The sequence below is a fragment of the Heterodontus francisci genome, chromosome 16 (assembly GCF_036365525.1).
Source record: "Heterodontus francisci isolate sHetFra1 chromosome 16, sHetFra1.hap1, whole genome shotgun sequence".
NCBI classification, from domain to species: Eukaryota; Metazoa; Chordata; class Chondrichthyes; order Heterodontiformes; family Heterodontidae; genus Heterodontus; species Heterodontus francisci.
Genome location: NC_090386.1, coordinates 50,615,663 through 50,904,020, shown reverse-complemented (window position 1 = coordinate 50,904,020; position 288,358 = coordinate 50,615,663). Strand labels below are relative to the sequence as shown.

The 288,358-nt window shown below is 42.1% G+C and overlaps 1 protein-coding gene across 2 annotated transcripts; it reads right to left on the bottom strand.

Annotated features, from left to right (window-relative positions):
* Positions 1-69,417: 69,417 nt before the first annotated feature.
* Positions 69,418-225,584, bottom strand: nfatc2a (nuclear factor of activated T cells 2a). 2 transcript variants are annotated; one of them, XM_068048166.1, is made up of 11 exons: positions 225,215-225,584; positions 220,814-221,843; positions 214,232-214,394; positions 195,686-195,888; positions 173,800-173,972; positions 170,366-170,506; positions 132,381-132,436; positions 128,942-129,071; positions 126,244-127,092; positions 99,718-99,761; positions 69,418-74,902 (listed from the first exon to the last, which is right to left on the bottom strand). In XM_068048166.1, exons 1-11 carry the CDS (start codon positions 225,315-225,317, stop codon positions 74,888-74,890), a joined length of 2,907 nt encoding a protein of 968 aa, XP_067904267.1. In that variant the 5' UTR covers positions 225,318-225,584; the 3' UTR covers positions 69,418-74,887. The 2 variants fall into 2 exon arrangements, with proteins under 2 accessions (XP_067904267.1, XP_067904268.1); XM_068048167.1 differs by lacking the exon at positions 99,718-99,761.
* Positions 225,585-288,358: the final 62,774 nt, after the last annotated feature.

The following is a 288,358-nucleotide window of genomic DNA, read 5'->3' as shown; positions in this document are numbered from 1 at the left end:
GTTCATATACACAACATCAAATACACTACTGTCATCAACTGTCTCTGTTCCTTTATCAAAGAACCAATCAAGTTAGTCAAGCATGATTTGTCTTTCACAAATCTGTGCTGGATTTCATTTATTAGCCCATATTTTTCCAAGTGTCAATTAATTTTGTCCTGGAATAATGTAAAATCATCAAAACAAGACTGGAATATTCAACTGTTTTCAGTGATTGAGGGGTCCAGAACAAGGGACCATAGATACACGATTAAGAGTAAGAGATGTAGAAGAGAGGGCAGTAGAAACTTTATTTTACACAGAGTTATGGAACTTAGTTACAATTGAGGCAGAAACTATGTCAACCTTGAAGATTGGTTTGGATTGGTGGATGTAGGAAATGGGGGTAAACACTGACATGGACTGGTTGGGTCGAATGGCCAGTTTCCATCTTATAACTTCTATGTAATTCTATGTGCTGCTCAAGTTTGACGAGAGAGTTAAGCTGTACATCTATTACAGTCTGGAGCAGGAGGAAGAGAACATTAATTTATTCAATACCACACATCATGTCTGTTCAGATGGCAGTGATGCTGAGAATTGCAGCATCATGTGAGATGCCACTGAGTGATGGGATAGGAACATAGGATCAGGAGCAGGCATTCAGCCCATTGAACTTGTTCCACTATCAATTAGATTATGGCTGATCTGTACTTTAATGCCATTTGTCCACCTTTTCTCCATATCCATTGATACCTTTACTTAAATGATTATTCTCCCTGAAAAATCTGTCAGTGTCAGTGCTGGAGGGCAACAGTAAGTTGGGGGTAGGGGTGGTGGGGGATGCAATGGCTACAGCCCCAGGTGTTTCCCATAAAAACGAGGTAGATTCATAATTTTGGAAAACTATTCAAGAGAATTAGTATCTGGGGACTGACAACTGAGCTTCTGGATATCTATCATAACTCCCCACCTACAGTAAAGAACAGGTTGAAATATATGCCCTCCAACATAAAGGATTTATTGCCATTAACTGAGTTTCAGACCAATTTACTTTGTACAATTAATTTTAGAAATTTTCTGCACAATGACAAACATTCAATGACTAAACAGCAGAAAAGTTTGTGAACGTAGCTTGAAAACAATACTTCGAAAAAAATGTCCTTCCATCTTAAGGATATAGGGGACATAATTTCAGACTGGTGAAATGGGCAGGCACGCGACAGATTAAATTTCTTGCAGAGAAGTGTGAGGTATTTTGTTTTGGAATGAAGAATGAGGAGAGGAAATAGAAACTAAATGATAAAATTTTAACTGAAGGTCCACATATACAAATCTTTGAAGGTGGCAGGCCAAGTCGAAAAGGCTGTTAAAAAAGCATACTGGATCCTAGGCTTTATAAATAGCAGCATAAGTACAAAAGGAAGGCAGTTATGCTAAACCTTTAGGAAGGTTTGGAGACAATTCAGAGCAGATTTACTAGAATGGTACAGGGGATAAGGGACTTCAATTATGTGGAGAGACTAGAGAAGCTGGGATTGTTAGAGAAGGTTAAGGGAAGATTTAAGAGAGATGTTCAAAATTATGAGGGGTTTCGATAGAACAGATAGGAAAAAAACTGTTTCCACTGGTAGGAGGGTCGGTAACCAGTAGGCACAGATTTTAGATAATTGGCAAAAAGAACCAATTCTGAATGAACCAGAAAAGGGGAGTGGGAGTAATTGAATAGCTCTTTCAAAGAGCTGACACAGGTACGATTAGCTGAATGCCCTCCACCTGTGTTGCATGATTCTATGAACGGGAATTCATTTCTATGAGGTTTATACTTAAGTAGATTTGAGTATAATATTTTAAAACAAATTGTTTTAAAACACTCACTTTCTCCTTTACTCATTCATTGCACAAATCCTCTTTGTTTTAAATAATGAGAGTTGAGTGAATACATGTGGCTGTTAGTAAGAGGCTGAAAACTCACTATCCCACTGCCAATTTTATGGTAAACCATGAGATTGTGTCATATATGTCTGAGAATGAGGGTACGGTACAGAGTGCATTCAGCAATGATGAGAGTGTGTGGGATGTGGGAAGGGTTTTAATGTATCAAAAACAATGACTAATTATTGCCATCTGACACTAATGCATATCCAGAATACATAAGTAAGCAAGCAACATCTGAAAAGACAATTAGAAGGATCCATGGCCAACATATAATCCTCCAATATGGACTGGCATTACGTATGTGGTTCTGAAAAGTAATTATTTTTGAACAATTTTGATATTTATAATTAGTGTTTGGAATAGCCATCAGAATCAAGAAGTTAGTGAAAAAATAATTACTGACACATTTAACTAGTTAGGAGAATAATGAACAATCAACAGGAAATTAAGGAATGTGGAGGAATATGCCACTGCTTAATTTCATAATACACAGCCATGTTAATTGAATTCAATTAAACCATGTTGCTGATATTTCTATTACTAATGAAAGTTGAGAACAGAAGTATCAGCTATTGGGATATTTCCGGAATTGAAATTACAACTTTAGTTTTAAAAAGCTGAAATATATCAAGGGGTTTATTTAATTCTACAAGCACAGTGCCTCATAATCAAATCAAGAAATCACTGCCTTCAAAATATTTCACTAAAATGATAATAGCTTACTCTAACCACGTTATAAAACTGTAAAGGAATAAAGGCACATCTCATATGTAACTCTGAGCGGTAAATATTTTATTGGAATCCTAACAAAACTATTATGTTGCAGAAAAAATTAGGTTTAAAGATTTAATTCCTGCAATCTCCTGTAGAAATGACTGAGCTGACAGTCCATTAGTAGGTGGCTTCATTGTGTTAAGTGCATCTTTTTTTCTGGAATGCTGATCAGGGATCATCCAAACTGAAGAATAGAGTAGAAACTGCCTAGTCTTTCAATAATACATTTTTCAGACTTAAGCATGATGTCTCTGACAATCATGGTGAGGGGCAGACTTGATGCATCAGAACAATGAGAAGTACAGGAGAGCATGCCAGGAGCAGCACCAGGCATAAAAATGATGTGTCAACCTGGTGAAGCTACAACACAGGTCTACATGTATGCTAAACGGTCAAAGTCCCACAACCAACAGATCAGATCAAATCTCTGCAGTCCTGCCACATCCAGTCATGAGTGGTGGTGAACAATTAAACAACTAATGGGAGGAGCAGGCTCTCCAAACATCCCCATTCTCAGTGATGAGGGAGCCAGTACAACAGTGCAAAAGACAAGGCTGAAGCATTTGCAACCATCTTCATCCAGAAGTGCCGAGTAGACGATCCATCTCGGCCTACTTCTGAGGTCCCCCAGCATCACAGATTCCAGTTTTCAGCCAATTTGGTTCACTCCACGTGATATCAAGAAATGACTGAAGGCACTGGATGCAGCAAAGTCTATGGGCCCTAACAATATCCCAGTAGTAGTACTGAAAACTTGTGCTCCAGAACTAGCCGGGCCCCTAGCCAAGCTGTTCCAGTATAGCTACAACATTGGCATCTAGCCGACAATATGGAAAATTGTCCAAGTATGTCCTGTCCACAAAAAGCAGGATAAATCCAATCCGGCCAATAACTGCCACATCAGTCTACTCTTGATCATTAGCAAAGTGATGGAAAGTGTCGTTGACAGTGCCATCAAGCGGCACTTACTCAGCAACAAACTGCTCACCGATTCTCAGTTTGGATTCTGCCAGGGCCACTAAGCTCAAGACTTCATTACAGCCTTGGTCCAAACATGGACAAAGAGCTGAATTCAAGAGGTGAGCTGAGAGTGACTGACCTTGACATCAAGACAGCATTTGACCAAGTGTGGCATCAAGGAGACCTAGTAAAACTCAAGTCAATGGGAATCGGGGGGAAACTCTCTGCTGGTTGGAGTCATACCTAGCACAAAGGAAGATGGTGTGGTTGCTGGTGGGCAAACATCTCAGCCCCAGTACATCACCACAGCAGTTCCTCAGGGTAGTGTCCTAGGCCCAACCATCTTCAGCTGCTTCATCAATAGCCTTCCCTCCATCATAAGGTCAAAGTGGAACTGTTTGCTGATCATTGCACAGTGTTCAGTACCATTAGCAATTCCTCAGATATTGAAGCAGTCCGTGTCCACATGCAGCAAGACCTGGATGACATTCAGGCTTGGGCTGATAAGTGGCAAGCAACAGTCATACCACTGAAGTGTGAGGCAATGACCATATCCAACAAGAGTAAAATCTGACCATCTCCCTTTTACATTCGACGGCCTTACCGTCGCTGAATCCTCCACCAGCAACATCCTGGGGGTTTGCATTGACCAGAAACTTAACTGGACCAGCCATATAAATGCCGTGGCTACAAGAGCAGGGCTGGGAATTCTGTGGTGAGTAACTCACCTCCTGACTCCCCAAAGCCTATCCACCACCTATAAGGCACAAGTCAGGAGTGCGATGGAATACTCTCCACTTGCCTGGACAACAACACTCAAGAAACTCGACATCATCCAGGACAAAGCAACCCATTTAATCATCACCCCATCCACCACCTTAAACATTCACTCCCTCCACCACCTTCGCACAGTGGCAACAGTGTGTACCATTTACAAAACGCATTGCAGCAACTCATCAAGGCTCCTTCAACACCACATTCCAAATCTACAGCCTCTACCACCTGGAAGGACAGGAGTATGAGATGCATGGGAACACCACTATCTGCAAGTTCTCCTCCAAGCCACACACCATCCTGACTTCAAACCATATTGCCGTTCCTTCACTGTCACTGGGTCAAAAACTCCCTCCTGTGGATGTATCGATACCAGATGGACTGCAGCGGTTGAGGAAGGCAGCTCACCACCTTCTCAACGGCAATGAGGGATTGGCAACAAATGCTGGCCTTCCCAGTGACGCTCACATCCTATGAAGGAATAAAAAAATATATATCTTGCTACCGTCCCCCACCCACCCCATCCATTCCTTTGAATACCATGAAACTACTCACCAATATGGGGCATGCAGTAAGTCATAGATCTATAATGTTGTTTCTTAAAAGGATGTAAGAATAAAGTTAACCTAATGTCTTCTAATAATGTAGTAAATTTGTATATCTTTTTATTTTGCTTTTTCTTCTTCCCTTTTAATAGTATCTCTTTCAGATTTTTCCTCCCAAAATTTAGCAAGTTTATGTATCATTTCCTTGGCTCTGACTTCACCAGCTCCTTGATGAAAGAGACTGCCAGAGTTTGAATCATGAAGAACTCAAGGAGTTGTCCTTAATATTCATTACCCAAATGTTTTACTGTAAAGGGTCATTAACTTATCATATCGTGTTTCAATTCTTTGTAACATAACAATTACTCCTCATTACCTGCCTGGAGCGTGTACTGAAAGACAAGTCAAGCATGAAAAATGTAAAAAGAGAGATTGACTTGTTAAATGAAAACATTCCTTCCTGACTGCTGATCACTAACAAGAGAAATGAAGTTCACTCGATGCATTTCCACCTATTTGGTTCCCTAATGGGCACCAAAGAAGATCTACATTAAATTTATTTAAAATAAAGATAAAAAATCTACTCCAATACTGAGAACCTACTGCCACCTGAGATAAATGTGTCCAGTTCATTGTGCAGGAGACTTTGTGATGACATTCGACATCAAACAGGTCGCTTTCAGTCCTATGTGTATATTAACAGTGTCCTGCGTGCACCTTACTTATATCTGTTTGTGGCAGTCACTGCATTAAGTGCAAATGCCTTACACTTTGCACAATATTTGTGCCAGAATTTTAGTGCGCGGTTTCAGTGACTACAGTGTATTATTGTGGTGCATGATATGTGGCTGAGTGCTAATACTTGGATCCTTCCCAAGTTTTAACTTTAAGTGGAGACACTCCTTCTGAAGAAGTAATATATCAAAGGGTGCTTTACATTTTGCACTTGTTTATTTCAGATTACAGGAGAGTGGTGTCTGTGCGTACATTGCTGAAGCTGGCTCCCTCATTTCATTATCACTTATCCCTTACATCCTGATAGATTTTTTGGAAATGGTGGGGTGTCATTTAGCCATCTCACTCACCCACCCTCAGATTGGAAAAGGGGTCTAACAGCCTGAAGGACAAAAAGAAAAAAGTGGAAATTAAAATGGATGAAATATAAAAATTAAAACAGAACATGACAACATGCATGACCACTGTTTGGAAGAATAGTTATTGTACAGGGTTCGTGCTTCAATCTAAATGTTTCAAACGTTAATTTTAATCTGCATCATCTAATAAGTACATTAATGATATACAATCTCCAACAACTATGGACTGGATTTTGTGCAGGAGGCAGAACTCCCGGCGCTGCGCCAAAAAAGCGGGGAGAACCCCACCTCTGCATTTTTTCAGCTCCCTGGAGCAATCCTCTGGTCTTTTGCTGTCAAAGTTTAAGGAGGCGGGATCTCCATCCCTTTAAAGACTTAATAGGAACAGGGATAGTGCCCCCAAGTGTTGCCGGCTAATCACAGGGCCGACAGCTGAGCAGTATCGGCAACACCAGGGGGTGTGGCCACTGCCAGTACTGCAGAGGCCTCGGCCTCAGGCGTAGCGCTGGAATCCCCGAGAAGAGGTAGGTGAGGCCAGTCCAGGTGGCCCCGGCAAGGGAAGGTGGGGGGAGGTGGGTATTCGGTCCAGGAGGAGGAGGAGTCCTAGGGGTTGAATTGGTTCCTGCTGGGGGTCCTCCTTGGGCCACAAATTGCCCAGGAAGTAGGCCCCCCCCACCCCGACACAGAGAGGACACCACGCTTTCCAAGGCCTCCTCCCCACATGGCAGTGGCCCCTAGCCCTCGCTGGTAAGATCCCAGTGGCAGCGGGAAGAGGCCCTTAAGTGGCCGTTAATAGGTTATTTAAGGGCCTCAATTGGCCTCTGGGCAAGAAGGTCATCATCGGCCTATCCCGTCCCCAGGAAGATCGAGCCTGGCAACCCCAGCATTGGGTTCCATGGCAGCCGCTGCCATTCCGATTCTCTGTCCCCCCACCCCCTCGCCATGGAACCCACCGTTGTGGGGACAACAAGATCCAGCCCTGTGTTTCTGGAACTCTCTAAAAGGGAGTAATGTTGTATGAAGAAAAGATTTCATTGGAAATCCCCACTCCCCACAACTTTTCATATTTTTGATTTAACATATGAATTCATGCTTTCTTCTCACTGATAAAACATTCTCAACCATTTTTTGCAGCCATGGAGCACAGGTTTTCAACCTGGGGTCCCTGGACTCTACAAGGTTTACTTGAAATCACACTGCGATCCACAAGATGATTTGATTTTTGTCTCCCTTTGGCTTTCTGTATGTGTTGAATTATTAACAATTTACATCAGCTGTTATATAAGAAAATGATAATGATAGAAATGTTTTCCTTTCAGTAGTTGCCACTATCTTCAGCTGTTGGGAAAGGGGTCAGTGGCAGTCTATACAGGAGGTCCTCACAAAATATCATTTCAAAACCAGTGCCTAGAGACAATTCATGCCGGAAAAAGAGCCACACAGCTAACATCAACCTGAAGACTTTGTTCCCTTTGAGTGTTGAATGAATAGAAGCACTTAGGAATGAAAAAATATTAATCTCCATTCTATCGGTGTTGGTGTTTCCTCACTGAGAATAGCAAACTATTTCAGAAATGCTCTTAACAAGAAAGGAACTTTGCCTTTAAAATTCTCTTGGAAGATGCAACTAGGAGAAGCATTTTCACACTTTGATTTTACAATATATCAGACACTAAGGGCTGAATGTTTGGGCTGCCACCCCCTTCCCGCACACTGAGTTGGGAATGGAGGTAGTTGTTGTTATAATAAAAACCCACGTTTTCTTTTGATATTACTTCTAATCCTGTGAGTCTTACAATAGTTCACATATCAAAGGAATAAATAATATGACAGCGGTGGTGGGGGTGGGGGGTGAGGTTGGGGGGGTGGGGTGGGGTTGGCCGAAAATACCGGCACCGGCTGGCATGTCAGTTTCAAGACGCTATTCCCGGCACTGACAATGTTCACCAGCGCTGGGCTGTGGTTGTGGGGGGTCTCTGGTGGTAAGGGTAGGAGAGTGATCCCATCTGACACCTGACTGAGGCCAATTAAAGTACTTACGAAGCTCGTTAAGAGCTTGTTAGAGGCTCAAATTTTAAGGGCCGCACAGGTTTCATGCAATGTCCATTGTTCATCAACTAAATGGGGGTGGGTACAGAGTGGGGAGCCAGTCATGGCTGCCCCAGGGAATTACCATGGCCCAATAAGAGGGTCAGCGGCATTTGGATAGGAGGTGCCTTTGGGGCTGCACAGGTGGCAGGGAGAGTAGACATTCAAAACTCGGGTACTGAATGGGGTCGACACCCTCCCTCCTGGCATCGCAGGGGCAGAAGAATGGGGGCAAAGCTGCTACTCAGAATAGGGTGGCCAAAAGTAAGGCTGCACCTTTGACTTAGCACCTCATAGCACTAATTGCCATGCCTTGCTAATAGCTGTCAAAGTCACTGTGCTTTGAATGTCTTCGCCTCTGGCTTCTTCCAATGATCAGCTATAGAGCTTGGTGTCATCTCGCAAATGACAGCACAGCACTGCATCTCACAGGTTAATAATGCCCTCTTTGCCAGAGGTGGGCAGTACATTCATTTTACGACAGATGCAGCCTCGCAGTGACAGAGGGAATTGGGTTTCTCCTCCATTGCTGGATTTCCCCAGTGCAGGACATCATCGATTGCACCCATGTGGCCATCAAGGCACCCAGTGACCGGCCAGTCATATTTAACAGGAAGGGCTGCCACTCTCTCAACTGGTGTGTGACACAACAAGAATTTCCTCCATGCACACGTTTGCTTTCCTGGCAGCTGCCATGACTCCTTCAATTTCCGCCAGTCCATGTTGTCTCAGATCTTCACTTCAATCCCCGAAGTGTGTGGATGGGGACAAGGGATATCCCTTGAAGACATGGCTACTCACCCCTCTAAGGGAGCCCTAGACAGAGGTACAGAGGCAAAACAGCCACTGCCACTTGTTCACGAGGACAACTATTGAGCAGGCCTTCAGGCTTCTGAAGATAAACTTCTGATGCATGTACCAGTCAGGTGCCACCCTCCAACACCATCCTGCAAGGGTCTCAGTCATTGTGATGGTCTGCTACACTCTCCATAACATGGCCCTCTAGAGAGATATGGATCTTGAGGATAGTGAGAACCTAGAAGGAGACAGCTCATCAGGGAGGAGCAGGAGTCAGAGGTGAGAGAGAAGGAGAAATTGGAGGCAGAGGGAGATGACACTGAACAAAAGGATGCCCCTGCTGGACATCGAGTAGGCCAGACAAGGCCTGTGGTGCCAAGGGCTCGTGAGGAAGCCACGAATGTCAGGGATTTCCTGATTCAGAAATGTTTCAAGTGAGCCCCTCTCACCCAGGTTGAAGGACACGGCATGGAAGGGAGTCTGAGATACCTGTGATAACACATGCATGGAATTCATCACTAAATGTTTCTTAAATACAAGTGTTAAATCTTGTTCTAGATACCGTAGCCACATTCTGTTAATACTTTTCAAATTAATGGGAGGGTTGTTTGTAACAGAGGTAATATGGATTTTTAAAGGGTAGGTCGTGTCTAATGAATCTAATTGAATTTTTTGAAGAGGTGACTAAAGTAGTGGACAGGGGGATGTCTAGGGATGCTATTTATACAGACTTCCAGAAGCCATTTGATAAGAAACTGTTAGCTAAAGTTGAAGCTGAAGGCAAATTATTGACCTGGTTAGCAAATTGGCTAAGTGGTAGGAGACAGAGAGTAGGGATAATGGGCAGGTATTGTAATTGGCAGGATGTGACTAGTGGTGTCCCACAAGGATCTGTGTTGAGGCCTCAGCTATTCACCATAATTATTCACAACTTAGATGATGAGATAGAAAGCCACATATCTAAATTTGCTGATGACACAAAGATAAACAGTATTGTTGGCAGTGTAGTTGGAAGTGTAACATTACAACGAGAGATTAATAGGTTAAGTGAATGGGTAAAACTACAGCAAATGGATTTCAATGTAGGCAAATGTGAGGTCATCCACTTTGGACATAAAAAGGTTAGAACAGGGTACTTTCTAAATGGTGAAAAGCTAGGAACAGTGGTGGTTCAAAGTCACTGCAGCTGAAATTTGTCCTGGGCAATAGCGTACAACATGCGATTGCGAATCAGCATCCTATTTTACCCCCTGACTGATTTTCTTTTCCATTCACCTCAATAGAACTGAATAAGCTGATAATATTGATCTGAAAAGCTGCAAGGATAGGAGATGATGTAGCAATTTGGAATATCTTTCTGTTTCTCTCAACCCTAGCCACATTCCCGTCTCAACCCACAACCAAACCCTGAACCCTTTCCCAGCATGGATGTAGGAAGCTGCTGATATCATATTACTGACAGGCTGAGAATATTTCAATTTCTCTTATTTTTAATGCAAAAATTATTGTTTGCCAGAAAGAAAAAATGGAAGCCCGCAATGGCTGCAAAGGTATTCTGTACCTCTGATAGTTTGGGTAAAAAACAACTCTGTGACTAAGAGTTAACTTGGTATTGCCTTAATTAATTCTGTCATCATATATTACAGGTATATTAAAAAAAGCTTCATTCATGGAAATCATATCCCAGCCTGAAGTGATCCAATTGTTTCAACAATGAGGAGGCTTGTCTCAGACAGGCCTAAAAAAGGCACCATGTCTTTCAATTGAAATATAAACAGCTTTTGAGGTTTGCTTAAAAATGTATATGAATGTCGGCCAAGTTGCTCAATCTCGATCACTACATTGAAGGTATTTGTCAGCCTGTGCTTTTCAAATCAATCTGTAGCTTTTGAAGAGAGATAAGTAGGCCAGATAGACTCCACAAATAGCAAGAAATGGAAAAGAACTGCTGCATAAGAATATTACTTATATTATTGTTAGCATAGCAGTTATAATCTCTTGCTTCTAACAGTACACCAGTGAAGTACTTCATTGGCTATAAATCACTTAGGGACATCCTGAAATTGTGAAAGGCGCTATATAAATGTAAATCTTCCTTTTTTTACTTTTCATTGCACAACAAGTTAGATAGCTTAACAGCTACTATAAAACACATGTGTTGTACTATTATTTTCTTATTTTTTAATAAATTTGTCTGAAAAGTCTGGATAGTGTTATTCTGTTACTTTCTAAAGGCAAAGAAAATCATGTCAGATCGTGTGATAAAATCAGTCGCTGAAGTAAATGGAAGCAGGTTCTTTTATTTATTCCCTGGGCATGCTGCAAATTTAAATACAGTAAAAGCTTTGTTATCTGGCACTTTACCGATTGACAAGCTCTATCATCTGGAATTTCCAAAATTTCCCTAAACATGTCTCCCTATGTGTCCCAGGCCAAGTTTTCCCGAATGCAGTTGATTATTCTTGGCATTACTTCGTGTGCTGCCAATAATCATCCTAGTTGCGCTGACGGCAGTCCATCTTGTTCATATCTGACATTGTGTTGAGAGTGTTGTTGTGTTGCTGTGTTTATATCACGATTTATGTCACCATCCACTTATTATGGCATCCAATAAACCATCGACAAGAAAAGGGGAAAAGCGGAAAGGGAATAAAAACAGAAAATGCTGGAAATACTCAGCAGGTCTGGCAGTATCTGTGGAGAGAGAAACAGAGTTAATGTTTCAGGTCAGTGATCTTTCACGTGGAAAAGGCTTGTGTTGATGCTAAACCAGAAGATAGACATTTGCATCATTCTGCACAACAGGTTATGCAGCTATATATTTTGCACTCGTAATATGTTGATGAATGAATATAATGTTGGTTCGTCAACGATATATGACATCAAGGGTCAAAAAGAAGTTGGTGAAATTCTTTGCTAGTTTCGAGACTAAGCTGTTGAACAACACTGTACTCTACATAAAACTAAATTAGAGCAGCTAGACAGTGTATTGTAAGAATGGTTTTCGATGAAACGCTCCAGGCCCAATGCTCATTGCAAAAGCAAGACTTTCATAAGCAAATGGAATTGACTGAAACACGTGCATTTTCCAAAGGATGGCTTTATTGCTTTAAACGGCAGCATGGCCTAAGAAGGCTAGATGTAACCGGTGAACAAAAAATCAGCTGACCATGAGGCTGCAGAAAACTTTTGTGATTTCTTCAACAAATTAATTGTTGGGCTATCCCCAGAACAAATTTAGAAAACAGGCTTATTTTGGCATTGTTTGCATAATTCGTCCTGAGAAGATGCAAGTGAATCTAGTGCTGCAGGTTTTAAGCAAAATAAGGACAGAATAATTGTGTTTGCATGCGCTAATGTCGTGAAATTGTTTAGGCGATCGGCAAATATAATCGTCCAGGAGCATTTAAAGGTATAAAGCATTTACTTGTTGATTACAAAGCACAAAGTAATGCATGGATTGACAAAGACATTTTTTATGTTTGGTTTTATTGTGTTTTTGTACCTGCAGTGAAAGAACATTTTAGAAAAATAAGAAAACCTGAATATAGAAAAGCTATTCTTTGATTAGACAATTGTTGAGCCCACTCTCATGAAGCGGAGTATGTGTCAGTATATTTTTACTATCTTCCTGCCTGCCAATGTTACCTCATTGATTCAACCAATGGATCAGGATATGAAATGTTTTTGCAAGAGAGATTTCTTAAGAAAGTTAATCAATCACGAAGGCACAATCCAAAAATGTCAATCAAATTATAACGTTAAAGATGTAATTTTCAATGTGGCTTGTGCATAGAATTCGGTTAACGGTGAAACATTAAGGAGGCCTTGGAGAAAACTGTGCCCAGTGTTATGTTTGCAGAAGTGTCTTCTAATGAAGAGAAATTTGAACGTTTTAATGTCCGTCATAAAAAGATACGATATCACAAATTCACACCATGGTGAAGAATGTTCCTTCTACAAACCCAATCAACCAGCTTTTGGAAAATGATGTAGAAGATTGGGTTGAAGCTGACAAGGAGGTTAAAGTGACACATGTTAGTGATGCAGTAATAATACTGTCATGAATCCTGAAAAGTCGAAGGAAACTGAAAAAGACTGCAGAAGAAAATTTTAGTAAGGAACTTGGGTTAATGGTGCTTCAGCTTTTGATACATTAATCAAATTTGCTGAAAGGCAGACTTGTTATTCTGCACAACAGGTTACACAGCTACATATTTTGCATTCTACTTTCATACAAAAAAGACAGGAGGCAAGTAGGCAAACTGATATCTGAAATCTTTTCAAAAAAGCTTCCAGGGCTTGCCATAGGCTCAGTGCAGATACTGACCCATCACTTTGTACATCTACACTTGAAGTTCAAGTTGATGACCTTGGGGAACTGCAAGATGACATAAGTTTAGTGCCTTAGTATAATTTATACATTAACTTTACCGTACCTCAAGAATTCTATGCATCTTTACTGCCTCAAGATTTCTGTATTGAACATCTGCTTGTGCTTTGTATATAATAATTTTTCTTAAAAGTAAAACCATTGTATTGTAACTGGAATTTTCAATTATCTAGCACCTCTCAGGTCCAGCACATGCCAGATAACAAAACTTTTACTGCAGTTATCTGGGCAAACTGGAAAATACTGACCGGGAATTTCCTTGGAGCTACTCACCCTCCACTGCTGTCCCTTCCAGTGATGTTATGGTGGCAGAGTGGGCGCAGCTCCAAGCAAATTCATGACCACTGTCTCTGGGACATAAGGAGCTAAGACTCATGGCAGAAGTAGTCTGAAGTACAGGAGCCAATTGTAACAAAAGAGTAAACCACAAAAAGTGTAGTTACCTTTTTAGTTGGTGTTAATTTATGTAACTGTGCTGCTCCTGGAATGAGGCTGTTTTTGGTTGTGGTAAACAAGAAATAGTATGAGACATTGCAGAGGTGAGAAATGTAATATTATTTGCAATCTGAGTTGACGATAACCCAAAGGATAACCTGCTAAATACAATAGTTTAATAACAGTTGTCGAGGAGATAAGACAAAGGGAGAGACTTCCCAACCACAATACCCAAGATGAAAGTCATGGGCTCCTGGTGTCCTGTGCCAATTTATTTCAACAGCCTAGGAATTATTGAGTCAGTTAAAATGCATGTTTTATTTTGATCAGTAGAGATTTTTAGATTACTGGACAGCAATACCTTTGCATCGGTTCTTGCTGGCAATACTAAAATTGGCTCCTTTACCCACACAGCAGGTTTTGGACCTATTGAAAACTAGGCCCCTAGTGAGGCTATGGAGGGGTTTGGATTTCAGGAGGAGTGGCACGCGCCCATCCACTACTGCCAACATCCTTGACCCAAATGGAACTCCCAGGAGTGATTCTGACATGGCACCTTGTGGCATCATTAGTGGCCTCTAGGGCACTGGGAAGGAAGGAAGGAAACAATTTTTCAAATGCCTCATTTCTTTCTTCAGCTGGTTTCAGAAATACAATTGACCACTTTGAGATTTGTCACTTTGATTAATTGCTCACTTTGAGATTGATTGCACAGCCAAAAGTGGGTTTAGAATTTTTGAATTTTCCCCCGTGACCCAAACAATGTGGAAATGCCAGAGACTCACAAGGACCCAGTGTTGCTCTGGAGATAACGGAGAAATGTATGTTAAATTATATATTTCCAGTATTGTACTATAATATATTCACCCCTTTGTGGGCCCATTCCCAAAGATTCCAGGATTTTCAATAGGGCTGAAGTTCAGGATTCTTGGTTTAGCAGGGTTCAACCCTCAATTCCAGGCCCTGCTGCTAGGGTTACATGAAATAACCCTCCCTGGGCCTAGGAATTCCAGGGTCAAGGGTTATAATTCCATTTACAGTAACTGTGCAAAGACAACGCCTGGGTACTGTTCACCTACAATACAAACTATCTAAGCACCTCTGCAAAAATACCCACTCTCTCATTCTCTCTCTACACGATCCTGCCTGTTCCTCTTTTTCTATTTGCTTTCTGTTCTGAATTAACTGAATGTGATGGTGTTAGGCCAGAATTAGCTTCAAATCTGAGAAATATCTATTGGTATAAGGTTAAGCAAAATGCCACTTGTGTAACAAGAAAGTAGCATATGATGCATTGTCTTTGAAACACAAGTAATTACTTGGTCAATTGCCTTGTTTAAATGAACAAAGTGAAGCCAGAGAAAATGTTAAGGCATGTACCCCATTGTTTTTTTTAAACACATGGCTTTTGTTTCTGTTGCATTCTGTGCCCTGTATGTTAACTGAACTTTGTGTAGTGAGGGCAGAAGGCTGTGACAAGCACAAGAATGAAATATAGGACAAAGGCCTCAGACTCTGTCACAAATCTGAAATGAGTCATGGACAACCTCCATCATGGTAATGGATTGAAATCATTTATAAATTCAAACATATTAAAAATCTATCGACTATTGTTATGAAACTGATCCCCCTTTAACAAGTTCACAAAATTAAAAGCGTAGGCTCCCTCGTGACTCAGTAGGTAAACTATGTTGTGTGCTGAGTCATATAGACAAGGGAAGTCCTGGGTTCCTTCAGGATCTGAGTTAGATGACCTCAGTCACGATAGCTGATATGTGGAGTGGGCGGAGGGGGCAAAAGGACATTTCATTTTAATGGTGAGAAAACGTTGCACAATGTGCACCCAAGTTTCCGACATGGACTCCTCACCAGCAGGGCAGACACATAAATTACCCCTATAAGTAGGAATTATGGCCATTTTAATTAAGTACCAGAGGGCTACCAGTACCTGTGAATCCATAACGTAGTGTGAGTCAGTGTCTTCTGGAGAGGAGGGGGAAATCACATCAGTCTGGAGTGTTCATAACTTAATTTTAGGGTCCATAGTATATGTCTGTTTTTCCAGTTTTAATGTGAAGAAGTTAGCTATGCATTTACCACAACTTTATAGAAGTGAAAGCTGACCAGCTCCCATTTAACATAAAGCAAATCTAATTCAGTTTGGAACTAGACTAAGATGATCAATCATTTAGAATTCAATAACCCTTATATAAGATTGAAATCTTAATATGAACTGGTATTCTCTGGCAAATAAAAGCAGTACCTATTATAATAAACTGAAATGAATTGTTATTTTCCACATAGAATTCCATCATATTCTATTTGGACGAGAAATCACAATTGAGGCATTTTTAATAATGTGTTTACATTGCACAACCCTATAGGAAGCAGTCTCCTGTACCAGCTCATATCCTGCACTGAGCCAGACTCCACAGCAGCCATGTCAACATATAAGTGGGGTCTATTCTACTTTCTATGCTGTTTGCTGAGAAACATACTTTAGAATTTATTACACCTAAACATATGCTTGGAGTGGGTTACCAGAAATAGTCACCGCCCCAACATCAAACCTCCAGTTCCCTCCAAAGACTACCACAGAAAATGTTCTGATACACTCCTCAACAGGTATCGCACCGTGTTTAAAATTCAGAGCTGCTTCAAAAGTGGTCTGCCATGTTTTCTTCAGATCCCCGTTCTGTGCAAAGTTGATCTGTTTACATTCCATCGCAGCTGAGTTTTACAGACCAGAAGGTTACAGGTTTGATTCCAAGTCTGTGCTGAATTAGTTGATAATAGCTGGGACAGCAGTAAAGAAAGCTAAAAACACATTTGCATTTATATAGTGCCTTTCACAATCCTAGAATGTTCCAAAGCACTTCCTAGGCAATGAAGTACTTTTGAAATAGAGGGCTGGTTTTTATTCCCAGCCCGACATTGGGTTCTGTGATGGTGGTGGCGGGGGATGGGGCCCGGAAAATCGGAGCAGCAGCAGCTGCCACGGCAACCAACGCTGGGATTGCCAGGCCCAATCTTCCCAGCGGTGTGGAAACTCTGTGGTGGCCCCTCCACCACTCTGAAACGAGACACGAGTTAGCATATTTAAATTATATCTTTGCATGAATTAAGATGTAAATCTCACGCGCCTTCACTTTCCCGTCCTTGAAAAGCTGGCACCAGGGAGGTGGGGAAGCGGTGAACTCTGCACTCTGATGGGTATGGGGGGAAGGGGTGAACTCTGCACTCTGATGGGTGGGGGGAAAGAGTGAACTCTGCACTCTGATGGGTGGGGGGAAGGGGTGAACTCTGCGCTCTGATGGGTGGGGGGAAGGGGGTGAACTCTGCACTCTGATGGGTGGGGGAAGGGGTGAACTCTGCACTCTGATGGGTGGGGGGAAGGGGTGAACTCTGCACTCTGATGGGTATGGGGGGAAGGGGGTGAACTCTGCACTCTGATGGGTGGGGGAAGGGGTGAACTCTGCACTCTGATGGGTGGGGGGAAGGGGTGAACTCTGCGCTCTGATGGGTGGGGGAAGGGGTGAACTCTGCACTCTGATGGGTGGGGGGAAGGGGTGAACTCTGCACTCTGATGGGTATGGGGGGAAGGGGTGAACTCTGCACTCTGATGGGTATGAGGGGAAGGGGTGAACTCTGCACTCTGATGGGTATGGGGTGAACTCTGCACTCTGATGGGTGGGGGGAAGGTGTGAACTCTGCACTCTGATGGGTGGGGGGAAGCGCTGAACTCTGCACTCTGATGGGTGGGGGGAAAGGGTGAACTCTGCACTCTGATGGGTGGGGGAAAGGGTGAACTCTGCACTCTGATGGGTATGGGGGGAAGGGGTGAACTCTGCACTCTGATGGGTATGAGGGGAAGCGTTGAACTCTGCACTCTGATGGGTGGGGGGAAGGGGTGAACTCTGCACTCTGATGGGTGGGGGGAAGGTGTGAACTCTGCACTCTGATGGGTGGGCGGAAGCGTTGATCTCTGCACTCTGATGGGTGGGGGGAAAGGGTGAACTCTGCACTCTGATGGGTGGGGGAAAGGGTGAACTCTGCACTCTGATGGGTATGGGGGGAAGGGGTGAACTCTGCACTCTGATGGGTATGGGGGGAAGGGGTGAACTCTGCACTCTGATGGGTGGGGGAAAGGGTGAACTCTGCACTCTGATGGGTGGGTGGAAGGGGTGAACTCTGCATTCTGATAGGTGGGGGGAAGGGGTGAACTCTGCACTCTGATGGGTATGGGGGGAAGGGGTGAACTCTGCACTCTGATGGGTGGGGAGAAGGGGCGAACTCTGCATTCTGATAGGTGGGGGGAAGGGGTGAACTCTGCACTCTGATGGGTATGGGGGGAAGGGGTGAACTCTGCACTCTGATGGGTATGGGGGGAAGGGGTGAACTCTGCACTCTGATGGGTATGGGGGGAAGGGGTGAACTCTGCACTCTGATGGGTGGGGGGAAGGGGTGAACTCTGCACTCTGATGGGTATGGGGGGAAGGGGTGAACTCTGCACTCTGATGGGTGGGGGGAAGGGGTGAACTCTGCACTCTGATGGGTGGGGGGAAGAGTTGAACTCTGCACTCTGATGGGTGGGGGGAAGGGGTGAACTCTGCATTCTGATGGGTGGGGGGAAGGGGTGAACTCTGCACTCTGATGGGTGGGGGGAAGGGGTGAACTCTGCACTCTGATGGGTATGGGGGGAAGAGGTGAACTCTGCACTCTGATGGGTATGGGGGGAAGGGGTGAACTCTGCACTCTGATGGGTGGGGGGAAGGGGTGAACTCTGCATTATGATGCAGAGTTTGCCGGGCTGGCGGCCTTTTAAAAATAGCGCCAGCTCCTGATCCTTTAACAGGTGACACTGTGAACTGTGTCGCCGTGGCCGCCCCCTCCACGTAATTGGAGGGGTGCGGCGGCCTCCTTCAATCTGTAAAGTGGCCACCTGCTGTGTAATCGAGGTGGTGTGGTGGCACGGGTCCCGTGGGGGACGACCGCCCTGTTCGGCGCCCACTGCGGCTCTCGGCGGCTGGATTACAGAGTCACTGTTGTATGTGGGGAAGCACAGCAGCTAATTTGCACAGAGCAAGGCTCCTCAAACAGCAATGAGATAAATGACCAATTGAACTGTTTTATTGATGGTGAGTAAAGGAGAAATGTTACCAAGGACACCAGGAGAACTCTCAGCTGTTCTTTGAATATTACTATGGGATCTTTTGCATCCACCTGAAATTGCAGACATCTCTTCTTAAAGTAGGGGTGCTACCATTGTCCTCAGTGGCCCTGTTGAAGAAAGAGGAAAAACAACAGCAACCCCTCTGTAATTGTGTCTGTGAATGTCACATGAGGACGAAATCAGGCTTGTCTGTGAAAGTCTGCAGGAAGATTATTTTCTGGTGTAAGTTGACAGAGAAGAACCTCAACTACAACTGCAGAACATTAGAAAATTTGAAAATCACTGATCAGTTCTCAAGGGCTTTAAGGGTTTCATTCTCAGCTAGTTGAACTACTTAAACTCATGCTTAGAAGTGTGTTTTGATTTGGTGGCTTGTCTTATGGTCAGTAGTATATTACAATTTGTCAACGCAGAAGTACTTTTCTCACCACACTGTGGCAGCTACAGTTGATGCCAAATCAGGCATTACAACCATGTGTAGGTGGATTCAACACAAAATTATTTAACATATCTAGGTGTTAATAGTCTTTTAAGATTTCTAATAAGAATTATGCATGACAGATAATTTGAATACAATTTATATGTTGCCATCATAAAAAGATAAGAATATCAGACAATTTCTTTAACACAGATCATGTACATGGGATTGTCGGAATACTCACAATTCTTGCCAATACATTCTTAAATGTCAAATGCTTCCATCATTTGTAATGATATGTCTGCGGATCTGTGCATCAACCCACAAGTTGTCCACATGAAGGGTTGAAATAATCTTTGGGTTGGGAAATATGGGACCAAACCCACAGCCATTACATCACCAATCTTGGAGTCTGCTGACTTTTCAGTGTTGCAAGAGATTTAATGAGGATGGGCAAGTTAATCCACAAAACAATGTTTCCACCAAAACACATCTGGGCACTGAAGTATGTAATATAGCTGGCATATCAGCATGCAGCATAAAAACTGTAAATGAGCCTTCATTGTTCCCACTCAAAATTGGCACCTTCCCTTAGAACGGGAACACAAATACTGGAATCTCAGGTTGTGTCGGTGCATCGCGAGTGCTACAGGCTACTAACTGAAACAACCAATTGACTGTTTTCAAAACATCAGCATCCCCATATTGTCAACACCTTTTGTACTGCTCTATTGTTTTACCTTGACAAATACTTGCATTAATTCTGTAAGAGAAGAGTGATCATAAAGTACAGGAACTGAAGTCTATGTGGGGAGGGGCAGGCCTTCATTAGACTTTTGATCCTCTCTGCACACCCGATGAAGAGGAATCAACTATGCTCCTGAGGAGAGCTGTTGCAGAGGGCTTTGGTGACAGACAGGTGAGACGATCCATGACAGCAGTCCTATTCCAAGTAAACAGACTTGGTCATCAGAATGCCAAATAACTAAAGTAGCCCTCATCAGAACTCTGAAAAATAATTATCAACTGGGTGTTTATATTTTTCATCGTTATGCAATACAGCAATATTAATCTCTAATGGCAAACCAATAGATGCCTCTACCTCCCAAGCTGAGAACTTTATCTGAGCAGGTGGAGCTTGCAATCTCCAGGGGCTTTGATCCATTAGAAATTGTACTAGGCCGGGGCTTGACTGATATCTATTAGATGATTATTAATGCCAGTCAACAATCCAGTGGCTCATTGGGTGTAGTGTCAGGAACTAGAGGGTAGGGACAGAGACCCTCAAGTGATGCAGGTGTGTATCAGGACAGTGGAACACCCATAAGCTTTTTCATATTCCTGCAGAGTATCCTTGAGGCTCAGCAACAACTGCGGAACAGCAGGGGGCAGGGTCTGGGGGCTCATTGCCAGCAGGACCATATTTCAGTGAGAAGGTTACCACCAGCACTGAGAATTCACTTGTACAGCAGAAGTCAGCAAGTTCTCTCACACTGACAGTAGGGGGCAGCAAGAAGGAGCACAAGAATAGGAACTCTAAATAGATCCATGAGACACAATGGGGGAAGCTGTGTGTTAGTTATTAGTGGTAGTGCTGTAATGGTGTAATTACAGATTTGTCTGCAGTAATAAATGATGTAATATTTCTGAACATTTCTGAGTGTTTGGATAGCAATCTTTATGTGGAGTGATATTGCTGTGGGTCACACATACAAGGGTCCCGCAGAGGATCTTTTCGTGCAGTCATGGGTGGACTTTATTACACTGAAACTCAGCTGAAATGGTTCCTGATCAGACGATTTTGGGTGTTTCTATCAATTGCAATGGTTGTTCATCTACCATCCATGGCAACTTTGTCCAGTGACCATTCTTCTTGGGCTCCTGGATGCCTAACTCTCTTGCCAGAGCCAGGTTGTGGAGCATACAGCACACCACAATGATTCTGAAGACCTTTGAACAGAAGTAATGTAAAGTTCCCCTCACTATTTCATGTACTAGAGGAAAGATTTGAGAAGTCCTATGTGCACAATTCTGATTCTTGTACAACGGTTAATTATATTGCACCTCTTCTCATTGTTGTGCCTTGGAGAGTGTCCGAGGGTTATCAGCCAAGCTGAAGAAACAGTGGCTGGGATTTTGCCGGTGCATTGGAGATGGGTTGGAAGGCGGGAGGGGTGGGAAAATGGCGATGATGGCGGGGGGAAGCCAAATGTGTTTACACCGCTAGGGGATATGCCCAGAGGTGACTTGGCTGAGGGGAGGAGGCCATTCTTGAAGGTTCAGGGAAGGTAATTAAGCCTGTTAAACTGGCAATTAATTGCAATTTTACCAGCTCTTCCCCATTTTGTAAGGGGTGCATAAGAACAACAGAGCTTCAGAGCCTCACCAGCTATAAAGAGACAGAAGCTCAGCAAAAGATTAGTCTTGGCTGCACTTGGCAGTCATTGCAGTAGTGTGGCTTGGTAGGAAGGGTGAAACTGAGTAGCAATCTGGAGGTAAATCAAACTTGGCTGGCACAGCAGAGACATGCTGGTTGAGTGTCCTCTCTGACTTGGCACATATCGAAGAGTAAGGAGGGTAGGATGCCCAGAGAATTGAATAGAGCAATTTGCTTCGGGCCTCATTCAGTCAAACCTTGAGACCTCCAATGAGGAGAAGTATCAGAGAGGGAGAGAGCTGCAGCCACAGGGAGTGGGGCAGTAACGCCCAGAGGGGCACTAGGATCATGAGGCTGGAAGGGGGAAAGGACGAGGAGGGCGCAGAGGAGCATACAACCAGCCTCATATGCACAGAGAGGCTCTGCTTCCTGCAAGTGTTGAAGCAGCATTGTTGCCAAAGACTGCACTTTCCAGCGAAGCAGTCACCAAGCTGTACGCCATGATGGAGAAGGAGCTGAGACCAATGGGAAGTGGTGACCACACATTGCCTGTCGCATTGAAGGTCACTAAGGCACTGAATTCCCACACCCCTAGATCATTCCAGGGATCTTCTGGAGATATCTGTGGGATTCCCAGTCGGCGGCTCATCAGTGCATCAAGATGGTCACCAGTGCCATGTTCAAGAGGGCTGGCCAATACGTGTGGTTTCACACCAATTCCAACAGTCAGGCTGAGAGGGTTATAGGATTCGGGGCCATCGCTGGATTCCCCCAGCTGCAGGGTATCATTGACTGCACATATGTGGCCATCAAGGTTCCCACAGACCAGGCAGCAGCCTTCATCAACAAGAAGGGCTTCCACTCGTTCAAGTACAACTGCTCTACAACTACTGCCAACAGTTCCTTCAGGTGTGTGTCTGGTTCCTGGGAAGCTGTCATAATGCCTACATACTAAGGCAGTCCCAGGTGCCCGACATTTTCAGGTCCCCTGCGCAACTTCAAGAGTGGATACTGGGTGACAAGGGTTACCCACTGAACATTTGACTCATTACGCCTGTGTGGGACCCAAGCACAGATGCAGAGGAGAGATACAACAGCTGCCACAGGACAACTCGAGCAACCATTGAGCAGGCCATAGGGCTTCTGAAGATATGGTTCCGATGCCTTGATAGATCTGGTGAGGCCCTTCAGTATGCCCCAGCAAGGGACTTGTGTATTGTGACGGTGTGCTGTGCTCTGCACAACCTGGCGCTACAGAGGGGTGAAGCTTTGAACAAAGAGAACATTCTGAAGCACGATGCCTCGTCTGAGGATACGGATATGGAGGGGGATGGTGACCAGGCCCAATATGAAGAAGACCTCGAGGGACTGCAGTCAAGGCACAATGAGATACGCACAGGGAGGCTCGCAACTCACTAATACAGACACATTTCCCATGAGCCTTCCTTACACACCCATTAATCAAATAAATCTTCCACCTTCTATAGCCCTGTTGCCCTTTCCTTGAATGCCCTTAATATCTCACTGGACCCATCATCACATCAGGCCACAGCATGGAAAACACATTGACCTCATCTGGTGTGCTCCTGCAATTCACACCCTTTGCAAGAGCCATCCATCTGTTAATGGCCCAGTAATGTAGAAATAACTGAAGGAATCTTTCAGTGGTGCAGCATATCAGAATTCATTATAGCCAAATAAACAGCAAGGTGACATCTAAATACATGATCTAATCCAGTGAAACCTAAGTGAAACTAGGTGGATTTTCTCACTTTCTTGCAGGTGCTCCTACGTGGTGCTCCCCTGTTCTGTCAGCTGAGGTGGCAGCAGGCTGCTGACCTTTCTGCTTCAAGGTGTTCGATAGCTGTGGCAGTCGTCTTCTGGTTGCCTGAGGCCTTGAGGGCCCTTGCATATTGGGGGCCTCCTACAGAGGTTCAGGAATCACCTCTGTTATCATGGCTTCCTGAAGGTTGGTGTCACCATCAGAAGGGCAGAGGACCCACTGCCCATACCAGGAGGGCCCTGAGAGGAACCCCCAGATGCTTCAAGCAGCCACTCCTCTTCCCTTTCAGTGCACACATCCCTCCCTGCTCACCTGAGGAGTTTGAGGTTCTGATGATGACTCCAGGCATCTTGTCCCCTTCTCACCCATCCTTGGCTCCACAGAGCTCAGGGAGGAGGCGATGGCATGCAGGTCCGCGTGCATCTCTGGCATCCACTGGGTGGTTTGCTGGATGTGGCTCTCCAAGAGGGTCACCCTTCTCTCAATGGAGACTGCCATGTGTGCACACGGCAGAGTCATGGCTGCACTCATGGTCTGGGTGGAACAAAGAACAAAGAACAAAGAACAGTACAGCACAGGAACAGGCCATTCGACCCTCCAAGCCTGCGCCGATCTTGATGCCTGCCTAAACTAAAATGTTCTGTACTTCCGGGGACCGTATCCCTCTATTCCCATCCAATTCATGTATTTGTCAAGATGCCTCTTAAACGTCATTATCGTACCTGCTTCCACCACCTCCCCCGGCAGCAAGTTCCAGGCACTCACCGCCCTCTGTGTAAAGAACTTGCCTCGCACATCCCCTCTAAACTTTGCCCCTCTCACCTTAAACCTATGTCCCCTAGTAACTGACTCTTCCAACCTGGGAAAAAGCTTCTGACTATCCACACTGTCCATGCCGCTCATAACTTTGTAAACCTCTATCATGTTGCCCCTCCACCTCCGTCGTTCCAGTGAAAACAATCCGAGTTTATCCAACCTCTCCTCATAGCTAATGCCCTCCAGACCAGGCAACATCCTGGTAAACCTCTTCTGTACCCTTTCCAAAGCCTCCATGTCCTTCTGGTAGTGTGGCAACCAGAATTGCACGCAATATTCTAAGTGTGGCCTAACTAAAGTTCTGTACAGCTGCAGCATGACTTGCCAATTTTTATACTCTGTGCCCCACCCGATGAAGGCAAGCATGCCATATGCCTTCTTGACTACCTTATCCACCTGCGTTGCCACTTTCAGTGACCTGTGGACCTGTACGCCCAGATCTCTCTGCCTGTCAATACTCATAAGGGTTCTGCCATTTACTGTATACTTCCAAAATGCATTACCTCACATTTGTCCAGATTAAACTCTATCTGCCATTTCTCCGCCCAAGTCTCCAACTGATCTATATCCTGCTGTATCCTCTGACAATCCTCATCATTATCCGCAACTCCACCAACCTTTGTGTCGTCCGCAAACTTACTGATCAGACCAGCTACATTTTCCTCCAAATCATTTATATATACTACAAAGAGCAAAGGTCCCAGCACAGATACCTGCGGAACACCACTAGTCACATCCCTCCATTCAGAAAAGCACCCTTCCACTGCTACCCTCTGTCTTCTATGACTGAGCCAGTTCTGTATCCACCTTGCCAGCTCCCCTCTGATCCCATGTGACTTCACCTTTTGTATCAGTTTGCCATGAGGGACCTTGTCAAAGGCTTTACTGAAGTCCATATAGATAACATCCACTGCCCTTCCTTCATCAATCATCTTTGTCACTTCCTCAAAAAACTCAATCAAATTAGTGAGACACGACCTCCACTTCACAAAACCATGCTGCCTCTCGCTAATAAGTTTGTTTGTTTCCAAATGGGAGTAAATCCTGTCCCAAAGAATCCTCTCTAATAATTTCCCTACCACTGATGTAAGGCTCACCAGCCTATAATTTCCTGGATTATCCTTGCTACCCTTCTTAAACAAAGCCACAATATTGGCTATTCTCCAGTCCTCTGGGACCTCACCTGTAGCCAATGAGGATGCAAAGATTTCTGTCAAGGCCCCAGCAATTTCTTCCCTTGCCTCCCTTAGTATTCTGGGGTAGATCCCATCAGGCCCTGGGGACATATCTACCTTAATGCTTTGCAAGACACCCAACACCTCCTCCTTTTTGATAATGAGATGACTGAGACTATCTACACTCCTTTCCCTAGGCTCATCATCCACCAAGTCCTTCTCTTTGGTGAATACTGATGCAAAGTACTCATTTAGTACCTCGCCCATTTCCTCTGGCTCCACACATAGATTCCCTTCTCTGTCCTTGAGCGGGCCAACCCTTTCCCTGGTTACCCTCTTGCTCTTTATATATGTATAAAAAGCCTTGGGATTATCCTTAATCCTGTTTGCCGATGACTTTTCATGACCCCTTTTAGCCCTCCTGACTCCTTGCTTAAGTTCCTTTCTACTGTTTTTATATTCCTCAAGGGATTCGTCTGTTCCTAGCCTTCCAGCCCTTACGAATGACTCCTCTATCATTCACACATGGGTGCCCATAGTCTCTCGAAGCTCCACCAGATGTTCACACACTTTACACTGAGGCTCCCAGAATCTGCTGCCTTGTTGATGGCTCCACAGGCATGTCAACGGCCTGAAGCTGAGCATCACTTGCAGATGCTCCTACGTGGTGCCACGGCTATCGAACGCCTTGAAGCAGAAAGGTCAGCAGCCTGTTGCCACCTCAGCTGACAGAACAGGGGGAGCACCACGTAGGAGCACCTGCAAGCACCTGCCCTCCCACAGTCCTCCGAGTGCGAGTGACCCCAACTGTTAGTGCCTACATTAGCTGCTCAGATACGTCTGTGCTGTGCTCACCAGATTGTAATCCCATTGCTACTCAAGCCTAATTGCCCACCGACATGAAAGAATCAGTGCTGGTGGAGGTTGCATGGGAATGATGTGACGGTGGACTTTCTGAGGTCTCCTCCTTCTCCTCAGTGGTGGAAGACTGTCCTGCAGGCTCAGCAGCTGGCTGCTTTTGTTTATGACCTGTGAGAGAGAGAAGAGTGATGAGAGGGCACTGTGCTATCCAACATGTCCTTCTGACTACTCATCATCTGCAGCTCTCCACGACACCATGGTCCACTCCTCCATCGCCCCCGACACCTCGTTCCCTTCCCACAGGATCTTCCCATGCAATCATGGGAGGTGTAATATCTCCCTTTTTACCTCCTCTCCCCTCACCAGCCAAGCCCCAACACTCCTTCCAAGTGAAGCAGCGATTTACTTGTACTCCTTTCAATTTAGTATACTGTATTCGCTACTCACAATGCGATCTCCTCTACATTGGGGAGACCAAACGCAGATTGGGCAGCCACTTTGCAGAACACCTCTGCTCAGTCCACAAACATGACCCGGAGCTTCTGGCTGCTTGTCATTCTAATTCCCCAACCTGCTCTCATGCCTGCATTTCTGTCCTCAGCCTGCTACAGTGTTCCAGTGAAGCTCAACACAAACTCAAGGAACAGCACCTCATCTTTCGATTAGGCACTCTACAGCCTTCTGGACTCAATACTGAGTTCAATAATTTCAGATCATTATTTCTATTTATTATTTTAATTTTAATTTATTTTATTATTTATTTTTTAACCATGTGCTAGTCTTAAACTAGTAGTTCATGTTTTTGCTTTCAGACAGAGCTATTCTGCCTTTAGCACTCTCTCTAGACAAATGCTTTGTCTTTTACTACAACTATTTTAGCACTCCACTTGCCTTCTATTCCATGACATCGCTGTCATTTAATCTCTCCTGCCTTCTGTCCTATCACAGACCTTCCCTTTTGTTCTTCCTCCCCCACTTCCCCCGCTTTCACTTGCTCAAAGACAGTTATATTTCTAACTTTTCCTGTTCTGATGAAAGATCACAGACCTGAAATGTTAACTCTGTTTCTCTCTACACAAATGCTGCCAGATTTCCGGCACTTTCTGTTCTCATTACAAAGGAGGCATTGCTGGATCTGATGCTGGGAAATGAGATGGGTCAAGTGGGTCATGTGTCTGTTGTGGAGCACTTGGGTAAGAGTGATCATCATATCCTAAGGTTTAGACTAGTAATGCAAAAAAGCAAGGAACAAAATAAGGTAGAATGTCTAGATTGGAAGAGGGCTAATTTAAACATGATGAGAAGGAATCTAGCCAGGGTAGAATGGAACCAAAGACTGACAGGAAAAGCTTTATCTGAACAATGGGTTATCTTTAAGGAAGAGATGCTTCAGGTACAGGCTAGGTACATTCCAACAAGTGTGAAAGGTAGGCGAACCACTAACAGGGCCCCTTAGATGATGAGGGAGAAAGAGATTATGATGAAACAAAATAAGAGGGTATGTGATGCATATCAGGTGAACTCTTCAAGTGAGAACCAGGCCACATACAATAAGTTGAGAAGGGAGGTGAAGTGGGAAGTAAGACTGGCAAAGAGAGAACATGTGAATAGAATGGCAGTCAACATAAAAGAGAACCCAAAGATCTTCTATTGGCAGGTATATAGTAAGCGAGTAGTAAGAGGTGGAGTGGGGCCTATTACGGACAAAGAGGGCAATATATGCATAGAGGCGCAGGGCAAGATTCATAAACTTACTTAGTACTTTGTATCAGTGTTCACTAAGGAAATGGAATCTGACAAAATATCAGTAGAAGCAGAGAGAGTGGAGGCACTAGGTAGGGTAAAAATTGAGAGGAGCGGGGAACTATGCTTAGGGTAGATAAAGTCATCTAGTTTTGGATGGCTTGCAACTCACGTTGCTTCAAGGACGTGGGGATGGAGATAGGCTTATCATAATCTTCCAATCTTCTCTGGATATGGGGGGCGGGGGGGAGGTGCCAGAGGATTGGAGAGTGGCAAATGTGACACCCTTATCCAAGAAAGGTGTAAGGACAGTCCAGGCAACTATAGGCCAGTTAGTTTAACAGCAGTGGTGCATAAGGTTTTAGAAACAATAATCAAGGGAAAAAAAATCAACAAACACTTGGAGAAGCTCGAGTTAATTAAGGAGAGCCAGCATAGATTTTTAAAAGGGAGATCATGCTTGACTAATCTAATTGAATTTTTTGATAAAGTAACAGGGAAGGTTGATGAAGGGAATGCAATGAATGTTGTTTATATGGATTTTAAGAAAGCATTTGATAAGGTGCCACAAACAAGGCTGGTTAACAAAACTGAGGCTCACAGAATAGGGAGGGTCAGTGTCCAATTGGATAAAAAAAATTGGCTTCAGGACAGAAAACAGCGAGTTGTAGTAAATGGTTGCTTTTCAGACTGGAGGATGCTAGACCGTGGTGTTCCCCAAGGGTTAGTGCTGGGACCACTGCTTTTTTTGCTATATATAAATGACTTGCATCTTGGAATACAAAGTAGAATCTCAAAATCTGCTGATGACACCAAACTCAGGTGTGGCAAACAGTGAGGATGATATGAACCACCTGCAACAGGACATCGATAGTCTCGCAGAATGGGCAGACAGGTGGCAGATGGAACTTAATACTGACAAGTGTGAGATGATCCATTTTAGTAGAAGGAATAGGGAGAGGCAATATATACTAAATGGCACAGTTCTAAACAGTGTGCAGGAACAGAGGGACCTGCGGCTGCATGTGCATAGATCTTTGAAGGTGGCAGGACATATTAAGAGAGTGGTTAGTAAAGCATTTGGGATCTTGGGCTTCAAAAATAGAGGCATTGAGTACAAAAGCCAGAAAGTTATCCTGAACCTTTATAAAGCTTAGGTTAGGTCCCAACTGGAGTATTGTGTCCAGTTCTGGTCACCACACTTTAGGAAGAATGTGAGAATCCGAGATAGGGTGCAGGGGAGATTTTTTTTTAGAGATACAGCACTGAAACAGGCCCTTCGGCCCACCGAGTCTGTGCCGACCATCAACCACCCAGTTATACTAATCCTACACTAATCCCATATTCCTACCACATCCCCACCTGTCCCTATATTCCCCTACCACCTACCTATACTAGCGATAATTTATACTGGCCAATTTACCTACCAACCTGCAAGTCTTTGGCATGTGGGAGGAAACCGGAGCACCCGGCGAAAACCCACGCAGACACAGGGAGAACTTGCAAACTCCACACAGGCAGTACCCAAAATTGAACCCGGGTCGCTGGAGCTGTGAGGCTGCGGTGCTAACCACTGCACCACTGTGCCACCAGAATGGTTCCAGCGATAGGGGATTTTAGTTACAAGATTAGGTTGGAAAAGTTGGGTTTGTTCTCCTTAGAACAAAGGAGATTGAAGGGAGATTTAATAGAAATGTACAAGATAATGCAACAAGATCTGGACAATATCCAGTTTTGGGCTGATAAGTGGCAAATAACATTCGTGCCACACAAGTGCCAGGCAATGACTCTCTCAAACAAGAGCGAATCTAACCATCTCCCCTTGACATTCAATGGCATTATAATCGCTGAATCCCCCACTATCAAAATCCTGGGGGGTTACTATTGACCAGAAACTGAACTGAAGTCGCCGTATAAATACCATGGCTACGAAAACAGGTCAGATGCTAGGAATCCTACACCTCCTGAATCCCCAAAGCCTGTCCACCATCTACAAGTTATAATTCAGGAGTGTGATGAAATACTCTCCACTTGCCTGGATGAGTACAGCTTCAACAACACTCAAGAAGCTCAACACCAGCCAGGACAAAGCAGCCCACTTGATTGGCACCCCATCCACAAACATTCACTCCCTCCACCACCAACGTACAGTGGCAGCAGTGTGTACCATCTACAAGATGCACTGCAGCAACACACCAAGGGTCCTTCAACAGCACCTTCCAAACCCGCAACCTCTACCACATAGAAGGACAAGGGCAGCAGATGCATGGGAACACCACCACCAGCAAGTTCCCCTCCAAGCCACACATTATCCTGACTTGGAACTATATTTTGGATTTACTTGGAACTATAGTTCCTTCACTGTTGCTGGGTCAAAATTTTGGAACTCCTTTCCTACCAGCACTGTGGGTGTACCTACCCAACATGGACGGCAGCGGTTCAAGAAGGCGGTTCACCACCACCTTCTCAAGGGCAATTAGGGATGAGCAATAATGCTGTCCTAGCCTGCGATGCCCACATCCCACGCACGAATTTTTTAAAAATGATGGCAGGCTTAGATAAGTTAAGGAAAAACTGTTCCCACTAACTGATGGTACAAGGGCTATGGGACGCAGATTGAAGGTTTTGGGCAACAGCTGCAGGGGGAATATGAGGAAGAACATTTTTATATAACGGGTGGTAATGATCTGGAACTCACTGCCGCAAGGGTGGTGGAATCAGAGACAATCAATGACTTCAAGAGAAGTTGGATGGCCTCTTCAGGGAAATAGACTTGCCAGGCTACGAGGACCAAGAGGAAGACTGGGACTGACTAGGTAGCTCTGTGAAGAGTCAGCATGGACTTGCTGAACTGAATAGCCTCCTTCTGTGCCGTAAATAAATGACTCTATGACTCCCTCGTTGTTTTCTTTGGGAAACTCAGCCTCTTCCACATTGCTCATCTGACAGGCCTTCAACACTACTCTTGCCAATGTACCTCTTCAGCAGAGTTTAAAGGCATATAGTGCAAATACCTGCAGTGCATCGTACCCTTTCTCCCTCTGATTCTGCCCCTTCCTATCCTCCATGGTAGCCAGGAATAATAAGATTTCAAGACAAAGAATTCTTGTGGAAAAGTCATATTTGACTGATTATCAGGCTGTTTCTTTGGATGGGGTTGAAGATGATAAAAGGTTGGGGTGGGTGAGAAAATCACTGATCCTTCACTATCAGCTAATACTGGATCCTGCAGGTAGTGGAACTCCCTCAGTAAAATTAAGATGATGTAGCAACAACAGTCACATGGATCATGACAGTTTCTAGCTTCAGCATAAATATTCACAATTCAGGCAACAATGACCACTTGGTTTGTGCAAGCAAACACTTCATTTGGCACATTTAGTGGAGGTTGAAGGTGGACGTTATCGTGAGTGACATCGTAAAGATGCAGTGACTTCTTTCACAACTGTGACTCCTTAAGTAGGCAGACTCTTGGCTGTTATGGCTATCAAAATTTCAGTGGTGGAGTCTGGTTTTCCAGCATGGTGAATCCTGTCCTGACTTCCCTAGCTTCCTGCCCACTTCCACTTCTTCTCCAGTGTGAGGAATGGAAAGTCCAGACTATTTTGCCTTATGTATTCCTGCATACAAATTTGTTAAGTATCACATCTACACAATGTTCTTCTACTTCTGTAAGTCTGCCACCAACTCTCAGATTAAACATCATAAATATTAAGAAATATATTAAGAAAGTAATTTAAGATTCTCCATTTATAATCCTGCACTCTAGGTTAACAGAATTTCTTCTGTTCTTGGCTGAACCTCTGGATAGGACAAAGCAGTAGCTAATTTAGCTAATACATGCTGTCTTAACCACAGAAAGAAAGACTACCTCTTGCTGACAGAGGATGCTGCTGTACTAATAGTGCATATTTAATTTATTCACAAGAAAAGGAATGTCATGCTTTCATGCAGAATTTTGTTTCCAGAAAAATCAAACAGCCCTTTGACGGATCAGCAAGTTAATCAAGCTGATCCATACGAAGCAGGAAAGCCCCAGTTTTAAGCACCATTCAATGCTGAGTTAACTGATCTCAGTTCGGCCAGCAGTAGGGATGCTACAACTGCCCTCAGCACTCACTGGATCAGGAAGGGGAAATATCCACCAGGGCTTCTACTCCTCACCACTCATTGAAAGTGCTTGTGTGTGTCTGTCCTGCTCTGGAGTTGAATCATTTACCCACATTCATCATTGGTCTGTGCTTTTTACTCTTCCCACACTGAAGAGAAAGTGGAAGTGGGGCAGTAACATCTACAAATTAACACAGGATTACATCATGCTGGAAAAGCACCCCAGAGACCACCATTGAAGTTTTCCACTCTCCGTATCGCTGTGATATTTAGGCAAGGTACCAGAAGCACCTGCTGCCAGTGGAATTGTATGCCCGTCAAGGAACCCATATCTTCGGAGAAAGGGAGGAGAGAAAATTAGCTGAATGTTCCACAGATTTGTGGGGTAGTTTGGGAAATACATTTGGTTTGGAAAATTCAGTTGGAAAACCAAATAGGATGCCACACCAAAGGAATTTGCTAACCCAAAGAGTTTGGTCATCTATAACAATTTGTCTATACCAGCCCCACTTACAAATTTCTAAAAGCTTTCACTTTTTGGCAGCACTAACGGTGATTTCAGAGATCTAGATCATATCAGAGGTGATGTCAGAGAGCCTGTGAAGTACCTAATTCTCATTTATTCAAGCAAAATGGGGCTCATCTCATGTATTCCACAAATATGACATGCTGCCAATAATAATACTTGTTTTATTGTTGCTTAGAATTTTGAATGGCTATACAATATAAAGCTCATTGTTAATATAGGTGTTGAGAGTTCAGTTGTTATGAATGGAAGTCAACAGTGCATTGATGATATATATAAGGGAATGTAGTTGCCTGGTTTTGTGTGTGGAAGGGTATAGTTACTTGTCTGCGGACCATCCTTAATCACTTAAGGAGACTGGAGAAATTCAGAACATGACTGATTATAGCAGCTTACAGTAAATCTAATTTTAAGCTGTAGACTACAACATGCCACGATTAAAATCCCCAACAATACTGTGACTTCTGATGATCCTAATTTACTATTTTTGTACCATGGCAACAGCAGATGTAAGAACTAAAAGCTGAAGTCATGTTGCGAAAAAAAGTCTATTTTGGAAGGTAGGCATATACACTGCCCCCGAAGTGAATAAAACAAATCTTTGATATCTGCTAATCTAATTTTTTTACAACTATAAGCTGCGTCTAGAGAAAGACAAGCTGTGTTGTTTCTATGTGTGATGTAATACCCTCAAGATGTCTGGCAGGAGTGTGAGTTAGTTCAATTGGTGGTGGGCCCAAAATGCTCTTAGCAACAGTGTGACTCATCAATAAAACGTCTCCTAGCAATTATCATAGCAAAAGCTATGCAGAAAGACCACATTTCATTTCTGAAACTCATAAAAAAAGCACAGCCTATCTGTAGAAGCTGGGGAGTTACTAATTCAATTCTTTCTCTGGATAGGATCTATTTCCTTTAAATTCCTTAAAGGATTATTTATAGTCGAAAAGAGAAAATATATTAATGGTAATAAAACTGCTAACTTAGTGAAAATTAACTCAAAAGGCAAATTGTCAGCAATTTCAGTTTGCCAGCCAAATATTTTTGGGAATAAAAACTGATCTGCACTAAGATGGTGATAGAAATAAGAGTAGCCATCATTTTAATTGCACGTACACATCAGACTGCTGTAAGCGTGTATTGAGTGAAGGCACGAGCATAATTGGTTGTTACATCCCTCACTAACTAGCCTACTGACCCTCACTCTCTGGATTCACACATGACAAAATGTTACTTGGTTAAGATATTTGGGGACACTGATGCTCATGGAACCATATCCTACAAGGATCACCACCTTCAGGAGGGGAGACGATTGTAAAGTGTGAGAATTGACTTGTGGTGGCAAATGATGATGTGTACAGACCTGAAGAAAATTTGAGAACTTGACCTAGCAACTGTCAGAATCATTAATGTGTCAACACCTAGCTGACTTATTTATAACCGATTGACTAATTGGAACTTTTGAAGTATCAGTATCTACATTTGCAAATATCAATGCAATCGAAGATCTCATAGCATTCAACTTAACATAGAAATGCACCAAAACAAGATCACTATATATACATTTGGAGGAAGAAAACTGCAGTTTTATAGAATCTCGAGTGATAAAATGTGGAAGACCATTTAAAATTAGAGCTGAAGATTATTAGGCAGTAGGAGCACAAACCCTCAGAATGACTGTAAACCAGGATTCTAGATTTCAATTAGGTAGAAATCTGAAATTATAAAAGGCCAGGGCAACTACTGAGTATAAGTATTTGTTGTTCCTTCTCTTATGACTGAAGAGACATCTCTGTGATAGAAAGAAACTGGAGGAAAATCAGGAAATTCATACAAAACACAATTACTTTCATCATTGCTTGAGATAATGGTAATATAGAAAGGAGACTGAACAAGAAATAAAGGAGGAAGACTGCTTGCACAGCTAGCCAGCTTTTCCACAGAACTGACTGAGAGTAAAAGAATCAACAGTCCAAGGTAGCAGATGTATATATTAAAGCAAATAAAAAAATGTTTATTGGAATTTGCTGGACATTCACTAAAAGAAGGAAAAGATCTGTGCTTCTGCGGGCTGATTTTGAATGGAAAGCTTGGATGTGATAGGACTGTTCCAGCACATTTAGCTCCAGAGAAAAGCCAAAAGAAATGAAAGCACTTGAGCAAGGTGTCTATCTGACCAAAGCAGCCAATTCAAACTCTGATTTAGGGCTTGCTCGGGATATTGTGTTGGATTCTGATCAAAAAGATTTGTTACCATGGAGATCTGTGATACAGTCTGCTACAAGCCTAAATTGGAAATTTGAAGAAGCTTGATGTTCCCTTAGTCCACTGTGCCTGACCCACCTGGGCAACATCACATCCCGTCACTACCAGAGAAATCATAGAACCATACAGAAGAGAGGAAGGAAGCCATTCATCCACTGTGACTTTGCCAGCTTTTTGAAAGTTATCCAATTACTCTCAATCCTCTGTTGTTTCTCCATTTCCCTGCATTTTTTTCTGTTTCAAGTATTTATTCAATTTCCTTTTGCAAGTTACTATTGAATCTGCTTCCGCCATCCTTAAGGCAGTACATTTGAATCATGACAACTCACTGCATAACAAAAATTCCTCCTTATCTTCCCTCTGATTCTTTTGCCAATAACCTTCAATCTGTGTCCTCTGGTTCTGTCAGTGGAAACAGTTTCTCCTCATACACTCTATGAAAACTGTCCATAGAAATACAATATATACTGTAAATCAGCCCATTTTTATGTTGTCAAATAAACATTATTACATTTATACATTTAAATTGAGCACAAATTTGCAGTTACTGGCCAAAATTTTCCACTTTGGGTGTAATCGCCGATTGGATGCAAATTACGCTCAATATTTTGCTGGTTTTGAGAAGTGTTTTTTTCCCTTTGTATTCTGCTCATTTGCATATCACCAAAAGTACACTATGCCATAAACCAGTGCAATTGGGCAGCATTTTATAACGCAATTTATTTTCTAAAAATTGCACTAAATAAAATCCATGATATATTTAAGAGTCGTAACTAAACAAGGGGGATGAGGGATCAAGCCTGGGTAGAGTTAACAAACCAAGGGGTAGAGTCAAGGCAGGAGAGCAGAATAGTAATATGGGAAATGAAGGCCAGAGAATGGCAGGAAGGGACAGAGAGAAAAAACCTAAGAATTCACCAACAGTCAAGACTAGATGTTACAAAGGTAACAAAAAGATAAAACTAAAGACTCGGTATCTGAATGCACATAGCATTGATAACAAAATAGATGAACTGATAACGCACATTGAAGTAAATAAATATGATCTGATAGCCATTATGGAGATGTGGCTGCAGGATGACAAGGATTGGGTCCTTAATATTGAGGGGTATATGACATTCAAGAAGAATAGGAAACTAGGTAAAGGTGGAGGGGCAGCACTCTTAATCATGAATGGCATTGGTGCAATAGTTAGAAATGACCTTGGTTCAGGAGATCAGGATGTAGAATCGGTTCTGGTGGAGATAAGGAATGATAGTGGAAAGAAGTCACTAGTGGGAGTGGTCCACAGGCCCCCTAACAATAGCCAAAATGTAGGACAATGTATATAAGAAGAAATATTGGATGCTTGTGATAAAGGGATGGCAGTAATAATGCGTGATTTTAATCTACATATAAACTGGAAAAATCAGATTGGCAATAGTAGCCTGGATGAGGAGTTCATAGAATGGTTTTGAGATAGTTTCTTCGAGCAGCATGTTCTGGAACCAACCAGAGAGCAGGTTATATTAGACTTGGTATTGTGCAATGTGACAGGATTAACTAATGACCTCAGAGTAAAGGCACCTCTAGGTAGCAGCGAGTACAATATGATTGAATTTTACATCCAGTTTGAAAGAGAGAAGAGTGAGACTAAGACTAGTATTTTAAACTTAAATAAGGGCAACTATGTGAGCATGAAATCTGAGCTAGCTGAAGTGTTACTAGGTTAGGAGATAGATCAATAGAGAAGCAGTGGCAGACATTCAAGGGGATATTTCAGAATACTCAGGATAAGTATATTCCTATATACAGAAAAATTCTAAGGGGAGGACCCACCATCTATGGTTAACTAAAGAAATTAAAGAAAGCATCAAACTTAAGGAAAAGGCATATAATTGTGCAAAGATGAGTGGCAGGTCAGATGATTGCTCAGAATATAAAGAACAGCAGAGAATGACTAAAATGTAATCAGGAGAAAGAAATTAGAGTATGAGAGGAAGCTAGCTAGAAATGTAAAAGCAGATAGCAAGAGTTTTTACAGGTATTTAAAGAGGAAATGAGTAAGTAAAGTGAGTGTTGGCCCTCTAGAGAGTGAGAATGGGGAGTTAATAGCAGATAATAAGGAAATGGTGGAAGAAATGAACAAATATTTTGATTCTGTCTTCACTATAGAGGATACAAAAAACATTCCAGTAATAGCTGTAAATCAGGAGGTGGAAGGAAGAGAGGAACTTGGTGAAATTACAATCACCAGGGAAGCGGTATTGGCCGACTAACCAAATTGATGAAGCTGCGGGCTGACAAGTCCCCGGATCCTGATGGGATTCATCCTTGGTTCTTACAAGAGGTGACTAATGAGGTAGTAGATGCGTTGGTGTTAATTTTTCAAAATTCGCTAGATTCTGGAAAGGTTTCATCAGACTGGAAAGTAGCAAATATAACCCCTCTATTCAAGAAGGGGTGGAGGCAGAAAACAGGTAACTATAGGCCAGTTAGCTTGATGTCTGTCGTGGAGAAGATGTTAGAATCGATCATTAAGGGGCTATAGCTGGGCACTTAGAAAAACTCAAGGTAATCGGGAATAGTCAGCACAGTTTTGTGAAAAGGAAATCATGTTTAACCAATTTATTGGAATTCTTTGGAGGAGTAACATAAAGGGGAGCCCATTGATGTCCTGTACTTGGATTTCCGGAAGGCATTTGACAAGGTGCCACATAAAAGGTTATTGCGCAAAGTAGGAGCTCATGGTGTAGGGGGTAACATAGTAGCATGGATAGAAGATTGGCTGGCTGGCAGAAAACAGAGAGTATGCATAAATGGGTCCTTTTCTGATTGGCAGGATGTGATGAGTGGTGTCCCACAGGGGTCTGTGCTGGGGCCTCAACTTTTTACAATTTTTATCAATTACTTAGATGAGGGGAGTGATGGCATGGTAGCTAAATTTGCAGATGACACAAAGATAGGTAGGAAAGTATGTTGGGAAGAGGACATAAGGAGTTTGCAGTCCAATATAGATAGGTTGAGTGAGTGGGCAATAATCTGGCAGATGGAGTATAATGTGGGAAAATGTGAAGTTGTTCACTTTGGCAGTAAGAATAAAAAAGCAGAGTATTATTTTATTATTTAAATGGAGAACAATTGCAGTTCTTCGAGGTGCAGAGGGATCTAGGTGTTCTAGTGCATGAGTCACAAAATGTTAGCATACAGGTACAGCAAGTAATAAAGAAGACTAATGGAATGCTATCCTTTATTATGAGAGGAATAGAAAATAAAACTAAGGATGTTATGCTTCAGTTATACAGGACATTGGTGAGACCAAATCTCGAATACTGTGTGCAGTTTTGGTCTCCTTATTTAAGGAAGGATGTAAATGCATTGGAGGCGGTTTAGAGGAGGTTTATTAAATTGATACCTGGAATGAGCGGGTTATCTTATGAGGAAAGGTTGGGCAGACTGGGCTTGTTTTCACTGGAGTTTAGAAGAGTGAGGGGAGACTTGATTAAAGTTTATAAGATCCTGAACGGTCTTAACAAGATGGATGTGGAAAGGATGTTCCCTCTTGGGAGGGGTGGGGGGGGGGGGGGAGTCCAGGACTAGGGGGTACTGTTTTAAAATTAAGGGTTGCCCTTTTAGGACAGAGATGAGGAGAAACTTTTTTCTCTCAGAAGGTTGTGTGACTTTGGAACTCTCTGTCTTAGAAGGTGGAGGAGGCAGGGTCATTATTAGGCAAGGGAATCAAAGATTATCGGGGTAGATGGGAGTGTGAAATTTGAGCCACACAGATCAGCCATGAACTTATTGAATTGTAGAGCAGGCTCGAGGGACCAAATGGCCTACTTCGGCTCCTAATTTGTATGTTCCTATGTAAACTGGTTCTGCTTTATTAATACAACTGAAACTGAATTTTTCACCAAAAAATAAGCATTTTAATCAGACTGTCTAGTTCACCAGCTGTGAATAACCTAATTTTAAAGAACTAACTTTTAAAGAAACTATACAGAACTATTTACTAGTTATGTTGGTGTATAGTAGCCAGTTTCTTAGCAAATTGAAAAAAAATTAAAAGCATTTCAAAGGTGTTTATTAGCACAATTATGCCTTTAAAAGCCTTAATTTGAAGTGCCCCCTCAAAGGCCCCCAAATAAGCACACGTAGTGGAAACTCAAAATCGTGAGTAATTCAATCTGGGGGTGTGGCCAGCTTTGTGGGCGGTGCCGGCTTCCAGTGTAATGTTTTTAAACCAGCGGGAAAGATCACGGAAACTCAATTTGCACTGAACGTAATTTGCACTTGCAATTCTGGGATCTTTTTGTGCTGGTTTGGCCAATTTCCAACAAATTGTACTGAAAACTCCTGCTCTCTGCATTTATATCTAATGCCTTTCAGCAAAATTGCGTGTGACAGCTCTGGTTGCCTTATGCTGTTCAAAATATTGTTTTGACTAATATTTCTTGATTTACAGAATTGTTTTGCATGGTGACATGCTCTCACAGATACATTCCTCCTGCCCATATGACTGACTTAAAGATGAGGACCTCCTGTGACACTGGGAAGCTGACTAAGTATCATCTCTAAAAGCATCAACCTACCTTGCACTGGAGAGCAAATAGGAGCAAAGGGGAACGGGCACCATCTATGAACACACCAAATAGAAAGCAAATCAAAGATTACGGATATGAGCAGGGAATGGGCAAAAGGAGGTGGAAAATGTAGAGGAATCCAGCAGCTGTGAAGAAATACTTTATTTTTAAAACATCTGTTGAGACTCTATTCCAAGGAATTACAGGATAATTTTAAACCATTTGACTTTTCCTAGTCCTCCAGTTCCTTTAGTCATGATGGCATCCAGCAATTTAATATTATTCAAGAAAATACCTTAAAGCAAAAATAAAGAGAGTACGCAAGCACATAATTGACAATCCCCTGATGTACGGGTAAAATATAGATTCTGATTATGTGCTGTGAGCCACATCAATTTTGATGGGATTATTCTATGTGGTTCAGCATAACTGAAGATATATTCATGTAAAACTCATATGAACATGTTAAAGGTCATATTCACTACAGTGTAAATAAAGGTTAAATAGCAAACATCATTTCCTTGGAGAAGAAAGACCCTCAGATCCCTCTTTCATGTAACAGAAATATTTAGTACTAAGTATTCCCAGTCAGCTGTTTTGCACTGTAAGGAATATTCTTATATCAGATTTACATATAGATGGATTTGTCTGGAATAATAGCCTTTGGAAGATAATTAGAGTACTTCATAAAGATTTTCTTAAAGTGCTGGAAAAAGGGCCTGTATCTTTAAATTAATGTCTGAAAAGAAAAGATGGAATACTTCAAATCATTGGACATTTGCCAATAGGATCAAAATATATAATCACACATTTACAAACAATTTTTTAATCCTCTTGCTTAACTTTTTCATAATTATAATGTTGCGCAGATGACCTCTTTTATGTCACACTTCATTCTGAGTTCTATTTTACCACACAGTTACTTAGGTAAACAAATAGCTGCTAGGCAACAATGTAACATCACTGTCATTATTCCACTCTCGTCCCAAGATGCCTGAAGAAAATCACAGCCTCCGCTTTTGGTGGAGATGAAAGTTTCTGTGGTTAAAGCTACATTTTTCTTCTGTGAAAAACTTCAGTTGGAGAACTCCCCCAGACTTTGGCCTGTTGGGTGAGCTGTGACTCAGTCCTTCATGTCAGACTGAAGCCAGTTACTGAGCAAAATATTAACAGCATGCCAAACTTTTTGAGCCCTTTACCCTTAGAATACGCAATCTCCCTTCTGGTCTTCAAACTGATGTAATACAATCTTACTCAGAGCACATTTCTCACAATAGTAAAGAAACAGTGTCCCATTTGTCTTTTTTCTGATGGCTAGAATTTAAACACATGTTATGCAAATATATGCAAACTATTTTTAAAATGTTCCATGCTTTTCCTACATTGCCTTAGAATCCATAAATCAGGTCATCACTATATCTTCTAATTGGTTGAATAAGTAAACTGCTCCATTAAGAACTAACTTTCAAACACCTACGTTTAAAAAAAAGGAAATGATTCAGCAGACTGCATTTCGTCAGGTTGAATTTGGCCTCAATACACATTTCAACACAAGTAAAAATACTTTGTTTCTCAATAATAGCCACAAAGTTTGTCTACCGGTAAATTACTTTCTGGATAGAAACACCAAGATCCAATTCAGGTATCCCACACTTCCTGTTCCAGAAATTCTTACATGGAACATTAATTCCATTATAGAGTAACAGAATATTTAAGAATGCTAACTCAATTTTATCACCAAGCAAAGAGACAAACTCTTTCGTCAGCTACTGGTCCATAAATTAGGTGCTGTCTTCAAGAAAAGTGCTTTGTGAGCCTTTTGTGTTTATATATTTGCATAATGCAATGACATTAGCTGTAATAAGATCCATCATTTCACATGTGGCAAAATGACACTCTGTTGTATCCCCTCCACCAACAATGAAGGTTTACCAAAACTTTTACATGAAGACACTACTCTTCTAACACTTCAAGCATATTTGTAACAGCTTCTATGAGGGTCGGCAAAGTGGCGCAGTGGTTAGCACCGCAGCCTCACAACTCCAGGCACCCGGGTCCAATTCTGGGTACTGCCTGTGCGGAGTTTGCAAGTTCTCCCTGTGACTGTGTGGGTTTTCACCGGGTGCTCTGGTTTCCTCCCACCGCTGGGTGGTGGTGATAGGTAAATTGGCCATTGTAAATTGCCCCTAGTGTAGGTAGGTGGTAGGAATATGGGATTACTGTAGTGTTAGTATAAATGGGTGGTTCTTGGTCGGCACAGACTCGGTGGGCCGAAGGGCCTGTTTCAGTGCTGTATCTCAAAATAAAATATATCATTATCCCGTCAGACATTTAGTAGACATCCCACTAATTTAGCAAATACCACAATAACTTCAAGCATGAAGTCGCCTTTCACTTTTGAGAGAAATATCTATTTCACCCAGTCAGATAGATAAACATGGAGAGGAGGAATATTAGCACAATGAGATGTTAATATATTTTCTGTGATGTTCAAGAAGTTGCTCAAGATAAAACCAGATGCATTTTTGCTCGCAATTTGCACCTATTAAAATAATTTAGAGATTGACTCATATTAACAACCTCCAACATGCCAAATTCTTAATTCCCCATCAATTCCCCCAAGATGCTTGAACCAATTAACTGCTGACACCGCTGTTTTATCATTGAGGGCAATTTGGTCAGATGGCAGAGTTAAGCACTTCGATTGATTTGGGAACCAGAAACCTGAACTATAATAAAAGGAAAATACTGCAGATGCTGGAAATCTGAAATAAAAACAAGAAATGCTGGAAATACTCAGCAGGTCTGGCAGCATCTGTGGAGAGAGAAGCAGAGTTAACATTCTGATGAAGGGTCACTGACCTGAAATGTTAACTCTGCTTCTCTCTCCACAGATGCTGCCAGACCTGCTGAGTATTTCCAGCATTTCTTGTTTTTATTAACCTGAACTATAATATGGATTGTTTAAGAGAGTTGTTGCTGGCAGGTTTTCTTTTCATTGTAACTTGCTAGTATATCTTGTTTTCTCTTTAACTCATACCTCTCAAAGATAAGTCACAATATCTTCAACTATCAGAAGGTTGGGATGGTCCAGCTGCTGGACATCTATGTAAATGTAAAAAATATAGTTTAGTGGTACAAAAAAAATTATAATAAAGGTATTTGTGCTAATTATAGCACCAAGATTTCAGTCTGCATTACAGCACCCTTTATTAGATGTAGATTGAGATACCAGTCTTGGATCGATTTGTATGGGAAGAATGCAACATGTGATTTGTGATTATTCTTCTATGTTCAAATAATGATTAGCATTAAAAGATCATTTGCTGCTTGGTGGAACTTACTTCTGACATTGGAGCCACAAAAGGCATTACAAAGTCCTGGTCGAAAAAGCTTTCCAGCAGCTGCCTGACCAAGACCTATTCACATTCTCAGGAAGGGGAAATGGCAAAATGGGAATCCTCCAGGCCAATGCTGCTGGTGTGCTTCCTCCCTGTCTCCATGTACAAGCTATCTGTGCCCATGCACGTAAGAAATGTTCTAGCTATAGTCCCAAAGGACCATAAACATCTCTCCCCATTAGAGACAGTTGGTGATGTATAGCTTAAGGATCACCACTCCTCAAGCATGGGGCAAGGTGAGGAGGCAGACCTCCATGAACTACCACAGCCAGCATGGGGATTAAACCCGTACTGTTGGCGTCTTTCTACTTCACGCGCTAGCCATCTAGCCAACTGAGTTAACTGACCCCCATTTAAGAAATAAGTTGCATTTATATAGCGCTTTTCATAACCTCAGGACATGTAATCACTATTGTAATGTTGTAATTAAGCACTTTTGAAGTGAAGTCACTGATGTAATGTAGGAGATGCATCAGCCAGTTTGTGCACAGCGAGGTTCCACAAACAGCAATGTGATAATGACCAACTTACACAACTTGCATTGTAGAGAGAGAAAAGTGGCTCCAGATCAAAATTCATGAACATATGCATGGTAGGGAGAGGAGCTGTACATCATTTATGTAATGTATTGTCTGTGTGGCAAATAAACAAGATTGGTCAAAATTTTCCATAAAGAGTGTCTCTTGACTGTTTCTCTGCCCAGTCTCACAGATCAGTGGATAAATGCTCAATGCAGCACTGATCTATATAAACAGGGGTGGGAAAATTTCCTGATCAGCCATCATGTCTTTTGTTGAAGATCCAAAGAAACGCCAGAGAAATCACCATTTTCTCCATTTCTTCGAGATTCCCATGAATTTTCTCCAGAAGTTATGGCAGTCGATCAAGAGAATCCCTGTGGAAACACCACCCCCCCCCCCCCCCACCCCACCACCCCAGCAGGATGTATTCTTGGTTTACGCTCAGTTGATTACAGCCTAGGGCCAAATAAGGAAGAAGTTTAGTGGGGACATGCTAAACTTTGAGTGTACCCTCCTTTGAATGCATGCTCGCTCTTTGCCCATGTAAGGTGTGACCCCAATAGAAAAGATTGTCCCTTGCATCGTCAAAGAGATAACATACAGAGAGCATTTACTCCTTTTGGCTATGAGGAAAGACTTTTAAGTTTTCATTTAGATGACTCACACAGATGGCAAAGCTCAGTTACTGCTACTTCAATGAAGAGAAAGTGGCAAAGAAAAGTTTGCTCTGACCTTAAAAGTAGAGCCAGGCTGTTCATAGAAACATAGTACATAGAAAATAGGAGCAGGAGTAGGCCATTCGGCCCTTCGAGCCTGCTCCGCCATTCATTATGATCATGGCTGATCATCCAACTCAGTAACCTGTTCCTACTTTCCCCCCATATCCTTTGATTCCTTTCGCCCCAAGAGCTATATCTAACTCCTTCTTGAAAACATGCAATTTTTTGGCCTCAACTGCCTTCCGTGGTAGCAAATTCCACAGGCTCATCACTCTCTGGGTGAAGAAATTTCTCCTCGTCTCAGTCCTGAAAGGTTTACCCCGTATCCTTAGGGTATGATCCCTGGTTCTGGACTCCCCCACCATCGGGAACATCCTTCCTGCATCTACCCTGTCAAGTCCTGTTAGAATTTTATAGATTTCTATGAGATCCTCCCCTCACTCTTCTGAATTCCAGCGAATATAATCCTAACTGACTCAATCTCTCCTCATACGTCAGTCCCGCCATCCCAGGAATCAGTCTGGTAAACCTTCGCTGCACTCCCTCTATAGCAAGAACATCCTTCCTCAGATAAAGAGACCAAAACTGCACACAATATTCCAGATGTGGCCTCACCAAGGCCCTGTATAATTGCAGCAAGACATCCCTGCTTCTGTACTCGAATCCTCTTGCTATGAAGGCCAACATACCATTTGCCTTTTTTACCACCTGTTGCACCTGCATGCTTACCTTCAGTGACTGGTGTACAAGAATACCCAGGTCTCGTTGCATATTCCCCTCTCTCAGTTTATAGCCGTTCAGATAATAATCTGCCTTCCTGTTTTTGCTACCAAAGTGGATAACCTCACATTTATCCACATTAAACTGCATCTGCCATGCCCACTTACTCAACTTGTCCAAATCACCCTGAAGCCTCTCTGCACCCTCCTCACAACTCACCCTCCCACCCAGTTTTGTGTCATCTGCAAATTTGGAGATATTACATTTTGTTCCCTCATCTAAATCATTAATATATATTGTGAATAGCTGAGGTCCTAGCACTGATCCCTGCGGTACCCCACTAGTCACTGCCTGCTATTCGGAAAAAGACCCATTTATTCCTACTCTTTGTTTCCTGTCTGCCAACCAATTTTCTATCCATAGCAATACACTACCCCCAATCCCATGCGCTTTAATTTTACACGCTAATCTCATACGTGATTAGTAATTATTATTATCACTGATTATTATCACTGTCAGAAAACACTTCTTCACACAAGGTATAAAGGAAATCTGAAACTCTCTCTCCCAAAAAGCTGCTGAGGCTAGATCAATTGAAAATTTCAAACCTGAGATTGATAGATTTTTTTTCAGATCAGGGTATTAAGAGTTATGGAACCAAGGTGGGTAGATGGAGTTAAGATACAGATCAGCCAATGATCTAATTGACTGGTGCAACAAACTTGAAGGGCTGAATGGCCTACCTCTGTTTCTATGTTCCTAACGAGGTAGGAGTGACATAGAGTGTAAACACAAGTCCTTGGGTAGTGAGTGGAGCAAGAACTGTCTAAGGTGCCTTTAGACCTGTAAATGCTATGCCCTTATGCATTGGTCCTCTTCATTTAATTAAGGCAGCAACATTGGGAGATTTCTATCTACTCCATCTTGTTAGGTGCAACTTGGAATGTAATCACAACTGGTAAGACTTCAAGAGATGTACCTTTCGGAAAGGCCGAAATGTATGAAAAAATAAAAGTGTGCAAGATGTTCACTACAGAAGTAGAATGATCTCAGCCATAAAACTGAATGTCAAATGCAACAGAAACACCAGCAACCTTGCTTGAAGAAGTATTCCAGACCAGGATTAATTTAATAGGAGCAAAGTGTACACTGGGGCCATGCAAGGTCATGAAAATTGATATGGGACTTAATTTAAATGAATATATGATGCACTGAGGCTTGTGCATGCCTGTAGCACAGTCTCATTGCTGCTCCACAACAGTGCCTGTTATAGGAACAGTGGCCCAGTAGTTATATTATTGGATCTGTAATCCAGAAATTTGGATTAATGATGCGGAGACACGAGTTTAATTCCTAGCATGGCAGCTGTGGAATTTAAATTCAGTTAATTAAATAAATTGGGAATAATAAGCTAGTGTCCGTAATGGTGGCCATGAAGCTATCAGATTGTTGTAAAAACTCTTCTGGTTCACAGATGTCCTTTGGGACGGAAAGCTGCCTTACTTATCCAGTCTGGCCTATATGTGACTTGAGACCCTTAACTGAAATGGCCTATCAAGGCAATTAGGGATAGGTAATAAATGTTGGCCTTGCCAGTAACACTAATATCCCATGAATATTTTTTTTAAATGCAGTTTGTTCCAAATTGGGATTTTACAACTGACACTGCCTCAGACGATTGGCCCTTACCTATAGAATTGTATAAAAAATAATTCTATCCCTTTAAATGTCCAGCAGGTGGCAGTGATTAATGCTCTCATAAGACTAACACTGTCGTGGACTTGCCAGTGCTGCATGTGAACACAAGTGTTGTTCATGTAAACTATCAGAACTGTTACTATGTACTAAAACATCAAGTTTCCATATTTTGTGCCAATATCATGCAGCTGTCCAATATTGGTAGTTTTAGAATTTATATTTTGCTAATTCTGATGGACCTCAAAACCATTCCTTAAAAATGTATTAAAAACAATGGGCTCCTTTGCAAAGCTTCCCTGATGGTCTCACAGACAAATGCACCATCCACATTGTAGTGCTGAGATATACTGACCAGAAGGTCTCAACTTTGATCTCTCTCCCCTCAATTCTGCGGGGCAATAATGAGAGCACCAGAATTAATCTCACTGGAGTAGGAAAGGGGAGGAATAAAGATCAGTTTTTGTGTGTGTATCTATAAACAACACACACATGCTGATTTCCCCCCAAACAGGATGGGGTTTACTATGATGCCTTTTGCTGTTGAATAGCTTCCTGGTTCACTGCCTGGGCTCGCCTATGAATAACATCCATTTCTTGCTGAGGTATCGCACCCTATGAAGAGCCAGTATCTTCAGAAGAAGGTTAAGAGAAGTCAAAATTGATGGCAGTGATGGTGGGTAATATAGCAAAGAAACAGAGGATAACACTACACAGACAACTGAATAATTTTCCATTGATGCACAGGAGTGGCGAAGAAGTGGGGTTTACAAACAGCAAGTCCTGTCAGCCTCTATGAACAACTAGAATTCCGTTAATCATAAAAAGCATTCTGGAATTATAGACACTAATGCAGCAGGATCTTTTCAGCCTGTGACCTTGTTGGGTAACAGCTCTGGGAAACCCCTGGAACTCAAGGCTCAGGTTTCTCACAGGCTAGTCACAGGCCTGTAATGAAAAATAATTGATCAAAGTATTACAGACAAAGCAAATGCTATTGGAGAGGTAAGTTTGATCATATTTTGTAATGTTCATAATTTTTATGTCCTTATTATGTTACAAACATTATTTACAGTAAATAATCTTCAGCTCAGTGGAGAAAGCAACATGGTAGCAAAAAGGATTTTCAACAAATATGAAGAGTGAATTCAGTGATTTTCTCTTAATTGTTAAATGGTAGCCTTTACTGGCTGCTCATTATTGATTAGTTGGTTTCATACTTGCTTAATAATTTTTCATTAGAAGCTTATGTATCCATTTTGCCTGCTTTTACTGTTCTAACTCATATCCCTCCTCCACATCTTTGACCCATAACTGGTGACCATGCCTTAAGCTACCTAGGCCCCATGTTCTGGAATTTCCTCTTTTACCTCCTCCACCTCTCATAGAATTACATAGAAATTACAGCTTGCAAACCAGTCATTGGGCCTTACCAGACCATATTAGTGTTTATCTTTCACGTGACCAATAGGTCTAATCCCCTGTATCTACCTTACTCCCATATCTCTTTATCACCCTATTCTTGAGCCACCTATCAAACCTATTCTTAATGTTGACATGGTCTCTGCTCCAATCATTCTACAGCTCACAACCCTCTCTCTGTATGGAAAGGTTTCTCTGCCTGCTCACTGTTCTAAATCTTTTACATTAATGTTATTTCTATGTCCCGTGTTCTAGTGCCCTTAATTACTGGAAACAGCTCGTTTATATTCACAGTGTCCAATCCCTTCATAATTTTAAACTATTTATTAAAAACACCATTGCTGTAACTGAAAAGAACTAGTCTTTCAAAGTCTTTCTTCTTATCTGTGTTTCCTCAAACTGGTATCCCAGTGAATCTATGCTGAACTCTTTCTATTACCTCAGCAATATATTCACTTGCAACTCACTCAAGCAAAATGTACATCCTTAATAACAAATATCACCAAAAATGATCGAATTCAATAATTCGCAAACATCTTTTGGGCTTCGTACTCCTCTAGCTAAGGATACTGGTAAATTTGCAAAAAGAAAACTCACTCTTTCTATTTATTCACTTGTCTTTCTTTCACTCCTCCTCCACTTTTGTTCATCTCTCCCTCACTTTCATTATTCTCCTCCTCGTTCTTCAGTTCTATCTTGACATCTGTCTCACTTTCTTTCATTTTTCTTTTAGACTCCAACTCCATCCCCATTACTGGCTGCTTGCTTAGGCTAAAGCAGACAGCACACAACTTCACTTTCCCTCTTGATGCTGAGCTGAGACCCCAAACCCACCTTAAAGCCAAGCTTTCCCCGCCTTCAAAAGCTTCCTCACAATCTATCTTTTTGACCTTACTACTCATGTTCATTCCACTTTTGTGAGCACTCTGGAATGTTTGCTACATGATAAGTGTTTTATAACTATAAGTTGTTATCTCTCCTACTCCTGCACTTCTGTCTCAACCACATTATTTCTTGTTCCCTTTTGTTTTAAAGCTTAACAAGTGCTCTCCCACTTCACTTGTTTTCTCTTGTTCTTCATTTCTTGTGAACTTTCACGGTCTTTCATTTCTTGCTCTGCTTCTTTATCCTTCTCTGCCATTCATTCTCTTCTTTCACCTCTCAGTGAAAGAGAAAACACCGAGGGCAGTATTTTATGGAGGCGACTGGGGTCTCAGCCACTGACTAAAGAGCCGGCGAAAGCCCCCGTCGCCTCTTTTCAGGAAGGCCTGCAGCATCGCGTGCCAATAAAGTTGTTAACTGGACAGCAGTGGGCTTTCCCCAGAATTAAGAATCCCAGCAATGGAAGTCCCACCCACTGAGCTACTGGCCAATCAGAGTCCAGCAGTTCTTTTACTCAACAGCATCACCGTGGAGGCAGCAGTTGCTGCCGGTAATGCACCCACCCGAGGCCCAGGATCGTCGATGGGCCCATGCCACAGGTGAGTGATGGCGGGAGGGGCTTTGCGGTGTGGGGGTCGTGGGGGAGGGGATGTAGCTGGGTTGGCAGCAAGGGCAGAGGGGTGGCTTTCAGCGAGCCCTTCCCTTCTCGATGCTGGGTCCCTCCATCAGGCACTAAGTGCCTTTGAACGAAGGACACCCCCACCCACCACCCCCCCCCCCCCACACCCCGGGAAGTGACAAGCATCCCTGCAGGAGTTTGCTTGTCATGCTCCCCATGTGGTGTCAGGCCTGCCTGCCGCTAGGCTAATACAGGTGGCAGTGAGATGAGGTCCTTAATTGGGAATTAATCATCCACTTAAGGGCCTCAATTGGCAGTGGGGTGGGTAGGCCGTCTATGGGCCTTCCTGCCACAGACTTAATTGGGGTGGAGGCAGGAAGTTTGTGGGGTCCCCACCCGCCTTCCAACTCGCCACAGGGAAAGCATAAAGTCTCGCTCTTAGAATGGTTGGGCAAATACGTGACTTAAGATGCACTTACAGCAGGCAGGATATGAATCTACGATGGGGTGAAAAAGACGAGCTGGTCCATCAAGCCTGTCCCATACCGTGACATCTGGAGCAGCATGATTAAACACTTCTTCACTTGTTCCACCCGTCACAAACCCCCACAGCCATGTAATCTCCAGGAACAGGCAAAAAGAGAGAAAAAACAGTGCCACTAACAAAAACTATATTCTGGAAAATTCTTTCCTGATACTCTCAGGTGATCAAAACTGATCCAGGAGATCATTTGGACCCATGTTACCTATAAAGACACTTACGTTCTACATGATGCAATCTCTTTCCCAGTCAAAAAAATGCTCCAGCTCTTTTGCAAAGACATGCAGAGAGTCAGCACCCACCACACCAGCTAGCAATGCATTCCTGAGACATGTGATGCAGTGATGTGTGACACTTTCAAGTGTATTGTGACAGACATGTGCTAGGTGCAAGATTTTTAAGCATATAGATAGATGTGTTTCATCACAGTACCAAAGTTCATTCACATTTTAATGATGGTCTATCATTTGTCAGCCTATTTATTCTGCTTGAAGGCATTTTAGAAATCACTAGGTTTGATCGTCAACTCTGCCCAGTGGTATTACTCTTGTGTCTGAGTCAAAAGGATGGCGGTCAAAAACCTCCAATACTTGGGCGCATAATCTAGGATGAGACTTTAGTGCAATACTAAGGGTCTGCTGCATTGTCTTTCACATGAGGTCTTAAACCAATGCCCGTCTGCCCTCTCAGATGGCTAGAAAAGATCTGAATGCACTATTTGAAGAAGAGCTGGCTGTTCTCTCATTGTCCTAGCCAATATTTATTCATCCATTACCACCAACAAAATAGATAAATTTATCGCATTGCTGTTTAGGTTATCTTTCTGTGTACAAATTGGCAACTATATATGTCTACATCACACACATGAATACACTTCAAATGTAACTCTTACTCTGAAGTGCCTGGAGACATCCTGAAGATGTGATAAACACTTAATATAAGTCCAATTCTTTTCTGTGCGTGAAAAATTTAACAATTTATAGGCAAATAGCAAATGTAAGGAGATGTATTGATTTAGAACTCCTAGATTTGAGACAAAAAAATTTCAACTTACTTTGTCCTCGAAATTTCTGCAACTGCACAACTGAAAGTTAGACACAAAGCTTAACAAGAGACAATCAGCCATATTTTGCAGTCAAAATAATCATGAGGCGAATGGTACAACAACTTCAGCGGTGAGGTTAATTGCGAATATTCAAAAATTACTATACAAGTTGCACAGCTTCACTGTACGCTTTGCTAAAATGGCATTGCACTGCCTGCCCATCAATGACATATATTGAGTTATAAGTCGCTGTATATGCATGGCGGACAGCCATAAAGACAGGGCTAAATTGTGGCGAGTCGAAGAGACTTAGTAGTTGGCAGGAAAAAAGACAGAGGCGCAAGGGGAGAGCCAACTGTGCAACAGCCCCAACAAACAAATTTCTCTGCAGCACCTGTGGAAGAGCTTGTCACTCCAGAATTGGCCTTTATAGCCACTCCAGGCGCTGCTTCACAAACCACTGACCACCTCCAGGCGCGTATCCATTGTCTCTCGAGATAAGGAGGCCCAAAAGAAGATGCATGGTAGGTACAAACAAATCCACCGCACATATTTAAGGCTAGTAATTACAAGTGTAAACACACTTTTAACGTCATGATAAGTATTAATGACTGATAATCCACTTCTCTGGCAACATAAATTAACTATTATAAGTGTAGAGTCTCATTCTTTCAGCTTGTGAATCATTTTAGGAGATTTTAAAGGTGTCAAATTTCTTATTTTTACATTTTTGTTCTGATATTTCCTTTCTGTCTCTTTCTCTCTTAATCCAGTCTTTCTTTCCCTCTCTTTATTTCTCTTTCTGTATCTGAGTTGACATTGAATTCATTCCCTTTAATTCACATTACTTCTCAATTCTTCCACTGTTTATATCTCAGTCCTTTGTGAGCAAAAATGTTTTGAGCTAAAGGGTGCAGGGGTAAGTCTAACTAACAGCAGAGGCCATTAGTTGCCCTGCCACAGCAAACTCTGATCCAATAATGTTAAAAGTTGTAAATCCACTTGTAATCTCAGCACCCTTGAAAATCAGGTCTCTGTGTCTGATTGAGGCACGGGCAGAATTCATGGGAATGTTCACTGTGCTATCAGGTCATATACTCTAGCTGTATAGGGTAAACATCGTCTACTGGTAATATCAGTGGCCGAACCATATTTGATTCAAAGACCTGTGACAAAGTGACACCGCTCGCCGCTGACCCCAAAGAAAGCTGCCAACAAAGATCTAATGATCTCTGTGGCATGGATTTCCCCTTTCCCAACGTCAATTTGAATCTGGTGCCAAATCATTGGGATCTCCAGGCATCCAGCAACAGTGATGTCATCAAGTAGGATGAAGTATTCTTACAGACAGCAAACTAGGAAATAAAATGCGCTGAATTTATCACTTTTCTTTAACATTTTACAGAAATCAAAGTATATGATTGGGACATACACATGAGATTAAGAAAGAAGCTGGGATGTCACAAACAAACTTTCTGTAAATAAAACTTTAAAAATGTGAATTTTCTTTACCATAGTGGAGAAATTTGATATCCACAAATATAAAATTAATTTTTCAGGACCAGTGAGGCTATTCAGCAGTAATTATGAAATTAGTACACTATTTAAAAAAGGTGTAACTTTTTCAAGCATTTTTATGGTGAGATTGATGGTATAAAAGGGCAATTTCTCATCAGTTCAGTGATTTCAACTTGATTGCATTCTGGGGATCATCAACAGTACATCGTATAAAGAAATGTAGAATCACTGACAGCACCTTCCAGGTTGCCACATTTAACTATGCTTGTGTGGATTCCACAAATTGCTGTCAGTTTCAGAGGAGTAATGATGGCGAATGCTGACAGTTTCATTCCTACAGCAAAATTTGGGCCAAGCAGTGCTCGAAAAATAATTGGTAACAAGTCATGGAACCAGTGAGACCGAGAGCAGCCCACGGGCTATTGTTGGCCAAATAAGAAACACCAGCCTTTCTTTCATAGGCCACATATCAGGCTGAATTTTATGAGCGTGCCACAATCGTGGTGGTGCGCTCTGATCTCAGCGGTCTGCCTGCATGGATTCGCCGTCGCTGAGCCCCCGCGATATTTTGCACGGGGGCTCATTTAAATGGAGGGGGCAGAGCGGCTGCCCCCAATGACATAGAGGGGGTGACTGCTCCTGTGCATTTCATTAAAAAGAATAAATAAAAACTGGAGGCCCTTTCCCAACACCCCGCACCTAATTTTATTTTGGGCCTCTATGACGAAAATAAACTTTATCCCAACCCGAACATTCCTCTCCAACCTCATAACACTTTCCCTTCAACCACTTTCCACCATCCCCACAGCCAATAACAAGTGTTTTTCCCGCTCTCCCAACCCTCCTGCACTGATAATCTCACTGCTGCCCCCTCCCCACTAGTGTCATGCCTTGGAACTCCGAACTCCGAAGGCATGGGAATTGCGGCTGGCAGCTATAATACTGGTGTGGGACGTCCGCCAGGGCAAGGTAAGTTGACTTGCATCTTTTTAACTTCATTTTAATATTGAAATAAAGGCCCCACCGCCAAGCGGTGGGGGTGCCGCACCAAGGCCTCGCCGCCGCTAAAATGTGACGGGGCCTTCTTGGCGTTGGGGTTGTGGTGGACCTCTCCCGGAAGAATCTTCCAGACACCCGGCCACGATCCCCGACACTGGATGCCTCATAAAATTCAGCCCATCGTGTCAGAATATGTCATTTATTTTTGCTGTTGCAGATAGCATACTAATACTAAATTCAAGAGAGGAACTCTTCACTAAAACTGAACCACACTTTGTTCATGGCAGCTATATTCCATGGTAGCAGGATTTCTTGTCTAAAAGTCACTTATTCTGATCTTTCAGTGGATGTAATAATGCTTCAGCCAGTATTGTATAACAGTTGAGAAATAGATCTAATTACTATGTTTCTTGCATTAGGAAAGTGTGGTAATTTGTCTGTAGAAAAATGTGCTTGGGGCTTGCATGCTTCCTTCTGGCACAATGCATATGCAAACACTGTAACAATACAAACAGGAAGAAAAACAACCAATCTGAATTTTCAGGAGAACAAATGACTCACTAACAAATCAAAAACAGACTTCATGACTAAATGACACAGCACAGTACCAGACAAGTAGCTGTTCCCGATCTCGTTGAAGCCTCAGCAACATGGGATGGTTCAGACAGTCCACAGAAAAGTAAAGCCGTGCCACAAGCCTTATTAGAAGTGAGAAGCCATGGGGCAGGATAATCCAGAATACTGATCAACAACAACAACTTGCATTTATATAGCACCTTTAACTTGGTAAAATTTCCCAAAGCCCTTTACAGGAGCGTTATCAGACAAATTTGACACTGAGTCACTGGAGGAAAGCTTGGTCAAAGTGGTAGGTTTTAAGGAGTATCTTAAAGGAGGAGAGGTAGCGAGGCAGAGAGGAAAGGGAGGAAATTCCAGGGCTGAGGCAGCTAAAGGCATGATCACTAATGGTAGGGCAAAGGAAACAGGTGATGCACAAGAGGCCAGAGTTCAAGGAATGCAATATTCCCAGAGGATTGCAGGGCTGGAGGAGATTACATTAATAGGGAGGATCCAGGCCATGAATGGCTTTGAATACAAGGGTTGTTTACACTAAATAATGTCATGAATTTCTATCTATCTAATGAAAAGATATAGGTCATGCAATGAGATTTTGACTTATGATCATAGACTGCCACAAAGTCCACTTGCCAAAGCTTTAATACTGATACTAAGAAAATTGTTATCATTAGAGCCTACACAGGTTACAAAATAGGTTCTCAGTTGAGACTTAGGGGCAATTTGTCCCATGTTTTGAGCAGATGGAGCACAACCAGCTCCAAACAGTAATGTTAGCAGCAGAACTGGTGGTGTTACACATTGTCTTTCTTCCCAGCAATTGGCATCTTCAACTTTCTACTCTGATATAGAATTATAAAAAAATATAGATGGGTAATAAGAAGTTAGATGGATAATAACTACCAAGTACAGGTCTTGGTCAGAAAACCAAGCCAAATTGAACTTTATCAATTCAAAACTGGACACAGAATGTGTTTTGACCACTTTCTGTAGCCTTTAATGTGATATTTCATTACATTTTTGTATTACTAGTAATGAAATATCAACAACATAAGTTAAGAGATAAGCAAAAAATGATGGCATGAAATTCAGATCAGTAGCGCTGCTGAGGTGGTGTTACTGAAGCCGATCGCCCATCTAGGGGTGAGCACAGCACTGCCACCTGCTTTAGGTGCGGCCCCTGTGGCCCACCACCTGCGAGCACTGGAAGTAACTGAATGCCTGCTATCATGACATCACACAGCCCTACAGGCTGACGTGACACCATTTACCAAATTTGGACCACACAGGTCACTCAGCTGCAGGATGGGCCTTGCACTAGCATTACTTAAAGGGCCAAACACTCGGCTTGCCGCTTTGGAGTATTTTGGAGGTGTTCTGATGAATTGTTGCATTTGGCAGGGAGTGTTTCTGCATCCTCACAGGAAGGGCAGAGGGTTTAGTGACCTATGCACACAAAGGCTGCAACAGGTGTAGGGACTGCAGTTGCAGAGCCTCTGGGTCTGCAGGAAGCTAGGGAGATGGAACAGAGGCCTCGGTGAGGGCAAGCTCTGTGCAATGCCCTCAGCCAAGTTGGAGCTGGACTTCTCCATGCTCCATGACAGTGACAAGAGGCTGTCGAGTAGGCCTGCCAATACACCCAGCATCTCAGTGTGCATGCCCATCAGCGTTCTCCTGTATGCCACTTCATCGAGGTCCTCATCTGAGTCCCCTTTAGCAGAAATAATTTGCAACCTTGCCCTCCAGTGAGCCGGCACACAAACCAAACTGTACCCCTGGCCTGCCTGCAGCCCACTCATGCTCAGTGCCTCAGCACATGTTGATCCCAACTCGATACCAGCCTCCAAGGTACATGTAGTGCTAATATCTGAGTTGGCAGCTGCATATCATATTGGGCTGAATTTTGTGCAGGCAGCGAGGGTCCCAACACTGGACCAGGAAGACGAGGGTATTCCCGCATTGGCCATTCGGAGACACCCGGCTGCATTTAATGGTGTTTGGGCAATTAACTGCCTGGCGCAGGGGTCCCTGTCCCTTTAAGGATGGACTGGAGGTAAGTGAAGTGGGCTTGCTGGGGCTAGTCAGATAGGTGGGTGGGTGGCTGTTGAGGGCAGGAGGTAGGGTATTGGTGAAGGGGGAGCCTTTCTCACTGGGGGCCCTCCCTGGGCCATAGATTGCCCTTGGAAGAAGCCCCCAACCCCCCACAACCAGCACACAGGAAGGCTGCCTTGCTTTACTGGGCGACCTCCCCACTTGGCGGAGGGCCCCCACTGGTGGCTCGCTGCCAGTGGCAGTAGGATGATGCCCGGGAAGGCCATCCTCGGCCTTCCCCACCCCAGACTTAATCAGAGGGAGTTGGTTAGGCGACGGGCAGTCCACATCTCCCCTACCTTCCCTCCCAATTCTAAATCTCCCACCGCCTCTGAGCCCACTCCCAAGAGGGTAATTAAATTTTGCCCATCAAAAGCAAGGGCCTCTTCACCAGTGCTATACTGTTGCACTCTCTATTCCTCCTGGAGCTGCTATAGTTGGGCAGACATGAGTTTTTGGATATCTGAAAGCAGAAGTCCAAAAGGGGAAGGTTGGGGTGAGGGAAGTGGGACTGAAGTGGGAAGATAGAAGTCCATGGTCACACCAACTTCAGCTTGGTCATCTCATGCCAGATAGCAGGATGAAGGTGAGCAGGGAGTTGAGAAGAGGCATAAGGTAGGTCATCCTTAGTGCTCTGTGACACCGTTTCTGCTCTGCTTCCTTGTATTGTTTGCCACCTTGTCCTGCAAGAGAGAGGGAAGAAGGTCAGTGATTGTACTGCATTGTGTTTGGGTGCCATAGTTAAATAGCTGGAGGTATGTGGAGGCATCGAGAGTTGGGTTTGAGGATGGCAGCATTGGGAGGCTTGGGGTGGTGGTGGGTGAGGTGGAGTATCTGAATGTTAGGGAGTGCTGCTGGATGAGTGGGTTGTTGTGGTGCACTGAACAGTGTGAAAGGCTGATTTTATGTTAGGTAGGAGATGTCATGTGAAGATACATTCACTGGCCTTGACAACCTGTGTGAGGTCATTACACTGTGTGTGGCACTGCTGCCAGGTCTTTGGGTTCAGACACCAGGAATTGATCACCCTTGCCACCTGCTCCCAAGTCCGTCTGAGGGTGGTCTTTGAGGACTTCCTGCCACACCTCTGCGGAATCATGATGTCTCTCCTCCAGTCCACCTCTACCACTAAGGCCTCCAGCACCACACCTATGACCCTGGAGCCCCTGCTCTTCCCTGGTGCTCCATTTTCCTTATATTAGCAATACTATTCTGCAGCAGCCTCCTATAATTCAGTGCAGCTTCCCTTTAAGAGGGACAGACTGCCTTTAAGAACAGAAGGCTGGCTGCACCATGTGCTATCAGCACAATGCTGTTCGCCCACTACAGAGAGAAGAGGTGGCCAGCAGCATGCACAGGCATCCAGTAGCGTGGCAGACGCTCTGCCCTACGTTACTGTCCGGTAAATAAGGTGACAGCACCAAATTTGAATGCTGCCCAGGACCAGCACAGGTAGGTCATGAATCGTGACCCCATGCCCAAAAAACGGGGCAAACCAATTTTTATTCCTATATCCATAAGTTACCCGAAAACGCTTATAGTTGGATCACGACCCTCATGGTAATTCCAAAGTATTTAGTTAATCTTGAGACTACTATAATAGATCTGAGAACATGTCAGATCAAACCCAGCTGTATAGCTGAAGAGGAAACCTCAATGGGAAGCCTTGATGTGCTGTGGCTATGGTGGTCAGTTCGAAAGTGTCTGTTGGCACCCAAGCATGTACAGAGAGTAAAGACAAACAATTAGGACAGTGCTTATTCAGAATCAAGAAGAGCTGTGCCCTTGATGCAAGTTCATGATTTTTCATGTAATGAGGGATGGTATCAACCAAAAAAACTCTAAGTATCAGTTCACAGGTTAAACTTAGATAACTGAATGCGACTGCATTTGCAAGGCTATCCATTCAATTTTTTAAGTTCCTTTTTTTATTTGTTCCTGAGATGTAAGCATAAGCTAACTGCCCTTGAGAAAATGATGGTGAACTGCCTTCTGAAACCACTGCTGTCCAGTTAGGAAAGGAGTTCTTGTTGTTGCTAGGCTATTTAAGTGGGTCCGGAGTCACATGTAGGTCAGACCAGGTAAGGACAGCAGATTTCCTTCCCTAAAGGATATTAGTGAACCAGATAGGTTTTATGACAACCGATAATGGTTTCATGGCCATCATTAGACTAGCTTTTAATTCCAGATTGGGATTCGAACCTATATCCCCAGAGCAATACCCTGGGTCTCTGGGTTACTAGGCCAATGGCAATACCACTACGCCACCACCATCTCCCCCCAGAAAGTACCTTCATTCTGCAGCAATCTGCTCCGCCAGCTACATTTGAGACACCACAGCAAATCAAGGAATGGCTACTGGGCGAGAAGGGCTATCTGCGACGACATGGCTGTTGACTCCGGTGTGCAAATCTTGCTTTCATGCTTAGCATGTATACAATGAAAGCCATGCTGTCTCACGAAATAGATAGAGTAGACAACCGGCATGCTGAAACAAGGCTGCCTGCTCCTTACTGGAGGAACCCTGCAGTACTCGGCAGGGCAAGCATCAAAATTTGTGGTGCTCTGCTACATGCTGCACAACCTCACCATCATGAGGAGACAGCCCTTGCCACCAGCTATACAGTGAGCAGCAGGTTCATGAAGAGGAGGAGAAGGAAAAGGAATTAGAATTAGAATTAGAACATTACAGCGCAGTACAGGCCCTTTGGCCCTCCATGATGCGCCGACCTGTGAAACCATCTGACCTACACTATTCCATTTTCATCCATATGTCTATCCAATGACCACTTAAATGCCCTTAAAGTTGGCGAGTCTACTACTGTTGCAGGTAGGGCGTTCCACGCCCCTACTACTCTCTGAGTAAAGAAACTACCTCTAACATCTGTCCTATATCTATCACCCCTCAACTTAAAGCTATGTCCCCTCGTGTTTGCCATCACCATCCGAGGAAAAAGACTCTCACTATCCACCCTATCTAACCCTCAGATTATCTTATATGTCTCTATTAAGTCACCTCTCCTCCTCCTTCTCTCCAACAAAAACATTCTCAAGTCCCTCAGCCTTTCCTCGGAAGACCTTCCCTCCATACCAGGCAACATCCTAGTAAATCTCCTCTGCACCCTTTCCAAAGTTTCCACATCCTTCCTATAGGAAGGTAGGAGGCAACCTTGACTGGGCTGTCTGTAGATAATTCATCCGAGGGCGATGCCAGTAACCAAAACTCCAATTCTCTGTTCACTAACAATCCAACACCCTGCCTTCCCTCTGTCACTGATCGTCACAGCATCTGCTTGGCCACAATGCAAAAATAAAAACCACTACAAAATAAACAGTCCAAACCAAACTTATAAATGAAATCATGCCATATTGCATACAAAAGTCAAATTACTACCTTGGACATTCCTTTAGTACTTGCATTCTGTGTGCCATTGCCTGACCTAATGCTCCTACCCAGTGCTACCCCAGTGGCTGCAGTGTGGCTGATGGAAGGCTGCTGACTTTCATTGGGGGTGGCTGCAGATGGCCTTGGAGAATGACCTTGAGCAGCTTTAGCCTCGAAGGCTTGACCATCGACTGTACCATTTCAGCGTGTGGGTTGCAGCAGTCTGGGTTGGTTAGTTGACAGGTATAGTGTTTGATTGATCTGGGTTTGATTGTATTAATCTGTCCACTTATCTGTGTCCACTGTGTTTGAATCCTTAAGCCTATGGGTAGAGCTGAAGAGTTGAAACAGAAACTGAAAAAAGACAGAAATTGTTGTTACGAAAGTGCTTCCATTTTTTCAAATATGTTTTGAAGACTTGTCCTCAAACTGAAAAGATTCCATGGATGTGTTTTTTTTTACCAAGTTCACTGAAGGGACATTTAGGATGTTGTTTGAAAGCCACCTGTGCTGGAAATCATGTGCTTTGGGCTCAGTAAACAACAGAACCCTTGGTGACCTGGGGGAAAATGGTTACAGAGAAGCCACATGTCAAGGTTTATGGCGGTCGGGAGATCGACTCTCTGTTTGGGGTCCGGACATTGTTTTCAGCAGTTGGTTGTGAACTGCTGGAAGACAGTTGTTGTTTTCCTGCCAAGAAACCACCCAGCTCAGCTCCTTCTCTACCACTTTAAAGAAATCCTGCAAAGATCCAGTGTGGGAGAGCTAAAATTCCTTGGTGCTGCATAGCTCCTGAGAAAGTGAAAAAAAACCTCCAATTCAAGCGTGTGCTGGCAGAAAACCCTGATGCCACATTTCTCCTAGAAAGCCTACTAGAATAATTCTTGACATCTCCAGAACGGACTGCTTCTGAAATGATTCCAGTGATCCTTCTCTGTATACCCGGACTCCAGACCAAAAAAGGGACAACTGACATCCTTCTATATCTTTTCTTTTTTTCATCAAGAATTAGCAAGTATTTGGCCAAAATAGTCTTTTTTGTCTTTTTTTTGTAACAGACCTCTGCAGAGAGAATTTCTGTATTTTTTCCAGTGTGTGGGCTGAATTTTATTAGTGCGCCGCACATCGTGGTGGCACGCTTTGAAGTTGGCAGCCTTCAGGCACAGAAGCGCCGCTGCTGAGCCCCCATGATATTTCGCACGGGTGCTAATTTAAAGGGAGGGAGTGGAGCGGACACCCCCGATGACATAGAGGGGACATCAGCTCCGTCCCTGACAGCGGCGTCCAGTGCCACCGTGCCGGCACCGAAGCCCTTTTTAAAGGGCGTCAAGCCGTTAACAAAAATTTGCATTTTTAAAGTAACCTCACTTTAGATTTTGTTTAAAAAAATAATTAAAAGCTGGAAGCCCTTTCCCAATCCCACCTCCCAATGTTTATTTTTATTGGCCTTAATCAGGTACATTTACTTTAATCCCACCCCAAACTTGCCCCCCCAACATCATCGCATTTGCCCTTCAATCCCTTCCCACCATCCCCACAGCCAATAAAAAATGTTTTCCCTGCTCCACCCCCACCAACTGCCCTGCTAATTTCACTCGTACCCCCTCCCCACCAGTGTCTCACCTCGGAACTCTGAACAGAGTTATGGTGTGCGGGTTGCAGCAGGCGGCCGTAATATCGGGGTGGGAGGGCCGCCGGGACCAGGTAACTTGATTTGCATGTTTATTTAATTAATTATGATATTTAAGTGAAGGCCATTCATTAAAAAGGGAACTTTCATATTTCAATCTGTGTATTAATGCTTTGCTTTGTTACTGGTTAAGTCTTGTTTCATAATAAAGTTTATTAAAGAAACCTGGTTGATGTATTTTATTCTGGGACAAAAAATAGAATATATGATTGGCTGTATCCAGGTAAATATTTAAATATATGTTGTGACCTATGGAGAAGTGGAACTAGAAAAGACAGTCCACTCCTCACGCCTCCGTCGTAATACTGTTCTGAGAAGACATGTACTGAGATCTTGTAAGAGCTTAGTTATTTTAATGTGCTATAACTAAACTAGTTGGTGATTTAATACAAGTGTGATATCTGCTTTGCTTTGAGATAAATCAGATATACGTAATATATCCAGCAACCTGGCTAAGGTTATCAAAGAAAAAGACTTCATTGGTTCGATATGTGGGGTGTCTCTTCCTGAGAGTGAGGTACAACATGTATTTACCATCACAAAAAGAAAAGACCAGGTCATTTTAAGGCATGCTCAGTCAGGATCGCAAGCATCTCAGTGTCATTTCTTATCGATGTTGGCGCGAAAGTATCTATTTTGAGTGACAAACTCTACTATCAGTATTTTTCGCAATTCTCCCTCACTTCTGCAACAGACACTCTTCAAGCTATGATGACACTATCATTCCAGTTTTGGGGATGATCACAGTTCCAGTTCGGTGCAACAATGTCACCCTACATAGGTTCCCTTTCTATGTAGCTAAAGACCAAAGCCTTATGGGGATTAACCTTTTCGCTGGGCTTGGATTAAAACTTGCAGACCCCACTGGAGCACACATTAATGGGATTGATAATGAAGATTATACATGCCAGTATCCTTCCTTATTTACTGGATTTGGGGAGATCAAGGGGTACTGTCATGCTCCTCGCATTGACACATTAATTCGATCAGTTTCACAAAATTTGAGACGGTTGCTGTTTGCAATCCATGCTGAAGTGTCACAGAAGCTGAAATAACTAGAAGCAGACAGTATTATTGAGCGAATCGACTCATCGCCATGGATATCAAATCTAGTCATTGCACGACAAAAGAATTATGACCTTAGACGATGTATTGACCTAAAGGCAGTCAATAAAGCTATCATACCAGACAAGTATCCACTTCCTACAATCCAAGAACTGTCAGCATAATTTCATGACTCCACAGTCTTCACAAAGCTTGATATGCAATGGAACTATCTTCAGATACCTCTAGAAGAACAAAGCCAATATCTTATAGCTTTTGTTGCTCATAAAGGTGTGTTTCAGTACTGCAGAATTCCCGATGGACTAAGTTCAGCACCTAATGCATTCCAGAAGATGGTTCTTCAGTCTTATCGGATGTTGAGGGAACGCTCAACTTACTTGATGACATCGTCCACAGAAGGGACAAAGCTGCACAATTATCTGCAGTGCTCAATCGACTTGCAAAACACAATTAGACCCTAAACAAGGACAAATGCACATTTGTAGTGCCTGAGATTGACTTTCTAGGTTACAGAATGACAGCAGCTGGAGTAAAGCCTACACACTCTCTGACTGGAAAGACACCAACCGAACCTATTATAGGTCGTAATTTCTGCATGCCACTGGCCATTCTTAAGCCATCACTACCAGTTAATGAGAATGTCAGAGTAAAAGCAGATGAAATCGCAAAGTGACAAAGCAAAAGCATACTTTGACACACATACATGTGAACCATAATTTAAAGTTGGAGATTGGGTCCAAATTGAAACCACAAACTTGCTTCATCAGTATTAAGTCCAAAGCAGATTAAACATTTAAATAAAAGCAAAATACTGTGGATGCTGGAAATCGGAAATAAAAACAAGAAATGCTGGAAATACTCAGCAGGTCTGGCAGCATCTGTGGAGAGAGAAGCAGAGTCAACATTTCAAGTCAGTGAAATCTTCAGATTTTAATCTTCAGATTAAAAATTTACTCATTACCAATGCTTATCTGTTGGATACAACACCAAGTGGAATGCAAGACGTTTGATAAGGAGCAGACCAGGATATTTTGAGTTTAGTGGTTGCGAGGATACATTTCCTTTTCCTTTGAGTGATGTTAATAATCTGACTCATCAATCTCATCAAATAGATCGACAACCTCAAATTCGTAAATCTAAATCGCAGAACTAAGAGACCTTCCTATCTCAAAAACGATTTCTGTACTTAGAGAAAACAGATAAGTTGAACGCTAAGAAATAACCTGATGTATATATGTTTGATGTTTAGAATACTTTAATTCAAAAATAATGTCTTTAGTCAAAAGGGGGGAAAATTTAGTGTTTGATTAATCTGGGTTTGATTGTATTTGTCCACTGATCAATATCCACTGTTTGATTGCTTAAGCCTATGGGTGGAGCTGAAGTGTTCAAATTGAAAAAAAAAAGAGACTGTTCTGAGACGACATATTGGGTTCTTATAAGAGCTGAGTTATTTTAATGTGTTGTAAATAAACTCGTTGGTGATTTAATTCAAGCGTGATATCTGCATTGCTTTGAGAAGATATATCCAGCAACCCGGCATAAACATAACAACAGGCATCAGCAAAGATACTGGCAGACTGGCAGGGGTGGCAGGACAAATGTTGTCTTCTTGAGAGAGGGTAGCAGGTTCATTCTATATACAGCCAGTGGTATTCCCTGGCACACAGGTACTCCCCCGGGGCAGTGCCTCAGCAATTCTAATAATCTGTTGGAGGACAGGTTGCTGGACTACTGTGACACCCTACACACCCTTGTACACTGAAATCCACAGTCATGATGGCAGCAGTCTGAGCTTGCATGGAGCAAGCTGATCGTGCATGATTTCCACTGCGGGACTCAGACATCTGGTGGAGGCTGTTTGTGCTGAAATGAAAACTAGCAAACTCTACATCAGTGTTGGGTCCACAAGTGTGCTGATGTTGCTGGCCACCACTTCCATGCTGGAAGAGATGGGCTCCAAGCTCTGGGAAAAGCCCTGTGCCAGGTTGACGCTAGTCTCCTCTATGTCCCTTAACATTGACTGAAGGCTTTCTGGCAAACTTCCCAATGCACCAAGCATTTTGTTGTGCATTCCAATCAGTATTCTTCTGCCTCATGAAAGTGCTCATCTGAGTCCTCTGCAGCAGAACTGGTGTGTGATCTTGCCCTCCGGCGAACTGGCACCTGTGCTATCCTTGACCCCTGTACTGGCTGCAGACCACTCATGCCTAGATTCTGACCACATACAGATCCCACCTGTATGCTATCCTCCAAATTGTGCTGTGTCAGTCACCTGAGCTGGTGGCTGCGACTGTGAAATCAAGTGATGGTACACCTTCATCATCACTCTCTTCCTGTACCTCCGCTGCAGCCGAGCTAGGTTGCACTTCTTGGGCATCTGAAAGGAGAAAGGCACAAAGATAAGGTTGCGGTCTGGGGAGAATGGGAGGAAAGTAAGAGGTGCATACTTACACCATCTGCAGTTTGCAAATCAGAAGAGAGTGTGGATGAGGGGGAGATGGGATATGTATAGGAGGCCTCAGCAATGGGTGTCCCAATAATAGACAGCATTGTCACTTCCATGGAGGATCAGGATATGCAGGTGTGCCTGTCCCCATATGGTTACCTCTTGTGGCCTCCAGTTGTGCACTAATTTATCCTGCAAAGGAGAGGGAAGTGCATCAGTGAGTGTCATGTAATCTGGTGGAGTGATGAGACTGTCCTGGTTGAATAGCTGGCAGTGTGTGCAGGCTGTGAGGTGTGGGTATGAGGCTTGCAACAGTGCAAAGCACGTGAGGGTGAGTTGAAGTATCTGAATGTCAGGTGTAAATTGTGATTGATAGAAATTGCTGGAGCTGACTGATGGGGGGAATTATGTGAATTGAGCAGTGTGTGAGACTAGTGGAGCAGTTGGTAGGACATGGCATTTGAAGATGCATTCACTGACCTTGACCACTGTGTGGGATCACTGAACTTCTTGAGGTACCACACCTAGGCCCTCGAGCTTGATTCCTGGCAGTGACTATCTGCTCTCACTGCCCTCTGATTGTGTGTCTGAAGGGACCTCTGGCCCCCTGCGGAATCAGGACATCACTCCTACTTTCCATCTTCTCCACCTTGGCCTCCAGTGCAGCATTCAAAAATCTTGGAGCTCACTCTCTCCCATGTGTGACATTATTCGATGTTTAGCAGGTCAGATTCACTTTCAGCACAGCCACCAGCTCAATGAACCGTTCCTTTCAGAGGTGCAGACTAGCTTTAAGCATTGTAGGCTCACTTTAACTGGTGCTAGCTACTCATGATATTGATCCCGTGCTCATGCATCCAGCCAATAAACAGCATGGTTAGCACTGGTTGGATATTGAAATAATTTAAAACAGCGAGCAGCATGAAGTTGCTGCCTGTGTTGCAGTCAACAGGCATGGGATAATAGCACATCGTGACCCCTGCATCCATTTTCAGGTGCTATTGAATTAGCCCCCAAAGTCATTGAAGGCATTTGCACTCTCCCTTACTTGGTAATCAGTCTGACCTCAAACAATTCCCTGACGCTGGAACATCTAATACATATCTAATTGAATAAAACACTCTGCATTTTATACTTCCCAATTTATTTTGCACCTAATTATACTAACTAGCAGGCTCCCTAATAAAATGTTTCCACTTTCCTGATGTAACAAATGCCTGAATTGTCATTCCACCTGTTAAGAAAAATTAGTAACTTTTCTTTTAGGAACACAGCAATATAGTAATAGAGTAGACCATTTAGCCCCTTGAGTCTGTTCTGCTATTCAATGAAATCATGGCTGATCTGTGACCTAACTCTATTGGCCCATGTCCCTTAATACCTTAATCTACCATTCTCAGATTTTAAATTAACAATTGACCTAACATCAATTGCCATTTGCAGAACAGGGTTCCGAACCTTTACCACTCTTTGGGCTGAATTTTATTCTCCTGCTGCTGCTCCCAGCGGCAGGCAAAAAAAAATGGTGGCCCACATGTGCGGGCCACATGCCGCCGCAATCTAGTACACAGAAGCTCAACTGCATACACTGGGCAGACGGTCCCTGCCCCCTCGTCCCCAATCACGTAGCGGGGGTGGTCTCAGCAACTCCATGAATGGCCTCAGCTGTCTCTGCACAGGTGCTGGCGCAATTTGTAAAGGGCTGCCAACCCTGCTCAGAGAATGCAGAGTATGTTCCTCATTTCAGGATGAGACAATTCCCTTACGAAGCAATGACAGAAATGTCAGAAGTGGGGATAGTCTTGTGCAAGAGGTAGCAGAAATTTAGGAGAATTACACCTGTCCACTGTCTGAGTTATCAAATAATGTATGGCATTGTAGGACCTGAAGAAGAGGAATAGAACATATTTTTACAATAAAAATATAAACCACCAGGTAGACTAGAAATACAAGTGTCTCTGTCAAATTAGGAGTATGTGTTACAACAGGGAACTATAGAAATTCACAGCATGGGAAGAGGCTGTTGGTGCACTGATCTAAACCCATTTCCCTGCATCTTCAGCTTGAAACATTTGTCCATTGTCACTCAACTAATCCTTATAGCAAAGCTTTTCACCATCTTCTCCTGCTAGAAAGATGTGAGACTTCACATTGTACCCACTGCACTGAAAATAAATGTCGACACCTGCCCCCACATCCACCACCCCCGCCCCACCCCACCCCACTACACTAGAAATCCTAAGTTCTCCCCTTCCCCAACCTGGTGTCACCAGCTTTCCCTGGACGGGAAATTGAAAGCCGCATGGAAAATCACAAGACAGCCGGCAAGATTGCAGTGAAAAGTACGTTAATTTATTCATGTCCTTTATTGAAATATTTAAAGTTGGGTCCCATTGCCAAGTGGCCGGTGGGCCACCCCAGAGCCTCTCCGCTGCCAGGAGGATCGGGCACAGCAATACCAGCATCAGGCTCCATGTCGGGCCACTGTCACAGCGATCTTCCGCCCCCCCCACCCCGCCCCCAGCCATGGAGCCTGACACAGGTGCGCAACAAAGTTCAGCCCTTTGCATGTAGAAATATTTCCTAAATTCACTCCTGAATGGTCTGGCTCTAGTTTTAGACTATGCCCTTTTGTCCTAAACTCCCCAACCAGGGGAAATAGTTTTTCTCTATATACTCTATCTTGCTCCCTTAATATCTTTGATAAAATCACCCCTTATCCTTCTAAATTCCAGGGAATGCAACCCTAGTTTGTGCACCCTCTCCTTGTAATTTAACCCTTGGAGTCCAGGTATCATTCTGGTAAACTTACGTTGCACTCCCTCCAAGGCCAATATATTCTCCCTAAAGTGTTCACAGTACTCGAGATGCAGTCTAACTAGTGCTTTGTATAGCTGTAGCATAACTTCTACCCTGTTATATTCTATTCCTCTAGATATAAAGGCCAGCATTCCATTAGACTTTATGATTTTCTTTGCACCTGTTCTGACATTTTAATGATCTTGTCATAAGAATTTTGTTGTTTTAAAAAACTAAGAGGTCGGTGTGCCTTTAAGACTGAGAAAAAAGGACTTTCGGTGAACACTAAATGTTGACTTGGTATTTGAAGTGCAGGCTGTAAGACTTGAACCCAAGCAACCAGAAAGATTTGCGACTGTCTTGTGACTTGGTTGTTGTTGAAAGCTTTTAGTTTCATTTCTGCAGAGTGAAAGAGACCAGGGAACTCGGAGCAGCTAGCAGTGAACTGTAGCTGTGATTTGCTGATAGACCAGAGAAAAAGACCTCTTTGAAAATAAGCCTTGCATCTCATAGGAAGAAATACTACATTTAAGGTATGGTTTTGACCTGCCTGAAGAGAGAGAAAAGACCCAGGAAAGGAGGAGTTGCTATACTCTGTGGAGGAACACTGCTTTGGAGAAAGGAAGCCTTGTGTTTTGGGTATGGCACATTGCTGTTGCCTCCAGTCTCAAGAATTCCTGCCCCAAATGTGAGTCCTGTTGCCTTTTGTGTTTTTGGAAGATCCTGAAATCTCAAGAAAGTTTCTACTGTTAGACTGCTACTTTAAAATTTAAGTAGACCTGTTGCTACAACCTTTTGCTGAAAGATCTGTCTGGCGCCTGCTGCAGACAAATTACTTGAACGCCTACCCATCACAGACTGTTCATTAATCTCACCTGGAGAGACATAGAGTGACATCTGACTATTCGATTCTGGGACACCTCACCGATCCAGAAATATCCTACCAGAAGTTACCTAGTTATTTTATTATTCCTAAGAAACAGTTCTAATTTAAAACATAATTTTAAAACCGGTTAACCTTTGGTTTTTGAATACATGTGCGTGCATGAGGTTTAGGAAGAATAAGAAGTTATAAAATCTTTTCGTACATATAGATTTATCTCTATCATTTAAAACTTGGTTTATTAATAAATAGTTAATGTTGTTGTTGTTTAAAGAAACCTGGTTTGGTGTGCTTTATTCTGGGGGATAAATAAATAAATTTGGCTAATTTCTGGTAGGTGGGATACTTTACCAATATGCTATGACCTGTGGAGTAGTGGGACTGAATTAACAGTGCATTACTCCTGCCTTGGTCGTAACAATCTATAGACCACTGACCACCTCCAGGCGCTTACCCATTGTCTCTTGAGACAAGGAGGCCAAAGAAACTCCTGCCTTGGTCGTAACAATCTATAGACCTGGATCCCCAAGTCTCTTAACATCCCCACTGTTTAGAACGTACACTGTTATATCCTTTTTAGGACAAAAGTGAATGATCTCACATTTACCTACTTGAAATCCATTTGTCACAGCTTTGCCCACTTACCTTATTAATCTTTCTTTGAGATTTTATGCTTCCATCTACACTGCTTGCAATGCTGCCTATACAATATAGTAATTTCCCATGTCAATTAGTAATCCTTATTAAAAATAACAATTCAGACAAAAAAAATCAAGCTTTTTTTTTCTTTTTTATTGATAAATTGCACAGATCTAAGCGAGACAATGCAAAATTTTATTATAATTAGCAGAGTACAAACGTTTATGATTTAATACATTGCTTAAAGAATATACATTAATATAAGACAGACTTATTTAACCCCTTCTGTGCTAGTTCTTAATTTTTGAAAACATTGTAAATATATTTCTTTACATTGAATAAATGTTAAATACTTATATGTATCACTAGTATTTGAAAGCATATTTGACTACAACGTGTTAGTACAAATCCTGGAAGATCTGACACAGAAGGCATTAAAAAGGCAGGCAAATAAAGCAAATAGTACCAACAGTGGTACAGGACCTGAAGAACTACAGAATAAAAACTTGCAAATTTTCTACGTTTCTAAAATAACAACAACATGCTTTTGAGAAGCAAGAATAGTTACTGAGAACATTTTTTGGGTACAAAAGTAAGCAGCAGAAATCTTTACATTACAAAAAATATAGTGCTGTCTTTAGAGAAGTTCTACATTCAGAAGGAATATATTGCTCCTAAACAATGGCACTTATAACCTCATTACATTTAACAGTGCAAATCTTCACTTTATCACATTCTTTCTGCTATCACACACAGACCATGATCCCTTATGAGTCAGCTTTCGGTAGTTGACCATTGCTAAGAACTTTGTTGGCTCAATACATGCTTTGCTTGGTAGCTGCTTAGCAAAAAAAAACTAGATTTCTCTATTGAGAAATTCAATATTTCATTTTACAGAGGCCTGTGGAAAACATGCTTGTTTCTTTTTGGCAAGCAGTTCTTCTTTGAAATCTTTTCAGTACAATGACAGGAAGGCATTGCAGCAAAACATTTAGACAGCTGAGGAAAGATGGTGTTTCCTCATGTACAAATGTGGCCATCGTCCAAAATAAAGTAATACAAAATGTCCTTGCTCATCAATTTGTAGAGACAGCAAAACTGCAGCATTGCCGATTTTAAGGGGTTAAAAACTTTGGTAGAGAGATCTTGTGCGTCACTTAGAACAGCTTGGCAAAAGATAGCAATGAAAATAATGTTAGAGCTGACAATGTTCTAAAGCAAAAAATAATAAACTGTACACAAATTACATTACACATTAGAAGAAACTGACTCTTCTAAACATTTTCCACTTTAACCCCAATTAGTAACTTTTCTTTTGATATGTATTTATACATTTGTAATAAAATAGGCCTATAAACAAGACTTGAGCTCACGTTGTGCATTTTGAAATAACCCAATAATATTCAATAGCATAAAATATTCAAATAAAAGCAATAATGTTACACAATATGTCGAGGGCCAGCTTTATAAAGAACAATGTTCCTTATGGTGATCACTAAGGTTTGGAATCATGAGATTAAATTAAGCATGTAAATTCATTTGTACTACAAACATTTATTACTCCAAATGAATTCACATAACTTTTTTTTTTAAGATTTTAGTTTTAAATGTATAAATTGTAAACTTACATAAATGGATTGTCTAGCTTCATCCTGCTTTTCTGATTTATGACTTTTATTAAGTACTATTACTAATGTGCTTTTCACTGTTGTAAAAGGGAATAAATTATTAAAAGGAATTCTCTGAGGGGCAACTAAAATTAGGATGTATATTAAATTTACCAAGATTATATATTGCTGTAATACACTTTTTTTTTTAAATTAAGAATTTAAATTTGTAATATAGGGCCCAATAGGTTATTTTATGGGATTTATGAAAGGATTGACTGGTTCTTTTTTAAATTATAACATTAAATCAGAGATGGGAGATCAATTGTAGACGACACAGGAAACAGTATGTTCAAAAGTAAAAGCTCAGAGATTTGTTCTCTCCATCATTGGTAACTAATAGACAAGAAAAAGTAATTTTAAAGAAGATTTCTTAACATAGATTTACAATATGAGCCAAATATTTTTTTGACAGTAGATAAACCGAAGTGTGACTTTTTAAAGGAGAAAGAAAATAATGTGCTTACAATGTAAGATTAGAAGATGCCATTCGTTTCATCTATATTCCATTGCGGTTAAAGGCTTTTCATTTCTGGTCCCTACTTTACAAGCTATTTACATCAACTGGCAGTATTCATAGTTGATAATAAAATGTATGAAACACCGTCTAACTAACCATTGACATTCTTTATAATCGGTTATTATGGAATGAAAATACTGTAAGAAGCACTCTGAATTTAAGCAAACTAAATATAAACATAATACAAAACTAAAATAAAGTCATCTATATGAAAGCCACATCTGGGCTTTCTCAAGTCTACATTCAATACATCAATAAAACATTTTGAAATCATTTAATATCACCTAAGTGTTGAGTCTAAAGGTTAATGTACTTACTTATAAAGCGGAATAGACTGTTGAAGAGACAATGCTGATTGATCTCTAATGAGGCACCAAATTACAAACCAGTCCTAGGCACTGGGGGCTTTTCAAAGCAATTGAGTTCCCACAGGAAAACCAAAGAGCTCAAAAAATAGTCTTTTATAATTAAGCAAAATGGGGAATTGAACAATCCTTTCTTGGTTCAAGAGTGAAATATGAAAAATTATGGGGCCAAAGTGCTATTTGTCATCTAACGGTATCACAAAGGATAATTTTATAGTGCCATTAGGTTGAAAATAATTTTTAGTCCCACAATGTCAGCAGTAACAAATTAATATTTATAACATTTAAATTCATTTCTGCTGTGCATTTATCCTTACCAACCACTTGAATTACATTGGAAAGGAATAACCTCCCACTGTGCAAACAACACAAGGATTATTTCAGTAGGATAGGTGGAGGGGAGGGTTTCACAATGGATCCAAAAACAACTGGACTATCAGCTCCATTAGTATTGGAAGGTCAGTAAGTGTTCTTATAGACAGTGGGATCTCATTGAAAGATTTAGGATTCTGAGGGGGCTTGACAGGGTAGATGCTGAAAGGATGTTTCCCATCATGGGAAAATCTTGAACTAGGAGGCACAGTTTCAAAATAAGAAGTCTCCCATTTAAGACAGAGATGAGGAGAAATCTCTTCTTTCAGAGGGTCGTTAATCTTTGGAATTCTCTTCCCCAGAGAGCAGTGGAGGCTGGGTCGTTGAATCTATTAAAGGCTGAGTTAGATAGATTTTTGATCTACAAGGGAGTCAAGAGTTATGGAGATAAGGCCACAATCAGATTAGCCAGGATCTTATTGAATGGTGCAGCAGGCTCAAGGAGCTGAATGGCCTCCTCCTGTTGCTATTTCTTATGATTGTTGGTATAGTACCAGTGTGATATCAAAGTGGGGTTAGAGGATTCACAAGATCTGAGACCAGTGTGCCACCAAAAACATTTCAAATATTTAGTGGAAACACACTGGGGATCTAACTAATAATTAACCCCAGGATCCTAGTTATTAGGCAAAAAATACTCCAGCTTTTCTAATGCAGGAAGTAATAAGGCTGCCATTTAGTTTGCTGTCCTAAACTGTTAGTGCCAATGATAATGGTGATAACAATCACCATCCCAATTGTAACAATATTTTTCTCTGGTTCCCAAGTGTCAGGAAACACATCTTGTATTCTGAGAAAATGAACAGTGCGCAGAGGACTTGAATACCTCGAAGTCTGCATCATCCAATTAGTTGGGGTATCAGACTGATTAAAGCTTTATTAATTCAAAAGCATCCATCTAGAGATGGTGACATATGGAACAACCCAATTGTCACGTCATTGGTAATTATCATGAACAATTTGCAATTACATTTTAAAAAAGAAATTAATGATAAAATAACATTTAATCTGTGTTATGTACAAAGGTTGTATTGTGACTTTCAATAAGGATGATTTAAGCCCCCAAAATACGGACTGTAAAACTGGAAACTGTTGCCTGGGCATTAGAGAAGTTTGTACTCTGAACTTAATAACTTTAAAACATAAACACATAACATATACACCAGATATGTTAAACATACAGTTGATATCTTAATTCATTCCGAAAACATAAACAATAACTTCACTCTCAGATTTTAAAAAATAAGTAAATTCAATCGTTATAACAAACTGATAACATGAAATATTTCTTGAAACAGCAAGAAGATTTATTTTAATTACATATATATGGTTGAACTAGTATCTTCTATAATGGGAAAGCTAATTATACACAAACAGATTTACTTCTTAAAAGCCTTATGCATTAACAAGTAGACGTGCAATGACAGATGATGCTGGTTAAATAAATCAACAAATATTTGGTGGATCAGCATAAATATTAGTTGCTCTTAGATTCTACAATTTTCTCACAGTAAGGTTGTGAGATTGGTAAGTGTGACTTCATGTCAGAGTTCTGTCATCAATATCCCAGGATATGGCATAAAAGATTTAGAGCTTCAATACAGTCCATTTATTCTAACTGGACTCTTTAAATGGTTGTTGCACTCCACTGGTTGTATTCTCTGGAATTTAGAAGGTTAAGGGGTGATTTGTTGACGTTTTCAAGATATTACGGAGAAAAGATAGGGTTGATAGAGAGAAACTATTTCTGCTGATTAGAGAGCCTAGGACTGGTCTAGGGCATAGTCTAATCATTAGAGCCAGATCTTTCAAGAGTGAAGTTAGGAACCACTTCTACACACAAAGGGTGGTAGAAGTTTGGAATCCTCTTCCACAAATTGATGCTCTAACAATTGTTCATTTTAAATCTGAGATTAATAGATTATTTTTGTTAACCGAAGGTATTAAGGGATATGGAGTTAGGTCACAGATCAGCCTTGATCTCATTGAATGGTGGAACTGGCTCAAGGGGTTAAATGGTCTACTCCTGTTCCTTTGGTCAGCAAAATAAAAATGCTTTTTATGCCCCTTTTACCAGTGCTCAAAATGGTTTGGTACAGTATAGGCCAGTACAGTGCGCTAGCACCTATATAAATGAGCCTAGATCGTTTTGGTGCTGTGATCTGGGATGCCAAACTGGCATCGGTGCACATTCTTATAGTGAACCAGCTTATTCATACTGGCACTTTTCATTTTCACTTCAAACTGTGTTTGGATAGAGTCTACGAAAATGGGTGCTAAAATATTTGAGACCCTTTCCTTGGGAATAAAGTAGTTGTCAGGAAGTGTTTTTTTTTTAAAAGCTAAAATTTCCAATGGAGAGGTATGCAGTTTAGTCCTTTTTGCAAGTTTGAGTGGAAATGGGTGTGATCAAATTGAACAAAAGTTAACATGTGCAACCTAAAAATACAGTTTTTGGACCCAATAAAGACTCTGAATGAATGGAAACAATGAGGAAAAATTGCTAAGCTGAAGTTCCCATGATGATTAGTCAGAATAGCCGACTTCTTGCCAGCATATTGTTCTATGCAGCTGAGTGTGAACCTTTCAACTGACCCATTGGTAAACATAGGGTACCACTGAAAGTGTAGAGAGTTTCCGAGATTGTGCTAAGAAGCATTCATTGTGAATTTGGGTCTAAGACTGGCTTCTCGCAGTGAGTCCAGAAAGATCTTTCCTTATAATTTCATTAACTGAAAAAAAACAAAAAGGAACCACATTAAAATTCTTGTGCCAGCTGCAGAATGAAAATTATGTAGTCAAATTAAATTGTCACTAATCATTAATAAGCACATTCCTCAATTACCAGATAAAAGCAAATCTAATATTACAAGACGGCTGAAAACACTTCAATTCTCGTTAATTCACAGTGAGATGAATCCCTGCATTGTGATTGGCTAAAATTCTGGTGCACTGATTGGGATAAATTTAACTTTCAGCGATGGCAGGAAAGAGGCCATTTTGGATCAGGTGCCGATTATACACCCAGCCTGGATACATCCCACTATGCACCTGGCCGGGATACATCCCATTAGGCACACGGCCAGGATACATCCCATTATACACATGGCCGGATACATCCCATTATATACCTGGCCCAGATACATCCCATTATACACATGGCCGGATACATCCCATTATGCACCCGGCCCGGATACATCCCATTATACACATGGCCGGATACATCCCATTATACACATGGCCGGATACATCCCATTATATACCTGGCCGGATACATCCCATTATACACCTGGGCCCTATACATCCCATTATACACTCAGACCGGATACAACACGTTATACACCTGGCCTGGATACATCCCATTATACACCCGGCCCCTAAACAACCCATTATAAACTCAGCCCAGATACAACAAATTATACATCCCATTATACACTCAGACCGGATACATCCCATTATACACACGGCCAGATACATCCCATTATACACTCAGCCCAGATACATCCCATTATACACCTGGCCCCTATACATCCCATTATACACATGGCACAGATACATCTCATTATACACTCAGACCGGATACATCCCATTATACACTCAGACCGGATACATCCCATTATACACTCAGACCGGATACATCCCATTATACACTCAGACCGGATACATCCCATTATACACTCAGCCCAGATACATCCCATTATACACTCAGCCCAGATACATCCCATTATACACTCAGCCCAGATACATCCCATTATACACTCAGCCCAGATACATCCCATTATACACATGGCCGGATACATCCCATTATACACTCAGCCCAGATACATCCCATTATACACTCAGCCCAGATACATCCCATTATACACTCAGCCCAGATACATCCCATTATACACTCAGCCCAGATACATCCCATTATACACTCAGCCCAGATACATCCCATTATACACTCAGCCCAGATACATCCCATTATACACTCAGCCCAGATACATCCCATTATACACTCAGCCCAGATACATCCCATTATACACCTGGCCCCTATACATCCCATTATACACACGGCACAGATACATCCCATTATACACACGGCACAGATGCATCTCATTGTATACTCAGACCGGATACATCCCATTATACACTCAGCCCAGATACATCCCATTATACAGCCGGCCCCTATACATCCCATTATACACTCGGCCTGGATACATCCCATTGTACACTCAGCCCGAATACATCCCATTACACACTCGGACTGGGTACATCTCATTATTGACACAGCCGAATACATCCCATTACATGCCCAGCTTAGATGCATCCTGAAGTTTCCCTTTTTGTTGATTTCAATAGAAAGGGGAATCATGAACTATGCATAACTGGCAGCTGATTCTAGATCATCCATCTTACGTCATTGCTTAAACTGTGTGCACAGGATATTGGTTCATGAATGCTTCAAATTAATTCCTTGAGCTTGGAAGTCAACTTCATCGCACCATAGGGATTCGCACTTAAACTTTGGACTGTTTCCTATTGTCTCGTCCCTGTACTCTGTTTATGAACACATTATATCTCACCTTATCTCTGCCATGCCTATGTACACTTTTGTACCCACCTCACATACATCATTTCAGCTGGCACTCTGGATCTAAGCCCATTACTTCCACCTCTTTTTAGCCTCCCTCATTCCCTCCCCAGCCTTCTCTCCTTTCCCCTTTTGTATCCATTCATGCCCCTTTACATTTGCACTCTCTCAAGTACTATGTTGGCCCCTCCCCCCCAACCCATCACTATTCCTTTGCCTTAAAGCTCTCCTGCTGGCATCCAAGGATTAAATATCCCTAGTAGTCCATGACTACCCTATGTGTATCTCTTGACATTCTCCAAAGAGCCCATTGAGGCAATTGCCATGGTCTCCTTACAAGTAGTAACTGTTGCTGCCCCATTGACCTCTTGCCGACCTTCCTGCAACCTGGAGGCTAATCCAACTAAAGTACTTCACGTGCCACTCACTTGACCCACCGCTGTCCCTTGGACTCTGCCAGCAGATCAATGATCACCACCCCTCTCTGCATTCCCTTCCAGAATTGCTACTCACTCGGAACATAGCCTTTGTAAACAGAATCGAATGATAGTTGTGAAGTAGGAGCAGAGTTATAAAAGGGGAACATTTTAATATTCAGATTTGCTTTGTGTCAAAACAATTGATAATGTAATAAAATCCCTGATCGTCTAACATTTAGATTATTGTTGTCCAAATAAAAGCATCCCAGACAGGCATGAAAGCTGAACTAGAGAGAAAATCAGGATGCAACAGAAAATAAATTCTTAGTTTATTTCTTATTAAGAAATAAACACTGGCACATACACAGTGATCAAATGGCAGCAATAAATGTGAAGCATGCATTTATTTAGTTTTTTAAACAGACGACTGTCCAGTTTTTGCAATTGGCTTTTGTTTAGGGTCAGAATGGGGACTCAAACCCACAGCAAACGCAAACCTGGTCATTCATTACTGCCTAAATAAAGACACAACATCATTCAACCTCAGAGCCTTGCACTGTTTTGCTTCTGAGCTGCTTGTTGGGAATCAAGAGAATCACCAACAATGAAAAATGGATCAACAGATTTCAAAATTACAAAATAAATAAAGCCAAATGTACTTGTAATCTTGCCAATAAGGAACTTCAGTGTGTGCACTTATCTCAGCTTCAGAGATCCACCTTGAAATTCATAACTTAGTCAAAATTAAAAAGCAGAGAAATATGGAGTGGACATTCACTACACGATAGCTCGATGTGACCACAGGAAGGTGGTGAAAGTTTTTTTTCCATTCTGTCAAACATTGGTTTCAGCATGTTTTTCTACAACTTCCTGTCTCTTGTGTTGAACAAGGAAATGATACTGTGAGTAAATGGAAATTTTAGTTGCCCCCTCATTCTATTAATAACTCAAAGATGAAAGGCGTGGGCGGTAGTCCTCAAATGCCCCATTTCCTCACCTGCAGTAGGTGTACATAGACGCAACCACAGCGTGACTGTGGGTTCAACAGTACTTTCAAGCTACGGGGTTTTTTTTTTAAAATGTTGTGTGCCTAACTGGCTGTTTTTAAAGCCATCAAAAGTTTGACTGGATTCTATACAGTGAAGAGATTAAACAAACCTTGTGGAAGATGGGTGTGCTCGTTTTGGAATAACAATGGCCTGAATTTTACGTTGGGCAGGAGACCCCGCCCACTGGCCAAAAAGTCAGGGGCGAGTCCACCTCCGCCGGGCCTGGGGAGCCACACCACGATTTTTTGCTCCCCAGGCCCTTAATTGACCTTGGGCATGACTTCCACCTCTGAGGCAGGAAGCCCCGCCTAATAGAGCTGCCAGCCAATCAGCTGGCTGGCAGCTCTCAGTCCCAGCAGAGTCACCAGGAGTGGTGGCCACTGCTGGGTTTGCACCCAGCCAACGGCAACAAGAAGGATGATGGTCCCAGAAAAAAGGTAGATATCTGGATACTAATGACATCAAGGGATATGGGGATAGCACGGAAAGTGGCGTTGACGTAGATGATCAGCCATGACCTAACTGAATGACGGAGCAGGCTTGATGGGCTGAATGGCCTACTCCTGCTCCTATGTTCCTATGGTCCTAGGGGCAGTGCGGGCAGGAACAGAGGTGGGTCAGATGAAGTGTGGGACTCATTTAGACACTCCATGGCAGTCATCAATAACGCTGCTGATTGTCCTGGGAGTGATCTTCAGTTTGTGCCAAAGCCTTCAACCAAACGGGAGGAAGATGTCACAGCAGAGCCGGAGGCCTGGCACTCGAGGCAGGGCAGTCCCTCACTTCATCGATGCCGACATGGATCTAATGCTGGAGGCTGTGAGTAGGAGGAGGGAGGTCCTCTTCCTGCAGGGTGGCAGGAGCAGGCCACCTCATTGTGCAGCAGGGGTACCTCTCAGCTCAGTGTCATCGCCCTCCACCTCCAAATACTCTTTCTCTTTCACCTCCTACCCCAGCTCTTCCCCTGATGAGCTGTCTCCTTCCATGACCACACCAGCCTCAATGTTCACAACTCTCTGGAGGACCATGTTATGGAGAGTGAAGATGTTCAAGGCCACAGTGAATTGCATGGCTACTGGCAGGGCATGGCGACCAGTGATCAGTGATCATCTGCTTGGAGAGTCACAATCTCCTGCAGCACTGGCTCTCGGTCATCTCCAAGTAGCTCCATCATCGGTGGTAGATCCTGTGTTCAGCGTATGGCCTCTGTTGCCTTCCTACCCTGCTTTCCTCTCCCGTGCCCTCCTGATGCCTGGGGTTCCACCCATCCTGTGGAGGGCGTTGCACCTCATCACCACTGGACCCAAAATCTGACAGTTGTGCCCCCAGTGCCTGCTGCAGCCTTCATTTTGGACAGGTGGCCATCCTATTGTGATTGGCAGCCTTGCTTCCTGCTCTTCTGGCCCCTTGATGCTGGGAGGTGACAACTCCATTCAATGCCCACTCTCCCTGCCACCTGTGCAGCACCAAGGCACCTACTTACCAAGTGCTGAGTCCCCCTTTGACTCACTGACCCTCTAATGGGGGGGGGGGGGGGGGGGAGGAGGTGATGCCCTGGGGCAGCCTTGACTGACTCTCCACTGTGTACCTGCCTCCCCTCAGCTGTTCAGAATCTGACAACATCTAAAACCCATTCGCCTCTTTAAATATTCCACCCTCCCCATTCAACAAGCTCATAATGAGTTTTAACTGGTTTAATTGCTGTCGATTAGGAAGAGAGTGGGATTCCTGTACCATCCAGCCCCCTGCCCTGGTGATTATTGCCAGTGCTGGGATCAGCACCTTGAAATTGACATACCGCCTGACATTGGCATTTTCAGGCACACCCCCTCCCGCCTCGAAATTCGGGGAGCCCTGTGCATTCAGCCCAATGTTACCTTCTGTGACAATTTTCAATTATTTTAATGTTTTTATGATTAGTCTTAATTTTGCAGCAACAGATTTAGTGACATGATACCACATGTTGTGATGACATGACTACACTCCATCCAGTTCACCAACCTGACAATTTCCCTTCCAGAAGAATTTAACTTTGTGTTCCAAATTCAGGATTTTGAACTTTTAAATATCTGACTTCAATAACTGTTCTCCAGATTGCAGAATTGTAATGGTAGAAATTCTGTTTTGGTGACGTTCACGCCTGAACATTTAACATATTTGCTCCACATTTCCACAGGAGTAACCGATGCAGGACTGTACTACAAGCAAGTTAAGCATGGCTGATTGGACATTTTATCCTATGTTGTTAGAGCTAGAAATCAGTTTTTTTTTAAATTCAGTGTACAAAGAAAAATCTTTCTTGTTTCCTTTTTAAGAAAAACAAGTTACAATATTTTGGACAAAAACAAAAAATGCTGAAAACACACAACAGATCAGTCAGCATTTGTGGAAAGAACGGATAGTTGACATTTCAGACTGGTACCCTACTTTCTGTTCTCTTGCTTAGAACAGTCACATAGTATTATGCAGTATCGACTGCGCAGAAACAGGCCATTCAACCCAACAAGCCTCTTCCTAACCTTTTTCATTGGGCCAAATGGCCTGTTGCTGTGCTGTAGACACAGCACAGATGCCAACTGACCACCTGTTTCTTTCCAGCCTTTTCTGCTTTTGTTTCCGAGTTCTAGCATTTGCAGTACGTTATTTTGCTTTTTACATGATTTCAAAGCACATTACAATCAGGAATGCTCACAGAAACACAGAGCTGACCACAACAACTGTCACTTTCACAAGAACTGCTTCATTGTTCGGGTCGATTTAGATCACACCTTCAACACTGAATCCACCAAATTAACTTTTAGGAAAATCACAGTGGCATTCATGCTGGCATTTTACATACCTTCATTGTCCTTGGGTCAAACTCCCGAAGCTCCCTACACAACAGCAATGTGGGAGCACCTTCGCTACAAAGTTTGCAGTGATTCAAGAAGAAGGCTCACCACCATCTTCTCAAGGGCAACTCGGGATGGGCTAGAAATGACCGCTTTTCCAGTGATGCCTGTATCCCAAGAATGGACTAAAAATAAAACCTACCCGAAATCAGCCAGAAATATCTGATGACATGTTTTATGAAACACTAAAGCAATAGTATACAGCTGTCTTCTTACATGGTTTATTGCCTCATTACACGCAAACACAAAGGCTTACTGCAGTATCTTTTTCTTTGTGGGCTGCATAGACATGTACCACAGAAACTAAAGTCAAATCCATGGATCCCATTCATTGTTCATGTATTTCAAGTTACTGATACTCTAGGCCCACATAATTCAAACAAGACAAACCTGTGCTAAGAACATATAGGACTGATCTGCTTGAGCTTCAAGGGCTGAAATGCCAAGGCCAAGGGGATGCAGGTGGCCCTTGGGCCTCAGTCTGAACAACCCTGGTTTAGAGTAAAACACCAATTGCAATGATGCACCACTGTTTGACGACATGCCTAATGTGTTAATTGCGTGGTACAGCACTTTACTTTGTGTAGCATTGTGGAGGGCTCATTTAATGACATACTCCTGACAACACTGTAATATAGCACAGAATAATAAAATTCATGGAATGTAGTCTAGGAAGGAGCATTCTGGGAGGAACTTTTCTTTTCATCAGCTACATTTTAAAAGCTAAAGTTTGTTTTGTATTTACAAAACCTTTGTGCTATTATTACATCAATGTTGTGTGCACCATGAGTTTAAGAATTAATAAAATTGTTATTTGCACAAAAGGGAATGCAAAATGGCAGAGAATTTGTGCAAACTCACGGAAACTGTGAATGAAAGTGAGTGAGGCTCTCCAATTTATTTGCTCTATACCTTCTAGAACTTTCAGAGGCATTTAATGGCAATCCTATTGTTTCTTCTACTACAGAGTTTCAGAACAAGAGTAGGGTGCAGAATCATTATACTGCATTATTTACTTCAAGTTTCTGTAGTATTTTATCAAACAAATAATTTATCAGAATTTTTTACCAGTTACTTAAAATTGTACAATAATGTTAGAAGTTAAAACTTCAATGTGAGACTTCCTGTGCTGTTGATTGTGGAAAGGGTTTTATCACTTATCTGTTCCTTATCTGATGTGGATAGATTCTGCCTACATGAACAAGTTCAGTATAAATTTGTGTCAAACAGTGATGCAAGTAAGCACAATTCAAAACAAGATAACGACCTCCCCTCCGTACAATGGCTGACTGCTTTAACTTTTATAATACTGGTTTAATTTTAGGAACTTTCTACTTCTGTGGCTATAGTTTGCCAGAGCCACTCTATAATTGTACATCCCCTTTGGCTTACTGATCAATGGTTAACTGAGAGATGGAGTCTGCTACACAATAAATTATGACAGCAACTTCCCTCAGGTACATGGTAGAAAAAGATTCAGTCAAATATTAAGCTTCTAGTCACTGGAGCTGCTATTCATTGTAATGAATAATACACCAAGGATTCAAGACTAGGATATTGTGATATAAGGTTGATTAGTTACATTGGCCCTTTGCTGTGCTGTTTAAGATCTGTAAATTAAATCTTCAAGTAAGTTGGACTAGATTTTTAAAATGCGTTAAAGAATGTGCAACTCCAGGATTATCTCACATTTGTGCTGTTATTTGTCGTTGAAAACTACATGAGTTCTATGTTAGCACGCATTAGCAGAAATAACCTGGTTAAATATTTATAAATCATAAAAACCCATGAGACCTGTGTTATTTGCATCACTGTCAAGGAATTTGAATCAACTGCAGGTAGTTAGGAAGTCATGGAAATCCATGACTCCATCTGGATCAAGTTATGATGACCTCATCTTCTGTTTTCATTTTTTTCTGTTGAAAAGGGACCAATCTCACAACATTTACTTTAGGTTATGTTCCAGAGATCCTGCCCCACATCATTAATGACTTTTCCTGTATGGCGGGGAAGACTCAGAGAGCAATAATGCCTCAATCCACGCTCTTACACCTCTGTGACTGGGGTGTCAGAGACACGAGAGCAAGCTGTCTGTTTGCCTTCTTGGCCAAGGGAACAGTGACACACGGAAACCTAATCAAGGAGGAATATTAAATAACTTAAAAGTAGGGGTGTTAAATAAATAGAAATAGTTTTTTTTTGGGGTGCTGTAGTGGTGTAGATTGTTTTGAACACTGATTCAGTGGGTCAGGGACCATTAAAAGAGGGATTCTTCATGTGTCAAAGCATGAACACAAAAGGGGATGTAAAACGCTAAGGGGTGATTTTCAATGTTTGAGTCTCATTCCCAAAATGCCAGCAAGCACAGCACGTGTGTGTTTGTGTCTGTGTGTGTGTGTGTGCTCAAGGGAGATGAGATGGAAGTAATGATTGAAGGGGAAGCGTGGATGGGCCAGCAGCAGAGCAGAAAGTTTTGGGGGCCAGGAGGAGTAGTTGCATGCCTCTTGCTCCAAAAAAATCTTTAGAAGAATTTTTTTCAAACAGCTTTCAGCAGTCCCTTTAAGGCCCTGGGTAGGCCATTGAATGTCTAATACTAATGGACTGAACATGCCCAGTACTACACAAAAATGGTGTTTGGTTCCTACAACTGACGAAGGACCCCGATTCAAATATTGAAGTAAGGCTCTTGCCTATTTTGGGCAAAAGAATTTGCTGGCCATTTCGAGGTGCTTGAAAATTTCATATGCTGGGAGTCAGGCAGCCAATGCACAGCTGATTTTCAGCATGAATGGGGCAGTCAGCAGACGAAAATCACCCCTTCACATTTTAAAACAAATGCAGTAGTATGGGACAGGGCATGACAGTGGAAATAGTGCTAAAAGATTGTCAACTTCTTTTCCATTTTTAATAAAAACATAAAAACTATGGAATGAGAAAAAGCCATTTGGCCCATAGGCTGCTGTCTTCACAGACCATGCACAGTTAACCTGAGCATGGACATAGCTATTTGATTCTGAGATTAAAGTTTTGCGTAAGTAGTCCCTAATCTTCAAAGATAATGATGCAAAACCTATGTTTTCGCTGTCTAAATATGTTGTATCTAAATTCAAAATTACTTATTAAAAAAGCCTCTTGAAACTATTTTCAGTAACTTACTGCTTGTCTTTGATGATTAAGCCAGTACTGCAGGAGCAAACCTATCATGTTAATCCCAGAAAGTAAAGAGCAGTATCTAAATAAGGTTGCATTCAGAGCAATCGTTAGTGGCTGGATGAATAATTAAGCCAATAAAATATTTGCAGATGCCTTTTTGAATTGTGCCAGGTAATTCTCTTTGTCCAGAATATATATGCAGTGTGTGTGTATGCACGCGCACTTGTACTTTTTTGCTTGGCTATATTTAAATTGCCACCCACAACTTGACTAACTTCTTAACTACAAATAAAACAAGTTACAACAAGCTTTCCAGCATGTTTCAAAAACAGCAACACTAGCCAGCAATAGAAATTAAAACCACAAAGTGTTAATGTGTCATATCGGAATATTTGAATTTTATGACCGTACTCTGGCAAACTGCCTGATCGGAGAGAAAGTCAGTCGTTTTTTTCCTGAAATAACTTTCAGATGGACAGTAATGAGGGTCATATGACAAATACTTGCCATTAATGCAGCCTTTCATTCTCCACCGTACAGGGAGCCAAAGTGTGGTATTAGATTGCTTAGCAACATGACTAGCAACCAGTACAGCCCCTGTTGCAATGTTTTTGTTTACATTTCTTTTTTGAAGACCAAACCTTATAGAGAGTTACACAGTTTGCAGTAGAGCAGTGTAGAACTTCTCCAATGAAGCCGTGTTTCCTGATTGAGGTAGTTTTAATATCTCTAGGTAGTGAAAGTAGAGGAGACACTGTGAGGATGCCTTTCCTCCTTCTTTCTGGTAGCCTGTCAATTTGCTTGTTGCCTATTACCAGAGGATTCTCCCCATTTCAACTTTCTAATCTGACTCGCCTACCAAAGACTTCACTGCTGCTTGAAGTAACATCGTGGCTTTTATTTTAGTGACTGATTTCCTGTTTGTTTCAGGAAGTCATCGTGCAGTGAAAGTGAAGGGTCTGAGCTGTTCAGCAGCACTTTTTCAAAAATTAGCCTGTGTTGGAGATGAAGCGATTTCATATTTTCAACATCTGGAATTCTTTATAAGAAATGGCCATTGTGTAGCAGCATAGTGTATTGGAGCACCAATGAATAACACAGTGGAGAGGTGGAATATCAGTTCGATTCCACAACCCCATAGACATTGATCTGTCAATAGCAGCTGTGTTGCCATTGGACTACATTATGCAAGCCTGGTACTTCCCAGGCAACGGAATCATCATTGTGCTGGCTCTTGTGTAGCTCCTATGTTCTGGCTCGAGAGGGTCATTGATGCTAATTATTCACCCAGTGGTAGTGGTTTGTGTATGCCTTAAGGAAACCAGAAAAGGGAGAGAGAAAACATAACCTGAGAAAAAGCAGTAGTGTACACACCATCACCAAAAAAAATTCAAAGCAGCATAGCATATTGAAGTGCCAACATTCAGCATCACATAGGCTGTTGTCTAAGTTCATATTTGAAATTACCACATCACTGGGATCTCAGTTGGAGCCATGTTGCTTGCAGGAAATGCCAAATATTGTCCAGGCACATAGCCACAAAAGATGAATTAAAAGGTGCTCCTGGATACTACATGCTACCAGATTCAGAGCACCATAAGCAGAGGACTTGGAATATGTCCCACATCCTTCTGGCAAAGTTTATGACTGGGCTGGGGAAAACAGTGCAGAAAGTAACTTGCAAAGAAGGCTTTGTATCCTCAAGAGAAAACAAAATCCCTCACTCTTAAGCAAACCTATAGTGTGGTTAATGAGGCCTTCTCTTCCTGAATAATTTTTTTGTTTGGGAAGTGCGTAGAGCCAGGAGTCAGCCACACTACTTGTCATGACGCACCATACTCAGTAGCACAAAGATGTGTTATAAGACAACTTACATGGCTGCATCGCTCTTCTACAAATGAAGATAAGTTTGCCAAATGTTTTTTTTTTAATTAGATTTTTCTATAGTCAGGAAGTTACTGTCTCATTTTCAAAGAAATGAAAGGTCAGATATTACTGAAGCAAACAGACTAGAAACCATTTTAAGACAATCACTAGCAGGAACGGTACTTTAGAAGCAAGGACAGCAGTAATGTGATAAAGTGAATATCTCAATCAGCCCAGCAACAGAATTTCGAGCAGTAATGATATCAGCAATGCACTCTGTGGATTATGTTTCATACTTAAAAAAGAGAAATTTGCCAGGCTATGGGGAAAGAACAGGGGAGTGGGACTAACTAAATAAGTTTTCAAGAGCTGGCACAGATATGATGGGCCAAATAGCCTCTTTCTGTGCAGGATGATTCTATGATTCTTAATTCAAGTGGAATTTGTGTTGCCTCCAGTAATGTCTTTAACCTGTGGTGTCTATAAATTGCACCCAGAATGGGGTTTCTCTAACAGGCTGCATAAATGAAAGCAAGCTATTTGTAAAACCAGTCAAGAAATAATTCACTACCTAGCAATACGGTTGTATGGGTTCACTGGATCCTTAAAACTACTTGGCTTAGAAATTGTGCCCTTTGTGTGAGGTGGAAATCAGGTTCAGCTGTTGCTCAGCTCTCTTGCCTCTGAGTCAGAAGGGTGTGGGCTCAAGTCTCCCTCCAGGACTTGAGCACAAAAATCAAAGCTGACACTCCAGTGCAGTATTGCGGGAGGGCTGCACTGTCGGAGGTCCTGTCTTTCATATGAGATGTTAAACCGAAGCCCCACCTACTCTGTTAGGTAAATGTAAAAGATCCCACAGCACTATTTTGAAGAAGAGCAGGGGAGCTATATTTATCCCTCAATAAACATTACAAATTCAGATTATCTGGTATTTTGCACATTGCTGTTTGTGCAGCTTGCTGTGCACAAATTGGCTGCGGTGTTTCCTACTTTATAACAGTGACTGCACTTCAAAAGTGCTTCATTGGCTGTAAAGCACTGTGGGATGTCCTGCAGTCATGAAAGGTGCTACATTAACGCAAGTCTTTCCTTTTTTCATGGAGGAAGGAGTTTGGGATGTGCCCACTTCTGCCATCCTTTTACCCCTAACTTGTTCCTTTCAGAAACTCCAACGCGACAGAGAGAGGCAAGCTTTTATGATATATCTGTTGGGAGCTCAGAAATCCTACCAATTACATGTTTGCTACAGAAAACATCAATATGAAGCAGGCATACTTGCTGTGCAGGAAGTATGTAGATCCCACAAAGCTGTATTCAACGATCAATTGGTCCAATGTTATCAAGGAAGTAGCTTTGATGAGTCAGTAGGCAGACCAGCATGTACCATCCCCAGTGAAATAGCAATGGGATATTCCAAAATCCCACCTGGTCCATAGCACAGATTCAGGTACTGCACGGGTGCTTGGCCTAATACTTAAATGACCTCTCCCACTCCTTGGAATTCAGGTCACAGCAGGTGGGTGAGCAGAGTGGTTGCATGCTTGCCTCTGCGTAATAAGGTTATGGGTTCAAGTATCGCTCCAGAGACTGAGCACATAACCTAGATTGACACTCCAGTGCAATATGGAGGGGATTCTGTACTGTTAGAGGTGCTGCCTTTCAGATGAGACCAAGGCCCAGTTTATCCTCTCATCTGATTGTAAAAGATCCATGATACGATTTCAAAGAAGAGCAGGTGAAGAGCAGAGTCCTTAATATTAGTAGTATGGTTATCACTGGACCTTGAGGGCAAACTGGTCTAAAAAATACTGGATTGGTTATTACGTACTGGGGCTGGACCAGTTAGAAGCACATTATGTATCTTAGCTGTTACTAGCATAGCCTCATAGTCCTATACAGCAGAGAAAGCTCCAGCCAAATACTTGTAGTATCATCCTCATTAAGAGATTCAACACATGTGAATGTATGAACAGTGAACAGAAAAGATATAGAACAATAAAATTACAATCATTTGACTTAAAATAAACATCGGAGTGTAGTGACAAGAGCAGGCCATTCAGTCCCTCAAGCCTGTACCACCATTTAAATTGATCATGGAGGAATCTGTACCTCAAATCCATTTATCCACTTTTGTTCTGTCTCCCTTGATACCCTCACCTGATAAAAATCTGTTGTTCGGTCATGGAACTTTCAATTGACCCAGCATCCACAGCTTTTTGGGAAGATAATTCTAGGTTTTCACTACCCTTTGTGTGATAAAGTGCTTCCTGATTTCACTCCTGAACAACCTAACTCTAATTTTAAGATTGTGCCCTCTTGGTCTGATATCCCTCCCCCCCACCAAAGGAAATGGTTTTACTGTTTCTACTCTAACAAATCTCTTTATCATCTTAAACATGTCAATTAAATCACCTCCATGAATTATATTTTAAACAGAACAAATGCAGAATGAATAACTTAACTGATTGCTGTTCAGCTTTTTGGGTTCCCCACCCTTCATAGGAATATCTATTCCCACTTCAGCTGTTTAGCATCCCAGTTTCAACCCTGGATACACTCCTGGGGCACCAGCAATATTCCCAGCTCCATTTCAGCCATTTGGTTCTGTTCAAACGGTTTTGCTTATTGTGCAAACTATAACATTTCTGCTAGACCACAGTCTCATAATACTGGAGTTGAGCATTACCTGATTATTTACTGTGTGGATTAATTGCTGACACATTATTCCTGAGAGCTTATGCACTTAATTAGATAGCGGTTGAATCTGGTGCTGATTCGCTGCGGGTTTGCTGGCACATTCCCACCTGCACCATAAGCAAAACTTTGAGCAAAACCACATGTTCAAAATTAATGTGCGGCAAAAGAATGTCTCTAGTCTTGAAGTCAGGATCACTTTAGCTTGAAGTCTCTCAGCTACATAAGAAATGAATAAAATTGAAAATGGGATGGGATGATGGGTAAAAGCTGCTTCGTACCACTTACAATGGGAGTAATTTGTAAACCACAAAGAGGTGAAAAGGAAAATAACTGCTGGAGCCAAATTTTTCTTATCCCCACCATTATCTCCAGTTTCTTTGGTTTTATCTATGGAGTTTTTTTTTCATAAGTTTCTGTTTGTCTTAGTCATTAATACAATAGGATAGATTTTTAATTTCCTTTACTTGGTGGAAATAGGGCCGTGGCAGAGTTAAAAACGAGGTGATTGACTTACCGCCACATTCCCGCTCTGCTACCATATTAATTTGGACCTTCTGCTGGGCAGCTTACATACCAACCTGAATCAGGCATCAGCCTCATTAACTAATGCAAATTGGGGCCCTATTCAGTACATTTGTACTTGGTGCAGTTTTGAGGGCCGACTTGGCAGAGCGTATGCTCAATAAAATTTGTCTTTCTAGAGGAAGAGGTCCCAAAAAGATAATATTATTGTTAGAGTCATAGAGAGATACAGCACCAAAACAGGCCCTTTGGCCCACACCGACCATCAACCACCCATTTATACTAAAATCTACATTAGGGCGGCACAGTGGCGCAGTGGTTAGCACCGCAGCCTCACAGCTCCAGCGACCCGGGTTCAATTCTGGGGACTGCCTGTGTGGAGTTTGCAAGTTCTCCCTGTGTCAGCGTGGGTTTCCTCCGGGTGCTCCGGTTTCCTCCCACATGCCAAAGACTTGCTGGCTGATAGGTTAATTGGCCTTTATAAATTGCCCCTAGTATAGGTAGGTGGTAGGGAAATAGAGAGACAGGTGGGGATGTGAAATTAGTGTAGGATTAGTATAAAATGGGTGGTTGATGGTCGGCACAGACTCGGTGGGCCGAAGGGCCTGTTTCAGTGCTGTATCTCTAAACTAAACAAATCCCATTTTCCCCTCTCACATCCTCACCTTCCCTCAATTCTCCTACCACCTACCTACACTAGGGGCAATTTTTTTTTTTACAATGGCCTATTTACCTATCAACCCACAAGTCTTTAGCATGTGGGAGGAAACCAGAGCACGCAGAGAAAACCCACACGGTCACAGGCAGAACTTGCAAACTCCGCACAGGCCGTACCCAGAACCGAACCCGGGTCGCTGGAGCTGTGAGACTGCGGTGCTAGCCACTGTGCCACTGTATTGTGTGGCCAGGAGTGGCAGACGTACTGCTACAGACTTCACAAGAATAAAGTGGACTGCTGCTGCTAGGCTTCCTCCTCCTGCAATCTGTTCCCATCTCACATTCTCCCTCGACCTACCATGCCCATTTGGGCCATGCTACTTGCTGGCAGCAGGTTATCGAAGCCCTGCCCTCGAAATGGACCAGGTCTTCTGCTGGAGGGATTGGATGGCAAGCTGAATACCTGTTGGTTAAAACCTTCCCTAGTCTTTCTTACAATTCATCAAATTGATGCAAATTTGCTTAACTGTGATCTTCTGTTGTGTGTCAATTCATAAACGGCTTTATTATGGAAAAGTTTCTCAACTGTGGAAATTTACTAGAATGTGTTATTGACATGAATTTGACCCCAAATAGAAAAAATGAAAGCAAACACAACCCAAAGAACCTCAAACCATTGCAAGCAATACGAAAAGCAGAGAGTACTGACAGCCACTGGATTCGTAACATTTCTTACCTTATGGTGAAAAAAAAACAAGTTGGAATATGTGCAGAAATCTTCTGAGAGAAAGCCTTCTGTCAGCAATGTATTACTTGGACAAAACAAACATTCAGGTGGTCAGAGGCATTGACTTGGTCAATGAGCAACGGTGAACCTTTGAAATCAGCTCACACTCTGCTTGAAGTCATCCTTTGCCACAGTATCCAAGTATCAAAGCATCATTTGCTTATTTATAAATTTTACTTCTGTTTCATTTCTGATGTGTGGTGCCAACGTATCTGGAATTAACAACAGTAACATTATATAGTCTGGATCAGCCACATAAATACTGTGGCTACAAGAGATCAGAGGCTGGGAATTCTGCAGCGAGTGACTCATCTCCTGACTCCCCAATGCCTATCCATCAACTACAAGGCACAAGTCAGGAGTGTTATGGAATACTCTCCACTTGCCTGGATCAGTGCAGCTCCAACAGCACTCAAGAAGCTCAACACCATCCAGGACAAAGCAGCCTGCATGATTGGCACCACATTCATCACCATAAACATACACTCCCTCCTCACCGGTGCACTGTGGCAGGAGTGTGTGCCATCTACAAGATGCACTGCAGCAACCTGTCAAGATTTCTTCAACAGCACCTTTCAGACCTGGGACCTCTTCCACCTAAAAGAACAAGGGCAGCAGGCACATAGGAACAGCACTACCTGCAAGTTCCTCTCTAAGTCACACACCATCCCGACTTGGAAATACATCACTGTTCTGTCATAGTTGCTGGGTCAAAATCCTGGAACTCCTTATGTAACAGCATGGTGGGTGGACCTACACAAGGCAGTAGCAGTTCAAGAAGGTGGCTCACCACCACTTTCTCAAGGGCAATTAGGGATGAGCAATAACTGTTGGTCTTGTCAGTGATGCCCACATCCCATGAATGAATTAAAAACAAACTTGCATTTATATCACAATTCCAAAATAACAAAGGTCTGAAGGCAGGAGAAAAAGTAGATAGCGAGAGATAGCAAAATGGAAGGATTTAGGGACAAAGTTCCATACATGTAGAAGCCAAGCTGGTTGAAGACTCTGCCTCTGAAAGTGGAGCAGAAGGACAGTGGGTTGTACAGGAGGGAAGTGTCTTAATAACGGAGGGCATATGTTGGCATATAGGGCTAGAGGAAGTTGCAAACACAGTGTTGGGTGGGGCAAGGCCTTAGAGGGACTTATAAAGGAGAAAAATATTTAAATTCAATGTGTTGGGGACTGAGGGCCAATGGAATTTTTCGAGCACAGGAGCCATAGACAAATAGAACTTAGTTTGGATATAATGTGGGCAGTAGTGTGTATAAGCTGGGGGTGTTGGCCGCTTCAAGGACTTCTCTCGAGATAAGGAGGCCCAAAGAATGTGGGCAGTGCAGTTAGCAGTGAGTTATCCATGTCATTGTTTGTCTCAGGTGACTGGGGCTGTTTTCAGGAAAGAAGATCTTTATATCTGCTTCCTACGGATAATGCAGCATTAGCAGTTCTGTTAAACTGTTAAAACTTCCAAATGTTCTGCAGTCATTTCATTACACGTATGTGGCTGTCAACTGACCCACCCAAAAGCAGGATATCTTTCACAAAGTCCTTTGATTTCATGAATGTGCAGGAACTTTGTGATGGCAAATCACTCTTCCAACCCCAATAGTTGTCTGAAGGGTTAAAGCTCCTTATTCTTCTCATTAGGTGCCCCCCCCCCACCCCTTCTATTTGGGGCTCAGGCTGATTTGTGTGTCTGGTATGACTAATTTGTTTGGAAAACTGAATGACTTTTTTTTCTTAAATACTATTGTGGGCATGGCGAGACAATTACTGTATGACATTCTGGCAGAATTTATGCCATTTTAAAATTGAATAACAGAAAAGAGAAATAGCTATCTGAACAAAAAGCCATTTATAAATTTCAAGCAGTTAGTAGGTACTTTTCATCTACTAATTTCAGGCTGGTATGTGTAATCTACTTGGTTTTGCACTCTGAATGCAATAATACTTTCATTCTCGTATCTTCATGCTGTCGTTAATGGGACACAAGACATGTGGCATAGGTGAAAATCGAATGCATTATGCATGTTGCTTTTGGCAACCAAAACTGAAATGTGCTATTACAACAATATGAAGTGAGCTATTTATTCTCAATGCAAGCACGACTTTATCCCACTCATTAGTCCAGAATTGCTCTATTACATTTGCCAGATTCACTCCACTATCATTACTTTACCACACTCACCACTACGCCATTCATTATACTATTATTTAACACACTCACTTTACTATCACAATTGGTGCACTATATTATTACTTTATCACATTTACTTAATTATCCCATTCACTTTGCTACACTACACTATACTAATGTTACTTTAACACATTTACTCTATACTTTTACACAACGAGCTTTGCGTGAAATGCTGACGTTTGAGATAAATGTGAATCCATAAAAAATTGTTATCCAGATTGTAACATTTTCTTTATGTTTGAACTCAATCTACTGATGCATCAGCTTTGAGTAACATTTATAAACACAAGAACAAAAATAATATTTTAAAATAGTTATTGGGATGTGATTTTTTTCTAAGCAGAAAGGAGATTAAGTACCGTTTAGAAGATTAACCTCATCTCAATTCCGGTCCAGTGAGCGGGAAAGCAGGCAGTTTGCACTGTTTAAGGCATTGCAATGGTTTCCTGAGCAAGGTATGAAACTGATACATATTGAGGTTGACAGAAAAGTACCCTTGCTGATTGAAAATTTTCAGTATGAATGATAATAGATATTACACATAAAAACCCCCTAAAATCAATAATGCATAATAGACATATGTATAGAATCAGATACCCATTTTAAACTCTTTCTTGTTTATATGCAAAGCTAATGCACATAAATCAAAGGCTTAAACATATTCTCTTTATAAAAATGACATCAACTTGTTATTTCATCTATCAAAAAATTAACACATAGATTGTTGGCATCTCCAAAGAATTCGATACTTTTGTGCACCTTAATTCTGAAAAATCACCAAATATTATAGTGAAATATTTTGAGAGGGGAAAATAAGTCTAAAATTTATTGGAAAGACATTGAAGGGTATGAAGGCATAGAGAGAACTAAAGGCTCAAATACATAATTTCTTGACAATGTAAGTGCAGGTTAATAAAGCCAGAAAAGGGAATCTACCATGTGGGTTTTATAAATAGAGGCATTCAGTACGCGTAAAGCAGCAAACTTGTATAAACCAATGGTTAGGCCACAATTGGAATACTAGCTATAGTTTAGGGTGCTCCATTATAGAAAGGACATAAGGGTTTTAAAGAGTATTCATCAGGATGATGCCATGGATAGGAAACTGTATTTAAGAGGAGAGACTCTAGATACAGGGATGATTTCTATTGGAGCAGAGGATTTACTAGCGGTCCTGATAAGGAAAGACAATTGCCTCTGGTTGGGGAGTCAGTAATGAGGGCTAATCGGAGGGAGGAGAAAGGTTAGGAAACATTTATTTACTCAGTGTGCTGTTGGAGCATTTGATGCTTAGCCATGTGATTGAGACAGAGACTCCTTTAAAAGAAAATTAGATATTTGAAGTTTTGGAAGATAAAAGGCAATGGGGCGGGGGGGGGGGGGGGGTAGAGCTGAGCAATGGGATTCGTTTTGGATTAATCTAGCAAAGACACATTCAGACAAATGGACTCTTTCTGTGCTGTAAACCTCGATGGTTCTATGTCCTAAAACTATTAAATTCACGACATCATTTCTAATAGCATCACCTTCATTCACTATTATTAACTCTATCATACTTACTACAACACGGCTAGAAATATAACCTGCATTATTACTAACACAAACATGTTCACACTATAACATTTGCTACACAGTGACAAATGCCATCACATACACTGCTATTACGAATGCTATCATTAAGACTGTGACATTCACAGTATTAATACTAAAACTATCACAGTCACTAGGCTATTATTAATACCATTTCATTTACTGCAGTTACTAAACACTATAAAATTCCTATATTATTAATACTGTGACATTCACTGCACTAACAGTACTATATAAAGTGGAACCAGAAATGACCTGATGTTCAAATCTGCTGCAGCAAACAAAAAGACTAGCCACATTTATACCATATTTGTGAACTGTGATATCCCCATGATATGTGTAAACCTAACAAGCTGGACAGGTACATTTAGTGAAAAGACAAATATATTTACATGTAAAATAGGTTACATTTTAGGTCATGTAATATTGACATTTTCTTGTACATTAAAATTGTTAATTGCCGAGAATATTTCTGTGCCACCAATCTGTTTAAATTTGCTGGACCAGCCAAAATAAATCTGACATTGGTCAATTGCATAAAGGGAGAAAATGGAGCGGAGTTTACACTCTGCATTTAAAGCTTGCTAAAACTGTATTTGTTTAGGTTTGAATTGACTAGAACATTATGTGATCCACAATGGATTATAATTATATCTTCTCTGATTCAGAATTCCCATTAAAATGATGCCCTATCCCTCCAACAAAGTATTGATTATTTAGTTTCATAAATGATGGAAATCAGCAGGACAGTCTCTTCAGGTTGATATGCATCTCCTGCTTATCAGCTCCTATTGGCATTAATATCCTGGGAGATTAAGTTTCTATTTTAAAATATAATCACATTTGCTGTGACCCAGCATATATTTGCAATGCAAACAAATCTCCAACTCTGGTATAAGTGGTGTTTGTATCTATAGACCCTTTCCTGTAATTTTTTTCACACACAAAAAATTGTGTTGATCACGTGTCTATATAATATTGTTCAAACTTCTCAACCTAGTTTTGTGTTGCAACTTGACACTTGAATTCCGTGTTTTGAAAACCCATTTTCTCTCGATGTTGCATTGAATGGAATTTTTGCATTGCAAATTGTTATGCAGCAACATTAATTTTCATCCCTGTCATAGTAGATTTTGTGCATGAGCTAATCAAATAATATTCCAAATGATGAGAACATTGCCAGATTTTAAAAGCATCTACAAGGGGAATTTTAACCCCACCCAGGATGGGCAGAAGAGGGTTAAATTCTAAAAATTTGAAACCCAACCCCAACACAGAGAAAAAAAGGCCTATTTTTGGTTTAACCGGTGCAGGTTCTAGGGGCAGGGGTGAGTAGTAACCTGCTCTTGGGAGGCAAGTCAGTAATTATAATATGCTAATAAGGATGTGTGCCTCAGATTTTAACAACCTTTTAGAATTAATGGCTGCGGACTGGGTTTTCGAGGGCTCATGAAACCTGGCAGCTGAAGGGATGTGAGAAAGAGCAGCAGTGTTTTCCCTACTCCCAACTCGGCCCCCTAAACTAACCTGCTAAGCTCAGCTTCCGTCCCCACAATTGGCCAACCCCACACGATCCATGCACCACTCTCCCCCCAACCCCGATCTCTAGGCTGACCCATCATCTCAAGCCCTCTCCACCCACACCCCCCCAAACCCCATGCGACTTCCAAGCCGACCCACAACTTCAAGTCCCCTGCGATCTCCTGCCCATGATCTACCACTCTGCAATGTCTTCCCCCACCAGCCCACATTGCCTTTTCTTCTCTTCTCTCCTCTCCCCAGCTGCAAGCTCCCAGAACAAGCCTTCCCGCTCAACAGCCAGACAGCCTCTCTATCTGTCTGGTGGCTGGGAAAATAAAGAAAAAAAATTCATATCAGGTCCCGTCATTAAATGTGTCGGGACCATTGTGTTACAGTGGCTGGGAAACTCAGGAATGCAGTAACACATCCATTCCCCCCACCGCAGCTCCCTTCCTGCAACCTCATAAATATGAGGGCATATATGTTATAGTTTTGGTATTCCCCACCCATGAAAACATTAAAATTGAGGTTTTCTATGTTGCTATTTGACTGTGAAACCATACAGCAATGCTGGATTCGTGGGTGGTGTTTGCATGTTTTCAGGTACTCTGCGACATTTGTTACTGTGTGCCAGTTGCTGTGGTTTGAGAATTTTCCAGTACAGGGGCAAAATGCTGACACTGCATTCACAACTTTTACTGAACATCTGCCTTGCTATCACTGGCCCTGCTGAAAAGAATCCTTTCCTTTGAATGGATTTTGCTGGTTAACGTGTAGGCAGATGATTGCGCACCGAAGGCATGTTTCACCTATATTTTTAGTCATTAATAATCAATGAATTCAGGGCAGACTCTGTTTAGCCTCACATCTGAAAGACGTCAGCTCCAACAGTGCAGCATTCCCTTCGTATGGCACTCAGCTGTCAATCTCGATTATGAGTTCAAGTCCCTGGAGTGGGATTTGGATCCACTACTTTCTGACTTAGAAGTGAGAGTGCTACCATTCAGGCAAGTCTCAAACTGGTTTCTCTGCCTCTCACAATTTCATTTATTAGTTGCTTCATCCTGCTCTCAGAAGGTTATACATAATACATGTGAAAATTCCTGCAACCCTGAACAAAAAAACATCTAGACCAACATTAGTTACTTGAAGGAACAATGAGGAAGATTTCTTGTGTGATATGTATAAAGGCAGGTTTACCATTTTGCTACCAGTAGTTCAGAGGAAATCTTTCCCTGTTTTTTTTAACCTTTCAAGCATTCTGCAATTCCAACAAAAAAGTTGGTCATATGTTTTAAAAGCTAGATAACTTAATATTTATGCACCTTTCTTATTGAATGATTTGATAGATCCCAGAAATTACATTGTTACTTTAATGTAAAGGTGCAATCATAGTGTAGCTACTAGCCTCAGATCTGCCTGCCTGTAGATTGGACTGTCAGATCCAGCAAAGAATTCTGCACAAGTGCGTACACACGTGCAGAACCTCCACATCCATCAGTTAAATACACTAAGCACACAGACAACAGTATGCATACTCTCAAAACATTTAAATAAATTCTGGGTGACATTATACAGATAAATCTACCCAAGTAACACTCCTGGCACAAACATTTGTATGAGAGGATTGCAGATTTGGAATTTGAATGTGTGTTCCCTACCATTTTCTATCTATTCATTTTTACAGAAAATTGTGGGTGTCACTCATCTGCAATCTTGATATGCCTTCCTGGCAATGTGGATTTCTGTGCCAGGGCCACCACAGATTAAAATAAACCCCAGTGCATCTAGAAGAGCTCAGTGGGTTCCTTGAACACTCTGCAAACACAGTTTGATATCACAATGTCATGTCAAACTCATGCAGTGAGCCTGCCTTCTCTAGGTGTCCTCACACTGTTCTCATGCACAGTCTGGTCAGGTATGACTCCAGAGATATATTGCAACTTTTGGCATTGCATCTTGATCAACATTAAAATTACCCTCTCAATTTTTGTCTTGGAATATATAATAATTTGGAAAAAAGTCAACCTGGTTAATTTAGGTAAAAGATGCAATATAACTAAAAAGTGGCCATCTTTTTAAGCATCACACTTTGGCCCCAATTCCAAAACATCCCTGCTGCACTGGTGAAAATTTCCCATTTTCCACGAGCCACCATCAAGGAACTGGCAATTTTTTGCATTAAAAATTTGGAAAATATTTGCAATACAGAAAAGGTCAGGTTCCTCCTCTTACAGCACCTGTAATACAATCAGTAGTTTAGGTTTTTTTCAGCAGCTCTCTAGGCTATGCGAGTCACCCATCATATAAAAACATTTCTGTCAATGTCAAATGTTGACATCTTTGTAAGAATTCGGAAACGCACTTTCCAAACCAAAGACCATTACTTCATTCAGAGTTTTCACTGAATAAACAAAGAGCTAGATAAGTTGTTACCTTTTAGACACATAAATTCCTCAGTAGCTGTTAATGACTCATAGTGAAATGAGGAGCAAGTATGTGAAGCTTGTGGAATGTGGGTGGTATCAGGGAAAATACTCTATCACATGGCAACTCCAGTACAACATTAACTTATCAATCACACAACACAATGCTAGCAATAGACTGTGAACTGGTTGGAGATGTTATCTCTGTGGTTGCTATTTAGTCTTTTCCCAGTAATCTCAACAGAACCCTTCCCTAAACTGGCAAGTATATTACAAGTATCAGCACTCACTAAACAGAAATCCCAATATGGTTGTCATTAAAGAATAAAGCACAAAAAATGCTGAGTGTCAAAATCTGAGGGCTACCTGCAAACCAAACCCTCATTATTTTTTCTTTAGTTGTTCCAGAGTTGAAGAAAATGATCAAAAGGTTTAAAGCTTGGCACTCCAGTAAGTGAATAAGAAGTACAATAGATAGCTGTGCACAGCAGTTTACAAGAGCTGTTTATAGAGGGGAAGCCTTGTTAAGCAATACAACAAATTTCTGCAACATGCCATGCGTGTTTAATCTTTTCTATTAATTTTTGCCACTGTAAATGCTCTGTGCTTAGGAGATCAGACATTCGGGAGGCAAACAGCTGAAAATAGGAGGGGGTGGGGTGGTGGTGGATCCGGCCAGATTGGCAGAGTTTCTCATGTGGAAAAGAATGCTCTCAAAGGTCCTCCTACAGAATAAGAGCAAGTCAAGCCAGCAATCCCTGCCAGAAATAACAAACAAAACGGCTTTCCCCATCCTTCCCGGGCAGTCAGAACCAGAGTATTACAACGGTTGCCATAGAGCTTACTTTGCTATCATAACAAATTCGATATGTCCAGTTATAAAAGAGGTCACTGTATTTTGCAGACTTGAAGATTACGTTTTTGTTGTATTGTCACAGCTCCAGCTTATTTCAGTCTGGGTGCAACAGACAGGGACACCCTGAGTTAAAGCTGCAATCTCCCTTTTTTCAGCTCACATAGGCTATTTTTGCACTCTTTTAAAATTTTCTCACGCATAACTTACACTGAATGTAATCTGGTCTCCATTCAATGCTCAAAATCAGTCTATAATACATTAAAAAAGTAGATCCCACTTGCTTTGCCTTTTTCAGCTGCAATTCAAAACTGTCAGGAATCAAATCTTCTCTACATACCTTATTAAAGTGTTCCAGCCTTTGGAAGAAGTCCCATGTAGTTTCTGTAAAAAAAACTCAGTTTCACTGGTGCAACTTAGTTTGATAGGCCCTCAAATAAAAACGTGGTTGATTTCTACAATACTACAATAACCTTCTTTACCAACTACCCAGACAACAATTTATCCATTATGACAAGGCTGGAATACCTAAGGGCCAAAATTTTCCCATCTAGCCCACCTCAGCCAATAAAAGTGGAGTTGTTTCTTTAGATTCTATCCATAATGGCAGTAATGTACATACTGGAACCTGTGTAAAACACACTGCAAGAGCATTAATTAGAACTGTAAATTGGCCTCGATTGATTTACTATGCATGGACTGGACTGGACTGATTTAAAAGTTTCAATTATATAAAATTGGCTGGATTAAGTTCATTATTATACATACTGCACTTTAACATTTAGGTAGATAAATCTTCAATTTAACAGGTAAAACCATTTCTAAATTGAAGTTCTAGGAATACAATGCATAAAATTCGACAAAACAAAAAAATTATAGGGATTGCAAAAGCCAATAAACAAATACCATGGGATAAAAGCCATCTTGCATCCACTTTGACAGCATTATGTCTTGATCATAGGAACAGAAGTAAACCATTCAGCCACTCATCTGTTCCAACCTTCTGTTAGATCATGGCTGTTGAATGTACATCAACTCCAGTTACATGTCTTTGCTCCATATCCCTTGATACTCTAACCTAACAAAAATCTATCAATCTCAGTCTTGAGAATTTCAATTGGCCCAACATTCACAGCCTTTTAGAGAGAAAGTGCCAGATATCTGCTAGCCTGTGTGAAAAAATGCTTCCTGATTTCATTGCTATATGGCCTAGCTCTAATCTTAAGATAGTGCCCTCTTGATCTGGATTTCCCCATTACATTTATTTTTCATTTTATAGATCTTGATTAGATCACCGCTCACCCTTATAATTATGGTATAATTCTGGGGTGTGGGGCCCTAAACTGAATGCAATACTCCAGATGGGTTCTTACCAAGATTCTCGACAACTGAAACATAATTTCTTCACCCTTGTATCCCAACCTTTTGAGATAAAGACCAACATCATATTAACCTTTTTGATTCATTTTTGTAGCTGTGCACTAGTTTTTGGTGATGTGTGTGCATGACCACTCAAATCCTTTTGCTCCTCCACAGCTCCTAGTCATTACCATTAAAAAATTATTCAAATTTATGTTTCTCAGATCAAAAATGGATGACGTCATACTTCATATTATTGAGCTCCATTTGCCACAGCTTTGTCCATTGATCTAATCTACATCCCTTTGCAACTTCCTGCTCTCATCAACACAGGTTGCTGTATCTCCTAACTTAGTGTCATCTAAAAGTTTGGATATACAAACAATAGTTCATTAGTCAATCATATCAATGTATGTTCCAATTATTCAGTAAGTTTGCAATACTCAACCAGATGATATTATGGATGGGGTACTAAATAATGAACCAGAAATGGTTGGAGATCTGTCAGAGTACATTTATTCAAACATATAAGAGAAATTAAAAGGCATATATTGTAGAGTTAAATAAAATGTTAGGTTGATGATGAAATTTGTAGATTTGGGTTTGAAGCCTTGAAGACAAAGTGCATAATCTTAGGGGTGAAGAACTAAATAAAGATATTTTAATCAGAAAGTAAATCAGCACTTGGTATCACAGTTTAAATTTGAAGAGAAGATAAGGATGTGTAAAAGAAAACTAAAATAAAAGAACATATAAAGAAAATTAGGAAAGGGAAATTTCTAGTGATAGGCGGATGGGAAAATTAAAAAATTATCTGGACAATATTCATGACACATAAAAGGGGGCAATCTTTGCCGGCTCGTTTAGGTGCTAAAAAGCTCCCGAGGTGGCAAAGATGGGGTTTTGAGCTGAAATGCTTGTTTAGTCCACATTTAGCGCAAGACACCATCTTGGTAAAAGAGTTGAAGCATGGACTGGGAGCTTTTGAGTGCTAGTGCTCATTAATGAGGCAGCACAACATTTTGGTGGCTAGGGCTTGACCTAACACTTTCTCCTAATAGCTGATTGGGAGTCAACAAGTTGTTGCTGAGGATTTCAAGTTGTACTTAAAGGCATACTGAGCTTTTACCGTTCACTTGCTTCCTGGAGGTTTGAGGAGGACCTTTTGAAATGCATCAGATAACTTTCTGGGACAGTTTGTCTCGACTTCACCAATACTCTATCAATATTTAATCTCAAAATTCTCTGAGGGAGGACGTCAACTGAATAGAGTAAGTGCTGTGCTGCTCTACCTTACTGAACACTTTACAGGGGTTACCAAGAGAAAGGGATTGCTGGGTCATGGGCATCTTGCTTGGGTTTTCCCTTGGTCTACAGGAGGAATGGGAAGAGGACTTGAGGTCAGACAGAGCAGAACCAGATGCTGCAGGAGGGGACCAGGATGGTAAGGTGAACTCCTTCCTCCCTGCGAGAACAGAACATTCCTCCTCCTCAGGACTTCCAGTGCCACGTCCGAGAACCTGTTCACCCTCTCCCTTGGTGCCTGCACCATCCTGAAACCCGCTAATGTGTGTCAGCCAGCGCACTCCATACCTTCAATGTAAGTGGGTGTGTGGAGCCTACATATACTGGTCCATGGAAATTGCTTCTGATCAGCGATTGAGTGTTAAATCTACAAGTGTTTGTTTTAGCACCTCCAGGCAAGTTCAAAGTACAGTAATCAGCAATTATCCACTCTCCAATGAGTTAGTGAGTTTGTCTATTCAGTGTTTGAGCCATACATAACAGGAATATATTAGATTTCATCCCTGATCTGTGCTAATTTATTTTTAGCATTAGATTTATATTGGCCGCCTCGAGGACTTCTGTGTTGGAGAACACAGAAGTCCTCGAGGCGGCCAACATCCTCAACTTATACACCCTACTGAGTCAGTGGCGCTTGAGATGGCTTGGTCATGTGAGCCGCATGGAAGATGGCAGGATCCCCAAGGACACATTGTACAGCGAGCTCGCTACTGGTATCAGACCCACTGGCCATCCATGTCTCCGCTTTAAAGACATCTGCAAACGTGGCATGAAGTCCTGTGACATTGATCACAAGTCGTGGGAGTCAGTTGCCAGTGATCGCCAGAGCTGGCGGGCAGCCATAAAGGCGGGGCTAAAGTGTGGCGAGTCGAAGAGACTTAGCAGCTGGCAGGAAAAAAGACAGAAGCGCAAGTGGAGAGCCAACTGCGAAACAACCCTGACAACCAATTTTATCTGCAGCACCTGTGGAAGAGTCTGTCACTCTAGTATTGGCCTTTATAGCCACTCCAGGCGCTGCTCCACAAACCACCTGACCACCTCCAGGCACTTACCCATTTTCTCCCGAGACAAGGAGGCCAAAGAAAAAAGATTTATATTGTGTCAAACATCGCAGAGCACACCATACAATGAAGAATTATGAAGTGCAGGACCTGTTTTTTTTGGGCAAACCAATATGCTTGTTTTAGCATTGCTATAACCAGCCTCAGGATCATTTGGCTAGGGAGAGGAAATCAGTCAGGATCTCACTCTTGATCGTTATCCTGTAAACATGCATTTGTGGATTATTAGGATTATCCTTACAGCACAGACCTAGCTGTGAAACATCACATTAACGAAACATATTAATAATGAACAGATGAACAAGACACAAACAGTGCCCATGGTACTGCACCTCAGCAAAGAGTCAATGCTTTCATGAGAAGGGAGGAGGAATGGGGCAAAATGGACAGATAAAATTGGTTAGAGAAAATATTCTTCGAATTTTATACAAATCAAAAGAAGCTGTTTAGATTTAATAATGAGTTGACGTGAGAAGACAGACTATTAATATCATCCAATAACATTAAAGAAAGTTTAGGAGGAAACGGGGGTGGTGCTGGCATTTTATAACAGTTTAAAGACAGTGGTAGCATCCATGGGCCAGAAAACAGCTGACATAATAGCTGACAAAAAAAGTTTAACTCAAAGATGAGCTTTGGTTTTGGGGGATGTACTGGAGATTCTTATAAGTGCAATTTGGGACATATGACTAAATGGAACACAATAAGTGAGTGTCAGAGGTGGGGATGGTAAATCAAGTCCAAAAAATTAACAGTTCAGGCTTCCACACTATCATCTAAAATGCAATGGATGGCATCCATTCAGGTTTCCAGCAGGCCTGAGAAGATTCTTCAAAGGAAAATTGTTCAGAAATTAAAAAGAAAATGAAGTTAAAGTGGTTCAAACGTAAAACAAAAAGGTTATAAATGGGAAGTATTCTAGAAGGAAACAAAAGACTAACATAGGGCCTGAGGAACAGTCCTCCATTATTCCTAATTATCATCAATGATCTAAATGATGATTGATTAGTAACATCAAATTCTGTTCCAAAAAGATCAGGAATGGCAGAAGATTGGCAAATGGCTTCTAATGCTGAAATAATTAAGGTCTGTATATTGGATCTGCAATATTGGGGGTTAAATTTGATAGCCCTGAAAACGGGTGCAATTAACCCATATCCATTGATTGCAATGCCGGCAGAATGCCAACTTTGTGTTGTCTGCTCATGTTAATGATTTCAGCGTTCTTCCAGCACTGTTGATTGGCTGGAGGTCTGAGCAGGGGACAGTAGCGTGAGTGGCCAGCACTACTTAAAGCTTGCCTGCGCTGCTTAAAGCTAGCCTGCACCTCTTCTAGGGGAGGAGCACTGTGGCTGGATCAGGTACTGGCAGTCATGCAGGAGTGAATATGACCTGGGAAACATGGGAGAGAGTGAGCTCCAAGGTTTATGGATGCTGCACTGGAGGCCTTGGTGGAGGAGATGAAAAGTAGGAGCGATGTTCCATTGCTGCAGGGGGCCAGGAGGCCTCCAGACACATGTCCTGAAGGCAGTGGGAGCAGACAGCCGTGGAGCTCAATGTTTGGATTCAAGCCCAAAGGATCTGGTTGCAGTCTCACAAGATGTTCAATAACTTCATATGAGTGGTCAAGGTCAGTGAATGCATCTTCAAATGCCATATCCTACAGACTGCACTACAAGCCTCAGACACTGCTCAGATCACCACATCCCCATCACCCACCTACCAACAATTTCTATCAGGACTCATTCATATGCTCCTCCATACCCTCACACACTTAGCATTGCTGAAAGCCTCACAGCTGCATCTCACAGCTTGAACACACTGCCAGCTATTCAACATGACAGCCATATCAGCCAAACAGATTGAACAGTTTGCACGACACTCACTGGCACACTTCCCACTCTCCTGCAGGACAAGGTGGCGCACAAATGGAGGAGGCAGGTGTTAACCGGAGGAGGCAGGCGTTAACCAGAGGGGGCAGGCACACCTGCACAGCCTGACCCTCATGGAGGAGATGATGCTGGCTATTATTGCTGAGGCCGTGGCCAATGGAGAGGCTGAAACTATTTAAGATGATGGTATCCTCATATCTAATCCTCTTTCTCGCATCCCACCTCCACCTCATCCCACACTTCCTTCCGATTTATGAGCTGCAAATGGTGTAAGCATGCAAAACTTACTTACCTTCCCTCTCCTTACCACAACCTTACCCTTGAGCCTTTCTCCTTTCAGATACCCAAAAACTGCAACCTGGTCAGGTAGTGGAGGAACAGCAAGAAAACAGTGATGACGATGATGCACCGTCACTCGATTTCACACTCACAGCCATCAGCTCAGACACTGACGCTGTGTGTAATTTAGAGGAAAGCTTAGAGGCGGGATCTGCACATGGTGGGACACTGGGCACGAGTGGCCTGCAGCTAGGGCAGGGGGCAAGGGGACCACAGGTGCCAGGTCACCAGAGGGTGAGGCTGCACACAAGTTACAGCTGCAGAGGACTCAGACGAGACAAACTACAGAAAAATGCTGATGCATAAGCAAAACAAAATGTTTAGTGCATTGGGAAGCCTGCCAGAAAGCCTGCGATCAATGAGAAGGAGCACCGAGGAGTCCAGCATCAACTTGGCACAGGGCTTTGCCCAGAGCTTGGAGCCCATCTGTTTCAGCATGGCTTTAGCAACTCCATCAGCACAGTTGTGGATCCAATGCTGATGCAGCTTCTGATAGCCCTTTTCTCAGCTTCAACCGCAGCTCAAGCAGCTTCCCCATCAGAGGTCTGGATGCTGCAGTGGAAGCTCAGACTGCTGCCATCATAGCTGTGGATTACAGTGTGAAAAGGAGCTTGCAGGGCATCAGTCCAGCAACAGAATACTAGGATTGCTGAGGCACCAGCTCAGGAGAATGGCAGTGGCTCCATGGAGCATGAACCTGCTGTCCTCTCTCAGCAAGACATCATTCCTCCTCCCACCACTACCACTCTGCCGGTGACCTTGATGTTGCCTATCAGCTACCTATGCCAAAGCATAGATCAAGAGCTGCATGAGTTTGTCCTCCAAGGCCATTTACAGTCTCTCCACTGAAAGTCAGCAGACTTCTACCAGTCATGCTGTAGCACTGCATAGGAGCACTAGGAAAGGCAAAGGCACATGGAAGACAGGCACTAAGGAAATGCACAAGGAAGATTAGTTGACTTCTGTATGCAATATGGAATGATTTTATGTTACAACCAGGTGAGAAGGGATCTAAGGGTTCCCTCTCAGCCTTTGCCTGGTTTAACCATAACAGGGTTTAATTTTAGAAACACCGTGTTTTTAGCTCGCCCTTAGTGAATCCTTGTTCACTGCTCCAATTGTAAGGCAAAGAAATCAGACAGGTTTCCTTAGATTTAAACAAGAAAGGTAGAAGTTTATTTATCTTAAACTCTAATCTGGTTAACGACTACGAATATGTGACGCGACCACGCTAGCATGCATGCATGATAAACACACACGCAGATAGAGACAGAAAAAGTAGAAAAGAATAAAGGGGAGAAGTTTGAGGCAATATCGGGATTATAATTACAGTCCTTTGAGTTCAATATGGAGTCATTGGTTGCCGGTAAGTCCTGCTGTTCGTTGGGGCCCAGTTCACGATGCAACTTGCTTTGATGTCAGAGTTTTTTCTCTCTTGAGGTTTACCTGTCTTCCGTAGGTCCGGTAGTTTGGGAGAAAGCAAGAGAGAGACAGCCAGGAGAGAGGCTTCCTTGTTCCAGCTTCAGTTGCAAACTGCCGTCTGTTCCTTTCTGTGTGACACAATTCAACTCCAAGTTGGTCAGCAGGTCAGACATGTGACAAACTGGCTTAGCCACTCCTGCGTTTCTGGATTGTATCATCTTAGGAGTTCCTGGAATGCACTTCCTTCCACCTTCAATTTCTGGTGATCAAAATCCATTAGGGTTAATTGGATCAGGGAGTAGTGTTTTGTCTCCACAAGTACCATCTCTTAATATGCAAATGATCTCCAGTTAGAGGTCTGGTGATCTCTTTAACAAGTCATTTCTTCCTCCAGCAACAGTTTAAAATCAATGTTCATATGATGAAATTAATATGCCTCATTCGTGGCAGGTGGGGGTTTGCATGACATTCATCTATGCATTTGGTTTGGAATGTTTATTTTGTTGTAGTTTTTATGTTTGCATTGTAGTCAAGTGGACACTGTAACAGAGGGAAGGCAAGGTGCTGGATTGGGTGAATAGGGAAGTGGGGCTGTGATTACTGGTATTGCAGTCGGATTAATTCTTCATGGACAGTCCAGTCAGAAAGAGGCTGTCTAAGTTGTCTCCTTTCTTCCTTTTCCTCCTCCTCATGCAAATGCTCCCGAGATGCTCACTATATAACTGGTGGCAAGGGCTGTTCCCTCACAATACCGAGGTTGTACAGCATATGGCAAACCATGATGAATCTTGTCATGCACTCTGCCAAGTGCTGCAGGGCTCGTCCGAAGCGGAGGCATTGTTTCAGCACCCCAACAATCTGCTTCATCACTTTTCATGTGGTAGCTTGGCTTTCATTATATGCATGCTGTGCATGTGTGCCTGGGTTGCACCACGAAGTCATGTGCCATGTTGCCAACAGATAGCCCTCATCATCCAGGAGTCACCCTTTGGTTTGCTGTGGTGGCTCAAATGCAGCTGGCACAGCAGACTGTCACAGAATGAAAGCATCATGACTGCTGCCAGAATCCTCTGTGTTGACCTGCATGATTCCGACCTATGATCACACACCAGCTGGACACTGAGGAAGTGGAATCCCTTTTGGTTCTGGTATAGGGCAGAGCTGACACGCTGCAACCGCAAAACAATTTGCATGCAGTCAATGGTACCTTAGAATCTTAAAGCCATGGGCTTACTCCTCTCTGGCAAGGAACCAGCTACATATGAGTTCATTGCCACGATCACTTTCACAGCCACTGGCAACGTGATTCTTGCCCTGCTCTGAGATTATAGTTGTGGCTGCAGCAAATGGCAGATTTCAGTGATAATATTCTTACTGAAGTGCAGATGTTGCACACATAGTTCCTCACTGAGGTTCAGGTAGGAGCATTGTTCCCTGAACATATATGGCCTCCTGCTCAGAGCCCTTCTCCCCCTCCTCTCTCTTTCAGCAGTTTGTCCTGCTCTGCATGCCCTCTGTTCCTTTTCCCAGTCATGCTCTACTCCAAGGGGAATGGCTACTAGTGCACCTATGTCTGACAGCAACTGGTTTATGCAGGACGCTAGAAGTCAGAAAAAACTCTTGAGCACTGGCCACACCACTTTATACTGCTATAGAAAGCGGCAAATGTTTGTAGAATTAAAGCAACAGATAGAAGAAATCATCCACCAACTAATCTATAAGTAGTTAATGATCCCTTTAAGTAGTGCTGAATGCGTGTTCAGCCGTGTGAGGCTAAGAGAGGGCTGGAGCGTTGAGCTCCAAAACGACACCACTGGTGTTAAATTCCATGTTGCAAGCTAATCGACATCATGATCTGCTTACTCTGTGTACTTCCAGCGGCCATTCACTGCACACGCACCAGCATCCTCACAGATATGGCATCCAGCATGACTCGCCCCAAAAGTGTGCGTGTGGATGTTATTTTTGTCCCAGAACTGCATCCATAGCGCCCACCAATCCAGATCCCAAGTTCACACCAATTGCCTCTGAGCTCGAAATTTATAATGGCAACCCTTATAAAAAGTGAAACATGAAAAGAAATTGGGAATGAGAAGTAATGCGACATCAAATCTAACCTATCAAACTATTGATAGTGTAATGTTGCAACCAAGGTCAATGAAATTGTAGGGTACATAGTAAGTACCGGAGAATAAATGTTCAAGGGAACAACACTTATAATGTATTAATTGAAAATAGTCAATACAAGAGTACTTCAAACAATAAGAAACTAATAGCAAGAAACGTAAGGTTTTGCTGGTAATGTGCAAAATGTTGCCTCCATTCTTGCTCCCCTAACTTAAAAAGGATGTACTTGCTCTGGAAAGAATGTAATGACAACAAGTAAAAGAATTTCTAGCCATAGATTCTTTTGGTTACATAAAATTATTGAAAGCACTAAGATTAGAACATACAATCAAATTGAGTTAAGTGGATAAAATGATGGCAACTGATGAGAGCAACTTGTAAATTAGAAATGAATAAAAACAAAATACTGCAGATGCTGGGAATCTGAAATAAAAACAAGAAATGCTGGAAATACTCAGCAGGTCTGGCAGCATCTGTAGAGAGAAACACAGAGTTAACATTTCAGATTGATGACCAAGGTTTCAGTGGTCTAGATTATGTGCAATTGAATTGCATCTGCAGAAGAGATTTTTACATTCTCTTTGTTTCTATTATACCTATTACAGTTATTCAGTTAAAAACAGCAGAAAACACCAATGGGGATGTCATTAATGGGAATCATTTTTGATTGGGATGTATCCATGGCACTGCTTTTTGCAACAGACCAGAATACAACAGTCTTTCACCAGGACATTTTTGATTGGGTTTGCCATTCAGGGATGATATTTAGTAATGGATCAATATAACAGATTGGTATGTTTTGAGTTTTCTTTACTGGAGATAATTGAATTGCATGGACACAAACATCTAAAAGCACTTAAAAAACATTGTTGACCTCCTTATATGAAAGGTTATTTTGTTGGTTGTATGTTTCCTTGTGATGCAAATGGGAGTAAAAGGAACAATGCAATAATTCATCTCAATTGACTTTGGTTCATTGAGATGATTGGCCATTTTCATTTCCATAAATGGAACCCAATCAAATGGCTATTTTTTTATTCGTTCATAGGATGTGGGTATCACTGGCAAGGCCAGAATTTATTGCCCATTCATGATTGCCCTCGTGAGAAGGTGGTGGTGAGCCACCTCCATGAACTGTTGATGTCCATAGTGCTGTTAGGTAGGGAGTTCCAGGATTTTGACCCAGCAACAGTGAAGGGACAGTGATATATTTCCAATTCAGGATGGTGTGAGACTTGGAGGGGAAAACTGGTGGCGCACAAGACTAAGGTGACAACTACAAATAGTTACTTATCTGTAATAATTCTTAATTTATATGTAATAAATTCTTATGGTCATGCTACTAATGACTGTTCAAAAGAGGAGTGCCTGATGACAACTTATGTCAAGGCTTCTCCAGCAATTTGTTTTTATTAGGTTTGCATATAAGGTGGAACCCTGTAATGAGATGACGTCAATTCAGTGACATATAAAATAGAAATGATTTCAGTTCAATTTTTAAGTAGTGGCACATAAAGGGAGTGGCAACTCACTCACTCCTAGGACCCCAGACCCATGTGCAGGAAGAAGTTCACCAACTTATTAAAGGCAAATTAAGGTACTCAGAGGAACAAGAGTAGGCCATTTAACCTCTAGAGCCTGTTCCGCCACTCAGTGAGATCATGGCTGATCTATGACCTAACTCCTGCCTCTTTTCCCTTATAATACCTTTGTTAACAAAAAAATATTAATCTCAGTTTTAAATTTAACAGTTGATCTAGCATCAATTGCCATTTGTGGAAGTGAGTTCCAAACTTCTACCACCCTTTGCGTGTAGAAGTATTTTCAAATTTCACACCTAAAAGGTCCTGCTCTAATTTTTAGTCTCTGCCCCCTAGTCCTACACTCTCTAACCAGCAGATTTAGTTTCTCTCTATCTATCCCTTCTATTCCCCTTAATAGCTTGAAAACTTCAATCAAATCATTACGTAACCTTCTAAATTCCAGTGAATATGACCCTAATTTGTGCAATCTCCACGTAATTTAATCCTTGGAGCCCAGGTATCATTCTGGTAAATCTATGCTGCATGCTTTCCAAGGCTAATATATCCTTCCTAAGGTGTGGTGCCCAGAACTGCTCACAGTACCCCAGGTGTGGTCTAAAGGGGGCTTTGTATATCTGAAGCATGACTTCAACCCACTTGTGTTCTCGTACTCCATGTATAAAGGTCAGTATTCCATTAATCTTTTTGATTATCTTCTGTACCTATTCATCACATTTTACCTGATCTACCTGTACCTGGATCCCCAGGTCTCTTTACACCACCACTGTTTCCATCTTTTCACCACATGCCCATCCCACACTCTAAACTCTGAAGTAGCACTCAAAAATTATACACTTCACACTGAACTCAACTTAAGCTGCCTCTATCACCCTATTCTGTTGTATACAAGCCTGCACAGCTCCCTAAATACACAGCAACTGAGTGACATAACTTTCAATCATTCTGCACAAAATTAACACCTTCACAACCTGTTTGTCTTGGATGTCACCTCTGTGATGACACTTGATACATAGCCTCACTTACATTGCCTTTTTCTCTTTACTGAACAATGATGTACAATGTTTGTTTTTTAAAAAGCACCAGAGAGGGGGGTACCAATTCTCAAAAGCCTGACTCCTTTTGAAACTTAACTGCACCAGCCACAGAAATACTGGATACAAGAGCAGATAAGAGGCTTGGTACATCGCAGTGAGTGATTTATCTCTTGACTCCCCAAAGCTTGTCCGCCATCTACAAGGCAGAAGTCAGAAGCATGATAGAATATTCTCCACTTGCCTGGATGAGTGCAGTCCCAACAACACTCTGGAAGCTTGACACCAATTACGATGGGCAATACATGCTGGACTTGCCACCGACCCCCATATCCCATGAATGATTATTTTTTAAAAACAAGGCTATCTAGTCACTGCACAGTGACAATGCTGCATCTGTGGAACATGCTGAAGCTAGCAGCATCCTGCCACTGGCAGGTAAGTGCCAAAGCCCCTGTTATCTCTCCATGGCAGCCCTCTGTACCATTACAGACATTCATCCTTTCACCCCCTTTTAATATGTACCACATCCCAAGATGGATGTGCTCATCCCTCCTGATCTTATGCTTTTTTCCCCCTGCAAATCCAGCAGGGCAGAAGATAGTTAAGCTGGAGAAGGAGGAGCAGCTTGAGCAGGAAGAAGAAAAGGACCTGGCCACCCACCTTTCCTCAGGTCCAGGTGGAAAGGATGAGGAGGAGGAAGCAGATCACTCGGTCCCTATTTTACTGCTCTTCTCTGAGAGGACAGCATCTACTAAAATGCCAAGTCATTTTGTCTTAATACCTGTGCCACTCAACTCACCTTATCCAGGCACCAATGGCGGGTGTGGTGGGGGCAGCTGTTAGTCATAGTCATGAAAGCTCATTGGGTGAGGCACAAAACAGGACAGGCCTGGTAAAATGGCAAGTGGGGGAAAATGTGGCTTCTTCTGCACAAAGGCAGAGTAGAAGATGACCAAGGACCCAGATTTCAACAGCACTAGCCTCAAAAGATACAAGCACTTGCAGTATGAGAGGTATGTAAAAGCTCTGGAGACAATCTCTCATGAATTGAGGTATTTCAGAGATGTGGCTGCAGAGTCCACAGCTCTGAATTGCAGCAATGTCATAGAGGCAATGTCTGTTCAGCAGGAACCAATATAGCGAGTAGCAGCTGCATTCAGCTCTGTAGTAGATTCCTAGGTAAAAGGGAGCCAGGAACTGCTTGCGGCCTCCCATCTCCATGGAAACAGTGACTGAAGCTGTGGTGGCATTGGGGTCCATATTAGAAGGCACCTGCAATAACAGCTTCAAGTCCTTGGCTAGGCCAGTGACTTGGGGCTTCAGGATTTGCTAGCTGTCATCACACTAGCTATCCATGCAATGTCTGGGACTCCAGCTCCAGGGCAGTGGTTGCATTCCAAGTGCCTGTTGATGCCATCTGACAGCAGCTCATACCAGAAGTCTAGCCTTCTCCCTCAGAGCACCACGCCAGTAGAATCTGGCAGCTAAAGCCTGGTTGCTCAGGAGCTCACTTCAGAGCCATAGTCGGCAGCAGTTCCATGCCAGGAATTAGCTGCCAGGAGTTGAAAGCCACCTCGGTCCCATGACTCTTCAGTCTAGCATTCTTCAACCACAGGCCTAGAAAGCTAGCATCACCAGACAAGATAATCATGAGCTGCATCACAGCTGAGTCTTACCTAATGTCCACATAGGTGCACTTTCCATTAGAAGTCACTGGATAGTGATTAGGAGTAGGAATCCTGGATGACTTTCCTACTGTTTTGTCCAGGGATACTGTGACTGATCAGTCTATTGAGGGTTGAAATGGAAACATCCTAGATTGGGATCCCTAGAGGGATTTGGCAACAGTCACTTTAACTGTAAGTGTTTAAACTTTACCTTTTTAATGCCTGTCCAATTTCCTTTCTGCTTTTCAGCTTACCCAAAGTTTGGGGAAGGGGATGTCTATGTCTGTCACTTCCAGCACAGACGTTGAGCCAAATGGCTACCTCCTTTCTCTCATTAGTTGCTTGCAGTTACTTGTTTTCACTTGCCTTTCCTGAAGGTGGGGTAAGGTCCTAATGAGTATCTGTAGCCTTTCATCATTCATGGGGCAGGGGGGGGGGGGGGGGTGGAGGAAGGGAGGGGGTCATAGCTGAATTTGTCTACACCACTTGCAAACTTTTAGCCCCCTGCCCTTGATTACTGGTTGGACATCCAGATTAGCTAGTTACACCTGAGGAGACAATCAAATTGGAAATTTGAGTTTGGGATCTTGCTGTCTGGCTCATGTGAACATTATATAAAAAAAAAGCAAGAGGAAAAAAAGATGAGCTGGTCAGTCATAGCTGCTTGACAGCTATGGTTGAGCCTCATGACAATACTTCCTTTCCCTATAGCCATGTGATCCAGGGGAGACAAATGGAGGTGGGAGGAGGCTTGTGTGAAGTATTAAACACTGGTATCGATCATGTGGGCCAAATGGCCTGTTTCTGTGCTGTACTTTCTATGATGCCACTCTCTCCACTACAAACCCTACACTACTGATCTAGCTGGTATCAAGTAACTCAATAGAGGTCAGAAATCAAACGCAAAACTTTCTGGTATGACTTGGTAACATACCACTTGATGAATATGCAACTGAGCCACGGAGGAGCCGAGAACACTTTTTAACTGGATTTACTATATTTAATATATTTAAATATTTGTTCACAGGTTGAATTTTTATTTTGAAAGATAGCCAACACAAACCCACAAAATGGGATACTGCAGATTTAAATGCATATGCTATTACAATAAAACAGTGAGATTTAGCTTCTTCTGTACACAACCATTAACACCAAGTTCTATCAGATCGTAAAACTCCAGGATCTACATAGTCAGCTTTACCACAAAAGCTGTAGTGGAATCATAATGAGCTGTATAAAGTTCTTTGAACAGTGCCCAGATACAATATCACTTTGATCGTTAATCCAAGGAGAGATGAAAAATGGCACTTTTCGTATCAATCTGTAAGCAATAATTATGCAAGAATATGCAAAAATATTTCAATTTCTTTTTGAAAAAGTCCAGGAAAAATGATGACATTATCAGATTAACTCTCATTGGGATGTGGTGATAACTAAAAAAAGAATTACACAAATCAAAAGCACTCTATGGGGTGAAGTTATAAGGATATGGATAGGGAGTCCATTGTACCTTCTTTTTAAAAAACGTGTGAAGATACAAACCAGGATTTTACAGCCCTCTGGAGACAGGCTGGGAGGTGGGAAGGCTGTTAAAATGGCATCAGAAGGCATCGGGAAGGACGCTGACATCTTCCCACTGCCATGGGATATTCCGAAAGGTGGGAACAGCAACGGCTCGGCTGCCCACGACTGGAGGCAGACAGCCAAGTAATCTGATTAACTGGTCTATTAACAGCCATTTTACATTTCCAACAGCATTTTATTGGTGTTGAAATGGCCCCCACTGCCTGGGAGTCGGGCAGGTATATTGTGGTGGCTTCCCGGATTGGGGAGGCCTTCCTTCCTGAAGGCTCCATGTCCCATGGAGGGGCGGCCCAGCGGCAATGGCTGCCCCCATGGCACTGATGCCACTGCTGGAGGGTTCACACACCGCACCCCCCCCCCACCCCCACCACCTCACCGATTGCCAGGGCCTGCTTGCCTGAGCCGCCACATTAAAATTTTCTCACCAGCACTTTGAGGGCGCCTGAACACGGAGGTGCCCTTTCCTTCTCCCTACAGCCTCAGCAGCGGCTACCTCTATTAGGGCGCTGCTGAGGCTGCCGAGCAGCCAATCCTCTGACTGGGCTGGCAGCTCAGACAGGCAGGTCATCATCCTTAATCTGATGGCTGTTCTAGTATTGGCCACCGCCGGTATAATCCTTCTGCAGTCCTGCCATTTGCCCACGCGTGCTTGGGACCTGCATTTGGTCCTGGCAGCAGGGCTGACAGCATGCCGGCCATAATCTCCCTTATTTTTCAAACTGTCTTTCAGAAATGTTGCAAGATTTGCAGTCTGAGGTGAGCTGAAGGAGTATCTGCCTTGTGTGGCTGTATGGCTCGGAGTACATGAGGCTTGATTTCCCCCTTGACAGTGAGCACAATTGATTTTATAACAACACTAGGGATCTTCTCCAGCTGTGGATGCAAACAGAGGATTTAAGATGACAATAGGATCCAAAGATTCTCCCCAACCCCTCCTCCTCCCCAGTTCCAGCCATTCCAACGGCATTTACAATGCTTGCAGCTATTCTGAGGAAACACCGTGAAAAGTCAGCATAGAACAAAACAAAGAACAATGAAAAGAACAAAGAACAAAGAAAATGACAGCACAGGAACAGGCCCTTCGGCCCTCAAAGCCTGCGCCGATCCAGATCCTCTATCTAAACCTGTCGCCTATTTTCTAAGGGTCTGTATCTCTTTGCTTCCTGCCCATTCATGTATCTGTCTAGATACATCTTAAAAGACGCTATCGTGCCCGCGTCTACCACCTCCGCTGGCAATGCGTTCCAGGCACCCACCACCCTCTGCGTAAAGAACTTTCCACGCATATCCCCCCTCAACTTTTCCCCTCTCACTTTGAACTCGTGACCCCTAGTAATTGAATCCCCCACTCTGGGAAAAAGCTTCTTGCTATCCACCCTGTCTATACTTCTCATGGATTTGTACATCTCAATCAGGTCCCCCCTCAACCTCTGTCTTTCTAATGAAAATAATCCTAATCTACTCAACCTCTCTTCATAGCTAGCGCCCTCCATACCAGGCAACATCCTGGTGAACCTCCTCTGCACCCTTTCCAAAGCATCTACATCCTTTTGGTAATGTGGCGACCAGAACTGCACACAGTATTCCAAATGTGACCGAACCAAAGTCTTATACAACTGTAACATGACCTGCCAACTCTTGTACTCAATACCCCGTCCGATGAAGGAAAGCATGCTGTATGCCTTCTTGTTTATGATGAGCTCTGTAATTTTCCCTCAAAGTGTCACAAAACTTAACAGTGCAGACAAGACCAGAAAGAAGCTACAAAACATACAGAAAATGTAAAAAAAAAGTGAACCAGCAGATTCCTGTCTCTGACAAGACAGGAAACCACAAAATTAATTCTCATGTTTGGCCTCATATTGAAGATTACAAAAAATACAGGACAATGGGAACCTCGAAAAAATGTTTTGTGTCAATCCTCCCATCCACACCAAGTACAAAATGGCAGTTGTCACAAAATTAAAGATCCTACTTCAGCATTGCTAATTCATCTGCATGCAATTGAAATAGGGGAAGGACTTACGCTAAGTAAAATGGAAAAGACATTTTCTTTGCTGCACTGTCAGTATGTTGTTTTTATGCCAAAAATAGAACCAGTATCTGATTTAAGAGATAAAATGGCAGCACTTTACAACTTCTGACCAGATAAAAGCCTGACAGGGATCAAACAGCTTCAAGTTGTTCTTAATATCATTTTGAACTAAGACTGGGAAATCAGATACATGTAGCAATTACTGTCTACCCACATATGAATTACGAAAAACAGCTATAAAAGCGGTAAGCCTCGAAACAATCTATGGGAACTACCAGCACGGTTACCATTTTGCACTAAATGAAAACTTGTTGCCTGACCAAAGATGCCCATGTGTAAAAGTACCTGAGGTAGAAACCCCAACTTAATATTACTGAAAGTAATAATATCCAGATAATCTTCGAGATCTATACTCAAAACAACCTTCTGATCCATGTACCCTCGTTTTCTTAACTCGTCTCCCAAAGGCATTGGGGCTCTAATTCCTGGAGCAAGTCAGGGCACATACACAGAGTGGACTGCCTGAGAGAGGTCAGGAATTCAGGGGTAGAACCTGAATCCGCTGGGTGTTTGCTACATCCTAAATCCCCACCTGAGGTGGGGGGGGGGGGGGGGTGGTGGGTGCGGGGGGAAGTAGTCTGCTGAGTTTTCTGCCCTACCTCCTCTTACATCTGGCAGAGTCTTTGAGGGCAAGTCCCAGGCCACCCTAAGAAATTCGGCCAGTATGCCACCCGAAATGTCCAACAAGACATATGCCTCTTGAGAGCTGGTGCAGGTGTTGTGCTGGGCCTTAGGAAGGTTTCAAGACTGCCTGAAAGAAAGGCAAATGATCCCAGATTGGCTCTGTCATGTTTTAACAGATGTAGGCCATCCACCTCCACTACGAACATGTCCTGATCCATCCCCTGCCCTCCTTCGAGACCCTCCCGCAACTCACTCCCCACCACTTACCTGCAGGCGAGCAGGTGTCCAAGAGCTCCTGGATCTTCATCTTCTGGCAATTGCACCGTACCCTATTTACACTTGTGGACCAGCCACATCTAAACAATGCCCAGGAGTTAAACTAGTCCAGAACTGAAAGTTAGGCCAGCGAGCGCATTTCACACTCGCCCTGTCACGTCCCCTTAATTTTAATGCAAGTTTCCATGATTTTCTTTCCCCACTCTGTTGCAGATTTGTTTTGGTAAAGCACAGTAACCCCAGTATAATGTGTTGTTTGGGAACCCTTCAAAATCTGTACTCTAACAAGGGGAGCATTGTGAGCAAGAACAAACAATTCACTGGATGAGCTTCATGGAGCAGAAATACTGCAACTGCATTAAAAGTTGCTGCAGTCATTTTGCTGAAGTCATGTAAATATATTGAGTAACATTTGGTTTTTTAAATGATGGCTTACATTATAGTCATTTCTTAAGATTTACTATCCCAGAAGGTAATATCTGATTTTTTCACGGTGCAGGCCAGAAAAGAAGAACATCCTTTCCCCTGGGGGTGGAACATCCGAGATTAAAGACCACAGGGGAGAAAACGTGGGTCAGGCTTTCTAGGGACCAAGGTATAAGACTGTGCTATTGTTGCTGATAGTGAGTTTAAGCACTTCTATCACATTCAGTAGCAATAGCTCAGTCTTTAAAAAAAACTAGATCAAGGACTTTAATTTTTAAGAGTTACAAATCTTTATATCTCAGAAAAAAATTGAAGTGAATTTCAACTTTAACCTAATAAACTAAGACTGCAGTATTATAAGGTTAATTATAAAGTTAATAACTGAATTATATTGATTTAAAAACATGTTAAAACAACAGAATGAGAATATATCAATTCTTTTAACAGTAGTACAATGTGCAACTTTTTAAACTCCTAATTTGCAGCAATGTCTCAACTATACAATTCAGAGATGAGGGGCTGGATTTTCAATCCGGGGTCGGGAAACTGACCCCATGCTGCACCTGTGTCGCTTACGCAAAACTATTTTAATATCAAAGCCCTGAACCGGGTCAGAGTGAGCTCGGCACCCAATTAGTGGTGCCGGGCGCTGCCTGGAGGTGGGGACTGGCTCTGGGATGCAATGCTCAAAGGCAGCCATGACTGGGCTTACTGTTGCCTTGCAGACGGGAGCAGGCAGGACGGTGTGACTCCGGCAGCCTCATAGTACATACAAGTGACCAAATGGTTAATCACAAGGTACTTGACCCACTCTGCTCAATCGACAGCAACTTTGTGCCACTGTTTGAGTATCTCAGTTTGAATAGCCCTTCTTTTTCAACACTTTAATTCAGTAGCAACATCATATTATGGTTCCTCACAGTGCTCCGTCGCTCTTCCTGTTCACTCCCTCTGGCCCTCTCCAGCCTGTTAACAAGCTTAACAGGCTGTTAATTGGAGGTGACCGGGTTGGCAGCGCCTCCACACCCTTCCTTTGCTTTGAAAATTGTAACATGTTCCGGAGGCATCAGAAGACTGATGCGCCATTTGGGAGGGCTATTTTCAAAGCGAGCCTGGACCCGACCTCACCCCCATGGGCATTTGAAACTCCAGCCCCTTGTTCCCTGATGTTGGCGAGATCGGAGACAACACTGTATGTGATTAGAGGTAAACCTCGAGTTTTATAAATCATTTCTTCATGTGCAAATTATTTTTAAAGAAAGAATTAAGTAGGGGGTTTTGTTTGCAAGATGTTTAAGAAAGAAGTATTGGAAAAAAGGAACCCTGATGTAACAGTAGTGAGTTGGACTCTCAGACAAGTGTAGGATTTGTTTCAGCTGCTTTGGTACAAAGTATAACACAGTTCATGTTTTAAACATGAGGCCATTAGAAATGAATAGATTGCTGCAGATTGATGATTTGTATAATATTATAATTCATGGTAAATGATTTTCTAATAACATCCCAATTTCACATCAGTTTCAGAATCTATCAGCGGCCTCCATAGACTGTGGTAATTAATATGTGCAAGCTCCAGCAAATAAAGTGCAGTCAACATAACAGTAGGTCAATTGAGATGAAGTGCAGATATTCAGAGAATGGAAAATGTTTTGTGGTTCGTAGATACCAGGGACTGATTGAGGGGCAGGTTATATTGGGTTCAGCTGAGAATGCTTTGAAAATCACCCTCGGTGGAAAGAATGTGGGATTTATAAACCTTAATATACAGTTTATGAACTAACACAACTTCTTCCCCCTCAATTCCCTTCCTTTCCTCTTCTCTCAAGTCATTAGTTAATTTGTAAATGTTAATGATTGAATGGTTACAGGCAGCCTCATGTAGATAGAGGTGGTGAAGAAACTGCAGCTGGGATTACTCATTGCCCCAAATGCATTATACATATGCTGGCAATATTAATGATTTAAACAATACTTTAAAAAACTGATAAAAATGTTGGTAAATGTGTTTTATTTCTATGTGAAGATAGAATGATATAAACATTTGAAAGCTACTCCTAGAAGCAGCAAACTCACAGGTGAGGTGACCAGCATATTGGATAGTCCACCACCATTCCACCTGACAACCATCCCCACTCAATTCCAAACTACCTCATTGTGATAATAATTGGAATGAGCATTCAGAAGGATCAGCATTATTTATTTCTAATGGTCCAAATTCAAATACAAAGTTCAAGAAAAAGCAGAATGTACTACAGGCAGGCAGTGTTTTTTTGGCCATAGGAATGTTGTGCACGTCACTCTGATTTAGTGTTCGTTTAGGGGCAGTTTCATGCTGTGGGCTATACTACTGAGAATTAGATTGAGACTCCCCAAACTAATTTCATATGGCACCTTGCTGCAGTAGAGAAAGACTTCCATCCAATCAGTCTGGGCTGGAGCCCAAATTGCAGAAAGAAAAGATCATTGTGTCTGACCTTCTGTGTTACCCAATCCCAAAGAACAGCCAAAACTAGGCTGCCAGAGTATGGGCATGTTCTATATCACTGACTGAATAAGGATCATTTAGTCATCAGAAATATATACTCATTGGCAGGGTATTGTGTACTTGCAGAAAGGACGTTAATAAACTGTAAACTGTTCTAAGGATGTGTATGAATTACTCGATTAATTCAATTTTTTGTCCAAATATCACTTTGGATTTGATGCTCGTTATACAAATAAAGCCTAATAGTAGCAAACTCCAAAAATGTGCCAATTTCACTTGTTTGTCTCCATGCCAACATGGAAATCTAAATCTAGTTCCACACCATTGCATCCAGAATTAATGTTTATATTTAATTCATCAAGATTGCTTTTCTTTGCAAATGTGTTTTTCCTTCATTATTTCGGTAGGAGTGACATCCTGAAATTAGCCTCTTAGAATCACAGAAAATATATGGCACAGAAGAAGGCCATTTGGCTCATTGTGTCTGCACCGGCTGAAGAAGAGCTGTCCCACCTAATCCCACTTTCCAGTTCTTGGTTCGTAGTTTTGAAGGTTATGGCACTTCAAGTGCACATCCAAATATTTTTTAAATGCAATAACGGTTTCTGCCTCTGTCACCCTTTAAGGCAGTGAATTACAGACCCCCACCAGCCTCTGGATGAAAAAATGTTTCCTCAACTACTCTCTAATCCTCTTGTGCATTGAAAAGTCATTGGAGGAGGAGGGGTTAAGAAGGAAAATAAAAGTGAATGTAAGTTTATTAGAAATATTAGAAAGTACAGGACTAGAAAAGACTGTGCAGTCCCATCAGGCCAGATGTGAAACCAAAATGGGTTTCAAAGCCACACATTGCAGCTATTCTGCAATAAGAGAGCTGTCTAATTGGACGTCCCTCCCTCACCAACCAACTCCACCCACTCTTTTTTCTAAAGATCATAGCCATTAGTTTCAAGTTTTGATGGAACAAGTGGACAGAATTGTTAAATGCAAAAACACCAGTAAAAATCTTGGAATCCCAGGCAATAAAAATAGAATTTGACATATTCCATTACTTTACTACTGATTTCTCTCTGCATCCCTCAACTTCCTTCAATGTGCGTACACACCTTATTGTCCTGCATTTTGGGCTTTGGCCCATCACATATGGTTCACAATTGAAAAATATAATTAAACAGAGCATAAGAAAAGCCAATTGTTCATAGGAGGAAGGGAAGCAAGATTTACTTTCCTAACTTGTGAAGACAATTGGAAATATGGCTTTGTAAGATGTATTCTTCCTTCACTCAAAAGTCCTGTCCATCACAAGCAAAAAATTATGGATGAAGAGCAGAAATCAGCATCATGAGCATGCAACACTCACAATACTAGTTCTCAGTCTTTAATACTAAAATGCTAAGATCTGCAAATAAAGTCCAATTAGAAATATAGTTAAGCTACATTACCTTTTCCCCATCCGCTGAAGTCATAGCATTTTGGGCACTGCAGCATTAAATATTTAATTATCAGTAGAATTTACATTAAGGGAATTGTAGCAAAACTGTTGAATAATAACTTGCCTACAATCCGTGATCACTACTGTTGCCAAGGTATTACCAATGGGTATAAACAATTAACTATCTCATAGCCATACAGTCAAATCTCGACATTGCAAACTCATGGTGTGACAAATCATCTTTCTCAAAGGATTGTTTTATTGAGGTTTGAGCTTTTCTACTCACTGTAAAAGGAGCTTCAGCCAGTACTAGGGAGTGCTTCATTATAATGGATGCTTTGTAGCAACAGAATGTGCTATAATGAGATTTGACTGTGACATTATGATCTGCCAGATAAATAACAGGCTTACTGTTCACATGAGGTAAGTATTACGATCAATTGAATACATATGATCACCATGCTGTTTGAATCATTTTTGTTCCACATGATAAAGTTATATCTAACACAAGCAGCTATAAACAAAGTGGAAATGATTCTGGATATCTTCTATAAACAGAGAATTCAGGTAATAGGTTTTTGTTAGCTAACTCTAGTTATTATTGCAAATGTGACTGCTTTCACTTGCTTCCATTGTCAATGGGATCACTGGTGTGAGTTTTAGATTGTTCCATGGTTATTAAAATTAACAAACTTAAATGAGATGCTTACCACAAAAGAAGTACTTTGATGCCCCCCTTTGTAAGTTAATAGCTTCAGCCACAACCTTCTATTATAGATAAACCAAACATATATCCTAAATACCATGATTTGTGCTGATTTCACTTGCGCCATTGACAGGGTTGACCACACATCCTCCAACATCTCTCCTCCATTGATCAGCTCAGTGGGACTGCTCTCGTCTGGTTGCATTTCTACCTATCTAATTGTACCAGGAGCATCTCTAGCAATGGCTTCTTTTCCAGCCTTTATACTGTTGCATCCAGAATTCCCCAATGATCTATCCTTGTTCACCTCCTCTTATATATCCACTGATGCTGTCCACTGATAATATCATCTGCAGACAAGAGGTCAACTTTCACATGTATGCTGATGACACCAAGCTGTATCTCTCCTGACTCCTCCATTGCCTCTGTGTTGTCTGACTTCTTATCTAACATTGTCTTTGATGAGCTTCAATTTCCTCCAGCTAAACATTGGTAAGACTGAAGCTGTTGTCGTTGGTCCCCTTCACAAACTCCATGCCCGCACCACAATTCCACCCTGCTCCCTGGCCACTGTCTTCGGCTGAATCATACTGTTCGCAACCTTACTCGACCCTGAAGTGAGTTTGAGCCATATCGTCTCTATCACTATGACCAGCTACTTCTAATCTGTACAGTCACCTGCCCCTACCTCAGCCTATCTGCTGCTGAAGCCCTCATCTGTGCTTTTGTCACCTCTAGACTCAAATGCTGCACTAGCCAATAATTTAGCTTTATGTGCCAATTCTGGTCCATTTATACTGCAGAGACAACGATGTCTTCTAGGAATGGCATTTGAGTCCCTATCTCTCATGATAATAGCTACAGTGGCAAACAAAAATAGCGTGTTGGTAATATGTAGATGTAGGGTCTGCAATTCTGGAATCTGACCATGAAGAAGCAAGTGCAGAAGCCTTAAGATTGCATTTGAGGGCTCTTCTGTTATCCAGGTATTAGATAAATCATAAAGGGCACAAAGGAGCCAGGCTGAGCCTCTTCTGCTTTTGCTAAGTTAGCTGGTTTTAGCAAGGGCAGGTCTAATGGCAAAATTGGGAATCGAGGGAAAAACCAGTGAGGGTTCTTTCGACTGTTTACTGTCCACTGATCACTGCCAAAAATGCACATGTGTGGGTATTAAGTGGGAACACCATTAGGGTTGATATAATGCCTCCATTGTTCAAAGTGCTTCCTGACACCAAGGCTCAAGCATAAATAATGGCCATTTAGGCATGATACCAGAGGGGTCTTAGAGCTGGTGGAAGTGAAGATATCAAATATTCAATACCTTCAGTAGATGAGGGCATGGTTCACAAGTGATAGTGAAAGTGAATGAGAAAAGAATTGCCCTTCTAACTGCAAGTGTGGGAATTTTGCACATGCAGAGTTTTCTGTTGTGTGCCAAATCTAAACCCCACCATTAACAGGTCCGATGTGGGACAAAGGAAACCAGAAAAATTTCTGACTTATTTTTATTGGAAATGGTGCAAGTTAAGAGAATGGTTGAATGAATATAAAATATTTAGGCCCAGATGCATCACACCAGTTAGGCTTATTGCCATATATATAAACAAGGATCTTCTAATAGGAGATGAACATGCATCTGAATAGACTGACAATTCATGAGAGTGGGTGAGTTCAGCTATGAGTAGTTGAAGTGAATCCATTCAGCAGCAATATTAATTTAGTATGGTTTTCACTACCAGATATCAAACTGGATTGTTCATTACTTTCTTGGACGAGTGGCATTTAGGAAATATGGCTGCTGGATAGCTTTCAGGAATATAAGATTTAAAACCATCTCCATTATTCCTGGCAGGCATGCTTTCTCAGGATATCTGACTGAAGCTGAGCACACTGACTCCCACAATAGTCTCATCTGCTCATAATTGCAGATCAGATTTTCACTAAAGATTCACAGATAGAAATTTAAAAAGTTAAAAATTAGAAATAAAAAGGTTTGACACATTGGGCCCGATTGTAACTCTATGCAAGTGGATGGGTTTTGAATGGGTTAAAATCAGGTCCAAAGTGTCTATGGACTAGTCAATCACTGGGGGCTTCGTACCAGCTAATTCCTGATCTCACCTGACATCATATAAAGTTAACAAATTGTGACTTATCCATTTTGCATATATGAACTAAAGTAATTTTCCTTTTTTTTTAAATCTCAGCTACTTTATCTAGAGAGATCACAAATGTACCACATGGAATCTTTTAGGATTTCTAAGACTTTCCAACAGAAGTTTTGGACACAAACCAGATTTTTTTCCTGCTATCTTTGAATTGTGTTATAAGCTGACCTTCCAGCTCTCATACTTCATACTTTCAGATCCTTCTAGATGAGCTTCGTGTACCTAATAAAACTGCATGTGTTTATGCGTTTTAGAGGCGATCATCAAAAACTAAGCACAAACATCAGCTAGAAATGCAATGCTCAGAGAGCTAGCTAACATACTGGGTTAGGACACAGGCCCAAGTCTGCTCCCTGTGCACAAATGCCAATTGTGGGATGTCAAGTAAGAACATCCAGAGGGAGTCCAATGCCAGGTATTTGAAACTACCAATAGGTCTGAGAGCAAGGTATGGCTGAGATCATAATAACCTAACACTGAATGTTCCCCACATGCTGACAGTCTACACGAAGGCGAGGTCCTAAATAACTCTCAAGTTAATTCCTTTCAAATCAGAAAACTTGGGATAAAATAACAAATAAACCAACTGTTTACTTACCTCTAAGCTTCATGTTACTCTTGTGCAAAGTCCCAAATTGGTTGTGGGCAAAGAAAATATAATTAAGACATGAATCATTAAACTGGCAAGCACAGCCCAGTGGTGAAATTGCACTAGTATGATAGAAAGGGGAACATTTTGTCCTATGTACTTTCACCTCCACAATCGTGGCTTTAAACCTAACTGAGACAAGTATAACCAAAGTTTTTTTCTGAATATTAATTCCAAAATGAAATTAATTTAGGCAGTCTCATTCCTTTCTCCGAGAATATAAGTCCACAGTAAAATAAACTGCTGTCATTTATTGCTAATAGGAAATTTCAATTATAAGGATCATGATATAATTATATGAAGTGGGAAATGAAATATGACTGAAAAGTGTGGAGGAGGCACTTCTCTGAAGTTAAGACTTCAGGTACAAATTTAGATCTGCTTAGGAAGAGTTCTACATTGCATTTAATCCTTTCATGTCATAGCTAGAAGAAGCTGATGCTGTCAACAAGAAAAAAAGCAGCAGAGGGGGAGTAAGTTTTCTAGCCCTGTCATTCCTTGTCTATACAAGTACAAAATCACAAGAGATACCTGAATGAGATTTTGTTTTAAAAGGACACGAGTTGTGATACACAAAATTTTAGCATTTAAAAAAAAATCTGACTTATATTTTGAAAAGATTCTCGTACTTCAGTTGCACCAATATCTTTAATACAAGAATTGGTTCTTACCATCATCCAGATACGCCTGGTCCAGGTTTTGTGGTTCCTGCTTCACTGTGACTCCAGTCACTGTAGTTTCCTTCTCCTGTTGATCCAGTATCAATGATGCAAGCTGAGTTGGTGAGGGGCCATTTTTGGAAACCTTCTGGATTGCGTTGGATGTTTGCTGCTGTTGCTGAATCACGGCTGCATACTGATTTGGGTTATTTTTTTGCACATGATGTACTGCTTGTGGTGTAGTGGACCGCACAATAGGCGCGTGAGCATCATTCTCTGAATACACTTGGCGTTGGTAATCCTGGTGGCTGCTGTATCTCAACTGCTGGCTAGTTGGTGAATGGTGAATCATTGAAGATAACTGCTGATGGGTTGGGGAGTGTTGCATCAGAGATGATTGATGATTGGTTGGAGAACTGTGGATCATGGAAGAAGACTCATGGTTGTTATGAGAATGATGAATTATGGTAGAAGACTGATTGCTTGGAGAGTGGTGTAGCATGGAAGGCTGGACAGGTGACACAGCATGCACCAACACCGATTTGTGAGCATCTTGAATTATGGGAATTGATGGCACCATAACTGCAGATGGTTGATAGCCAAGATGATTAGGACTGCCAACTTTGGATCTCTGATAGACAACTCCTGTTGGATTCTGCTGCTGGTACTTAGAATCATGTGGAGAGAATCCAGAACGACAGGACGTCATGCTTCCCCCAAGGCAGGAAGTGGGGTTAGTGACCATTACAGGGGTCATGACCTGCTGTGTAGAATAAAACTGAGACATGGTTCTATGATGCATAGTATTGCAGAATATGGTGTCTTCACACTCATCAGTAGGTTCTGTTTTAATAATAGGCACTGAAATAAATTACATTAAAAGTATATTTACTTTCAGCTCACAATAAATTTACAGCTACTAAGCACTATGTAGTCACAATGCAAATTATTTAAGCTGTTTAATAGTCGGATTTTTAAAAGTTCAAGGCTTAGAAATTTGTTTGTGCTGGTTTGTGGAGGTAAATATTTAAAAGGGAAGAGAAGGTGATCAGAAAGGTGTGTGGGGGTTGTGGAGGGGTGCGGTGGGTTGGCACGGAGGGACCGGAAGATGAGCTGCACAGTGACCGGCAGACGTCTGTGGCTTGAATGTGAAGCCAGAGCAAACACTCCTGTACCTCCCAGCTCCACATTCAGGTATGCATCTTTATGCTGGCAACCTGGCCCCTCTAAGGACACCTGGTAAGGCCACATGTAGACCTGGTTTCCCTGAGTGCGGCTGACCCAGGGCAGCCCAACTATGCACAGAGAGCCACAAACTGGGTCAGGCCTCTTATTTGTATATGCAAAGGGGCCAAATACCCATTTCAGGAATGGGTTTTGGTGCCTATTTTTTGTCTATACCAATGTGGTGGGCAGCACACTTCTGGGTCATAATGAGCCTGTGATTCCTGCCTGCCATATTGGATTTGTGTAGTTAGCATCTGAAAAACAGGTGTGGTACCATCGAATTTCTAGCCCCAAATGTTTCACTGAGAACGCTGCTTAAGGGATTTCTCACCTGATGGCACTACTTCCCATGACTATCAAGCAATTATAAAGCTTCAAAGTTTAGAATATTCCTTTCCAATATCAATAGAAAATATTTACTTTTAATATAAACATGTCTTCAAATTCATGATATGAATAGACTATTCAATAGTATTCCATTTTTTGTCTTAGACGGCCCTATTGCATTCCATTCAATGAGACTTGCACCAGGAAAGCCATTGCTAATTGAGCTAACCTTTTAAAAATGTTTTCTTACATAGTTATCTCAGCTTCTGTATTTCAGATCACTCTTATAAAGAGAATCATAGCTCCTTCAAGTTTCTAATGTATTTTCACTGGCCCTGATAACTGGGCATATTTCTGATAGCAAGTCAGGATAAGAAGCAGAAAATTACTTTAGGAACTGGACTTTTTCTATGCTTTCACAGGATCCTCCTCATACCTTCAAAAAGCAGTAGCATTTCTCAACATCAGACTTTAACTAACAAGTTACTTTATTGAACAACAGATGAACAAGCAAACGTAAAACAGATTTAAGTAGATATGGTTCTCAGCTTCTCAAAAAGACAACAAATTGCCTCAATATATATATGATAAACTGTTAGTTTTTAGTCAGTCTTTATATATGCAGTAGTCTTTTTCTCTTGTAGTCTTTCTAACAATGGAGCTAAATTGGCCTAACCATTTCTCTGAAGATTCCAACTGACCTAACTCAATTTGACTCAAATCAACCAAAATTGCTGAACAGCCCCAGTTCATTAAATACCCTTGAAAACAGTTGCTGGGGCTTCCTGGATTTTAACTTTCAGCTACATGCAAAACTAACCACCAGTCATGCACATAACTAAGAAAATGTGCACAATATGTGTTTGTTTGAATGTGGCTTGGCTTCTTCCTCAAGCTTTAAGAGATAGCTAAAAAAAAATCTTGGCAACATTTGTCTTGAGTTAGACTGGAGACATGGTTCAGACTGCAGCTGTTTTTTTATTCAATTCCTTGGGGCAGACTTTCCTCTTCCCCCTTCCCCCACTGTAAGTCAGATGGTCAGCATGTTTCATCCAAATGCCAACTTGGCCTTGGCTGAACCCAAACATCTTTCTGGGTTCAGCTAAATTAAACCTGTCGGGCAAGAGGTGCATTGATGACTCTCCAAGTCACTTACCTGCAGGAAGATATGTAAATCTCTGTGGTTGGCTCCTTTTCCTTTTTCCATTAACAACACAGAAGTTCACTTTGGCTGCTGTGCGGATATGTTGATTCCGATACCGTGGAATTTCAACAAAGAGAATGTTCTAAATAGAAAAGCAGCAGAAGGTGAAAATGCAGCAATGATATGGTGCCCTGCTCATTCTTTTTGCCATATTTTTAAACTCTGTAAAATACAACAAACAGGGCTCATTTTTTATTAAGACTACCAGCAGCCACCTTAATGGTACATTCCTTCCCTAAAAGACTAAAATTGTGATTGTAATACTCAGCATATAAACCGGAGTAATAATTCATCTGAAATACTCATTCTGTGGTATTGCTACCATTTTTTGGAAGACTCAGGTTGCATATCATCTATTCTACAATTTCTGTCTTGTGTGGTAGGTAAAACATCACAAAGGATGGTGGAGTCTTAAATGGGTAATCAATGACTAGTGCATTATTCTAATCAGAGCACTTCAGTTATGGAAGGCCATTGACAGAGATCCAGGAGCAGGTTGTAAATTTGCCCTCTTAAGATGTGATAAACAGTACATGCTGCATGGTGTCCAAAAAGATTGAGAAAAGTAACTTGCTTCTTTACAAAAATTCATAAAAATGAAAATACTGCTCAACTTCAGTCATGGAGAGTTTGAGAAAGTTAGGTAAGTGAACAATACCTAGATTAAATTAGATTCACATTTTTTCTCGTGTAGCTAGAAAGGAAAGCTCCATTAATGCAGCAATAAGCTACAATAAAACTAACTGCACCCTTACAGTGTAATACAGTTATACGCTATCATTACGGACACCATTCTTTAAGCACATGTAATTTTAAGTTACTCAGTACCGGTGCTATATATAGTGACACTAATTGACTAATGCATGCTTTAATTGCTAAAAAAAATTGAAATATAATCAATCATTAGCACAAAGTTGTTGACCAATGTAAATTCACAAAAATCTATAATATTGTCCTTGAAAGGTACATGTGAATGGAATTTGCATTCAGGCCAGATTTTCGTTGCTTATCCAGTCTTCAGAGAACTAAAAAATTCAACTTGCTGATATCAAAGCCATTTGGTTTCCCAACCCCCTGCTGCATTATGCTTTTCAAATTTATGTTAGCAGATGCAGATCCAGTGCAGGTCAGTGAGGACAGGAGTAATGGATGTGGGAGACTGAGTGCAGAACAATTTTAAATTTATGGAGGGTAGAAACAAGCAAGAGGAACATTAGATGAAACAAACCAAGAGCTATAAAAGGCATGGATCAGGGTTTGAACATCAATGGTGCTGAGGCTGGGACAGAAATGAGGTGATATTGCATAGGTGGAAATAGCAGCCTTGGTGATAGATATGATGTGAGGCTTGATGTTAAGGTCTAGGCCAAACAGGTTTTTGTACACCCCAGTTGAGTCTGAGTAGGTGTCTGTAGATTGGGCATGGAGTTAATGGCAAGGGAATGGAGTTTACGGCTTTAATCTCTCCAATGTTCAGTCAGAGGAAATGCTGACTCATCTAGAACTAGATGTCAGACATGTAGTCTGACAGCATAGAGTGTGTGGTGGGGGTTTTGGGAAGTGCTGGAGGAACAGAACGCGGTATCATCAGCTTAAAAATGAAAGCTGAGCCTGTGCATGTAGATGATCTATGATAATAACACAATATCATATTCCTTCAAACAAAATAGATACATTTATACACAAGTCCTCAAAGGATTTTTTAAATTCATTCTTGGGATGCAAGTGTCACTGGCAAGGCCAGCATTTACTGACCATCCTTAATCGCCCTTGAGAAGGTGATGGTGAGCCGCCTTCTCGAACCGCTGCAGTACATGTGGTGTAGGTACACCCACAGTGCTGTTCCGGAGACAGGTCCAGGAGTTTGATCCAGCGACAGTGAAGGAACGGTGATATAGTTCCAAGTCAGGATGTAACTTGAAGGGGAACTTGCAGGTGATGGTGTTCCCATGTGTTTGCTGCCCTTGTCCTTCTAGGTGGTAGAGGTCGCGAGTTTGGACGGTGCTGTCAAAGGAGCCTTGGACGAGTTGCTGCTGTGTGTCTTGGAGGAAATGAATGTTTAAGGTGATGGATGGGCTGCCGATCAAGTGGGCTGCTTTGTCCTGGATGGCGCTGAGTTTCTTGAGTGTTGTTGGAGCTGCACTCATTCAGGAAAGTGAAGAGTATTCCTTCACACTCCTGACTTGTGTCTTGTAGATGGTGGACATGTTTTGGGACTCAGGTGGTGAACTACTCACCGCAGAATTCCCAACCTCTGAACTGATCTTGGAGCCACAGTATTTATATGGCTGGTCCAGTTAAGTTTCTGATCAATGGTAACCCCCAGGATGTTGATGGTGGGGGATCCAGTGATGGTAATGCCATGGAATGTCAAGGGGAGATAGTTAGATTCTCTCTTGTTGGAGACAGTCATTGCCTGGCAATTGTGTGGTGCAAATGTCACTTGCCACTTATCAGCCCCAGCCTGAATGTTGTCCTGGTCTTCCTGCATGCAGTATCTGAGAAGTCTCGATTGATATTGAACACTGTCCCATTATCAGCAAACATCCTCACTTCTGACCTTATGATGGAGGAAGGTCATTGATGAAGCAGCTGAAGAAGGTTGTGCCTAGGACATTACTCTAAGGAACTCCTGCAGCAATGTCCTGGGGCTGAAATTATTGGCCTCCAACAACCACAACTATCTTCCTTTGTGCTAGGAATTACTCCAGCCAGCAGAGAGTTTTCCCCCTGATTCCTATTGACTTAAATTTTGCGAGGGCTCCTTGACGCCACACTCGGTCAAATGCTGCCATGATGTCAAGGGCAGTCACTCTCACTTCACCTCTAAAATTCAGCTCTTTTGTCCATATTTGTACCTGGACTGTAATGAGGTCTGGAGCTGCAAACTAAGCATCGGTGAGGAGGCTGTTGCAGAGTAAGTGCCGATTGATAGCACTGTCAACGACACCTTCCATCACTTTGCTGATAATTGAGAACAGACTGATGGGCAGTAATTAGCCATATTGGATTTGTCCTGCTTTTTGTGGACAGGACATACATCAAGGCAAAGCCCATTTAACTAGAAAAGAACATTTGTTTTAATCTGCATAAAATCGAGTAACTTCTGATCTATAACTGTGCACCTTTTCTGTCCAATTCTGAACCCTCTTTAATCCTGAAAAATATTGTTTTAGTTACCGGCAGTTTAATAGAAAGTTTATAGCTTTTAAATAAAGATCTATCATCAATCTTTTATTAGTTTCTGACACATTTGTAGAACTTACAAGGGTTAATAATATTTATTTCAATGAAATAAGCCATCTTCCTATTGTAAAATATTTAAGGAAAATCCTCTCAACAGATTCTCATCACTTGTATGCTGCAGGTCTGAACACAGCTTCATACTTACAGGCTGGCTTTTATCTTTATCCACCGTCGCCTCTACCTCCCATATCTGTTGTCCATCTGAAAGAAATGTTTGAGCACAATTAAGAATGGATAATCACAAAGAATGAAAAAAAAAAGTGTTTTTAGAAATAGCACTATTCATTATTAAACATGAGTGTCAGTGCCACTGGATGCATTCTGAAGAGATACTGTACAAAACTTTAACAGTATCTACCAATGCATAATCAGGTGAATTTTTCCACCAAGGTGTGCAAGATGTATGTTAAAGTGTACTGTTTAATCCTGTGTCATTTTATTTGAGTAATTCATACCATTTCATGGAGCAAATGGCTCTAGAGATTATGTTAAGAAACCACTTCTCATGAAAATGGAAAACTTCAAAAAACAGTAATTTGAAAAAAAAAACATTTAAATTGACTGTTGTCTTTTGACCCTACATCCATCAATCCAATAGTTTAACCTGCATTGTAAAATTTATAATTAGACTTCCAATGCCAGCTTCCATCATGTGACTTTTGCATGTCTGGTGGCCACATCAAAATAAACTTAACTTTTATTTTAAATGATCTACTGTTGGAACTAGCAAACATGCTGCTCCAGCAGTAGAGCACATTGATGGGGACACCATGATGCAATGCCACAATTTTTTAATTCATTTTTTTTGTGGGATGTGGGCATCGAATTTATTGCCCATCCCTAATTTCCCTTGAATCGAGTAGCTTTCTCAGCCATTTCAAAGGACATTTTAAGAGTCAACCATATTGCTGTAGGTCTGGAGTCGCATGTAGGCCAGACCAGGTAAGGACAGCAGATTTCCTTCCTAAGACAAGGCTGCAATGCCGAAATAAGTTCAATGACTTTATCACAGTAATCAAGTTAACAGTACTGTTTTCTTACTCTCTGCTCATACCTACAGCCTCACTTCGTCACAATACTCCCCTCCATAGCCCTCCTTCACTCTCCTACAATGATTGCAACACATTTCTCACATGGCGGAGGCATCCCAATTTCACAAAGGTGTCCTTGTGTCCAATTCTGGGTACCACACTTCAGGAAGGACGTGAAAACTTTAGAGAAAGATTTATGAGAATGCTTCCAGCGTTGAGGGATTTCAGTTATGTGGTTTGGGGCTGTTCTCCTTACAGAAGAGATGGCTGAGTAGTCTGGACAGAGTAGATAGAGAGAAACTGTTCCCATTGGCAGAATAGTTGAGAACTAGAGGACACTGATTTAAGGTGATTGGCAAAAGAACCAATGGCAACATGAGGAAGAACATTTTTCCACCAGTGAGTAGTTAGGATCTGGAAAGCACAGTCTGAGAGGGTGGTGAAGGCAAATACAATCGGGGCTTCCAAATCGGAAATGGATAATTATCTGAAGAGAGAAGATTTGCAAGGACATGGAGAAAGGGTGGGGGAGGGGGACTAGCCGTTGGCATGGACAAGATGGGTCGAATGGTCTCCTTCTGTGCTGTAATCATTCTATAATTACTGTTTGACATACATCTGCATGAATCTGGACACCTATGAAGGAGTCCAATCCAACGTGGCGTGCAATGCAGTTCTGGTGCCGCCTGCCAAGAATGAGGCATATTAATTTTGTCATCTGAACATTGAATTTAAACTGTTGTTGGAGTGAAGAAAGTACTTGTTAAAAAACCACCAGACACTTGGCTGAAAAAAAGCATTTGCATACTAACAGACAGTGCTTGTGGAGACAAAGGGCTATTCCCTTATCCACTTATCCTAAAATGGACTTTGATCACCAGGTATTGTGTGTGAGAAGAGACATTTCAGGGTCAGCTAAGACAAGAGAATCCACAAACACAGACATGGTCAAACCAGCTAGTCACATGACTAACCAGCTGGGCAACCTGGCTTCTTTTGAATTGTACAAACAATTTGAACTCAGAAAAACTGTTTGCGCCTGGACTGAGAAGATCTCTCCTGACTGCTCCCATCTCTTTCTCACAAGCCTCTGGACCCACTGAGGACTGGGCCCCTATGAAAATCAAGACCTACCTACAATCAAGGACTCTACAGTGAGCTTGAAGAACAGTAACCAAAACCTTCTTTAGATATTGTTTCAAATTTTTCCACTTTATTTCTTCTGCTCTTTTCTGTCTCTATCTATATGCGTGTATCGCGTATGCATGCTAGCGTGGGCGCGTCACGTATCCGTAGCCGTTAACCAAATTAGAGTTTACATTTAATAAAGTTCAACCTTTCTTCTTTAAGCCCAGGAAAACCTGTTTGGCTGGTTTCTTTGCCTTACAATTGGAAAGCAGTGAACCAGGATTCCCCAAGTGGGAGCTAAGATATCGTGTGTTTAAAATTAAACCCTGTTACGGCAAGACCAGGCGAAGGCTGAGAGGGAACCCTAGACCCCTTCTCACCTGATCGTAACATGCTTTACGCCTGCAAAACAGACGTTGCGCTAATGAATTACTAAACAACTATTTACAGAATCAAAATCATAACTTTCTTATTCACACTGCTACTGAACACTGTAGTTGAGTAAGATTAAAGTTAACATTCCAAAGTCATCCATGGTATCAAATGAAGCACTTCATAGAGCTCAACAGACACAATTAATACAAAACCTTCAAATTGAGCTCTTCAAATATTAGTTCCAAACACTTAGCTTCAAGAGCTTGTGTGAAATTCCTTTGTCTTCTGTATTTAAAGGAGAAATTAATTTGGAAAAATGAATTTCATACAAACATGTGCAGCATTTTCACACTAATGGCCAAAGAGCTCAATTTCAAAGCAAAGGTGTTTTGAAAAAGATTGTGTCAGACAGATTTGATGCACCATGGATTTGAATTAGAAAAGTGATGCTGCAAGTTTAACAGGTGCTTTCTGCTGCCTGAATGGAAGTTTGAAAGCAATGTTCAATCCAATATTCTTTTGCTGATATGGTTTTAATTTAGGATACTATTTATGTTGGATGCCGTTGTCCCTTCAAGTTTTTTTTTACTATGTGGAACAGGTTTTGAAATTGCAATTTGACTGACACATTTATTCAGAATTTTATACTTTCAATTGCTATAAGCCGTTACTTTATTTCGCCAAATATTCCAATGATTGGCTGAAATAGAAAATGCAAGAGGTTCTAAATGATAACATCAACCTATTGTAAGATGTGTTGCATTGAAACTGCTTCTAATTCTTTTTACAAAAAGTCCCATACAATGACTCATTTCTAATTATTCACCACGTCGTATATTTTAAGAAACTGTAATTATAGCTGCAGTTTGGTATTTTTGGAAACATGTTACATTTGATTTTCTTTTTGGCTATAGAGGATTCCACTTAATCAATACCAAACTGAAAGTCTAACAGTTCAGAGAGGAACAGTGCCTCACAACTTTACTTTCAAACAAAATCTCTATTTTTATATTCTTATTTGGGAAACCTTAAAGCAGAAAGCTGATCTTGTGAAGCTCCTTCAGCAGCCCGGAGCCATGTGGGAGGTTGCAGGCCCAATTCACTAAGTGCCACATTTTGTGACACATAATTTTGTGGGGCAGAATGAGGCTGCGCTACATGCAGTACAGCGATTAAAACTAGCTTCCCAAGCTAAATCTCATGATTTCAAGCAAGGCTGCATTCATAGCATGCTCCTCACCCATATAAAATATTTGCATCAGGAGGCCTGAGATCTGGTTCACTCAAGTAAGCTTCTATAAGCAGTACACAGTTTGAATCGCTGGCAAAAGTGCTTGCAATTGCATTTTGCTCCATGCATTATTTGGTTTTGCTGTGCAGTCTGCCATTTTTGTTATTCCCCCCCCCCCACCCCATTACTTTTTTCATTATTCTTCACTGCTGCTGCCATTAGAACCAAGAAACCAGGCAAGGATGGGAAGTAAGAAAGGCATAACTACAAGATACACCACAGAATCATAGAAGCTTGCAGCACTGAAGGAGGCCATTTCGCTCATTGTCTCCCTGCTGGCTCTTTGCTAGAGCAATTCAGAACAAATCCCTCTGTCCCACTCTTTCTCCCTTGCCTTGTATCTTTCTTGGCTTCAAATGTGTTTCTAATTTTCACTTAAAAAGACAATGGTCTCTGCCTCAACCACTCCCTGTGGGAAAGCATTTAATGCTCCAACAACTCTATATAAAGAAATTTCTTCCATCCTCTCTCCGTTATTAATAATTTTAAATTGGTGACCCCCCTCATCGCTGACTCCTCAACCACAGGAAATATGTTTTCCTTGTTTACGCTATCAAGAGCTCTTCTGCTCTCTCCAAATGTTTTCCATCCATATCATGACATCCTTCACCAGCGCACCAGAGAGGCAACATATCATTATAGATTGTGGTCATGGCTGCTAAAAAAAAGTTGCCTATACCCCAACAAGTAACACTCAGAAAGGGAAATATTGAAAGGAGCAAAAAGGCCTTAGTATCTAAGATACAGTTCCTGGAATTCCCAGCATGTCTGCTGCCCCGACAGATGGACAACCACTTTCCTCAGTCGCTTTTGAAGTAGTGCTACAAATAATCTTGTGAAGATGTGAATTTTATATATTTATAAAATAGGCGCCATTTTCAGAGTGGTTTGAATACACATTGCCTATTGAAACTGCCCACTTATTCTGCTCTCTACTTAGGACAAGGGGGTATTCTCTGCATGTGTACTTAAACACATTTACAGAGCTCTGTACACTGGCATCTATTCATTATCCTTTTGTTATTTTAGAATTTTAAAACATTTAGTTTAATTTTCAGGAGACTACCCAAAAAGGTTTACAATTTCAGTTATACTGTAACCAGTGCAAAGCCAAAGCAAAACCACTTTCTGCAGGTAGCCTCACTCTGTCAGAAAAATAATGCATTTAAGTAACTTTTGTACAGATGAACCACTTGCTTAATATCAATGCAACATGAATCTTGCTTCATGCCAGTGGAAAATTAATCTTGGTTCACGCCAGTGGAAAATGTGCAGTACAATTGCCTCATTAGATACAGTTATAAACAAGTCCATCTGAATGCTGTGACAGAGAGTGGATGAAAGTTTAATTTAAAAGAATGAAACAATAATACACTGAATATAAAGTGGAAGCTATTACAAAAAAGCTGGATTGGATCAACTGGACGGTATAATGTAATGACTTACTGTCCTTTCACCTCTGTAATCTGGGTTTAAATCCAGCCCTGGTTGATGGAAATAGAGCTATTTCTTTGCCTCCTGCAAAGATCCATATTGAAATAACCTTAATCCATTTCAATCCAGTTCTGGTAGGTGAGGGTCCATAGCTCTTAATCGCCAGAAAATTGGCAATTCAACTTAGAAGTACAATAAGGTGTTAACAGCACAAACATTTGTTCTGGTACAGCACGGATGCTTTGAGGTTGGCTTATAAAACATTAAGGTACAGCAGAGAAACTTTTAATCTTCATCTAAACCATGCAATACATAATAAATCTGAGATTGTTTGATGCCGATAATGAGTAATGAAAACTACAACAATTCTCCAAGCACTGATGTCCCTGAAACTGATGAATGCAAAAAGCAAAATCCAAAGATGACTGGGGAATCTATTAGAAATAACTGAGGCCTCAGAAAAATACATTTAACATTAAGAATAAAAAGGTTAATAAGTGGAATCCACCATCAATATATTGATTAGTGATCAAGTCAAATCTTGGTTAAATAATTTTTGGCTGAGAGCTTATAGCAAGTGAGAGGAATTGGTTTGATCATTTAACTCTTCATTCTGTTCTGCTGCAAACCCAGGAATGGGCTCTATAAACCAATGAATGAATTGTTTCAACAAATGCTAATCTTAGCAGGAGCCATTGGCCCTAACAGGTTAAAATTGTATTCATAAGCACATCTATTGTTGTGCACTAAACCATGCTGCCTGCCATTTTTAGAAGAGATTGGCTGTATTCCAACCATAGCAAAGGCTCTACTAAATTGAAAACCAACACTAATCCAGGGATTCCCTTCAAATTGAGTCACTGAGCAGTTGTGTGATGGCTTGCAATTCCCTGGACTGCAAGATGAGACACCCTGTTAGGTTTATTTCCATTCCCCATCATTTTAAAAAGATGTCTGTCTTTGCAGAAATGTGTTTCAGTACAACAGAATCCATTCAAATATATAATCTACTGGCCCAAATGATCTCAGAATTTATTCACCAGGGATCTATACTGAAATATTAGTGTACTGCAAAGCACAGTTTCTGGCTTACTTTTAAATACAATTCACCTTAGCTTGCTATATTTTTCTGGATGTCAGTGGAGTGCTCTCATTGCAGCAGCTATGAGTGATGCAGTGTAAATGCTGGTGTGTTCCATCATGTCTAAGCACAACAAAGCATTCAGCCCACAAACATAGATAAAGCCAAAGGCTTTCAAACATGGAATCTCTAAACACAAAAGCAGTTTAAAAGAACCTAAAATCTAAAGTAAGAAAAAGTCATTCAAATTAGAAAGCCTGATCCATCCAACGCCCATGTATGATTGTTCTAACACTGACTTCCCACCCACACCACCACCTGTTCATCCCCTACTTTAAGACTAAAGGGCAATTTTCCACATATGTGCTAGCAGTGAGGAACCCCTCTCACAATCAGTGCGTATCAGAAAATCATGCGCGCACAAACTACAATTTGTCTATTAGTTTCAATAGTTGAACAATCGTGGACAGCCCATTCACAATAATGTAGCAGTATGCTCGAGTAATGGGTGAGGTTTCCCTCCATCAGCACATACTTGCAAAGTGACCCATTGAGTTCTTCCCCTGGAAAATAATAATGCTATTAATATCCCTATAACTTTCAATTTCTCTACTCAATGGATATTAAATAATAGACTGTCCCTTAAAGCCAGCACCAACCTCTCACCAAGCTGAAACAAGCTGTTCTTCCACAACTAGATTTGCAGCTTCAATCGCATTGATCATGTCCGGCCATCAGATTTATTGATACAGACAATCTATGCAAGCTATCGTGGGTGGGAAGAAAACCTCAGCAAAAAGGACTCACAAACTGATTGAGCCCAGTCTCTTTTTAAAAGGGGGATTTTTACGGAGGCAATATTTTTTCCTTCTCCCCTCCCTAAAACCGTGAGAAAAACAATATTTATCGATCTAGACAAAACTTAAATAATTTTTCAAAAAGTAAAAATAAAAAACTTATAAAGGCATGTATTTTTTTGATATTTTGAATGATATTAATTGACCCTGAGTCAATGGCCTTCTTTGAGACTTTATTCATCTTCGCTATCCTGTAGGGAAAAATATTTTTCAAATGTATAATCTGTCCAGAGGCTTGTGAATGTTTCATTTAATTACATACTTTATATTGAATGATGATATATAGAACTGCAGAGAAATACAGAACCAAAGAACATATCTTCATTCATCGCAGTTAAAGGATTGTAATTCTCTTACATTTTGAAACTAAAACATAAACTGCTAATTAGTTGGAAAGCTATGCTATAACTGCACTACCTGCTGTTTTGGTGCTCAGTATGAAGAATAGTAAGAGCTAGCAGGATTTTCAGAATATTGCAGTGTAAATAAGAATTTCTCATTCAAATATTGATTGGAAATGACGTCGTGAAAAAGGCCTGCACTCGTACTGCATCTTTATGGCTATGTGTTGTCAATACTGAGACGTTAACCTACTCAACACAAATCCATTAGCATCAAATCACTGGTTTAATCAACAAACTTTTCACTTCTGGCAATTTCTAAAATCATCACCTGCAGGCTGGATTATACCTTAAACTTTAAAGCAGGATAACTACAAGACATATGGTAAAACATGGCAATCATTTAAACAACCAAAGCAAATGTTTGGAAACAAATGCTTCCAGACTGCATTAATTTGTTGCACCAACTTTAAATGACCCATAATCAACTTGTCTCTGGGCTATCTAGCTCTGAGAGAAATTACAGGATTGTAGAACCTGACTCTATGGCAAAAGTCAAAGTGCAAGAATTTGGAAAACCATTGCACAATAGTTTAGAATTAGATAACAAATTTGTGATAATATACTTATCATAATCAAAGTGTCCAAGTGGCCTTTATGTTAATCTGTCTCTCTTTAAAAGATTCCAACCTTGCATTCCAATCCAGGAGTGCCCAACCTTTCGGAGCAGTGGGTTGGATCTATTTTCATAACCGATAGTTGAGCCACATATGGTTAAATTACATTTGAGTCAGAGAAAAAATGATTTAAGACCATATTCAACTTCCATTGCATTTTATACTTCTTAATGTGACTGGACCACACCATTTTCACCTCCACTTGTGTCCCAGACTCTCTCTCATCTTCACTTCTCATTCCCTCTCTTTCACTTCTCTCACCTCCTTCACTTTGTCTTTCTCGTCCTTTTATTCTATTTGTTTTCCATTCATGTATATGTCTCTCTTTCCCTGTTCCTTTAATGTTTTCTCTTCTTACAGTTCCATTTTGACACCTCTGCCTTTGCAAATGTGCATGGTGAGAGACTGCTTCATTGGGACTCAGACAAGCAGATGGTTGAGGCTGAAACATCAATAATCATTGCATGCATGGCTTGGTGCTGTCCTGTGCTGGTGGTCTGTGTGGTTACTGATAGGGAGGGCAGGGGTGCTGGCATATTCAGGGTTCATAGCCCTGTGTGAACCTTTTTAAAGACTGCTTTGGATTGCTCAAAAGTATCCTTTCCAAGCTGCAACTCTTTCATTTATTTACAACACTTTCAACAATGTAAGCACTCAACTCCAGAAACATTTGCTTGCAGAAACAACTGCTCTGCCGCTGGGGAATGAAATGGACAGGTAGCACTTCTGGCTTTCTCAGCAGAAATGCAATGGGTTGATATGCACCTCCCATTTTACATCAAACTCCTCTCACTCTGGATCAATGCCTCTACTTTGGATCAACCTCCCTCAGTCCAGTTCAAACTCCCCAGTCTGGAACAATCCCCAACTCCAGATCAACTTCCTCCCCTACTCCGGATCAAACTCCTCCCACTCAGGATCAAACTCAGGAATCCATGATACTGCAGATTCTGACTGAGGGAACACAGCTGTACTGCTGGGAGTGAAAGACAGAATCGGTTTGCTGCACTTTGACTGAGAACAAATATCACTACCTAACTCTCTCATTTCCAGCTCGCAGGACCGCTGTTGCTGCCGGTATACTTTTCAGGGCAATCTTACTTATTCAGTAGTTGTTGTCAGGCCATTTGATGTTGGGATGAGGGCTAAATTCAGCTGGGAATCTAGGGGTTGGACCCTGTGATTCTCAACTAATAGGCCTATTAAAGGATTTAATTTTATTAGAGCCTTTCATTTGCTGCATGGAAGCAAGGATAACTCTGCCTCCTGATGGCATTCTGTTGCCTTCCTTTGTTGGTAAGCTAGGAGAAAGCAGCACTGAGTCCAAGCTCAGCCAAAGTCCCACAGTTGGCAAGGTTGTTAATGGAGCCCATGAGGCAAATAGTGCAACAAATCTGCACAGCATCACATTAATGAGGAGGCTGGCTGTAAATGGCCCTGAGCTGTATTATAATTAGCACTGCTTTAAGGAATATAGAAAGAGATATATTAGCCCACCAAGGTATCAAGAATAATCCTGATATACTTGGCAACAAGACACAGATTCTTTTCTTGATTGTGGTCATTGAGCCCTTTATTGGGCAATCCTTCATCCCCTGATCAGTATTCAGTATATTTCTGGATATGGGTCAAAAATAACAACTTATATTTGCACAGCGGTTTCAGCATTAAAAAAGTCTCATGACGTTTCACAGATTGACAGAGGGAAATGGGAATTGAGCTAGGAAGGGAGAGATTAGGAGAGGCAACCCATGATTTGGCCAAAGAGATGGGTTTATGAGAAGATTTTTTTTTAAATGAAGTCTTTGGGGAGGTAGAGAGGTTACGGGAGGGAATTCAAGAGAGCAGTATCCAGTGGCCAAAGGCTGAATGGTGGGGAAAAAAGTGGGATGATGTACCAAAGCAGCAGAGTCAGAGGGATGAAATGTTTAATTTTTGACAGGGGCAGTACAGAACTGGAGGAGATTGCAGCAAATAGGGTGGAATGAAGTCATGGAGGGATTTAAAGATGAGGACAAGGATTTTAAATGGAATGCACTGAATAACAGGGAGCTTATGCAGATCAGCGAGGACAGGAGTGATGGCTGAGCACGATTTAGTGTGGGACAGCATATGTGCAGCAGAGTTTTTTAAAGTTTATGAAGGTTGGAGGAAGGGAAATCAACATGGAGGACACGGAAGTAGTCAAATCTGGAGGTGATGGAGGCATGCATGTGGGTTTCAGTGTGAAGGAGCAGAGGTACCAGGTGGATGTGGCAATGATGCAGAGGAGGAATTAGATGTCTTGGTCTCGGATGAGGGGTTTTGCCATTTACGATTGAGATGAGAAGAAATTTCATAATTTCAGGAGTTCCTCAGAGTAATGTCCTTGGCTCAACCACTTTCATCTGCTTCATCAATGATCTTCCCTCCATCATCATCACTAGTAATCCATGTTGTTCTAATGAGCAATTTTAATTTGAATTCTAAGGATACAATTTTTCAAGATGACAGAAAATATGAAACCATTACTGCAAGCAAGCAATATATACAAGTGCTTGGAGCAGCAACAACCATAGGTGAGATAGCCAAGGCACCTCGAAAGGGCAAGGTGTGTGACAAGTGCAATCTAATGCATCAGCATGTCCTGCATTTAGAGATATCTGCGAGGCTTGTAGTCTAAAGGGACACTGGGCAAGACTGTGTAGAAAATCTAGCAGAAAAGAAGCGGTCAGAAGCCACAACTCAACAAAAAAGGATGCACTTAGTGGCAAGAATAAAAAAGGAGCAGACCAAGTACCATTTCAAGCACAGGCATGCACACAGAGGTAGGCAGAGACCTGGACAGCAAAGAAAGAACTGAAAGAGGCAAACTCAAGCTAAAAAGTGAACAAGCTTTCCATACAGTGACAGTCACACAGCATATGGATGCAGTCACACAATTGGAAGCTTTTACCGCAGTTAAAATCATATGTCTTAACAAAAGTGGCAAGCATAAGCTACGACTGAAGGGAGACAATGGGGCAAGCACCAACATTTTACCACTGCAGTTACTCAAAGACATGTACCTAGCGAAGTGGGGGGTCTTACTGCCAACAAGAGCTAGACTCACTGCATATAACGGTTCACCAATATGCAGTGTGGGAGCATTGACGTTGAAGTGCAGATATGTAAGTTCTGCATGGATGCCACATGTCTTCTATGTTGTTAACACCAACGATCCAGTGGTAACAGGACTACCGGTATGCAGCAGTAAACTCGGATCATGATGATTCATGAGATCAGTAAAGCACCAGTGCTATATAATCAAAGCAGGTGTGACCCTATTGAGTCTATTCAAGATCTGCAACAGAAATACCTGGATAGATCTGACACCATGGGCAGTTTTATAGGAGATGCCATTCTTCACCTGAAAGTTCCCTCCATAGATTCACGATGGAAGTGCAGTGTCCACATAATGGAGAAGCTAAAGGTTGAGCTTGACACAATGGAATGATAAGGAGTTATTCACTGTGTTCAGCAACCACAGATTGGTGTAACTCTATAGCTACTTTAATTAAGAAAGATGGTACCATCAGAGTATGGTTAGATCCCAGCAGATTAAGCCGAGCATTCACAAGGTGTCCCCACAAGATTCCTTCTTTCGAGGAGTTCAACCCAAGGTTTGCTAGAGCCAAGTTCTTTTCAAAATTGGATGTGAAACATGGGCATTAGAGAGTTCACCTTTCTGAGGATTCACAGGAACTAACAACATTTTGAACAACATTTAAGAGGTATTGCTTTTTACCATTTGGTCTGTCAGTGAGTAAAGTCCTGTACCTAGAGCATTTGGATCACATTACCGAAAGTGTTCCTGGCTGTGTTTGCATTATGGATGGCATAGCGGTCATGGGAAGTACCAAGGAAGAGTATGACAAGAATCTTCACATTCTAATGGAGACGGCTAGAAGAGAAGGGCTCGTGTTCAGTAGCAAAAAATGTGTAATGAATGTAAGCCATATTAATTTCTTTGGCTCAATCTATTCTGACACTGGATTCGGACCAGATCCCAGTAGAGTTAAGGATGAACAATCAATGCCTGCTCCTCAGGATAAAGAAGATTTACAAAGGTGTTTGGGCCTATTTAACTTCTTAGCACCATATATCTTGAATTTCTCTGGGAAAGCATCATCACTGCATGAACTTCTCAAGAAAGATATGCCATTCTTGTTGCGTAAAGATCATCAGCACACGCTTGATTCGTTAAAACAGTCACTTTCTGCTAAAACATGTTTACTATTCTATCACCCAAGGAAAGAAACTACACTCGAAGTAGATGCTTTACAAAAGAGCATGTTGGTTATAGGAAGGTAAACCAATTGCGTTTCGTTCTAAAAGTTTGTCAGGTGAGTTATTTGAACATAGAATGAGAAATATTGGTGTTCGGTATCACCAGATTCCATATGTACCTATTTGGCAACACTTTGTTGTCGAGTGTTACGATTGGGTCAGGAAGGGGTCTCAGGCTCCCCTCTGGCCCCTTTCCTGGTTTGGCCGTAACAGGTTTAACTTTTTAAAACACAGTGTTTTGAGCTCAACACCTCAGGTGAGTCCTTGCTCAGTGCTCTCTAATTGTAATTTTAAATGAACCAACAGGACAGGTTTTCTCCGGTTTAAACAAGAAAGATGTAAGTTAATTAACCTTATCACTCTCTGTTGGTTAAAATTACTAAACTACGCGATGCAACCATGCTACTAACATGCATACGAGAGAAACACACACACTAATAGATACAGAGGGGAGGAAAGAATTTGGGGCGGGGGGTGCTGGTGGGAGTTAAAGTAGTAAATGGAATTCAGTTACTGTCTTTCATTTTGCTGTAAAATCCTTGGTTGAAATTGCGGTCTTGGTGTTCTCGCTGCGGCCCAATGCACACTTTCAAACTTGCTTCTCTGGTACCAGAAGGCTGAAGAAGTGCTCTGTCTTTAGGCTGAAGCTGCTACCATGGGTCCTTGGGACTTTGCTGGAGAGAGAGATAGGGAGTGATCTTCCTTCTCTTTTATCTTCAAATTGCAATCTGTTAACTTGTAGCACAATTCAAATAGTTCCCAGTCTGGCTAGTAGGTAAATCATGTGACCAGCTCTTTGTTTGAAACAGCATCTCCTGCGAGGGTTGTTGATTCTCAAAGTTCTCCACTCACACTCAGTGGGGTGTGGAGCTCTGGTTCTTACACAGTCAGTTGATTATGATTGCCCAGACCAGTCTTGTTAATTGAAAGAATGAGCACTTCCATTGTCTCTCTATTCAACTGTCTCTCAGAATGCAAATGTGCAGACATGTTTCAGCTGTCCAACTCTGTGGTCTTTTTTAAACAAGTTCTGTGCAATGTCCAACAAAAGGGTTCAAAGTAGTGTTCCATCTGATGAAATGAATATGTTTCCATTTGGCAGGTGTGGTTTCCGTCACATCGAGACTGTTCACAAGCCGTTGGCAATGATTTGGCAAAAACCATCCACCAGTGCACCACCTCAAGTTCAATGACTGCTAATCAAAGTATGGGGTACGATCGTGAGATCTGATACAAACCTGAAAACCTCATGGTAACGTGGATACATTGACTAGGGTACCCAACCCCAAGATGACAAAGTATACCATTAGATGTGGAACTAGAAGATGTCTACAACATTGACCTAATGCGATTTGGACAGGACAAGCACGAAGAAAATAGAGACTTCCAAAGATCCTGTCCTCAGGGCATTATGACAGCTCATCATCAGTGGATGGTCAGATACAATGCAAGAGGCTCCCACAGACCTCAGAACCTTTTGGCCATATCGTGACGAATTAGGGATATCAAGTGGAGTCTTTTTCAAGGGCAGACAAGTGCTGATACCAAAAGAGCTTCATCAAGATACTCTTACCCAATTACATCAAGATCACTTGACATTGAATGATCAAGATCACTTGACATTGAATGATCAAGATGACTTGCACGTGAGACAGTTTATTGGCCAGGGATCAATAACAACATAAAACATGCAGTGAGGATGTGTGATACATGCCAAGAGCATCGGCCTAGTTAACATAGAGAGCTACTCTATCCTCACGATATTCCATCACATCCATGGTCAAGAATAGCTACTGACTTATTTACTGTCAGAGGTGATGACTTCTTACTTATTACTGACTACTTCTCCAAATTTCCTATCATTTGTCAACTGAGGGATGCATCAAGTACACCGTTAGCAAACGGAATGAGTGCAGTTTTGGTCTTTTTGGTTGCCCGGAGGAGATAGTGTCAGATGATAGTTCACAGTAAACCATTCCAGACATGTGCGCAAAGTGGACTGTAAATCACGTTCCGTCACCTCCACACTATCCAAGGTCAGATGGACTAGCAGAAAGGATGGTGCAGATGGTCAAGTCACTAATCTGGAAATGTAAGGAGACCAATCAAGACATTCAAATAGCAATATTGCACCAATGAGCAACACCACTAGATACAGGATTACCATCCCCAGCAGAGATCATGTTCAGAAGGCAAGTCAGGACAACTCTTCCGAGTCATCATCTGATTAGATCATTGTCAGTCTAAGATAGATTATCGGTAAGAAAAGAGAAAATTAAATTCACACATGACAAACATGCAGGCGTGGAGTTGCCTCCTCTGCATGTAGGACAGAAGGTCAGAGTGATTCACCTGCAAAAGACATAGATCCCTGCGGAAGTGTTAAGATCTGCAATGAGCCACGGTCATATCAGGTAACCACCCCAAATGGAGCAAAGTTGAGGAGGAATAGATGCCAGCTGAGAGAGCATCCAACATCATTATACCTTACACTCCTGTTGTGTCAAGAACACATTCACATTCAAGTTCTGAGAGTGGAGTTAAGGAAGATGACACATACAACACCCAAGTACAAGATAATTGTTAGTCTAGACCTACAAGTCAAGAGAAAAGAATTGACAATTCCAGATCTCAGCGAAGTTTCACTGTTACCAGATCAGGTAGAGTCCGCAGACCACCTGTATGTTTCAGAGACACCTGAATAATTAATATGTGTAATACATGTGGAAATACTGTTCACAATTACTCTATTTCATTATGTATATAGCTTATAATTTATGTAATTGTTCTATTTAAGGAAAAGGGAATGTTGTGATATAGCTTTAATTGCTTTAATACAGATTAGCATACTACTGAAAATGTAAATAGTTTAGGATACAAGTGATGCAAGTTAACATGTGATACGATAGAGCAGTGTTAGTCAGCAGGTAGCACATGCATTGATAAGCTCTCCTGGAATCCTGTTATTCTTCAATAAAGAAACCTTTGGTTAGTTTACCAATCATAGTTATACTGTTTGGTACATTTGGTTTCAGAGCCAATAACACAACAGCAGCGGAACTTGTCTCCTTCTGGTAAAATCCAGCCCCTGGTCAACAGCTTTCCTAAAGTCCATGCACATTGTATCCACTGCAATTTCCCCATCTACTATATCTGCTATCGCCTCAGAGGTTTGTCAAGTACAATTGTCCATTGTGCTGGTTACCTCTAATTACTTTCTCTTTTTCTATGTATGGGGCAATTTCATCGAAAAATTTTCCCTACCAGAGATGTTAAGCTAACTGGCCTGTAATTGCTTGGATTAGCGTTGTCTTGTTTTTTAACAATGGGTGCTACACTCACCACACTCGAATCCTCTGGCATACATCCATACTCAATACAGCCCTGAAATATATAATTTCTAGATCCTTGGCAATTTCTCCCCTCATCTTTCTCAGGATCCTAGGATATATTCCATCATGCCTTAGGGCCTTACTTTTTCTTTGCCTAACCAACTCATCTAAAAATGTCCTTTTTCCATCATAGCATCAATCATCTCATCAATGTTCCCTCGAAGCTACATGATTGCGCAGAAACTCAAAAGTTCCCACACAGGCTGCACAAAAGTCAGATCCTTTTTAGTTACAACGTGCGCATGGCCATTGAAAAAGAATTTAAAAGGAGCTGCACACTTAAACAAATCGCCTGTGCAGTCCAAAAAAGATTACAGGATATGTTGCTATCTAGTGCCTCAGGATTCTCCTCTTCTGCAATATCCTTCTCTTAAGTAAAGACCAATCCAAAGTACTTATTTTTTTTTTAAGAACATTACAGCGCAGTACAGGCCCTTCGGCCCTCGATGTTGCGCCGACCTGTGAAACCATCTGACCTACACTATTCCATTTTCATCCATGTGTCTATCCAATGTCCACTTAAATGCCCTTAAAGTTGGCGAATCTACTACTGCTGCAGGCAGGGCGTTCCACGCCCTTACTACTCTCTGAGTAAAGAAACTACCTCTCACATCTGTCCTACATCTATCACCCCTCAACTTGAAGCTATGTCCCCTCGTGTTTGCCATCACCATCCGAGGAAAAAGACGCTCACTATCCACCCTATCTAACCCTCTGATTATCTTATATGTCTCTATTAAGTCACCTCTCCTCCTCCTTCTCTCCAACGAAAACAACCTCAAGTCCCTCAGCCTTTCCTCGTAAGACCTTCCCTCCATACCAGGCAACATCCTAGTAAATCTCCTCTGCACCCTTTCCATAGCTTCCACATCCTTCCTATAATGCGGTGACCAGAACTGCACACAATACTCCAGGTGCGGTCTCACCAGAGTTTTGTACAGCTGCAGCATGACCTCGTGGCTCCGAAACTCAACCCCCCTACTAATAAAAGCTAACACACCATATGCCTTCTTAACAGCCCTATTAACCTGGTTAGCAACCTTCAGGGATTTATGCACCTGGACACCAAGATCTCTCTGTTCATCTACACTACCAAGAATCTTCCCATTAGCCCAGTACTCTGCATTCCTGTTACTCCTTCCAAAGTGAATCACCTCACACTTTTCCGCATTAAACTCCATTTGCCATCTCTCAGCCCAGCTCTGCAGCCTATCTATGTCTCTCTGTACCCTACAACATCCTTCGGCACTATCCACAACTCCACCGACCTTAGTGTCATCTGCAAATTTACTAACCCACCCTTCTACACCCTCTTCCAGGTCATTTATAAAAATGACAAACAGCAGTGGCCCCAAAACAGATCCTTGCGGTACACCACTAGTAACTAAACTCCAGGATGAACATTTGCCATCAACCACCACCCTCTGTCTTCTTTCAGCTAGCCAATTTCTGATCCAAAGCTCTAAATCACCTTCAACCCCATACTTCCGTATTTTCTGCAATAGCCTACCGTGGGGTACCTTATCAAACGCCTTACTGAAATCCATATACACCACATCCACTGCTTTACCCTCATCCACCTGTTTGGTCACCTTCTCGAAAAACTCAATAAGGTTTGTGAGGCACGACCTACCCGTCACAAAACCGTGCTGACTATCTCTAATGTACTTATTCTTTTCAAGATGATTATAAATCCTATTAAATAGCTTCACCATTTTTTGATCATCAACAAACTGACAATCCTCTCCTCCCACGTCCCACCTCACTTTTAATGATTCTGTTTTTACTGATACATTTGTACAAAACTTTTCTTTGATTTTAAAAAAAATTCCTCATACTCTCTTAGCTTTCCTTATTCTTCTTGTAACCTCTTACTTTCTCATATTTTCCTTCCGTTTTTCATCATTATTCTTATTATTGCTACAGTTTCTTTTCATTAATTCAATTGTTATTTAACCTCTTGATTGACTACTGCGTCCTAAAACTGCTTGTAGTTTCCTTTTATTTAATGGAATATACTTATTCAGTACCTTTTGTAATCTTTTTTAACCCCACTGTTTCTTACAGTCCTGAGTGGCAATTTCTTTTAAGACTTCACCTCAGCTAGTTTGTCCCTCATTGTTCAAAAGTCTATCCAAATCCAATCTTGCACTCTTTTTTTTTTATTTCCAAAATATACTTTATTCATAAAAATCTGTAAAAATTACATTCCCAAACAGTTTAAAACAGCATCAAGTCAAAAAATACAAACATTGCAAAGGTGATCAGTTTCCTTCTATACAATTATGAGTTGCCTCACAACCCTTCCATTTCACATTTGTCCTGCCAGATACATTTTGACATTATACAGGAGACAGAAATTTTCCGGATACAGTTCGAGGGGTTTCCCATGGATCCAGCCCCTCAGTTCAGCTTGGTGGGGGGACCTTACACTGTGGTCTTTCCCCATTGAGCCTTTGCTGCGGCTGCCCCAAGCTTTAGTGTGTCCCTCAGCATGTAGTCCTGGACCTTGGAATGTGCCAGTCTGCAACATTCGGTCGTGGACAACTCTTTGCGCTGGAAAACCAGCAAGTTTCCGGCAGACCAAAGGGCGTCTTTCACTGAATTGATAGTCCTCCAGCAGCAGTTGATGTTTGTCTCGGTGAGTATTGCACTCCAATGTTTGAACTAACTTTGTCCCTTTCTAATTGGACCTTAAACCTCATCACATTGCGGTTACTACTTCCAAGATAACCACATTTAGGTCATCTAACCTGATCTATTTTTTTTTTATTAATCATTACCTGAACCAGCAATGTTTGCATGTTCATCTAAGTGTTTGAAAACAGTCAGATGAACAATAACTAATACTAATGCTAGAGTCCATTATTAAGGAAGAAATAGCAGGACATTTAGAAAAGCTTAACGCGATCAGAGTCAACATGGTTTTGTGAAAGGGAAATCATGTTTGACAAATTTGCTGGAGTTCTTTGAGGATATAACAAGCAGAGTTGATAAAGTGGAACAGGTAGATATAGTGTATTTGGATTTCCAGAAGGCATTCGATAAGGTGCCACATAAAAGATTATTGCACAAGGTAGGAGCTCACGGTATTTGGGGTAATGTATCAGCATGGATTGAGGATTGGTTAACTCACAGAAGACAGAGAGTCGGAATTAATGGGTCTTTTTCAGGTTGGAAAGACGTAACTAATGGAGTGCCACAAGGATCAGTCCTGGGGCCTGAATTAATTACTATCTATATTAATAACTTGGAGGAAGGGGCAGAGTGTAATATATCCAAATTTGCTGATGATACAAAAATAGGTGGGAAGGCACGTTGTGATGAGGACATAAGGAATCTGCAAGGGGATATAGATAGGTTGAGTGAGTGGGCAAAAACTTGGCAGATGGAGTTTAATGTAGGAAAGTGTGAGGTCATCCACTTTGGTAGGAAGAATCAAAAGGCAGATTATTATTTACATGGCAAGAGACTCCAAAAAAGTGCAGCACAGAGGAATCTGGATGTTCTTGTGAATGAAACACAAAAAGTTAGCATGCAGATGCAGCAAGTAATTAAGAAAGCAAATGGAATTTTGGCCTTTATTGCTAGGGGGTTGGAGTTTAAAAATAGGAAAGCCTTGTTACAACTGGTGTTGGTGAGGCTGCACCTGGAGCACTGTGTACAGTTTTGGTCCCCGTATTTAAGAAAGGATATACTGGCATTGGAGGCAGTTCAAAAGAGATTCACTAGGCTGATTCCTGGGATGAAGGGGTTGACTTATCAAGAACTGCTAAACAGGTTAGGCCTTTATTCATTAGCGTTTAGAAGAATGAGGGGTGATCTTATTGAAACGTACAAGATTCTGAGGGGGCTTGACAGGGTAGCTGTTGAGAATATGTTTCCACAAGTGGGAGGTATCTCGAACTAGGGGACATAGTTATAGAATAAGGGGACATTCATTTAAAACTGGGGTGCGAAGGAATTTCTTCTCTCAGAGGCTAGTGTATGTCTGGAATTCTCTACCCCAAGAATTATGAGGCAACTCATAATTCTCTGCACAAGCAGGCTAGATCATTGAAAGTATTTAAAAAGAGGAGGTAGATAGATTTTTGAAATATCGCGGAGTTGAGGGCCATGAGGAGCTGGCACGAAAGAGGAGTTGAGGTCTGGGCAGATCAGCCATGATCTTATTGAATGGCAGGGCAGGCTTGAGGGGCCGAATGGCCTACTCCTGTTCCTATTTCTTATGTTCTTATGTACACGTATGGGATGGATAGACAGAATTATAACAAGACCTACATGCAGCAAACATCTTGAACACACATTTCCTTACACGGGAGAAAATAATAGCACTTTCAAAAGAAATGTCACCAGCTGGGTCAACACTTTCCCAGCCACAAAATCCCCAAGTAGCAATAGTTCAAATTCTAAAATGAAGTCACACGTTTTAAAAACAAATTGTTTTTTTTCCAAAAGGAAGACAATCAGGGTGGTCAATTTAAAACTGGCAAGCTATATCTGTGAAGGAATCAATGTAAATCTCATCTTAATGAAGCTTTTCTTCCTATTCATGACTTTGAGTATAACTTACTATCATTTGCAGTTGAAAGCTGTGGATCATACACAGCTTCACCTCAGATGTATTTTAAATTTGCAAGCCACAGTTTGTGGAGCTGAAATTAAAAGTTTGCTCAAGATACGCTTTTTTGCACGACAAAAGGTTTTAGTGGCACAGATCTTTTCTAAAGTGAATGTGTTATGAACAGACTGCTGTAAAGCACATTCTCTGGGAAATTCCTTATGTCAGGATGGGGGGGTGGGCAAGGGGGTGGGGGCGCAGTTCTTCTAAGCAGCCACCGTAACTTCAGTGGAGGATTGGTAGAGGCCTGCTTACACATGTATCTGGGGTTTCTTCGGTGGCCGATTGGGTGAAGGAAAGGGAGCAACTTTGGAGGAAAATCTAAGGACAGCTTTAGTCTTGGTAAGTAATAATTTATTAAAGCAGATTCTCCATGATAGGACTTTACAGGATTAAGTAGAAAATTGGCAATCTAAAAGCTGAAGTGATTTCATACTGTAATTGGAAGAATACAGCCCATGGAATGGTTCTTTTCTCCTCTGCCACCCACCACACCACCCAAATATTCTCCCACCTCAGCTCTCCTGAAGGTGTTTTGCTTAGGTGCAGTTCAATATGCATTGAAACCCTCTGGTGCAGCTGCAACAAGCTGTGCATAGACCCTCGATATGCAAACATCAAGCGCCACTATGTGTTGAGGTTCTATCTGTCCCCAGTGTAGCAGAGGATGGGTCTGAACACGTTGCCACAGAATGCTCCATTCAGATGGACCGTGCTGTACCACCTGTCCCTCGTGGAAAAGTTTGTATAGAAAAACAGGTTTGACCACAAGTCCATCAGTCAGTGGTCCACAAGTAATGTCCTCAAAGCCCTGCGGGTAAAGATGATGGGAGATCCCATCAGATGGTTCCCCGAGTAAACTGTCAGATTAATTTGGCAAAATGTCTCACTGCCAGAACTTTTAAACAAGCACCAAAATGTAGCTTGGCTGATGGTGAGAAAGGCCCTCTCCGTCAGATCCTTCCTACATGCCTGGAGTTTCACCACCTCCGCATGCTGCCCTCAAGGCGGCTGTGGTGGGGAAGAGGCTATCTCCTACCTCCTTCTGGAATGTACCTTCACAAAGCAGGTCTGGAAAGAGATGCAGTGGTTTTTGTCGAGGTTCATCCTGAGCAGCTCCATATTGCAGGACTCCGTGCTCTATGGGCTGTTCCCAGGGACACACACTGAGATAAACATCCACTGCTGCTGGAGGACCATCAATTTGGTGAAAGACGCACTTTGGTCTGCCCAAAACTTATTGGTCTTCCAGTGCGTTGAGCTGCCAATGAAAGTGTGTTGCAGACTGGCACATTCCAAAGTCCAGGCCTATGTGCTGAGGGACGCACTATAGCTTGGGGCAGCCACTGCAAAGGCCCAAAGGGAAAGGCCACTGTGTAAGGCCCTCCCGCCATCATCTAGCAAGAGGTTAGAGCCCGTGTAAAACCACTCGGGCTGTATGCACCAGAGAATGTTTGACATGAAATGTAAATGCACATTGTAAATATAGCTTGTAATGGCAAGTGTAGTGAGGCACCTCATGTAATGTATTGAAAGAAAGTGATCTGTATTGCACTTTACGCAATGTCAAATTTGAGCTGTTATGTAATGCATTTTTATAAATTTTATGAATAAAGTATATTTTTGGAGAAAAAATACGGATTCTCAGTAGGTATTTTACTATAAGGAACATCACAGCGAAACCAGGCTCTAACCACTGCCCAATCACAATCTCTCTTTCTCTGTCTCCAGTAGAAACCACTAGATCAAAAGGAGTCAGGCCCAAAGCAGGTCCTTGGTCAGAAATTGCTGGAAAAGAGTTTATGGCCATTATTAGGGAGTAAAAAAATAACAGCAATTTGAAGCAAAGGGGAGATATGCCATAAGTTCTGATTTGCTTCAAATTCCTGGACGATTTGAGCCACTGCTTTACTAATCTCACCAAAACACCCAAACATTACCATCTCACCATGAGTCTCCCCATTAAGTCATGAAATTGCTGGACTTATATCGTTAAGACAAATTAATCTTGCTGCAACCATAAGGGCTGGTAATTCATGCCTCAAGGATCCTGTTAATGAAATGATTTATGGTCCTGACACACAACTCAACTTAGAGGCCCAGAAAAGGAACTGTGGAGTCTTACTCCTGAGGTGGCAAATTGCTCCTAGAAGTTTGAAATTTTAAATATTAAAATGCTTTTCTCACTTTTCCTTGTTTTCTCTCTATCTTAATCCACTCTCTTTATTTGTCTCTCTGTTTCTCTTTCTGTACCTAATTTGATTCTAATTCATTGTATTTCCTTCTCTATCTTTCCCTTTGTTTCTCTTCCTTTCCTTAAATTTTACTGTTTAAGGAGATAGCCCATTAGGTCCAATGCCTGTTGACCTCATTACGCCATTATCAATTCCCATTTGTTCCACAAAAATAATACAATCTGAAGCTGATTCACAGCACTTGCCACAATCTGCGTCAGTCCAGCAATTTCTGGGCCTTTGTACTCCTTTCTCTAACCTAGGGAAGCTGTCGTGTGTTTGGTACGCTGCCACCTTAATATGCTTAGTCAGTCTAGCTTTGAGAGATTCCTTAGTCTGGAGTAATTACAGCATTAACCTTTATTACATTATAACTATGTACAGCTTCAGACCAGTCTGTGTGACTCCTCTACAGCCATGCTGCATCTATCTTCAAGTCTCTCTCACGTGTGATCTCTTACATCATCATGGTAAGAGATATTCTTTACATTTTCTCAACATTAACCCTTTCAGACCCTTATACTACATCACTCCAAGCCTTTATCCAAATATATATATTTGCACACATTCACTTTTTATTTACTTACCACCCAATCTTCCCCCCAAGTCTCTGACTTCATAGATTCAGTCTGTTAGGAGGCTTTACAACTTTCCCTGATCCTGTTGTCGTCAGATGCGGAAGATTGGTGGTCTTTCTCTGAACTCAGTTGTTGACTTGGATGGCCTTCACTGAGGTTTGTAGTAGCCCATGGTTTCTGAATTTCAGGTTCAACATCTGATTCATCCAAATGTATGACCCATTGACGTCTTTGATGAATAGGAGTAAGATTCCCTCTGTTTCTTCTTATAGTACCTTCTGAAGTTCTTACTAAATGATATCGTTGTTGATTCTCCTCTCTTTGGACAATTAATCCTTCTCTGCTTTGGTCTTGTACCCATGCTTTTTGACCTTCTGACAGCTTTGGTAGGTTCCTGATATGGTATTTGCTGCTTACAGTAAGACCTTTCTCTGTCTTGAACTCTCTGATAACGATGGACTTGTAGCCCTGGAAGTAACTTCTTGGGAAGGATTGGAAGTTGCGTTTTAAGTTTTCTTCCCATTAACAGTTCGGATGGTGCTAATCTGCATGAGAATGGAGTAGTTCTGTAGTTCAGAAGTGCTGTTTGAAAATCTTGATTTTTCTTCAACAGTGCTTTAATAGCTCTGACTGCTCATTCAGCTTCTCTATTAGATTGTGGATACCCAGGGAAACTTGTTAGATGTACAAATCCACAAAGTGTATGAAGCAATCATTTGCAAATTGTGGTCCATTATCGGACACTATCTGATTCAGTATACCATGTGTTGCAAAGATTTCTTGTAACACTCAAATGACTCCTTCAGTTGTTGTTATGTACATATGGTTTACCTCGATCCACCTAGAAAAGTATTCAACTACAATCAGATAGGATTTTCCATTAAAGATGAATAGATCCATTGCCAGATGTTCCCACGGTCTGGTTGGGAATTGGATCAAGATAAGAGGTTCTCTCTGATCCTGCCTGTGCACTGCAAATATGTGGCGATTTGAAATAATTTCTTCTATATCTTTCAATATTCTCGGTCACCACACGGATGCCTGAGCCCTTGCTCTACATTAAGTTTCGCCCATATGATCCTGGTGTATTTTCTCTAAGATATCTACCCGGAGTGACACTGGAATCACCAGTCTCTATAATTTACCAGCAAATCATCCACTATGGTAAAGTCTCTTCTGTGTTCAAAGAAAATTTTCATCCTCTTGCCCTTGGGATTCTGTTGCGGCCAGCCTTGCTCGCAATATTGGCGGGTATAGATGCATTCTTCATCTTGCAGCTGCGCAGACTGGTTCTGGATCTTTTCGCAAAGTAATACTATATTTGATCTTCAGTCTTCCTAGGCCAGTAAATAATCTCAGGAATTCCTTTTGGAAGTGACTCCTGGATTCTTGTTGCTGTACTTTTTGAGAAGTGAGAGTCTCAAGCCTTCATCCTACAGATGATTCAAAATCGCTGTAACCCTCAGGTTATGTTCTTCATGGACTCAGTGAACTAAGATGTCGTCCATATGGCATATTATATCTTCAAGGCCTTGTAGAATATTCAACATAGTTCTTTGGAATATTTCCGGTGCTGATGTGATACCGAATTGTAAATGGTTAAAACAAAATCTTCCAAATGGAGCAATGAAGGCTGTCAATACCCTTGACTTCTTATCCAATGGAACTTGCCAAAAGCCACTATTCGCATCAAGCTTCATGAAGACGGTAATTTTGGATAACTTTGCCAAACTTTCATCCACTGAGGACATCGGATGGACTTCCTGTGCCACAGCCTCATTGAGTTAAGTCTACACATATGCGATGATCACTATTTGGTTCCTGTTCCTAAACCTTTCCCGTACACCACTTTGTAGGTTCAGTAACAGGAGAAATGACTCCCATCCTGGTCATGTCTTCAAATTGATGTTGGATTTGCTTTATTATTGGGTGTGGAATCTTCCTAGGTGTGAAAAGACAGACTGGTTTTGGATCTTTTCGCAAAGTAATAGTATATTCGGTCTTCAGTCTTTCTAAGCCAGTAAATAATCTCAGGAATTCCTCTTGGAAGTGACACCTGGATTCTTGTTGCTTTACTTTTTCCACTTTCTTTATAAGATGAAGGTCAATGCAAGCTCCTCTACTTAAAAGAAAGAATTCCTGATTCCTTAAAACATACATTTTTTATATTTGCTTTCCCCTGTATTGGAGTGTTGCCTGCAGCTTCCCCTTCACTCGGAGTTCCTGGACCACGTAACTGAGTTTCTGTTGGTTGCAGAAAATGTGTTGATAATGGCTTTTTGTCTGATAAGACCGTTATACTTGCTCCGGTGTCCAGTTTAAAATTAGTGATATGTCCGTTGACATATATATTTGTAGACCAAAATGCCTGATTAGGATCATTGATCTCACCAAGATAGTGTTTTGGTTGCTCTCCTGCAGGAGGTTGCTTAACTTTGTTAACCACTCCACACTTGAATGCTTTTTCTGTTGAACTTGTGGGAGTAGAGATTTTACTGTGACATATTTTACCAAAATGCCCTGTTTTCTTACAGTGGAAGCATTCTGGTTTGTTTGTAGGACATTGTTCACGCCTGTGGGTACTTTTGGCACCATATCGCTGGCAGGGTTTAATGGCATCTTTCGCTCCACCCCATCAGTGTACCTTTTTTTCTGGTGCTTCTTTAACAGCCCTCTGCTTAAGGAACTGTACAGTTTCTGGAGGTTTCCTGAACCAAGGTCTCTCTTCACCTTTCAGGATTGCTCTGTTGTTCTTGTGGATCTCAACAGCTGAATAGCTTTGTCCAGGGTGAGGTCTTCTTTAGACTGCAATAAATCTGATAGGGATTCATCAGCAATACCTACTACAATGTTGAATCATGCTCTTTCTAGAATCAAAAGCTTTTAAAACTTCATTCAATTTGGCAGATGTCTCATTAATGCCTTGTCTTGTAATATCATCTGCTATAGCCCCAATAGAATACTATAATGTGTTAACTTGCTCTGCATCAGACTGGCTGTCTAAGTTGGAAGAAATTCTCTATCTCAGAAATCTTATTCACCTGATGACCAATTTTGGGTTTGATTTGGTCTTTCCATCTGTCCAAACCTCTATGGTATTGTGAATTTAAGCTCACAGCTTCAATTTGTTTTACTTTCACCTTTGAGCTTTTCCCTCCAGTTTTAAAAGTTTCCCGTGCTTTTTCAGCCCTGCGTTGACTCCCGCTATGGCCAACGTTTCTGCCTTTATGATCTCACTGCCAGACTTAGAAATAATTTGCTTCTTGTATTAAACTCAGTTTTATAGCATTACTGCTATACTACTAGGGCGGCACAGTGGCGCAGTGGTTAGCACTGCCGCCTCACAGCTCCAGGGTCCCGGGTTCGATTCTGGGTACTGCCTGTGTGGAGTTTGCAAGTTCTCCCTGTGTCTGCGTGGGTTTTCTCCGGGTGCTCCGGTTTCCTCCCACAAGCCAAAAGACTTGCAGGTTGGTAGGTACATTGGCCATTATAAATTGTCACTAGTATAGGTAGGTGGTAGGGAAATATAGGGTCAGGTGGGGATGTTGGGTAGGAACATGGGATTAGTGTAGGATTAGTATAACTGGGTGGTTGCTGGTCGGCACAGACTCGGTGGGCCGAAGGGCCTGTTTCAGTGCTGTATCTCTAATCTAATCTACTTTAACTACCTTCTTGTAGAGAATCGAGTATTTGCAGCCTCGTTGTCTGTTTTTTTCCTTTGTGCCAGTCACCAAGTGTAATAATGCCAACCTCGGATCAGCCCTCACTAAGGACTTTCTCAGTGCTGCCTGCCTAGTGCTGTTAGGGACAATCTTTTTACCCTCCTTCAGAGTTGCTCACCAGATCCTTGATTGTTGCTTGGTTCTCTGACTCGAAGCTTGCAAATGCTGGACCGAATTTCTACCGCCAATTCCCCGACTCTCCATGTCTGGAGCTTTTCCACAGCCTCTTCTCAAGGTCTGCAATTTTGTCACTATTTTCAGGTCAGCCCTCTTCTAAATTTCTTTAAATTCTTCTTCTGGGTGTAGCATGGTTAAGAATCACCGTTGTTTTCGATCTCACTGCTGATCACCATATTGTATGTTTGTTTGGAATGTTGCCAATTTAATATGCTTAGTCGGTTTAGCTTAGAGAGATTCCTTAGTCTGGAGTAATTAGAATATTAACCCTTATTATAACTATGTACAGCTTCACAACAGTCTGTGTGACTCCTTCAAAGTCATGCTGCATCTATTTTCATGTCTCTCTCACATGTGATCTCTTACATCATCATGGTAGGAGGTATTCTTTACACTCTCTCAGCATTAACTCTTTCAGGCCCTTATACTACAGAAGCGACAAGTCAATTGTAGAACCTCACTGCCGTTGTGGCTCGATCAACCAACTCAACACAGACCAGGAATTGATGATGAAACTTTGTGATTTATGAGTGCACCAGGCAGGCCTTAAGAGCCTCCTCGAAGTCTCGCAAATGGACGCCATTAGTGGAAACTTGGCATGGTGGTTAATTTGGTCTGGGGATGTGGCCAGCTTTCTGGGCATGATGTTTTTTAAACTAGCGGAAAAGATCATGGAAACTTGATTTATGCTGGACATAATTTGCGCTCGAAATTCCTCAATCTTTTGCGCTGGTTTGGCTGATTTCAGGTGAATTGCACTGAAACAGCCAGTGCAAGCTAGTGGAAAATCCAGACCCATATGGTCAGAAAAGCACAATGAAAAGCCTACATTCTGGAACAAGACCGATGACCCACTATGTAAAGCCCTGCAAAAGTTTTTTTGAAAACTTATGTTCTAAAATGCTGCCCAATTGCACTGGGTCATGGAAAAAATTATGTTTGGTGATAGGCAAATAAGTTCAAGCAGAAACCTGAGAAAAAGAAGTCACTTCAGAAAACAAGCACAATTTGAGTGCAATTTGTGCCAGATTGCTGATTGCGTGCAAAGTGGAAACTTCTGGCCACAATATAATCAGAATTATATTGGAAACTATACATGTAAGTCTTTTCTAAGTCTCCCATTTTCCTCTAAATATTTCAATAGAAAGAGATCAGTTTGTTGAGAGGTAGTGACTCCAATTATATTTGGTGATTAACAATGAATTGGTAGGCAAGTCTAGATAACACGTACAATCAGTAATTTTTAAATTTATAAAGAAACGAACAACAAACTGGAACTCATCACCTTTGTGAAATTGTGGTACTTAAAATTAGAACTTTAAAATAGCAGTAATTAAAAAATAAAAATTATTAGATCCAAACTGAAAGAAACAGACATAAAATACTCTAAATGTTGGCTTTCGTTATTGAGAAAAATGAACCTGGTTCTGATAGTAGCAAAATATGTGTGTTTCTTAAAGCTTAAATCAAAGGAGCTATGGAAAGATTGTCAGTCAGAATCCATGCATCATAAAATTGATCACATCAAGATTTCATAACTTACTGCCGAATAGAGAACTCCAGAACTTGGTACCGGTTTTTGGCCAACTTGCACCTTTCCATTTATAAAGATGATCAGACTTCAACATCACTTTGTTTTATTTATTTAAAAAACTCCATAAAAATGCAAAAAGTCAGAACAGTCTTCAAAGGTAAACTATAACCAGTGTCCCACTGCCATCGCAGCACCGTACGAAGACAACAGCCAGTGAAAACCTGCCAGAAGTGGCTGCCCAAATTAATTAAAGAGTTTAAAGGCTATAAAGTTCCAGATTGTTTCTGTTAGTAGGGAAACCATCCAAGATTCCTTATAACTCTGTCTTTCATAGAATTATTTGTCTTTGGTTACTCATTTAACTCTATGATGAACACAGTTATACTGCAATATAGTTAAGCATGAAGAAAATGTCCCTAGCTCACTCACTGATGCTGGAAATGCAGTCAAAAATAAAGCTTGCACATACATCAAAAAAATTTCAAGATGAGATATATAAGGGTTGATGCTGGTGTAGCAATGTGAAACCTACTCAGCAAATCTACAATATACCACTACATATTACTAAATTAGATAATCAGACAGTTCAATTCAACAGCAGTGAATTGAAATTAAGTGAGTCCCAAGAGAATGTAAAGAAATTAAGAGAAAGTGCCACAGGCTATAGGAGAATTTGCTATAGGTTGTTTACATTGCAGAGATGCCAAGTGACCTGCAACCTACAGATTTCAGGTTAGGTCAATGTTCTACACTGTAAATTTATAGACTGCAAACAGGATGAAAAAAATACAGCTAAATAACTTCAGAATGCAAGTGCTGTTTATTTGCAAAAACAATGCTCCTCAGTTTTGAGATGCAATCATGCTGGTCATGAGTTGGAATCTGCCTGGCCCAGCAGCAATGTTTTTACATTCCAGATACAACCAATCCTAACATTTTAACAGCATCTATCAATGCAAAGGTCTCAGGCTTTTACTGCTCTGCAAAATACAAGCATACCTCACTGATTGAAAGACATAATTCTGTGCAGTTCAGTGAATGTTAATAACATCCAAACTGAAAGAAAACTGGTTTAATAAACCAAGCTGTCTATCCAGAGTGGTGCTGCAGAGTAGAGCATGCAAGCTACAAACATTTCCCTTTCTGTCAGAGATAAGAGGGATGGTGAAATTCAATTTGAGATGAAAGAAATCTGGAGACTGATGTGCAATACCTGACTTGTTAATATCAGCAAGTGATTAAGCCTACAACCAAGACTGAAAACATGGAATAAAGGACAGAGACAGAGAACAGCACCTCAGTGTGAGTCTCAGGACGTAAGGGAGATAATGAGAAAGAATCATCTGTTCGACCTGCAATTGATTGCAGCAGAATGCTTTACTGTCAATGTATATGAGATCCATTGCAAAATAGAGAAAATGTCTGATGCCTCTATGCTTAGTTTAACTCCTGAGTGTCCAACTATGATGACTTCACCCATCTCTGTGCGCGCTGAGAGCAGGATGAACCTACCAGAAATCCGGGGAAGCTGCATGGTTGTGGCTTCCGAATGTAGCTAACTGTCATTGTGTCAGCATAAGCCAATTGAGAACTCTTTTGTTGGCTAGTGTCATGCAGACCTCCACCTGCCAAGAATGAGGCATATTAATTTTGTTATATGAACATTGATTTTAAATTGTTGCTTGAGGAAGAAATTACTTGTTCGAAGATCACCAGACAGTGGGCTGGAAGGATATTTGCATACTAAGAGATGGTGCTTGTGGAGACAAAGGACTATTCCCTGCTCTAATTAACCCAAATGGATTTTGATCACCAGACATTGAAGGTGTAAGGAAGCGCATTCCAGAGATTGCTAAGGTACAATCCACAAACCTCTCAGGAGAGCCTGTTCTAAATAAGGTGCTAGTCACATGACTAACCTACTGGGCAACCTAGAGTTTTCTGAATTGTGCCACAGAGAAAGAAACAGAAGGCTGTTTGAACTGGAACCTGGAAGAAGAAAGTCTCTCTCTCCTGGCTGGCTTTCTCTCGCTTTCTCCCCAAGCCACCGGACCCACGGAAGACACGTAAACCTCATGAGAGAAAAGACTTCTACATCGGAACAAGTTGAAGCGTGAACTGGGCCCCAATGAATTGCAAGACTTACTGGCAACCAAAGAATCCACATTGAATTCAAAGGACTGTAACTACCAGATATTGCCTCAAACTTTTCCCCTTTATTCCTTCTACTTTTTCTGTGTCTATCTGCATGTGTGTTTATCGTGTATGCATGTTACCGTGGCCGCGTCGCGTATTCGTAGTCGTTAACCGGATTAGTTTAAGATTAATAAACTTCTACCTTTCTTGTTTAAATCTAAGGAAACCTGTTTGATTTATTTGCCTTACAATTGGAGCAGTGAACAAGGATTCACTAAGGGGGAGCTAAAAACACTGTGTTTCTAAAATTAAACCCTGTTATGGTTAAACCAGGCAAAGGCGAAGAGGGAACGCTAGACCCCTTCTCATCTGGTCGTAACAGAAATTTGGGGGCGGGTGTTTGAGATTTGACCCAAGACAAACAAGCAAATTGGAAGTGGGAAGCCAAATTGATCCCAAACAATAGAGAAAAGATTTCAATATAGGTTTTCTTGTGGTCGTATATGCAAGAACACCAACATGTCTGTGACTGAAGCTCCCCAAGCCAGGGTGAAGTAACTTGGGACAAGTCAAAAGCACTGTCTATGGAGGAATTGAGAAAACTGACTGAGCAGTGTGAGATCACTGTATATGGCAAGGCTAGGAAGTCTAAACTCCTAAGGCTAGTGGCCAACCATTTTTCCCTTGAATCTGAAGAAACAGAAACAGGGTTAGAAATAGACTCTGACAGGGTATTGCTAGCAAAAATACAATTTGGAACAGAGGAAGACAAAAGAGAGAGAGAAAGAGCCTTCTAGAAGGAACACGAAGAGAGAGGAGAGAGAGAAAGCAAGAGAGGAGAAAGAAAGAAAGAGAGACAGGAGAGAGAGAGAAAAGGAAAGAACCTTCCAGAAAGAATGCAAAGATAGAGAGCTGAGACGACTTGAGTTAACTAGGGGGCGACAGAGTAACCCCAGTGAAAGCATAGCCAATATGGTGGAGCGTAATTGAGGGCTGGGTACAGGATTGTTAAAACTTTCCCAGCTGATCCCAAAATTCAATGAAGGGGACATCGAAGCGATTTTTGTGTCTTTTGAAAAACTGGCAAGACAGTTCAAGTGGCCAGCTGCGAATTGGACTCTGCTGTTACAGAATAAATTAGTAGGAAAAGCTCATGAGGTTTAGACCACGTTGCCAGATGAAAGTTCATCAAATTATGAACTGACAAAAAGTGCTATCCTCGGGACATATGAGTTAGCCTATCACCAAAAGTTTAGAACCCTCAAGAAGCAAGCTGATCAAACTTCCCTGGGGTTTGACAGAAATAAGCAGCTGTCTTTTGACCAATAGCTGAAGGCTCTTAAAGAGCAGCTCAGCTATGAAAATCTCAGAGAAGTAATTTTGCTAGAGGAATTTAAAAACTCTCTCCCACTTTCCATGAAGACACATGTAGAAGAGCAGAAGGCTCCTAGAGCCCGGCAGGCAGTAATCCTGGCCGATGAGTTTGCTCTAATTTATAAATCAGTTTCCCACGGAAAAAACTTTCCTCATCACCCCCACAAATCCGAAAAGGTCAAAGGGTGGGAAGGTGATAGAAGCCCAAGCAGTCCTGGGAGAGAAAGAAAAGCAGGAGACATAGGGGGCCCTCCTCCAGCCAAAAAGGAAGGTGTTGTAAGCAGGAGTGAGACCCGGAGACCCGTGTGCTTCCATTGTAATAAAGCAGGGCATTTAAGAGCTGACTGCTGGAAACTAAAGGGAAAACCTTTATCCTTAATCAGGGCACACCCGCTCAGTGAAGAAAAACCCCTGATGGAAGACACAGCAGAACAAACTGTGCTTTAACTACAGTAAGAGTAAGACCCAGAAAGCTTACGGCTGCAGGTGCAGGAAAATTTAATAGGATTCCTGAGGGTTATCAGGGTTTTGTGTCGGAAGGGAGTGTAACCCCATACCCCTCGAGTGGGCCAAGCAAGCCCATAGTAATCTTCAGGGACATAGGGGCCACTACATCCTTATGACTGGGAAAAGGCCTGACCTTTCCCCCAGAGAATGCAGTAAACACCAGAATGGTGGTTAATGGTATTGGACGGCAGTGTATGCCTGTACCTTTACCTGCACCTGGAGTGCAACGTAGTTTCAGGACCGGTGACCATAGGGATTGTCCCTAGTTTGCCTCTGGACGGGATTGACCTGCTGCTAGGTAATGATCTGGCAGGGATGAAGCTGGAAGCTTCCCGAGTAGTAAAAGAGAGACCGCAGGAGGTCAGAGAGACAGGGCAGTGGCAGGAGACGGCCCCCTGCAGTTTCCCTGAATGTGTAATGAATCAGGTCATGATCAAACCAGCTGCCCCAGAGGAGACTGCATTGGCAGTGCAGACAGGTGACCATGAGGTCTGTCTGTCCGAGACTTTCTTTGGAAAGTTAGAAGATCCAGGGAATGAGTTAAATGGATCTTCCCTAACTGAGGCTCAGCGAGCTGACCCAGTATTGAGAGAGTTAGCCCAGGCTGCCCAGTCTGAAATTGAAGCAGCGGGAGTCCCCGACTGCTACTATTTAAAGAATGAGGGACTGATGAGGAAATGGAGTTCTCCTCACAGACCTGAGAGCAAGGAGTAGACAGTGGTTCACCAGTTAGTGGTGCCGCAGAGGTACCGGAAAAAAATAGTAAGAATGGCCCATGAGATTGCAGTGGCTGTACATGTCAGTATACGAAAAACCAAAGTCCGCATAAGATAGCAGTTTGACTGGCTAGAACTCCACAAAGATGTGGCGGAGTACTGTAGGAGTTGCCACATGTGCCAGGTTGAGGGGAAGCCCCAAGCTACAGTGAAATCTGCATCCCCAAGTCCTATATCGGCATTTGGAGGACTCTCCAGCAGAGGGCTGGTGAACTGTAAGGGACCCCTGCTGAGAACAAAAGGGGACAGGCTAGCACCGGGTTAGAAAGAAATGGGGAAAAAGGGACCAAGAGGGCAGGTTAAAGGAAGTCTGGGAAGAATCCTGGATGAAAATCCCTACTGTCCAGTCAGCTAACCCCGAAATGTTTGAAAAATTAGACCCCACATCCTACTACGTAAACGCAGACACTGGAAGCACACCAACAGAGTAGTTAACAGCATTTACAGGCACTTGCAGAGTCAAAGAAAGTCCTCAAGAGGGCAGAGAAACCATGAGGGTGATGCCTCGCCTAATCGAAGTGCCGCAGGGGAGTACAGTAGAATCTGGACAAATACCTGCAGGCAGGGGTGTCCCAGAGGACAAAGGGAAGATTAGCAAAGATTCCTCCCCCACAATCAGGAAAAAGGGGAACCAGCCATCCCGAGGTGAAAAGCTCTTGCATGCCACACCAAAGCACTGAAACAGAGTTCAGAGTAGAACCACTCACTCCCGCCACCCCTGAGCAAAACACCCACCTAGGGCTAATTAAACCTAAACCTCCCCCTGCAGACCTCAACAAGAACAAAGATCCCTTAGGCGGTCATGGAAATGTGCAAACTGAAAAAACCTCCCCAACAACCACATGTTTATTGGGATGCCAAAAAGGGCCGTTTAAAGCAGCAATGCTACCAAGAAAAGACAGGCTGTAACAACTGTTAGGGTTCTGAATGAATGAGAGAGATGCATGTGTGTTTTCCTGTACTTATCTTCTCTCTAGTCCCTTTTAATGAAATGCTCTTTTTTAAAAATCACATTTCATTCCGCTGGGTGTGGAGGTGTCATGCAGACCTCCACCTGCCAAGAATGAGGCATATTAATTTTGTCATATGGACATTGATTTTAAACTGTTGCTGGAGTGGAGAAATTACTTGTTTGAATATCACCAGACACTGGGCTGGAAGGACATTTGCATGCTAAGAGATGCTGTTTGTGGAGACAAAGGACTATTCCCTGCTCTAATTAACCCAAATGGATTTTGAACCCCAGACATTGAAGGTGTAAGGAAGAGCATTCCAGAGATTGCTAAGGTACATTCCACAAACCTCGCAGGAGAGCCTGTTCCAAATAAGGAGCTAGTCACATGACTAAACTGCTGAGCAACCCAAGGGTTTTTGAATTGTGCCACAGAAAAACAATCAGAAGGCTGTTTGAACTGGAACCTGGAAGAAGAAAGCCTCTCTCCTGGTTGGTTCTCTCTCGCTTTCTCCTCAAGCCACCGGTCTCAAGGAAGACAGGTAAACCTCAAGAGAGAAAAGACTCCTACATCAGAACGAGTTGAAGCATGAACTGGGCCCCAATGAATTGCAAGACTTACCGACAACCAAAGAATCCACATTGAATTCAAAGGACTGTAACTACCAGATATTGCCTCAAACTTTTCCCCTTTATTCCTTCTACTTTTTCTGTGTCTATCTGCGTGTGTGTTTATCGTGTATGCATGCTACCGTGGTCGCGTCGTATATTAGTAGTCGTTAACCGGATTAGTTTAAGATTAATAAGCTTCTACCTTTCTTGTTTAAATCTAAGGAAACCTGTTTGATTTATTTGCCTTACAATTGGAGCAGTGAACAAGGATTCACTGAGGGGTAACTAAAAACATGGTGTTTCTAAAATTAAACCCTGTTACAGTTAAACCAGGCAAAGGCTGACCCCTTCTCACCTGCTCATAACCCTAGACTAAGCAGTCTTATGTGTATGGGGTGTTGTACCTCACTAGACACTTTTGGAAGATTCCCAACAGATGAGGTATGTTAGGAATAACCTCTGATCTCATCAGGAGCAATTAAGTGTTTCTCTTTCATTTCAAACTAAGGTGCTCTCGTACATTTAAGACAACAAATGGCTTCTAGATTTCAAATGTGAACCCATTTCTTCCCTAGATGATCAATATATGCGAGATTGCTGTGTGTAGTGTGTTAATAAATCACAACTTTAAACAGGCACCATCTCATTTTATGGCATGCAAAAAAGATAAAAATATGATGCTGTTTTCTAATATTCCACATCTTTGGCAATATGATTCAACCTATTATAGTTGGAAATTGTGTGACAACTGGAAAGTGGAACTTGTCTGCAGCAATTGTTAGCCCTCCTTCCTTTCTTCTCTGTTCAACTGCTTTTGTCTCAGGTATCAGTTTTAGGCACCAGTTGGCACCAGCAGCAATTAAGAAACATCACCTCCCATTTGACTATCAGTTACCTAACCATTCATTTTGCCTTCCTGCCTCTCTGTCATGACCACATTAAAAGAAGCAACATCAGGAACTTGAGCATTGTTTGTCCAACAATAGCAAACTGCATTATCCAGTTTAAGAAAAAAAACTAAATTCATTTAATGCTGTTTCAGAATACCATGGACAACTTTCTAAAAATAATGCCTTGAAACCATGATGAAGAATTAACATTGTACAATCTCAAAAAATCAAACCATGTCGGGAAATGTTTTCTATCATATTCCGGTTGGGTGTAGGTATTCATCCTGCCATTCCCAATTTCATGCTGAAGGGCTATTGGTCAAGGTTCATTCCCTGTGCTAAGACATACATATGGTATATATGTGTAAGCAAATTATAATGGAAAAACCCAAAAGTACAATGATGATAAAAATCTGAGAATCTGCCTCAGTAAAGTTGAACAATGATCTTGTCAGTGCTACAGGAAGCTCAATATTTATAGAAGGGATAGATGGGATAGATCTTGAGGCAGCTCATCTTTACTGTTTCCAGCTTCCAACGTATTACTGTCATTTCAAAATTAAGAAGACAAATAGTACAATCTGTGATAAACACTTGAGGGAGAAAGGAATAGAGGGTCACAATGATAGGGTTAAACAAAGTTAGGAGGAGACTGCCATGGAGCATAAACACCAGCATGGTCCAGTTGGACCAAAATGACCTGTATCTGTGCTATAAATGTTCCAGAATGCAGGGTGCAGAGATCAGTGGGCCTCTCAGTGGTTGAGTATCAGTAACACAGCGGTGTGCGCATAATGAATGCTGTGGGCAGGCAAAGTTTCATGCTGGGAGCACATATTCCTAAAAACCTACACAACTGTTTTTTTAAAAATTCAATCTCTTCTTAAAAAACATAATTTATACTTTTTGTACCAATCAATGTTACTACTGGGGAATGGAACTCTTATCTCCTTTTGCCATCCAATATCACAGCATGCAACTTCTGGTGAGGTGTAGCACAGGGCAAGTGCAAAGTAAAGCTCCCTTTGCTCCCAGCAATTTACATGTAGTGCAACTGCAGAAGAATATTACTTACTGTGAACATTTTTACTTCCTACACCAGTCATTCATGCAGTAAGGTTTATCTGTGCACGATGTGTAACAACATTGGAAACCTATTTATAATGACTTATGTCACATAGAACACAGTGGAAATCTCCATCTTTATACTTCATTCTAAGTGAGAGTGACAGATTAGTAGTGATGGAATGGGCTAGAAATTGATTTTTGAATTCTGAAATCTGGGTTCAAATAAATCAGACTGATGGGATACAAGTCCACTCCACCTGCTGCCTAAAATGAGAGTGACAGTCTCAACCCAGTTCCATGTGTCCATGTGTTGAAACTGCCCCTAATGTGGTACTAAATTATACAAAATTGACAATCTCAGTCTGGGATACCAAGGAATGGTTGGTGCGGGAAATATCATACTAGTCCAATGGGACATATAGGAGACTTCTGAGCTTGGAGCTGAAGTATGCTGCTGGTGCAATGTAAAGAAAGCCTTCCTTGACATCCGACAATGTTTAATTTACCCAGATCTAGGAGTGCTTCATGCTGTCAAGATACCTGAAATAAGAAGTCTCCACTCTTTGATCAATAGTGTTGATATGTACACAAAAATATTTTAAAAATGAAATGATTGAGAGCAGCCTCAAAGTAATTTATAACAAATATAAGTTCATAGTATAAAATTACCCTCAAAATGTGTTGCCACTTCATTCAGAGTCCACTGGGAAGAGCATAATGCAACACATCAACAGTGCAACAGTGCAGGTGTGCTCCTGAGGTAAGTGGCTGAATTCCAGGAACAGAGCAATGTAGGAAAAGCTTTGTACTTCATACAACCTAGACCACACCTGAAAAGAGTGTTTGTGCTATTATTGGCTCTTGCATGGAACAAAGGTCACATTCAGTTCAGTGCAATACCAGCCTTCACTTAATAACCATCGAGGCACAAAAAAGAAGAAAGGACTGACGGTGTAATTTGCTTTTAGATTTGATTAACAATACAATTCTCTTGCAGTTTTGAATAGATTCAAAAAAGGACCAACATAACTCACCATGAGTCTTCTCTGTGAAAAGGACCTTTGACTCGGTAGTAAAATTTTGACCAGTGAGAATCATTTGTTGTCCACCCGTAACCAAACAATTGTCCATGCTCTGCTTTTCCACCATTGGTAATTCATGTGCAGATCTCTGAGCTGGAGCAATAAAAAGAAACTCATTACAGAATGACACTACTGATTAGTTAACAAATACATTTGAGTATTGCAGCAGCTCTTTTGGTTCTTTGTACATATCTTGCATATAAAGCATTGAAGACCCTCATTTACTATATCAGTCTGAGCTGGTGCAATATTAATAAATGTCCTCTCATGTGTCAGTGCTGTATCTGATAAATTAACCTGATTAGTTCTGGCAAATATACTCAGTTCACCAATTTCACAATGAAACATTGGGCTGAATTTTCTGCACACGGCAGAAGTCCTGCCACCAGGGCCGAAAATGGGAGGTGACCTCGCTTTGGCAGTGGGCAGGGCCCAGGGCAGCATAATTCCAGCGATAGCCAATTAAGAGGCCATTGCCAGGGGTGCCATCCAATTAAGCATGGCAGCCCACTCCCAAGAACGGCTGGCCCAATCAGAGGGTCAGCAGTTCAGCAGCCTTAGCAGTGCCACCACTAGCCGTAGCCAATGCAGAGGCTGCAGCTGCAGGGAGAGGGTGCCTCAATGGAGACAGGTAAGTTGAATTGGGGTTAGCCAGGGTCTGGTAGCCAGGCCCGTGCAATCAGGGAGGTTTGGAGTGGAATTGTGAAGCACCAGCAGCACCGTTGCCGTGAGGGCGTTCATTGCCATTAGTGGGCCCTTCTGTAGGCCATTGAGTGCCCCTAAAGGAGGCTCACCACCTCCCCTACCCGCCGTTGACCTCGCTGGGAGGCTGCCAGGTTTCACTGAGCAGTCTCCCCATGTGCCGTTGGGCCCTGCCAACATGGGCAAAATGCCCACGGAGGTGGGAAGTGGCCCTTAATTAGCCACTTAAATTGTTCAATTGGCCTCCTGGCAGGTGTCCGAGACGCCAACTTTCCCGCCGCTGGCAAAAGATGGCATGGCAGAGGGAAGACATCGAACACAATGGGTTCGTGTAACTACATTTCACAAGTATTTAAATTCTAACTTAATGAAACAAAAGGTACAATTAGTCATCACTTGTTTCTCTTCAGCAAACTGGCAAAAAAAAACAGCCTAGGTTGTGACTGTACTTGCTTTTCCATTTCAGCCAAGCTGTGGGACCCGTACCAACAGTAGAAGGAATAGGTTAATGTTAACAAAGTAGAATTGAGCAAATATTCAACTGTTTTGGTTACCCATGTTACCCTTCATCCCTTCTCTGTCACCAGAATAAAATCAATGAGTTTCCAGCAGCCTGTGTACAATTTCACTTGATGAAAGATTCCATTAACAAATACAGATATTCTTCAGCTACTTTCATCATAATACCTCACTTCCCAGTGCCAATGTACTTTATGAATTCCACTTTATAAACTTAAAATAGCACATTATAGCAAACATACTTGCTTAACAAACCAAAAATAACCTAATCAAGTGAGTGAAGGATGTACTTTGTAGCAGAAGTACAAACAATGAATTTAAATAGAACAGTTGACAGCTCTCTCTCAGGTGATTTCAGCACAATAAATTTTCTATAGAGACAGAGGTAGGAAAATTAAAATGAGCAGATAGCTGCTTGGGTTACAGCTGGGGTTAGGCAATCCCTGCTTAATACCCTCTTGCATATTTTGCCTTTTCAATATTCTATTAGGGAGTTGAGTTCAATCATATGGTGTTCTGTGTTAAAATCAGGAACTCACCACATGCACTTCTGCAACACCATTGTTATAAAAGATTATAGAAGATTATTATGACACCATGCTCAGTTCAACAAAGCAAAATTAGGAAGGTGTACAATTTCCACATTGGCATCACAAGGAGAACTGAGAGAATTCCGCCCTCAAGACACCCTTACTAATCCAAACGGAGGGTTCATCCACGCTGAAAATCGTAAAAGGGTTGCAAATAGTGTGTATACTAACATATATGTCAACAAATGTACTGTTGAGTTTTTCATGATATCAATGTCACAAAGAAGAAAACAAATAAATGTCATAAGTTTGTACTGCAAAAGAGGGATAATTGTGGGAGATGAGGCTCCTGGCACAGACCCTCGCACACTTGCTGGAAATGCACACTGAAGCATCAGAAGTAGAGGTCAGCAGCACAAGAAATACTGCCAACCACTACACCCGATTCTCTGATCCATTCTCTCAGGGGCTTGCGAGATTTGTGCTGAGAGCCTTGTCCTGTAAACCTTCCCTAAAATATTTATTAATGTCTCACACTGTGGAGTTACTGTCCCAGGAACCTAATGTGCTTGAAAATAATCTAATGGAGCAACAAAAGCACTTTGAAAAATAGCACAAGGCATTCCGTTTAACTGTCTAACTGCTTTTGCTTAATTTTTATACAGTTAGGTGGAATACCATATTTATTTTATTTGCTCTCAGGATATGGGCAACAACAGCAAGGCTGCATTTATTGGCCATCTCTAGTTGCCTTGATGTATACTATATTTAAATAATTATTTATTTGGAAAACTATGATTAGTTTGTAACAAGTTGAAACAAACAGAAATAGATATCAGTACAGATATTAGTAAGTAACAGACTCCCAATTTTTTCAAAGCTAAGAAAGAAACTGCTAACCCACGAGTTCATAATTCATAATTACATTTTGTTTTATCTGTTTTGTACTGTAAAATCTACTGTACTGTAAACATTTTCTCCATGTCTATCCTACCAAACGTTTTCAATTTCTTAAAGATCACTATCAGGTCACATCTCAGTCTTTGCTAGTGAAAGAAGCCTAGCCTGTTCAGTCTTTCCTGATAGTTATCACTGAAGTTTGATGTCACCAGACTCCCATTTCTTTATCTAGTCTTTACAATATTAGTGGTGTCCTAAACTATGGTCCTTGGTTTTGGAGCATTTTTCTATATTAACAGCGATACATCAGTTGTTGTTGGTGGTGGGTACCTTCACCTATGTTTTACAATAAAGAATGCTTCAGTTTCATCACCATATGCCTGATGCTGACACACATTTGGCTACAAGATTGGGTGGGATAAATGGACTCCATTGCACACAGTACTAAAATGTGGTCGTGTTCCATGTATTTCATACCTGGTCTCGTTTTATTCTGTGATACTCATCACTGTGAGAGAGTTATACCTGGAGAGCAGCTGTATCTCTGTATGTGATGAACTCAATAAAACACCTCAAGCCAAATATATTCTTCAGAATATACTAAGTAAATTAATGATTAATTGTAAAAACAGTTGAGTTTGAATTAAAAAGCAGTGAAACACAGGCTGTTATGGTCATAACTGTATTCTAATAACCTCTGTACCCGAATGGACTTAAATGTAAGAGAAGACTTACAGCATTCAATGGGATTGGAAGCGACCTGTAGTGAGACAAGCCTACCATTGGCTTGAGGAACGTGCACCCGAAAAACCAGCCTCACTCGGGTGTTCTTCCTGCCGATGTCTGTTTCCCCTTTCCTTAGCTCGATGTCAGCATTTCTCAGCTTCAATATCCCAGCACAGTCAATCCTATTTTAAAAAAAAGAGTATATGTAAAGGTTATATGACGTAAAAATGCAATTAATTCATTTGGCAGAGTTATTTTATATCTGTGCAAGATATCTGTACCCACTATTTAAGAAGGGAGGGAGAGAGAAAACAGGGAATTACGGACCTGTTAGCCTTACATCAGTCGTGAGGAAAATGCTAGAATCTGTTCTAAAGGTGATAAATGAACACTTGGATAATAATGATCCGATTGGGCATAGTCAACATGGATTTATGAATGGGAAAATCATGTTTGACGAATCTGTTTTTTGAGGATGTTACGAACAGAATTGATAAAGGGGAGTCAGTGGACGTGGTACACTTCGATTTTCAAAAGGCTTTTGATAAAGTCCCCCCCACAGGAGATTGGTTCGCAAAATTAAAGCACATGGGATAGGAGTTAAGATACTGACATGGTTCAAGGATTGGTTAACAGGCAGAAAGCAGAGAGTAGGAATAAACAGGTCATTCTCACATTGGCAGGCTGTATCTAGTGGGATACCGCAAGGATCAGTGCTTGGGCCCCAGCTGTTCACAATATATATCAATGATTTGGATGTGAGGACCAAATGTAATATTTCCAAGTTCGCGGATGACACAAAACTAGGTGGAAATGTGTGTTGTGAGGAAGATGCAAAGTGGCTTCAAGGGATTTGGACTGACTTAGTGAGTGGGCAAGAATGTGGCAGATGGAATATAATGTGGAAAAGTGTGAGGTTATCCACTTTGGTAGGTGGAATAGATGTGCAGAGTATTTCTTAAATGGTAAGCGATTAGAAAGCGTAGATATACAAGGGGACCTGGGTGTCCTTGTCAATAAGTCACTGAAAGCTAACATGCAGGTGCAGCAAGCAATTAGGAAGGCTAATGGTATGTTAGCCTTTATCGAAATAGGATTTGAGTACAGGAGTAGTGAAGTCTTGCTTCAATTGTATAGAACCTTGGTTAGACTGCACTTAGAGTACTGTGTGCAGTTTTGGTCCCCTTACCTTAGGAAGGATATTATTGCCATAGAGGGAGTGCAACGAAGATTCACCAGACTTGTTCCCGGGATGGCGGGACTGTCCTATGAAGAGAGATTGGGGAAACTGGGCCTGTATTCTCTCGAGTTTCGAAGAATGAGAGGTGATCTCATTGAAACCTACAAAATACTTAAAGGGATAGACAGGGTAGATGCAGCTCAGATGTTTCCCCTGGTTGGGGAGACTAGAACCAGGGGACACAATTTCAAAATAAGGGGGAAGCCGCTTAGGGCAGAGATGAGGAGAAATTTCTTTACTCGGAAGGTTGTGAATCTTTGGAATTCTCTACCCCAGAGGGCTGTGGAAGTTTAGTCATTGAGTATGTTTAAAGCAGAGATTGACAGATGTCTAAATACCAATGACATAAAGGGATATGGGGATATTGTGGGAAAAGGCATTGAAGTGGATGATCAGCCATGATCATATTGAATGGCAGAGTAGGCTCGATGGGCTGAATGGCCTACTCCTGCTCCTATGTACCAAATAAGCTGCAAATTCATAGCACATTGCATATTGTGAACAGATTAATTGTCAGCCAGGTGACCACTTACTGGTCTGCATTTCACCTATCCAAAAATAAACCATTTTGAGATTGCTCATTCATTATTAACTGCAGGGATGTAATTATTCAACATGTACTTAATGTACTGGAGTTTCCCTTAGGTTGCACTGTTTTGTTCCAGCAAATTTCGCTGGAAATCAGCTAAACCAGTGCAAAAGAGCAAGGAAATTCAAGTACAAATTAACTCCAGCACAAACCAAGTTTCCCTGATATTTGGCGCTGTTTTAACAAACATTGCTCTAGAGCTGGCCCCGCCCACATAACTGACCTTGCCATGTTTCCGCTAATTGCACCCATTTGCAACCCTTCAAGGCGGCTCTTAAAATTAAGCCTGTTTAGCTGCTGGAGCACCTTTTAAAAGTTTTTAAATATTAAAAGATATTTAATTTAAGAAACTGTAACAGTAAATGGTTCTGCCTAATTCTTTAAAGTCATTTTCAGTTATTTAAAATCAGGTTTCTCGTAGGTGATGGACTGGATAGTCTTATTAAACATGTTTATTTTTGTGATAAATCCACTTTCAGTTGTATTAATCAAAGTGCACCAGGTTACCACTCTTAAATATATCAAGGAATATTTTTAAGCAAGAAATAAAAAGTTCCACAATGCTGTTGGATTGTGCTGGTTCATTGGAGGAGATTTTACATTTGATGAAATGAAAATGAGTTTGAGCACAAACTTGAGCAAAATATTCAATTCAGAAAACTGGTGATATTTTGAGCACAATTTGCACCTGGATTTCCAATTGCACCCAAAACCAAAACTCTACTGCAATGCATTTAGCTGTGACCATCAAATGATTAAGGATTAATAGGTGGGTACAAACTTCATCAATGAGAAACATATCATAAGTTCCTATTCTTTCCTGCTTTGTCTGTTCTTACGCAATTAAGGCATGGCATGCAAAATGAAAACTGAAATGTATCCAATAGTTTAATGATCTCACTTTGAATCAAATTCATTATGAATCCACATCTAATCTGCGTAAAGGCTTGAATCAAATCCATCAAAGAGTTGGGGCCTCACAATGCTGCAAGTGTATCACCAAAATCAAGATTGGTGTCCAGTGTGCAAGTGTTGATGTGGCAGGATGCCCAAGTATGTGGTGGTTTTCTTAACTCAAAGAAACCAGAAATGATAAGACAGTGATGTAAAAGGTCCTATGGCACTATTCAAAATAAGTCGGGAGTTTTCCCACCGTCCTGGCCAGCATTACTCCCTCAACCAATATCACCAAAATGATGAATTGGTTATTCATGCATTTGCTGCTTGTGCAATTTTGCTGTGGACGTATTGGCTGCTGCTTTAGCCAACACAACAGTAACTGTACAATATATAAAAAAAAGATCCATTGGTTGTAAAGTACTTAGGTACATTTTCTTTACTTCGGTTTTATCTATTAAGTATTATAAAAGCCAGTTAAATGTAAACAACAGTCATCAAACAGAAATGTTAACACTGTTTCTCTCTCCGCAGATGCTGCCTGACTTTTTTGAGTCTTTCCCAGCATTTCCTATTTTCATTATAAATAACGGGGAGGTTCAAAATACAGTTTGATGCTAAGATAGTTAGGTTGCCAAAAAGGTAAGCTTCAATGGGCTAAATGGTCTCTTCTTACGCGTGACTGTTCTTACGTTCTCATTAAGGAAAGGCTATTTGACTGGGAAGAACAGTCCGGTGACTTCTTCACAAATTCTGGTACCAATACTGCACTGTGGTTTTTCGATAGGAAACGAGATTAACACGAGGAAATTAAATCAGAATGTTGTATTTTTCCCCATGGCAAAGCATCCTACCTAATGGCCCAGATTAATCTTATTGGGGTAGATTTTCAACTGGCTGCCTGGTATAAATCTGGCTTTGCTAATTGGTCACCACTTATAGAAAATGCCGAATTTTCATTTCCATTCTTTTCAATAGAAATGAAAGTCAGGTAGATTCTATAAAGAGCAATTGATCCACAATGTCAGTTTTATGGCCGAGAGGTAAGTTGGAAAGAGAGACTCAAAACTTCATCAGAAGGCAGGAATTATAACAAGATATTAGGTAATTTATAGCCAATCTGACATTCAGTTAGCTAGATATTTTGCAGCCATCCTTATTTTCATTTTAAAGGGAAAGTTATCGACTGAATTACCCCATAGCTTGATGTCTTGTGGTTTAAACTATTGCTTATGGCCAAACTAGAAACAAACATGCATTTAAACCATTAATGCAGCAGGAAATAAATTTGAAAGTTTATCTGTAATCATTCTACATAAAACCTGCACCTTTCCAGTATTAACTATGACCAGTCTGCCAGTGAACTGACACTGAAAATGGCTTTATTTATTTGATTCTAACACAGGACCGTGTAACATGTAATTAAGTAATCATTCATCAACAGGGATATGGCACTGTAGTCATTATGTTGCTAGAATAGGAAGCTAGTGAACAGGAGTTCAAATCTCACCAGGACAGTTTGAAAATTTGAATTCAGCTTTGCAAAAAAAGCTGGAAGTAAAAAACTGACATGAGTTAAACACAAGAAATAGGAGCAGGAGTAGAACACATGGCCCATCGAACCTGCTCTGCCATTCAATACGATCTTGGGCTTCAATTCCACTTTTCCGCCCGCTCCCCATATCCCTTGATTCCCTGAGACATTAAAAATCTGTCTATCCCAGCCTTAAATATATTCAACAATGGAGCATCCACAACCTTCTGGGGTAGAGAATTCCAAAAATTCTTTGAGTGAAGTAATTTCTCCTCATCTCAGTCCTAACTGATTGGTCCCTTATCCTGAGACTATGCCCCCCGTGTTTTAGATGCCTTGGCCAGCGGATATAATCTTTCAATGTCTATTCTAACCAGCCCCTTTAGAATCTTCTATGTTTCAATAAGATCACCTCTCATTCTTTTAAACTCCAGAGAATAGAGGCCCAATTTACTTAACCTCTCATCATAGGACAAGTCCCTCATCCCAGGGACCAATCTGCACTGCCTCCAATGCAAGTATATCCTTTTGTACATGTGGAGACCAAAATTGCACACAGTGGCTGAAATTTTACCGTTGTTGGCGGCTCAGAGTCCGATGAGGCAGAAGCAAGTGAAGACCTCGCTCCCACTCCGCGCCTCGCTGCCCGCCGGTATCATGCGCAGGGCAGCCAATTAGCAGCCCTATTTCCAAATGAAAAATGCACGCGCGGGCAGAAGGCTGAGCGTCGGCGGGGCGAGAGCCAGAAGAGTTTGCTGAAAGTCCTTTAAAAAGGCTTTCAGCAATCTCTGTGGCTCTAAGAGACTTACCTGAAGCAAGAAGGAGGGCGTTGAGAGGAGACACTGTACATCTGCAAGGGAAAAATAAGGGACTGAGGTGGAAAGGACTGAAGGAAGACTGAAAGTGCCCACCAAGCCAACACTTTGAGAAAAATCAGAATCCCACCAGAACTTAATTGCAGGAATGGAAGGGAGAAGTAGCTGCATGCCACCACCCCCCCCCCCACCCCCACCCCCCTTCTCAGAGGACTCCTTACATGTCCTCCTCTAGGCAGTTGAGGCAAGGCGGGAGCTCCTCTTCCCATCCGATGGAAGGAGGAGGCCTTCCCAGGTCACGAAGAAGGCATGGCTGGCGGTAGCGGAGGAGGTCAGCAGCCACAGAGTTGCTAGGAGCACATGGCTCCAGTGCCGCAAGTGGGTGAATGACCTTGTGCGCTCTGCCAGGGCAGTCATCTCATCTTTTATGTGACACGGGAGGGTCAATGGGTGCTGATGCTGCAAGGTCGAAGCCATCCACGTTCAATGATTGGCTGCAGCCACACCTTGGACCATATAATGGGCAAATCTGTGACGCACAGTGGTCCAGATGTGTTCCATCCATGCACTTCACTGGCATTGGTTTGAGATGCAGCACTCAGCCCAAGCAGTGAGTGGGTGATCTTCCAAGTGATATGTCTTAACTAAGTCCTTTGTGTATACAAAGGAGAAGAGGAGAAGAGGGCACATAATGCCTGAGAGGGGTCCCGGACCAGTGGTGGAGTGTCCAACCTGGCATATTTGAGCAGACTGGAGGAGGATGCGTTGATGCTAGCAGGGGAGGAGGGAGGATGCGCTGTAGCTGATGGTGAGGCCGGTGCACCTGGAATGAGCCTGATGTATAGAAATTCAGTGCTGCTGTTACCTTCAGCGTGACCGGCATTGGATGAACACCCACGCAGTGCGAAGCAACCTCCACTGCCAGCATCTCACACAGAGATGTAACAGTCTCCCGTGACAGCCGCAGTCTTCTTCGGCACTGGTGTTCTGACAGTTGCAGGAAGTTTAAACGTGAGTAGTAGACCTTGCCTGCTGGGTAGGCTCGTCTTCTGACAGGTGGTTGCACCTGGGCGACTCTGCCACCGCCTTCCCCCCTCCTCCATTACAAGGCTGCACTGGGCCAGCAGGTTGCGTGTTCCCCTGTCCAGTTGTCCTCCTGTCCCTCCTTAGGGCATAGTCTTCCTTATTAGATGAACCACCTCCAGAGTGCACAATTCCCATTGCTGCTGTGTCCCATGGATGCAATTACTTCAGGTATTACCAGCCTGCTGTAAGGACAGGCACACACAACCCCCTCCCCTTCACCCAAGAAATCAATACTGCTGGGGCCCGATCAGGAGCGAGTTAACACTCAGATGAACCCTGCTGAACAAGCTGAAACTACCACAAACAGTTAAAATCACACAAAGAAATAACAATGAACAAAGAACCAGCAAAACAGTACCTCCAAGATACACTGCCTACCGCTCTTTTAAACCTGCCAGATTCCCGAGATGCCCCTCGACTTGTTTTACAGCCGTAAAATCTGACAGCCTACATAAAATGGTTATCAATTAGTGTTTTAGCGACCTCAATTGCCCTTTAATTGATTCTAAGCTGACGGAGAGCAGCGCCTCAATCTCGCCTGCTGTCCAACCAGCGTAAAATGGCGTTTGTGCGTCATGACATTGGGGACCCAACCCAACATCATCGACCACCATTTTACGTCTCGGACGCCTTGGCGGAATCCCATTTTTCAAAGATAAAATTCTGGCCAGTATTCCGGATGTGGTCTCACCAAAACCCTGTACAATTGTAGCAATACTTTCTTATTCCTATACTCCAACCCCCTTGCAATAAAGGCCAACATGCCATTTGCCTTCCTAATTGCTTGCTGTACCTGAATGTTAACTTTCTGTATTTCTTGTACAAGCACACCCAAGTCTCTTTGAACATCGACACTTACAAGTTTCACACCTTTTAAAAAATATTCTGCTTTTCTATTCTTACGACTAAAGAGCATAACTTTACACTTCCCAACATTATACTCCATCTGCCATCTTGTTGCCCACTCACATAACCTGTCTATATCTCTCTGCAGCCTCTGTGTCCTCCTCACAGCATACCTTTCCACCTACCTTTGTATCATCAGCAAACTTAGATACATTACTCTCTGTCTCTTCATCCAAGTCATTAATATAGAGTGTAAATTAGCTGAGGCCCCAGCACTGATCCTTGCGGCACTCCACTATTTACTGCCTGCCAACTTGAAGTGACCATGAAGCTGTTGGATTGTCATAAAATCTCAAATAGTTCACTAATGTTCTTTAGGGAAAGAACATCGTTACCTAGTCTGGCCGATAAGTGACTCGAGCCCACACTCTTAACTGTCCTCAGAAGTGGCCCATCAAGCCACTCAGTAAGGCAACTAAAGGTTGCATAATGAATGCCAGTCTTGACAATGATACCCACATCCGAGAATAAAAAACAGCTTTAAATGACTGATCAGAAACTGAAAGATTATTTTTGGGAGTTGAAAACTTTGTGGAAAGGGATTTAAAATTAATCAGAAGAAAATGTTAACAGCTATTCTGTATTTCTAAAAAGCTTTAAGCGCATCGCTAAACACTTGTAACAGCCGTACTCTGCACTGGCACGAGGCCAGTGTAAGAAGGCAGCAAAACTGTTTCATGCAAAAAAATGTGGTTCCTCTATAGAATAATGAGCTCTCCTCACGAGAAGAAATGAAAAACTGCACTTGAACTTGTTGAAAGCAATCCACATCTGAAGATGGGATTTAGAATTCTTGAAGCACAAGCAATTTCAGAGATTACTTCAAAAGTTTTTGCATCTACTTGGAAAGCCAGAGATGCTGCTCTTCATTCTAAATGGCCACAAGCGGCATTTTTTTTTAAACTGAAAAATAAGAAAAGACAAATGAATATTTAAAACTCTAAGCTAACTCAGTACAAACCTAAAAATGTTCTGGTCTATGGGTCAGTTCCAATAGAGGACAGTGCATTTCTCAATTCTTTCTATTGAAAAAAAATCTTAACTGGCAAAGTGGAAATGTCACTACCTCCACTTCTAATCAACCCAAGCATTTTCACATCTCTGCTGCTTGTCATACAGTAAATTTTCAGCATGATTTCACCTCATTACTTCTAATGAGAGGAACTTATCATTATATAAATTACAAGGAAAGAATATTATTTACTTATTGGGATGATTGATTCAACTAAGAACACACTGAAATATCAAGTGGGTATTCAAATAAATTAAATGACAAAGTAACGCAGACTAACAATTTCCACTGTAATCTTAATTTTTCATTGATTTAATTTTGGTAGAAAATCATTACTTTTTATTATACACACTGAATTGTGGAATAAATTCTTTATTTCCATCGTTCATGCTTCACAGCACTCAGCAATGATATCCAATGGTTCATAATACTTTTCACTCTTTTTCTGGCTTTAAGAAAGCAAATTTAAGCCATCCAAAAATGTTTTTATGAAACCAGAACAAGCATGACAAACTACTTGGGAGGCTGACTGAACAGCTCACGAGCAAAGCCGTTCTGAACGATTTATAACCAACCTCATCCATGGAAATTAAAAGCAGATTTGATGAGAAGGCATGGCGTATTTTGTGTCAGATTCCTGCAACAGGTAAGTGAACAAGGTTTCAAAATGTGACCCTCTAAGTATAAGATGTGCACCAGCAAAAACACATGGTCACCGTAGAAGAATCAACATCAGATCCCATAATCGGTTAGCAGCAATTATTAAAATGATTTTTCATAATCCAAAGTAGATAAATCGTTTCTAAATTTCCTTTCAATGAAGTGATGCTATAAGGTGAACACTGCATGGCTTCCTTCTGAGGAAACTGCCACAAAATACAACAAGGCCTGAAAGCAGGCCCTGGGATTGCCCGTTGCTTCAAATGCAGGCAGCATGCAAACTTTGTGCTGCCTGCTCATTTAAATGATTGAAGTGTGTAGCAAGTTGTAAGCACGCTGATGAATGGCCATATGCTTGAGCAGGGGATGGAAAAATCAGTAGAGGCTAGCAGGAGATCATTCTAAAAAGGTGAGTCTGACCTGGGAAAGACACAAAAATAGCATAATATGACAGAGAGTGGGCTCCAAGATTTTCTGATGCTGCACTGGTGACCTTGGTTAAGGAAGTGCAAAGGAGAAGCGATGTCATTTATCTGCAGGAAGCCATACAGACAAACTCTCAGAAGACAGTGGGACCAGATAGCTGTGCCAGTCAATGCCAGGAGTCGAACCCAGAGGATCCAGATGCAGTTCAGCAAGAAATTTAATTACCTCACATGAGTGGGCAAGTCAGTAAATGCAGCTTCAGATATTATGGGCTGGATTTTACCAGCCCTCTGCGTCAGGGGTCATGGCAGGGGTGGCACAGAAAATACCTCCGCGAGAGGCCCACCATGGGACTCGACACCGGGAAGGGCCTGCCCCATATTACTGGCATTGGCGAGGCCTCGTGGTGGCCCCCATTGCTCGGTGACGGAGACCTAATTAAAATAGATTAATCAATGTTAACTAGATGAATAAATACTTACCTTTTCACCACATCGGTCCCACACCAATATTCCGGCCGGTTGCCGGAAGTCTCGCACCTTCAGATTTCCCTCCATTCAGAGATCCAAGGCAGAACACTGCTGCGGAGAGGGAGGAGTAAAACTTTCAGGGTAGTGGGGGGGCGGGGAGTGGGGAAAACTCTTCCTATTGGTTGTGGGAATGGTGGGAATGGGTTGAGGTTCAAAGGAAATAATGTTCAGGGGGGAACGTTCAGGATTTGAATATAAGGTTTTTTTTTGGAGGGAGGGGGCAATTTATATATAGATTACTCATTGGGGAGTTGGGAAGGGGGTTCAAAGTTGTATTAAAATTTTATTTTTTTATTTCCCAGAGACTGGGACCTTTCAAAATTTAAATGTAACTGAAGGGCTTGAAGCCCTTTAAAAATGGTGCCAGCACCTGCGCGGTGGCACAGGTTGCCGTTGCCGGAGACAGAGTGCCCGTCCCCTCTATGTCATCAGGGGCGGGTAGTCCACCCCCTCCATGTAAATGAGCCACTGTAGCCTCGTGGCGCACATCTCGCACGTGCACAGCACCAGTTTTGAAGCTTGCCACCATAGAAATTCAGCCCTATATTCCACCAACTGCACCACTAACCTTACACACTCCTTAAGCAGCACACGCCCACCACCCCCCCGTCACCTAGCAACAATCTCTATCAATCACGATTCATATCTAATATTCATAGCTTCACCTCACCCTCACACTTAACCCTGCTGCAAGCCTCACAGTCACATCTCACAGCTTGCAGAAATTGCCAGCTATTCAAGCATGACAGCCACATCACCGAAACACATTGCACCACACTCTGACACACTTCCATCTCTTTTGCAGGACAAGGAATATAACCGGAGGCAGCCCTACCTAACTGGTGGGGGACAGGCACCACTGCATGTCCTTACCCCATGAAGGAAATGGTGCTGATCATCACTGGAGTGGCCATGACTGAGGCCAAGGCTGCGGCGGAGCTGAAACCATTAAAGATGATGGTATGTCCTACTAAATTCTCCCTCTCACATCCCACTTACCCTCATCCTACAATCTTTTCTGATTTACAAGCTTCAGATAGTGTACACATGCACCGCTTGCTTCCCCTGTCCCCCTCCCCCTCTCACCATGACCCTAGCGCATGCCTTTCTCCTTTCAGATACCCAAGAACTGCCACGTGGCCAGGGAGTGTTGTAAGAGAAATAGGTGAAAGAGCAGAAAGACAGTGATGAAGTAAAAACACTGTCACTCATTCTCACACTTGCAGGCACCAGCTTAGATATTGACACTGGCGTACTTTAGAGGAGAGCTTAGAGGTGGGATCCGCACATGGTGAAACATCAAGTGCAAATGGCCTGCGCCCATGGCAGGGGCAAGGGTAGTACAGGCGTCAGCTCGCTGGAGGGCGAGGTCGCACACAAGTTCATCTGCAGAAGACTCAGATGAGGACTTCAGTGGAGCGGCCTACAGAAGATGGGTATGCACACTGAAATACTTGCTTTCGGGCAGACCTGCCAATGCACCATGCAGTCCATATCAAGAGCATGGAAGCACCATCTTGGCACATGGCTTTGTGTGAAGCTTGGAGGCCATTCTCTCCAGCATGGAAGTGATGGCCAACTCCATGAGACCTTTGTGGACCCAACCATGAGACAGTGTGTAATGCGTAATGAAGCACAAGCAGAAACTACCCAACATCTGGGCACTGCAGTGCCACCTCAGACTGAAGTCATGCAAGGTCAGCTTGCTGCCATCAGAGCTGCAGATACCCAGCTGGGTGATATAGCAGTCCAGCAATTGGTCCTGCGACGCATTTCGAGGATTGTTGAGGCCCTCCGCCTCAGGGGAACGGCAGTAGCACCGCGTAGCATGAACCTGCTGTTCTTTCTCAGGATGACAGCATTCATCCTCCCACAACTGACACTCCACCAGTGTCCTTGCTGTCATCTGTCAGCCAGCCAGCCCAGAGAGCTGTCGCCCAAGCTAAGAAGGTGCAGTGCAAAGTGGGGTCTTCTGAGCTGGAGCTGCAAGAAGTCGTCCCACAAGGCCATCTGCAGTCTCCCATACTGAAAGTTAGTAGTCTTTCACCAGCTATGCTCCATCCACTGGGGTAGCATTGTGTAGGAGCACTAGGACAGGCAAAAGGCACATAGAAGGCAGGCACTTAGGGAATATATAAGGGTGATTAGCCAACTTTTGTATGCAATATGGTATGGTGTGATTTATCAATTTGATTTGGTATGTTTATTTTGTGGTGGCTTTTACTTTAGTATTGATCAAGAGGACGCTATGATAGTCAGTAACAGAGGGAAGGCAAGGTGTGGAATTGTTGATGAAAGCGGAATCGAGTTGCATTCACTGGTACTGCAGTCAGATGAATTGATCATAGACAATTCAGCTAGAAAAGAGTTGTGTTGGTTGCCCGGCTATTTTTTCCACCTCCTCCTCCTAAGCTGCTCAATGGAAAGGTGATGGCAAGGGCGGTACCCTAATGGCTGCGAGGTTGCATAACATGCAGACAACCATGTATCTTGGCACGCACTCTACATGAAGGGCTACTCCGGAGCAGTTCAGGTAGCAGAAGCGTTGTTTCAGTAACCAACGGTCTGCTCTATCACATTTTATGTAGCAGCATGGCTTTCATGATATGCTTGTTGCCCACATTTGAGTGTGTTGCGCTCAGGAGTCATGAGCTATGTCATCCAAGGATTGCCCTGGTCACCCAATAATCACCCTCTGGTTGTCATGGTGACTCAAATACAGATGATACAGCAAAGTGCTGCAGAATAAAGACATAGTGGCTGCTGCCAGGATACCAGGAATTGACCTGCATGATTCACTGAGTATAGTCACACACCAGCTAGATATTGAGGGAGTGGAATCCTTTCCAGCTGCGGTACATCTCAGAGTTAAATATGGTGCCCAAAAAGAGACAAGTGTGCGGTCAATGGCACCCTGCACCATGGGGAAGCCTGCAATCATTGTGAAGCCATATGCTTACTCTCCCAGCTTCTCTGTGGAATGAAATGTTTTCAGCTCCCTTGGAATACAGAGCCTCAATGATCTCCCTTATGCAACAGTGAATGGCAAACTGTGAGATGATGCAAATTTTTCCTGCTCCAGCCTGGAAGGAGCCAGACACATAATGGTTCATGGCCACAATCACCTTCACAGTCACTAGCAATGTGGTCCTTCCCTGCTCTTCAGTTGCAGTTGTGGCTGCAACAGGTGGCAGATTTCAGTGAGGACCTCCTTAGTAAAGTGGAGGTATCTGACGCCATGTTTCCCTGCTGAGGTTCAGGTAAGAGAACTGCTCCCTGGACATTCTGGGAGAGTACAGCCTTCTGCTGAGAGTCCTTTTCCACCTTCTCCTCCGCTCCCGTCTTGCAGCTTGTCCTGCTCTGTGTCGCCTCCACTCATTCTCCCAGTCATGCTGTCTTCCAAGTAAAGGCCTGCTCGGATCTGCAAATGAAACCCGACCCGACCCGAGCCCGACAGAACCACATCCGACCCTGAGCCGGCCAGAGTCTTTCCATTTTTTCCCGCGCCTGACCATCAGTTTAGCTACCTTCCGTTTTTCACTTGGTTGCTTATCTGCACAAGCTGAAAATAACCAACAAAACCACCTTTCAAGTCCAAAAAGTAAATTAACATTGGAGCCACTTACCTGAGGTTGTGATAGAGCATGTCCTACCTGGCCCGACCCAACCCGAGCCCGAATGCCGGACATGGAAATGCAACCTGAGCCGGGCCCGACACGTCGTCAGGTCCCGTCGCGTTCAGGTCAGGTAGTCGTCCTTTAATTCCAAGGGGATGCATACTACTGCACCCATGTCTGGGAGCAATTGGTCTGTGCAGAATCCTTGAAGTCAGGACAAATCCTTCAGCACGCGCCACACACTCCCTGTGGACCTTAGCAACTTTAAACAACTCTGGAAACCACCAAACATTTCTACAATCACTGCAGGAGCCAACAGAAATCAACCAGCAGCTAAGCTGAAAGTAATTGATGATCCCTTTAAATAGCACTGGGGAGTGCCGGTGCGGGGTGGGGTTCCTTCCTGCTGCTGAACGCATGTGCAGCTGTGCAAGGCTAAGAGAGGGTGTTAGCTGGAGTGTTGAGTTCCAAAATAGCAGCGCTGGTATCAAGTCAGTATCACGCGCTGACTGACACTATAATCTGCCTACTCTTCATACTAGTGGCAGATGCTCCTTATGCGACTGCTAACGCCCTCACTAAAATGGCATCCAGTCAGGCCAGCGCTAGAAGTGTGTACATGCACCTTGGATGCTATGTTGGAGGCAAAACAGCGCTTGTAGCGCCAACAAAACAATATGCATCTGCATTCTGCGGCAATGGTCTCATTAAATAAGAGGTTGGATTGAAGAGGCAGGCACAGAGCTTTGTACATTTGCATTGCTTTTGATATTGTGAGGATTTAATTTAAGGACTGGAAAATCATTAGCAACATGAATCAGTTGTAGTGACCTCTCTGCAAATCAGTGCTCCGATCGACCGGAGCTTTGCGCCACAAGTAGTATTTCACAACATTTATTGTTATGGTCAATGCACTGCAAACAATTGCTCCCTCACTGAATCTGCTTGGTCCAATGCTGTTTACCCACTGAAGGTATCACTTTATACAGCACTAAGCCACGCAGATCAGAAGGTCCCAGCTTTGATTGACAGTCTGTGCTGAAGGGCAACAGTTATTGCACTACAATTAGGCTCAGCACCCTAGGCTAGGGAAGGGAAAAGTCATTCATAGGTCCTGTTCCTGAGCATTACCCAATGACCCTTGCTGGAGCATGCACACATAGATGTCAGGTAAAGATAGAATTCAGCTCAAATGGGATGTCATCCAGGGCTGAAGAACAACATTCACCATCCAGGCTCACATTGCAAAACCAGCCACTTGGGTGAAGTTCCAGAGGCCCGAAAGAGTCAACACAAAAAAGGAGGACTTTTATAAAAGTCTGTACTGGCATCAAGACTTTGTCTGTGTTGGGAAACAACAATCTGCAAATATCCTTTTGCTTATCTGTCTTTCATTTTCTAATGACATGCCAGACTGCTGCGGGAAGGGAGGGGTGTGATGCAATGTATAATGCCTCTAATAATAGTAACCATCACAGATGCAAACTTAGTCACATGGGAACATCTGCCTGCTGTAACAGATATTCTTTCACAAGACTATGTCACTTATGTCTGCCAAGTTAGTAAAAAATAAAGGAGATGTAGTAACTGTAGGTGAGGAGGGTGTACTAATTATAGCAACTGCAATCCATGATAACACCAGTAAAGACAACCGTACACACCAAAGTTATCCCATCCCTTGAGTTAAGTGCTATAATAGAAATCAGTTAGTGTGGACCAATGATTACTCATGTCACTTCACAAATCCAACTCCTTAAACATTACTCATAATACACAGAAATACTGAAGACCACACTGCCATTTTCTCTTTCACTGACAAGACCGCTGCACTGCCAAAAATAACTTTCTTGCTGAAGAAACCTTTCTTTTGTCAAGGTTGATTTTCTTATTCAAAATAAACCAAAAATAACATACTAAAAAAAAAATCAGTGGCATGCTATCGATCTCATTTATTTTCTTACTCCGTCTTTTCTTAAAACAGGATTCAGGTTTGCTGTCACTAATTTATACCTTTTGAGTGATTTTTTTCATAAAACAGGAAAATCTAAAACCTAGAAAGATATTTAGGAATATTCTTTCCAGATAGCAGTTTAGATGCAATAAAGATGTAATAAAATGACAATGCTGGAATATGACAAGACCTATGTCAAGCAACCCACAATTTTATCAGCTCCTATTTCATCCCCTTTGGTGCTTTAAAATATCTGCTACTAACAGACAGTATATCACTGATTAGAATATTTTAAAATCCTGCTGGCATCTCATAATTAGGGGTAAATGAAAAGAGTTGAGGATATGACAAATGTAGCTCTAGCTTTGCCATGCTCTGAAAGCTTGCTGGAGTTAAAAAACAGGCTGCTCCTGGTGCCACGTCGCTGTGTTGTGGTTGTGTTGGGTTACAACTCGTTGGCCTGTATTACTGCTGACTAAAAACTAAAGCCCATGCAGTGCCACATGGGAGCCTTTATAAATAAAGAGATAGCAATCATTTTGACTGTTCATAATAGGCCATGTTTTGAGGCTTATAATAAATCCAATCTAAACATCTCCTCCTATACAAACCAAACTTCTCAAAGTCTCTCACATAAAAGAAAATAACTTGTATTTACATGGCATTACTCTCCCTGTATTACAAAAGTGATGCTGCTTCATAAGCACTTTGTTGGCTGTAAAGTGCTTTAGGACACTCTGAAGTCATGAAAGGTGCTGTATAAATGGGAGTTCTTTCATTCTTTCTTTCAGACAGCAAGCTAAAGCAAATAGCAAGGGAAATAATTCAGATATTTTGATTTGCCAGTTTTATAAAAAGCAGTTGTGGTAATCCAACCTAGGATTTTACTGTGTGCCTGCCATATTCATTCAGGGGGAAAATTAACTCCAGGCATTTTAAACAGGAAATTCCCGACAACTGTCATTCACATTTCTATTGGTGGGCAGCAATAGCTGACTGCATAAGAAATGTTGAAGCCATGGCCTTCTTTATATAATGAGATGATTCTTCATGATACAGGAGTCCTTTCCATGAAAAGATGAGAATTTTATTTTTAATATTACAAATAATTACAGTGGCTTCAAGCCAAAAGCTCTTTTTCTTCCTAAACATTTAGTTTTTCTCCTTTGTAATAACCCGCATGCTACTAAAAAAGCAGAAACTCCATCTGCCTAACAACAAAAATTGTAAACAGCAGGTTTCAGTGGAAGCTTCGACATAAATACTTTTATTTTCCCCCCAAACTGTTAAAAGAATTCAGATAAACTATTAACATCCTTAAAGCGGTTATTGTTTTCATATTACTGTTCATTTGGGGGGAGAGTTGAAATATTTCAGTTTAAACAGTGGGTTTAGATGAGAAAAGCAAGGGGAACTGGCTGGGATTTCAGAGCCCAACAGTCTACTGCAACTGAATCAACGTCAGTTGATATTGTCATTAACCCAGGGATTTCCATTACAACTGTGTATGTTAATTCAGCCCCCGTACACTGATGCACACAGAGCCTCTAAGCCAGTTTTCTCAATGAGATCATCAAGCCACACTGTTAAAACAAAATGATGTTAAAATGAATCATAATTAATTCATTTGATTTTTAAAGGCACTGCCCTATGCAGCACTGAACCACAGACAGAAAAGTCTCAGGGTCAATTCCGAGCCTGCTGAGTTAGTTGATCTCATTCAACTGCTGCACCCTTGGGCAAGGGAAGAGGATAGAAAATCAGACAGATGTGTGTCTGTGTGCACATTGTGGCAAATGGGATTGGAGGTCACCTGTGATCGCTCCACACAAATTATTTACTGGCACTTGGGAGGCAATGTTTGAAGTCAAGGCAGAATAATATTGGGGGATGGTAAAACCATCATGACACTGAGTCCTGTGTGTTTTCCATCCACTGAGTTCAGTTAAAATGACCCCCTTTTCTGTCTCGACTGACCACTGTGGTGTGGAACCAAAAGACTGCTGAGGCTTGCAGAATCAAGCCATAGCAATAGCCAGCACCTTCAGGACACAAGGGGAGAAACTGAAAATAAATTAATTGTTCATAATTAATGGTTAATAAATACAGTTTATAGTCTCTGTTTTTGATTGGAAGTATGACACTAAAAACCTTTATCAAATTCCCTATCTTTCCAAATCTATCTATTACCAATCGATGCCAACACAACATTTTACACATCAGCTAAGTAGGGATAAGAACTAGAGATGAAGATTTAATCAGGTGGGCAGTCTCAGAATGTGTTTACAAAGGTGCAGCTTGTCTCTGGGGAGATGTGCTGTGAAACTACATAGAGAAGGCAGTCTCCCAGCACTTGGGGTTAACACCAGACAGAATAACTCCACTTGCAGTATTAAGTCATGTTTGCAAATTGTCAAGGGGAGTCTCCCAAACCTCCTTGGCACTTTTTAAACCTACCTGGAGTTAATTTAAATCAGTAGACACTGCAGACACGGTCACCCAAACTCTAAGCGTTTCAATTTTAACAGGCACAAAGCTCTTCCCTGGGTATCATAACTGGAGTTACAACTAGAATTGTAAAGGTGGTATTGCTTGGCTGGAATTGATAGCGTCTGGTCTCAGACCAGTGCTGATCCAGAATCAGATTGTAAACTTGGCCAATTCAACCATCCCCACCTCCAGTATGCAGTCCTGCGAGCCAGGATTTCCTGTCTCAGGGTGACTGGAAAGCATTCCAGTTCATTCATTAAGGCTAAATGCTCACCAGCTCCACTAATAAATGATCAGATGTAACGTTATTCTCCATTATATCTACTCTGCTGCGACCAGTCCTAAAAAAAAAATCTCAGTCACTATTTTCTGTCGTCTATACTTAAATCGTCTTTCTTAATTTGAGCAACATGACTTTTTTGACAGTTACAAAGTACAGCCAAATGCCAACAAAAGAGATATTGTCTTTTCCAGCTGTTGCCTGTTACACTGATTGAAAACATTCTTTGTACAGAACGAGTGTCAAATACAACCAGGTTCTATTTACCAGCCAGAGTTTTGCAGATGGGAGAATGGAAAGTAATCAGATCGTAAAGAATCTCTGCTAATTAATTTCTTAAAAATAACTATTCCCATTACTCATGCTAAAGGATATCTTTCTCATAAATATGACCGTAAGTTGTTACAATTTAATTTTGAAACTTCAGGCTGTATACTATTAATGTGCCTGATCTGGTCAGTTTACACAGTCATTCAAAGTCAGGTACTGTGACATATTCAGTAGCATGCCGATTGTATATTGTATGCTGTCATAGGAACAGGGTAAAGTTGGTGGGTGGGAAGGACATGGAAAGGCAGCTGCCTCCAATTCAAAATACCATGCCATTTTGTATTTTTTTTTTACACAAGAACACACTTTAGGCATCCAAAAACAGACATTATTTATCTTGTTTATAAAAAGAAGAGTCTTTCTCTTTGTCAACTCGGGATCTGACACATGCAGAAACCCATCACTCTGCTTAACAGTCTCTGAACTAAACTAATGAGAAATCCACAGAAGTAGAGCTTCTTTTTGACCAATAGGGATGATGCATTCTCTCCATAGGAACACAACAGTTATCTCAACCAAGAAATTTAAGTTTATTTGGCAAGAACGAAGGTTTACAAAATCTAATATGTGAATGGATACTGCTGACATTTAAATCAACTAAAATTATGGTGTGTACAAGAAAACTGGTAGGTTTTTCACTCTTTACCCAGCATTTCCCTCTACTCTGCCCAGTTCCCTTAGAATGATCTAGCTTATGAACATCTCCATAAGTCATTCCAGAGTGGACCAGCCAAAGGACATATTAAGTAGTGCAGGAAAGAATGTACCAGTATTCCTCAGTCTGCTCCACAAAGCATCTTCTGTGCTGTGCAGAGCAGTTCAGTGCAGCTTCTTTGACCCCAAGAGCTGAAGCTACTCCAAGTTCAGCACCCACAACTGGAAGCAAGCAAGCAGGAAATGTCAGATTACAAGTTACTGCTTCATAGCATAAGATAAACACTCGCGATTTGCATTACCTTCAATGTGGAAAAATTATGGTCTGTAATTTTATTAAAACAGTAACTCAAAGCGGTTTCCAACAAATGCTCTCTTCAACCATCATAAGCTGAATTTGGACTTGGATTACTCCACACAAGAGAGGCAGTAGAAAAGGTTTGAGAGTTTGTAAGTTGCCCCATTATAAGCCACACCTAATATTATTTTGCTATTAATTTTTTACTTATAATTTAAAACTTTTAAATCAGATAAAGTAGCTGGAAAGTGCTTACATGTTAGTCCTTGGTACTACAGATAGCCAAAAGAATGTAAGAGTAGGAAGTCTGGATGGCAATTCTACAAGACCTTTATTTGTAACTGGTAGTTAAGGACAGTGGCACTAACAGGGAATTTTCACTTTTAGTAGTGACAGGCAGTGTTCTGGAGGTCCTTTCATCCAACAAGTCTTGGGTGGGTGCATAAAATATTTCTGGAGCATAAAATTTAAATCATTAAGTCTAGACTCTGGCACAGTGCTGGCGGTCTGTAATGGTAAAGGTAAAATTCTATCTATTTTTTACATGTATTGGAAGGTAACAGTTCAACTGGCATCACAGTACTTTCCCTCAGTATTCACTTATTATGAAAAATGTATGGAGAAGCCAACAACAATTGCATTTATATAACACCTTTAACAGAGAAAAACTGTCCCAAAATGTTTCACAGTGATATCATTAAAAAAAAACAGAAGTGTGACCAAAAGCTCTGTGAAAGAAAAGGGTTTTAAGGAGCACCTTAAAGGATGAGATGGAGGTGGAATGTCTACATGAGTCAAGACTTCAATTATGCAAGGAAAAGGAACTTGGCTCCTCTTCTAATGTTTTACAGAAGATCGGAAATCCTGTTTTACTCTTTAACAGAGGTTCTACTTGCAGCACAAATTGGTCACAAGGCTCCAATCTAACAATCGCAACAATGCCACAATGCTGAGGGTTTCAATTTGAGTAATTTACACTTTACCCGTTTACTGATGGCTTTGATGAATTTAATTATTTCCCTTTGCGTTTTTATCAACTGCGTAGATGCAAGTCTTTCAAATCCTGTGCTTGCAGTGTTGAGTTTTGAGAGACAGAACAAATCCAAACAAAATGCAGTAAACGTTTGGATTGGACCAGTTTGATCAAACTTTCCCAATGCTTCCAAAATGGAATTAGAAGCTCAGTTTTAATATTTTGGCTGCTCTCTCACTTTCAATTTACATACAAATATGTTGTAAGTGTAGCAGAGTAAAAATCTGAAGATTAAAGGAAGACATATATTAATACCTGATTAGATATGCTGATCAAAAAAGTTCTTTGCCAAAAAATTCTCTTTAAATTTATATTGTTGGTGAATTCTCATGTTATTACTAAGGAAGGAGATATTAATTGAATATTTTCCAAATTTAGCACCCAAAATCTGCATTGAGTACTCCCGGGTCAGGCACGGCTTGGGCCATATATAAAGTAAAGACCCTGTACCGTGGCCCAACAACTCACTTTCAGATTAAAATCAGATTTGCAGTGTAGTAGCAGAAGTGAATAATTTTTCACAAATTGATTAATACGTTTGCTTGAAACAAGTCATTAACATATTAAACAGTTAACAGTTTTGCTAACTTAATGAACAGAGAAGAGCACACAAATATGTCAACAAATTCATTAAAATGGGATCTTGGAGAACAAATACACCAATCACTAAAAGATGTGTCACAGGTTAGCAAGGCCATAAAAAAGCAAAGCAAGCACTAGGCTTTATTTCTAGAGGGATAGAATTGACAAGTAGGGAAGAAATGCTCAACCTGTATTGAACTTTGGTTAGACCACAATTAGAGTACAGCATGCAGTTCTGGTCACCATATTATAAAAAGGATACAGAGGCAGTGAAGAGGATGCAGAGAAGATTTACACGGATGATACTAGAAATGCATGGGTATACATATCAGGAAAGGATGAAGAGGCTGGGTCTCTTGTAAAAAGGCTGAGGGGGTCACCTAATAGAGAATTTTAAGATTATGAAACATCTGGATAGAGCGGATACAGAGAGTGTTCCTGGCGAAGAGAATAACTAGAGGCTATCAACATAAGATAGTCACCAAGAAATCCAATAGGGAATTCAGAAGAAACTTATCTACTCAAAGAGTAGTGAGAATGTGGAACTCGCCACCACAGGGAGTAGTTGAAACTAATAGTATTGATGCATTTAAGGGGAAGCTGGACAAGTATATGAGAGAAAAGGAAATAGAGGGTTACAATGCAAGATTTAGAGGAGGAAATATGGGAGAAGCATGGACTGGTTGGACCAAAAGGCCTGTTTCTGAGGTGTATATCCTATGTAAAGTAATGCAAAGTGAAATTGGGTTGAGACTGGCAGGTACAGTTCATGTGGGTCCCTTACAACTAGCAGATAGGAGGCTTTCATTTCATCAGTTTCTGCTGGATTCAAGTCAAAGTGTCAAATGTAAAGGGCATTGTGCTCACAACAATAGCAGACCATTATTCAACTAGTCCTGTTTATAAATAAATACTTGATAAAATATAAATAATAGTATTACTTTGATTAAAAATAATATTCTTACATTGCTCTCATGTTGTTCTCTGGCAGAAGTGGGATTTCCAAAACCTTGGTATTTCCACAGATTTTCTCATAACTGGTGGTTGAGACTGTCTTGCCGGTGATGCGATGGACTTGATAGAAGGCATGTGGTCTCAGTAGCCGCTCATCTGCTGTTCCAATAAATATGTGCAGGCTTAAAGGCTTGTTTTCCATGTAGCCGTGGAACTGGCAAAAGACAAGACAACTTATGTGGAAGCTCTCAAGACTTACATTAAATCCTTTTAGGATGCTGCACATGTAGGTAAAGAAAAGCTGCAACAGTTTTAAATCATGGTTTAATGAGCACTCCTAAGTTTGTGATTGCTTTTAAAACAACAGGGATTTTCTCAATTAGCTTATATAGTCTTTATTTAAACACCATCGCAAACAGAATGTGCACACCATGTTCTTGCCTCCTTAAAGTACTGATGTGGTGTATTTAATAAAATGCACTTAAATGCTTCAGTGCACATTTTTATTAATAGGGTCACTGCCAAACCTTGTAGCACTTTTGGAAGCGGCAGCTGCCTTCAGACTAAAGGCATTCGATGTTGCCTTAAGTATTGCACTCAGAATCCCACTGGTGTCAGATGGAGATTGCTTTCAGGTACACCTCACTGCAAGCAGAATGCAGATAAATAGAGTGGCATAGGTCAACAAAATAAACACTTTCAATATTCTTTTAGGTTTCAACAAATAAGGGTAAATATCCTGATTTGTTGTCAACTCAATTTATTTAGGTAGCTCCAGGGAATGGGGCTTCAATTCAACATTTGAACACTCAGGGGTTCAGCTGCAATCCTGATGTCTAAATCTCAATAGATTATATTTTTGGTGCTTCAAACTTTAATTTAAGGGACATTGAAAAATACAAAACCTAATTTAAGGTTCAGTTTCAGAGCATCTGCATAAATCTGAAGCAAAGTTTTACCTGCTCATTTCCTCTATCAACACCATAGAGTCATCGAATGTTACAGCACATAAACAGGCCAGTCAGCCTATCACATTTCCATTGATGAGTTTTGTTGTGGGACAACCTTAAGAGGACTACCTTAAGAGGTTGTAAGTGAAGATCACCAGAGGAAGTGATATTGTGTCACACATGACCAGGGAGTTGTGGGTGTAACGTGACAGAGTGAGATGTGTTTACATTTGGCACCTACAGTAACTGTTTGTATATGTTCTAGTTAAGTTATAATAAAAACCCACATTTTCTTTAGCTATTACTTATAGTCCTGTGAATCTTACAATAGTTCACACACCAAAGGAACAAGTAATATTACAAGTTTGTCCTCTTGAGTCATAAAATTTAATCCACTCTGTTTCATGCAGTCAATATCCCTTAAACACTATCAAATTCCCTTTTAAAATAATTTAGAGGCTTTGTTTCAACAACAACTTGGGGCAAATTCTAATCAATCATCCTCCATGTCATTTTTTCCAACTCACCTGTTCTTTTTTTAACCTATTATTGATGTTGTATCTAATAGATTCAGAATCTGGCATTTATTCAGTATTTATCTTTCTTTTAATTCATTCTCAGAATATGGTCACTGCTGACAAGGCTGGCTTTTATTGCCCATCTCAAGTTGCCCTGAGTGTGTTAGGGCTGGTGAGCTTTCCTTGTAGCAGTTGGATAGAACTGAGTGGCTTGCTAGGCCAGTCAGAAGTAAAGGCCTGCTACCCAACCCGAACCCAACGGGAACCAACGACATGTGTCAGGTTCGGTCAGGTCGGGTTGCACTTCCGGGTCCGAGATTCGGGCTCGGATTGGGTCGAGCTGGATTGGACATGCTCTATCACAACCTCAGGTAAGTGACTCTAATGCTAATTTACTTTTTTGACTTTAAAGGTGGTTTTGTTAGAGTTAATTTAAGCTTGTGCAGGTAAGGAACAAAGTGAAAAACGGAAGGTAAATTAACTGATAGCCAGGTTGGGTCGGATGTGGGAAAAAATGGAAGGACTTGGGCCGGGTCGGGTCTCATTTGCAGACCTGAGCAGGCCTTTACTCAGAAGGCAGTTAAGATTCAACCACATTGCAGTGGAACTGAGGTCACATGTAGGCCAGACAGGGTAAGGACAGCTGGTTTCCTTCCCTAAAGGATTTAAGTGAACCAGTTGGGTTTTTATGATGGCCACGTTTATAGATACCAGCTTTCCATTTACAGATTGTTTAAAAAACAGCATTCAAATTCTCAAACTAGCATAGTGGGATTTAAACAATGTCCCATTTGTTGACAGATGCTACTCAATTTTGTCACTACGAGAGGCAAATCACAGTTTTGTAGTGTTTAGCCATACAATCAAATTATCAAGGTAAATATGGGGGTAATTTTTCAATCCACGCTGTTGGTAAGGAACCTTGCCCATTGGCAGCATACATCAAAATTACAAGGATGTATGTTCAGATTTTTCAATCGGTGTTGTTAATCGTACAAACATAAAAAAAGCAAAGAATCGTACAAACATAAAAAAAGCAAAGAACGATTTCAGGACAGTACTTCCGAATTTAGTTAACATTGATCTAACCTATTGGCCTATGTCAGCTCATTTATAAAAATAGAACCTAAGAACTACTGTTACGACCAAGTGAGAAAGAGGTCAAGGGTTTCCTTTCAGCCTTCACTTGGTCTTACTGTAACAGAGTTTAAATTTTGAACACACCGTGTTTTTTGCTACCCTTGGTGAATCCTTGTTCACCACTTTCCAATTATAAGGCAAAGAAACCAGCACAAACAGGTTGTCTTAGGTTTAAAGAAAGAAAGGTCGAAATTTATTAAACTTGAACTTAAACTCTAATTTGGTTGACGCCTACGGTTACACGACACACCCACACGCTAGCATGCATACGTGGTACACACGAGATAGAGACAGAAGAAAACAGAAGGAATAAAGTGGAAATGTTTGAGGCAATATCTGAGGAGGTTTCTTGTGTTACGGTTCTTTGAGCTCACTGTAGAGTCCTTCATTGTCAGTAGATCTTGCTTTTCATTGGGGCCCAGTATTCTTCTTAAATCTTGTTCACTGTAGGAGATTTTTCTCTCTTGGGGTTCATGTGTCTTCAGTGGATTTGGAGTTCCGTGAGAAAGAGATGGGAGCAGGCAGACAGACAGGAGGTCTTCTTCAGTCCAGGAGCATTCTGCTTTCCGCAGGCTCTCAGTTCAAACTGTGCAATTCAGAAACCCCCCAGGTTGCCAAGCAGGTTAGTCATGTGACTAACTGGACTGACTTGTCTTGGCTCTGTGTATGGTATCATCTTAGCAGGGAATGGAATGCGCTTCCCTGCCTTCAATGTCTGTTAGTATGTAAAAAAAAAATTCCCGCCAAAGTCTGGCATTCCTTGTAACAGGCCTTCTCTTCTTCCCAGCAACAATTTGAAATTTAATGTCCATGTGGCAAAATTAATATGCCTCATTCTTGGCAGGTGGGGGCCTGCATGACATTACCCAAATCATTTCAGACATGCAATACTGTTCCATATACTCTTCCAGGGGACTCTCAAATCATTTCTGATGACAGTGAATAGTGATGATTATTGTTGCTGTGATAATAATTGGTTGCTACATCTATTCATCATCTAACTCTGAAAAACTACATGTACTAATTGTGGACAGCTCAAATAATAATAATGTAAAAACCTGTGACATTTTCAGTGGATGCTGCTCAGATTCTGCCAAGATGGTCACATATTTGCAAAGCAAATAGTCCCTCTTGTAACAATAATGAAGATTCATCTGACTGTACAATATTGGGATCACTATTGGCCAAAGCCCCACTCATATGATGCACATTTTATTTACTATCTTAGGATCTAACAGTTGATTTTTCTCAGGGCTTAACAAAATAAATTGGGTAATTACAGTGGAGGTCAAGAAAATGTTGGTAAAATTTTATGAAAGCTCAAACATTTTAGAAACCCTTGGTAAAATAGTTTAAAAATAAATACTGTATGAATAGAAATACTGAGGGAAAAAAATGTGACATTCTTATATAGATCCCGGTGAGGCTATTTTCAGACTGCTCTATGTCTTCAAAGGCTTATTTATTGGAGAATTTTCAGGGAAGAGAAACTAGATTAATTCTGAAACCTAAGGCACCATATAGAAAAAGAAATGTGAAGTGCTGAACTTGTTTTCATTGGAGAGAACAAGAATTAGAGGGACACGATCCATGTTTTTTTTTTAAACAGGCTGGGAAATGTAGATGATATAAAGACAGTGAGAACAGACCAGAAGACACAAGTTTGATACTAACATAGCTAAATTGAGGCTAAAGTACACAGTCAGAAATTCAATCAATTAGTGCCATTGCATCCCAAATCCTGGGGAGTGGGTCATATAAATAATAGGGTCAGGCTCCCACACCTGTAAGTGCCCACTGCACAAAGGCAGCATAATCTCGAGGATGCACTGTACCACTCTGAGAGGAAGAACCAGAGGTTAGTTGAGCTGAAAATGAAATGAAGCACATTTTTTTTTTAAAATAGGTTCTCTCCAACACTATTAGGCCCCTATTTCAATTGCAAGTGATCCCTCTGGGTCTGAATGTCATTTGCATTTTTTTTTAATTTTGGGGCCCAGAATGAATTCAGCACTTACACTCAGCTGCAGATGTAAAACTGGCTTTGTAATCAAACTGTATTTAATGGAATTCCTGAAGAAACACTCCCAGACATGCCCACAAATTGCTGCCAGGACATGAAGAGGGCAGGCAGAATGCCTGCCCCTCTCCCCCGGATTAGAATTGCATGTACAGTTCCAAAAGGACAGCAAAAACATGGACTTGTGTTTTGCCTCTCTTTCTGCTCCCTGTCCCTCTCACCAACGCTGGAATTTCTCTGTCATTGAACTAATAACATTGTGCAATTTCCCCCTAAGAGCTGGGGCCGGGGCATTTTGTCCATGGAGAGGAGGCCAAGCCTGAACAGTGGAGATGTATCACTAGATACTCAGCAGTTGTGCTCAATTATCTCTGGACATCAGTAGTGATAACATGAGATGGGAGGTAGAGACCATGATAGGTTAGAATCATAGGGCAGAATTTTATTTCAACTGACCCGCATGCAGCTGGGAGGCGCATTGCGAGTCAGGAACGCTTCTGTCAAAGAAAGGGGCTTTGGTGTGGGGACTCTTCAACCGAGCTACGGCCTCAGCATCCACTTCTGCCCCCTGTCACTCCCCACCAATGCCGGATTTCCTGTCATTGAACTAATTTAGGTCGGGGAAATTGCTCAGAGAGGGTGGGCGGGAAGACCGGCCAAATCTGTCAAAGGAAGGATTTCTAATCAAAGGGACCCTGATATGGATCTGAGTGGCTGACTTGGACACAGATTCCCAAAACTGCAGCAACCATAGGAATGCAGAGAAGACCCAGGAAGGAACTGAGCCTCTCACTCTTACCTGGCAACTGGATCTGAGAGACTGCACTGAGGTGATCTTTCCCAAGGAAGGGAGGAAGAGCAAGCCTCTCCAGCCATACAGGCATGCATGGAAGTGGCGGAGGAACTAAGCAGCAGCACTGTGGTCCCTTCAAGCTGGAGGCAATGCACCAAAAGGTTCAAGGACTTCAGGGGGATGAGCAAGGTGAGTGGCATAACACTTGCAGGTGCCAAGCTCCACACTCTGACCTTCGCAGCATTATCCTGCACAACACTCCTCAGAACAACACACTTTGTAGCTCAACCCATTCTTCTCTCTTCAGGTACTTCCTCACATCCCCACCTGAACAGCCAACACTTACCCTCACCTTTGTGTCATCTCACCCATGCTTCACAGTCACTCTCCACAAATGTCCTTCCATCCTCTTGTGATGAAAATCCCACATGCCAAATGGAAAATATTTATTTCCTTATGTGGAACTTTGCCTGAGACTTTTAATGGAAATTGTTACAAATAACGTTTAAAATAGAACAGCTAGCAGCCACAATAGCCACAAATATTTGCATATGAAAAAACCAAAGGATTAGACTGGAGACAGACATGATTGACAAAGCCAAGCCAGAACCATGGGATGCTCTCTGATTCAATTATCTGAGATAGCCTTGTCAATGTTGGTCGTCAAAGGCCAGCGACACCCATTGACTTTGAAAGAGCCAACCCCTCCCTCTAAGTATGTCTGGGCAGCCTGAGGGAAGAGTCTTGAATTTCAGGGACCATTCCAGAAGATGCTCATTCAAACACAAAGTGATGGTCATATCACGTGACTCCTTGAGCCACTCCAGAGATTGTGATTGGTGACTCAGAAGGCAAACTGTAACTGTAAGTCATCAAGGGAGCTGCAATCTCTCTCCTCTCCAGAAAAGACCCAGAGTAACCTCGGCTGCAACTACTAAGCCTCAAATCTACAGCCCAGCACAGACAGCAACTATGGGACATGGATAAAGCCCCTCTTCTCCTTCTGGAACCTGAGAAGCAAGCCCAAACCATGCACGCAGCCCAGCAAGGGCTTCAGGACTACAATTTCAACTAATAACTCTGGGACTGAGATTCAGTATTTGAATTCCATTTATTACAGACTCTACTCCAACCTCCCAACTCTGTTTTTCCCTCTGTAATCTGTGTGTGTGTGTGTGTGTGTGTGTGTGTGTGTGTGTGTGTGTGTGTGTGTGTGTGTGTGTGTGTGTGTGTGTGTGTGTGTGTGATGCATAGCATATTTTAGTCATTTTATCTGGTTTAGAGTGATAAGGTTAATAAACTTACATCTTTCTTGTTTAAACTCAAGAAAATTTGTCTGATTGGTTTGTTTGCAATTACATTAGAGGAACAGGAGCAAGTGCTCACTGAGGTGGTAAGTTAAATCACTGTGTTAAAGATAGATAAACCGTGTTGCGGTCAAACCAGAGAAGGGGTGATAGGGGAGCCTGAGATCCCCTCCTCACCTGGTCGTAACATTCTCCACACAATCCATTTCTAACACTCATAACACTCTGCTTTCTCTCCTTGCAGAAGGGAGCTCAGAACTCCAGGGAGAGACAGAAACCTGGAATTCTTGGGGGGGGGGGGGGGCCGTGGGGGAAGGGGGCCATCCAGTGACAGGTGCCTTGACGGCCATTGGCAACGCATTCCCACCTGGTCCACTGGGAAGGAGATCTTGTTCCAGGAGGCTGCAGATATCAGCAATGACTTGCCATGAAATCTGACCCTCCGGAGACACTGATGCTCGGACATGTCCACAAAGCTGATCATCTGCCTGCAGATCCTGTGCTGGGGGTCTTGCCTTCTACAGGCTTGATCTCTGTGTCCATACCCTCTGCCCTGTGGAGCGGCCTGTGGCTGAGGAGAAAGCAGTTGTTGTTGCTGTTTCTTATCAGAGGTGCAAGGTTGAGCTGCAGAAGCTGCTCCCATGCCATGGTGAAGGCTGACTCAAGTCCAAGACAGGTGAACTGACTTCCAAGAAGTTGGAAAACACTTGTCAAGCAGTGTAAGCACACTCTCAGATGCAATTCTGTGAGCACCAGGTTCTCACCTAGGCATGGCTGGAGTTCTTCAGTTTCACTCTTTGAAGGCTTCCCAGCCTGTCAGATTCACTGATCAAGTACTCTCCGCTATGTTCTCAGCTGGTTGATCCTGGCGTGTTCCACACAGCTCAAGAAAGCCAAACTCTGGCTGTGAAAGCCAAACTCTGGCTGTTAAAGCCAGAATTCAGGATTAAAACAGCAGTTAATTACCTATTTGCAAATTACAATTACTTATCTGACAGCTGTATGTGTGTTTCCCACTTGCATTGGTAAAACCCAGAAGTGGGCAGGATGACGGCAGGATCCTTACCCGACTGCACTTTTAGGGGATTTAACAACCTGCACAGAATTATAGACTAGTACAGCACAGAAGTAGGCCATTCAGACCATCAAGTCTGCACTGGCTCTTTTCAAGAGCAATCCAATTAGTGCCACTCCTTGGCTCTTTCTCCATATCCCTCCAATTTTTCCTCCTTCAAGATATTTATGCAATTCCCTTTTGAAAGCTACTTTTGAATCTGTATCCATCATGTTATGAGGCAGTGCATTGCAAATACTTACCACTCATTGCATAAAAAAGCTTTTCCTCATGCTACCTCTGGTCATTCTGCAACCGTAAATCTGTGGCCTATAGTTAACAGCCCTTCAGCCATTGAAAACAGTTTTTCTTCATTTATTCTATCCAAACGCTTCATGATTTTAAACACCTCTGCTAAATCTCGTCTGAGCCTTTTCTGTTCTAAGGAGAACATCCCCAGCTTTTCCGTCCATTCACAGAACTATCCTGTAGTCCCTCTTCCCTGGAACCATTCTAGTAACTCTGTTCTGTACCCTTTCCAAAGCCTTTACATCTTTCCTAAAGTATAGTGCCCAGAATGGACACAATACTCCAACTGGGGCCGAACTAGTGTTTTTCATAGATTTCGGACAACTTCTTGCTTTTGTGCTCCATTCCTCTATTTATAAAGCCCAGGATCCTATATGCTTTATTACCTGCTTTGTTAACCTATCCTGCCACCTTCAAACATTTAGTGCACCAATACTCCCAGTTCTCTCTGTTCTTGCAGCCCCTTTATAATTATACAACACACATATTCACACATATATAGTGCTGAGTATCTGGTTCATAGGATAGCTGCACGTCAACTTTTTTTTTAGACCTCTAGCTTCAATCCAACTTAAAATTTCAAGAGTTTTTTTTGGGGGGGGGGGGGGGTGAGAGTTTCTCTCCAAATTGAGTGCAGGGTTGGGTGGGGGTGGGCAGGAAAAGGGGGAGGTATTAAGCTGCACCGAGTGAGAGCTTTGCTGTGCTTTTTTTAATTTCAAAGTTAAAATTTTATTTGCTAGACTGTGCTAGACTGCAGACCTTGAGCAGTGGTCGTGAGTGCTGTCAGAGGATATAGGGGGTCAGGTCGGGGTGCGGGAGATAGAGGGTACCTGGAGATCAGAGCCACTGTTGAAAATGGGAAACAAATATAAACCTGTTCTGTGACCTTTTTCACACATAACAATTACAAACTGTATTACTGAGGATAAAATGCTTTATTCTGTTGTCATAAGGAGGTGGGAGTCTTGAAATTCAGGCATGCCGATTTTTGGGCGGCTTATCCACACAGTATTAATAGCCTTAGCTCAAAAGGGGAGGCCCGAGCCGCCCTGGATTCCATCATAATGTAGAAGCAAGGCACTGTGGTAGGAGCTGCAGTTGGATCGCGGGGGTCCGGAGGAGGAATGGGTGGGCCTTGGAGTTTGTGATTAGAGCTCGGTGGGGAGTCGGGTAGGAAGATCACAGGTCTCGGGGATACTGCTGGGGGTGGGGAGGCTGAATGTGCTGTCAGGGATTGAGAAGGAGGAATTCAGACCTCAAGCTTACTGTCACAGGGTTGAGTAGGAAGATTGCAGACCTTGAGCAGAGGTCATGAGTGCTGTCAGAGGATCTAGGGGGTCAGGCCGGTGTGCGGGAGATAGGGGGAACCTGGAAATCAGAGGCGGGAGAGAGGTTGGAGAGCTCAGGAGCCCAAGCAGTGGAGATTATGGTAAATACTTTTCTACTTACATGGTGTTTAACGCTGGTTTTCCCAGAGGCAATCAGCACTGGCGCTAGCTGCATCTGAGCAACCAGAAGTTGTAGCAAGGAACAGAACTAGGTCCTTTATTTGCATATGAAAATAGACTCATGCCTGCTTCAGCCATGAGCAAAGGACATGTCTTGTTTGCTCTTTATCAAGATGGAGTCTGGCACAATTCGTGGCAGAAGTATTAGATGTCATTTTGGTCCCTAATCAGCACCTGCTGTGCCCAAACAACAGGTGCTACCAATCCCAATTTTGCATCCATAGTGTTTCTCGACATTGGTAGCAAAATGTAAGTGCTAGCTGTGTAATGTAATGACATGCATACAACTTGCAAAAGAGCCACATTTCTTTTTATCTGATACTGTTGTATTCTGTTCCCCCAAAGACATGGTAAATAACTAATGCATGATGTTTTTAAAACTGAGTTGAAACGTCATATGTTGCATGGCTCTTGACTAATTACATTGTTACATAACTCTGCATGATACAAAGTGGAAAGTGAGATGAAAGATGCCGTGCCCTTTGAATTCTCAAGTTGAACAATGCGAGTATTGTTATTCCTAATTATTAGAAAATAAAGTACAATAAGTTCTTGATTTAAAGGCATAATAATCATGTAAGCCTCATGTAGCATTACAGCTAGATTGAGTATTTTAATGCCATGTCAGACTATATAGGTCTTGTGATAACTCCTGCTTTTTCAAAACTTAAACCCTCCTACAAGTTTAGTAAAGTTAATGACCTATTATTTATGGTCTACAGTGGAGGTATGTCCACATCACCGAAATAATTAAATTGGTTAAATCTCTTTTGACTATTTACTCAGTCTACCCCAAAGGCTTCTGGGGGTTTTGGGAGGGTGTGGGTGGAGGGGTGGGATGGTGAACACACTGAAGTGACAGAACAACTAACTTGGATCGAAATACGACCCACTAGAATATAATGAAATAGGCATGTGAACGGCAACAGAATGTCTTCACAGCCTGTAGGGCTTACATTTGACACTGGTGTTAGTACATAAACTCCTCAATCTAACATTTACTAATGTGCAGTGACCACCAATGCACTGAGTATTCTTTATTAGAAAAATGACATCGTATAGAAAAACAATTTTAACCAAGGATCTATATAGAACTCCCTTTCTCCCTTTTCATAACCATGTATGGTGAAGGAGCTGTTTTCATATGTCAATCTAGAAAGGCAGTGACGTGGAGCATTTTGCTCACAGTTTTTAACCAGTCTCAGCCTGTAGAAACCCAACACTAGGATTTGTCAAGCTACTGTATTAGAAAGGAAATTCTTCTTAAAATATGCAATTCTGAATACTTCTGCTTTGTTAGTACATTAACTTTTATATCATCAAAATAAATTACATGAGAGTGAAATGTTCTTTCTGAAACAAAGATGGATTTGAGCGTAGTGGGTGATAGTTATGAGCTGTAATCAGTGCTAATGCTTTTAGACACAATCTGTATTTGCCATGCCCTAAATGTATGCTCTGCAGGACAAGTAGCTGCTGTAAGCTTCTGTGCAAAAGAACCAGAAATGAGATGAGAATTTTTTTTTTATGCCATGAGTTGTTATGACCTGAAAGGATGATGGAAGCAGATTCAGTAATAACTTTCAAAAAGGAATTGGATAAATACTTGAAGGAGAAAAATTTGCAGGGCTATGGGGAACTGGCAGGGGAATGAGACTAATTGGAGAGCTCTTTCAAAGAGTTGGCACAGACACAATAGGCTGAATAGTCTCCTTCAATGCTGCATCATTCTATGATTCTATAATCTGACACATCCGAGTGACTATTAATAGTTGGAGATTATTAGATTTAATTTATGCTTGGGTCTCAGTCAACGTCTAATCAAAATAACTGGGGCCACTCAGAAACCTCTCTGGATTTTCTTTCATAACATGCTGAATATTTTACAGATATCTAAATAATCTAGCCCGGGGATGAGGGAGGGGGAAAAGGTTCATTGATGATGTCATGCTCTTCCATTCTAGGTGGCCTTGTTTTTGTGAAAACCTAGTGTGGGTGGTTTCTGAAATACAAATCCAGCATTGGCGATCATATGCACACAGATTTAAAGGGGTCATTTTCCCATGTCATATGTCAATAAGTATACTTTGAACAAATTAATTCTACGGAGCAAACATCTGAACTTAATAAAAGGTATGTAGGACCCACCTTTAGCATTGGGCCAAAAACAACTTCCTAGCTTACTTCATGAAATCCAAGAATAATAGCTTCTAGGTTCTTGTCTGACTCTAACTGTTCATGAAGCGAGTTAAAAAAATGCATTTTTTATTAAACTCTTAATAAAAGGCTAATGTGAGACAAGGGAATAATGAAGTTTTATGCTGCTTGAATCACTTTGATTATAACTAAAACAATCTTAAAATAAAAAAATCCTTTTGATATGGCTTAGTGACAGAATGTGAGGGAGTCTGATAACACTTGCGTCACAACCAATGAGATACAGAATCATCCAGAGGATGACTTCCTCATCATAGCAATGACACTGAGTGAAGGCCAGGCACTCCACACAGGAAGGAAAGAAAAAGTGGAGAAGGATTCACCTTGCGTGGATCAGTCTTGCATATCCCCAACCAGGTGGTTTCAAGGCATTATTGGCAGAGATTTAGGTGCAGGTCATATACCTGATTTTCAGATAGGAATGGATAGGAAGGCACAAGCAAAGAAAAAGTGAAAGGTGCCTTACAATAAAACAGGTGTCACATAGAAAGAAAAATTTCCTTAGGTAGAATAGGTGGTTTTGACGCTGTAATCACTTATTCCAGTTAACAACAAACGTTATCTTCAACAATTCATTGTGAAGTAATCTGACCGTTTGGAAGAGCACAGTGGTCTCATTCTCATTTCCATGTACTGTAAAACATTTAACGTTTCATTTCAGCTAGGTGCTACATTTGACCCATGCCAGGCTCCTGCTTATTCGCGACTCCAGTAGAAAAATACGCATGCGTCGACATTGAGTGAGAGCACAGTTGAGCTTGGCTTTGACACTCCCACATCTTGCTGACACTCACCGCCCAGGCTCACAGGAGAAATGGCAATTCAGACAAGTTACTGGAGGGCTGACAAGGGAATTTATATAGCAGCATGAAACTGCGACTTCAAAAGTCTAAGTTTAAATTGAGCTAAAAAATTTCAGAATTGTAATTTTACTGATGATGTTTGCAGATGTCTGGCAAAGGAACTGTATGTACGTGCAATACAGTTAGTAGGAATTTCAATGCCTTACAGAAATTTCAAAGTGCCAAGACCAAATGACAAAGACTTTTCCACTTTCGAGGTAATTCTCGTTTCCAACAAATGACATTGGCACAACTCACATTAAAACTGATTTCAAACTCAATGACACACCATTTCACCATCTATGTTTCTGCCAGTATGTGGGCTGCAGAATTGAACCACCTTACAGAGCTAAAGGAATGAAAAGGGTAGAAATGGAAAGTTAAGAAGAACATGGCAAAGAGCTAAGTTTTGTTTTAAATTTACAAGAGAGTTGTCATTCACAGAGATAAGCAAGAAGCAGCTATTATGGGATGAGGTAATGCTTTAGAAAATAAAAAAAGGGAAGTGAAATAATCAGTAAACTGTGCCTCGATTAGTAATCACAAGTATCCATCCATAGTGTCCATCTTTACCAAAAGACGATGAGTAGAAAGGCAAAATGTATTGACTCAGATGCAATACTTATAACATGATGCACAGCGTTTTTATTAATGCTTAAAAAAATTTCGAAAACTGTTTAAGCCTTGGTAGTTGCCAGACACGGATGGATGCCTGAATTGCAATTGCTTTTTCTTTCATACTTGAAACTGTTTTACCTGCTTCACAGATGAGTTAGGTTTGTGGTCAAGTATAGCCAAATTTAGGTCAGTTTACTGAGCAAGGTCAGAGAATTGATAACAGCTGGGCAGAAGCTCACATTTCACGATGTCATTGAAGAGGGTGGAAAAATACAAGACATCTATTTCCAGCCCTGCTGACTTCAGGCTGGAGGGTTATTTATTTATTTATTTATTTAGAGATACAGCACTGAAACAGGCCCTTCGGCCCACCATCAACCACCCATTTATACCAATCCTACACTAATCCCATATTCCTACCACATCCCCACCTTCCCTATATTCCCCTACCACCTACCCATACGAGGAGGCAATTTATAATGGCCAATTTTCCTATCAACCTGCAAGTTTTTGGCTGTGGGAGGAAACCAGAGTACCCGGCGAAAACCCACGCAGTCACAGGGAGAACTTGCAAACTCCACACAGGCAATACCCAGAATTGAACCCAGGTCGCTGGAGCTGTGAGGCTGTGGTGCGAACCACTGCGCCACTGTGCCGCCCAGAGGACTAATTGCTTTGGGGGAGAAAATGAACAGAAAAATGGGCACAAAAATAAAAGTCATTCAGGCCCCCACCTGCCAAGAATGAGGCATATTAATTTCACCACATGGACATTAAATTTCAAATTGTTTCTGGGAAGAGGAGAAGGCCTGTTACAAGGACTGCCAGACCTTGGCTGGAAAAAACACATTGACATACTAACAGACATTGAAGGCAGGGACGTGCACTCCATTCCCTGCTAAGATAATACACAGAGCCAAGACGTGGTCAGACCAGTTAGTCACATGACTAACCTGCTTGGCAACCTGGGGGTTTCTGAATTGTGCAGTTTGAACTTAGCGTCTGCAGAAAGCTGTTTGCTCCTGGATTGAAAAGACTTCTGCTGGCTGGCTCGCCACAGCCTCTCCTGCCTGCTCCCATCTCTTTCTCACAAGCCTCTGAATCCACTGAAGACACATGAACCCCGAGAGAGAAAAGTCTCCTACAGTGAACAAGGTTTAAGAAGAATACTGGGCCCCAACGAAAAGCAAGATCTACCTACAATCAAGGACTCTACAGTGAGCTCGAAGACCCGTAACACAAGAAACCTCCTCAGATATTGCCTCAAACTTTTCCACTTTATTTCTTCTGCTCTTTGTGCATGTGTGTATCGTGTGCATGCTAGTGTGGGCGCGTCATGTATTCGTAGGTGTTAACTGAATTAGAGTTTAAGTTTAATAACATTTCAATCTTCTTTCATTAAACCTGATAAAACCTGTTTCTGCTGGTTTCTTTGCCTTATAATTGGAAAGTGGGGAACAGGGATTCACCAAGAGGGAGCTAAAAACACTGTGTGTTTAAAATTAAACCCTGTTACAGTAAGACTAGGTGAAGGCTGAAAGGGAACCCTAGACCTCTCTCACCTGGTCATAACAATAACTAAAACAAAGACTAAAAAAATTGAAAACAGGTCTGCCTCACAACCTTACATAAATAAAACATTTTCTCACTGCTCTCTTCAGTTAGTTTATGCATTGATGGAATCGAGGTATACCATTGGTAAGAATTTTCTTTGTGGGTGGGGGAAGAAACAGAACTTATCGTAACTATTCCCACATTTGTTTTTGAGTGACAGCGGAGCTCTTAGCTTTAAGTCAGAATGTTATAGATTTCAATACCTCTCAGGACTTATCATAGAATCATTGAATGGTTACAGCACAGAATGAGGCCATTTGGTCCATCATGTCTGTGCCAGCTCTCTGCAAGAGCAACTCACTTAGTCACACTGCCCCACTTTTTCTCCATACCCCTGCAAATCTTTACTCTTCAGATAATTGTGCAATTTTCTTTTGAAGGCCTCGAATGAATCTGCCTCCACCACACCCTCAGGCAGTGCATTCCAGATCCTAACTACTCACTGTGTAAAAATGTTTTTCCTCATGTTGCTGTTGCTTCTTTTTCCCATCATCTTAAATTAGTGTTCTCTGCTTCTGGATCCTTCTGCCAATGGGAACAGTTTCTCCCTATCTCCTCTCTCCAGACCCTTCATGATTTTGAACACCCCTATCAAATCTCCTCTTAATCTTCTCTTCATCAAGGAGAACAGTCCCAGCTTCTCCAGCCTATCTATGTAACTGAAATTTCTTGTCCCTGGAACCATTTTTGTGAATCTTTTCTTCACCCGCTCTAATGCCTAAACATCCTTTCGAACATATGGTCTCCAGAAAGGGACACACAAACCAGTTTTGGCCGAACCAATGTTTTATAAAGGTTTATCATAACTTCCTTCTTCTTATACTCTTATGGCTCTATTTATAAAGCCCAGGGTCCCGTATGCTTTATTAACGGCTTTCTCAACCTCCCTGCAAACTTCAATGATTTGTGCACATATACCTCCAGATCCCTCTGTTCCTGGACCCCCTTTAGAATTAAGCACATATTCTAGGCCATGCCTTTGGCCATTTAGGCCTTAAGCTCTTGAATTCACTCCCTAAACCTCTCCACCCCTCTTTCCTCCTTTCAGACACTCCTTAAAACCTACCTCTTTCATCAAGCTTTAGATCACCTGTCCTATTGTCTCCTTCTTAGGCTCAGTGTCAATTTCTGGCTCATTCCACTCCTGTGAAGCGCCTTAGGATATTTTACCATGTTGAAATATACATGCAAGTAGCTGTTACAGTTTAAAAAATATATATAATTCAAATGTCACAGAATTAGTATAAAGAAAGGATTTTTTTTCTGTATTATCAACAAAATCTGAACTTTGTAAGACTTTTATGATAACAACTGATAGTTGTTAAATAACAAACAACTGGGCAAAAATTTGAACAGGAGTTATTTGTTATTAAAATGCAAATGAATGTACTCCATTTCCAAATCGCCTTTCATATCATTCTTTGTAGGTACATTTGAATGTTTATATATGCTGACTCTCCGGAACACACTTCTAATATTGTTTCATCGTCCTTTCACGAACAACTTCCTCTATCATCACGTGATTTTATCTCCCCTCCCCCTCACCACTATACTACATACATACAAGTGTCTGCACCACACTAGCATTACGCTACCAGGAAATGTAATATCTGTTGCTGCCTATTCCCTGTCTCAAAATGTGATGGATAATTTAGGCAAAGCTAATTCAATACTTCTCTTCTGGTATCATAAAATTAAACAATATATATTTCCTAAGAACTAATTGTCATGTTAAATAAGTGTAAGGTGGGGAATAACATTGTTTTCTTCAAACAAATACTGGACTGTTCAAGAATGTGCATGCCTTATGTTTGCAAAATGCTGTGACTTCTGTCTGGCCAGATATAAAAAATAGAGGAAGAAGCATCAAGATGAAAAAAACCACAGATCTCAGTCAAAGGATGTGAAGCCAGCTCATGTGCAGCCCACAAACAAAATAAAAAAAATGAGGGCAACCAAATGCTATGCAACAACAAAAAAATTGGTGTGTAGACCAAGGAACCATCAGAACTTTCTGTTATCAGGGGAATTTCTTTTTAGAACAGTTCATATTTAAGGGTTATTTGAAGTAGTAGTCAGGATGTGTTACTAATAATTGATACATTCTTAAAACAAATTGGTCTCAATTAATGACTAGATATTTATTGGAAAGGCAGCAAAGGGAATTTTTAGCCTTGGGAAGTTGACTAACAGAACACACAGCCTGATGCCTGATACCTATGGTGGGAGGCCTGATTCATTTTGAGGGCCGGGCCTCATCAATGTACACCTGGTGAGCTGCACTGCCTGAGACATCATCTCGCTACAGTTATAGCCTAGCCTGAATCTGCAGTACAACCTAACTTGGTTGTCAATCTCAGAAGTGATAATACGAGCGTCTAGAAAAATGAAAATATACAGCTATCCAAGGAGGTGCTCTTCTGAGGTTTACAGTTAAGGAAAGTGTTAAGAGGCTTTTTCTTGCATTAAACACATGCTTTCACTGAGGAGGAGTACCTGACGCTGACAGAGTGCAAAGAGTGAGAAATGTAATTTCACGGTTTACTTTTAATAAACAGGTGACCATACAAAACAGTAACTTTCGCCTATCCACATTAGCCAGGGCTCCAAATTGTATTCCAAAATCTAAGATATGCCTCAACCAATCAAGAGTTCAGAGGGAGGCGTTAGTAGATATCAGATGTGCTAAATAAGCGTATAACTCTGATCTCTACTTGAAACTTTAAACAGGGTATTTCAGCAAAAACCACAGCAGAATTGCAGCCTATTGAAAAGCATTAACATTTGGTGAGAGTTTTTCCAATGGTCCCAATGATTTTTTAAATCGCACTGTACTTACAACACAGTAAAAGACCTGCCCCAAAAGATTCCAAGAGACACAGCAGGGTGGTAGGAATTCGAAATAGACCGTAAGGCATTGGAGGAATTTTAACTTCAGCCCAAAATGATTATGCAGTCAGTGGCGTTACTGCACTGATTGCCTGGAGCCAGCGTCAGGAGGCCCAAACCATTTTCAGGTTCTGGCCTCCTCAGCATAATTCAGGTGAACTGTCGAGTGCTTAATATAATGCCCCACAAAAATTTCCAAAAGCATTTCAGGGTCTTTTACAGAATGGTCCCTATGAGGACTGCTGATTAGGCTGCTCATCGCCTGGTACAAGTATATGGAGTGTGTGTGAATGGGGTGCTACAAGTAGCATTTCAGATGGTCATGCTCTGCAGCCATTTAAAGGCCCATCTGAAAATTGTACTAGGTGCACCTTAGGACAGCCAAGATCCTGCCCTTCCCCCAAAAAATCAACTTCCCAACCCCTGTTTTACAGTGTGAAATAGCTGTTGAAAATCACCTCCAAATGTTTTAAATTCAACGAAACCTGTCTGTGCTTCAGGAGTCAAGACATCTCTTGGATAAATGCATTACAGGCATATTTAGAACAGAATAATTAAAATGCAAAACTTAAAATGACTCTGTATTACAAGTAAGAAATAGGCAATCAATTGATTACAATTTACTTAAAATGTGCCCTAGTCTTGCAATAAAATTAATCTTGAGCTAAGAAAACAAAAAATAATAATTGTGGTAAAGTCTTTGCTTAGACCAAAATTATGCTTGGACAGTTTGTTTCTAGTACTAAATAAAACCATCTTTCACAATTAACTAGGTTACCTGGACCACAGGATGGCCACCACTTGGTGCTTTAACTGCACCCCGGCTTCCTTCTGTTTCATAGTGCGCCCGATGGTGAGGTTTAGGCTGTACCTCAATCTTCAATTCATATGGTCCTGATTGACTCGGCAGCTGCCACTCCAAATGTGGGAGAGAAGGGATGCTATAAGAAAACAACAAAATAATGGTCAGTATTTTTATAATTAATTGGATCTTGACAAACAAATAGATGTTGCCGTATTTAGAAAATACATATCCAAGTTTTGCTCAGTTCTTCTTTTGAGTATTCATGGATTGATCTCATCCTATCCTTTGGCAATATACTCATACGCTTTCTGCCATATGTATGCACATTCTAATTATCCCAATGCTCCATAAGGGAAGAGTCTTATCCCCGCTTGTGCACTTCCTCTTATCAACATATAGGAGAGACCGATATCCCGGCACTCCATGGCACAGAGAACTGGTACAGCACAAATCTTAGGTCTCTTGCAACACAGGAGGGATATTGTCTTGGTTTTACAGTTTGAAACAGTTTTATTTCTGAAAGATGCAACCAGCCAAGGTGCGACATTTTCTTGCAGTACTCAAACCCCACATGTAACAATGTGGACAGAGAAACTAAGGTGCAGAAGGACAGTTGTAAAAACTTACATGATGATTTAAATTTATACTTTTGCCCACAAAACCAGTAGATGTCCTATGGTACAGCACATGGGTAGCCTGGAAAATATGGCATAGCATGAAATGGAGCAGGAGACTAGGGATTGGTGTAGTTGGGCAACGTGGGAGATAGAGGTGGGATGGAGAAGGGAACAAAGGCCAAGTGGAGGTGAGATGGACTTGAGTCAATTTCTGTGAACTGGCAAATGGGAGCAAGAAAATCCAGTGTGTCAAATTATTGGGAGGTTGTCGTTACTTTTTTATGTTAAGAAATTGAAATATGTTAAATTTTCACCTCTACAGAAATCTCCATTGACTGTGTGTCACATCTTCACATTTGTTGGGCAATGATGAAATACAGTATAAAGAAAGAAACAACTTCAGGTCATTCCAAAGTGCTTTACAGACGATGAAGTACTTTAAAGTGTAGTCACTGATATATTGTAGGAAAACGCGGCAGCCAATTTATGTAGAGTGTGATTGGTTGACATTGGAAAATGGTCCAATGGATGACCAGACACATGAAAAGTTATGAAATAAATGGAGGTAATTCTAAAGTCCTAATAGTAATGAAATCAAAACTTTGAATCATTACAATAAATGCTATATGAACTGTGTGAATTGTAATGTCATCCCTCTGTTCAATTTCACATGTGCCAAATTCACAATATAAAAGTAATATCAAAAAGTCATTAGAATAAGCACAGCAATATGCTAAAATTCTATCAGGAAACATGTGGCTGAAAGAAGAACAGAATATCTCATGGGAAAAGTGAGGGTCAAGAACTCCCCCGGTCACGGATAAAGTCACCATAACTCACATGTGGCATGATCATATAAAAATATTGCCATAAATTCTTGACCAGTGTGATTAATAATACAAGACAGGAAAGACTGTTCAATCCATTCATCTCATCTCATCATTCAAATTCTGTTCCTAGATCTTCCCCAAACCTATTTGAATATGGATAAAGCCCCACTAAGACTTATCAAGCTCTTTAGAATTTATCCACTTTCATAATTATGTGTATGGTCATTTTGCAAAACATCAACACATAAATAACAAAGCAACATATTATTTTTAATTGACCAGAATTATTTCACAAGCTTCTCCTGGGTATGTTGTGCAATGCATTGGGATTGCCAGATGCTATACTGCAGAATGGCACAATGCAGATCTGAACCAGGGCCCCATGCAGCAAGTTTCTGGTATATGACAGGTTGGAAAGGGCCATTCAGCCAATAACAGAGTAGCACTGCCAGACACAGGGAGCAGGTTACCCACCTTCCCAATCCCTAAACACCCCCCACACCTCCTCAACACCCAAAAAGGGAACGTAGCTGGAATTACCTAAAGAGGCAAATAACTAACCATAACTACTTTCATCTGACAAAAAGGGAAACACATTCTCAAAATCTAATGCAGTATTATCTATCGGTATAATAAAATGGCTTCTGATCAATTTTAATTTACACCGAATTGTTAGCCACAGATTATTTGAAAAACATTGTAAAATTCTAATATGTTAGTTTGTATCCTAAAATATATCTCACTGCTCATCGCAAGATTAGTTCACATTATTCTGATATCCCTGAACTGTGATGGACGTAGTTTGCATTAGTCATATTGTAGTGGAACAGTGATTTGTTGTTAAAATATCTCCTGTCTTGCATGCATTGTATTATTATACATCACATTAAAGCAAACTTTTTTTGTTGGAATGTTTCCTGTTCTACATTCCGTCATTTCTCTTCTCAGATTCACTTCCCTATCCACTTCACAATTTGACTCAATAGCAAACGATTCTTGTGGTGCATTTTTCAACCAATGCCAGGTCCTTATTTGGACAAACAAAATTATCATCTTGTTAGACCATGTTTCCTTTTAACGAATTACAAGCACCAGGATATTAAACCAAAACAGAAGATTATAGAACATAGAACAGTACAGCACAGTACAGGCCCTTCGGCCCACGATGTTGTGCCGAACCTTTAACCTACTCTAAGATCAAACTACCTACATACCCTTCATACTACTATCATCCACGTACCTATCCAAGAGTCGCTTAAATGTCCCTAATGTATCTGCTTCTACTACCACCGCTGGCAGTGCATTCCACGCACCCACCACTCTGTGTGTCAAGAACCTACCTCTGACATCTCCCCGAAACCTTCCTCCAATCACCTTAAAATTATGCCCCCTGGTGATAGCCCTTTCCACCCTGGGAAAAAGTCTCTGGCTATCCACTCTATCTATGCCTCTCATCATCTTGTACCCCTCTATCAAGTCACCTCTCATCCTTCTTCGCACCAATGAGAAAAGCCCTAGCTCCCTCAACCTTTCTTCTTAACTTTCTCTTAACTTTCCACTGTATCCCAACTCCACTCTTTTATTCTCAATGTTCTTTATGATCTAAGTTGTATTGTGTTTTAGAAATAAGCAGAAATGATGCACGCTTAGAATATATGCTGACCCAAACACAATGGGCTAATTTGGTTTCAGCTTGAAATATACTCTGAATTTAGTAAAGATTACCTGCAGTAACAAAACTATTGATCTAAAGGAAAGGAGAGTTTTGGTGCAATAGTGTGACCATTGATATCCAAAGAGAAAATCCACCTATTCTCATCCATAATTTTATGGATGGAATATGCTGACATGCAATGTAATTTTAGGGCCAATAGTTCAGCAGAGGATTTGGGGATATGTGTGAATAGTGAAGACAATCAGTGTTGATGTTAACATTAAAGTTTAAGGTGATTAAGCTTCTTTGCGAGGAGGTAGATGCGGGACACCTCTTAATATTTCTGCACCCGAAGATGAATTTCAATCTTATTATTAAGTGGAACGCATGAACTTCTGGAGTCCAAACACAAGTTATAGATTTGTAATTACAAGTTTGCAATTACAGAATGAGATAACAATTTTCATTTTTATGCAAATATTAAAAAAGACATGTATTTATGAAGTGTCAGGATATCCCAAAGTGCTTTACAGACAATGAGGTACTTTTGAAGTGTAGTCATTGTTGTCATCAAATAATCATAGAATGATACAGCACAGAAGGAGCCCAGTTAGCCCATCATGCCTCTGCTGGCACTTTGGTAGAACTATCCAATTCGTCCCACTCCCCTGCTCTTTCCCTATAGCTATGTAAATTTATCCACAAAGTATTTATCCAATTCCATTTTGAAAGTTACTGTTGAATCTGCTTCCACCATTCTTTCAGGCAGTGTATTCCAGATCATAACAACTTGCTACAAAAAATGTTTTCCTCCTGTCACCTTTGGTTCTTTTGCCAATCACCCTAAATCTGCACCCTCTGGTTACTGACACTTCTGTCACTGGAAACAGTTTATCCTTATTTACTCTATCAAGACCATTCATGACGTCCCCTCTTAACCCTCTCTGCTCTCAGGAGAACAAGCTCACCTTCCCCAGTCTCTCCACATAACTGAAGTCTCTCATCCCTGGTAGCATTTGAGTAAATCTCTTTTGCACCCTCTCTAAGGCCTTGAAATCCTTGCTAAAGTGTGGTATCCAAAATTGAACAGAATACTCCAGCTGAGACCTAAGCAGTATAAGCAACCAATTTGTGCACAGCAAGCTCCATAAATAGCAATGATATAAATGACCAGATAAACTATTTTAGGTGTTGGTTGAGGGATAAACCTTGGCAACAAGAACTCCCCTGCTCTTCTTCAAATAATGCCATGGAATCCACCTGAGAGGGCAGACCGGGCCTTGATTTAATCTCTCATCTGAAAGATAGTTCCTCCAACAGTACAGTACTCACTCAGTTCTGTACTGGAGTGCCAGCCAAGTCTGTGTGCTCATGTGTCTGGTGTGGGACTTAAATCTATGACCTCCTGACTCAGAGGCAAGAGTGCAATCATTGAGCCACAGCTGACAAATGTTATGGCCACCACAATGCCAATATTTGCAGTCCTCTAGCACAACTGCATGGATATTTTTGATGAACCATCACTGCAAGAAATTGGGGAACAGTCTTCAAACAAAGTGCAACACATACAAGTAGCGTAGGTTGTGCATTTTTCACTGGAAATTTCCAGCTACGTCACTTTTAATACTCTCATGAACTTTGTGCACTCCCACAATTTAAATAAAATACTGATGCAAATACTATAAGTACAACTATTGGCTGCCTTCATCCCCTTGAACAGAGGTGGGGAGAGGAGGGGCACAAGATGAAAGTGATTAGCAATTTGCAGAAGTCTTGCTGAATTGTAGAATTCAGAAGTTTTCAAACTTTTAAATATTGAGGTAGGACTGGCCACTGAAGGTGAAGAGCAACAAGCTTGGTAACTGAATTACTATATTTGTATTTTCCTAAAAAAAATCAAGAATCATTGTGCCATCAAAAGCAACAGAAAGAAAAATGCAGCATAATTAGGTGCTGCATGGTGGCATATTTTAAAAATACCTTCAATGTCTCTGTACTCTATCCTTTCCTCCCTACGAGAAAATCCTTAAATTTTAAAACCAGCATTTGAAAAAACTGATCAATACTGAATCCAATAAGGACCATTTTTTGAATCTGTAAACCATCTTGGGGAGTTACAAATCTTTACAAATAATAGATGATGTATAAAACTCAGTTAATTGTGCAATCTGAATACCTTTGCAAAACTAAAGTCTTTAGTTAGCCGTTCCATTTCTTGCCTAATTTCTTGCCAACCTTTTGGTTAACTGTAACAAAAGCAAAATACTGTGGATACTGGAAATCTGAAATAAAAAGAGAAAGTGCTAGAAATACTCAGCAGGTCTGGCAGCATCTGTGGAGAGAGAAACAGGGATCAGATCATTGACCTTTCATCTGAATCAACTCTGTCTCTCTCTCCACAGATGCAGCCAGACATGTTAGGTATTTCCAGCATTTTCTGTTTTTATTGCTATTCAAGTTTTATCCTTGTTGTAATGGAGGACTTATGTCTAGCCTGGGGTTGCATTGCGTGACCCTTACTATAAACTGGTGCTCTAGGCACAACACAGGGCTGCTCCCAGTACATAGGATATCTGTAATCATTGGTCACATAAAGTATTAGCTCTTGGTGATCATCAGCCCAACTCTGTTCCATTAATTTTTGTGTGTTGAGTTGAAGAAGTGTAAAATGGAACCAAAAGTTTATTTTATAATCTAGTGACAAACTCACAGCATTCATTAAAGGTTCTGACTTTTCTAGTGGTATTCTACTTTAAATGAGCTGTTTTACTTGATTGACATTGTTTTTGGCAGAATTAACACTATTTTAACATTTAACCATCAACAAATCAACAAAATAAAAAATATTATGATCTGCTCCAATAACTGTGGATTAACACTCCTGCTATTATATCAAGGTTGGGATTTTTTAAATTAGCAGACTGAACTGACTGGAGTTTTATATTAATGCCCACTGACCTGTTGCCCTCACCTGGTACTGCAAGATGAGGTGTGGTAGAATGACTGACATGATCAGTTCACTGTCACAGTAAAGATCTGGATTAGTCCAGTAGGTTACACCAAACCAGTTAGCACTGTTATTGTGTCTAATAGTCATTGGCATAGATTAGTGAAAGAAAACTATTTAGTAAGTCCTTCCTTTCATTAATCTCTATGTTGAGTATGATATTAATCCATGTTTGAATTATAACTACCTGCGCCTCACCTCCATTTTTAAACTATGGGCCTTGTTTTTCAATTTGTTGAGATTCAAGAAATGCTATCAATAAGTTTTAAATTTTTGTCACATTCACTAATTGAATTAGTGTATTAACTTAAGGGATCATCTGATAGGATTGTAATAAAAGATCAATAGAAATCTTACATAGTTATTAGGGCTTTAGTTGGAACCCAAGTGAAATAATCCATTCCGTTTGATTTTTGAAGACAGGATGGAATATAAAATAAAACGTACCTGCAAGGAGGTTTGGGTTTTGTCCAATGAGGAGGATGAGGGGGCATCAGAAAAATTGGATCAATGCTATAGACATCTTTCTTCACATCCTGACATGGCCCTGAAAACGCATCAAAATTCATTGTGGAAAAGCTAGCAAGTTTTTCACCTTTACACATGTCAGCTTTAAGGGACGGTGGTGGAGTAACATCCATGATCCGAGCCTTTATTGGAAGCATTTCACCTAAGTCATTGTTGGAATCTGTGGTGAGAGTGCTCATTGCATCGGCAAGACTTGCAGAATTTGAAAATTGGTGCAAATTGGGCTCATCTCTTGGAATAACTCTTGGTGAAGCCTGTGGAGAAGGAGTTCTTGAGCGGTCGCAGGAATACCTCCTCTTTCCACAAGGTGATGACGACCTTGAAGAAGGTCGGGGGGTTGGGGATGGTGACCTTGCACCTTGCCAATTTTCAATGTGAGTTGATGGAGAATTGACAGGAGATGTTCTTGGAGAATGGTGAGCACCCTGAACTTGATATTCTTCTGAGCCATTCTTTGGTGAGACACATGGAGATGTTAAAGGAGATGTCTGAGGGGACATGCCATAATGGGAACAGCTTGACTCGTGAGACACAAAGGAATGCCAACTTGTGGATGAGCCACTACTGGCTGGACTGAGTGGGTCTCTGTATATAATGCTTTCAGAACCTGGCACAGGCAAAGTAACTCTAGGAACTGTAGTGGGAGAATGATATGTTTGCTCTCCACAGCTGACTGCATGTGGAATTACATGAAACAGTCCAGGTGATGGTGTGATCTCGATTCTTGGGCTTTCTACTCCAGATGATACAGGGGGCTTTGCAGCTTCCAGGTAATATTTGAAATCTGTGTTTTCCACTTGGCCATATTCACTCATGTGTTCTCCAGTTAATACTGCAGACGCCATGGAGCTACATGACTGAGATCCATAGTGGGAGACATCCACAGTTGGATAACCAATCCCAGAAGGAGGAACAATGCTTTTGTGAGAAGCAGCAACATTTTCTGCCTCTGAAAGAAAGGAACACCATGTTATTATTTTGCAAGCCCATAAATTTGTAAATGCCTACTGGATAACAGTATCCATATTTTGCTAACTTTCAAATAGCACCCTGATATTCTCAGGCCTGAGTTAGTAACCTGAAGATGTGAACAAAAAATAAGCTGAGAAAAAACCTTAAAGAAAAGTTGCCCTAATTTGGACTCTGAAAATACAGGGGGAGCTGAAAGAAAGGTTCATAAAGAAGGGAGCTAACCACCCTCATATTGGAATGATGGCCCGGATTTTGCGGTTGTAATGACATGAAGCTGTCAACTTTGTCATCATTACAACTGTGAAACTAAAAGCAAGTTCTGGTGTCCGCACATGTGCAGTTAAACACGGAAAGCCAGAAGTTGCTGTCAGTGATTCCCTGTTCCTCCACAGAGTGTGTTGAAATCCCCACAGACGGCAATCTTTAGAAATCACTGAACTGTTAAGAACTTCCCCTTGTCTGCCATTAGTCTTGCTGTTATAAACCACTGAAAATGTGACACCTTCTTAATAAGGTGTTACTGTGTTGTTAATGGTGTACTATGTCATAACTAAAGCTGAACGATCCCTTTGCCCCGGAAAACTAATTTTACATTTATAGAATGTCAAATTTCTCCATTATGAAAAAAATCCATAGTTTTTAATATAGTAATTAGTTTTTATGTTTGTTTATGATATTTCAGATTCTAATGTATCCCAACCCTTACTATGCTCTCGTAAAATTAATAAAAAGTGAAGGATAATCAATGCATTTTACTTCCTGGTTTGCTGTCTGTGAGGATTCTTCAATGTGATTGGCTGCTTACCCTGCTTGATGACATCATTGTTTCAAGATGCCTGGAGATCTCCTTGAATTGGCACCAGATTCAAATTAACATCAGAAAAAGGTGAAATCCACGCCACAGAGATCACCAGATCCTTGTAGGCAGCTTTTTTTGAGATCAGTGGTAAGCACCATCACTTCACTGCTGACCGCAAAACCTGGGTCTATGTGTTTTAGCCTTTGAGCTGTTGAGGTAACTTACACCTATCATTAGTCTGAAAAAGTATAAAAGCATAATGCCATATTTTTGATGATCCATGTGGAAACCTTTCCAATTTGACAGGCTTTTTCCAATATATGAAAATAGTATTTAAAAGAAGTAAAATACTGGAAAACAAACAATAAAATGTAAAAAGAATATCCAAATCAGATGCTAACTTATTCTACCATCTTTGTCTGTTTATGATATTATGTGTAATTACTCCGCATACTTTACATTCATCTTATACACTATTTGATATTATAAAATACTATTACTGTATCTCTCTCCTGGCAATATAATCATATATATTTCACTGTGGATGTTCCTACATCACATGGACTGCAGCGGTTCAAGAAGGCGGCTCACCACCATCTTCTCAAGGGCAATTAGGGATGGGCAATAAATGCTGGTCTTGCAAGCAACACTCACATCCCAAGAATAATTTTTTTTTTAAAGAATGTGCAACAAAATCCTAAATAATAGATTCTTAAAATGTTAAGTTTAATCAATGTGCTGCTGCACTGCACAGAGCAAAGAGGTCACAGGTCACTTGTCGTTTGCTGATTTCAGCTAGGATAGTGATAAAGTGATAATTGGTACTAGCACTCCTGGGAAGGGAGGAAATCCTGCATCTGATCTTTATACGATGACTCTTGCTGGAAGTGAACAAGTGTCCAGACATCTGATTGGGACAAATGTGAAACTGAGCTGTCGAAGCTAGGAAGGTTCCAGTTTCAATCATTTGTCTATGTTGAGATAGTTAACCTTAGTCTGCCTGAAGGTAGGTAGAATACTACAGTTGCCCTCACATTGCATGCATGCTACATTAGCTGTGAGAAAGGATTGAGTCATGATGCCCATACAAATATCTTGCCAGTCCTCAATGTCTAAGCTCACACATTAAGAATGATCACCTAGGGCCAATGTGACTGGCAACCAGGGACTTGTAACTCATCATGAGTCAGTGTTGAGGACAGGAACATAATATTGGAGGGCAGGAGAAACACATTTTTCCATGTCTTTCTGTTAAGTTGATAACAGACAACAAAACAAGGATAAGTTTGGTCTCCCATAGATACCAATCATTTCCATCAGTTTTATAGCATGCATTGATTTTATATTTTTGTCAAACAGTTCCAAATAAGTGAGCTATCCTGCAGTAGAATCAATGTAGTAATATGTGAACATGAAATCTTGTTTCTAATAGATAATATAATCAGAAGTCATATTTGAATGAAAATCCACTCCGCTCTTGAACTCTAAAGTCAAGTACAGAGGTTCACATGCTGGATTTCAGATTTAAATTATTCTACAACACCAAGTGCTGACATTTATTTTAAATTTCACTTTCCCCTATTTCCAAGAATTATTTTATCACATCTCAGTAATATTTTCCATGGGTTGTGTTTCATAGCGGTATTTGATCACCGAAAACTTATGTACTGTTGAAAGTAATAGGTCACATACTTACTCTCACCAACTTAATCTCCTGACAGAAGCAAATAACCTTCATGCAAAACACTCTTCCCCAGCCTGATGACAACAAAGTTTAAAAAAAACTCTAATATCATTCAACCCTGATCAATTCCGTTCTACAAATAGCATTTCAGAACTAAAACTGTTTAATTGACGAAGTTTATGTTTCAGATTCGCTTCTACTTGGAACAGACTTCAACAGGCAGCCTATGATATAAGCAAACCTAAGAGACAGTAACCACGTGCAGTCCTCAATCTCAAACTTGGGATTTTAACTGAATTGTTCCCAGAAGTGAAAACCAATACTGCTGACCATTATGAAACCCAGTTACCATCTCTGCACAGCCTGTACCAGTCAGTGAGGAACTGTGCTAATCAAGACAGCGCATTTTGAAAGAATTGTTGCATCAAAAATGGCAATACGTGACTGCTTCAGTGCATTGTGAGCACAGTCGTACATCCACATTCAGGCACCATTTTTACTCAACGTGGTACTTTATCTGAAAGCAACAGTTTGACCTCAATAAGATGTGATCACCTGCGCTATATTTTTTTGGTCAGTTGGATTTCTTAATATGTTTAAACTCCTGATGCTAAATAATATACTGCTGATCAAAATATGGTACTCACTAAGTTTCTATCGGAAAAAAAACTATTATGGGGTAATAGAAATACCTTTTTTACAAGTCTATAAATTGATTTGGAAAGCCCTTCTTAAATAGGTGAGATACATGAGTGCCTCATGCGACAGTTACTAGTTTAAATCAGGACGCTGCGAAACTTAATTCTTCAAAGATGATGCTGTCTTCTTTTTATGACAAAAAAAAAATTAAATATATCTTACAAACCTTTTGTGGCAAATTCTTCATCGTGGCTATCGTCAAAAAGTACCGAAAAGTCAAATTCTTCTGAGTCGACCTGCCGGTCTGGTTCATGGTAAATGAAGCTCATCTGTCACCACTTGAGACTTTTACCAACTTAACTTACAACACGAACGTTTCACAGAGCAACAGTACTTGAACTTGCACTTTACTTTTCTCCACTCCAGAAAAAAAAATGAATCAGGCACCTTTTCAAAACATCAGATTTTGTTATCAAAGTACGGGCCCCACAGCCAATGAAGGATTAGCTGGTTATAACCCCAAAACAATAAACGCTACTACAAGTACTTGGCAAATTTCAGCAGCAAGTCTTTCCCCGGGTTGCTCAATGACACTACTCTCGAATTGACAAGTTCAACAATAGCTGCTTCCTGCTACAACTACAACGTGCAGAAAACAGGCGTGTCCTTTGAACTCAGACACCCAACTCAGTCAGTCAGTGTCGGTAGAATACGCCTCTTATTGACAGACAGCAGCAGGGACTCAACTTAAAAATAAACAATGGAAACGCTACATATGTAAGAATGAGTTTCCGTACTTAAACTTGCAAGTTGTATTGTGTAAACATTTTATGTTGTGAAAGGAACACAATAAATAGGCATAAAAATGCAGTTATCACTGACAATACATACAGGTGAAGCTTTAATAAAATAATGTTGGGTTTTGAGCAACCACTGTAAGCCATTAACTCCATCTAAATATAACCTAGTCAGTTCCTGTTGAGTTTTTTCCTGTTTGCGACACATATGTATTGAAGACAATTTGTTTAAAACTAACATATACAATTATAGCATTGGTGTGTAAAGCACAGCTACATTGTTGTTAAGCACTGAACTACAGTCTAATGCTCTGCAATGCACCCTCTGGTTGGCATTGTCAAGTATGTTTTTCGTAGGAAAGTAAAATAATTTCCTATCTGAACAACATAAGACATGACAGAATTGTAATGATTGAGAGTACCGTGGATAGCACGTATAGAGAGGTGGTCACACCACAGGCTCAGACCCCACAGGCAGGAGGGGAATGGGTGACCACCAGGCAGAGCAAGAGGACTAGGCAGTTAGTTCAGGAATCTCCTGTGGCTATTCCCCTGCAAAACAGATACACTGCTTTGGCTACTGTTGGGGGGAATGGCCTCTCAGGGGAAAGCAGCAACAGCCCAATTCGTTGCACCACGATTGGCTCTGCTGCACAGGGGAGGAGTAAAAAATGTGGGAATGCAATAGTTATAGGGGATTCAATTGTAAGGAGAATAGATCGGCATTTCTGTGGCTGCAAAAGAGACTCCCGGATGGTATGTTGACCAACTAAATGCATACTTTGGTTCTGTCTTCACAAAGGAGGACACAAATATCATATCAGAAATGTTGGGGGACACAGGGCTTAGTGAGAGAGAGGAACTGAAAGAAATCAGTATTAGTAGAGAAATGGTGTTGGGGAAATTGATGGGATTGAAGGCTGATAAATCCCCAGGGCCTGATGGTATGTATCCCAGAGTACTTAAGGAAGTGGCCCTAGAAATAGTGGATGCATTGGTGATCATCTTCCAAGATTCTATAGACTCTGAAACAGTTCCTACAGATTGGAGGGTAGCTAATGTAACCCCACTATTTAAAAAGGGAGGTAGAGAGAAAGCAGGGAATTATAGACCAGTCAGCCTGACGTCGGTAGTGGGGAAAATTCTAGAGTCCATTATCAAAGATTTTATAGCAGAGCACTTGGAGAACAGTGGTAGAATCGGACAGAGTCAGCATGGATTTACGAAAGGGAAATCATGCTTGACAAATCTACTAGAATTCTTCGAGGATGTAACTAGTAGAGTTGATGAGGGGGAGCCACTGGATGTGGTTTATTTGGACTTTCATAAGGCTTTTGACAAAGTCGCACATAAAAGATTAGCATGTAAAATTAAAGCGCATGGGATTGGGGGCAGTGTATTGCAATGGATAGAAAATTGGTTGGCAGACAGGAAACAAAGAATAGGGATAAATGGGTCCTTTTCTGAATGGCAGGCAGTGACTAGTGGGATACCGCAGAGATTGCTGCTAGGACCCCAGCTATTCACAATATACATTAATGATTTAGAAGAGGGAACTAAATGTAATATCTCCAAATTTGCAGATGACACAAAACTGGGTGGGAGGGTGAGTTGTGAGGAGGATGCAGAGAGGCTTCAGGGTGATTTGGACAAGTTGAGTGAGTGGACTAATGCATGGCAGATGCAGTATAATGTGGATAAATGTGAGGTTATCCACTTTGGTAGCAAAAACAGGAAGGCAGATTATTATCTAAATGGCTATAAACTGAGAGAGGGGAATATGCAGTGAAATCTGGGTGTTCTCGTACACCAGTCGCTGAAGGTAAGCATGCAGGTGCAACAGGCGGTAAAAAAAACAAATGGTATGTTGGCCATCATAGCGAGAGGAGTAGAGTACAGAAGCAGGGCTGTCTTGCTGCAATTATACAGGGCCTTGGTGAGGCCACACCTAGAATATTGTGTACAGTTTTGGTCTTCTTATCTTTCTATAGAGGGCGTGCAGTGAAGGTTTACCAGATTCCTGGGATGGCGGGACTGCCATATGAGGAAAGATTGAGTCGGATAGGATTATATTCGCTGGAGTTCAGAACAGTGAGGGGGGATCTCATAGAAACCTATAAAATTCTAACAGGACTTGACAGGGTAGATGCAGGAAGGATGTTCCGGATGGTGGGGGAGTCCAGAACCAGGGGTGATAGTCTAAGGATACGGGGTAAACCTTTCAGGACTGAGATGAGGAGAAATTTCTTCACCCAGAGAGTGGTGAGCCTGTGGAATTCGCTACCACAGAAAGTAGTTGAGTCCAAAACATTGAATGTTTTCAAAAAGGAGTTCGATATAGCTCTTGGGTCTGAAGGGATCAAAGGATATAGGGTGAAAGCCGGAACAGGCTACTGAGTTGGATGATCAGCCATGATCATAATGAATGAATGGCGGAGCAGGCTCGAAGGACCAAATGGCCTACTCCTGCTCCTATTTTCTATGTTTCTATGTTTCTATCTGTAATTTGGGATGTAGATATAGTAAAATGCAGTATCTTAAAAAAATTCACCTGAAAGGATTCAATTAACAAAAATATAATGGATTTAAATAAAAGCTGAATGTTCAGTTTGTGTTCATTGAATCACAATATAAAATTCAAAGGGGCGATTTTCCCTCGACACTTTAGACACTAAAGAACCTCCAAAGGGGGTCAAGCGCTGCAAAGCCAGTTTAGCTCTCAATTAAAGAGGCTGCAAGACATTTTGATGGATAGCACTTGAATGAATGTCCTCTCCTAACAGTGACCAGCTGAATAAGAGTAAACAAGTTGTTGCTGAGGATTCTGTGTGCTCTTTAAAGGAATGCTCAGCTTTCACTGTTCAGTTGCTGCTGAAGGTTTGAAGAGGAGGTTTGAAACACACGGGAGACTTTCTGGAACAGTTTGTGAAGACTTCAGCAACACTATCAACATTTATTCTGAAAATTCTCTAAGGACTTCAATTAAAAGGAGTAAGTACTGTGCTGCTCTACCTTATCGGAGTCACCAGGAGAAATGGAGTTCATGAGCATCTTACTCGGGGGTTCCCCTTGGTCTGCAGGAGGAATGGGAAGAGGACGTAAGGCCAGGCAGAGCAGCACAAGCTACTGCAGGAGGGAGGGTCAAGAGGGCAAGTTTGACTCCATCCCCACTGCAGGTATGGACTATTCCACCTCTTCCGAACCTCCTCTACTAGGACTTCCAGTGACATGTCCTAAAACCTGTGCACCTTCTCCCACAGTCCTTGAGCTATCCTGAAAAATGCAGCTGTGTATCAGCCAGTGCATTCCACACCTTCAGTGGAAGTGGGTGTGAGGAGCCAATGTATACTGTGCCACAAAAATTGCAGTGCTCGAGTGCTAAAACTGCAGGTGTTTGTTTTAGTTCTTCCAGGCTAGTTCAAATTATGGTAATTAGCAATTAGGCTCCACATTATCATGTTAAATCCAGACTTTAAAATAAGAGTGTCTTATTAGCATAGTGCCCACTTCATGTCTGTTTTCACCCTTTCACCAAAATAGCCCCCAATGTATATTGAATAACTGCCTGACTCTATCTACAGGTATTATTAAAAACCAATTAGCCTTTGGACTCAATATTGTAAATAATATAAAATCCTATCAATAATGAATACTTCTATGTTTACTTGTTCTGGTGTCACAGACTAATGGGATGTGGGCTTAGTCTTGTAATTCTCCATATGGTGAGTTCTAGTTTAAACTGTCCTGTCAGGGAGAGGCTGGGTGTTGACCCCCGGAGACAGAAATAACCTAGCAGGATAAATCTGTGTAGGCTACTCTTATAGCTGGGAGCTATTTGTAGAGGCCTTTCGAGCAGATTCCCTGCTTGTACTTTCAGCTGGCACATAGCCACAAAATTTGGTTCCATAGTGCTGCTGGAGCCAGCACTATGGAAGCCAGAGGCCCTCAAAATAATGGATGCATTGCTTCAGTCCACTTCTGCCTCAACCCGCCTGGGGTCCCATGCAGGGAAGGTGCTGGACCGGGTATGCCATGTGTGCACCAGAAGCTTTCACAGTGGGAAGAAGGTGACATCAAAGAGCTACTGATGCTGATCTGTTGCACGTTCTGCAAATTTGGCCCTTGCACGTTCAGTTAATGCCCTCTCCTAATCACTCGGAACATGGGTTAAGCTGCACAAGAGACACCCCCAGTAATGTTATTTAAAGGAACAACCATCCAACTTGCAGGTGAGGTGTGTTTGACTTACTTTTGCTTTTTCAAAGTTTGTGGAAGTACTGTGGTGTGTTCTTGGAGAAGTTTTGGTGATTTGCTGCTTTTGGAAGGGAGTGTTGCTGCATCCTGACAGAGAGGTCAGAGGAGTTAGTGACGTGTCCACAGAAATCATACTACATACATCTTAGTCATGACAGGGAGATGGAGCTGAGGCTGAAGAGAGGGGAAGCTGTATACAGAGGGAGGAGGAGGAGGAGGCAGGGAGAAGAGGAGGCAGGGAGAAGGCATTCGGGACCTCTTCACTCCAGACAGGCTATCTGTGAGCGCCTACTGAGACTCTGGTTCCCTTTGGACATTGTCATGCAGGCCCCCACCTGCCAAGAATGAGGCACATTGTTTTCTCATATGAACATTGATTTTTAACTGTTGCTACTTGTTGAACAGATCAGCCGTGGCTGGAAAAAAACATTTGCATACTAACAGACGGTGCTTGTGTAGACAAAGGACCATTCCCTGACACATTCAACTCACAGTGGATGTTGATCACAAGACAGTGGTGGGGTGGGGGGGAAACGCATTCCAAACCCTGCTGGGGTGATGCAATCCACAGGGGCCAGGACTGGTTGGACCAGCTGGTCACATGACTAACTAGCTGTTCCAGGGTTTTTTGAACTAGCCACAGAGTGTTTGAACTAAAGAAAGACTGTTTGCTCCTGGACTGTGAAGATCTCTCCTATCTGCTCCCATCCCTTTCTCACAAGCTCTGAATCCACTGAAGACACATGAACCCCAAGAGAGAAAAGTCTCCTGCAGCGAACAAGGTTTAAGAAGAATACTGGGCCCCAACGAAAGCAAGATCCACTTACAATCAAGGACTCTACAGTGAGCTCAAAGAACCATAACAAAAACTCTTTAGATATTGCCTCAAATTTTACCACTTTATTTTTCTTCTGCTCTTTTCTGTCTCTATTTGCATGCGTGTATCACGTATGCATACTAGTGTGGGTGCATCATGTATCCATAGGCATCAATTGAATTAGAGTTTAAGTTCAAGTTTAATAAATTTCACCTGTTTGTGCTGGTTTCTTTGCCTTATAATTGGAGAGCGGTGAACAAGGATTCACCAAGGGGGATCTAAAAACACAGTGTGTTTAAAATTAAACCTTGTTACAGTAAGACCAGGTGAAGGCTAAGAGGAACCCCTAGACACCTTTCCCACTGGGTCGTAACAGAAATTTGGGTGCTAGCATCTGGGATTTTACCCACAGACAAACGAGAGAAATTGGAAGTGGGAAGCCAAATTGTTCCCAATCAAAAAAGAGCAAGATTTCAATACAGGGTTTCTTGTGGTTGTGAGTGCTTGAATACTAACATGTCTGCAACTGAAGCTTGTAGCTCCCCAAGCCAGGGTGAAGTAATTTGGGATAAGTTAAAAGCACTGTCTATGGAGGAGTTGAAGAAAATGGCTGAGCAGTGTGGGATCACTGTCTGTGGCAAGGCTAGGAAGTCTGAACTCCAAAGACTAGCGGCCAACCATTTTCCCTTGAATCTGAAGAAGCAGAAACAGGGCTAGAAGTAGACCCAGACAGGGTATTGTTAGCAAAGATACAATCGGAACAGAGGAAACTTGAATTTGAGGAAAGGGAAAAAGAGAGGCAGGAGAGGGAGAAAGAAATAGCCTTCCAGAAGGAACATGAAGAAATAGAAGGACAGGAGAAGAGACAGGAGAGAGAGAGAGAGAGAGAAAGAACCTTCCAGAAAGAATGTGAAGAAAGAGAGCAGAATTGGCTTGAGTTAACTAGGGGGTGGCAGAGTAACCTCAGTGAAGGCATGGCCAATATGGAGGAGCATAATTCAGGGCTGGGTACAGAATTATTAAAATTAGCTCAACTAATTCCAAAATTCAATGAGGAAGATGCAGAAGAATTTTTTGTGTCCTTTGAGAAACTGGCAAGGCAGCTAAATGGCCAGCTGAGACCTGGCCTCTTATACTACAAAGCAAGCTAACCGGAAAGGCCCATGAGGTTTATTCGCTATTGCCAGATGAGAGTTCATCAAATTATGAACCGACCAAAAATGCTACCTCGGGGCATATGAATTAGTACCTGAAGCCTATCGCCAAAAGTTTAGAACCCTCAAGAAGCAAGATAATCAAACTTATCTGGAGTTTGAAAGAAGCAGCTGGCTTTTGAGCAGTGGCTGAGGGCACTTAAAGTACAGCTTAGCTAGGAGACTCTCAGAGAAATAATTCTGTTAGAGGAATTTAAACACTTTCTCCCACTCTCCATAAAGACCCATAAAGAGCCTGACAAGCGGCCGTTCTGGCCGATGAATTTGCTTTAATTTGTCAGTCGTGTATCCGTAGGCGTCAACCAAATTAGAGTTTAAGGTTAATAAATTTCACTTTTTCTTCTTTAAACCTAAGAAAACCTGCTGTGCCAGTTTCATTGCCTTATAGTTGGAAAGCAGTGAACAAGGATTCACCAAGGGGGAGCTAAAAGTACGGTGTATAAAATTAAACCCTGTTACGGTAAGACCAAGCGAAGGCTGACAGGGACCCCTAGACAACTTTCTTACCTGGTCATAACAACATCATCTGAACACTACCATGGCTCCACAATTCCTCATGTTTCAATCCATCTGCTATGTCCCATCACAGTGTCCACTTCGCCAAAATCCTGAAATAAAAGTCACCAATGACCTTGAGCAGCTCTGGGCCTTGTGGGCCCAGCTTTGGACTGCACCACCTCAGCATAGGTGGCAGCAGTCTGGGCTGGCTGGCTGACAGGCAACACAAGGGAACTGGCATCATGGCAGTGGTGGAAGCATAAATGCTGACATCCTGAGAGAGAATAGCAGGTTTGTACTCCACAGGGCCACTGACTCACCCCGCCTCAGCCATCCTACTAATCTGCTGGAGCACAGACTGCTGGACTGCTGTGAGAACCTGCATGCCACTTTGAGCACTGAGATCCAGAGCCATGATGGTAGAAGTCTGAACTTACATGGCAGCAAGCATGGATCTCATGAACTCCGTCTGGGCTTCCACTGCAGCACCAAGATGTTGCGTGGCGTCTGCCTGTGCTGCAGTGCAAGCTGAGACAGCGGCTACCAGATACTGCATCATGGCTGGGTGCAGAAGTGCTGTCATAGAGTTGGCCACCTCTTCCACTCTGGAACTGATGGGCTTCAAGCTTTATGTGAGGCTTTGTGCCAAGTTGGAGCTGGACTCCTCCATGCTCCTTGTTAGTGACAACAGGCTGTCGGGCAGGCCTGCCAATGCACTAAGCTTCTCGGTGCGTGTGCTCAGCAGCGTCCTCCTGTAAGCCACCATATTGAAGTCCTCATCTGAGTCCCTGTGGCAGAGCACCCTCTGGGGCGTTAACAAATGACCTGTCCTATTCCCCTGGCCTGGCTGCAGCCCACCCGGTGACTCACCACATCCTGATCCTGACTATACCAGCCTTTAAGGTCGGCACACTGCCAGTATCTGAGCTGGTGGCTGTGACTGTCAGATCAAATGATGGTTCTTCTGTTGCAGCTCTCACCCTTCTTCCGAAGGCTACACTGGCTGGCCAGGTGATAGTTCTTGGGTATCTGAAAGCAGAAATGCAGAAGGGTTGGGGTAAGGGAAGTGGAAGGAAAGAAACAGGTCCATGATTACACCATCTGCAGCTTTCACCATGCCAGATAGCAAGATCAGGGTGAGGTGGGATTTGAGAAAGGCCATAAGGCAGAAACATACTGTCATCCTGAATGGTCTCAGCGGCACTGGATGCAACAGGCTGTGTCACAGATGAATAGCTGGAAATTGAGGCTGTGAGAAGTGACTGTGCGGCTGGTATCATTGTAAGGTGTGTGAAGATGAGGTGGAGCATCTGAATGTTCAGCCTGAGTCCTGACTGCTGATGGGTGAGTGATGGGAGTGTGGTACATTGAGCAGCATTGCGAGTCCTTCGAGACGAGTAAAACTCCCGGAAGCGACGGCTTACTGGTCGAGTTGTACTCGGCCCTGTGGGACTGGGTTGGCCCGGACCTGCTGGAAGTATATGAGAGTATGCTCCTGGCCGGCAGCATGTCAGAATCCATGAGGAAAGGCATCATCACCCTCATTTACAAGCGGAAGGGGGAGAGGGCAGAAATCAGAAATTGGCGGCCCATCTCACTGCTTAATGTTGACTACAAGATTCTGTCCAAAGTCATAGCCAGTCGAGTCAAGTCTGCTCTGGAGTTGGTGATCCACCCCGATCAGACCTGTACTGTACCCGGCAGGAAGATCTCTGATAGTCTTGCGCTACTCAGGGATACAATCACCGATGTACGGGACAGGAGGGTGGACACCTGCCTCATCAGCCTGGACCAGGAGAAGGCTTTTGACAGGATATCGCACACCTACATGATGGACGTGCTTTCCAAAATGGGGTTTGGGGAGGGAATCTGCAATTGGATCAAACTGCTCTACGCAAACATCAGTAGCGCAGTCTCGATCAACGGGTGGGAATCGGAAAGTTTCCTGATCCAATTTGGAGTCAGACAGGGCTGTCCTCTCTCCCCAGTCTTGTTTGTTTGCTGTATTAAATCCTTTGCTGAGTCTATTAGGAAGGATGCGAGCATAAGAGGGGTGACAATCCCAGGCAGCGGAGGCACTCAGGTGAAAACCTCCCTGTACATGGATGACGTCGCCGTTTTCTGTTCGGATCCGCTGTCTGTGCGCAGACTGATGAACATCTGCGACCGATTCGAACTGGCCTCAGGAGCCAAAGTTAACCACGGCAAGAGCGAGGCCATGTTCTTTGGGAACTGGGCTGACCGATCCTTTGTCCCCTTCACCGTCAGGTCAGACTACCTGAAGGTGCTGGGGATATGGTTCGGAAGGGCCGGGGCGTGGACCAAATCCTGGGAGGAGCGAGTAGCCAAGGTACAACAAAAGTTGAGCATGTGGGGGCAGCGATCTCTCTCCATTGTGGGTAAGAACCTGGTCATCAGGTGCGAGGCGCTCACGTTGTTGCTGTATGTGGCGCAGGTCTGGCCCATACCCCACTCCTGCGCCGTGGCGGTCACCCGAGCCATTTTCCGCTTCATCTGGGGATCTAAAATGGACTGGGTCCGGAGGGACACTATGTTCAAACCTCTGGATAAGGGCGGGAAAAATGTACCCAACGTGGCCCTCATCCTGATGACCACCTTCGTGTGCGGCTGCATCAAGCTGTGTGTAGACCTCCAGTACGCAGACTCCAAGTGTCACTACGTGCTGAGGTTCTATCTGTTCCAGGTGTTGCGAAGGATGGGCCTGGTTACATTGCTGCGGAACGCTCCATGCAGTTGGACCGTGCCGTACCACCTATCCTTTGTGGAGCAGTTTCTGCGGGAAAACACCTTTGACCACCGGTCCATCAGGCAGTGGTCTGCACGGAATGTCCTCAAGGCCCTACGGGAAAAGGAGACGGGGGATCCTGTCGGATGGTTCCCCGAGCAGACTGCCAAAGTCATTTGGCAGAATGCCTCATCACCAGAACTTTCAAACAAGCACCAAGATGTAGCTTGGCTGGTGGTGAGAAGGGCCCTCCCCGTCAGATCCTTCTTGCACGCTTGAAGTCTCGCCCCTTCCGCGCAATGCCCCCGCGGTGGCTGTGGTGGGGAAGAGACGGTTGCCCACCTACTCCTGGAATGTGTCTTTGCAAAGCAGGTGTGGAAAGAGATGCAGTGGTTTTTGTCAAGGTTCATCCCAAGCAGCTCTGTAACACAGGAGTTTGTGCTCTACGGGCTGTTCCCAGGGACGCACACTGAGACAAACATCAACTGCTGCTGGAGGACTATCAATTCGGTGAAAGACGCCCTTTGGTCTGCCCGAAACTTGCTGGTCTTCCAGCGCAAAGAGTTGTCCACGACCGAATGTTGCAGACTGGCACATTCCAAGGTACAGGACTACGTGCTGAGGGACGCACTAAAGCTTGGGGCAACCGCAGCAAAGGCTCAATGGGGAAAGACCACAGTGTAAGGTCCCCCCACCAAGCTGGACTGAGGGGCTGGATCCATGGGAAACCCCTCGAACTGTATCGGGAAAATTTTCATTTGCTGTAAATGTAAAAATGTAATTGGCATGACAAATGTGAAATGGAAGGGTTGTGAGGCAACTCATGATCACCTTTGCACTGTTTGTATTTTTTGACTTGATGCTGTTTTAAACTGTTTGGGAATGTATTTTTTACAGATTTTTATGAATAAAGTATATTTTGGAAATAAAAAAAAATTGAGCAGCATTGAGCAGTATGAGAGGCTAGTGGTGCAGTGGGCAGGAGAAGTCCTTTGGAGATGCATTCGCTGACCTTGACCACTCAATGAGGTCATTAAAACTTTTGCGGCACTGCTGGCAGTCCTTGGGGGCAGACTCTGGAAAATGGCCTCCGTGCTCCCTGTTTCCATTCCCTTCTCAAGGCATTGCTTTGGGACCCTCTGGCCACCCAACCCCCACCCACCAATGGAAGTATGGCTTCTCTCCTCCTGTTGACCTCCTAGACTAACGCCTGCATCCAAGATCCTGGGAACCGTCTCTCTTCCTTGATGCTCCATTCGGGATGCTTCTCCTTACAGCCAATTCCTACAGAGGCAGACAGCAGTAGCTTCCTTACAATCAGTGCAGTTCTCCTTTTAAGAGGACCTGGTTGTGTTTCAGAGGCTGGAACACCTGCTAGCCACGCACACTGCTGGGCCCCCTGTTCAGTGCTCAGCCAGACAGCACCGCGGGCTGCACTCAGCTGAAGGCTACAGTCATTCAAATGAGGAGGTGGCACAAAGTTCGTGTGCTGCCTGCTTCAACAGAACTGGGTGTGGGCTAATCACGAATCGTTGCCCCCACCCACTCCCCGCATCTGAAAACAGGACCAAACCAATTTTTAGTCCACTGTGCATTGTGGGGAGAGCTAACAAAAGAGAAAAGGATAACATCCTCACAAACTTACTCTATCAACAAATATATCTCAACCATGGTACCAACCAAAGCAGCCTCCATGCTTAAAACAGTCCGCAAGTACTTTCAGTCCTTAAGGAACAGCCATGGGCAGTTTTGAAAGTGACCACTAGAGCCTGTTAACTGTTTGGAGTGACCAAGGATTTGGTATCACTCCACTGTCATACAGGCAGCCCACCTCAGAGACTAGAAGCCTCTCAATGAGGGCATCCCCATGCGAAAAAATCTTAATTTAATTTAGTATTCTTTAGTAACATTTTTTGAGGGCCACAATCCCAAGCAATGTCCTGCTCAGATATCATCCTCACAAATACTATAAAATATCATACTGTGGAGTGATGAGATATGCTTGAAGTTTCCTATATGGTGAACTCCGGATTTTAACTCTAGCATTCTGAGCAGTATCATTCTCGTCATGTTAGGTTAAAGTCAAGAAATGTTATTTTCCCCAAAAGCTAAACCAGTTTGTCAGATGCTACTATTGACAGACCACTTCAATTGAGATGACAAGAGTCAATTGACTCTTTCTAGATTCACTGTGGGAGGACTTGGTATGCCTATTGCCCATAACGTGGCATAAAATGAGTGCAACGTATACCAACTTCTGGGTGTAAGGGCCTCTGCCTGGCCCGGATTTTGTTTTCAGCAGTGAAGCAAGGGCACTCGCCGCTGACATTGAAGAAAACTGCCCGCAAAGACGTAATGATCTTTGTGACGTGGTTTTCCCCTTTCCTGACAGCAGTTTAAATCTAGCGCCAAGTCAAGGGGATGTGTTAATGTGCAGCAGCAGGGATACCAGCAAGCAGGGTAAGCAGCCAATCACATTGAAGTATTCACACATAGCAAACCAGGAAGTTAAAAGCACTTAAAATCATTCATTTTTAATTTAAATTTTCAGATAGTGAAATAAATAATTATGGTTTGATAAAGATAGAAGCTAAAATAAAGATCAAGAAACTTTAAAAAAAGGAAATAATTTTTTTTTAATGTAGATTTTTATATTTTTATGGAGAAATTTGACAATCCACAAATATAAAAATTACCTTCTCAGGGTCAGTGAGGGTGTTTGGCAGTAATTATGAATGTAGTGCACCGTTAAAAACTCAGTTACACCTCATTTAACAACGTGTAACCTTTTCATGAGTTTTTATAGCGAGACTAACACATAAGCATGGAAGTTCTTGGCAGTTCAATTGATTTCCATTGATTGCAGTCTGTGGGGTGGGCGGGGGGAGGGCATGTCTCAATAGTGCACCCTCTGAAGAAGCACAGAATCACTGATAGCAACTTCTGTGTTATTCTGCACGTGTACGAACTCCAGAAGTTGCTATCAGTTTCAGTAGAGTAATGATGGCGAATGCTGACAGTTTCACCATTGTTACCACCACTAAATCCAAGCCAATGCTACTGCCATAAGGGACTGTGCTGCTTTGAGGTGTCCCTGACACCTGCCCGAAAGCAGCTCTGATGCAACTTATATCTAAAGAAAGGAGTTGTATTTGTTGCAGGACCATAGGACCTTGCACTGTGCAAGCTCTGGCAGGTTTATTTGTTTCTACAGCAGGCGAACCGGTGGTCCTTAAAGGGAACACTGAAAACCATGGAAGAAACATAAAGGTAAGTTTTTAAAACCTACCAGAATATGGAGACAGAAGGAGAAGGACCACGCTTACCCTTCTCCCAATCACCTCCTCTTCCACCTGGACTTACCTAGGCTGTCGACTGATGTCCAAACTGAACAATTTTGCTCCTCCTATAAACATCCCCTTGGACCACAACTCGCGCTTGCAATACACTGGTACCTTGTGATGATGGAGGAGGATCAATATCACATTGTCCTCTCACCCATCAGATTAAGCATGGCAACTATTGTTGCTGCTTGGTTCATGTCTAGAAATGGGTGCAAATGATTTATCAGACATTAAGTCAGAATGATTCATTTTGACAACAGCATGAAATGGGTTCTAGGAAGCCACACCCCAAGAGGGGAGGGCAGCAGCTGTTTCCATTGACACACCTACTTGTGAATCATAGAACAGGGAAGAAGTCTGAGGGTTAATGGGACAGCCCTCCCACTTTCTGTGAATACAGCGAGAAAAAAGGCAATGGGACACACGCGATGGCCAGTCAGTCCAATTCGTTCTGTGGTCAGAGCTTAGCACAGAACTGGTCAGAGCCAGAAGGCTGTCCAGCAAAAAAAAGGTTTGCTGACTCACATGGGATAATATGACATGGTTTATTGGGTTTCTTATGTACACAGAGGGAAGCAACTTAAGCAAAGTAATTGAGATTTCAACTGTTACTCTGTATGTTCACTTGCTGTCTGTAATATAAAACAGCTTATTAATTTACATTGCTGCTCCTCTCACTAAAGTTTTTTCAGTCTGTCTACTGGAGGAGTGCCGGTGAGGGCACATGGGAAAGAGACAAAATCAAGTTGAGATCACAAGATTGTTATGCCCCTGGGTTAGATATCATGTGATAGATGCGCTTCTAAATTTAGCGCATGGCAATGTCCAGAATTGTTTAACCCAGGAGAATATTTAAGGCAGACATAACAACAGTCACTGCACTTTTCAGAGATGCTTTGATGATTTCAATGTGCTAAAGTGTCCTGGCATTATTCATTCACAAGTTGTAAAGAGCTCAATGTGCCAGATTAAAAAGAAACAGTGGATCTCAATAAAGGAGATCCTCACTGCAGCTTCAGAAGTTTACTTAAAAAACCTCGACACAATCTACAGCCCCAATGCAGAAAGAATTTCAAAAGTTCTAATTATTCTATTGTTTCTTAATTATGATCATCTGAGAAGTCTACCAGCTACACAGTAATTAATGGATATTAGGGAATAGTTTAATTCAATATTTCTGCTTATTTCACTAATTGCAACAGAATAGTTCAAATGGTTTCAATTATTTGTTCAAATCATAAGATGAGTTTACTGCTTTTAAAGAGCTCAAGGCTATCTGCACTTTTACAACATATATACTGTTCACTTGAGATCATGATGGTAATTAGTTTTGGGTCTATTTCTGTGTCAACAACAGCTGTTAGTTTAGGATACCTTGTCATCCTGCACAATGATTCCCTACACTGAAGGAGTAATGATTGTAATATTATTACTGCAAGTTTGTCAAACAAAATGCAGATTACTATTGGCCACTATTGAACAAAGAACAAAGAACAGTACAGCACAGGAACAGGCCATTCGGCCCTCCAAGCCTGCGCCGATCTTGATGCCTGTCTAAACTAAAACCTTCTGCACTGCCGGGGACCGTATCCCTCTATTCCCATCCTATTCATGTATTTGTCACGATGCCTCTTAAACATCGCTATCGTACCTGCTTCCACCACCTCCCCTGGCAGCAAGTTCCAGGCACTCAAAGAACTTGCCTTGCGCATCCCCTCTAAACTTTGCCCCTCGCACCTTAAACCTATGTCCCCTAGTAACTGACTCTTCCACCCTGGGAAAAAGCATCGGACTATCCACTCTGTCCATGCCACTCATAATTTTGTAAACCTCTATCATGTCGCCCCTCCACCTCCGTCGTTCCAGTGAAAACAATCTGAGTTTATCCAACCTCTCCTCATAGCTAATGCCCTCCAGACCAGGCAACATCCTGGTAAACCTCTTCTGTACTCTCTCCAAAGCCTCCACGTCCTTCTGGTAATGTGGCGACCAGAATTGCACGCAATATTCTAAGTGTGGCCGAACTAAGGTTCTGTACAGCTGCAGCATGACTTGCCAATTTTTATACTCTGTGCCCCGACTGATGAAGGCAAGCATGCCGTATGCCTTCTTGACTACCTTATCCACCTGCGTTGCCACTTTCAGTGACCTGTGGACCTGTAAGCCCAGATCTCTCTGCCTGTCAATACTCCTGAGGGTTCTGCCATTTACTGCATACTTCCTACCTTTATTAGATCTTCCAAAATGCATTACCTCACATTTGTCCGGATTAAACTCCATCTGCCATTTCTCCGCCCAAGTCTCCCGCCTATCTATATCCTGCTATATCCTCTGACAATCCTCATCACTATCTGCAACTCCACCAACCTTTGTGTCGTCCGCAAACTTACTAATCAGACCAGCCACATTTTCCTCCAAATCATTTATATATAATACAAACAGCAAAGGTCCCAGCACTGATCCCTGCGGAACACCACTAGTCACAGCCCTCCATTCAGAAAAGCACCCTTCCAATGCTACCCTCTGTCTTCTATGACCGAGCCAGTTCTGTATCCAACTTGCCAGCTCACCTCTGATCTCGTGTGACTTTACCTTTTGTACCAGTCTGCCATGAGGGACCTTGTCAAAGGCTTTACTGAAGTCCATGTAGACAACATCCACTGCCCTTCCTTCATCAATCATCTTCGTCACTTCCTCAAAAAACTCAATCAAGTTAGTGAGACAAGACCTCCCCTTCACAAAACCATGCTGCCTCTCGCTAATAAGTTCATTTATTTCCAAATGGGAGTAAATCCTGTCCCGAAGAATCCTCTCTAATAATTTCCCTACCACTGACCTAAGGCTCACCGGCCTATAATTTCCTGGATTATCCTTGCTACCCTTCTTAAACAAAGGAACAACATTGGCTATTCTCCAGTCCTCTGGGACCTCACCGGTAGCCAATGAGGATACAAAGATTTCTGTCAAGGCCCCAGCAATTTCTTCCCTTACCTCCCTCAATATTCTGGGGTAGATCCCATCAGGCCCTGGGGACTCATCTACCTTAATGCTTTGCAAGACGCCCAACACCTCCTCCTTTTTGATAATGACATGACCCAGACTATCTACACTCCCTTCCTTAGTCTCATCATCCACCAATCCTTCTCTTTGGTGAATACTGATGCAAAGTACTCATTTAGTACCTCGCCCATTTCCTCTGGCTCCACACATAGATTCCCTCCTCTGTCCTTGAGTGGGCCAACCCTTTCCCTGGTTACCCTCTTGCTCTTTATATACGTATAAAAAGCCTTGGGATTCTCCTTAATCCTGTTTGCCAATGACTTTTCATGACCTCTTTTAGCCCTCCTCACTCCTTGCTCTGGTTCCTTCCTACTTTCTTTATATTCCTCAAGGGCTTCGTCTTTTCCCAGCCTTCTAGCCCTTACGAATGCTTCCTTTTTCTTTTTGACGAGGCTCACAATATCCCTCGTTATCCAAGGTTCCCGAAACTTGCCAAACTTATCCTTCTTTCTCACAGGAACATGCTGGTCCTGGATTCTAATCAACTGATGTTTGAAAGACTCCCACATGTCAGATGTTGATTTACCCTCAAACAGCCACCCCCAATCTAAATTCTTCAGTTCCTGCCTAATATTGTTATAATTAGCCTTCCCCCAATTTAGCACCTTCACCTGAGGACTACTCTTATCCTTATCCACAAGTACCTTAAAACTTACGGAATTATGGTCACTGTTCCCGAAATGCTCCCCTACTGAGACTTCGACCACCTGGCTGGTGGTCCAGGTCCAGTACAGCCACTTCCCTAGTTGGACTATCTACATATTGTTTCAAGAAGTTCTCCTGGATGCTCCTTACAAATTCTGCCCCATCCAAGCCCCTAGTACTAAGTGAGTCCCAGTCAATACAGGGGAAATTCAAACCCTGTTACCTTTACATCTTTCCAAAATCTGTCTACATATCTGCTCCTCTACCTCCCGCTGGCTGTTGGGAGGCCTGTAGTAAACCCCCAACATCGTGACTGCACCCTTCCTATACCTGAGCTCCACCCATATTGCCTCGCTGCATGACCCTTCCGAGGTGTCCTCCCACAGTACAGCTGTGATATTCTCCTTCATCAGTAATGCAACTCCCCCATCCCTTTTACATCCCCCTCTATCCCGCCTGAAGCTTCTAAATCCCGGAACATTTAGCTGCCAATCCTGTCCTTCCCTCAACCAAGTCTCTGTAATAGCAACAACATCATAGTTCCAAGTACTAATCCAAGCTCTAAGTTCATCTGCCTTACCTGTTATACTTCTCACATTGAAACAAATGCACTTCAGACCACCAGTCCTGCTATGCTCAGCAACATCTCCCTGCCTGCTCTTCCTCTTAGTCTTACTGGCCTTATTTACTAGTTCCCCCTCAGTTATTTCACCTGCTGTCCTACTGCTCTGGTTCCCACCCCCCTGCCACACTAGTTTAAACCCTCCCAAGTGACGGTAGCAAACCTTGCAGCCAGGATATTTGTGCCCCTCCAGTTTAGATGAAACCTGTCCTTCTTGTACAGGTCCCACCTGCCCCTGAAGAGATCCCAATGATCCAGATATCTGAAACCCTCCCTCCTACACCAGCTGTTCAGCCACGTGTTTAGCTGCACTATTGCTTGTAATTTCTAAAAGAAAATACAGATTTAAACAAAGAGTGTACTGTACTTAATTTGCAAAATGTATAATATCTTAAATTAAATGTTAAAAAGATCCATATATATAATATGCGTTACCTTTTGACAAATTTAGTTTATCTATGTACAGCCTTTTCATTATAGCTTAATATCAATTGAAATCTTTGTTGTAAATCAAAGTTCATTTCACATCTCAGTTGAGGATGTTATATTTAGGATCTGTTAAAACTACAGAATTCAAAAATGATACTCAGTAAATCGGACAAAATGTCACTAATTTCATTTTTGTAAGCTGTAAAATAAGCAGGTCAACAAAATTAATATTTTATAATCTTACCACAAACTTCCATCAAAGAGCATATTATACACTTGAGTCTTATAGTAAATCTTAGCAGCTGTATTTCACTCTTAGAACTGTATCATAAGAACAAAGATGAAAAATTAATATTTAATTATACAGGAAATGATTTTTTACACCACTTACTTAGTTTATTGCCTGAAGCTAAATATTTTCCATCATTCTAATTTATCTAAAAAATGCCCTTTCTGACAAAATGTTTGTGCATTGTGTGTTACATGCATTTTTAATATCTTTTCAACCAATATGGGATTTTACACAGCTAAAAGAATATGAAATACAAAAGACATAACTAGGTAATTTTGCATGCCGAATTACATATCTAACTGTTGACCTGGACTTTGCAGTCAATGGCAAAGTGACAGTGCTTGCTGCTGACTTCAAAAAAGCTGTCCACAAAGATCTAGCAATCACTGTGGTGTACATTTCATTTTTCCAAACATTAATTTCATTCCGGCACCAACCATAGGGGATCTTTTGTGTACATCAAGCAGGTAAAGCAGCCAATGATAATGAAGAATTTTCACAGGCAGCAAACCAGGAAGTAAAAATCACTGATTCTCATTCACTTTTTAATCATTTTACAGAGAATGAAATAAAGATTGGGACATACATATGGGATTAAGGTAAAAGCAGAAATATTAGAAACAAACTTTTAAATATATATATTATGTTAATAGCCTGTTTTTATGATAAAAAATATGTCAATGACATTACACAAATATATAAAATTAATTTTTCAGGACTATAGAGGTTGTTCAGCAGTAATTATGACTGAGTATGTCGATTAAAAACCCAGTTACGCTTCATTCAACCAGGTGTAACTTTTTAAGGGATTTCCCAGCAAGACTAATAGCATAAAAAGTGAAAGTTCATGTCAAATCAGTGATTTCTAGATAATTTCCATCTGCAAGGACTTCAACAGCACACCCTTTGGAGAAGCAGGGAACCAAAGACAGCAACTTCTGGATTTCCATGTTTAACTGTGCATGTGCAGATGCCATAAGTTTCTATCAGTTTCATGGAGTAATGACAGTGAATGCTGATTGTTTTGCCATTATTACAACCACAACGTCCAGGCCATCATTTAATTGTCTGTTTTTGTGCTCAACCTCACTTAAGGAGGTTATTTTCTCATGTAATGCTATCATATTTTGTGATCATAATTAGCACTTCCTTTAAAAAGTGAGGCACAACAGAGATCATAAGCAAAAACGCTGAGAACCTAAAAATACCTATACCCTTCTACTCTTCCCCAATCCACCTTATGCTCAGAGTCATACGCTTCCTTAGCTGAGGTAGTATAGCAATTCCATTTCCCAAGGCAAACTATCTTTGTGGCCTTTCTTGGTGTGGCTTCAATTTAGTGCCAAGCGATAATGAGTTATGAATACCTTTTCTGTTGCAGAGTCACACCTGCATTGGATGGAACCATCAAATGTAATTTTCACTTTTCTTCACTTCAGTCCAGATCTTGCAGGATTTCTTGGTCAGCCACAGTTTGACGCAATGAGAAATTATCAATCTTATGAGTCTTTAAAATCAGTGCTGAGAAATCCACACAGCTAGATTTTTTATTTGTCCAATTTGTAAGGACACGGCACAGTGGCGCAGTGGTTAGCACCGCAGCCTCACAGCTCCAGTGACCCGGGTTCAATTCTGGGTACTGCCTGTGTGGAGTTTGCAAGTTCTCCCTGTGTTTGAGTGGGTTTCCTCCGGGTGCTCCGGTTTCCTCCCACAGCCAAAAAAAACTTGCAGGTTGATAGGTAAATTGGCCATTATAAATTGCCCCCAGTATAGGTAGGTGGTAGGGGAATATAGGGACAGGTGAGGATGTGGTAGGAATATGGGATTAGTGTAGGATTAGTATAAATGGGTGGTTAATGGTCGGCACAGACTCGGTGGGCCGAAGGGCCTGTTTCAGTGCTGTATCTCTAATAAAAAATTTTTAAAAACTGGCTTACACAAGTCCAGAGACTTTCAGTAAAGACTGACAAGAGAAAAGGTTGTGTGCAGGGATAGTGCTGGGATTTAACCAACTAAAACCATGTAGTTTATTAGCATATATAGTACCAGTAAGCTTCTTGCCACTTATCCAGCCAGGACCACGCTCTCTATTAGGACATTGATTTGCTTGGCTATCTGTAGCCAATGTCTCGTTAATGAGACAGGCAGCTTGGTCATTCATACACATGCTCTGGAGTAATGTGGATCAGGCAATCCAATTGCTGAAATAAAAACAGAAAGTGCTGGAGATACTCAGCAGGCAAGGCAGCATCTGCGAAGAAAGAAGCACAGTTGACGTTTCAGGTCTGTGACCTTTCATCAGAACAAAGGTCACAGACCTAAAACATTAACTCTGCTTCTCTGTCCACAGATGCTGCCTGACCTGCTAAGTTTTTCAGCACTTTCTGTTTTTATTTCAGATTTCCAGCATCTGCAGTATTTTGCTTTTAATCCAATTGCTGAGTTAGTCATACAGGGTTGACTCCATTTTGATGAATGATGTCAAAAAATCTAAAGATGAAGTTGAAAAGAGATCCAGGGATCTTAGTAGGCTTGGTACTTGACGTGTCCACTGTGGAATAGTCATTAATTGAGCAAATAAAATGCTAAACTGTATTGCCAAAACAGTAGAGTATGAATCAGAGGAAGTCATGCTCGAACTGTATAATGCATTAGTCAGACCATACTTTGACTACATTGTCCAGTTGTGGGCACTGAGACACAAGAGCAACATTCAAGCCCTGGAAATGGTTCAGGAAAGAGTCATGAGGCTTAGCCTTGGCATCAGAATAGTGAAATAAAAAAATGCTTGAATCAGTTAAAAACTAACTGGAGGCTGTAATGGATAGATGAAATAAGATGGGCCAAATGGCCTTCCTTATTTTTATTCACCTTGTGATCTTCTACCTTGAAGCAACCTCAATTCTAAAGTGACCTTGATTACCTCGCATCATGAAGGATAGTTATTAGTTGTCATCAGACACCTCGAACTAACAGGAAAATAGATAATCTAACTAACTGTACCATCCAGTCCCTCACATTTCATAAATATTAAACAGATAACATAACTTTCCATTATTTTCTTTGTATTTCTATGAAATTTGGTAATGACAGATACTTGGGGCCAGATTTTCAAAGGCTGGCAGGGGGTCGGGACACGGTGCGGCATGATTTAAAAATTGCAGTCCAGGAGGTTGTCTCTGGATCCTGACAGGGAAGAGGGAAGGGGGAACCTGCTCACCTCCAATTATCAGCCCAATAACCTCCTTTAGGTGCTTGTTAACGGGGCAGGGTGGTTGGCACTGCAATTTTTAATGGAGATTTTGGTGAACTCAGTCTGTTACATGTTACTGCACAGCTGTCGGATTCACTGCAGGGCGAAGGAAAAGTATTTTTTTTAATGTTTAAAATTATCGGGCCCTCCGGCATCCTGCGCCAGAATGTGCACTGTATCTCTGTTTAGACCGCTCCCACTCCATCTCATCCCTTTATGCTGCAGTCCCTCTGAGGAGCTGCCTGCTCATTTTGGCAACTTGGATCCCACTTGACTTAGCCGCTGGCACAAGACAGGTAGCTCCCGCCTCCTGGAAGCATTCAGCACCACTAATTGGGCGCCTAGCTCGCCTCCTGCCCAGTTAGGACATTAGCATTTAAAAATAGTATTACATGGGTGATGCAGTGGAAGTGTGGGGTCAGGACCCAGAATTCATCCAGGTGTTGGCTTCCTGACCCTGCTTTGAAAATCCGGTCCTTGTTCTCTGCATTTGTAAATAAATTGTACTTTTTTCTTTCTGGCTGTAAACATATTGAACCCCATTTAATAACACTGAAATGTGCAAATTAATTTTTCTTCCATCTGAAAATGAATCAAAAGGAAAAGTTACATTGATCCATTTCAAATACACTATAATTTGGTACATCAAATTTTTAATTTATGGTGCAGCTGACAGCTTACAGATAATTTTTACGATTGCTGATGTATTCATGCTTTGTCAGATAAAAATATCACACCAGCTGTTTACAAGATTAGAACTGTTATAATCTCATGATATGCACTACCAAGTAGAGTGATAAACACTTTCTTTCATAGTAGCATGGTAACTGTAGCAATTGCAATAAAGCAACAGCAAAGCTACCTCTCTGCATTCATAAAGCATTCCTATGTTTTTTTCTGCTATTCAATCCATTATTACAGAAGGAGGTTAACTGATGGGACAATGTAAAAAGTCAGCATTTGAAGCGTTGCTTTTATTGGAGTATAATACAGCAGAACAACAAATTGACATCACAATCACAGGGAGACATCATGGCAGGTTTATATATGTAAACAACTAGAGCACAATAAGATTATAGATCACTTTGCAACCTTTCCAAGGTAATTTAAAATTATGATAAAGAGAATATTGGATCCAATCAGATTAATCATAAAACAGTTATAGCGTAGAAATTACTGTATGTGATATTAGCATACAAACCCATAGGTTACTGGTACCTTTAAAATAACATTACATTTTCACATGATAATATCACAACAGTAATTTCTAAGTATAATATTATCAAAGTAGCGACCAAGAAAGGCATTATTAGTTTGATTCCAGTCACCTGATATAGTTGTGTTACAGATGTGGTCATATGAAAAAAAGTTCCAGTTATTTGTGATTTGCTCAATAAGAAAGCCTCACAATGGTTGGAATTTGATGAATTATAGTCCTAGCTTTCCAATACACATTTTGAATTCCATTTGCATTCTTTTCATTCAATTGCAGATAGATACTGAATAAGTTGATTAATAGAGCAATTCTCTCTCTTTATCCCAGGACCATTGAAAATCCTATCCTCGTGCTGATCGGGTGATTCAATATTTCTATTTGAATAAATAAGTCGTTAAAAAGTATCTTTTGTTTTACATACGATTATGTTTGGATAAGCTCTCTTGTGGATTCCTCCTGAAATGAATTTACCAGAGAGCAGCAAATTTCAAAAGGATTTTAGTAAATCTAGCATACTGAGTTGTCAACTAATTTAGCATCACCTCAATGCAACAATTGTGCAGGTCACAGGTGATGCTGGGTCTCAAATCAAACTTTAGGAATAAGTAGGAAAATCCAGTACAAAGCAAAAAAAAAAGTCAAAATGACCTTAAATAGTGGTTAGGTGTTTGGAAACTTCCTTCCATATCCCACTTGTTATTGAAAATATGAAGTGGATTTGACTTCTAAGCTCCTCTGGTGCTTATCGAGAATGGGAATCGAAAAGTGGACGTAAGGTGTCAGATGTCATATTTATCTACCAGAGTAGGCAAAGTCCAAGTTATTAAGGTTGTCAGTTATTGGCCCACTGACAGCAGTGCATTTAAAAATGAGGTGATTTAAACCTCCCAACCACTTTGGCAGGTCTGTTATCAGTGACATTTAATATTTTAACAGAATTAAGGAATTTTGAGAATCTTTTCATCAGGCTTCAGAACACACAGTTTGGGAATTTAATGGCATCATTTGAAAGAGATACTAGATAACATTTACACAAAAAAATACTTTAGATGCTGGAAGTCTAAAATAAAAGCAGCAAATGCCAGAAATACTCAGCAGGTTAGGCAGCATTTGTGAAGAGAGAAACAGTTAGCGTTTCAGGTTGATCACCTTTTGTCAGAACTGGAAAAGGTAGAGATGTAACAGCAGGTTTAAAGGGTTTGTATCTCATCCAAGAGAGTGTGGGAAAATGGCGCACTGACACGGCACACAAAAGTCTGAGTGTATCAGGCCTGTGTCCTCAGTACCTTGCTCTATGGCAGCGAGGCCTGGACAACGTATGCCAGCCAAGAGTGACGTCTCAATTCATTCCATCTTCGCTGCCTCCGTAGAATACTTGGCATCAGGTGGCAGGACCGTATCTACAACACAGAAGTCCTCGAGGCGGCCAACATCCCCAGCTTGTACACACTACTGAGTCAGCGGCACTTGAGATGGCTTGGCCATGTGAGCCGCATGGAAGATGGCAGGATCCCCAAAGACACATTGTACAGCGAGCTCGCCACTGGTATCAGACCCACCGGCCGTCCACGTCTCCGCTTTAAAGACGTCTGCAAACGCGACATGAAATCCTGTGACATTGATCACAAGTCGTGGGAGTCAGTTGCCAGCGTTCGCCAGAGCTGGCGGGCAGCCATAAAGACAGGGCTAAAATGTGGCGAGTCGAAGAGACTTAGTAGTTGGCATGAAAAAAGACAGAGGCGCAAGGGGAGAGCCAACTGTGCAACAGCCCCGACAAACAAATTTCTCTGCAGCACCTGTGGAAGAGCCTGTCACTCTAGAATTGGCCTTTATAGCCACTCCAGGCGCTGCTTCACAAACCACTGACCACCTCCAGGCGCATATCCATTGTCTCTCGAGATAAGGAGGCCCAAAAGAAGAATCTCATTCAAAAACAGAAAAAAGTTTTTTTGGAAATTTTTTTCTTTCTAATCGATGCACTAATAGACATAAATATAAAAGGTGGGAAATGCAGCTTTAGTCAGCTTGCCTTGTGGTATTTTGTTTAAAAAGACGCGTACAGCACAGACTTTATTTACTCTTGTATAATGGATGTTGTACATCCTATGGGATTCTTGATATATACAAACTCTGTAAACATCCTGAGCCTCGATTACACATTTGGACCTCAGAGTTTAGCATGGTCTGGATAACTATTGTATATGTCAAAATTTTCAATGGGAAGTGTGTAGCAGCATACCATGAGTTTACTTTATAACTAACATCCCAACACATACATTACAATACATACAAATCATATTAACCAGAGGACACAGATTTAAGATAATTGGCAAAAGAACCAGGAGGAGATAAGAAGAAACTTTTTCACGCAGCAAGTTGTGATCTGGAATGCACTGCCTGAAAAGACAGTGGAAGCGAATTCAACACTAACTTTGTAAAAGGAATTATATATGTACACTTGTCAAAGTAAAAATTGTATGGCTATTGGGGAAAGATCAGTAGAGGTACAGTGGGTCAAATGGCCTCCTTCTTTGCTGTATGATTCTATGATCTTTCAATCCAAAATACTATTGCCAGAAAAAATATTCTGCAATAATAGATGATATTTTATGTCTACCTGAAAGTTAATGTGGAGACCATGAATTTCAAAGGCAAAAGAAAGATTTAAGACTATGCTGTGGCAACAGACTGCAGACAGAAATACCAAACCATGAAAGTAAGAGAATCAGGGTAGCTCTGGGTGGAACAGAATCAAAATTGAGTGCCAAAGTGTGCTAGAAACTTTTGGTGAAGAGATTCTGCCTACATTCACTGCAGTAAGTAGCAGAGTATAGTTTTAAAAGATCAGGTCCTTTATATGTCATTGTGCACAAGTTTGTGGCCTACTTGTTTAATTTCTGTAAATAAATCTAGTTCGTTCATTTACAATCTGAGCCCACCTCAAAGTGTACTGTATTGATAATACCATCTTCTGGCGTGCTTGAGAGAATTAAAGTGCAGGAAGGACTAGCATTCAAGGCTCAGGGGAGTTCTAAAGAGTACAAGGTCTCTGTGGGGCTGAAGACCACAGAGCTGCAGCTTCCAGTTCATAGGGGATGTGAAATCTGCTAAAGGGAAGTGGAGTGGGATCATTGCAATAGGTTACAGCTCATTATAATAACCTGAAATCACATCAGACTGGCGGCAGTGTGTTGTGAGAGACACCTGTACTGTGATACATCCAAGTAAGATGGATTGTGCTTTGCAACCTGATTGTGTCTGTTTGATTAAAACAGTGAGATACATGAACCCATTTGCAAACTGTTCATGAGGGTGTCATTGCTCCTTAGGTTTATAGTTTTATAAAATGTATCTTTTTAAAAAAACTAAGCTAGTTTATTGGGCTATATTCTGCTTTGCTTTTGTCATTTTATTCCCTGTCTTTCACCATTGGCCTGACGTTGTACTTGAGATTATGGGTACACAAAAAAAAGCACATCCTGTTATCGACCTGCGGCCAAAGCCCTTTGAAGTCAGCAACCAGGGACTAAATTTTCCCAGTCCTTTAGAGATGGGCTGGGAAGTGGGAAGGCTGGTATATTGGCTGGGGAAGGCATCTGGAAGGGAGCTTAACATCTTCCCACTGTCACCGAGCAGCCAATTGAGCCACTTAAGTGCCACTTCCCACCTGCACTCGCATTTTGCCATGTCAGGAGGGTCCATCATCATGTGGGGAGACTGCCAGATAAACCCCGGTGGCCTCCCAGCAGGTTCCTGGGTGTGGGGGGGGGCAGGGGTAGAGGCATCTTTTTTGGCCACTCTATGATATACAGAGGGGCTCCCGGCAGCAATGGCCAAACCCTCGGCTAAGATGCCACCACTTCAAAGTGAACCCCACCCCCCCACGATCACCTGGCAGCCTCAGCAGTGGCCATCACCAGCAGTGGCACTGCCAAGGCTGCTGAGCTGCTGACCCTCTGATTGGGCTGGGCTGGCAGTTCTTGGAGTGTGGGGAGGAAGCCGGGGGTGGGGGGAGGGGCAGGCCGCATTCCTCAATTGGACGGTGGCTCCAGCGATGGCCTGTTAATTGGCCCCTGCCAGTAAAATGCCATCTCAGGGTCCTGCCGCCCACCAGGACAGGCGTCGTTCCTGCTTTTGGCCCCAGCAGCAGGATTTGATTGTCATTGGAAATTCAGCCCCTGGAGTCAACATGGAACATCCAAGGGTGACTTCACTCAGAATTTCCCTCTGCTGGGAGATGCTACAATTTTCAGCGGACCCCTCTCAGTGGCTCAGTTTGGGAACTGAGCAAAGCAGTAATCCAACTTCTTCATTGCCACTCCGTGACACTGAGCTCTTGTGGACTCTCAGTAACAATGTGGTTTTTATTTAAAAAGAACCCCCTCACCCACACCACCCCCACCCCCGCCAGTGTCAGTCTGGTCTGTTCTGAGTTAACTATCTCAATCAGGATGAAGGGGTGGGAGGGAAAGCAAGAATTAGCCTAATGCTGAAGGTCAGGAAAGGGTTAAATCTGGCTGGGATTTCCTTTCCTAATTGCTCTTCATTGACTGCTGCTGAAAAGTGTCTAAATTGGAATTTCCTCATTTTTGGTGCCAGTTCTCTGGCTGCAATGAGACATGCAAGGGCATCATATTGAGTAGGACACTGTCTCACTAAATCCCCACCCATTTCTGCAATCTTTGTAACCTTCCAGCGTTAATTCAGACAGCTGACACATGTGCCCACCCAAATATGGGTGTTGTATTTGAATAAGTCTGAAATGATGAATGACATTGCATCCTCCATCATTTCCGCTTTAGTAAAGCTGAACATTTGTCACACCTGTGTACAACAGGCATGCAATGTTATTCAGTGACAGAAAAAGGGGCAGTTATTTGAAAATAATACAGGAGACACTTAAAGGAGAAAACCATGAGATGGACTGTCACTTTTCAGCAGTAAATTTCTCTAGAGGCAGCTGGATAGAGAACTTTCAAGATGCTGTGTGGCTCTTTAATCTGGAAGCCTGCACTAAAGCTTGGGGCAGCCGCTACAAAGGCTCAATGGGGAAAGACCACAGTGTAAGGTCCCCCCACCAAGCTGAACTGAGGGGCTGGATCCATGGGAAACCCCTCGAACTGTATCTGGAAAATTTCTGTCTCCTGTATAATGTAAAAATGGATCTAGCACGACAAATGTGAAATGGAAGGGTTGTGAGGCAACTCATGATTTTATAGAAGGAAACTGATCACCTTTGCACTGTTTGTATTTTTTGACTTGATGCTGTTTTAAACTGTTTGGGAATGTAATTTTTACAGATTTTTATGAATAAAGTATATTTTGGAAATAAAAAAAAAATCTGGAAGCCTGCTTGAAATATTTAAATGAGCCTGCCTCAAGAATTTTGGCCAGGGTCAGTGTGGGGTCACACAAGGAGGAAACAGTCCTGCCCCATCACACTTCTGCTGGTACTGAGATAAAAATTAGATTATCAAAGCTGTTAAAATAAAGTCAGGGGAGCCAGAGAGAGACTGAGAGAGTCAGTGTGTGTGTGAGTCACAGTGAGACTGAGAGACGGACAGGCTCTCTGAAAGTCAGAGTAGGAGGAAGAGAGGCTGAGAAAGTGAGAGTCAGAATGAGAGAGACTGACAGAAAGAGAGAAACAGAGAAAGTGCATGAGAGAGTGAGAGACAGAATCAGAGAAAGTGTGAGAGTCAGCGAGACTGAATGTGTGTGAGAGTCAGAGTGAGAGACACAGAGAGAGACAGTGTGTTTGGGTCAGAGTTAGAGAGAGAGAGTCAGAGTGTGTGTAGGTCAGAGTGACAGAGACTGTGGGTCAGAGAGTTTGTGTGGGTCAGAGTGGAAGAGAGAGAGTCAGAGTGTGTTTGGGTCAGAGTGAGAGAGAGAGAGAGAGTCAGAGAGTGTGGGTGTGTCAGAGTGAGAGAGACAGAGAGTCAGTGTGTGTTTGGGTCAGAGTGAGAGAGATTGATTCAGAGTATGTATGAGTCAGAGAGCACTGATGAAGGTCACTGACCTGAAACGTTAACTCTGCTTCTTTCTCCACAGATGCTGCCAGACCTGCTGAGTATTTCCAGCATTTGTTTTTGTTTCAGATTTCCAGCATCTGCAGTATTTTGCTTTTATTTGAGAGACTCAGTGTGTTTGAGTCAGAGAGAGGAAGAGAGAGTCAGAGAGTGTTTGAATCAGAGTGAGAGAGAGAGAGAGAGTCAGAGTGTGTTTGGGTCAGAGTGTGTTTGTGAGAGAGAGAGAGCCAGTGTGTGTAGGTCAGAGAGAGAGAGAGCGAGTGTGAGAGCGAAGCCACAGGGGTTCTGATTGGATGAGTCAAAAGTTCTGATCACCACCACCCACCACGTTGCCGGCAGCGAAGCTGAGAGCTGGAGAAGTGAATGTGAAGAAGCAGCAGAGTGGGAGCCGCAGTAGCACTGAGGACAGATGTGATACTGTCTCACTAACCGACTCACGGATTATTCCTAAAGAATTCTATTACAAATAAAAAAAATCCAAAAATACATCTGAATAAAAAAAAACATTGGAGACTGCGCGTGGAAACTTTTCTCCTGACTCACCAATGGAGAAACCGCGGAGTCATGGAAACGGCTAACACTATTTGTTACGGACATCCAAGTGTTTATTGACAATGTTGTTATGCATTTTCTACTTATTTACTTAATTTCACGAAAGCTGCTGTTTTTAGGGGTTTTTTTTGCGCCGTCCCATCTCGAGGGGAGTCGAACCGTCTGCAGGAGCAGCCTCTCAGCACTGCCGGGGGAAGCTGCACATCTGGAACTCCTTACAGATGTTCCCAAAAATGTACAGTTGCATCATTAAAGTGACAATTACTAAAATCTTGGCGAGAATTCTATGCTTTATATAGTTTATTCACTTTATATAGTTAACTAACAAAGGAGCAGAAAAAACAAGATGCAAAATATATTTTATTTTAATTTCCAATCACAGAGCCTTGAAATGTACAGCAGATTCGTGCATTTTAAACTTAGATCTTGTTCTGTTGAGAATAATCACCATTCAAAGTAACAGAATACATCATTTTTAAGCCTCTGAACCTTTGCCATTAATATGATTACCACATTTCAGTATTAAAATCAGTTTCTAGATTGCACTTAACTTCAAAGATTGTGAACAAAAAAAAGTTAATTCCAGAAATAAACCCCATACCTTGATCCATAGACCTCATGATGTGATAAGGCACCACTCTGCATGCAGCTCCTCTGAACATTTGCAGGCAGGTCGGTTAACATCAGTGTCTCAGACTGGGGTTTCAATGCACATCGCAAAGTTGCGAATAAGGTTTTCTTTTCTTTAGAACTGAAAGGCAAGACAGGAGCAATCCGACTCTGCAGTCAAGATCCGAGCTTCCCATGCGCTGCACTGACTTTCTTCTGTCCCAGATCTTACTCACGACAGAGGGAAAACGCCACTTCCTTCCCAAGGATCAGAGTGTTTATAGTTTCGCTCCAGTAAAATAACGGGATTCCCTCTATGTTTCCTCCTGTTTAGTCCGTTGCCTTGACCACCCTGGCAACCATCCCGAGCCTGAACTAAGGGGTTTCCTGCAAACTCGTAACTCTGGAATCCATTACGTCGCCACTGATAAATGCCAAAGAATTTTTTTGTGGATTTCTTATTCAGTAATACAAGTGCTTCATTGTCAAATGTACTTCTCAAATCTGAAGGACAAATAAATTAGGAAGCCTTTTTAAAAAACATCTTACAGGCGCTGTCCTCCTGTAGGAATGTTGAAAAAGTCGCCCTCATTTGTCTTTCAATCAAACCATTTTTTTAATTCTTCATATATTTTCCTTAACCTCCCCCCTCCCCACACATACACAATTTTACCTTAGTTTTTCATATTATTGTAACCTCATGCAGATGCCCTCTGAGGCCATCTTCAGAATTCTGTCTGTAGTTTGGGACATCTTTGAAAAGGATATTGGCACCATGGTGATAATTGAGAGAAGTGACAGGAATAATTAGAGGATTTGGAACACTCAGTTATGAGGAGAGATTCAGCACTGAGTTTATTTTTTTATTAAGAAAAAGGAGCTTGAGAGGAACCATCATCCAACTTATTATAAATGCTGAAAGGAATGGATAATGCAGATGCGAACAGATGGTTTAACTTGTACTTAAAGTACAGGACCAAACAGAATGAATGTAAAATGGAAAGTCATACAAGACTTGAGATTTTGCTTGGACTCTGTAGGTGAATGCACCATATAGTGTGGAGACTGAACCAGTAGGTACTGATGGGTGGATTTTCTACCATTGGCTATGAATAGATGACAAAACCGGTCCAAAGTCCCATGCTTGGCCAGTGAGCGCAATCGCTACAAAACTGCCACTGGCCTCAGTGCTCCCCTGGGCTGGGGAGGGGAAGGGGAATCATACAAAATTTCTGCTTCGTGATACTAAGTAACCCCCATTGAAGTATATGCATAGGAGGAAGATCAACAGCAGCTGTGATGCTGCTTTACACCCCCACCCAGTTACACAGCATGTTGATCTCACTTACTAAACTCACATGTAAAATACAGCCGTCTGGGTGAATGACTGGCACTTTGCCACTCCAGTTTGATCAGGGAGGAAGTGGGGAGGGGGCAGGGAGGCTGCAGTGGAACTAAGTATCTCCACAGAGTAGAGAATATACAGAATAGATGCTCAGCTAAAGCAATTAATCCTGTGTTTGATTAACACCATTGAAAACAATCAAAGTGAATATCTGGTTGGGAAAGGACTGAAAGAAATAAAATGAAGTACAGATGCAGCTGTGGAAATTGAAAGTGGAAATTGAACCCTGTAAATGCTATACCAAGCAAGGCAAGACTTGGAGATTGATTATTTATTTATTTAAATAAATAAGTCTTGCCTTGCTTGGTATAGCATTTACAGGGTTCAATACCAAGCAAGGCAAGACTCAGAGATGGATTATTTATTTGTTATATAATATGAAAGACAAGATAGAGATATTCAAGTTTTGCTCGATTCACTTTTGCTTGAGAAAATTGCAGACCTTTCCTCAGAAGATTAAATGGTTGGATAGAGTCCAATTAGAATGGATTGAACATTGATCTGTGGAGGGAAAAGAACTGATATGCTGAATAACCTTTTCTCATTTAATGCGTTATGTTCTTGTATTATTTGGTCATTGCATTGAAGGGGATGCAAAAACGCTGAACATTTTTTCATGTTTACAGTAATACTTTATTACTTTAAGACATTTTTAATTGTTATTACTTTGCTGTTGACCCTTACTTTATTAATACTGATCTAGCTAGGTATGATAAAAGAACAAGTACTCCAGTGGAAGGGTTTGGGATGAAAGAGGTTGGGTCTGTGCCTTCCAAACGTCTGTTTCCCATTTGTCTAAATGAACAAAAAATAACTTTATAATACAGTAATTGAGATATGTCCACTCCAAGCACAGAGAATTTGAAACTCTATAAACAAGCCACAAAATACAACAGATGTTGGAAATCCGAAACAAAACAGAAAATGCTGGAAACACTTAACAAGTCAGTCAATATCTGTGCAGAGAACAGTCATCTGTGGTGATAGGAGATTTTAATTTTCCCAACATTGACTGGGATTCACTTAGTGTTAGAGGTCTAGATGGAGCAGAATTTGTAAGGAGCATCCAGGAGGGTTTTCTAGAGCAGTATGTAAATAGTCCAACTCGGGAAGGGGCCATACTGGACCTGGTGTTGGGGAATGAGCCTGGCCAGGTGGTTGAAGTTTCAGTAGAGGACTACTTTGGGAATAGTGATCACAATTCCGTAAGTTTTAGAATACTCATGGACAAAGACGAGAGTGGTCCCAAAGGAAGAGTGCTAAATTGGGGGAAGGCCAACTATACCAAAATTCGGCAGGAGCTGGGGAATGTAGATTGGGAGCAGCTGTTTGAAGATAAATCCACATTTGATATGTGGGAGGCTTTTAAAGAGAGGTTGATTAGCGTGCAGGAGAGACATGTTCCTGTGAAAATGAGGGATAGAAATGGCAAGATTAGGGAACCATGGATGACAGGTGAAATTGTGAAACTAGCTAAGAGGAAAAAGGAAGCATACATAAGGTCTAGGAGGCTGAAGAAAGACGAAGCTTTGGAAGAATATCGGGAATGTAGGACCAATCTGAAATGAGGAATTAAGAGGGCTAAAAGGGGTCATGAAATATCTTTAGCAAACAGGGTTAAGGAAAATCCCAAAGCCTTTTATTCATATATAAGGAGCAAGAGGGTAACTAGAGAAAGGATTGGCCCACTCAAGGACAAAGGAGGAAAATTATGCGTGGAGTCAGAGAAAATGGGTGAGATTCTAAACGAGTACTTTGCATCGGTATTCACCGAGGAGAGGGACATGACGGATGTTGAGGTTCGGGACAGATGTTTGATTACTCTAGGTCAAGTCGGCATAAGGAGGGAGGAAGTGTTGGGTATTCTAAAAGGCATTAAGGTGGACAAGTCCCCAGGTCCGGATGGGATCTATCCCAGGTTAATGAGGGAAGCGAGAGAGGAAATAGCCGGGGCCTTAACAGATATCTTTGCAGCATCCTTAAACTCGGGTGAGGTCCCGGAGGACTGGAGAATTGCTAATGTTGTCCCCTTGTTTAAGAAGGGTAGCAGGGATAATCCAGGTAATTATAGACCGGTGAGCCTGACGTCAGTGGTAGGGAAGCTGCTGGAGAAGATACTGAGGGATAGGATCTATTCCCATTTGGAAGAAAATGGGCTCATCAGTGATAGGCAACATGGTTTTGTGCAGGGAAGGTCATGTCTTACCAACTTAATAGAATTCTTTGAGGAAGTGACAAAGTTGATTGATGACGGAAGGGCTGTCGATGTCATATACATGGACTTCAGTAAGGCGTTTGATAAGGTTCCCCATGGCAGGCTGATGGAGAAAGTGAAGGCGCTTGGGGTCCAAGGTGTACTAGCTAGATGGATAAAGAACTGGCTGGGCAACAGGAGACAGACAGTAGCAGTAGAAGGGAGTTTCTCAAAATGGAGACGTGTGACCAGTGGTGTTCCACAGGGATCCGTGCTGGGACCACAGTTGTTTGTGATATACATAAATGATTTGGAGGAAAGTATAGGTGGTCTGATTAGCAAGTTTGCAGACAACACTAAGATTGGTGGAGTAGCAGATAGTGAAGGGGACTGTCAGAGAATACAGCAGAATATAGATAGATTGGAGAGTTGGGCAGAGAAATGGCAGATGGAGTTCAATCCGGGCAAATGCGAGGTGATGCATTTTGGAAGATCCAATTCAAGAGTGAACTATACAATAAGTGGAAAAGTCCTGGGGAAAATTGATGTACAGAGAGATTTGGGTGTTCCGGTCCATTGAAGGTGGCAACGCAGGTCAATAGAGTGGTCAAGAAGGCATACGGCATGCTTTCCTTCATCGGACGGGGTATTGAGTACAAGAGTTGGCAGGTCATGTTACAGTTGTACAAGACTTTGGTTCGGCCACATTTGGAATACTGCGTGCAGTTCTGGTCGCCACATTACCAAAAGGATGTAGATGCTTTGGAGAGGGTGCAGAGGAGGTTCACCAGGATGTTGCCTGGTATGGAGGGCCCTAGCTATGAAGAGAGGTTGAGTAGATTAGGATTATTTTCATTAGAATGACGGAGGTTGAGGGAGGACCTGATTGAGGTTTACAAAATCATGAGAGGTATAGACAGGGTGGATAGCAAGAAGCTTTTTCCCAGAGTGGGGGATTCAATTACTAGGGGTCACGAGTTCAAAGTGAGAGGGGAAAAGTTTAGGGGGGATATGCGTGGAAAGTTCTTTACGCAGAGGGTGGTGGGTCCCTGGAACGCGTTGCCAGCGGAGGTGGTAGACGCGGGCACGATAGTGTCTTTTAAGATGTATCGAGATAGCTACATGAATGGGCAGGAAGCAAAGAGATACAGACCCTTAGAAAATAGGCGACAGGTTTAGATAGAGGATCTGGATCGGCGCAGGCTTGGAGGGCCGAAGGGCCTGTTCCTGTGCTGTAATTTTCTTTGTTCTTTGTTCTTAACATCTCAGGTGTAGACTTTTCATTTGGGCACTTCTACTGAAAGAAAAATGCACCCTCAAACCAAGACCCTGTCTGTCCTCTTGCATAGATGCAAAAGATCTCATTGCACTATTTGAAGAAGGGTAGGGAAGTTCTCTCTGCATCCGAGCCAACATTTAACCATCAACCAACATTATCAAAAAAGATTAACTGGCCATTTATCTCATCTTTGTGCTTTGGATTTTGTTGTATGTAAGTTGGCTGCTGTATTTGCCTAACAGCAGTGATTATGCAACAAAAATAATTAATTGGCTATGAAGTAAATTGGGGTGTGAAAGGTGCTATGTAATCCAAGTTCATTCATTCAGCTTCTGACAGAATGTGCCATGCGAAAGTTGAGAATTTTACAATAAAATATTGTATTTTAGCATCAACTACTATTGGTTGCCAGGTGTGAAGGGTGATAGTGACTTAAAACATTGAGAGATTGTGGCAATACTGGTCAATAATACCCTTTATAATATCAGTGAAATATTTGTTTACCCTAAGGCTCAGTGCATTAGTGTCTAAGAAGCTTCAAAAAAATCAAGTTATTCTATTTGCACAAGAGTGAAAACATTATACAGCTAATAATCAATTGTACCTTTTCACTATAATATTTATGTTAACTAAAACAGCAACTGTGATAATGCTCACTGCTACTTCATAGTTCTTTTTATGTGTTGAAGAAGTTGGAAGGATTGTTTATTTTTACGAAATCAGAAACTTTCAAACTTGCCTTTTTCTTTAGTCTGAAAGGACAGCATCCTGTAATCTGGGTTTACGTTTACCTCATCCTATTTTAATTGTAATGGCAAGATTACATTTGCTTGTGGCATTTTTATAATGTAGTCTGTAATTTAAGTTAATATCTTCTGAGGTGTTGTATGCTTATTGTACATCGGCTCAAGTCAATAGGTGTGCCTGTTCACCATTCATGGCCTGCCTTCAGCCATCAAGGTCTTCAACTCTGGAAATCCCTCCTTAAAGCTCTCCACCTCTCTCTCTCTTCACCTTTAAGATGCTTCTTAAAACTTACCTCTGACCAAACCTTTAGTCACCTATCCTAATATCTCCTTCTTTGTCTGATTATGCTCCTGAAAACATAAGAAATAGGAGCAGCAGGCCATACTTCAAGCCTGCTCCACCATTTTATAAGATCATCGCTGAGCTGCAACCTCAACTTCACATTTCCACAGAACCCTTGATTCCCTTCAAGTCCAAAAAGCTATTGAAAAGCATATTGGGACATTTAACTTCATTACAGATACAATATAAATGCAAGTTGTTTTGTTCTACAACTGACTAAAGGGTCACTGAGTTAGGAGAGGGAAACCAAATCACAAGTGTTGGAAAATACATCTTTGAAGACAATATTAAGCTCAGCTGTGATGCCCTCCATGGTAACTAGCCTGCTGACAACCACAGTCTAGGCCACAGTTTACAAACTTAAAGGCTTTCCAGGGAGACAATAACATGAAATCTGGATTTCTGTCAGTGCACCTGTACTTCTGACAGATTATTCCAAGCAGGACAGTTTTGTTGCCAACATGAATAAAAGAAGTTTTCTCCAGTGATAGCACTGTCTCCCTCTGAGTGGCTGATAATGTCTTTTGGGAGTTTGAGGACAAGAAGTCTGTAGGACCATATGAATATTTTTGGGAGATCCCCAGTAGGAAAGTTTGAAAATCATTGGTCTAGTATCACAAGGGTGAGGTAGAGAATTTTGCCAATGCTGGTGGAATAATACTCCAGTATGAGTCACTGCCTTTAGGAGAGGAGGGAGAAAGTTGGAATTGAACAAAGAAAGTGTGTGGGGACTTTTATTGCACTTCTACAGTCCAAGTTAACAGATTATGAGATGCTGAAGTTTCCCTTCCCCAGTCAGGCTATCCTGTCACATTTACAATTCTTGGTACACTGTACAAGCAGCCAGATTTAATTCAATGAACATCTGGTTAATGATTAGCGGTAAAGCCCTGATATAAATAAATCTTGAACAAGTTCAAATGTGTTTTTGACCCAGTGCTGGAATAACCATTAGTTTTAAAATAACATTTCTTTATCCTGACATCGAGCTGGGCAAGACTCCACTATCCATAAGGACATAGGTTTTTACACTGCTGTCCCAGAACCTATGGGTCTACAACGTCAGCAGATTTGTGTCTGTCAAGAAATTTTTCAATTCTAATGTACGTAATACCACATCATATATACCAGTTAAACACTTCTGTGCAATGAAAGCACAGTTTTTCTCTTGGCTAGCTGATGGTTATTTGGAAGTTAGGATAGGAGATCTCTCCAGTATCTTCATATTTGCAATCGGCCCGGCACAGACAACGTTAAAGCCACTGGTATAATAGCACGATATGTCTGTACATTATATGCGATTTTAAAAATAAGTTGTCCAGTTTAAAAAATACTGGGATCAACATTTTCTTTGGAAAAATTGAATGGATCTTAGGTCTTTAGTTAACAACATAAAATTGGAATATGCTGTTAATCCCATCGCATTTGTTCCCTCCAAACACACTTTTCTCGTTACCAATGGAATCATTTAAAAAGCTGGAACGGGGAAAGCCTGGAGATCGCAGTATGAGTTTTGAACACAGAAAACCGCTAATTATGTGTGCCAAGTGGTTGAGACTGGAAATATGTTAAACTAATGTTTGTAACCACGTGGAGACTCCCAAAACAATAACAGTTGTTTTGCCTCCGCTGTCTATGTACCGCCTTTGTTTTCAAGGAGATTGATTAAACGTGTCCTTAAGGGAAACTTGCCATAAATAACATCCACCTACATAGCAGCAGCCGACTAATGTTGGAAACAGAGTGTGCAGGCGTCGGAGAAATCCACAACAGACATGAATTTTTCCAAATTTTGATTTTATGTCCAATTATTTCCTTTAAATACATGAGCTGGATCACTTTACAACCTACCCGATGTGATCAATGGCCAGCCCAATTTTATCTGCTTTTGGGAATCGCACCGCTCCTCTTGGTTTCGGTGCGCTGATGTATCTTGCGAATGAATCGGGAGACTACTTTCTCCATTCCTGCGTGCGAGGGCATTTCCCTTCCATTCCACTAAAAGACATTGAACAAGCTGAGAAAGTTTGGTCATTGGCGTTTTTCAAATGGATGATTATCTGCGATGATGTTTACCAATAAGTTTACAAATAACACCTTGTTTTTATATCGCATTTTCTGCCGAAATATTCCCAGTACCTTTCACAAAGCCTTTTACCCAATCAGATCAGGTGAATTTAGGAGAGGCTGGTCAAAGAGATGGGTTTTGAGGAGAGTCTTAAAGAAGGAAAGGGAGATGGAGAGGTCGAGGGGTGAATGGAGGGAATTTCACAGTGGGGTCTTGGCAACTGAAAGCACAGCCAGCTTTGAGTAAAAGGAAAAGGAAAGTCTTGCATTTATATAGCACCTTTCACCACCACAGGATGTCCCAAAGCACTTTATAGCCAATGAAGTATTTTTTAAATGGAGTCAGGAAATGCACCAGCCAATTTGCACACAAGCTCCCACAAACAGCAATGTAGTAATGACCAGATAATGTGTTTTTGTGATGTTGATTAAGGGATAAATATTGGCCAGGACACTGGGGATCAGTCCCTTGCTCTACTTTGAAATAGTGCTGTGGGATCTTTCAGGCCTACCCGGGAGACCAGATGGGACCTTTGCGTAACGTCTCTTCTGAAACAGTGGGGTGAAGGGAGGGAGGGATGGCCAAGATGACAGTCAGGGGAACTGACAGTTTAGAGGGAGGGGAGAACAAATGTTACAAAGGTATGGTGAGGGGGTGCTGAGGTCATGGTGGGATGTAAACATGGGGATAATAATTTTAAAGTTGAGCTACTAGGGGCAGCTACAATTAGAATTGGCAACATGGCTGTTACGACCCGGTGAGAAAGGGTTCTTGGGTTCCCTTTCAGCCTTCAACTGGTCTTACCGTAACAGGGTTTAATTTTAAACACACTGTTTTTAGCTCCCCCTTGGTGAATCCTTGTTCACCGCTTTACAATTATAAGGCAAAGAAACCAGCACAAACAGGTTTTCTTACGTTTAAAGAAGAAAGATTGAAATTTATTAAACTTGAACTTAAACTCTAATTCAGTTGACGCCTAAGGATACACAACGTGCCCACGCTAACATGTATATGAGATACATACATGCAAATAGAGACAGAAAAGAGCAGAAGAAAAAATAAAGTGAAAAGTTTGAGGCAATATCTGAAGAATTTTTGTTACAGTTCTTCGAGCTCACTGTAGAGTCCTTGATTGTGGGTAGATCTTGCTTTTCGTTGGGGCCCAGTATTCTTCTTAAACTTTGTTTGCTGTAGGAGATTTTTCTCTCTTGGGGTTCATGTGTCTTCAGTGGATTCAGAGGCTTGTGAAAAGGAAATGGGAGCAGACAGAAGAGAGATCGGCTCAGTCCAGGAGCAAACAGGCACTCTCAGTTCAAACTGTACAATTCAGAAAAACCCAGGTTGCCAAGAAGGGTCACTGACCTGTAATGTTAACTCTGCTTCTCTCTCCACAGATGCTGCCAGACCTGCTGAGTTTTTCCAGCACTTTCTGTTTTTATTTATGCCAAGCAGGTTAGTTGTGTGACTAACTGGTCTGACCACGCCTTGGTTCTATGACCTTAGCAGTCTCTGGAATGCTCCTCTTACACACAATACCTGGTGATCAAGGTCCACTGTGGTTGAATGTATCAGTGAAAGGTCCTTTGTCCTTCCAAGCACTATCTGCAGATTGTCTTTTCCAGTCATGGCTGATCTGTTTAACAAGTCCTTTCTTCACTCCTGTAACAGTTTAAAATCAACGTTCACAACATGTGCCTCATTCTTGGCAGGTAGCATGACAATGGCAGACAAGTTAGGAATGAGTGCAAACCCATTTCAATCTGTGTTTCTGCTTATTTTTCCTCTGAATTTGAAGTTCAGGGATTGGTTGTGCACTAGGCAGGATTGCAGCCTGTAAATTTGTGGAAACGAGGATTTTGCCACTCCTAAAGATCTGCATCAGTGCAAATCCCAGTGTCAGAAACAGCACCAAGATGGCATGCAACCTCACTATCCTCTCTTTGCTAGCTTAAATAAATCTGGAACTTCCCTTATTGCAAGATCAAAGAGGTAGCTGGCAGTTCCTTTTCAGACCTTCTAACATCCATTTTCTCTGGGTGCTCCTGTTCTGTGGCCCATAATGGGTGAAACACAGAAAACTATTGTTTTGACTTCACCCATATTTCATTAACATAATATTTAAATACGGCCACCTATTTCAGGTAAACAAAGAAAGAACTTGCATTTATATAGCATCTTTCAAGACTTCAGGACATCCTAAAGCACTTTGCAGCCAGTGAAGTACTTTTGAAGTGTAGTCACTACTGTAATGCAGGAAATGTGGCAATCAATGTGCACACAGCAAACAATGAGATAGAGCTTCCATTCCATGCCTGGGCTGCCCTATAAATGCATGCCAAACACAAAGAGTTGGGTGACCTGCTGTTACAGGTCTCTGCTCCAATTTCTTCTCAATTCTAAAGTTCCAGAAGTTGATGTACATAGGTACTGGGATGAGGCACATCATCCTCTGAATGTCAATAGCTTATTTTATTTTAGGGGACATCACAGGTATGCTCAATCCTGTCTTCCACCAGCAATAACACAGATGCACTTTTCAACACAAGTCACTTGATAGAAATCAGGGCAACAAACTAAGTTGATTTTTTCCCCCTTATTCCCTTGCCTAGGAGTGTTGAGGGCAATTGTAATGCATGTCCTGCCAGCTGGTTCTTTTTTTTTTTTTCTTTTTGGGCCTCCTTATCTCGAGAGACAATGGATACGCGCCTGGAGGTGGTCAGTGGTTTGTGAAGCAGCGCCTGGAGTGGCTATAAAGGCCAATTCTGGAGTGACAGGCTCTTCCACAGGTGCTGCAGAGAAATTTGTTTGTTGGGGCTGTTGCACAGTTGGCTCTCCCCTTGCGCCTTAAGATCAGGTAAAGCAGCACAGACTCAGGGTCAGCTTATATGGGTCACTTCCACACTGTGCACTCTATTTAGCATGTGTTTATTTTTAAAAGTGGCAGGCATAAAATAGATTATTTTTTGAAGCAAAATGTTTGATTGCTACTCCTAATGTATTAGATCTGGTTACAGTTACCGAATTAAAGAAATCACAACTTACAAATCACTGTTTCTAACAATCATGGAAAGGGGACATGATTTCGAGTGGCAGTGATTTGTTATCACTCAGACCTGCTCAGAAATTTTCATTTAACACAAGATATTTTTAATGTAAAATTAGGAAAATCAGGCAACAAATTGAACTAGATATGATAACTGTACAAATTCATGGGATGTCACACTGCAACAGACCATTTGCCTTATTCATGGGTGAATAGCAGACAGGGAACTAGCTGGGGACTATGTCCAGATGTGTGCACATGTGTAAAGGTAGCAATGGATCCCTACAATTTATCCAGACCACTTTACATAAAGCATGTAAGTATCTTCATACAAAATTGGTAAAATTGCTTACGGTGCGACAATTACAAGGATGGCGTGCAGTTATCGTAAAAATCACACTAAGTGCTTGATATCAGACATGCAACTTCACAATGCATCTCTCAGGTGCAAATTAATAGGATAATCTGCGGGTCCTGACATTTGAAAATGAATGTGGAGATTTTCAACCTGCATTCAAAATGGGGCCAAAGTGAGAAGGCCATCTGCCCAAAGCATTGGTCAGAAGGATTCAGCCAGTGAACCAAATGGGCTCTCCGCTGCAGCTCATTGACTTTGGAAAGCCAAATATTTGCCACCTTCTACAAGGAACTGGCCATCAGGTCAAGCCTATTGGGGAAGCGGGGAGGAGAGGGAGTCAATGCTGATGAGCTGAAAATCAGATCAGGTGGGCTATGGATATTGAAATTGTGTCCAAAGTGTCCACCTGATCTTCCTCTGTCTGTCACACATTCTTCAGGTGAGAAATTGGTCATCAGCCATTCAACATTGTCCTCAACATTGTATAGCTTTCTCCTGGATGCGCTTGTGGTATTTTCAAATTTACAAATAAAAATACAAAAATGTAAAAATAAACCTATATGTATCATACTAAAACCTTATGCTCACTAATAGTTATGCAGCTTACATCACTTCCCCACCACCACCCCCCCAACCCCACCTTGCTCACAACCATTATGTGTGTGACAAGTCCAGGTGAAGACTCACACAGATAACAAATGCATATTCCTCGCTGTTCAAATTCACTGTTGGAAGTTTTTACTTCAAAATACTTTGCTAAAAGTACATGACCTATTCATTGGATTGACCATTAATTAGCATTGGTGCGAGGTGATAGTGAAGAGTCCACATCCATTGCTTGAACTGTTGAACCCCTGAAAGCAAGGAATCTTCTTCTTCTTCTTCTTCTTCTTCTTTGGCCTCCGAGAGACAATGGGTAAGCACCTGGAGGTGGTCAGTGGTTTGTGAAACAGCGCCTGGAGTGGCTATAAAGGCCAATTCTAGAGTGACAGATTCTTCCACAGGCGCTGCAGATAAAATTGGTTGTCAAGGCTGTTACACAGTTGGCTCTGTCCTTGCACTTCTGTCTTTTTTCCTGCCAACAGCTAAGTCTCTTTGACTTGCCACTCTTTAGCCCCACCTTTATGGCTGCCCGCCAGCTCTGGCGATCACTGGTAACTGACTCCCACGACTTGTGATCAATGTTACAGGACTTCATGTCGCGTTTGCAGACGTCTTTAAAGCGGAAACATGGACGGCCGGTGGGTCTGATACCAGTGATTAGCTCGCTGTACAATGCATCCTTGGGGGTCCTGCCATCTTCCATGTGGTTCACATGGCCAGGCCATCTCAAGCGCCGCTGGCTTAGTAGGGTGTATATGCTGGGGATGTTCGCCGCCTCGAGGTTGGAGATACAGTCCTGCCACCTGATGCCAAGGATTCTCCGGAAGCAGCGAAGATGGAATGAATTGAGACAGCGCTCTTGGCTGACATATGTTGTCCAGGCCTCGCTGCCGTAGAGCAAGGTACTGACGACACAGGCTTGATACACTCGGAATTTTGTGTTCCATGTCAGTGCGCCATTTTCCCACACTGTCTTGGCCAGTCTGGACATAGCAGCAGACGCCTTTCCCATGCGCTTGTTGATTTCTGCATCGAGAGGCAGGTTACTGGTGCTAGTTGAGCCTAGGCACGTGAACTCTTGAACCACTTCCAGAGTGTGGTCGCCGATATTGATGGATGGAGCATTTCTGACGTCCTATCCCATGATGTTCGTTTTCTTGAGGCTGATAGTTAGGCCAAATTCGTTGCAGGCAGCCGCAATCCTGTTGATGAGTCTCTGCAGACACTTTTCTGTGTGGGATGTTAATGCAGCATCGTCAGCAAAGAGGAGTTCCTTGATGAGGACTTTCCGTACTTTGGTCTTCGCTCTTAAATGGGCAAGGTTGGACAACCTGCCATCTGATCGTGTGTGGAGGAAAATCCCTTCTTCTGAAGACTTGAACACATGCGAGAGCAGCAGGGAGAAGAAGATCCCAAACAGTGTAGGTGCGAGAACACAGCCCCGTTTCACGCCACTCAGGATAGGAAAGGGGTCTGATGAGGCACCGCTATGCTGAATTGTGCCTTTCATATTGTCATGGAATGAGGTGATGATACTTAGTAGCTTTGGTGGACATCCGATCTTTGCTAGTAGTCTGAAGAGACCACGTCTGTGACGAGGTCAAAGGCTTTGACCTCAAAGCAAGGAATACAAGTTAGAAAATAGAACAAGGATATTTAGGCAATTAAAATAATAGTGCATCACTATTATTATAACATTAGAGTAACATTAGAGCATATGCTTTTTATAGTGACAGGGATCATTACACCATATAATCTATAATGTATTGTTACATAGCATTAGCAAATTCCCAATGATGCTGCTTATGGTAAGTCAGATGATGTGATAGTTTATAAACACATAAACATCATTGCATGTAAAAATAACCTATTTGTGCACCCGGAAAACTCCTTTCTAGCTTTTAAGCTTTAAAAAAAAGCATCATAGAGTCATAGAGTCATACAGTCATAGAGTTATACAGCACAGAAACAGGCCCTTTGGCCCATCGTGTCTGTGCCAGCCATCAAGCACCTATCTATTCTAAGCCCATTTTCCAGCACTTGGCCCATAGCCTTGTATGTTATGGCATTTCAAGTACTCATCTATATACTTCTTAAATGTTGTGAGGGTTCCTGCCTCTCCCACACCTTCAGGAAGTGCGTTCCAGATTCCGACCACCCTCTGGGTGAAAAATGTTTTCCTCAAATCCCCTCTAAACCTCCTGCCCCTCACCTTAAATCTATGCCCTCTGGTTATTGACTCCTCTGCTAAAAGAAAAAGTTTCTTCCTATCTAACCTATCAATGCCCCTCATAATTTGGTACACCTAAATCATGTCTCCCCTCAGCCTTCTCTGCTCCAAGGAAAACAACACTAGCCTATCCAGTCTCTCTTCATAGCTGAAATGCTCCAGCCCAGGCAACATCCTGGTGAATCTCCTCGGCACCCTCTCCAGTGCAATCACATCCTTCCTATAGTGTGGTGCCCAGAACTGTAGAAAGTACTCCAGCTGTGGCCAAACTAACATTTTATTCAGCTCCATCATAACTTCCCTGCTCTTATGTTCTATGCCTCGGCTAATAAAGGCAAGTATCCCATATGCCTTCCTAACCACCTTATCTACCTGTGCTGCTGCCTTCAGTGATCTATGGACAAGTACACCAAGGTCCCTCTGACCCTCTGTACTTCCTAGTGTCCTACCATCCTTTGTATATTCCCTTGCCTTGTTAATCTTACCAAAATGCATCACCTTACACTGCTCAGGATTAAATTCCATTTGCCACTGCTCCGCCCATCTTACCAGCCCATCTATATCGTCCTGTAATCCAAGGCTTTCCTCCTCACTATTTACGACACCACCAATTTTTGTGTCATCTGTGAACTTACTGATCATACCTCCTATATTCACGTCTAAATCATTAATGTACCCTACAAACAGCAAGCGTCCTAGCACCGATCCCTGCGGTACACCACTGGTCACAGGCTTCCACTCGCAAAAATAACCCTCAATCATCACCCTCTGCCTCCTGCCACTAAGCCAATTTTGGATCCAATTTGCCAAATTGCCCTGGATCCCTTGGCCTCTTACCTTCTTAACCAATCTCCCATGCGGGCCCTTAACAAAAGCCTTACTGAAGTCCATGTAGACTACATCAACTGCTTTACCCTCACCTACACATCTAGTCACCTCCTCGAAAAATTCAATCAAGTTAGTTAAACACGATCTCCCCCTGACAAAGCCATGCTGACTATCCTTGATTAATCCCTGCCTCTCCAAGTGGAGATTAATCCTGTCCCTCAGAATTTTTCCAATAGTTTCCTAACCACTGATGTTAGACACACCAGCCTGTAATTAACTGGTTTATCCCTGCTACCCTTCTTGAATAATGGTACCATATTCGCTGTCCTCCAATCCTTTGGTATCTCTCTGTGGCCAGAGAGGATTTGAAAATTTGTGTCAGAGCCCCTGCTATCTCCTCCCTTGATTCACATAACAGCCTGGGATACATCTCATCTGGGCCTGGGGATTTATGTGCTTTTAAGGCCTCTAAAATAGCTAATACTTTCTCCCTATCAATGCTAATTTTTTCAAGTAGATCACAATCCCCCTCCATGATCTGTACACCTACATTTGTCCTTCTCCATAGTGAACACAGATGAAAAGTAATCATTTAAAACCTCACCAGTGTCTTCCGGCTGCCCACATAGATTGCTACTTTGGTCCCGAATGGGCCCTACTCTTTCCCTGGTTATCCTCTTGCCCTTAATATACCTATAAAACACCTTGGGATTTTCTTTTATCTTGCCCGCCAATGTTTTTTCATGTCCCCTCTTCGCTCTCCTAATTACTTTTTTAACTACCCCCCTACATTTTCTATACTCCTCTGGGACCTCTGCTGTTTTCAGCGCTCTGAATCTGCCACAAGCCTCCTTTTTTTTCTTTATCCAGTCCTCTATATCCCTTGATATCCAGGGTTCCCTGGACTTGTTGGTCCTACCCTTCACCTTAACAGGAACATGTTGGCCCTGAACTCTCACTATTTCCTTTTTGAATGACTTCCATTGGTCAGAGGTAGACTTTCCGACAAGTAGCTGCTCCCAGTCCACTCTGGTCAGATCCTGTTTTATCATATTGAAATCGGCCTTCCCCCACATAAGTACCTCTATCTCCGGTCCATCTTTGTCCATTTCCATAACTACCTTAAATCTCATAGAGTTATGGTCACTATCCCCGAATTGCTCCCCCTCTGACCCTTCTACCACTTGTCTGGCTTCATTCCCTAGGATTAGGTCCAGTACCGCCCCTTCTCTTGTAGAACTTTCTACGTGCTGACTCAAAATGCTCTCCTGTATGCATTTTAAGAATTCTGCCCTCTTTAAGCCTTTTGCACTAAGACTATCCCAGTTGATATTGGGGAAGTTGAAATCCTCTACTATTATTACCCTATTGTTTTTACACCTCTCTGAGATTTGCCTACATATCTGCTCCTCTATCTCTCCCTGACTGTTTGGAGGCCTGTAGTACACTCCCAGCCAAGTGATTGCCCCGTTTTTGTTTTTAAGTTTTATCCATATGGCTTCATTTGAGGAACCTTCTCAGATATCATCCCTCCTTACTGCAGTAATTGACTCCTTGAACAACAGTGCAATGCCACCTCCTCTTTTACCCATCCGCTGTCACGCCTGAAGATTCTATACCCTGGAATATTGAGCTGCCAGTCCTGCCCTTCCCTCAACCATGTCTCTGTGATAGCAATAATATCATATTCCCATGTGTTAATTAATGCCCTCAATTCATCTGCCTTACCAGTAAGACTCCTTGCATTAAAATAGTTGCATTCTAGCCTTACATTATTCACTTGTGCCTTGTATTTGCTCTGCCTTCCAGACTTACTCAGTTTCTCTTCTATATTTCACTGTGCATCACCCCCTACTGTACCTCCACTCTGTATCCCATCCCCCTGCCAGATTAGTTTAAACCCCGCACCCCAACCCCCCTCCCTGCCAACAGAACTAGCAAACCTCCCAGCAAGGATGTTGGTCCCGTTCCGGTTCAGGTGCAACCCATCCAATTTGTACAGGTCCCACCTTTGCCAGAAACAGACTCAGTGATCCAGAAAACTAAAGCCCTCCCTCCTGCACCATCTCCTCAGCCACGCATTCATCTGCTCTATCCTCCCGTTCCTATACTCACTTGCATGTGGCACCAGGAGTAATCCAGAGATTACAACTTTGAGGTCCTGCTTTTTAATCTGCTACCTAGCTCCCTAAATTCTTCTTGCAGGACCTCATCCCTCGCTCTACCTATGTCGTTGGTACCAATGTGTACCATGACCTCTGACTATTCATCGTCCCCCTTCAGAATCTGAGTGACACATGAATGAGTACAATGCATGACATGCAAGAAAAAAAATACAATAGTGGGGTGTGCAAGATGTACCAATCTTATTATATGCTACTAGATATCCTGTGTCATTTCTCAAGTGAGTCAAAGGATATGATAAAGGATGACGTGAAATATGATAACTAAAATATGGCAGGAAGTGATTGTGATTTTTACAGGAAATGCATCCTATATGCAGGACTTGAAGTATGTTGCTATTGGTTCTCATTGCACATAGAAAGTTAGAAGTCATGGGGGCTAAATTGGTTGAACCTTGAAAAGCGGCATGGGGATCATGATGAGTGACTAACCTGCGACTGTTCAATATAATGCATCCAGCATGCCATCTTCATGCTGCCTGCTCAATTACATGATTTCTGCATGCAACCAGTGCTAAATGCCCTGTTGATTAGCTACATGCATCAATAGGGGACCCAAAATCAGTACTTGCTAGGACTATGTAAAGATAACCTGGAAGTCTTAAAGGAAAGGTGTACTGTCACTGGAGCAAGTGCTGGAAGTCCTGTGTGAGCTGAATCTGACCCAGGAAAGACAGCAGAACAACTGAACATGGGAGATAACGGGCACCCTTGTTTTCCGACACTGCCCTGGAGGTCTTTGTGGAGGAGATGGAAAGGAGGTGAATCGCCCTGTATGTGCAGGTGGCTAGAAGGCCCCCCAGACACATGATGTAAAGGCAGTGGGAGTGGATAGCTGTGGAGGTCAATGCCAGGAGTCTAACTCTGAGGAACTGGATGCAATACCACAAGAAGTTTAATGACCTCACAGGAGTCATCAAGGTCAGTGAATGCATCTTGTTACGAAAGTGCCTCTGTGTTTTGTTAAATATATTTTTTGAGGATTCATTTTTGAAAAATTGAAGAAATGTTAAAATTTGTGACTTTCAAAGGGGGTCATGTAAAGGCCACTTGACATTGAAAAACAGTCCCTGGAAATGTTTTTTAAAGGGGGAACTGAAAGGTCTTGTGAAGAAAACAAGCCTTTCCGGGAAACCACTTGATTTTCAACAACAAGAACAAGCCTTTCTGGGAAACCACCTGACTTCCAGCTCAATAAACAACAGAGAATTTTGGACACCTGGAGAGGTAGTATACAAAGAAGTGACAGGTCAAGATTGATGGGGATCAAAAGGTCGACCTCATGTTGTCAGTTTCACTTTTGAATTGTTTTGAGTTGGGGTTGAACTGTATAAAAAGGGAGAGAACTTTCAAGGAGAGAAGAGAATTCCCAAGGAAGAAGAGAAGACCACAACCCATCTCAGCTTTCCAGCACCTCTCTAAAAGACCCTGAGAAGTCCACTGTGTCAACTCATCTCATCTCCTGTCTTTGAAGAAAAGCCTGCTAAATTAATTTTCAACGCTGTCTGTAAAGAACTGTTCTAAAAGATCCAAGTGACCCATCTACGTACTCGGAGGCCTGACTGTATACCAGTTTTGGAACACAACATATCTCATCTGCTGTTTCTTCAGGAATGAGCAAGTATTCAACCCGAGTGCTTTTTTGGTCTGTAATGGAGCTCTAAAAACAAAATTCCCTTTAATTTTCCATTTAACCAGTGTATATGTGTGTGTGTGAGGGAGAGTGTGAGTGACTAAGGTAAAACAGGAACTTTAATATTTCATTCTGTGTGTTTATGCTTTACTTCATTACTGGTTAAGACTTGTTTTATAATACATCGATAATTTTGTTGTTTATTGAAGAAATCTGGTTGGTGAGTTTTATTCTGGGATAAAAATAGAGTCTATGATTGACCATATCGGTAAGTGGGAAAAAATTTAAATACATGTTGTGACCCATGGAGAAGTGGAACTAGAATAAACAGTGCAGTCCTCCTGCCTCAGTTGTAATAATATTCAAATGTCATAATTTACCAACTGCACCATTAGCCCCAACCCCTGCTCAAATCACTGCACCCAATCACTCGCCTACCAGCAATCTCTGTCAAGCTAGACACATACCTAGCATCCATATGCTCCATCTCACTCTCACATACTTCACATTGCCACAAGCCTCACACCCACATCTCACAGCTTGCACACACTGCCAGCTATTCTACCATGACAGGCACTTCACCCAAACAGATTGCATCACTCATTGACACACTTCCCACTCTCTCACAGGAGAAGGTGGCACGCAACCGAAGGCAGCAGGAACTAATCAGAGGGGGACAGGTGCATCTGCATGACCTAATCCCATGGAAGAGATGGTGCTGCTCTTCCATTGCTGATCTTGTGGCCACTGGTGGAGCTGAAACTATTAGAGAGGGTGGTATCTTCATACTTTAATCTCCTTCTCACATACCACTTCATCCTCATCCACAATTTCATCTGACTTACAAGCTGCAGATGGTATAAGTAGGCACCTCTTACATTCTACCCCGCCCCTCTCCCCTCTGCTCACTACAAACTTACTTTTGTGCATTTCTCGTTTCAGATTTTCAAGAGATGCAACCTGGCCAAGCAGTGGAGGAAAACCAAGAAGAGAGTGATGATGAAGACACACTGTCACTTGATTTCACACGCACAGCCACCAGCTCAGATATTGGCACTGCACTTATCTTAGATGATAGATTAGAGGTGGGATCTGCACGTGATGGCACTTTGGGCACAAATGGCGTGCAGCCAGGGCAGGGGGCAAGGATAGCGCAGTTGCAAGCTTACTAAAGGATGAGGTCTCAACTGAGTTCTACTGTAGAGGACTCAGATGAGGCCATTGATGTGCCAGGCTACAGAAGAAGTGCAATGGTGTGCACAACAAAATGCTTGGTGCATTGGAAAGCTGCCAGAAATCCTGTCTTCAATGCCAAGGATCATGGAGAAGTCCTGCAGCAACTTTGTATAAGGGTTTACACAGAGCTTGCATGAGCATGGAGGTGCTGGCCAACTCCATCAGCACATTTGTGGACCCAACCATGATGCAGAATCTGATGGCTGATGTCTCAGCTTCCATTGCAGATCAAGCAGCTTTTACCAGGGGTTTAATTTTCAATCTGGGTTGGAAACCCGACTCCTGGAACATTTCTAGGTCCCCACCCCATGCCGTGTCTGTGTAGCTGACGGGATGCTATCTTCAAATGCAGATCACCTAATTGTGCTAGAGGCAAGCTTGGCACCCAATTAATGGCGCTGAGCGCTGCCAGGAGGTGGGAGCTGACTGCTGAGTATAACCCTCAAAGGTAGGTAGCAGCCATGACTGGGCTTGCTGCTGTCTTGCAAAATAGAGGAGGCAGGAGATCAGAGGACCAGCAGCCTCACAGCACAGAGAAGTGGCCAAACGATCAATGAGAAGGTACTACACCCGCTTGAACACAATAACCTTTTTTCCAACATTTTCTTCACTATTAACATGACTTGATGGCTCCTCGCATTGTACCCACAGCTGTGCATTAATGTGCACCAGACTATTTGGATTCGCCGATCTGCAATTTTAAAATCACCTTCTGGCCCTCCCCAGGCCATTAAGAAGCTCCTCAAGGAACTTTATTGTCAGTTAATTGGAGGAGAGCGGATTCCCGGCTCCCCCCACCGCCCTCACTCTGAAAATAGCAGTGCATCCCGGAGGCGTCAGGATACTGATGCACCATTCTGCAGCACTGTTTATAAAGCATGCCAGCACTGATCTTGCCCCCAGAGCCGATTGAAAATCCCGGCCCAGAGGTCTGTGTGCTGTGGTGGAAGCTCAGACTGAAGTCATGAACGGTCAGCTTGCTGTCATGCAGGCTTCATGGCCGTGGATACCAATGTTCAAAAGGGAGTTTCAGAGAGTCAAAGGCATCCAGCAATCTATCGTTAAACAGTTTGCTAGGATTGCTGAGGTGCCACCCACTCGGAGCGATAGTGGATTCAAGGGACACGAGCCTGCTGTCCTTTCTCAGGATGACAGCATTCATTCTCTCATCACTGCCACTCTGTCAGAGCCCTTGTTGTTGCCTGTCAGCTCCTCCTCTGAAAATCAGCATCAACACCATCTTTGCTGCAGCCACTGGGATAGCACTGTGTAGGAGCACTAGTATAGACAAAGGCACACAGAAGACAGGATGTAATGGTCAGTGACAGAGGGAAGGTAAGGAGTGTGGGACTGTTGGTGAATGGAGATTTGGGCTCAAGGTTATGCATAACCCTCATTTGAATCACACTTCAATGAGTTGTTCACAGAAAGCGGGGTGGAAATGGGCAGTCTAGGTTACCACATCCCTTCCTCTTCCTCCTCCTCTTCCACATCCTCTTCCGTACTTGGTCACAATATAGCTGGTGGCAAGGGTTGTCCCCTCATGATGGCAAGATTGTGCAGCCTTTAGCAGACCACCATGAATCTTGAAACCCACTAGCCAAGTGCTGCAGAGCTCCTCCAGAGCAGTCCAGGCAATGTAATTGTGGCTTCAGTATGCCAATGGGATGCTCTTTCACATTTCTTGTGGCAGCATGGCTCTCATCATACACATGGGCGGCACAGTGGCGCAGTGGTTAGCACCGCAGCCTCACAGCTCCAGCGACCCGGGTTCAATTCCGGGTACTGATTCGATTAGATTAGAGATACAGCACTGAAACAGGCCCTTTGGCCCACCGAGTCTGTGCCGAACATCAACCACCCATTTATACTAATCCTACACTAATCCCATATTCCTACCAAACATCCCCACCTGTCCCTATATTTCCCTACCACCTACCTATACTAGTGACAATTTATAATGGCCAACTTACCTATCAACCTGCAAGTCTTTTGGCTTGTGGGAGGAAACCGGAGCACCCGGAGAAAACCCACGCAGACACAGGGAGAACCTGCAAACTCCACACAAAAAAAAATAAAAAATACTGTGCATGTGTGTGGGGGTTGTGAACCAGAGTCATGAGCCATGTTGTCAGTGGTTAAAACTTGCCACCCAGTAGCCATTCTAGGTTTGCCATGGTGGCTGCCGCAGAAGAATGAAGGCATCATGATTGCTGCCAGGATACTGGGCATTGACCTGTATAATTCTCTTCCTATGCTCATATACCACCTCAACATTGAGGGAGTGCAATCCCTTTCAATTCCAGTATATGGCAGAGTTGATAGGTGACAAAGAAATGTGCATGCAGTCAAAGACACCCTGCATTGTATAGAAGCCTGTAATCCAAGAATACCCTTGTACTCACTATCTGGCAAGAGAGAACAAAGTAGAGAACCTCATTGACCCCCCCCCCCCCCCCCTTATGCAACAGTGGACAGCAAGCTGTGAGATGTTGTTGCTATCTCCAGCTCCATCCTGAAGGAGCTGGACACATAAAAGTTCATCGCCATAGTCACCGTCACAGCCACTGGCAACATGGTTCTTGCCCTGCTGTACGGTTGCAGTTGTGGCTGCAGCAGATGGCAGATTTCAGTGAGGACTTCCTTAGGGTAGCACAGACATCTCACACATTGTTCCTCGCTGAGGTTCAGAAAGGGGGACTGCTCCCTGAGTATTCTGGGTGGATCTGGCCTCCTGCCAAGAGCATTTCTGCCCCATCTCCTCCTCCTCCCTCTTCCAGCAGCTTGTCCTGCAGAATGACCCCTCCTCATTCTTCCACTCATGCTGTCCAGGTGGAAAGCCTGCTAGTGCATCCGTGTTTGGGAGCAACTGGTTTGTACAGAAGCCTTGAAGTCAGTAAAAAATACTTCAGCACCTCTCATACCACTCCCTGTCAACTTTAGAAACTTGAAACAGCTATAGAAAGCATCAAAAACTTGCAAAATTGCAGCAACAGCCAGAAGAAATCAATCAGCAACTAACCTATGAGTAGTTAATGATCCTTCCTGCTGCATAACACGTTATGACCAGGTGAGAAAGGTGTCTAGGGGTCCCTTTTAGCCTTCGCCTCGTATTATTGTAACAGGGTTTTGTTTTAAACACACTGTGTTTTAGTTTCTCCTTGGTGAATCCTTGTTCACCGCTTTCCAATTATAAGGTAAAGAAATGAGCACAACCAGGTTGTCTCAGGTTTAAAGAAGAAAAGTAAGATTTTATTAAAACTTAAACTTAAACTCTAATTCAGTTAACGCCTACGGATACACGCCACGCCCCACGCTAGCATGCATACGCGATGCGCACATGCAAATAGAGACAGAAAAAAGCAGAAGAAAAATAGAGAGGTTTGAGGCAATATCAGAAGAATTTCTTGTTCCTATGCTTCGAGCTCATTGTAGTCCTTTTATAGGTAGTTCTTGCTTGTAGGTAATTCTTGCTTTCTGTTGGGGCCCAGTATTCTTCCTAAACCTTGTTCACTGTGGGAGACTTTTCTCTCTTGGGATTCATATGTCTTCAATGGTTTCCAAAGCTGGTGAGAGAGATGAGAGCAGACAGGAGAGAGGTCATTTCCAATCCAGGAGCAAACAGCTTTCTGAGCTTTTTAAAACTCTGTGGCAAGTTCAAATTCAAAAAAACTCCAACAGCCAGTTGGTCATGTGCCTAAACTGGTCTAACCACTTCTGTTTGTGTATTCAGCCACTTTAGCAGTTAACCTGGAATGCTAGCCTCTCCACCTTCAACGTCTGGTAATCAAAAGTTCATTGTGGATTAAATTGGAGCAGGGAGTGGCCTCTTTGTCCTTTCCAGGTACTGTCTGTTACTATGCAAATGTATTTCCAGTCAAGGGTCTGGCGGGTTTTTTTTAAAACAAGTTATTTCTTTACTCCAGTAACAGTTTAAAAATCAATGTTCATGTGGCGAAATATGTGTCCCATTCTTGGCAGGTGGGGGCCTGCATGACAACGTGTTCAACTATGCGAGTTTAAGAGAAGGCGTCCTGGAGCTTTGAACCCGAAAATGACAGTGCTGGCGCCAAATCTGTATTACACATTGATTGATGTCATGATCTGCCTGCTCTGCATACTTCTGGCAGATACTCTCTCCCTGTAAGCTAACGCCTGCACCAAGATGGTGTCTGGCGCATTTCATGTCACAGGTGCATTCGCTGTTTTTTGCAGCTCTAAGTGTTCTCATAGCTCCTGAGCCCAATTTCTCACCCATAGTCTCTCTCACCTATCTTTATGATCCTCCTGTCTTATTCTTCTGAAAATCTCTCTTTTTTCACTTTTCTCTTCTGCATCTCTCTCACTGTTTGGCATGAAAGGGAGCTGCTAAGGACTGTAGTCTGCACCTTCCAGTGGTATATATAGAGGAAAGGCAGCTTGATGCACTAGGTGGCCCAGGTGCCATGCCCACCAGCCATGCCCCTTGCTTCGCTGCTCTCCCTCAATACTATTGCACTTATTGTCTCTTCCATTTTGGACCAACACACTTCCTTCCTATTAGTCCTCAATTCCATTGCTTCCTAAGGAAAGTACAGCATGCAAAAATGGAGCAGGACTTTTCATGGGCGGATGAGAAAGCGATGATGTGTGGGCTGCGATAAGCCAGAGGCCTGAGTGGGAGTGGGCCTGTGTCTCTATCTGGGGAACAGGCAGGAACATCTGTGGAGGCAGCAGGTAAATTTTCAAATAAATTAAATTAAATTAAATATGCCAACCTGCAGTGTCACTTAGAAAAATGGACCTGGGAAATGGGCCTTACAAGAGCAGTAGCATCGCTGTGCAGTGGGAAGACTGAAAGGTCAATACAAAGATAAGTATACCATATAATACCCTGGCATTAGCCTAGGTGTGACCAAGGTATGACGTGAGACTCCAGGAATTACACATTAGATGAAAGACTTTTATTGTAAAAAATAATTTTCCTGTGGCGTTACTCAGAATGAAATTGCATTGTGGATACTTTGGTCCAGTTACAGCAGCCAAATGAAAGGAAGACTTGCATTTATACAGCATCTCATTATATCTCACAAATGTCTTAGTGCTTCTGATTACTTTGATGTGCAGTGTTGTTATGTAGGCAAATGGAAGTCACATAGTGCGCAGCAAGATCCCACAAAGAGCCAGAGATCTTGGTGGTATTGTTTGAGGGAGAATGTTAGCTAAGTTACCAAGTGGTATCTTTCCTCTTCTTTGAGGAGTGCTACGTGATCCTTATTGTCCACCATAAACAGGTGGACACGGACTTGGTTCAACATCTTATCCAAAGGACAGGGTTACCTTGTTTCGTATTTTTCTATCCTTTGTACTCTAGATACCTTGGCTGCTACATTTTAGATTACTCACATAAGTGAGTCTTAGTTCCTTATGATCTTAAGATTACCTTCACTACACTTGATATCTACATAAGGTTTTGATAGCAGGCTGAGGATGACAAACTGTAAACCTTTCTGTAAATTCCTCTAGCTACTGGATCTGTCCTGTTCCTCCATGGGAGCTCTCTTACTTCTTCAACAAGCGCTACAGAATCATTAAATCAGAGGTTGTTTCAGATATAATTAATATTGAAATAATATTGAAATAATTGAAATAATATATGAACAGGTGACCAACATAATGCATAAATATTCACAGTAGTGTAATGGAAACTCCACATGTGAACTGGAAATATTAATTTCACTGTATGGAACTTTGCCTGAGACCTTTTACCAGATATTGTTACAAATAACTTATAAAAGAAAACAGAACTACTAGCAGCCAAGATGGCCACAAATTTGCACATGAAAAAACTAAAGAATCCGACTGGAGACAGAGGTGATCACCCAGTCTAGTCAGAACAATGGGGTGCTCTCTGATTAAATTACCTAGAATGGTTTTGACAATGTTGATCGTCAAAAGCCATTGACTTTGAAAGAGCCAACCCCCACCACACCCCCCTCCACTACCCAGTGTGTCTGAACAGCCTTGAATTTCAAAGATCATTCCAGAAGATGCTGTTTCAAACAAAGAGGTGTTCACACCACATGACTACCTGTGTAACTCTGGCAGTTTTGTGAACTGTGCCTCAGAAAGGTACTGTAACTGTAAGCCAGCAGGAGAGCTGCAATCTCCCTCTCTTTCCCTTTCTCCAGCGAAGACCCAGAGAGGCCTCAGCTGCAAACCTACAGCACAGCACAGCCAATATGGATAAAGGGTCCTCTTCTGCCTTACAAAACCTGAGAACCAAGCCTGAACCATGCACGTGGTCTAGTGAGGACTTCAAGATTTCAATTTCAGCTAAGGACTCTGGGACTAAACTTCAGTATTTAAATTCCATTTTTTATTAAGGACTCTACTCCAACCTCACAACTCTGTTTTTTCCCTCTGTAATCTATGTGTGTGTGTATGTACCTCTCATGTGAATGTGAGTCTGGATGCGTTGCGTATTTTAGTAATTTTAATTGGTTTCAAGTGTTAAGGTTAATAAACTTGCATCTTTCTTGTTTAAACTCAAGAAAACCTGTCTGAATGGCTCATTTGCAAATATATTAGAGTAACAAGAGCAAGTGCTCACTGAGGTGGTAACCTAAATCACTGTTAAAAGAATAAACCCTGGTGCGGTCAAACCAGAGAAGGGGCAAAAGGGGAGCCTGAGACCCCTTCCTCACCTGGTCATAACAGTAGATATATTAATTTGCTTCTTGAACAAATGGTATAAATCTCTTCAGTAAACAATTAATTTGAAGATAGCCTTAACATATGCAGTATTATTTTCTTGCAGTGTATCTGACTACAGGAGCTGAACCAGCCTAACCAATGTCTCTGAAGGCTCCAACTGACCGAACTGAACTTGGTTCATAATTTCCAAAAACACTTGTTGCGGTGTTCTGCATTTGAATAACTGTCAGCTATAGCCACAAGTAACTTTAAGTCCGAAACATAATTAAGCAAATGACAAGATAGTAAATGATACAGTGGGGCTAATTTTAGATGTAGGCAACATTGGATCGAACGCCGAGTATCCACCTCTCTTGCTTTTCATTTCCATTGACTTCAATGGAAACAAAACTCAGGAGAGATGTATATGGGTAGGTGATCCCATCTGGGCTGTTTGACACGATTGTCAAAAGTTAAATTGACCTCCAGTATGTGTTTGTTTGAATGTAACTTGGGACTTCCCTCAGCTTTGGAAACAGACAAAAAAAATGACTTCTGTACTGAGTTAAGTAGGGGGACAATACTAGAGTCATAGAGTCATACAGCATAGAAACAGGCCCTTCGGCCCACCTCGTCCATGCCGACCATAATGCCTATCTATACTAATCCCATCTGCCTGCATTAATTCCATATCTCTCTATGCCTTGCTTATTCAAGTACCTGTCCAGATGTCTCTTAAATGTCACTACTGTTCCTGCCTCCACCACCTCCTCAGGCAGCTTATTCCAGATACCCACTATTCTTTGTGTGAAAAATTCACCCCTTTGATCCCCTTTAAACCTCCTCCCTCTCACCTTAAATCTATGCCCTCTAGTTTTAGTCACCCCTACCATGGGAAACAGTCTCTGGCTATCTACCCTATCTATGCCTCTCATAATTTTATATACCTCCATCATGTCCCCTCTCAGCCTCCTTCACTCCAGGGAAAACAGACCCAGCCTATCCAATCTCTCTTTATAACTCAAGCCCTCCAAACCAGGCAACATCCTTGTGAATCTTTTCTGCACGCTCTTTAACTTAATCACATCTTTCCTGTAGTGCGGCGACCAGAACTGCACACAGTACTCCAAATGCGGCCTAACCAACGTCATGTACAACTGTAATATGACATCCCAACTCTTGTACTCAATGCCTTGGCTAATGAAGGCAAGCATGCCATACGCCTTCTTCACCACCCTGTCTACCTGTGTTGCCACTTTCAGGGAACTATGTACTTGCACCCCAAGATCTCTCTGCTCAACAACACTCCCCATTCACTGTATATGTCCTGCCCTGGTTTAATTTCCCAAAATGCATCACTTCACACTTGTCTGCGTTAAATTCCATTTGCCAATCCCTTGCCCACTTTCCCAGTTAATCTATATCCTATTGTAACCTTAGACAACCTTCTTCACTGTCTACTATACCACCAATTTTGGTGTCATCTGCAAACTTGCGTATCATGCCCCTTACATTCACATCCAAATCATTAATATATATGACAAACAACAGAGGACCCAGCACTGATCACTGCGGCACACCACTGGTCACCGGCCTCCAACCTGAAAAACAACCCTCCACTACCACCCTCTGCCTCCTATCACCAAGCCAATTTTGTATCCAATTGGCTAGCTCACCCTGGATCCCATGTGTTCAAACCTTCTGGACCAGCCTACCATGCGGGACCTTGTCAAAGGCCTTGCTAAAGTCCATGTAAACGTCCATCGCCCTGCCCTCGTCAATCCTCTTGGTCACCTCCTCGAAAAACTCAATCAAATTCGTGAGACATGATTTCCCACGCACAAAGCCATGCTGACTATCCCTATTCAGACCATGCCTTTCCAGATGCATATAAATCCTGCCTCTCAGAATCCCTTCCAATAACTTTTTCACCACTGATGTAAGGCTCACCGACCTGTAGTTCCCTGGCTTATCCCTGCTGCCCTTCTTAAATAAAGGCATAACATTAGCTATCCTCCAGTCTTCTGGTACCTCACCCATGGCTAACGATGATACAAAAATCTCTGCCAGGGCCCCAGCAATCTCCTCCCTTGCTTCCCATAGCATCCTAGGATACACCTGGTCAGGCCCTGGGGATTTATCCACCTTAATGTGCTTCAAAACCTCCAACAGCTCCTCCTTTGAAATGTTGATATGCTCCAGGATATCGCTGTTCCCTCCCTTGAACTCACTAGCTTCCATGACCTTCTCCACGTAAATACGGACGAGAAATATTCATTTGAGACCTCGCCCATTTCCCGTGGCTCCACACATAGATTGCCACACTGATCCTTAAGGGGACCTACTCTCTCCCTAGCTACCCTTTTACTCTTAATCTTTTTGCAGAGTCTTTTAGGATTCTCCTTTATCTTATCTGCCAGGGAAATCTCATGGCCCCTTTTTGCCCTCCTAATTTCCTTCTTAAGTGTAGTCCTACATCCACTATACTCCTCGAGGGACTTGCGCGATCCCAGCTGTCAAACCTGACATATGCCTCCTTCTTTGTCCTGACCAAACCCTCAATATCCCTCGTCAACCAAGGTTCCCTAAACTTGCCAGCCTTGCCCTTCCATCTAACAGGAACATGCCAGCCCTGAACTCTTCCTATCTCACTTTTAAAAGCCTCCCACTTGCCAGATGTCCCTTTACCTGTAAACAGCCTCTCCCATTCAACTTTTGAGAGTTTCTGTCTGATGCCATCGAAATTAGCCTTCTCCCAATTTAGGACTTCAACATGAGGACCAGTCCTATCCTTTTCCATAACTATCTTGAAGCTAATAGAGTTATGGTCACTTGCCCCACTGACACATCAACCATCTGCCCATCCTCATTTCCTAAGAGGAGGTCGAGTGTAGCCCCTCCTCTAGTAGGGCCATCCACATACTGCTTCAGAAAACTATCCTGGACACACTTAACAAATTCTTTCCCATTTGATCCCTTAGCACTAAGGCAGTCCCAGTCAATATTAGGGAAGTTAAAATCACCTACTATTACAACCCGATAATTCCCACACCTATCTGTGGTTTCCCTACATATATGCTCTTCCACTTCCCTCTGACTATTGGGGGGCCTATAGTATAATCCCATCAAAGTGATCACCCCTTTCTTATTTCAAGTTCTACCCATATGGCCTCGCTGGACATTCCCCCCGGGATATCCTCTCTAAGTACTACCGTGATGTCCTCCCTAATCAATAGTGCAACTCCCCCTCCTCTCGTACCTCCACCTCTGTCACGCCGGAAAGATCGGTATCCGGAACATTGAGCTGCCAGTCCTGCCCATCCCTCAACCACGTTTCCGTAATAGCAATAATATCACAATCCCATGTACCGATCCATGCTCTGAGTTCATCTGCCTTACCTGTAAGGCTTCTTGCATTAAAGTAAATACAGTTTAGCCTACCAGACCTTCCACGCTCCCTGCCCTGCCCCTGCCCGGCCTGCCTACTGGACTTGCTTGCTTTAACGTCTACATTTGCCTCAACTATCTCATCTGAGAGACTACTACTTTGGGTCCCACCCCCCTGCAAGACTAGTTTAAAACCTCCCGAGTAGTACTAGCAAACCTCCCCGCAAGGATATTGGTCCCCCTCCAGTTTAGATGCAACCCGTCCTTCTTGGACAGGTCACCTCTGCACCAGAAGTGATCCCAATGATCCAAGTAGCTGAAACCCTCCCGCCTACACCAGCTCTTCAGCCACGCATTCATTTGCCTTATCCTCCTATTCGTACCCTCACTAGCACGTGGCACAGGGAGCAATCCTGAGATTACAACCCCAGAGGTCCTGCTTTTTAACCTTCTGCCTAACTCCCTATATTCACTTTGCAGGACCTCATCTCTTTTCCTGTCTATGTTGTTAGTACCAATATGGACCATGACCTCTGGCTGCTCACCCTCCCCTTTCAGAATGTCCTGCAGTCGCTCCGAGACATCCTTGACCCTCGCACCAGGGAGGCAACATACCATCCTGGAGTCTCCTTTGTGGCCACAGAAACGCCTATCCGCACCCCTTACGATAGAATCCCCTATCACTATAGCTCTTCCAACCCTTTTCCTCCCCTGCTGTGCAGCAGAGCCCTCCGTGGTGCCACGAACTTGCTGTTGTTGCTTTCCCCTGGAAGGTCATCCCCCCCAACAGCATCCAAAACGGTATATCTGTTTGAGAGGGGGATGGCCACAGGAGACTCCTGCACTACCTGCCTGCGCCTACTACTCCGTCTGGTGGTCACCCATCTCTTTTCTGCCTGTGCAGCCATTACCTGCAGTGTGACCACCTCACTAAACGTGCTCTCCACGACTTCCTCAGCATCGCGGATGCTCCACAGTGAATCCACCCGCAGCTCCAGCTCCGTAATGCGGGTAGTCAGTAGCTGCAGATGGATACACTTCCTGTACACATGGTCGTCAGGGACACTGGAAGCATCCCTGATTTCCCACATAGTGCAGGAGGAGCATATCACGGGGCTGAGCTCTCCTGCCATGAGTTACCCTTAGGTTAATTAGTTACTCCCTGAATTAAAAAATACTAATTATACTAAGGGCCTTGTTCTACCCACTTCAATCTAAAATTCTTTAAAAAAAAACACTTTAGTAGTACTCACCTTATCTCCAGAGGTTTTATTTTCAACAAAAAAAAACTTACCCCTTATTTTTTAAGATATTCTAACAGCTGCTACTCACCAACCAATCACCTTGCAGCACTCCTGTGATGTCCCTGTTGGCTTCCCCTTTCAAAATTCAGGCGCGCGGTCGCTGCTCTTTTTAAACACTGCTTGTCTCACTCAGTTGACTAGCTGCAGCTAATTTCTTAAAATCATTATAGTAACAACTTGCATTTATATAGCAACTTTCTCATAGAAAAAAATCCCAAGGCAATCCACTGAAGCATAATCAGACAAAAATTGACACCAAAGCAAAGGAAGAAATATTGGGATGTTTCGGACAGATGACGGAACACTTTGTTAAAGAGGTAGGTTTTAAGGAGGGTCTTAAAGGAGGAGAGAGAGGTGAAAAAGTTTAGGGTTGGAATTCCAGAGCTTAGGGCCTAGACAACTGAGGAGATGGGAATCAGAGTTGCACAAGAGGCTAGAGCTAGAGGAACACAGATTTCCTGAACGGGTGTAGGCGTTCCAGAGGTTACAGAGGTAACAGAGACAGGGAGGGAGCAAAGCCATGAAGGGGTCTAAATGTGCAGATGAGAATTATAACAGTTGAAGCATTGATAGACAGCAATCCAATGACTAGTGACAATGGGATGATGAGGAAGTGGGATTTGGTATTGGTTAGGATATGGGCAGCAGAGCTTTGGATGAGCTCATGTTTATGGAGGATGGGAGATGGGAGTTTGGCCAGGGTCACTCAGCTCTGGACCTCATTACAGACTTGGACCAAAGAACTGAATTGCAGAAGTGAGGTGAGAGTGATGGCCCTTGACATCAAGGCAGCATTTGACCAAGTGTGACATCAAGCAGCTCTAGCAAAATTGAATCAATGAGAATCGGGGAAAACTCTCCACTGGTTGGAGTCATACCTAGTGTTATGTCTTGTGATTGCCAGAGCTTCTTAAATGATCACACTTTAGACATAGATACTGGAGCTTGCATTGGTTGCATTTTCTCACATCTCTTTGGTGGAATGATACAATGTGTGTTTGATACACAGACTGTAGTGCTGTAGTGAGTGATGTGACATTTAGAAGCTGTGTGTGTATAAATATATATAAATATAACATACATATATGGTTGAACAATGTAGTTCTTAATTCATTTTGAATAATAACAATATAACACGGCAACCATAATGGTGGGCTCCCCTTGGCGGCTGCTGCTCATGACCGGGGGCCTCTACGTGGGTCGCACCTGCCTGTTGATATTACCTCTGGCACATATGGATCCTGACGAGCAGAGGATCACACAATGTAGGATGAGCCATACCTATTTCCATGTGATAAATAAAGTTGAACCCTTCAAGTATTTGAATGTTCCTAACAGGGCAGGGATTGGTGTTGACGGGTACATCAGCTGCTTTCCTGGATCAACTATGTGGCGTGCCATGGCATTGCCCATCTTGGCCAACATTCAGAGTGGCACAGCATGAGCACATCAAGATCCTACCAGCTGAATCGATTGCCCCC

Excerpts from the sequence above, each read along its gene's own strand:
- nfatc2a (XM_068048166.1), bottom strand. The coding sequence starts at position 225,317 with ATGAGCTTCATTTACCATGAACCAGACCGGCAGGTCGACTCAGAAGAA. Across the intron at positions 221,844-225,214 it reads TGAAGAATTTGCCACAAAAG|AGGCAGAAAATGTTGCTGCT; the intron begins GTTTGTAAGATA and ends CCTTTCTTTCAG. Across the intron at positions 214,395-220,813 it reads AAACCCAAACCTCCTTGCAG|CATCCCTTCTCTCCCACATT; the intron begins GTACGTTTTATT and ends GTTTTCTTATAG.